Genomic DNA, 228,884 nt, shown 5'->3' on the forward strand with positions numbered 1-228,884 from the left:
AGATGGCCACTCCTTGAGCCCATTTCTGAGGCTACTTTCAATGACTAATTGAACCAAATAGTGTGGAATTAGGACACTCTTACTAAACCTGAGAAATCTCCCTAGTCCTTTGTGGGTGTTTCGTTTCTGTGCTTTGCAGCCAGAGCACTGCCCTGAGTTTCTCTCAGGCGCTGCTTTGGGTATGCACAGCTGCTGGGCTGTTGGTGCCATTTAAACAGAGCTAGCGTGAAGATCTCATTTTCAGGTTTGCACTTCAAGGCACAAGACTGTGACTTTACAACTTAAAAAATGGCACAAGTGTATAAATCTGATACATCTCTAATAATTTAGAAGTTCTTTGCACCTTCATGTTGCAGCTGTGTGTGTAATTATATGAAATTGATATATCCCTTGGAAGGAAGAAGAACCTGTAATTTAGGTAGATTTCTTATACGCATATTTGATAACTGTACAAGATGTAGTGGAAGCACTTTCTTTATAATGAAAGTTTAGTTAAAGCACATCCATGGAGCCACTAAACACTGTGGAGTCTAAGCAGGAGTTGTGGAGGTCTAAGCAGGAGATGTGCTGAATGAATTAGGTATATTGAAGCAGCTCTTACAATGCTATGGCTTTGATTCCATGGAGGTAGAATGCAAAGTGACAATGAATTATTTGTAATGGAAAACAAACAGCAAAATTTAAAGTATATGCATATTGTTTTTGTAGTACCACTTTATTCTGAGGTCTGAAAGTGAGCCCAAGTGAACCCAACAAGAAGTACTCTTGTTGAAGATTCTGGAGAAATGGAAACGGGCTGTAGTAAGTTAAAAAAACCTTTTGAATGCAGCTGCTGCCAGATCCTTTCAAATTATGTTTTTATTAAGGACCAGGTTTTGACTTTTTCAGTATTACAAAAGAAACAATTAGCAGACTGCATTAGCACAAAAGTAATACACAATGTCAGTTCATGAAAAAAATGCTGTGGAGCTATAAAAGTGTCTTTTAGGCATGCTTTATTTAATAGAAAACAAAATAAAAGAAAGTGTGAATCCTAGGCATTGGCATAGGTTGTATCATAGTGCAGAAGTAGTATTCAGAGCTTGGAGAGTATGCTTGCTTGGAGCCTGGGGTGAAAAAAAAATGGCAAGGACATTTTCTGGTCGGGTAGATAAAAGAGCATTGACTATATATTTCATTTGTGTTCCTTAATTTCTTTTCCCCTTTCCTTATCTTCACACCTTATGCTCAGGCAGACCAGCACTTCATTTCTAATGGGAAGGCAGCCATCCAAAAACCAGCTTAATGAAAATGCTGCATTGCACTGGATTATTCCAGCTGTACACTGCTGAGGAATGAGGTGTATGCCGTTGGGAGGTTCTGAAACAAAGTACCTGCAGTGCTTTTGTGATACTGTTATTTTGTGTCATCAGACTATCTGGAATACCTGGAAACACAGATTTATTTGTGAGTTGCCCTTTACAGATTTTTATATACTAAAGTTTTGAAGAAAATATTTTAAATGAACATTGCATCTTTTTAATCCTGGAGTTTATTTGGGATATAATTCCAAATAATATACATGGAGGAATCTGGCCCTACACGTACTGCTCTAGTCTCTGCTTGTTAGGTATAAACTTTTGACTGTAAAAGAAAAATCTAAATGTTCTTTTCCATTTGCCATAATCCTGTTTCTATAGATCAGTTTACCTTATAAAAAGTACATAACTTATTCAAGATGTATTGACACTCATTATTGCAGTATTACAGTTTATATGCAAATTAGATACATATAATTTCTGGGAAATTCAAAGTAGCTGAAGTAGCATATTCAAGAACAACTCAAGGTGGTACTTTACAAAGAGGATAGAGAACTTTTTATGACACATATTTTAAATGTTACATGTTGCCTATTTTGATATTTGACATTCTCATTCCTATTCTTGCATTAGATTTTTTCTCAATTTTAATATATAGAAAAGTATTTGTTTCATTATCAGAATTTATACTGATATATTTTCATGTTCTTTTAAAAATAATTTATGAGCATAAATTTTTATATTAATTTATGTTACAATATTTGTGAAACTTGATAGTGCCATCTACTGCTGAAGAACAAACTTTTTAAAAACTTGCTAGTTTGGTACCTTCAGATTAAAGGGTAATGTTAGAAAATATCTGTTGAAATAACAACTTTCAAACCTCTGAAAAATGCTGGGAGACAAGTCCTGACTTGCCAAGTCAGCTTCAGTCACTGAATTTCTGACCTTTCAACCAGTGACTATTTTGACCGAAACTGTAATGAGAAGTGACTCTGAGGATCTGGGATTTTGAGTTTTTTTGATATTACATTTTTAATAAAGAATTTTATTTTAAAATCAGTCCCTGTGATATTCCTAGAAAAACACTGATGAAAGGAATCAGTGAAGCAACATTTATTTTTCACTCAGTGGCAGGAAGACATCCTCTGTGTTACAGAGATCTCAATCAAGCAGCCTGAAACTAGCATCACATGTGACACAAGTTCTGTTCCCGTGTTACATCACAGAGTCATGAGATGGACCATAGACCCCTGCTTGCTAATTGGCATAAGATGGCATGTTTTCAGCAACTATGGCTGGAATTCATCTTCCCTAACCCCTACCATCTAAAAGTTAGATGAGATCAACATACGTGAAGTACAGTACTGGCTCTTTCATGTCTTCATGGAAGAAGAGCCTGTCTCTAGGACTAGTGAAATTGTTACCATATGCTTACAATGTTTGCCCACATCCCAGACATTAAGTATTGGTTATGATTTCATTCCTGGGAACCACGGAAATACAGGAAGTGCTAAGACTTCGTACATGAATATGAATAAGTAGAATATAAAACCTTAATCTTCCTGAGGAAAGCTTTAAATTTGACTCAGAGGAATCAGGAGCAGTTGATCTTCTGCTGGTACTTGTCTCATCTTGTAGAATAAGCTGGCATTGATATGATTTGAATGCGTGATTGTTAGAGTTTTGGTCTCGTTACAGCCTGATGACTTAACCTTAGAAATCAACTTGCTTTCAAGTTGAAAAATTCTTGAGAACAATGTATTAAAACAGATGGAAGATAACACATCCCTATGTTTTAGCTATTGCTGAGCAGTGCTTGCATAGTGTCAGGGCCTTCTCTGTTTCTTGGGCTGCCCCAACAGGGAGCTGACTGGGGGTGCACAAGGAGCTGAGAGGGGACACAGCTGAGACAGCTGACCCCAACTGACCACAGGGATATTCCAGACCATATGATGCTGTGTTCAGCATATAAAGCTGAGAGAAGAAGGAAGGAGGGGGTGATGTTTGGACTGGGGGTGTTTCTCTTCTCAAGTCACCCATACCTGTAGTGAAGACCTGCTTTCCTGGGGATGGCTGAATGCCTGCCTGCCAGTAGGAAGTGAATAAATTCCTTGTTTTGCTTTGTGTGCATGTCTTTTGCTTTCCCTATTAAACTGTCTTTATCTCAGCCCACAGATTTTCTCATTTTTACCCTTCTAATTATCTCCCCCATCCCACTGGGGAGCATGTGGCTGTGTGGGGCTAAGCTGCCCACTGGGGTTAAACTATGACAGTCCTGTTTTGGTGACCAACTTGGGGCTCAAATGCTTTGAGGTAAAGACAGGTTTGGTCGGAGTTTGCTAGACTGAATTTATAGCTTTTAGTGCTATTTAGCTATTAATTGTCAGGGTGCTGTCCTTGCCACGCTGCGCTTTCGTCTAGAGCTTGTTAGTGGCTTCTTTTCACTCTGGCTGTTTGCTGTAGTGCTTATCATCCTACCCAGCTGTGGCTGGCAGCATTTTGATAACAGCCATGGCAATGTGCCTGGGCTGGCCCATGGCCTGGGCTGCAGCTCCAGCGGCAGCTTCAGTTGAAGGGACCTGACCTGTGGATAAGTCCCTGCAGGAGCAGGACAACCTGAAGTGTCTGTGGTTGTGGATAAGAGCATGTTGGAGCAGAAGCATCTGTGGCCATGGATATGTCTATGGCACAGCAGGTACACCCTAGAGAGACTGTGGCCCTTGGATAAGGCCGTGCTGGAGGAGGTGCACCTCAAAGTGACTGTGCATAAGGCCAGGCCACATTAGCTGTACTCTGGAGAGACTGTGGCCCATAAGTAGGTCCACACTGGAGCTGGTCCACCCCTAAGGGACTGGAGTCTCTGGATAAGTCCACACTGGAGCAGAGGCAAGGGTACGAGTCCAAAGGGACTAGCAACAGAGACTGTTATGGATACACCTTTAAATTATTATAAGCTATGATCTGAGTTGCATGTGATAGGATTACTGTAGCAGGAACCACTGCCAGTGGAGAACAAGCCTTGCAAGAAGTGGGGCTTGTGCAGCAGTGACCTGAGCTGGCTTTGGTGCCCAATAACTCCACACAACACAGCAGCTCTCTGGTCCTGAGTGACCACCAGAACAGATGGAGCCTAACGTCCTGGACTAAATAATTCAATGGACATTTCACAGGCATTTTATGGACATTTTACAGGGAATGATATCTGTGAAGATATCAAAGGATGGGGAAGAGGAAGGTGACTGATGAGGATAATATGGGACCTGAGCATGATAAAAATAGTAGGGATTAAGGTGTGGAGATTGTACTGGCTACAACTGGGAAGGAATTAATTTTCTTCATAGTAGCTTGTATGGTGCTATGCTTTGGATTTGTGATGAAGACAGTGTTGATAAAACACTAATGTTTGTACTTCTCATGTGACACAGGGAACACCTGCACTGTCACCATGGAGGAAGGATGAACACTCTCACCCTTGGATAGGTATTTTCCTATGCAAAGTGCACAACTTACAAGTTAATGAATTGCACGTTATGAATTAGAGAACTTGTGAGTTAGAAACCTCATGACTGATGTGGTGAGTGAATTTGTGACCTAGACTAGTTTGTACAAAGGGGACTGAGCCCTTCTTCACCATGTTTGCTTTCTTTCCTAATGAGCTTATAAAATAAAGTTGAATTTTCAAAGTACATTATCCTGTGAATTTGAGAGATCCAAACAGGCCATGACAGATTGAGTAGTCTGTGGCCCTTCTCCCTATTGCCTGTCCAAATATTTTAAAACAGAGGCAAACAGGCAGTGACTAGGTATCTTCCCCTGAAAAAAAATGTTATCCTTCATTCATGAAGGGAAATCCTTCATAACACTTCAGTTCTGCATACATTGTCTACCCCCCATTTTGTTTTCCTTTAAGAGCTTTGCCAAAGACCTCTTGTGGCTGCTTTTTTTTTCCAGGGAAGTTATAGTCCACCCTCCTCCAGTCCTTCCCTCGTGTTTCACTCACTGTGGACTGTGGACTTCTACTGTTAATGTGTGTCAGCCTAAGTAATTAAAAGCAATGCACATTGTATCCCAGAAAACTAGAAAGGTTGAAAATGCACTTCTTCCATCACAGAGCAATACGCAAACTCAAATCACTGTCAGCAGGAAAATGAATAAGCTATTTGGTGATACCATGTGCAACAAAACAGCATCATAAAAATGAAATTATTTAAAGTAGCATTCAAATCATGCAGTCATCATTGATTTAGTTTCCAATTATACAGAGGTAATTGTATTAACAAACTGCCTTATTCAGTTTGGTAGGAAAACAATTGGAAGTTTTAATGTCCTGGCATCTGCAAATAATAAATGATATGATCTGTGCACCCAGTCCAACTAGAATTCTAATGCTTCTTTTACCCAGGGCAAACTACAATATCAATATGCCTGAGATGGAAGATACTTTATGACTTTCTGGAGCCAAGACAGTTCTAGAAAAAATCTAGAATAGAATAACTGTTCTAGAAATAAATATTGAAATATGCTAATATAGATAAAGGAACTTATTCCAGAATTAATGACCCTGTATATATTACTATTTACAATACAGGTTCAGTTGTGTGAATAGAAATGAATGCATCCTGCATTGCATTGAATAGAGTGGGAGGAGTTTTAAAATACTTAAGTTTTGTGAGTTCAACTGCTGAAGCCAGACTAACTCTAAATAAACATTTTACAAAGACTCTAAAACCATCATGGGCTTTAGAGTCAGAACCCCAAGTTTGATATGCTGTTGAACCCCCCCACTATGCTACATGTATTGGAATACAATTATGCCATAGGTGAGCTGACCCAGATCCTGCCTGCCTTTCTTTCCCTTTAAATTCTCAAGCATTCCCAGGAGCCTAGATTTTTCTGAAATGCACACTATAATTGTTCATGGATTTTTTTTGTTGCCTCTTCCACACCCAAAAAAAAATCCAGAAACTGTGAAAGTGAGAATAATGCAGAGGTCCCCTTGACTTTCATTTTCTGATGCAAGAGGTAATACAAGTATTGGTAGGATATCTGTTCTATCAAAGTATTTTAGCATACTAAATCTATACAAATAGAACTCTTAACAAAAACTGTCTTTAATCTATGGTTTGTTGATAATTTCTTCTAGGGAATACCTTCCTTATCTTGTAACTTTTCATTCTGTGTGTCCTCTGTTAAAAAAGTGTTCGCTTCACAGGGGAGATTGTGTATTATTTACTGTTCTGATTTTCATAGAGAATGGGACAAGCTGGCTGCTTTACCACCCTTAATTTTTTCTTGCCCTTTTTTTTTTAGATTTTCCTCCTGATTGTCATATGACATGGGAATATAAAACACTGTTTACTCCCTCAGCCTCTTGTCATGCCCCATATATTCTGCTAATGCAGCAGGCAGTTTGTCATTACCAAGTTTAAAACCTAAACAATCTGCTGTCTCTATTCACACTGTTCTGCAGGAGCTGCTCCTGGAGCAGCCACACAGGTTCTGGCCCAGAGTAATGAAGACTGTATTTGAATAGGAAGCAATATCAAAGAATCAGTGTGGTCCTTAGCACTGGACTGGACCACGTGCCTCATTTTTATCTAAATACCTATTAGAAACATGTTGTCTCAGGGAGTGAGTTTCTGAGAAAACAAAATGTTAGCTTGATTCTCAGAATATGTAAATTCAACCCTGGTTTTTATGTGCTCTAGAGATCTTCTACCAGAGTAATTTTGTGGCTGCTCAGCAGCAGCAGCTAACAAAGCAGTGTTGGTATCTCTGGCAGCCCTGCTAACCACTTTTTTCTACTTTCTATTTATGAGTAGCTTATTCCAGAAGAAGTTATCCACTATTATAGTTCCCCTTAATCACCCCTAAAGGTTTGGACAAGTTAAACATATGCACATATTTCCAAATAAGCTTGGCCTCCTGCCAATTACTGTTTTCCTGGCTTTTTCAGAATTTTTTCTCATTTATCTTTTTTTGTTTTGACAGTATTGGGGATACAACAGAATATTTTAGGCCTAAATTAAAAATAAAATTACTTAACCTGATGATTTTACAGCTCTTCATGTGGAGTCAAAAATGACATTGCTCTTTTGCCTTGCCATATTCTGTGCAAACTCACGTCTAGTTCCTAAGAATGACAGTTTCCCATAATTTTCTTTTCCAATTCATACTTTTCAAGTTATTTATTCCGCTGAAAGTTAGTTGGATTATTTGTACGCTATTTATCAATTTGCCTTATTCTGGGTCAAAACTACCACTTTTGGGCACATAATTTCTTTACACCCCATCTATAATTCTTCATCAGTATTTGCAGATTTTTGAGACGTACAATGTACTCTGTGTCTTTGCAGCTCTGTATTGAGGTTCCCAGTACATACTGGGGTTTCCAGCATAAGAAGGAGACATTTAAGAAGGAGAAGCCGATGTGGGAGCTGAAGCAGTAGTTTGGTAGCTGGCAGAGCAAGGCAGCTGGGCTGTAAGCAGCCTGAGAGCATCTCAGGGAAATGGCTTGCTGCTGGCAGGGTGTCAGCAGCAGCAGCAGGACAGGAGGAGGCAGGAGACACGACAGAACTGCAGATGTGACTGGCACAAGACTGGTGTCAAATGGTCCCAACACGAGCCACCCCACACGATTGTAATCCTCATTTTTGATTCAGCTGCAGGGCTGATAAGGCTGCCACTGTTAAGAGCTAATTGTGCTCAAAGGAGTTGCCCTGTTTGTTCCTAGAGAGCCTTGGAGCAGTGGCGCTGCTTCTGCAGCCCTGCGTTACACGGGGGCAGCTGGCAGGGAGCCGGCAATGCTCCGGCACTGCAGCACCGGCGATGAGCTGGGCACTCAGGGCACGGCTGTCCTCGGCAGCTCACAGCTGGCACAGCAAAGCCAGCTGGAATGCATTTCTCAACTTAAATCTTAACAAAATATGCTTTGAAAGCTTTCTAAAAAAATCTACTACATTGCATCTGCTGCCTTCTCATCAGCCATTCCTTTTATAAATCTGTCTGAACGGAGTTTACACTCTGTAGAGTTTACACGGTAAAAAATTTCTAATAAGACCACAGTATTTTTAGACTGTGGCCTTAGAACTTTCCAGATGTTGAGCAAACACTGTGCAATATTTCTAGTAGTACTCACTAGGAACAGAAATTATGCTTAGGAAAGATTGATGCCAAGTACCACTCCTTTTTCTTGTGAAAATTGGTGAGATGTTTTGTTAATTGATGTTTCTCAGCTTTCTACATCTATTGTGGTGATAATTTATGTTGTAATTGCAATAAGTGTATCATGTCTTCCAGAAACTATAGCAGAATGCAGCTACTCTTCCAATGAAGCAAACATAAAGGATTGCCTATATTCATTTGCAGTTTCTTAATCAATTGATTAGAAATCTGATTTTCCATCAAGCTCTCTGTTTGCAAGGTCATAAAGGCTGCTTTTCTTAGCATGCAGTGTGTGTTACATAGCTCACTGACTGTTTCCAAGTGCAACAAGAGCTGGAGGTGTGTTGCTTGATGGAAACAAATCCATTGAACTTGAGTTCAATGAGATTTTGCTTAGGTGAGCTGATAATACCAAGCAAAAAAGGTAGGCCTGGAGTAGCCCCTATGATATAAATCAAGATATTGAGGACTTTTGCAAGTCTCATTAGGTTACTGTGCAAACAATGAAAATGAGAACTTTTTGGAATGAGATTGTGCTGCTGTTCACACATGTAACTTTTTCTCTGCTAATATAGATCATAAGTTGGCTGTATTAGTTGGTTAGCTTTGATAAACTAAATTGCTGTGAATCTTCCTGATTTCCTTGCAAAATGTGAAGCTGTTTTTAAGGAGAATTGGTGAGAAAACACAGCGCAGTGAATTTCACTAACTTAGGCTGGCTTGTAATGGAAAGGCCTGCAGTTACCCTTAGGCATGAACTTGATTACATGAAGAATAAAAAATACAAAATAAATCACATGCTTTAATTCTAAATTACATTATTTGATGTAATAAGAACTTCCATACCAGATAAAATCTAAATTAGTTGTCTGCCAATAGTAATTCCCAGATGTCTCTGAGGAAATTGCCCTATTCTTCAACCTCCTTTCCCCCCTCTGCAAGTATAATTGATAATTATGTAATAACCTGACTGTAGGGGAAGTTATTTTCTAACCTCAGGCTGGTGGCTGATTTATGCCCTGAATTGTGAACATTTATATCCATTATGAATTTTTATCAGGTCCAATCTAATTCCCCGCACAAATGTATGAATATGTATGTATAACCTTTTACTGAATCCTGCTAAGCACTTGGCCTCAATGATACCATTTGCCAGCAGGCTTCACAGGCATATTATTTTTTACTTTAAATATAATGCCTTTTACTTTCATTATGACCATCAATATTTTCTTGGGGAATGTATGAGCAGTAGTGATAACCCCCAATATCCTTTTCCCCAGTAACTGCCTGCTCTGATCAGATCTCAAGCCTCAGCTGGATCCTGTGTGCCTGTGCTGGACCAGAAGGTAAAAATCTCCAGCCTGCCAACATTTCCTGCTCCATCCCTCTTAGTCCAGACCTCACCTTTTATGTTGTGGGTTGACGACAGGCAGAAGGATGATGCTTGCAGTGAATGAAAAGGTTAAAGTATCTTTAGGACTACAGTCACTCTGCTGCACCATGACTTCCTGAATTTGTGGGGGTCATTATATTTTAATGTCAAGAGAAGAGTTTATTCTGGGGAGAAGAAGTTACTTTGGACTACGGGAAAGACATTAGTTTTGATTTGTGTTGGGTCAGGTCAAAGAGGTGCTTTTGTAAAATACTGGGAAGGGAGGACTTAATCTTGGGGTGGGCTATTACAGCTACATTTTATTGTAGGAAAATAAGATTATGTTTAATGTGATGGAAATTGGTTATACCTGGTAAAAGAAGGTTAGATTAAGAGTGATTCTGAATAGAAAAGTAAGAACTGTTTTACCTAAAGATGGGGTTTCACTGAATGTCTACGTGGGCTGACTACTGCCATGATAATAGCTGGGTTTTGATTAGAGGCAAAAGAAGATGAAACAGACTATTGGGAAGATCATGCAGAAGCAGCAAGAAAAAACAGTGTTTACCTTTCTCCTCTCAGTCCTGAGACATTATTGGTGGCACCTGCAATGAAAAAAAGACAATGAGACCAACTTCAATGGTCCATGCATGAAAAAATACAGGTTTGTGAGTCCTCATAACATACTTTCAATGAGGAACTATTATCGGGCTGGAGAAGTTCATTTATGAAGAACAGGGTTATATGCAAAGCCAAAAGAGACATGTGGGGTGGTTACAACAGACAGTTGGCAGTAACTCCAAACAGTGATCACAGTCAGTATTAAGCATCTGTGGACTTAACCACAAAACTTCAATTTTGGGGTAAATTCCTTAGCTTGGGAGTGAGTGCTGATATATGGTCTCTTGTTGGTTTACTTAATTATATAATGAACAGCTCTGAAGTTTTTATTTGGATTAAAATTTCCCTGGAACTCAAGTAATTTAGATCTGAGGTTTTGGCTCTAGTCCCTCCCCAGCTTGTACTCAATATAAATTACTCTCCTAGAACCATGACATGTTCAATTTATCCTCCATTTTAGATGGTTGAAAAGTGCATACATAATTCTGTGCATGCCACATTTTCTCTAATCTACTGTGACGAATAGACCAAATAACTGAAACTGCTAGGTGATACACTTTATTTTAGTCATGAACCCACACCCAGCCGTAGTTAAAATACCAGGCATCTGAATTATTTTATTTGAATCAATGCCAAATTCAATCTTATGCAAACACAGAAAGAGAGAGGGAAAAGAAGTCCCAGTATTAACCCAGTGATTTATGCGTGGGAACGTAAGGCCACAACAAACAGCAACTGGCCAATTGTAACAAGAGGAGTGGCCCACCATGAAAAATCTGACTACTTTTCATTGGAGCTGCTGTGATTGAGAAGTTGGGAACATGGTGATACTTTTACTCATAGATAATGTCCACAAGAAAAGTAGACTCAGGGACCAGGATTCCCCAAATTCCACCTTCTGTCAAAAACATTGGTCAAGCTCAGTACACTCATCTCCACTCACAATGGGAGGATTTCTGTGGTGCAGTACAACAGACGATAACAAATATTACCATTCTGGAGAGAAAAATAGGAAATAGTTATATCACACCTGTTTGAGATAAATATATATTTTTTCATTATCTAATTCCTAATAACTATGTAAAATTAAGAGCTGTGTCCAGAAATAATGAGCCTTGGTGCTGAGTTTGGATCTCCTGGCTCAATCTGACTTGCCCATTAGGACCATGACTTTATGTACAGAGAGGCAAAGTCACCTGAACATTCCTCAGGAGAAAGGAGGACTGTCTAGAATTTTGTCAGCATTAGACATCCCATAGGGATAATGACTTTGAGGATTATTTTATACTTTGAAATATTACTATTTTTCTAAGGGCTCTTTTTACTATGTACCAAGACCATGTTTGCAGAACCAAATTATAGGAAAGGCAGCCAAAACTTTTTAGCTACACCTTCTAATTCCAGCATTCAACTCAACCAAACCAAAGAGGTTTCTGGGTACTGGCCTTGAAAGCTTGTTACTGCAGTTCTCTTTACCCACTGGTGCCCAGAGAAGCTCTGAATGAACTTCCTCTTAAGTTACACATGGAAAGGTTCAACTCCTTACAGTTCTTTAAGCAATTTTCTCCTCAGCCAGAGACCTATCCCCTAATTTGATGCCTCTCAGTGGAAATATTTTTTCTCTCAATTGTCATGCCAAACAGTTGTCCGCTTTGTTAGTTTCTCCACAGAAAGGCACCTGTTCAATTTTAGATACTGTTCAGCCTGTTCCACTTCAGTGGTCTGCACTACTCCTCCGAGAGCCCTGAGCTCTCCACATATTTCAGGCTGCCAGCTCTCTTATGTGCTTCTTCCCAGCAGCCAATTTTGCTCAGAAGCTCTTACGACTGAGCCAGCTTCCATTCCTTCATAAAGGGATACCCTCTTGTTATTGCAATTGAGGAGTTTCATAAGAGGCTTTTAATGTCTCCAGAGTGTTGTTGTGTACAATAAAATCTTGAATTAAGCTTTACCTAACACTTGTTCATGCAATACTCATTTATTGGCAAATTGCATTTGTTTCTGCTGTTGACAGATACTTTTAGGTTTATTTCTAATACCACAATTATATGATCAGATTAATATAGGCTTAAATAAAATGTTATATGCTTAGTTTGAATAGCAGGAGCATTTCCAAGCCTGAATCACTAGTATGTGCACTGCCATCTTGTGTCCTGAAGTTCTAGATAATATAAAAATGCACAGTATATGCAGAGATTTTTACAAAATAGGAGTTAGCTATATGAGTGGAATCTGCAAGGTTGTCAAAAGATGTTTGCTGTAATTTCCTTTTCTTTCTTGTAAAATGTAGAATAGTCACTAAAATAGCAAGTCTGACTGATAACTCTAAATCCATCTGTTCTAAGGATCTATTCCTTTTAATTAGTGATTTGTGCATAAACCAGGAAAAAAAGGGGAAAAAAAGAGAAAAAAAAAGAAAAAGGCTACAGAGAGAACTCTGCTACAGCAAACCCACTCTCTCTTCCAGTAATAAGGTCCAACACAGACTCCAAGATATAGCTCTATTGCAAGACAACCTCTGAGCTGGTGTGGAGTTCCCTGAGCAGTTCTATGCTAAATGCTTCTCTTCTGCCAAAAGGGGGTATGATAGAAAAGAGTGAAGACATATTTTTAGCTGGAATCTCTCCCTTTGGAGCAACCATGGTCCGAACATAACTAGACTATCACTGAATCTGCTCCAGTGCTCACCAGAGGACTGGGCACTTCGCTGCAGGTGGACCTAAAGTGACATGTACTTACAAAATGAAGAAAGTGAATCTAACATTTCTGTCCCAAAGTGTTTATTCAAAACGGGATTCAAAACACAAAACCAATGACATTTTGGTAGATGAAATAAGTACTGCATGCTTCTTCTCTAAAAATCATCATTCCTTCATAACATGCTATTCAAAGAAGCCTTTTTGTATGTTCAGACTTCCAATTGCTTTCACTGTATATAACAGTATTTAACTCTGCCTTTTTGTTATGTTTTTATTAGTTTTAGCTTCTTTCTTTTGTTGTTTATTATTGCAAATGCATAGGAGTACTCTCAAACAATTTTGAAAATGGCTCTATAAAACCCCAAAGATTTATTCCATACAGTTGTTGTTGCCTGAAACAAGCACAGGGAGCAAGATAGGGAAAAGGGTGAAAAATCAAACACTAAGCTTAGAGACACCTGGGGCAGGGCAGAAAATAGTAAAAGCCTAACAAGGTAATAGGTGCCAAGGTAAAATGGCAGAGAACATTAGTAGGGGACAGAAGTGCTCCCTGCTTTACCTGCTCAGACATTTGCCTCAGTTAGTGGCTTTCCATGCCACAAATTTTTCTTTCCACCTGTTTGGCATTTCTTAGCCCATGTGCACATACTTGTGTATGCAAACTTACAGTATTATTTGCCACCTCTGAAAGGCAAACACTTGTGACACCCATTATTGTCTGAGGCAAATGGAACTTCTGTCTCCCAAGGTCATTTTTTTATGCCTTAAATGCATAATATACAATGACACAGAGTTTAAAAAACCTCCCTTTCTTGTGACATGAGCAGTTATAATGACTTGAAAGAGCTTTTGCTTCTGTAACAATACTTTTATAATACTTTACTGCTTTATGAACTTGTCTTCAAAAAGCAATGTGTGTATTGCAGCCTGGTTGCATAACCTCCTGCTCAGTAACAGGAGAACGTTAAAACTGTTTGCACAACACAGTGTTTAAGTAACACAAAAAGCTTATTGAAGAGAGCTTTGTCATTTCAAAATCTGGAATGCTTTGTTAAGAAGATTGTTAATGCTATTTTATTTACTTTATCTGCCCATAAGACTCCTGCCAGTCTTCATAGTTTTCTAGTGGAGAGTCATACTTCCTTACTTTATATCCTTTGCTGTGTTATTAGCCAAGAGATTTTCAGATAGAAAAAGGTAATTGGCTACATATGAGGAATGATAAAACAGTAACTCAAATACTGCTAGAAGTTACATAAAATTAGGTAGGAAAGTGTTTTCTGTAATCTCTGCTGTACTGTAACCTTTGATGGGTGTGCATTTACCTCCCTGGTGACTGAATAGCACTGGCTGTAATCGTTACAGGGAAAGCAGAAGAGGGAAAACTACTGCAAACAAAGCAGGTCTGGGAGGAGAACTGATGCCTTTTGTGTCCTCAGCTCCTGGAGATGTTGGCTGATAGAGCCTGTGACTGGTCACTCCAAGTCTCTCAAGCACCCCATGCTGCAGCTTTTGAGTGTCTGCCAACAGTTGTCATAATATGTTAGATTGCATAATGTCCTAGGAATGGATGAAAGTTTGTTGTTTCCATTTCCAGTTTGCTTTCCATTAGCTGGTTCATTTTGTCACTGCGAGACCTCCACTGATGCTAGAAGATGCCTATCCATCAGCTGGCCCATTTTGGTAACTACCCACCAGCAGAAGTTGATGGTGGGATACAAAATATTAGGGATAATTGTAAGCATGTGAATTGAACCTGTCCCCTCTGGATGAGTTACTACATGCTGCAGTACCATGTCTGAGCTGCTGGCTGAATACTAAATATGAACTTTGGAGAAAATGCTAGCTTAAGTTTAGACTTTTACATTCCCATCTAAGAGTGCCCCTGACCACCTAAAGTCACAAACATTAGGGAAAATTGCAACCACTGTGTGCAGCTGGGTCCAGCTAAACCAGCAGTGTCCTTGAGAAATAAAAGAACACTCAGAGAAAGAACAGCATCAGGGAAGGGCAGATAGAGCTGCATTGACTTCAAATTGGTTTTTTATATTTTATCCTATAATTAATATTTCTAAGTTTTTCCAGGGGTACAAAACCTACCATGTCTGTTATTGCAGTCTTTGGCTCTCCTAGCAGAAGTAAACTACCCCACATCCCTAGAGCACACACTACATTTCCCAGAGACCTTGCATGTAATTTATTACTCAAGCATACTTGTCTGAAGAAAAAGGAGCTGTACTGCCGAGCACAAAATAACAGGTCCTGAATTTAAAGTTTCATAGGTTTTTGTTTTATGTTTTAACAAAACTGCCTTTCCTTTAAAGTGTCCATCTGCAGGGCTATAAACATTAGTGAGGAAGCCTCTGCTTAGGTTTATTTTCTGTTAGCAAGAGCAGTTGGCCATCTGCTGGGTAAAAGGAAGGCTGGGCTTTGGTGCATTTGGAAGCAAAGGTCACAAAGAGCACCTCCCAGTCCTTTGCCAATGACACATTTAGGCTGTGACAGATCAGAAAATGTCTTGTTAATCCACTCTGCTCAGCTTTCCAGATCTCTTTAGATCAGAACTCAGAATCATGAAATTTCAAATGGCCCTCTCACAGAGATGCTGTCTATGTCTATGTACTTGTCCCCAAATGTAGTAGGTCAAATGAAAAGATGTCACCAGGTCTCAGGGTCCAGCTTCTGCCTCTGTGTTTCAGGATGTGAGATGGGGATGTCTGTGGCCTCTGGGGACTCCAGGACCCACTGCTGGCCCTGTGCTGGAACCTCCTGCAGGGATTTGCAGGGCTGAAGACAAAATTTGCCACAGAGGCACTGATTCAAATCAGCTCATTACAGGCCAGCACTCCAGAAGTCTGAGGGATGCTTGTGCAGCTGACTCCGGAGTCTTGTTCCAACACTTGGTACATTTTGAAGAGTTCTGGAAGCAATGTACAAGGTAAGATGGAGTGAGAAATCAAGGGTAAAAAAATCCCCAAATTTGGAAATATTTTCTTTTAAACCCAGTCAAAACATAACTGACTCAAATCTCAAGTAAGATTGACAAGGCAAAATGTTCAAGTTTGCCTGTTTTAACACAGCCAACATTGCCATACAAGTCAAGTAAGAGCTACGGAAGGCAGGAACACTTGGCAATTCTGGGATACACAGTATCACCCAGAAAATAAATCTGAGAGGCAAATAATTTTTCCATTTTAATTTTTAATGGGTTTTAGAAACTGCTTAGAAGCTGTAGTAAAATATATTTAGATACTATAACAAAAGTGTTTAGAAGATACTTTGCTGATATATAAATACACAATTCAGTTGATTACAAAATAATTGCTAAAAAGCTTTCCATAAAAGCCACTGAAGATCCAAAAGCAGTGTTTTCTGCTCTGTGAGTTGGAGAATTTGAATGATGTACTGAGCACTAAATGAGGAATTTAAACATCTTATTGGAGGCATAAGATAGAAATGATTCCTAACCATTTAAGGAAAAATTCAAACACAGAAGAAAGACTCAAATTAGGGGCTCAAAACCAGTCATTTTAGCTCTGTCTTTTTTTCCTATGTACCAGGAGTCACAGTCTCCATTTCAGCTGAAACTTGCTATTCTAATTGGAATAAGGCAGTTTTAATGCTTTTGGCCCAAGTTGCTTTGTACCAAGATGTCCAAGCAAGTGCTACCATTGTCACAGCAAGATAATTGTCCTGATAAATGTTTCAATTTTCTAACTCTCCCTCTGTTGAATTTATTATTGTGGTTTTATTCTTCCTTCAGTCATGAGGTTGTACTATTTTCCTTAACTGCCCTCTTAAAGCTACTGCACCCAAAGGCCAGGATGGAGTGCTCTAGCAGGGGTGCCAACACTATTATTCCAGAGTCTTGATGTTCCAGCAAGCTTGGGAATGATTGCCCTGAGGTTTCTCACCAAGCTGCTTTCAGCTCACAAGGGCATGAGGAATCACTTAGTACCTCTTTTTATGCCTAGTCATTAGGTATATTTACAGTAGTACTTTCTCCCTCAAAGTCTGGCACTGCTTTCTTTGCCCCTGCTTTCTGTTTTACAACTGTTCCTTTGCCCCTAAACTTCCAGTGCTGCAGAGCTGAGGAGCCATGAACACAAGGACAGCTTGTTTTTTCACTTCTCAACACACAAAGAATGTTGTGTTAAAGAGAAAATAAATTCTGTTTTTCTCTCATTTGAAAATGCCTACCTTCTTCAGCGACATCACTGCATGTAATGGAGCAGTAAGCTGGTCCCCTATCAAACAAAGCAAGCAGCAGAGATTAATTATCTCACAAATATTTTGGAGAATCAAGCAGTTCACCCATTTGTGCTGCTCCATTTCCCGTGTTTTCAGCTGAAAGAGCAGGCTGCTGTCTAAATTGATGGCATCCTTTTCAGCTGAGACCAGCCTAATCTATTTTGTGTTCTTCAAAAAAGGAGCTGCCTTTGTTGTCCCTTGTATGTGCCACATTTCTCTACTGAAACAAAGCACTGGAAAACAGCATTGGCTTGACAGTGCCCGAGACTGGAGTCCTCAGGTCTGGCAAGGCAGCAGCACCAGGAGCATTTAAGGTGTCCTGCTGCTGCAAATTCCACAGGAGAAGCCGGCGCCAGTCATTAATTGTATATACTTAATTAAACTTCTACAAGGTGAAAATCGAATATGCAAATGAATTCAAATCACATCACTATCAGGAAGGAAACAACATTTTAAAAAGCTAAAATCAACAAATAGCTGATATTTCTAAAAAGGTAAGGGAGGGAGACAGCCAGCCAGGCTGCTTGCTAGTGACTCTCACTGTTCTGTCTGCTTTAGCAGTGCTTGCTTACTTATAGGTAATGATGCTTTTTAATGGTTTCTACCCATGAGTGTCTACTTTACTCTTCTCCAGGAGGGTCTCTCTCTCATCACAAAGACAGTTTAGCTGTGTGTGGAGCAGCTGCTGAACTGCTTCAGTTTATGGCCTTGCATATTCAGATAAATTGCCACTCATTTCTCTTAATATACTGTGCTGTAATTTGAAAAATCCTGAAAATCAACCCTTTTCGCCAGCATTCTGATGTTAAAACTGTGTTTTAAAAACAACAACAGATTTGCATCTGAGCAGAAATGTTGCTTTTACTCATTCAAATATTCTGTTCAGCTGTCTTTGACTGCCCCAGCCTAAACTAGAGTCGAATCAACATTTGTTTTGTTTCACATAATGATAGAATTAGCTACATTTGTTAAAACTTCCATGATTTACTACCTCATCTCATTCTTCAGAATTCAGTCTGCCTCTTCCTTTTGTTCTTTCAATCTCAGAAGTGGCAGACTTAGATCCAATTCCAAGGAATAGGAGAATAAGTTATGGAAGCTTCATGCTTCTGCCCCAAACAAAATACAAATGGCCTAGTACTGGCATAATGATAATTTAGCTGCCTGTAAACCATTAAATCACAACTTTTCTGCTGTGGTTGGCCACCAGTGCAACACCACATGGTGGATGATGCTCACTAGCTTGTGTTTAAGTTCCCTGTTCACAACTCTATGACTCTGGTTCCTCTTTCGCTGACTGCAATTCCTCCTCCCCATTTCTCCATCCCTTGAGCGACAGGAGAGATACAAAAGAAACATGGTACAAGGCAACAGAATATGGTATGCTCATGGCACTGGCAGTCTCCTGCCAAAGCTTTCTGTGGCAAGCTCAAAAACAGCCATTTCTAAATGTTCAGTTTGCCTCCATTATCTTGCCATGTAATTGCTTAGGGTGCCCAGTCCCCTCTTGGCATAGCACATGAAGGGACCATTAATACCTAATACCACCCTGTGTGTTTGTCCACACTCTGCTACACTCTCACCTAATCTGTTCTCATTATCTTTCCATGTATTCCTCAATGTCTTCATTCTGAAGTGTGTCCCTCAAAATGAATTGTATTAGTCCCCTACATTTCTTCAGTACGTATGGGAGAGCACCTCTGCTTTGGCAGTCCAGAGGGAATTTGAGCCAAATTAGTAGAAATTAGGGGAAACTTTGAGGGAGCAGACTAAGAAGGAACAGAATATCACTCAGGGCTGAAAAAAGATATAAATTCAGGGGATGGGAGAAAGTGGCTATTTGGGAAAGCATATCTTAAAGTACTTTAGTGCATGAAGTGCAAATCTGCAGAACATCAGGACTCAGCCTAACCATTTCCCCATCAGACCTTAAATGACAGTGATAGTCTCCACTCTTAGCTGTGCATTAAAAGACTATGCATCTGATTTATAAAAAGGATATGGGTGCCTGCATATATCAGAACAAATACAGATGCCTCAGAGTAAACTGCCTTCCATTTTCAAAAAGCACAGGGAAATTCAGCTGTTTAATAAAATTCCCTCTTATTAAGTTGTATAATCTTGACTTGCCATTAGTCACTACCTTTACAGGACAATTTTACTATTGTGTGGGAGATAATTATCAAGTAATATGATATGATACAAGAATTATTGAGACAGGCTTAATCTAAGGAGAAAATGCTTTATTCTGTTTTGACATCTAGTTCCCTCAAGATCATGAAAACTTATTGTTTTAAGCAAGCAAAAAGACATTGTTTCACATGAAAATGATCAAACCAATGGCACTATGTGAAGGGAGCCCTAGAAGTAGAATCAAACACCTCAGGTGTGTTTTGTTCATTTTGAAGAGTCACATAATTATTTGTCAGTTTCCATTTGGGAAGTTTTTGCATTGTCTGTTCAAACACTCTGACTGTCCCAAATATGATGTTTACATGATTATGTTGCTCAGCTGTGTGTCTGATGTTGCATACCTCAGTATTCCCTAGAGCATACTTAGGGAATTGCCTTAAAATGTAATAAACACTAAAACAAAATGTTCTTTCTCTTTAAACACCAAGAATTTGTAATAGCTGATTTGTTTCTTAAGATGCCTGGCTATCTGATCCAGGAAAAGGTTTTTGTGAGTCAGTTACAACAGTTAAGTGTTAGAGTTTTAACTGAATTATGTCAAACATTTCTGCCATGTTATCTGATAAATGTCCCTATCCCAGCAGTAAAGAACTCTGTAATAAGATTCAAGAACTGCACAAATACACTAGGCTTTTCATCAACACCTTTTTCATATTTTAATTAAGGAAGTAAAAATTCAACTGACTTAAACTGCATCCAAGTACAATCAACCCTCTTCATACCCTTGTATTTAGCCTCCTCCTGACATGCTGTTCTCACCCAGAAATTGTAGTGCTCTTGTCATTACCTATAATCTTCTCAAAAGGATATACAAGGATTGAGTTTCTATGTAAAACACAAGCAACATTCTCTTTCACAATACAGTTTATATGTTATATATCCTTAGGAGTAACAATAGTTAATAGAACCAATATGTCTAGGGACATGAACAAGAAAAGTACAGAATTAAGCAAATGTCATTATTACACAATTTCTTCTTTCTCCTCTAGATTCTGAGAAACTGTAGCATATTGGGAGAAATTTAATGTAAATTTTAGTGCATCAAATTACATCATTAGACTGGATAATTTAGCAAAATGCTGTAATATAATCTATTTTCCAATATGGAGAACTGAGAATATGTCATGTGACATGAGATAATGTCACCAAGATAAAATGCAGGTGTACAGGAATTGCAACGGGCAGGAAAGTGTAGAGGCAAGTAGTTTCTACAAAGCTCACTTGTCATGCTGGACAGCTACATTTCACTTTAACTGACAGCTCTTTTATAAAAGGGGAAGTGGAGCAAGTCTTGGGGCAGTAAAAAAGTGTGCACTTGATCTCTTTTGGGATGCACCTTGAAAGCTAATTGTAAATGTCAAATTATGCTTAATTTCACTGACCGAGCCATGAGAGGACATATGTGGTAACTATATTTGGTTTTATAGAATTGACTCAAAAAGTAAATATGAAAGCTTTTTCTCTTGACAAGTTTTTGACATACACTGTGGAAGAGTTGAAACCGGGCAAATTTTTACATCTCTGTGCAGAGTTTTCTGTGAAGCTTGTCTCACTTCCCTTAGTTTTTTGGATGCAGCAGGACTGTCATTACAGTAGAACAAAGAAGGTGAAATGAGTCCACTGTGCACCTGCAAAGTATGTACATTGATAAACACACCTGTCACTAGTGACACCTACCAGTGACAGAGCACAACTGGTGGGACTACCAGAAGCAGTCAGAAGAAACAGAGATGCATCTCATTGAGTTTGCAGAGGCAAACAGCTTTGCTGGCTTTGAACAGAGGGATGCAAAAACTTATCCCTGCATACAGCTAATAATTTAGAAAGTATTTTCCTTCCATGCAAAATTGGTATACAGAAAATTCAGGTCTGGAGTTACTATGTACAGCGATAGTAAAAATATATCACTAATAACTCTGCTTTGGAGCACCAGTGGAAGGCTTAGTGAAGTCACAGCAGTTTCACTGAGGAGCCTATAAGCATTTTTAAATATACTATGGACAATGACTTAGTATTTGATTCTCAGGGATCACCCCTTGTATAGATACAGACTTAAGTTCTAGCATTTCTAAGCTTTCAGATCATCTTGTTGACTGAAAGCTGAAATAGTTGAGCTCTTATTACACTTTCTCTCTTTAACAGGAGAGAGCTGACCACCATGTACAAAAACATCTGCATTTTTTTGATGTTTAAAGAGAGAACATACTGTTTAAAGAGAACATACACTAACCTTTTCTATATAAAAAGAAGTCATCTTCTGGTTGGATATTCCTAATTTAGAGGTTTCATTCATGGCCCATGCTCTCTCTTATCAATTTTTCCCTATTATCACTCCTATCCTTGTGTAACCTTTCAAATCCAGGCTGATCCTTGCCAATGACTTGTGGTCCTGCCAGCTTCTCCATAGCTTTAAGCTCTGAGACCTGGGCCTTTCTTCTTCTGTGGCCAACAACCAAGGCCAACAAGCTGAGCTCATAGTGCTGTAAGCTGGTAGTGGATGGATGGATGGATTGATGGATGAATGCAGTGCTTTTTCCCAGGGACTCTGCTGATGTTATAAAAGTGACACAAAGCTAAGTAGGCCTCAGAGAAATTGCCTACTTCAGGAAAACTTCTTGGCCAATTTCATATCAACAAAACTCCTTCCAGAGCATGAATTACTTGCTGTTGAATGACATGTTCATTAATGTGTGTAGGCTTGTTTTTTGTTTCCATCTGGTGAAAAAATGACTAATCCAGAGGTTATTTCAAGGGCTTATGCCTTTTTCCCCCTTTTATTGCCTCAACAGCCTCTTCTTAGTCCATGATTCAGCTGTGGATGTCCCACACCCATCCTAAACCTAGGGCAGCCAAAGCCCCACCTCTTCTGTAGGCGGTGTCTTTTTGTACAGGGTAGAGAACAAAAAGGTGTTCTAATACATTAGATAATTAGATAATAAATCAATCACATCTTAATAGTGGTTGAACGGGAGGAAGCGAGAACATCTGGAACACGCCTTATTCAACAGGTATTTCCTTCTGTAAAAACCTTGGAAGCAGCACCATGAAATTAAGAGTCTTGAAAAAATTAATTTCTACTTTTTCATTTTTCTAGAAAGCAAAGGCTTCTTTATGTCTATTTTCTTAAAGCCCAGTATTATGATAATATTCTGTTGCCTTCAGAAGCAGTGAGGTGAAATAAGGATTGTAGCTCAAAGTTGTGTCACTTTAAAATGAAAACTAAACAAAAAGAATGCCACAACTTTTTCTGCTATTTAGTCAGTAAAGGAATAGCACAGACATGTACTGCAGCACTGCACTTCCTGCCAGGACTGGGAACTTTCTCATGTTTCAATAAAAATTCTTTGAAATATTTCAAAAATTTTACTACAGTTTAGGTTGAACACTGTACTTTACCTTCTCTCCCAGATGTATGTACACTCGCTGCTTCCCATCAATTAATATTTTGCATCTGATACAAATGTTTGTCCTGAGAGCATGTTCCCACCGTGGTCTCCCATGGGACCACTGCATACTGGAACTCTGAGACACCTTTTTATGAGATCTCTCTGAAAGTTTAAAGTACTTTGGCAACTTTAATTTGTATTACACTGTAAACTGGCTTTAAAACTATGTTTCTTGAAAATGCCAATGTGCAGAATTCTGGAAATGCAGGCCTTTGATGACATGAGGTGTTACACTGAGCTAGCATCTCACTTATGCTTACAGATGCACTCGGTTTTGTGGGAAGGACAGCTCATGGAATGGTAAAGGCTACTGCTTTGGCTCAACAACAATTAGAATATTTCCAACTACTGCATTGTAGATCTGCTGGTATTTTTACTGATATAAGTTCTCTTTGGTGTCACAACATACTACTTTCAAAATATTGTTCCCTAAGTTTTCTTCTCAGCACTACTGCTTATCAGAATGAATTATATAGTTAAATTAGATATAATTTTTAAAAACATGCCAGTGGTTCAGTTTGGGCAAATGAGAAACAGTGACCTCACAATCTGGCAGCACATGTTACTGCTGTGTTTTATGAAGATTGCCATCCTTCCAAGGTAAGCAGGGATTGCATGCAGTGCACTGGCAGGAGCTTAGCATTCTTATTGTAAGAAAAGATCCCTCTTGAACAAAAATGAGGCGTGACTCAGCTATTCCTCTGCTCTGCAAAAGACAAGGCTCTCAATCGTTTCCAAATCATACCACTATGTCTCTAGCATTGCCAGTTAAATCTTCATTCACACACATACTTAAAAACTAATCTGGAACCTTTTTGAGAAATAAATTGTGAGGTGGTGACAAGTATTACTTATCAGATTCTAGCTGAGGTCAATTTTTTACTGTGAAACTCTACAATTACAATCAAATAAATGACCAATGGGCTCATTATTGTTCCTTATGAGTGATTGTGATACAAGGAAACATTCTAGGAAAATCTGAAGCCTACTACAGGGGATTTAGTATCTCTTTGGCAGCATTCAGCAATGTGGAAAGTTTTAGGTAACCGTGACTGAAAGTCCCCCCAGCTATATCCAGAACTTCAGTAAACAAAGTGAATGGAAATTCAGTCGAGACCCATGCTTGTTCCCTACAGACAGCTAAATGTGGATATGCATGAGTTAATCCAGAAACTTGTATACAAATTATCCACAGGGGGAAAATTTAACTCCATAACCAAACTATCAAACTGCCACAACAGCTGTTTATGTTCCTCTAATACGAGAAACCTAACTTAAGGTTGAGATCCCATTGTAACTAGAGCAATCACTGCCCCAGGAAAACTGCAGACTGTTTTCTAGACAAAGTACACAAAGGGCATAAAATCAATTAACAATGGTGAGAATAAAAGTAAAACAAACATTAATAACACCTGGGTGGCTTTTATGAACTCCTTCTCACCAATAGGCATTACTGGAGTTGGTTCTACATTGTCACACAGTCCATGGTGTATTTCAGACCAGTCTCTCTAGGGAGAGCTTGGTTTATATAAGGGGAGCTATGACTCAAAGAAGCACCAATATTGCATGTGAGGTAAGGAACTGAGCCCAAGTCTCATAGCTTGTGCAGTGCATACTGCTCCCTGGAGAACTTCCTGCTTAGTTAATGGAAAGGTACCATGTTGAAGTGTCATGGTAGAAACAGGTCTCTACAAGAGGTTTGAAAGAGGGTACAATTTTTATCCATTTTCACAGGATTTTATTCACATGTGTAACAAGCATCTGAGGAAGAAATGAATAAGTCAACACTGATAGAAAAGAAATGCCACTATCAAAGTATCAGTCATCACACAGATCCCAGCAATCCACTTCAGGACTTCCAAAAAGCTGGTCAATGCCATTCAGTGGCAAAAGCTGATCATGAAAGTAGGTCCCATGTGAGGACTGAGTAGGCTTGAACAGTGTGAGATACTTCATGTCACAGATGAAGAGTTGGAATTAATCTGAGCAGGTCATCTAGCCCATCACCTTGCCCTGAGCAGAACTGCTCATAATGATATGTCTGATAAATGTATGTTGTCTGTTCTTAACTCTGTCTAATGAAGGTGACTTTATTCTCTACTTAGGCAGACTACAACAGTTTATAATTTTCACTGCCATTAGAAAGTAGTCTAATATACTAATATACTAATATTAGTATACTAGTATACTAATATACTGAAGTTATATCTTGCAGTTTGAGCTCATTACTTCTCACCAACCTAGCTGGGACATGAAGGGCAGATTGATTGCTTCCTTTCACTCCATAGCAATCTTTAACATATTTGAAGACAGATAACCCGTCTTCCTTAGTCTTTTGTAAAGGACTCCGTTTGTTAAGCGTTTTTTTCATTCCCTGATGGAAAAAAATTTTCTTCTCATCTATTCTACTTTAAAATGTTTCCAGTTTTCACACCTGAGGTTGGCATCAAATCTGTATCTCCCCTTAAATGCCAGTTCCTCTCCCTCTTCAAAGTGATGCTACAAAGTGAATACCAGATGTTCACACAGGGCCCAAATAGGGTCAGGATTGTCAGTTTTTGCAAGGATTGGCCCACTGATGGCTATCCCAGCTACAGAAGGGGATGCATTCCCAGCAGTCAGTCAGCATTCATTCCGTGGTGCGGGTTTACTGCGGGAGCAGATCACCGGGACCTGGATCCTCCCTTCCAGGACAGCCGGGCAGAGAAAGGCACCTGGCTCGGCAGCCCTGCACTCACCAGGGCCTTGTGTCCCTATCAACAGCGATGACAAAATCTGCAACACCCGTAGGATTATCTGCCACCTCACCGACCTATTTCTTAAGTAACCCGCCTATGCTATTGCCATTAATTAACATTTCATCATTAACTTAGGCAATCCTCATCTCTAAAGGACACCTTTGTGTTCTCTCAAGTTTGTTCAGCGACCCAGAGGGGCTGTAATTAGAGCAGCGGAGGAGGGAAATCTTTGATAAACGCCTTTTCTCTCTCTCTCTCTCTGTGGTTTGCTCACCGAGCCCAGCGCTGCCGAGGCAGGAGGCTCCGGCAGGACGCGCGGACGCGGCCGGGCCGTGCCGGGGAACGGGAGCGAGCGGCCGCGGGGCGCGGGGGGCGGGCGGTGCCGCCGGGCCCGCGCGGGGAGCGCCGGGCGGCGCCTTCCGCCCGCGCGCCCTCTCACCCGGCGGCGGTCGCGGCACAACGCGGAAGCGATGGCGGCCGCGGCCGGGGAGGCAGCGGGAGGCGGCGGCGGCTCCCCGTCCTCCGCCCGGCGGCGGCTGCGCATCATCTCCGGGCACCTGCGGGGCTCGCCGCGGGCCCCGGGGCGGGGAGCGCTCTCCCCGAGCCCCTGCAAGGCGCAGGGCGGCTCCGCCGGGCCGGCCTCCGGCTCCATCCCGAAGAAGCGGTGGGTGCGGGCGGGGGTCCCCGCGGGCCGCACCGGCGGGGCCGGGCCGGGCGGTCTCCCGGAGCGCGGGGCCGGGGTTGGGGCCGCCCGCGCTCTGACAGCTCTCTCCTGCCGGCCGGGGACGGGCGCGGGCCGGCGGGGCGGGGGAGGCCCCATGTGGGCTCTGCGGGAGGAGCGGGGCTCCGGCGGGCCGGGAGGGAGCGGCGGGGAGAGGGTGAGGCAGATCCCAGGCGCGAGTGATGCGCCGAAGCCATTCACCGCTCTGGGGACTAGAGGAAACCGAAAGAAGGCGGTGTTCAGCCTCTTACCTGTTTCTGTAGTAAGTGGGATGGTGTTAAAACGGAAAGTCGTTTATGGTCAACTCAATCGCATCTTTAGATGTGGTGGAGAAATTCTGTTCTTGTAAAATACTTTGAGGCTGCTCTAATGCAGCACATGTGAAGAGCAAGGTCTGTGTCTGGTCTCTCAGTCCTACCCTGTTCACAGAAACCTTCAGCTGATGTGAATACTGGCAGAATGTGCTCATACATTATGCTCTAACAAAAGTTTCTTAGAGATGAATAATTTTAGAGCTATGAACTACTTTTTCTGGTTCTTGCTGCCTGTAGTAGTGAGGAGTAAGGTCACATGACACCAAGAAAAAACAAATAGTCAAATTCTCTAGTTCAGAGTTGTTTCACTGGCTCTTGGATTTGTTTTTCTGCTATTTTTTTAAAAAATGCTATAGTTATACTATGTAGTTCCGTGTAACTTAATATCATTAGTCCCCCTTTCTGCTAGAGTAGGCTAATTTTACTTTTATGACTTTCTTTTACTGCTCCCCCTTTCTCAGATGTGGATTTTCTATATGTCTGTTGGCTTGCTGTCTTATAAGAGCATTTTAAGGCTTAGATTGTAGACAATCTCCTGTTCTCTCTTGAGCTGTGGACAGGAACTAGTTTGTCAGTGCATGGGGGTAGCCCAGAGGCAGACTGGACAAGCAGTGAGTAGAAGAGCTGTTCCTCCTTTGAGGAAAATCCATTCAGCCCATGCTTTGCTCTCAGCCTTTTCAAAAAGAGAGCAAGGAGCAGCCTGGATTCTCCTAACAGGCAATTGGTGGCCTATGGTCACAAGCTGAACTTGCCTGCTTTGGGAGGACTGGGACGTCATGCACATGCAGTCAGATGTGAACAACTTTGAAAGCTTTTAGGTCTCATTGATGGGAATTTGATGCTTGTGCAGGATATGTATCACTGGGACAAATGGGTTGTTCTGAAGTCGTTGCCTTCCATATCGAGTTTTTGTTTGGTGTGAATCTAGGAAGAAATCACTGTTTCTGAAAAAATAGCAGCTTAGCTAATTTTCAGAGATTTATTTTAAACAGATTACTATGTAATTTCTGCAGCCAGTTATTGCATCTGTGAAGAGCAGGAGAAACAAACTTTTCTGAAGATGCCTGGGACCTGAAAGATAACTTCTTTCTCTGTGGAAACACAGGCTTGGGAACTTAACAGGATACAGGAACTTAACACCTGTACTTCTACAAATTACTGACATTGCTCTCCCTTATTAGGATTTGCTATAGGATCGTATTTTTACTCTAATAAATAAATCTGAACTCAGAATAAAAATTTGCTGTGGGGGTGTAAGGGAGCTGCTGGAAAGCTTAGCTTTTTCTTCATCAGAGGTACAACTTTCTTGCGGTACTTAGAGCCCAGCCTTTTTGTATGTGTAGAAACAAGGAAAACTTAAAGGGAGCTTTATCTCTGTCTTAAGTTTCTGTCTGAACATCTGAGATATAGCTGAAACACACCTAAGATGCTGCATGTGAAAATTCTGATACTTCAGTGTAGCTAGGATGTGAGGATCTTGGTTGAGCTCATGTTTGAGGATAATAGCCAGGTTTTGCAGTGATGGAGGAGAAAGTTCTGTTGCCTACACTGATTTGGAGGGGGCAAGTGATGAATGCCTGAGTCTTGTTCTAGTGACTCCCAGGTAATCTGGACCTGATTTTTATTTGTGAAGGCTGAGAAAGTTATGGGAAAAATCAGTAAAAATAACTGACCTAGAGACAGTGCATGCCTTTTATTGGTAATATTAGGGCAATCCAAAGCTGGATGCTGTTTTCTTGTAGTCTGTTAATGCTGATTCAGCTCTTCTGCCTCTTTTGAACTGTTGCTATGGGCAAAAATACTTCAGCAAAAGTTTTGTTCTGTACACCAGTTGCATTTTTCCTATAGTGTTTGAAGTAGCAGCAAAGCTGTAGACACTACTTTAGCAGATTTGGATGCACTCTCCTCGTGTTGCATTTCTTCTGCAAGTAAATGGCTGTCTTTGGTCTACTGCAATGGCCTTTGTAGTACTTCAGGTCTGTGATCACAGAATTTTTTTTCTGGCTGCTTTTCTAACAGTCGGTAGACAGTGGCCTCTAGAAACATGGCTTTCTTGTCGATGGTTCAGCATCCAAACTGTTAAAGATCTTATCCAGACATTATTTCTCACCAGCAAGGGGTGGATGGAGAGTACATGGTATTGACTGAAGGTCTGTGGGTCTCATCCAGTTCTTTTTTCCAAATAAAAATGCCTTAAAGACTGAGCATTGCATTTGCATATTGATGTGTTTAATGATTGTAATACACTTTCTACTTTTTCAAGTTATAGTTATTGAGATGGGAAAATTCCTCAAAAGACAAGCAACTATCTATTTGTCTGAGTATCCTCTTGAGGGAAATCTTAGGTACTGTAAGAGTAGATAGATGTTACTTCTCAGTGGCATTCCTGCCTTGAATGTAATATTTTAATTGACTGTTGAAGTGACAGATGGAATCATAGTTACACAATGTGTGTTGAAGCCTTTAGAGGATGATAGGCATGCTGAAAAAGTTGGTAAATCAATTGAGCTGGAAAATAATTCTTCCTTGAATTTACTTTTCCCATCCTTTTATATTATGCTGTTGACTTTTGTTGACTGGTAAACTCACTTTGCTGGTGAGACTTACTAAATCTTCACAATAACTGTGTATACGTGAAGTCTTCAACTTATACTGCTTTGGAAGCCGTCAGGTGCTACAACTTCCTAGAACAGTTGTACCAGAAAAACTGCTAGGTGTGCTAGAAAGTAAGAGTGCCTCAGATATGGGGCATGCATTGGTGCTGATCTCACCAGTATAGCTTGTATAGTATAACTTAAACTTTCAATAATTTGGTCTCTGTTAAAAGGGATGATTGATTTAGTTTAACTAAACGTTGACTCAGTAGCCTGTAGGCTTAAAATTTATACTGTCCTGGAGTGACAGAAAGCAGGACAGGATCTCCTGATTATCCTCTTTCTCTGTGGAGAAGCTGCTTTCCTAGGGGATGAAGAGAGGCTTGTGAATATCTTTTAATTGTTACGGACATACTGTTACACAGGGTAAACTAAGGGGTGAGTGTGTAGCCAGCTGACTGCTGTGTGTCGAGTTCTCAGGCAGATTGTTCAGAGTAATGTGTTAATGTGGCCATACCTTCTACTTATCGACACTTGCAATTCTTGCTGCTAGCGATTATGATGTTATTATGCAGCAGCATTAATTAACTCTTAAAGAATTGGTACTACTTGAATATAACAAGTGTATTCCGAGAGGCTTTGTGTCTTACTCCCAGTACTCAGAGTGATCTTTATAATGCAGACTGCATCCTTCAGAGAAGAGTGTTTAAGCAACACATGGTGCTAAGCTGTATCCTGGTGTAGCTGACTTCTGAGTTTAAGGTGATGAAAAAGAGTGAAGAAAGAAAGGGCTGGTGCCCTTTCTTAATCACACTGATTAAGAAATCAGAAGATTAAGAACCTGTTGCATTGAGGAGGGTGTGGCAGTTCGCAGGAGGTTCTGTGATTGCATCAAAGCAATTAATTGTTAGTCAAAGTTAATACGTGAGGAACAGATAAAGAAGATTCTCTCATGGAAACATTAACATGAAAAAAAGTGTCATAATCTGATGGTAAAAGTGACTTCATATGTGACAGCAATTCCTGTCAAACATGTAGCTCCAAGTAGTTGCATGTCAGGGAGATGAAATGTAGAATATCTATAAGAATTTAAGTAACACAGTATTTATTGTTAGATCATTTGATGCCAAGCCAAACTGGATATATTCATTAGCTAAATTTATTAGAAGAAGAACATAGATGAAAGTGTGAAGTGTTTAATATGTGAAGCTCAATACAGATTATTATATGAAAGCAAATAGCAGTTTACAAATACTGAAATACTTTTATAGATGAGCTGCTTGGTAACTACTGAGATCTGATCTGATATGTACAAGAAAATGAATGTGTATATAGCTGTTTATTTAAACTTGATGTGTTTATTTAAACTGAATAGAATTAGAATAATCTGATAATGCAATAGGCTAAAGTAATTAATTGGACTAGAAGCTACTTTGAACTGAAGCAAAGTAAGGAGATCAGTAGTGTAGCAGTTTGCAGTCAACTACACTTTCCTAAAGGTTACTGTACTTCTTTGTAGAAAATAAATAATGTGGAGTATTAAAAATCAATTGCGGGTTGAGTGTGATGGACAAGCCCAATACCTCTGACATATTGTTATATCCAAAACTGGGCTGTTTTGTGCAACACCATTGGGGTTGACGGTGTAGGCCAGAAAGTTTCTTTGAGCTGTGATGTATTTGCTACAAAGCATGCTAGAAGATTCTCTATGGGATGGGTAGAAAGGTGTCCAGGAACTGAACTTACTTGCACAGAAAAATGGCAGGCAGCTGATGCCTTCATTAAGTTATTTCTTTTAAGATAGCAAAGCAGATTTCCTGGTTTTGCAAGCTTTCGGAAAATACTTCTCAAAGGACTGATCTCTTTGTGCTGTTTCATTTACTGCCTGGAAGTGTATGCCATGTGTGTGCATTTTGTAGTAGAGCAGTCTCGTCAAAGATAAAAGTTAAACCGGTGTCAGCTGAAGTAGTAGGTGGAATAGACAGAGCTTCTAGTAAAGTATTCTGTTGCATAAGAATCATCATTTGGCCAAGTGTCTGTTGAGAAGAATGATTATAATGTCTTGTCTTTCCTCGATCTTTAATTCGCCCTAATTGACTTTATTTACTATGGAAGAACACTAGAGAAACACTGATTTCCTTATTCCTTGGGGCTTTGTTTATTACACTGTGGTGTAATGTGGTGAAATGAAGAGTAATGAAATAGTCAAAGCTAAGAATGTCTGTAAGGAAAGTGAACAATTGCTTTATCAGAATAGTTTAAAGAAAAGCACTCTGCTTTTGGGTGCCTAAACTCTTGATGTCTTATGCCTAAAGTCTGGTTGTCTGCATTTGCTGCTTACTGTAGGTTGAGACTGTAATTGTGAGCCCAGGTTTGTGTCGTTGTATTACGTATTCAGCAAACAGAATTGAATCGGTGCATGTGCAGCTGCAGGGGCTTAGTTGAAAGTGTGGGCTACAGAACTTGAATGTGTCTAAGGTTATAAAACAGGTGTTATTTGACTTCAGACTTGAGAACAATTATATTAGGTTTGCTGCAGGGAGAGTCTTCCAGGAGGGAAGAAGTGTAAGAAAGACAAACACAGCAGATACACTCTGTCTGCAGCATGGCACTCCAGATAAATGATGCTTTCACAAAGCAGTTCTTGAAATAATTTCTTGGGCTGCATTTTCTTTCTTTATTTCAGGCACCTGATGCTAATTTACTACTGGCTTCAGAAACCCTCTGTAGTGTTGCTTGGTTGAGGAGTGTGACTGTATAATCTGAACAGAGACACTGCTCCAGGGGAGAGGGGAGAGCGATCTAGTTCCACCTGTGGAAAGGATTCTGAATTTCTAGCTGGGAGGCTGGGTTGGTAACCCGATGTCCAACTGAGCTCTGAGGAGCTCTTCCTTGGGTAATGTTTTGTAACAGCACCATAATACTGCCTCAGTATTACTGCACCCATGCACTGAGTTTTGCAAGAACTCTGTAACTTGCAAGACTGTGTTACATTAGGCAAGTACTGGTGCTTAAGCCTGTGTGGTAGTCCTTAAAACTGACACTTTAAACTGATTTCCAGGAATCTGTTGGTTCTTCCATTGTGCAGCAGAAGCGCCTGTGAATATTTTACGTGTATGTGATTTTAGTGTTGAGCAATCACTGGTGACTGAATTGGCAATGTCCATGGTTATTGTAAGATGGGAGCATATGGGCTTTGCTCCACCTGAGTCATGTTTCTCCAGCTGGATTGAACTGCACATTCATCTTGTTTCTCCAAAGAAGCCTTGACTATCTGTGGGTGACTCTGTCCTTACCCTGCTGCTTCCTATGGTGATGAGCACTTTTTCATCCAGCCACTGTGCCAGTAACTAAAACGTGAGATTAGAACAGTGCTGGCAGGTACAGTTTGTTGAAATAGTCCAAATGCCTCTGCCTGCCCAGCTGGGTGACTGGATTCTTCAGGAGCACTAGTTCAGCTGGTGGGCCAGGGGCCACCCTCCTGCCCCCAACTGTAAAAATCCAGTGAGTCAAACTAGTATTTTAGTGTTGAGCATTGTAATGAAAGTGGAATATTGAAATTCACTTAAAGTAGTCACTCTGTATTAATCTATTGTCACTGCTTCCCTGGTGACTTGTTTTCTTTCAGGCAATATAATTTCATGTTATAATTCCTATATATAAACATACACATTGAAAATCTTAAGATTTGATTTATATTACTTTGTATATTTAAGTAGTGAATTTCTATAATTTAAATTAGAAGACAAGAAAGTTCTGGTCAGTTTCTACTATTTCTGACTAAAATATTCCATGTTTCTATCAAAAATGAGATAGTTAATGAGCTTGATATTTTGTTGAAGCCAATGTACTGAATAGGAAAGGTGTAGTCTTTAAATAAGACAGTTTGGGTCTGAATAATGTTTAGTTTAAAGTGAGAATCATGTCAAATGTTGCTGAGAGTCTTGGCTATATATTCTTGGAAAGGAGGCTGGGAAGAAAACCAGAAGGGTGTGTAAATTATATCTTTATACATATACAACTTGTAGCATGAACATGTCACTTGACTAAGTCAAACTGAAGCAGCTTTTTTTTTCAAGCTGTGACATGAAACTTCCTTACATATTTTGATGTATTCAGATATTATACAAGGTATTCAGGTTATTTTTTTTATTTAGTTATTTAAGCATTTAGCAACCAAATCCTTGAATTTTTGAAGAATGAGGATAGAAACTATTACTGCAAAGATAGTTTTGTTTCAGATGATACCATGTGTCAGCAGATACATAATTTGTAAAAGTTTAGATGTAATGATGATACATATTAGTTGGTGATCAATTGATCAATAGGTTGCTGAAATCCTTAGAGACTGGATACATTAGGTACTTTTAGATGGAGGAAGATTTTAATGTGTGCTTAAGTCTGCAGATGGTCAGCAGTCCTTTCTGCTCTTTATATTCATCTGGCTCTTAACAATGAGGTACTGGGAGTGAAAAATTTGGGAAATGTAGAAGGCTACATCGATTGCTCAGTTGCAGATTGGATCATTCTAGAGAGCCAAGGTAAACATGGTGCTTGATGCTGATCTGGCAGGCAGCTCTGATTGCTGCACCAGGGTATTAGAAGGCAGTGGGAGTGCTGTGCTGCAGCTGGGGTGTGAAAAATGTTTTCTAAGAAGTGGTGACTGTATAAATAATACTGTGCAAGGGAAGTATAAAAATGCTGAGGGAGCGATGCTGTTACAATACTTAAAAGACTTTTTTTCCTTGCTTTCCTTTTGTTTCAAATTACAATTCTGATTTCCAAATTTGAGTTGGATAGGCAAGGAAATGCAGAGCCACTGTTTGTTACAGTGTATTTCTCTTACTTGAGGGAGTTGGGGTAGTGAGCCAGACCTAAGGGAGAGCAGCACACTGTCCTGGTTTCATCTGGCAGAGCTGCTTGCACCAGGGCTGAATAGTATGTCAACTAATATGTAACACTCATCCAAAAAGTTCAGTCTTGAATTATATGAGTATGACATTGCTATTGCCTCTGCAGTCATAAAAGCTTGGAGATCTCCTCTGAATGTCTTCTGCTTTCCTGTCTGCTGAGGGTAATTCTCTTGAGTCTTGAGGTTCACCTGCCCTTGCTGATGAAGAACATACCGTTCAGATGGTAATGCAAGAAGATCTGAACAGCTTGGTCTTTCTGCAGGCTTCCTGTTGATTTACAAATCAGAGCTGACTGATCAGTTTTTCTTTTAAAATCTGGCCTCTTTAGGCTTCAGTTTTTTAGGAAGCCATATGTAGTATTTCCTCTGACTTGTTCATAGCATGTAGGCATGAGGTGCTAGAAACTGCAGTATGTAAATCAAACCTCAGTTCTTAAACTGGCAGTACTCTGGTGCGGTAGAACAAAAGAAAGAATAAATGTAAGATGACTCATTCCAAAAACAGCTCTTCCTGTCTCCAAATAGAAACCTCAGACTTGCTCAATATCGTTTTGAATATAAAAATTGGGTGCTTAAGTTTCTTGTTAGGGTGTTTACCTCCCACAAGACATAGTACTGCCCGTTGTGTGTGGTGGTGTGAAATCTCCTGCCTTTGTGTTACAAAGTAGCCAAGATGTTTGGGGCAACTATTCTTCTACAAACATGCAAACTGTTATTTTACATTTTAATTTAATTATTATCATCACACCACTGATGGGAGCTATGTTGTCTGACAGAGTACAGCTTTGTGTACTTAATTTTACTCAGGAATAGTTCAACAGAAAATAAACTCTTAGGAGTTAAAATTCTTAAACTCTGTTCTGTATTTTAGAACCTGATCAAAGTGCCAGGTGGTTTAATACCAACCTAGGAAATTAGGCCTTTAGAACAGGCAAGCAGATGGGAGTGTGGTTAGTGTAGAAGAAAAACCTCATATCTGAGTCCTTAATTAATAATACCTCCCCATGATTTTGTGGGAAGTATCTGTCTGTACTGACATCAGGGCTAATGATATTTTCAAACCTGACCATTGTCAGTTTATCTCATGTCACGAGTTTCTTTTGAGCCTGGCCTTTTGTGTCTTGCTCTGATTGTCTCCAGCTTTGCAGGTAGTTGCTCTAGCCTGTTTCATGCATCATTGTTGGCTTGGCACTGCCTTGCAAGAGGACTTCCCTCTCTAACTTAGAGGGGAAGGTGTTTGAGCCTTCCTCAATTTTGCTTGGTAATATCAAGCCTGTTCTGACTTAACAGGATTCAAGGAACTACAGAGTTCAGGTATATAGAAATACTGCATTTAGTTAGCAGAGGGAGAAATCTCTTAGGAGGACTCTAGTGATTGGGATTTGAATGGAACATTTAGTTTAAAAATAATTATTTGAGCTGGCCAATTCTGTGTCATGTTCTCAGCTGGGAGCACCTCCACTGTGTATGACTAGTTTCTTTGTGGAAAATATATGCAACATTTATAAATATACAGACATAGAAATAAGGGTAAAAATGGGTAAGTCTGCATAACATGCTTTAAGAATCCTTTCTAATTATCTGCCACAAGAGCACAATAGCACAAGGCATTCCCATGCTATGGAACACGAGTGGATCCTTGCCCTTTCCTGTGTGAACCCTACATGTGTGAAGATCAGAGAGAGGCAGCTGAAGAGGCTTCTCTATCTGGACAGCTCTGCTCAGTTTAATTTTGGCTGAAATTTTAGAATCAGTTTTCAGTATGGAAGACCAACATAGACTGTCTATTTCACAAAACGTATAGAGTAATTTCAGTACTCAGTAACTGATAAAGTTTGCTTTAAGTGCCAGATTTGTCAAAGGCTGGTTGAAATCAAACAATTGTAATGAAATACATGACCGTGGCTTTTTTCCATTTGATTAATTAAAACCTTGCATACAGGCAGTTTGAAGAAAACAGATTTTGTTTAAGCCAGGTCTGTTGAATTACAACACTGATAGCATGTCAGCAGCCCATGTTAATATTATCTTTATAATGAAAACCTTTGGTAATCAATCATCACACAGTTATCTTGCATGTAGTGCTGGAGCTGAAAGTGATTGAGGAAGTGCTTTCTCTGAATCACAAGGTGTTTTTGAAATGGTCACTCCTGATCATCTTACTCTTAGGCAAAGAGTAAGAGCTACATTTACTGTATATAGGGCAGGGAGGTAAATGATCTTTTGTCAGACTTCTTGAGATAAATTTCTTTTAATCAAAATTCAGTTTCTAGGTTAGTAATTTCATTTGTAATGTAAATGGCAAACTTTTAAAGCAAAGCTTGATTAATGTGTAATTATTATTAGTGTATTTCTTAAATCTTAAATATACTTACACTGATACAGTTCTGTTGACTTTATCATAGTTAAGAGATCCTCTGATACGGTTGTGCTTAAGATTTTCCAATTTTCTGCTTGTATTTTGGCAACTGTGAGTTTGGTTTTTATGTATTTATAATTTTATGCTATCACATTCTGGTTGTATTTGATACATTATTGTTGCATTTCTTGAGGTTTTGCTGTTTGACTTTCAGTCCAAATGTGTCTCAAAGTGCTTCATCAATTGAATGTTAAGAATGCTGTGGGATTGCAGTATTGATGACAAGCAACTAAAATAATTATTCTCTGTCAAGAATATAAATTTAAATACTAAATGCCTCTTATTCTAAAAATATTTAGATGTTACCTATTTCTATGTTGATGTTTATGTATAGAGTGAAAACCAAGCATCTTTCACACATTACCCTTACCAATTGGAAAATATCACCAGTGATCTACCCCCCTCTCTCTACACAGAGGAAAAACAAACAAATCCCTTCAGTCCCAACAACCCTATGTACTACTGCAGGCTGGGGGCAGAGTGGCTGGAAAGTGGCCCAGTGGAAGAGGACCTTCAGGTGCTGGTCAGCAGCTGGCTGGAATGAGCCAGTGCGTGCCCAGGTGGCCAAAAAGGCCAAAGGCATCCTGACCTGGATCAGCAATAGTGTGGCCAGCAGAATGAGGGCTTTGATCATCCCCCTGTTCTTGGCACTGGTGAGGCCACACCTCAAATCCTGTCCTCAGTTCTGGGCCCCTTACAACAAGAAAGACCCTGAGGGGCTGGGGTGTGTCTGTAGAAGGGCAGTGGAACTGGGGAAGGGTCTGGAGCACAGGTCTGGTAAGGAGTGGCTGAGGGAGCTGAGGGTGTTCAGCCCAGAGAAAAGGAGGCTCAGGGGTGACCTTGTCACTCCCTACAGCTGCCTGTCAGGAGGTCGTAGCCAGGTAGGAGTCAGTGTCTTCTCCCAGGTAACAGGTGACACAGGATGAGAGGAAATGGCCTCAAGCTGCACCTGCAGAGGTTCAGGTTGGACATCAGGGAGAATTTCTTCGCTGAAAGGGCTGTCATACATTGAAACAAGCTGTCCAGGGAGGTGGAGTCGTCACCATGCCTGAGGCACTTAATGCTGTGGTTTAGTTGGCGTGGTGGTGTTTGGTGAAAGGTTGGACATAATGATCTTAAAGGTCTTTCCCAATCCTAATGGTTCTATGATTCAATACAGTGTGCAATGACTTAAGCTGGTGGTTGTTTTTAGAGAGCGTCTGATCTCTCAAGTCATAGGATGCAATCTGAAGGAGTAATGGTTGTGGTTTCAGAATTTCTTTTGGCTCTAAGCTATGCATTTTTGATATGTACTTGATTTCTTGAATTGCTGTCTGGTATGACTTTTTTCCAAAACCATATAATGGAAAATCCTTTTGGATCTGCAATATGCTAATATTGTCACTGACATAATTTTTTTTCTTTAAGGCAAGAACTTTTGAAGTGGAATGGATGGGGATATAATGACTCCAAATTCATCTTCAATAAGAAGGGTCAAGCAGAATTCACAGGAAAAAGGTACACTGAAAATTTATGTAAATGAAGTATCTTATTTAGTAGTTTATTTGAAAAGAGTTTAAAAGCTGCACAGTACAGTTAATTCAAAGAAGGGAAAGAAGTTGCTTCATTTCATATAATAGGTTATTCTGCTTTTAACAGGTTTATCGAAGTTTATACACAGGAGTCTGACAGTAAAATAGACTGTGTGGCTTATTGAAATGTTTATTCAAAATGTAATAAAGACAAATTAATGCGAGTCTTCTCTGTAACTTGATATAATCTGTGTGTTAATGAAATCACACTGAGAATCTGCACCATGTTCTAAAGCTTTAGATTACATGCAGCACGTCAGGGCAGTTTTGAGAATCTCTTGAGCATCAACTAGTTGCTTTATTAAATTTCCACTTTGTTTTGGGTTTCTTAACCACTGTGCATGGAGCTACTTCATCCTCTGAATTTACAATTCAAGGGCAGGTTTTATTTTTATGTTGTGTAGTGGCACCACTTCTGATTTATTATCCTCTAACCCTTTATGCAGCAACCTTCTTTTTCTGAGAAATATGTTTTTTGAGAAACCACATAAAAATCAATTCTACTTGGGGTTCTCTTAATTTTGTTCCAGTGAAATGCAAACGTGCCACCATCTTACTGGTTTGGTTCTTTTTTTCTTCATGAGTGGGAAGTAACCTTGCAGTCTCTTCCCTGGTTTAAAAAATACATTTTCATAAGAATTAAAAAAAAAAAGAATGGAGAAGAGAAAAAAAAAATCTGTCTTTCCTACAAATTCCTTCCTAGTCTTGGAGTCTGTAAACTAGCATGAATTAGCTTGAGTCAAAGCTGCAAATACCTAACTGGGGTCTTGAGTACTTCAGTTGCTAATTTCTTGATTTCCAGGCCCAAATTAAAATGCAAAGACTTGTATAAGCCAGTTCACTGTATAATATTTAGGGAGATGCTGTACAGAAAATCAAAGCACACTAAACAAGAAAAAAGATAAAGGTCAAGTCTTCTGGTTTTTTTCAGAAAGAAGCATCAAGGCTTCTTGACTGCTGTGTGACTGATATGTACCAGTTGCTATTCTAAATGGTGTTTTTTCCCTCATCCACACTCCCTAATTGAGAGATAACATTAAAATATGTTGTTGGGCCACCCAGTAGAGTTTCTATGGAATAGTTTGCTACAGTGGCAAAAGGAGAGTGTTTGAAGTGAAACTGGGAGAACAAGCATCTGCACAGTTGGTGTAGATGCCTCCTCCTTTCAGTACCGACTGACAGGTCTGTTGTCCATAAATTTGTGTAGTAACCTCAAGTCTGCTTGTACAGTCTGCCTATGCAGCATCCAGTGGCAGCAAGTTTGAGGTTGTTGATATGTAAAATACTTACGTTTTGGAACAAGTATCCCTTACTGTTTTGCAGGACTAGGTGGATGATAGTTCTTCAGCTTATCTACTGTGTTAATTGGTTTATAAGGCTCAGCCATATCCTCTCTTGCTTTTTCTCTCCATGCTTGCCAAGTCCTGGACCCTTCAGTCTCTGCTTGTAAGGCCCTTTGGTCTTTACAGTAGTTCTTTCACCTTCTCTAGCTCCAGTGGATCTTTCTGGAGATAGGGACAAAGACTGTGCAATGCAAAAGGTGTGGAAACAGCAGTGTAGTGTTCTACAGAGCTGTATCTTTTCTGCTGAAAGAGATGAACTGTCTTCTTTCTTACACCTGCCCAGCTGATGCATAGCACTGTGGGCTGCTGTTGTATGTGGTCAGTGAAGATGCCGTGATACTGACTACTAGTGGAATTCTGCAAAATGTGCAGGAATGCTTTTTTTTTTTTTTCAGCTTTTGCAGTTATCTTAACTTCCATCTTTTTTTGTCTACTTATGTTTTTTTTAAAGGTCCCAAGTTCCAATCAATGTGAACAATAAACTCTGCCCTTTGCTTCTTAACTTAACCGTATCTTATCCTTCAGCCTGTAGAAGAACCTTTTCTTCTGTACTGTAGTAGTGTATTTTCTTAAATAATTTTTGGGATGAACACCTGTGGAAATATAAAGGAGCGTGGGATTTCCTGTTCATTGTATCCCTTTTATTCACCTTCTGTTTTTACACCCTGATAAAACTCCAGGGATTAGTGAAACAGGATTCCCCTTCATGAAAGTTGTGTTGACTTTCCCTACAGACCATGTGTCAAATGAGATTTTATTATAGACTCTGCCATCTCCACAGGGATAGATGATACTTGCTGGTCTGAGCAGCTAAAGCTGGTTTTTGGAGTGTGTCTGCGACAGGTGGTTTTGGGGGGACTTCTTGCACTATCAGTGTATACATATAAAGCTTGCTTCCTGAGCAATCATGCATTGCAGTAAACTAACTACTTCTATGCTGTGACATCTGTCTGTGTCTTGACTTAAAAGTTTTGAGGTTTCTGATAGCTTTAGTTGTTCTTTGAGTGGGTGATTAAGGTTCCCCTCCCAAACCAGCGATAGTTTGGTAATACTAAGAAGTAGGTCTGGAGAAGAAAACACACCAAACTGACCTGGGTCTCTGCCTTCATTAAACTTTCATTGCTTATTGCACTTTCCTTTTCATAGAATTCATATAATTTTTGTATGGTGTGATGAAACAGTAACAGCTGTCACAGGAGGAATGACTGAACACTGTCTTCCATGCTGAAGAGTCTAGCTTGAGTTAAGGTTGTAGCCTGTTACTTCTAGGTGTAGAGTAGGGGGTTTGTCAATAGAGGAGCAGGGAGGGTAGTTGAGATGAGGAAACAAAAAGAATTGATCTTTCTGTGTAACAGGTGACTCAGTTGTAGAGTTGGTTGCACCAGCTGTGAAGGACAGGGTCATAACTGGATTTACAGTGACTGAATGATCTTAGAGGGAGGACCCAGTTAGGTCTAATGTAATGACCCAGGTGAAAACTATGGTAAGGATTCTCAGCTGCTGAAAGCTCTTAATACCAAAGGAAGATCTCATCTCTCCTCTCTTCTGGGAATACTTTTGCACACATGAGCATGCTGAAGGTGTGTATATGTTTACAGTTAGTAGCAGTAGTTTCTAGCTGTTTTCAGTGTGTTCCCAGCCTTTCATGTTCTCACATGTGCAAATGTACAAAACAAGCTCCTGTCCCTTGTCTGTAAGTCTGCATTTGTCACATGGCTAAGCTCTTGCCAAACAGTTTGTGCTGGAAATAATTTTACAGTGCTTGATGGATTCTGATGTATTTTGATGATGAAGGAGGAACCTCTAATGCTGTTTCTGTTTTTGTGAAAGCATAAGGTGTACTGAAATGGGTTTGTGTGTCTGAGACTACCTTGCAGTGTGTCCTCTGTCTGTAACTGGCCTGTAAATTCTGGTGCTGCTTTCTACACTACTGCAAGGGCAAGAACTTTCTTAAGAGTGGTGGGGTGCCCAAAGCAAAGTGATACCATGCTGACAAATGATCTGATTCTGTGTGAAATAAAGAACTGTTACATACAATGAAATACATAGTTGTTTGAAACGTAAATGTACAGAAGCCTTGCAGGCTTGTAGGTAAAGAGTTTGATTTAAAACTTCTGTTTGTGCGTACATAGAATTGAAAGAAGTGTATCTGACATACATTCTTTTAATTTAAAATGACCCTATGTAATATTGACTTTTCAGGTACAGATTAGGTGGTATGGTATTACCAACTTTTAAGGAATGGATAGAAAAAACGTTTGGAGCAAGTCTGGAGCACAAAACTACCTCTAGAGTAAGTAAATAGCTGAACCAGTTCCTTTAAACATTAGTCTTGGTTGGATAATCAAGACCACACTGTTAAAGATGATTCAGCTGTCACACATAATTGATTTAAATGTAGTGTATTAATACCTCCAAGTTTTTGGAAAAAAAAAAAATGGTTTAGAAATACTATGTGAAACCTTACATGTCTTAGCATGACTTGTGGTTTCGTACATTTATTGAAATTAAAGTTTCCAGCACAGGGAGTTTTTTGTCCTGCCTGTAGCTTGCATTTCAAGACTGTAGAAACTGTTAGCCTAGAGGGACTTGTTTATGCAACATCAATGTTATTGATGATAACAGAGACAGAAAATACAGGGAAGTTAAACTGTGATGTGTTTTTGGTGTATTGAAAGATGTCAAAGTTCTTATTTGGCAGTAATTTTTATTTACATGTCTATGTGCTGAAAACTGACTACCAGAATACTCAAGATTGAACTGAATGCTTTCAGAAAAATAACACATTTGGAATGTTCTGGGTTTTGTAAGTCATACATACTTTGCTTTTTAGAAAGAGTAACTTATGTTGGAGTCAGGAGTCCTGGCTCCCTTACTAGAATCCCTTTGAAGCTTCAGGTTCCTGACTAGAGAGCTGCTAAAGCAGTATTGGAAGCAGGCTGTGCTTGTACTGTGATTGTAGCAACACAGCTTTGGGTAATGGTTGTACTCATCTCTTGAGTGAGTTGGAGAGTGCATTTTCCCGGAAGCAGGTAATCTCATAGGGCCTGAAAACTTAAACGTTTCTTCAGTCTTCTATTCATCAAGACATTCTTTAATCTGCCGTGACTTACAGGATCTCCATCTGCCAATATATTTTGAAAAATTCATCTGGGTGTGTTTTTATTGACCAGGGTTGGTCTTAACTGGCAGCTGCTTTAACTTGCTGTGAACAGAGGTCTTGAGAACTGTTGTTCCCTTTTTACATGCAGAGAAAGGATAGAGCAAAGCAGAATTGAAGGATAATTACAGATTTTTTAATAATACCCCAATTCCACAGTACATCTTGTATACCAGTTTCCCAGGATATCTGCCAGCAATGTTGAGTGCTTTTCTGTTATGTTGTGCCCCTCTGGTTTTGATGGTCTTGTAATCTGAAGCAGGCTAACTACCTTGATATGGGATGGGACTCTTTGGAGTCTCCAATATATACCTGGACTTCTCATAGCTAGTCTCAAGTACTGCTGCAGGTCCCTCATTTTCATGACTGTCACAACTCCAAGGTGTATTTCAGGTTGTCATGCTATGCTGGGTTTGCAACTTCTGCTATCACCTAAGCATGAAGAAACTCGGATATAGGAATAGCAGTAGGGAAGGGATCTCTTGGTTCATTTATCTGTCTATCCCATCTCTTCCTGCCTCTGTCATGTAAGATTGGAGGGTTCCCTGTGGCATGTGACTTTCGTGTTTTAATTAACAACAATAAATATACCTGCTTCTGTGATCTTCAAGATCTGTTCATGCTGTTTCTTTTTTCAGACCAGACTCAATGTAGAGAGCAGTTTAGACCTAGTTCACACAGGTTTCCCGACTAGCTTTTAAGGGTGCAAATTTTAAAATATTTCAGTCCTATGAGAATAAATAAAGGCATATTTTTATTTGTCAATGTGAATAAGATTTTTATAGATAAATATTAACTTTTTCATCTTGAAGATTAAAACTAAAAGATTAAAAAAAATTGTGGAAGAGTTAAAGAAATCAAAATGCTTAAAACTATCTGCAAAGAATTGTTATAGCTGTTAAGTAGTTAATGTTACAGAGAACAAAGATCTTCAGGCACTTAGTGTTCAACTTGATATGAAATAATTCTGTCTGGAAATCCGAAGTCGAAAATGTAAACACAGCTAGCAAGGTTTTTTTTTAAACAAATGATTTAAAGATCTTTATTTGGTACCTATTTGTTTCTTATGTTTCCTGAGTTGCTGTCAGAGTTCTTTGGGCCAGCAAACAACACTGTGTGAATGTGCATTAATAGCAGAATAGTAAGAGCAGCAGTCCGAGACCATATTTACATTGTGTTTACTGTGACTGGCTCCTAAAATCAAGGTGTCTCATTAGTGGAGTGCCTCTCATCTAACAACACTTAATATCAGCTTCTGTGTTTGTAGGTGTCAAGGTGAATATATTGGAGGGAAAAGGCCTTTTTTTTTAGCTGACACTTTATTTCAATAAGTACAGCGTTATCCTTGAAGCAAGTTAGGATGGCACATAGCCTTTTCCACAAGTCAAATCACACTGCAAGTTAAAACTGCATTTTCATTATGTCGTATGTTCTGCGTGAAAATTCTAACCCAAACTTTTGGCTATCCACTTGAACCTGTGAATGATGTCAGCTATCAGTAGTGAATATCTCATGCAGCTGTGTCTTTCTCAATTATTCCTGTCAGTACTCTTAATAACCTTTTCCATAACCTTACATAGTTTTTGATGGGTGGATACTCCATCACAATGATACTACTTTCCTGATAAGTTTAAATCTTACCTTCTTCAGCTCTCACAACTTTTAGACTCAACCCATTCAGAATGGACTGCTGCTGCTATGGCAGATGGGAGATTATTAATCTCCAATTTTCCTTACTGTTAACTTGTTAACTGGTACTTTCTACTAAGATTTTATCTTAGGACATAAATTGGCAAAATGTATCAACTGTTCTGGAGGTTATGTAGAGCAAAGATAGGCAAAATTCTCTTCTAGGAAAGAAACTTGTGAGTATGTGAGTGTACTTTTTATAGAAGGCAAACTTCAGAAGGTGAAACCAAAGTTAATTCCATTTTGTTACTCTATTTTTGTATTTGACAAGAAGTATAGGTAAGGCTTGTCAAAGAGATGTCTTAAGTTTCTTTGACTAGGTGTAACATTACTGCACAATACTTTTTGGTAGGGCTGTAAACAAGTTCTTTCTGGCATCACTAGGCAGCCTGTAATCTCTCCTGAGAGCTTTATAGAAAAAGTGCAGTTGCAGTCTTCTCTTTGGGTTGATGTCAGTTAATTATCCAGCAAGGCTTGCATGGAAGAAGTATGAAAGCATTGCACTCTTTTAACTAGTTTTTGTTCAATCACATATTTTTAAAAGTGTATTTAAAATAAAAGATACGGTTGTAAAAAAAACATCTGCTCTCAGACTTCAGGGACTTTGTTAACAGGAAATAAGACTCTTGACCAACATTTTCTTTTACAGTAAGACTTGAAGTCAAGAAGTTAGATTTCAGTTATCAGACAAGCTTTTTACCTAATTAAAAAACTCTTTAATTAGAGGTCATTTGTGATAGAGGACATATTCCTTTAGGGAGATTACCCATATTTGCTCCATTTTTAAGGAAAGAAAAAAAGACATGATCTTTTTGGAATCTTCAAAGCATATAGAAGTCTTACACTTAATGTCTGCAAAGTATGTTTTAATCTGGATCTTGTAAAGGATTCTTTGAGTGGGTTAAAAAAGTTTACACATGAACTACATTTTTATGTGCCCAATAATTGAAAGTGGAGTTCAGAAAAGAGACTTAAGTGGTTATGTTTGCACTTTGAGAAGCTGTAAGAGTACCCGACAAGACATCCGTTGGAAGAATCTGAAAGAATGGGCTGTTAGAAAATTTCAAGCAGAGGTTTTCCCTCTGGACTTACAGAATCTTGATTCAAGGTCTGTTGGTAAGTCAAAATGTCCTGTGTGGCTTCATTGAAAGAAGAACACCTTTCCAAGGTGTTTTTTAGGACTTTAGGTGGAGGCTTTCTGGAAACACCTGTATGTATATCAACATGGATTTTATGGAATCTTTCTTATAGGTGAGGTGTGCTTTAAGCGTGCTAGTTATGTTACATCAGTCAATTTTAGTTTTGCATAGCACTGGACTTCTGACTGGGCTTTGGTCCTATTTGGTTTTAACTCTCGGGACGTGACAGGAAGAGGGGACGCAGGTTAGGGAAAACAGAACTGTAAGTAGAAGAATTTGCAGTGTGTAGTGGCTTTAGTATGTATTCTGGTACCTTGGGAAGTCTTAAAAAGAGATAATTTGTTCAGTATGCATTCATAAGATCATGTATTTTCCAGATTTATCAGGAGAAAGAAAGGTAAGAAAGTACTACTGAAATAAAACTTCTTGTGTGCAGAGTAGGGTAAGCTGGATTGGTGGTTTGAAGATGTGAAGGAGAACTGCTGTCTTTCTGATCTGGAATAGGTGTGTTTGAGTATCAGTCAGTGTTAGCCTGTTTTTCTTTATTTCTCTTGTACAGAAATGCTGGAAGAGTGACCCTATCTTTAATGAATTTATTTTCTTGTATTGTAGACATCCTTAAATGTTAATGACGTACCTCCATCTGTTGTAAATGAAGAATTTCTTCAGGATCTTAGAGCCACTAAAATCTCATATTCCCAGGATGCAGAAGATAGGGTATTCAGAGCTCATGGTAAGAGAACTTAATTTGTATAACTGTGCTGCTTTCGACCCTTCCTTGTTTGAACTTGTTAACTTACTGCTTGTGTTCCAGGTCACTGCCTACATGAGATATTTGTACTCAGGGAAGGAATGTTTAAACGAATTCCTGATATAGTTGTATGGCCTGGTAAGTTTTTATTGTCTTTTTCTCCATTCTGAGCTGGAAGGCCATTGTTTACTAAACTCCTGTGCTTTCTAGTCAGGGGAAGGCTGTCTCTTGGTTCACTGACTTCACTTGTCTTTACAGAAACTGAAGGAATTTTCTCATGAATGGTAATCATGATTGTTTAGCATTTGGACTGCAGGTCATGTATATGAAAGCCCATCATTTGGTGGGGGAAGTCAATTTATTATTAATATAGCTGAAGTTTATGTTGACAGATGACTTCACTGCTTAAGTAACCACAGTATAATGTGAATGTGTATGTTCAGCAAGATCAGTTGTCAAAAATGGCAGTCTCAATTTTGGGTTCTAAAGTGTACATGATGCTAGAAGGGTAGTGAAATGTTTGAAGAACTTTTTATTTTTTTGCATGCTGTACTTTTAGCAAAAAAAAAAAGTTTAACACCTGTAACTCCTATCAGAATTCTTTACAAAAGATCAATGACTGGAAGAGCAGTGCAATCTGAGTATAGGCTAGACCTGCTCATTTCTGTCTAGTAAAAGGATACAAATGCTTTTTTTTTTTCTTGAGTCATGTGACTGTAATCACTATGATCACTACTTCATGAGCCATTCTTCAGTAGTGAACCAAAAAGTCATTTGATCTAAGTAAATATCAGTTGTTGTTCAGTTGTATGTTTCCAATTCTTTCTTTACCTAACTCTTTTTTTACCTTTTATAACTGATAGCTGCACTGCATAAAAAAATCCAGAATTTCTTATAAGAACTTAGTCCTACTTGGTTTTACCTCCTTTACTTAGGGGGAAAAAAATCACATATGGAAAGCATGAAAAGAGGCACTATAAGTTGAAATTCATTACTTGAGACCAGGTACTCTGCAGCACTGGTGACTGTGAACAGTACTTGCCACAACTTCTATTTTGTGTAGTTCCAAAAGCAGCTGAAACAAAATGATTGACTACCTTCATTTAATAGAGATCTGTATGACAAGAGCAAATTAGCCAGAGTTTGGAAACTATTTATTTAGTCCTGCTCATTATTTGCTGTTTGTACAAACTCATGGATGCAATGTATTTGATCTCTTTTTTAATCCTTTTACTTGACTGTGCACAAGCATTTCCGCTTCCCTCTTTGACCAGGTACAGAACACATCCTGAAAAACTAGATTTCATCAGCAGCTCCACTTCTGAAACTGAATGTCAGCCAGGAAGAAAAAGATGTGCTGTTCATCTCTCAGAAGAGACTAATTTCTCATTTAAAGTAAATTGGACAGCCTATTTTCAATGAAAGCTTTACATGTGATTTGTTCTCCAGGATACCTACATGAATTGTTAAATGTTTGGTGGCCTGTCTTGCCCTGAGAATTTGCAGGTTGTCTCAACCTGTGCATAGAGCAAGAGGTTAAGACTGTAGTTAGTTCTTCAAATGTAGAATTGTTTGAGGTCTAAACTTCACCCTGTAACTGCTACTTCTGCGCCCAGCTCTTATTTACTGTCTAACTTTGAGATGCATTCCTTGCTGGTGTCAGAAAAGGAGCTGCTGCTTATTCAGGCTGCTGTATTTAGTAATAAGCACAAATAACAGTACCAAGCACAAATCCTGTTTTTTACCTGTTTGTACTTTTTTAGTTTGCCATGAAGACGTAGTTAAAATTGTGGAATTAGCCTGCAAACACAATCTCTGCATAATACCCTTTGGTGGTAAGTGAAATAATGAAATCTCATATCTGTTTAAGGTTATTAGTGAAAATGTCTTCTACTTCAATTTAAATATGTGTTCTTCATTACTTGTGCTCTATTCCCACATCATGTATAAATAAGGATTTTTTTTGTTGCAGTGTTGAAACTCAAAGTTTCAGAGAGGATTGTGGTCAACCACTACTGCAAGGTTTTTCTAATTTCCTTGTAGATGATGTTCAGTAGAGACTCCTGTGGCAAGGAGTTTTCAGGAAGTGTTCGAGATACAGAGTACAGCTAAAGGCCTGTACAATCTGTGTCCTCAGCCTAAAGAATTCGTAAAGGACTTCAGGTTTTCATTGTGGATGTCTTCTATATGCCTGCTGAAGTAGAGTTGTGAGTTACCTTGTTTTGACATAGAGCTTAGGATACATGGGGTGTAGGCTTTCATGACCTCATTCTGTGAGAAAGTTTTTTCTTAATTCTGTGGTATCAATCTGTGAGTTTTACTTGGTACTTGCTTATGCAAAAGGGCATTAACTATTAGAGAAGATAAGCATTTCACTTGAAAACAATACCAAACTTGTGGAACCTCGACACTCTCACCCTTGCCAGATGCATCTGAAGGGCTGCAAGACTGCTAAAAGCTATCTTTTAACCGATACTAATAAACCAGTAGAGCTGAAAGCAGCAATATCAACTCTTTCTTGTTCACTGTCCAGGATACAGAAAGATCTTCATTTTGTTTCCGAAATTTTTTTCTAGTAAACTACAGTCAACTTGTGAAGTTATTACAGTGGGGGTTGGTATTTAAGGAAAGTGACACCTTTTCTATCACTGGAAACAAAGGTGATGAGCTTCACTGGTCTTGCAGAGTGTTTTATTAGCTGGTACTTTGTCTGTACTTGCCATTGTCTTCTTGTAACCTGCTATAGAGCTGGAGCATCCCATCTTCTCTATTCTTACGGCTGTGGCAGTCTTGGGAAACAAAAGGCTTCTTGGAGGCTGCTCTGTGACATACTATAGAGATACATTAGAAACTGCTTATAAGTCTGATGCTTGATTTTAGCCTATTTTTTTAATAGTTAAACCCTTTCAGTTTTTCTCTCAGATAAGTATTACATTCCTGTACTAGGCAAACTCCATATTCCAAATTATTAAATTGAAGCGTAGTGGTTTCCATAGTGATATCTAAAGAATATACAGAAACTATAGCTCTCTGTTTCTTGAATGGCTTTGTAACTTCTTATCCTTCTTTGTTTTAAAGCTCTGTGCTGGGTTTAGCAGAAGCAGCTGAGATGGTCACAGGATGTCATGTTTGTTACGGAGTGCTTCTAAAGCACTCCGCTGCCACCTTGATTTTGTGAAACCTGGTCTGGGAGAGGGGCAGCCTTAAGAGGCTAATCACTAGCCTCAAAAGTTAACTTCAGTGATCTTTCTTTATTCAGTTCCATATCAGAAAGGAGGGAGAGAGGCATACTATTGGAAGAAAAGCTACGTGAGAATTTTATGATCACAATATCATTCCCATATTTGCAGGAGGGACAAGTGTCTCTAGTGCCCTTGAATGTCCTGAAGAAGAAAAAAGAACAATTGTCTCCCTGGATACATCACAAATGGTATGATGTCTTAAAGTTTTATTTTATTTTTTTAAAATCATCCTACAGTTACTTGGGTAATCACTAGAGAATGACATTCTTTCTTTTCCAGAATAAAGTAGGGATGGAAATAATAATCTGCACCATGATGATTAAATTGGTACTCCTTCAGTTTGTTTTTTTCTGATATTAGTCCTGTACTACTTCATATGACCTGTATATATTTAATAAGAAAAACAAAAATCACTGTTAAGCCTTATAGCAGCTTTAAGTGATCAAACTCCAAGAAAGCTACTCTTCTTCTATATTAGAATTTTTATCTGAGGATAAATGAAAGGCTGAAAGGAAGTTGTAATTGTGAATTTCACTAGTTTTTGAACTAGACTTCAAATTACTTAAAGCAAAGATTGATAAGATGACCTAATATCTATAAATCAACTTGAAGGATAAACTTTCAAGAAATAACTGGGGTTTTGTGTAGATAACATCTTGAGAATGTGAAGTTCATAGCTTTATGGCAGCCTAGAAATTAAGTTCTGCAAAATTTATTGCTAGTTTTCATCTTTTCATTATGAAGCAGCTTTGTACTTTTAAAATGATAGATTTATGGGTACTTGGTAATGAGATGCTTCAGAAACTTCTCTGTATCTTTCATGTAAGGCTTTACTGCCTCCAATACCTGCTGAGTATTATTAACTCCTTTAGCCTTGAAGGTAAAACCTGGGTTTTGGCTCTGTTCTCTCCACTCAGTGGTTCTTCAGTTAAACAAAGTGATTTTTTTCTGCAGAGGTGGTAGTTTTATGTTAAAGGAAGCTCTTCAGGTGTCTGTGCAGAATGAGATCCAACAAGTACAGTAGTGACTGAGGCCTTCATTTGAACTCCTTGGTTTATAGTGCACAGTTTTGACTTCTGCCAGGTTTGGGTGTGGCAAGGAAATGTGGTTAATTCTTACTATCTTGCTTTTTTGTCAGCTAGATGTGTAAATAAGCATTGTGTCAGAAAATAAACCACTTTCATGTGTTTTGAATGACTGACAGCCAGTTCTTGTAATCATTAATGAAGAGGAAAATAAGAAAATTAAGGTGAAAGGAGGCATTATCAAAGTTAAAGCGTGTGTGTCTCAGAGCAGTTAACATGAATGCTGGAGCTTTACTATTTTAACAGGTACTTAATGGTTATCTTTATCTTATATGTAGGGTCTATATTGCATAAAAGCTGATTTATATAGGCATCTGAGATCAGTTCAGTAGTTTATGCTGAAACTGAAGAAGCTGAAGTAGTTAGCTTTCAATAATTTGTTAACCCATACTTTGTGAGGGGGAGACTCCTGTAAGAGTTGTGATTTAATTATTTCTGGCTTTTTTGCTTTTTATTCTGTAGACACCCCTGGTATAAATTGATGAACATATGTGTTAGTCTCTTGTGGTGACTTCATAAATTGAAACCTGTTGTGTAGCAGTTTGAGACAGTGAAGAGCCTCAGCTTCCATTGGTGTAATAACTGGAGCGGCATTAATAGTAAATTGTATGACTAAGCATGTTGATCCTACAGCATTAGGGAAAGAAATAAACAAAGATCTTAAACACTCCTTCTTCGTTTTGATTGGCTTTTCGACAGAATCGGATTCTCTGGATAGATGAAAAAAACTTAACAGCTTGTGTAGAAGCTGGCATTGTTGGACAAGATCTGGAAAAACAGGTATTTTTATCTGGTTAAGTTTCTAGTAATTTTTTTATATTTTTCTTAGGTATTGTTCATATCTTGTCTATGTCATTGAATGCTAGCTTAATTCTTGTGTGTTTTCATGCAGCTGGTAAGAACTATAAGCAATGGCTATGGACCCACCCTTTCAAATATATGACCAGTAAACCTAGAAAGCCACAAGTTCCTGTGGTATAGAGAGAACCATGAGCTAAATGAATCAGTGGACAGGATGTAGAAGTGACTTTCAGTCTTCAGACTAGAACCACTGTGTACAACAGAATGTCCTTAGTGATCCATGTTACATGGTATACTTAAATACAGCTGTCCAACGTGATTGTTACCAGTTGGTCAGTGCAAATTGATTTTCTCAAATGCACTAATGCAGTTATCACTTAATATGAGACTGCTTGGCCTTTAATTCTTGCTGTTTGACAGCTTTGGTGTTGTAATTCTGAGGGCATCCAGTCAACCTCAGGTGCTGTGCAGATGGCGAAGCCAAGTTAATGCAGAAAAATGAGAAACAAGTGACTCCTTGATGTACAAGAATGCGTGATCTGCATCACAAGTAGTTGACAGTGTTGCATACAGGAACCCCAACCAGATGGCTGTATATTAAAACACATCTCTCCTTGAGAGAATTAAGTACAGGCAATTTACTCAAATTTTCTGTAGACCTGCTGCATATCACATTAGGATAGAAGGAACAAGAGATTAAGTGCCTTATTTATTGACAGCATTTGTGGGAAGTTGGCAGTTACTTAAGTTATAACTTTTTGCAGATGTATATGAATTTGCACCTTGTTTTGAACAATAGAGTTCTCAGTTTTGAAATATGGGAGAGGAGTATTATAGGACGACATGTAGCACAGCTATGCACAGTAGAAGCAGAATCAATTTGTGTGTCATGTACATATCTAAGATAGAAGTTGAATAAATGCATGTGTGATCAGGATACTTATTAAAAAAAACAAACAAACCAAACAAGTATAAAATATTGAATTTAGAGTACTAAATCAATGCAGGACCTATAGGATGTATTTTTTTCTTTTCTTCAGCTTGCTGAAAGTGGCTTCTGTACAGGCCATGAACCAGACTCAATGGAATTCAGTTCACTAGGAGGATGGGTAGCAACACGAGCATCTGGCATGAAAAAAAACATCTATGGAAACATTGAAGATCTGGTAAGTAGTTTTAATACTTGTTATAATTTCTCTGTTGAGATACTTAACTTTTATAATAACTCATGGTGGGAGAGTAAATTGTGGTTCTTCATGTAATACAGTTTTGGCATTGAATCTTGACTGAAATACTTTTTTTCCTTGCTTTTGGTATTAGTCCTAATGATCTTTATCACTGATATAAATGTAATTTTCATTTGAGCACTCACTGACTAGCTTAAGGAATTGTTACCTTGTCCTGACTCTGCTGCTGTCTTCTACTATTCTGGACTCTGTTAATCCAGTGTAATACTCCTGTCAAGCTCCCAGAAGTCCCATATTCTCTCCTACCTGTTGTATGTACCTGAAGATGTCTAGCTGAACTATCTAACTCTGACAGCATGCAAGTTCCCCACCTTCCTACATGCCCATGGCTAGCAGTATTTTTTAAATCACTAGGCTGATCTAATTGAACGTGTGGGTGCACAGTGGTGAGATCTAGTACCACCACATGGCTTGTAGGAAGCCAGAGGAAGGAGGCAGCAGACTGGGAATGGTAGTATTCTACTCTTGAATCTGTTTTAGTCATTAAAATGGTTCAACTTTATATGAACTCAGATAATTTTTTGAGTTTTAAGTATACCTTTTGATTTTAAAGTCTGTGTTTTCTTTTATCTTCAATACATTGACTGTATTGAAGATAAGTCATCACTGCTCAGACTTTGCCTGCCTTTTTGCTTCAAACTATCAGCTTTCTCTCATATTTTGTACAACCCTTCCATACATGAATTTTTTCCTTCTTTCCTGCAGCGCACTCTAGGTAATGTATGTATCCATGTTACCTCAGGCTTTTTCATCAGCTCATAGTTCAGACATATTTGTTCTGTGCACAGATGTGACACATCACTGTCAGTGACTGAGGCTGGCAGGAGCTACACAGTTTTTATTCAGTAGACCTGGCTGAAGTAAAACTAGTAGCGCTTACAAAGTGTCGTTGTTCCTCTGCTGCCTGAAGTGTTACTGAATGGTACAGTTTTGCTTGTACTGGGAGCTGTGGAGCAGGAGGCTTCTCTATTATGGAAGCATAACTTCAGGCTAAAACAGCTTCTGAAATTTTCATTAGGAGGAAATAGGATTGAAAATTGATTCAGAACAGTTCATGAGTTTCCAAATAGCACAGTGAGAATGTTTCAAGGAAGTGTTTACCTTCTGAGGAACTTTATATCTTGAAACAGTGTGTTATATAAGCTGCCTAAAATCCACTTACTGCAGAATCAACAGCTCATAAATTCCATATAGTGAAAATTACTTAGCTACCTGTGCTTTAAAGCTTTAAAGCCATTAGGTGAAATTCAGTAATTTTGCTTCATTTAAAGGCATTACTAAAGAAAAGCTGAAACTCTACCCTACCTTGGTATAAAATAGAGGTTTGAATTGAATAGAGAGTTGATTAAAAAAACCCACATATGAGCTGTATTGCATGTGCCTGAATAAAGCTGGAAACAATAACATTGAAAAATATTTTTTTAAAAAACAACCTTATAGCCCTACACATGTCAATCTTATGGCAGCTTTTATATTGATAATCTATTTCACAAAGCTTACTTCTGTCTTTCCTCCTAACTGAAATATTTCTGTAGCAATCAATGACTGAACTACAGTAGCTTTATCAAGCAGCAGTTCTAAAACAAAACTTAAGCGAAGTTTAAACCCTCCCTTTTTTCCTCTGTAGTATGGATGTATATTCTGGGTTAAAATCCTGGTATATATAAGTTCTATTTGTGAAGTTCTACATTGAGAAGCAAAACAGTTTTAACTGGCATTGCCTGGATGTAGCCACCAGCTGATATGATTTGTCATAGAATGGAAACAATCTGTTGTGTGGGGAAACCATGCTGTGTTAAAATAATGGTTGGTAACCATCCTCAGGTTCTTGGGGTTGCCTACAGAATGTCTGAAACCTATAAAGCCAAACTGTATCAAACTTTATGTTTTGTGGAAAATACATGTAATAAAAATCTGTGCTTAATGCTAGTATTTATCATCATTGCACTTTGTTTAAACAGGTGATTCATATAAAAATGGTAACTCCTAGAGGAATAGTAGAAAAAAACTGTCAAGTACCTCGCATGTCAACAGGACCTGATATCCATCACTTCATTATGGGATCTGAAGGTATAAACAGAGTAATTTCACTTACTGCATCTTAATTCAGCTTCCATAATTCTTGATTATTTGAGCGTCTCTAGTGCTGTGGCTTTCAGTGTGTTGATGAGTGGAATTGTGCAGGCATGAATTTCTTGTGTTAGGATAAAACACTGAGACGTTAATAAGAACTGTGAAGCTGCACCTTTTAACACTGCTTTGAATGGACCTGTGGAGTCAGCCTGCAAGTCTAGTAACAAAGAGCACAATTTAGAGAATATTTTGTAAGAATTCACCATGTAAAAAGCGAGGAATAAATCACCTGCTACTGCAAACTGAATTTTTGGGATTTCTAATTTACATTAACTTAAAACATTCTAGTAAATGTTAAGTTGGGTAGCTTGCAAGAAGTTCATCTTGCAACATTTTGCTCAGTTTTTCTCCTCTCCTGAAGGAACTCTTGGAGTGGTTACTGAAGTTACAATAAAGATTCGCCCAGTCCCTGAATACCAGAAGTACGGCTCTGTGGTCTTCCCCAACTTTGAGCGAGGGGTGGCCTGCTTGAGGGAAGTGGCAAAGCAGGTAAAGAAAAGCTGGATGTTGACTTCACTCAAGGACTCATGGATTCTAGCAGTAGGGGTGTATTGATGCTTCAGTATTTCTGGCAGTTGATAACAAGGAATTTGAGGTCGGAATCTCATAAGCATGTATGCTCCATGAAATGCATTATATGGCCCATGAGGATTTTGGAAATTACTCCGTTGAGGACTGAGCACATTATGGCTTTGCTTGGTATTCTGAGCCAAAACGTGGACAAGCCTTATAATGGCTTGTTTCAGTAGGAGTTATTTTCACTTTGCAGCCTGTATCTTCCTCAGCTGAGACCTTTAGGCTCGGATTAATTAGGACTGTGTAAAAGGGACCAGTGTTAAAAGGAATTGAGTTGCAGCATACATATAAAAGGCAGTTGAATTTGTGGCTTTGAAGTGGTAAAGGAACGGATGTGGCCTCTATTTAGAAATCACTGCCTGGAGCACAGTGACATGGGCAGGTGAGATGGATATTTCCAAGTGGAGTTGTGCTTACTCTGTAGTATTTAGGTAGAGAATAGTGCAGTCAGATGGTTTCAGGTAGTGCAGTACTTAGGTATCCAAGTTCTGTAGTACTTTTCCTCAAGGCTGTGCTTCCAAACAAATCTTACTCTGGCTAGCCTCTTTCTCCACTGACTAACTTTTCTTTGTTCTGTGCAAAACATACCAAATTATATATATGAATAGTAGAATGTACCCTGAATTGGGGAATAATTTCAGAAATGTTTTAATTAATGCCAAACTAAACACAGCTTTACATTTTTTCCAGTGATTGGTCTAAATTAATGGCTTAATGTTCCAAGCCAGATGTTCAAGCTGGTATGTGAATGACATGTATACGCTAGTCAGCAGCACTTGCCAGTTTTCTGTCGTGCTTCTACTGCTAGTGCTTGTCCTTCCTTTTAAAGGTACCTAAGCAGACTTTTTGGGAATGCTTAATCATATGGCTGATCAACATTTAAAATCAGTTAGGGGACTCATGTCTTCTCTGTCTGTGGGCTTAGTTAGAGGGGAAAAAAGAGGCACGGTTTGCCACTTAATGTTGCTCCATTTCTAAGCTTCTGTTGCTGCTGCTGCCGTTTCTCTGCTTACTTGAGCCTGAACCACATATTCTCTTCTGTTGCCCCTCGCATCAATCTCAGTAGTAATTACAGTGATTGCTGTCTGAAAAGCTCTTTCTTTTATATATCAGTCCACTTCAATGTAAGAACAATCAGCCTGCAGGTTGTGGGTGGGCTGGTCTCATTTAAAACCACTCCCACAGCTTCTGTCAACCTGCCTGGTGAGCTCCCTTGGTTCATGTTTTTCCTTCCTCTTGTGTGACCAAATACATATTAATGATATTGTGATGTGTGAACATGTCAAATGAAGTGAAAGAGCAGTACTTCCAAGTCTATGTGATTAGGTGATGACTAGTTTAAAATTCAGACTTTGTCATATTCCTCTGGCCATACATTTCAGTATGGCTGGACATGGCTGTCAGCGATTATATGATGTAGGCATATGCATGACCAGAAACTTACTTAACTGAAGGCAGCTGTTCTTACAGTTTTTCAGATTCCTGTACAGTGCAGAATCTAGATTAGACCCAAGTACAGATTTTAATTGAAGTCTGACAGCAGAGCATGAGTGTACTCATGCCAGGATGGAGTCAACTTCTTTCATAGCAGTACGTGTGGTGTTAGCTTTTGTACTTGTAACCAAAAGAGTGTTTACATACAAGTGGTTTAGTTATTGCTAAACAGTGTGTACACAGTGTCAAGGCTTTTTCTGTTTGTCCCTCTCTTCCCACCAGCAAGAGTGTTGGGACAGATAAGAGGCTGGGAGGGTACACAGTTGGGACAACTGACCCAAACTGACTAAATTCAGATACCATATAACAGATAATATGATCGTAAATAAAACTAGAGGGGGGTGTTTCCTAGGTGTTGCCATTGCTTGAAGACTGGCTGCATAGTCAGCTGATGGTAATTGATTGCTTTTTGCATTGTGCTTTTGTGGGGTTTTTTCCCCATTTTGCAAGCTGTCTTCATCTCAACCCATGGGTTTTTCTGCTTTTGCCCTTTTGATTTTTCTTCCCCATCCCACTAGGGAGGGGGCTGAGTGAGCAGCTGTGTAGTGCTCAGCTGCATGCTAGGGTGACCCTCAACAATTAAACTTTTTCAATGGATTTTTATTATGTGTGTATCTCTGATTACACAGAAACATAAGCTTGATGTACTAAGCACATGTACTATCTTTAGTGCATGTGCCATTTTAGAAAAACACTCAACATTTGAAGATCAATGTTTTTGGACTATTGCTGTGTTGGCTTGAGGTTAAACTGAAATTTCTCAATGCATTATGTGTAGAGATACCTAGCAGATGTTGCTATTCCAGTGAAAACAAACTTCTAGTCACCCTGTTTCAATGATGATGATGGCCAGAGGTCTCTGGTATCAAAATGTGCTTTCGTATATGCTATTTTAAAATGAAAATCTGATTGCAATGAATTTTAAAACCAACTATGTATATTATCTTCTTATTCTTCCTGTCTTACTTCTCTAACTTTGCCTCCAAGAGATGTGCTCCTGCATCAATTCGCCTTGTCGACAATGCACAGTTTCAGTTTGGTAAGTATGTAGATCATGATGGAGTATCGTCTGTTTCCAAGGGGTTTTTAGTAGCTTAAGTCTGTTTTGGGTAGTAATTCCTTTGCTCGAATTTAGACAGAAGGCAGTGAACCCAGAGTTCAAACTCCAGATAGTGCCATAATGCAAGCTTCAGAAACAGAAGCCTGTCTGTCTCTGAGGAAACACTATCAACTACTTGAGTCAGTAAAGAGCCTCACTCTGCCTATAAATGAGATGGGTTTTCTGCTATGTTTCCATTCTTGACATTTAGTCAGTTGGTGAGATTGAAATTCTGGAATCACTTCTGGTTTTTTGCTGTAAAGGAGCAGAGATTCCAGTTTTAAAATACAGTACTTGAAACATTTTCTTCCTGAGAGTATTAATGAGAAGTTGAATATGAAAAAAAATACAAAAAATCAGAATGCCTGCACCTTGTTTTTAAGGTGTGTTGATTCCTTTAAATTTCATGAAAGCATCTCAGAGGTTCCTTAGAAGTAGTAGGTTTTTTGAAAATAGTCTGATACCATAATGTTTGATTGGGTGGGAGAAAGGCAATGACATATTTGTTCAAAGTGATCTCTCTGTTTTCAAAAAAAGATCAGATGTTGTAAATGCTGTAACTGTGTGCAAGTACATCTAAGCTGTTAGGCTTCAAGTATCAAAAGTCAGTGAAGCTACCAGAAGATTCCTGAAGACAAAAGATTTTACAAAATTTCAGCTAGTTCAAACACCTAAACAGGATAATGTCAAATATGCAGAACAATAATTTCTCAGCAATTCTTAGGGAAAGCTGTCATTTTAAACTCTCAGAAATTTGGCAGAAGATACGTTCTGGCTCAGGACACTCTGATGGAGACTGTGGAGTTCCACAACCCAAAAGCTTATAGCTTGCAGAACTTGCTGAGACCATGCTATTTTGATTGTACCCAGAAGATGCAAATGGGAAGTGTTGATTGACCTTGAAAACCTCCACTATAATACTTCAACTAGTCAGATTTTCTGGAACTTCTTTTGCACAGAAGCCTCAGTGATGAATCTCAGCTTCAAATGGCATTAATATAGTGGTGTTGAGAAAGCTGAACTTCATTTTTCAAACCAGGGAAATTGTGATTTGTAAGAGCTGAGAGGGCTTGCTGGGCAAGCTCTCTTTTGTGTTACACTCTCCTGCTCAGACATGTCCAACAGAAGGCATTTCTTTTTTTATTTGGGAATTTGACCAATTGCAAGCTGTAAACCTAGTTTCAGGTGTGACAATATGGATTTTTCTTGTAGCCATTATTAAGTAATTTTTTAGATTGTAGTTTAATAAATTCATGACTTTTCATGATTTCTGTGTGCTTACTGAAGTCCTCTTTGGGGTTTGTATCTGCAGAGAGACTCCCTCTTTGCTTAAGAGGAAAAAAAATCAGTTGTTGAAGTTCATGTGTTTTTCAGGAGGAAATGCTTTTTGAAGTATTTTAGAAGGATGTATCATGTAAATGGTGCATAACTTTTTATGAATTGGGCTCACAGCATGTAGGCCAGATGCCAGGCTGCTAAAGTGAAGCAGTAATGAGAGTTCAGAAGTTGTTTGAGACTGAAAACAATGGAACAAACAGTAAAAGACTTTCATCTCAATTAAACCCAGTCCTGAGGCAGAGATGTTAATTTAACAGGCTCCAAGACACATTTATATATCCTGGTAATTTTAGTTCCCCGTTTGTCATTAAGGAAGCAATTACTAGCTTTATGTAGAAAACTTCACACAAGTGATATAACTGTTAAGGAAAAAATTGCTTAACTCCTAACTTGCACCATTTTTGGCTGCTTGTTTCAGTGGTTTTGGTATAACTTTAAAAACAAGTCACTGATTTTTGCTCAGTTTTGTGGTGTAAAAACTAATGAAGTGCTCTCTTAAAAATTTTCCACGTGCCATAGGCTTGTGAAATCTAAACTAAGGCAGCCTTAATAAAAGTATCAAATATTTGTGCACAGTTGTACATATGTCTTCAAAAATTAATGAAAACTCTTCCTAAATCATGTTCTAAATGAGTAGAGAGAATTCTCTTTAATTTTGATAATCAAAGTGCTCCAAGCAGTTCTGGTAATTTTGACTACCAAGCCACTTTTTATTTGTCCCTTGAAGTAATAATCTTAAGAGCACTGTTTGCCTTAATATGCCTTTTTCTGCTTTTTGCCAAAGGTCATGCTCTTAAACCACAAGTTGCTTCCATTTTTACATCGTTTTTGGATGGACTGAAAAAGTTCTACATCACAAAGGTAATTTTGGGGTTTTTAATATTGGTTTCATTTTTGCGTGCTATTCATAAAATTTGAGATTTTTTGGTAAACTGCTTATAATGCAGCTGAGTGTGAGTTGTAACTGATACTACAGTATAAGAACTTGAGGTTCTAAAGGTGGTTTAATTCAAATGAGATTGTGTTTGAGGAGTTAGCCAAGAGAGCTGTTGTCACTGGTCATGCCTGTAGAAGAGATTAATGTGCCATGTCTAACGGTAACTTGGTGACAGAGGAAGACTGGAACAAGTTTACCCATCTTGCATACCAGTGATAATCACTGAATACTGATGGAGCGAGGCCAATACTCTACTATATTTTTATCTTCCTAGATTTTCTGTAGGGATGATCTACCTTCTTATTACAGTGAGCTAGAATTTTGCAAGATCCTCAAGATATTTGGCAGATTTTCCCATAGAAATTGTTTTTTTTTTTGTCTTTCTGGAATTCATTCCTTTTTAACCTACAAATTATTTGGTGCTAAAATGATGTCACCTCAGCTTTTGTATTAAATATTTTATCTTATTATTGATTTTTCCTCCAAATTACCTAGAGAGTTTCTGCAACTGTGGCTATTCAAATGTAGAAAATTTCATTGTCTTACAAGAGTGGGTGTACTTCTGGAAGACAGTGACTAGTGTTGATTTTGCTGCTTTTTCCTGGACTATTGAAGTGGGAAGTAACATGTGTCTTGGGACCTGTTTTGTTAGGGAAGACTGTTTAGAGATAGCCCAGTTTTTTCCTTCCCTCCACATTTGTGATGGTCATAGTTTTCTTCCTGCTTTTAGAACTGATAGGAATAGTTGATTGAACATAAATGTCTCTATTGCTCAAAACATTTAAGACCTGGTTTTTTTCCGCAGCATAGGTAGGCAGCTGTTATGCCTATCCTGCTTTTTAACAGGAGGAAAGAGCAGACAGATAATTTCTGTTACTTCAGTTGACCTGTCCTGTCAAGGAAAAGCTTAAGTGTTTTGGGAGTAAATTTTTGAAGGATTTTTTTCCCATTCATTCCTCTTAATTGCAGCAACACTTACAGACCAGGGCACATGCCATGTAAAAACCTGTTCCTTGTATTCCACCACATAGACTGTGACTAATGGAAAGTTTATTTCTCTTTGCAGTTTAAAGGATTTGATCCCAACATACTGTGTGTAGCTACCTTGCTCTTTGAGGGTGACAGAGAGAAGGTTCTTCAGCACGAGAAGCAAGTCTATGATATTGCCACCAAGTTTGGGTATGCTTTTCAAAGAACATTTTCAATGTGAAGCTGGGAATGAACCGTCCAGGAAAAAAAATGGCCTACCATATTTTTGTAGTGGTTACTGTATGGATATGTTCTCAGTTTACTAGTTTGAAGTGACAGCAGTCAATTAGCTACTGAATATTCCCTTTGATACATATGGCTCATGTACTAACTCATAGGTAACTTTACTGAAAAACTTCAGCTGTCTGTGTATTGCAGAAAAAGATTTACTGAATATGGAATGAATGTTACTAAAGTGGAAACCACAGCCCTTTTAATTGCTTACAGGCATAGAAGCAGCTTGTTTTGCAATACTAGACTCGTATATTTTGACTACGGAAAGGGAGGCAAAATCATAAGGGTGATATTAAATTTTTGCAGAATTCATGTGAGTGTATGAATACAAGAAACTTGTTTAGATAAAGAGTGCAGTGACTTTCTGTCCCACAAAGGGACAGAAAACACTCATTGAAGTGGCAGACTGAGTAATGATCAGGTAGTTTCTTTACTTCTGCCTTCATTAAGCCTGATTGATGAAAACCATCATTAAAACTGTGATTTGTCAAGAGTGTACTGTTTTTGCTAATACTACTAGTCTCAGCTATTCAAATTCACATATAAGTGTTGTTTTATCCATTTCAATGCTGTAGTTTCTGAAATCTGTGCTTTTATTGCGCTTCTGTTACTTCAACCATGAATCCTTTTGTATTTTGGTATGTCAAGGTGATGGTGAATTGATAAGGGGGGAACTTGTTGGTGTTAGATCCATTAGAAGATGGTGCTGTCTGTGCTGCTTTATTAAGGCTATTAGTGAAGTCTTTAGTAGTTTAACCTGGTTTAAAATGCTAAACCATTTAATGGTTTTATAGTATAAAATACTTTAATTCTACGCTTCTTCGGGGTGTCTGATTTCACACCCACAGCCACTCCTCTCAGATTTATGGGACCTTGTAGGAAGACTGATTTCAGATGCATAGCACTTTTTTGTTCTTAGAAACCAATAGCTAAAAACAAATGCTTTCATAATAATCCTTGATAGATTAGTGAAAGCAAGGCTTCCTTTTTCTTTAGTGATATGGCTTTTGTGGCTTTTTTAATTCATTCAGATCTCTTATGCTTTGGGTCTCTTAAGTGTTGAGGTCTCATGACCTGTGCACATAGAAGTACACAAATTCAGCATGCTTAGAAATGTAATTACCCATGTTCCTGTACATTAATATCCAATAATATGTGTCTACTTGTGTTTTTCCACTCTTTTGTGAGTTTTGAAGACAGTTTTTTAAGACCACATCAAATATTTTGTTAAGTTCATCTCTGGGTTATGGAATGAAAAGAGAAATGAATAAAGGTCTGGTCTGAAGTAACTTCTGATTTCTAGTGAAGAGACCTTACTATTAACAACTATTTTAACACAGCTTAGGCAGCTAAACCTGCACATATGTTTAATAATCAAAGTTACTTTATAAATATTTTTGTAAACTGGTGACTAATTTTTTTGAAAATTAATTAAATTCTTGTAAATTGCAGTGGCTTGGCAGCAGGAGAAGATAATGGACAGAGAGGATACATGCTGACATTTGTCATTGCTTACCTTCGGGTAGGTCAGCTTTTGTCTGTCTGCTGCAACTTCTGTTAATTAATGTTGCAAAACACAGAGATGTTTCTTTGAAGATGCTTTCTCTGAAATCTGAATGCAGGCTGCCTTGGATGGTATCTCAGACTTCTACCAGAGGTTGTATCTCTTCTATTTCTGAGTGATTATTCATGGAATTTCATCTGCAAAACACCTTATTGACATTAATTTATACTCTTGTTAAGAAAATAGTTTCTAATAAAGGATAGGGAGGTTAGATAAAAGAATCTTCAGGGTGAATGAAATCAGAGGCTTGGAGCATACTTAAAATACTCATGTGTTCACTTGTCTTTTTACTCTTCTTTGGCAATCTGTTTATGACTGGTTTAAATCAGAATTCCAACATAACAACTTTTAGTTTAAGCTGCTGCAGCTGTTCTTATGAATTTTAGTCATACTGTTTGAGATTTTTTTATTTTTCAGAACAATATGCACATCCTGAGTGTCTGATTTGTTAGGGACAAATCACTGAATCTCCCTTTATTTCAGCAGGCTGTGTGTAAGATGGGAAGATGTTTGTCTTTTTTCTATCTAAACAATGACTTCATTGCAAAAAAATATTTTTACTAGGTATCATATTGATGAGCACAATGACACTCTTGGCTTGCTACTATAGTGATATAAATATTTGATTAGTGTAGGCGTACTGACAGTCTGACAAGTTGTCTCAATGTAGCCATGACATCAAAATGTTCGTCATCTTTGTCTTTTAAGAGCTTCCCTATTTCCATAATAATGAACTTGCCTCACTGGGACATATGGGTGTTTTTGCTAAATCAGAATTTCTGTTTTTCTCCTGCAAACTAAAACGCTGTTCACCTGATAGCTGTGTAGCATACACTGGAATCCCAGATGCTGATGCTGAATGTTACTGATAATTTCTTTACTCTTTTTATTAGGATCTAGGCCTGGATTATTACGTAATAGGAGAATCATTTGAGACATCTGTTCCTTGGGATAGGTAAACTCCAATTACTCTTTAGAATTTCTTAAAACTTGATTTCATTCAAATTATTCCTAACTCATGTTTGCTTATGAGGATGCTTATTTTGGGCCTTACGTGTATTGAATGCAGCCTGACATACCTCAAGTCTTGCAGCTGTTCTTACTAAAGTTGCTGATTATTTGCATACCAGAATTTTGTAAATGCAGTGTGTCAAGCATTCAGTAATATTTCATCTTAGGTTAGTTTACTGTAACAAATTTAGAACTTGAAATTGCCCTGTTTAGGTGGCAAGACATTGGTGACAATAATTGCAGTGGGGGAAGAGCAGCTACGTGTGTGGGATCAGCAGTGTATTTCAAACAGATTAGTCTGTAGTGAAGATGAAAAAAAAGAAGTATATTTAAATAATTTTTTTTCTTTTTCCAGTAATGTAGGGAAATGAAAACTGAAAAGATAACTTTTGCCCAAGATTGGAATATTTTATCTTAGGGTATTTTATCTGTTAGCTGTGGTTGAGAAACATTTGACCACAATAGAGTTTAATATACAAAATCATTTTGGATGCTCCTGTCCATTTGGTAAGCCTGAAATCTTTTAAATAGGATCTAAAGTGATTTGAATCAAAGCTTTACAGTACTCAATACGAAGTCTGATGACTTAAGTTGGCAACCCTATACCCTTGCTATTGAATAGTGGCAATTGTAAATTCCAGCCTGTGTGAAAATTGGCAAAGTATGCCAAGAGTAGAAGAAATTTGAGGACAATTTTAAAGCAAAAGTGCTCTTCCTTTTCCTTTAGCTTTATAGATTTTGAAGCATGCTAACTTCTTAGCTGCCAATTTGTTTTACTTCTACGTTGTTTCAGAAGACAGTAATTTTTTACTTAAGAACTTAAAGTATTTAAAATTGTTCTCACCAAAGCAAATGCTTTGAAAACCTTTTTCTTTTACTCCTAAGTACCATGTAACTTTCCATAAACTGATTAACTTGTTCTTGACAGGTGGCAGATACTTGAATAAAATATTTAGCTGACTTTCTTACTCACTAAATGGTTAAATTCTCTTGTGTTCTGTGAATCTAAAGATTCACAAATTGTAGTTTTAAATCTGTGTAAAACATCTTAATCTGAATTATAGCACTGCAGACCTTTGTGGGAGAATGTGTAACTGAAGAAATGGTCATTTGAAAAACAGTGATTTCTTTTGGTTGCCCTAGTACTTTGTTTGCATTTGGGCGAATGGCAAAGAAGAATCGAAAAAAAAGGAAGAACAAGTATGGCTTCTGACAAGGTCTAATAGTTCATTGCCATATTAGAATTATAGTGTTTCAAGTTGGCAGAGTATTGCCCAGATGAAAGATCTCCAGTTTTGGCCTTGCAGCAACACAAAGGTATGGTGTTAGTAGTTTTTGCCAGACCTATGAGTTCTCAAGATTTCTTCTGTACTTGTTAACTACTTCGCCAAAACTGAGACTGTTTTGCTAAGAAAGTAAAGACATCCAGAAGTAGGTAACCTCCTTTTTTTTTTTTGAACGCTTTTGACACTTCTGCCTTCCTTTTGAAGAAGAATTTTCAGGTTCTCTCTTTCAGAGTAAACTTGCTATTCAGAAGTGCAGAAAAAGCAGTGGAGTTGTGATGCGGACTATTCTTAGAACAAAGTCTAAATTAGTTAACAGTGATTTTGAAGGTACTCTTGCATTGCATTAGATTATGCTTTTTAGAAAGGTTGATGAAGTTCATTTTTTAGGAGTTGTATAAAATCTCTTACCAAAATTTTATATTTTAATGTGTTTCCTGTTACAGGGTTTTGGACCTTTGTAGAAATGTAAAGGAAAGGATAGTACGAGAGTGCAAAGAAAAGGGTGTTCAGTTTGCTCCTCTTTCCACCTGTAGGTAAGCCATGCAGTAATCTAAATAATTTTTCTTAAATCCTTATTTAGTAAGAGATCTAGCGATGTTATTACAAAGTTATTGCAAGTACACTTGACTTTCCCCTTGAACCTGCAAATGGATTTCATGGAAGAGTGGGGAATCCAAGAGATTAGTAGCACTTGCTTAGACTTTAGACTCTTGCTTATACAGACGAGAGTCAAGTGTAATGACTTAAGAGCTTCAACTTTCAAAGTCATAGCATTGAGTCGCTCATGGATTAGGAGCAAAAAGGATAATAACATTTTTTAAAAAGATGCTGTCTCTTTGAATAAGGTAGGAAATAATCTTATGAATTTTATAATGTCACATAGTGGTTGGCTTAATGTCATAAAGCTCTGTTTGTAATGCAGTTCTCTTCAACAGGGTGACACAGACTTACGATGCAGGTGCATGCGTCTACTTCTACTTTGCCTTTAACTACAGAGGAATTAGTGATCCTATTCATGTCTATGAACAAATTGAGGTAATGTATGAAGGAACAATGGTTAAAGGGGGAAAAACTGATAACCTGTATTTTGTTCTGAACCTATTGGCCAAACTTATAGGATTTTGCAGGAAAGATCTTGGAAGTCTGTTTGTAAAGCTTTGATCATTATCAGTAATAAGAGGTACATGTTAATTGTTCATCAAGTAAACACTACCAGGTGATTGTTTTAGATACCAGTAAATCAATAGTTCTGACTGAAGTATAGAAAAGCTTGACCTGGAGTTTCTTGGATGGCAGAAACTTCAAAGCTTAAACTCCAAATTTCCTAAGGAAACTAGTCTTCCTTAGTTCCATTATTTACAAAGCTACTTTTTCTGCTTGATACTCAGTCTGTAAATGCATGGTAAAACTGTCAAGATCATACCTAATTAATAGTGCTGCATACAGAGAATAAGGAATCGTACTGTGTCTCGTGCCATTTCTGTTAGGCCCAGATAAGCACTGCTCTAAGGCCAGTCTATTAGACCAGTTGTAAGCTGCTTCAGCATTGGCCAAGGAGCTCTGCAATGCTTCTGCTGTAATGCTTCAGCTGCTGAAACGCTGTACTTACCTAATTAGGGGAAACTAATAGCCTTGTTACCTTCAAGATGTAATTCTTAGAAGGACTATGGCCAAACTGCTTTTTTTCCTACCTTCTGGTTCCATGCTCAAACTTCAGCACCAGAAAATTGCTAATAGGACTGTAGAGAAATAGTATTTATAACTGGGATATCATTCTTCTCATGCTTCTTTAGAAATTTCTCATGAATTTGGCAAGTGGATGCAAAGTTTTATCAACAAGTTCAGAGTCTTTCATGCTATTGCATATAGGGCACTGAAGAATGTAATACTTGAGTGTTCATTTAATGAAACTTATACCTAGATATTACTTTTATTGGAATTAGTTTGTATGGTGACCTGGATGCACACCTTCCATCGTAGTGACTAAATTTAACCTAACAAAGTAAGTTTGCTGAGTGTATGTACTCTAAGGCAGACTGAAAAAATCTCTTAGTGGTATAGCTACAGTTATATATGTTATTCCTAAAAAAGTGCACTCTTTCGAAAAAATAAAAAAGTAGTCCTTCTGCTTATAAAAACTTTCATTGTTACACCTTATAAGCTCTACCAATTATTCATAAGTGAATGGCAAAGAAGATTCTACAACTTGAACATTGTTAACATAAAATCTAAATTTTGTTTTCTGCCACAAACTGCACCCATGAAAGGGTTGTCTGTTGTAAAGTACCTCACTGCCTCAACCAGATCTTGAAGATCTGGGTTGAACTCTGACGTGAATACGGATCTTGAATCACTCTGAGGAGACTGTTTTCAGACTTCTTTATTGAGACTTAATCATCTTCCAAATGAACATCCCAGCCACTGGACTATTTTAAGTTTTGACAAGGGGAAAGTGATCCAGAATATTCTATTCTTGAGTAATACATTTGTTACCAGAGATGTCATTTGGAATGTCTTGGCTTTGATAATGTTTGTTTAGAAGACTCTTACTTACCTTTATCTGCTTGAACTACAATGTTTACCTATATAAAGTGCTCTAACTACTTCAGAAACTTTTTATGCACCTGTGTGTATGAGTGCAATAGCAAGCATTTCATGAAATCCAAAAATCTTGTGCAATTGCTGTTGAATAAATACTGTATCTTTCAAATTTAGAGGGCTGCTAGAGAAGAAATACTTGCCAATGGAGGAAGTCTTTCACATCACCATGGAGGTAATGTTCTCAGTCTAATATTAGTCTCTTTGAAACCACTGAATATTTGCAAGTACAAAATAGTTTGTGGTAGAATTCTGAAAAAGATTTAATGACATTAACTGAAGTTGCTGGGGGAAGTTCAAAGGAGAAGATCTCCTGGCATTTTATCTAGAAACTTCTCACTCTATTTCCAGTTTGATCAGTTTGTCTTAAACAACTTTTACTGATCCTTGTGTAGATATATATTCAGTTACACAGAATTCAAATGGGAGTTTCACAGTTTTGTGTCCCTTGTGGCTTTGTGAATGCTGTTAGCCCAAATTCCAGAGCACTGAGGTGAAGTGTCTGAATAAAAGAGCCAGTAACTTTAAACTGGACTGTGTTGCAATCTACCATTTGTTGCATAATTGATTTATGTAAGTGTTAACTTTACTGGCCTGTTGTTTGACAAATTCTAGTTACCTAGTTTCTCTCTTAGAGTTTGGGGATTACTTTTCCTGTGTTACTAGCATCTTCACAAGGTACTTTGTGCTTTAATATTAAGAACCAGTGTTACGTGTAAGCAGTACTTCCTGTTCCTGATGCTTTACCTGTGCTTTTCCCACATACATGGATAGTCTAATTTGATTGCATGCGTCCTATATAATGCTATAACCTTGGATGTCAGGAAGACTTGTTGTGAAGTCAGTGTGATTTGTGCAGCTACCTTCTTGAAACTGATTATCTTAATGCATTTCATCTCTCTGCTCTCTTGGAGCATTGCCTGGTCACAGATATAAGAGCAAAGAAGAAGGGTAATGGTTTAAAACTGGAGAAAAAATCTGTAATTCTAAAAGGTTTGTGTGGGGAAAAAAACTAAAGGGCAGAAGCTCTGCTTTAAAACATGTCAGTGACTTCCCAGACTTGGAAGATTTTAGCTAGGGCTGTTTTCAGGTATCTTGCTTTGTAATAGAAACTGAAATGGACTCTGCTTTGGCAGTATCAGGATATTGAAGGATGTGTAGGTAATAACATGTGTGAAAAGATTTCAGTATTTTTTGTTTGATATGCTCTTATGGTCCTCTGATTAAATCTTTAATATGGTGGTATAGTGGACCTGTCGATGTGGAATTACCCCCTTGATGTACTCCCATGCTTTCCCTGCTGTGGCAGCTCTATTTCACTGTAACTAGCATTTCATCCAACTCACATGCAACTGGAGCTTGTCATTTGGACGTATTTGCCTTCACCGTATAAAACCTTGCTTACCACATGTGTTGAACCAGAAAAAAAAATATGTAGCATTTTCAAACCCTTGCACTCTTGAACCTTCTGACTCTACAGCTATGAAAACTGGGTTCCTGTTTGACTATGTATGCTCCTGTTGTATGCATGACTGCCTCTGATACTAATATATATTTTCCACTTTGAGTGGTTTTGTGTGGCGGTTCATTGTGTTCAATATTCAAGATTATTTTTTTCCAGCGCTTAGTAGATGTGGTGCTGAAAATTAGCCTAATATTGTCAGTTTTATTTACTGACCTTCAAGCCTTGTCACTCTTAGCACTGACTAGTCTATTGTGTGTGGTAAAAGAAAATACTGGTGCAATTTCCTTTGGTGTTTGTCTTGTAATTGTGATTAATAACAGTTGTTTTCACTATCTGGAAACAGGCTGATTTGTCTGCTTACAATCACACTGTGATAAATGGAGCTATTTTAACTCTGGGTTTGTGTATCAAAGAAAACAGATGTAGTCTGGGACTTGAGGCTATAGGAATTACAAAGCCTGCTTAAGTCAATCTTCATATACTCCTTGAGTGAAGAAATGGTCACATATGACAGTTTGAGTTGTGTAAATGTATAAATTACTTTACATCTGGGGAAGTACCAGCTACAGATAGGTGCACAGTGAGAACTGAAATCATGGTACTTTTAATTTTATGAAGAGTAGCTTCAGAAGGACTTTACTGTGGATATGGTGTGGGGATTTACTTACCCCTACCCCCCATTATAGCTGTGGACTGTGTCCTATGCTCAGAAAGACACTGCACATCTTCAAGCATAGCTTTGATCCTTCTGCTTTTCTGGGCACTGGGTATCTTTAGATTTGAGAGTCATAGATAGTGTTTAGAAACTTAGCATTTAAAAAGCAGCATTAGGAATGACAATTTCTTGTAGGTACAAGTTTAAGTTCAGATAAATAATTATTCTAATAAATTATGGCAAGCCTTAAAAACACCCATATGATGTGTCACACTTGAATTTCAAGCATGCCTTTTTTTGTATGTGTGAAATAGCATGTGCTGAAGAAGTATCAGTAAGTATGCCTGGTGTGTAAATATAACTATAACCCCTTTGGTTAGAAAACCCTTTTGATTTGGTCAGAAAGGGGGAAGGTTGGATTTGTACCTGATCCCTTTCATATTACCAAACTAAGCACCTATGTAAAATTAAAGAACAGTGTAAAAAGTAATGATATATTGCTTACCTTTGATGGACTGTTTTAACTACAACTGGTTGCTTAAGGAAACAATTATCAGATTGTGGGGTTGAGGAAGATAGCCCCATTTAGCCACTTAACATAATAGAACTAATTTCCTTCTACTTTCTAGACAACTGATTAGAACTGATTAGAGTAAAGGTTAACCAGGTATCCCGAGCTGCATGGGTTTAGCTATAGTATCAATGACAGTTTAAGTAGGAAAATAAAAGATAAGAAAAAAGTCCCACAACACTAAAAAACCAAAGCAAAACCCCCAAAACAAAATAAAAAAAGAAAAAATAAACCTTACACCTTATTTGCATTCAATTACATGTTTGACACTGCAGTTTTTTGGCATTAAGAGGCTCTGGCTTAAGCTGTACACTACAGTAATTAACTCAGACAAACTACAAAATTCTGAAATTATAAAGTTCTTTTGTGAGGAGGAGTTGAACACATTCTTTTCTCTTCTACACAGGGGGAAAAAAAATCTTCTACCCTTAAGCATACTAGAGTTTGCTCTGCTCATTAAAATTAAAACTGATACATTTGTTAGACATGGAGTAACCTCATGTGAAATAATACAGTAACACAATTGTATTTTCCTCCTTGGTCTGTTGAAAGTCTTAATAGAATAGTCATCTTCAGTGTTTTTTTTTTTAAAAAAAAAAAGGAAAGGATCTCCTGATTCATCAATACCAAACTTGAAAGTATTTCAGCTCTTAAGATACCAAGTGAAAATATGCAAGGTGTTATGGTTGTGGTGTTAATTATGCAGTAGACTTGGTATACACTGGTCCAATATACTCCAGTGCTGTCATGTTTTACATTACTGCACTGACCTTTCTCAGTTTTGCAGAGTTCTCCCTGGAAGTGAACTAGCATTTTAAGCAGTTTATAAGGACAGAGAGAGCTGCTTTCTGGAGGGATAGCTAGTTTCAGGAGGAGCAACAGCTGGATGAGCCTCATCCTTCTTAGGACCTGTCACTGCTGCCCCTTCTGCAAAGCTGTTGTTATGCAGTAAGTGACTCTTCATATTGAAAGGGCTGGAGTGGAGGAGGTCCAGAGCCATGTGCAGTGCCACCAGAACCTATTTCCACTGGGACCACACAGTGCTATAAATCTCTTCTGCATGGGTGTGGAGTAATTCCTGGAATCAATCAGCTACATGAAAACTTTCCTTACAAAACCGTTCATGTGTGCCCTGGTAGTTCATATTCCAAAAGAGAGAAAACCAACTGCTGCCTGCTGTTTGCTCACTCCATTTTTAGGCACCAGACTTTTTGTAGCCATCCAGGTTCATTTTCAAAGATGGGCAAGTGAGAAAGGGCAGTAGAAAGATGAACAACTTTTCCAATGGAACCAGCATGGAGCAGCATGTATCAGACCTGGGAAAAAGTTACTAGAGCACCATTGCACAGGTGCAAAGCATCCAGAAGGTTCTTGAATACCTTCAGTGAGAGATACTCTACACCCTCTCTAGGCAGACTGTTCCAGTGCTTGGGCACCTGCACAATAAAGATATCACTGCTCATGTTTAGATGGAATTTCCTGTGCCCATTACCTCTTTTGCTTGGCACCACCAAGCAGAGCCTGGCTCCATCCTCTTGACACCATCCCTTCAGATGCAAGATTAACTGTCTTCAGAGGAAGAAGATGCAAGAAGGAAGGGCTGTGTTTGTTTCCAGCTGGGGCACAAGGATTGTGCATGTGGTGGTGTGTATGAGTGGACAAGTAGTAACCTGCTATGCTAAGCTACTACAAATATATTGTTAATAATGTTTTGATGTAGCATATAGAATCAGGTGACTTTGATCTCATTTTTTAATTCTGAAAAGTATACTATGCTGAAAGCCTGTAAGTAGTAGATGCTTGTATCAATTCTGGTTTTGTGCACTGTCTCCTGTCAGTTCTAGGTAAGTGCCATCATGTAGGGCTAAAACTGAAAAGTCTACTTTCTCTAGGCTAGAAATAGGAAATTGTTTTTCTGTAGTCTGGGATAAGATCAGGCTTAACTGAGATCTTATTGTTAGGGAAGTTAAGGCTTCCTTGAGCACAGAGCTGTTCTTTAGCTGCGCTTAGAGGTAAGCAACTTGGTCACTTGGAATTATTTTTATGTTCACACTAACATCTTTTACTATTGTGGCATTTTCTTCCTCTTTTTCTCTTCTCATCCTTGAAGCCATTTAGGTTGCCCTGTGGAAAAGAAGGACCAGAAACTGTATAGCACACCACTAACCTGAAGTGAAACAATTTATAAATGACCTTTCTAAGTACTGCTCTCATTTTCATAGAGCCTTTCCTTCATTTAATCTGTTTTCCATTTTATCTGATGGACCAGCTTAGAATTAGGAGAGATTGCTTCAAAACTTTTTAACTTTTAGCTTTTCTTTCTTAATGTGAAAATTTGAGTAGCTGAAAACTCCATGTATATTTTATTGACACAAATAGTAGGAGCAGGAAATCAACTTTGCTGTTATCACGGGGTTAAAATCTTTTTGTTGAGCATGTTTGTGAAGGACTGCTGGTAACTGTAGTACAGCTTTTTTTCTTTCCAGTTCACTAATCAGATGTATGTTAGATTTATTATTGCAAAAGTATAAACCATAGAAAATTTGACAAGATAGATGTGTAAATTATCACTTTGACAGAACTAATGATGCACTCCAAGCACCTTCTGTTTTCCAGCACTTGGTGAGCGACTTCATTAAATATGCAACGACTGTTTGGTGCTGCTCAGACAGTAGTTCAGTTCCTTGTGGAATTGCATTATTACTGGAGGTGTAAAAGAGGCAGGCATGCTAGCTGTTGGGCATCCTGCTGTGATTCTAATGTGCTCCATCTTGTTGGAGCAGTTGTTTGCAGTCTTTTCAGGACAATTACATCCATAACCACAGAACACATTCACTGAAACTATATTACAGATAACAGTTGAGAATAGTAATGACTAAAAATTGTGTAAGAGCCAGCGTGAGTGACTTGAGGGGATGGTCAAGCCACATCCACAATTCAGGTCTTTTGTAGTAGTATTAAAGAAAAAGTATTTAAAGTATTAAAGTATTTTAACAGATAAAATTCAACCACGTCAGTGTGCTCAGACAGTCCCATTGTAGTGACAGTATATTCACAGATGGGGATTCTCTCTTGAGCTGGTGCTGCAAAATACAGCCAGGGTTCCTACCACATGACAAATTCTTTTGTCCTTCAGCTGTGATCTTTGATCTTGACACACATGCTGCTAATAGTCATTTTCTAGCAAACTGCGAATTTCATTCTGTCTCACATTATTTGCTTTTTCTGTTGGCATTGTGACTGGCTCGTATTCCTTAAGGTATAAACAAATATACTCTGTTCTCCAGAGGTGTCCCTGTAATTTATTATTCTGATGACAGTTTGATGGTTACCCTGAAACAGGGCACAAAAGATGGCTTGAATTTAGCTTCAGATACTCTTAAAGCTTCTGTCTCTCAAACCTTTACTATGTCCTATCATACTGACAAATGGATTGTGTTTCAGGCTGACAAGTTAAATGCTAGAGTGTCTTTAATGAAAAAAATGTCCTCAGTTTTGAATGCTCTGTTAATCAGAGTTGATGATTTGGTTAATTAGCATGTGAACACTTGGCCATTTAACAGGACTATTGTAAGAATTTAGGAAATGAGTTCTTAAAAGATTGTTTCAGTTTTGATTGTATTTGGTATATGTTGTGAATACCATTTTTACATGGGAAACAAAGCTCTTATATAATGGTATTGAGCAATTACCAGCCAGCAGAGAAGTCTTTAAATAACATTAAGCCTTCTTCATAGAAACATTTTTTTTTCTATTTAAACCAATACTGATTTAAGCTTGATTATTGAGTTATGTTTTCACTTTAAAGTAATCAAGAAATGTGGGGTTCTGCTTTTTAGTAATCTCCTCTGCAGTTTCCAACTTAAAATTAGTTTGTAGCTTTTTAAAACTTACTACTGTTTCCTTGTCTTAATAGAACATGTGATTTCAGCCTAAGCTTCATCTAAATTTCATAGTTTCTAAAGAAAGTAGACAGTGTGGAACACAGTCTTCCTCTGGGAGTATGCTGAGCTTAATGAGCTTGATAGTCTGGTGGGCTCAATAAATCAAATAAAGCAAAACATTTCTCATTTTTGAATAAAAGCATTTATCACACAATGTTTATTCATTCATGGTCACAAGATTGATTGGCTCCTAGAATCCTGCCATATATTGAAACACTTTGTTTTTGTTTTTCCAGTAGGCAAATTGCGGAAGCGCTGGATGAAGGAGAGCATCTCTGATGTTGGCTTGGGAATGCTGAGATCTGTTAAAGAATATGTGGACCCCAATAACATCTTTGGAAACAAAAATCTTTTATAAAGCCCTGCACAAATGATGTACTAAAAATTAAAAATTACTGTTGAAATTCCTCCAATTTAATTGTATTGATATCCCAGTAATCAAATATAACATAGACTAAACTTTAAAAACTAGTAACTTACATTGATTTTTGCTATTCCCTTCCCCCTCCCCCCAATAAAGTGTAAACATCACTGTTAATGTTTATGGACTTTTACTTAACAATATTCCAACCTACTGGGCAGAAAGTACCAACCAGAAAATGCAAATTTGGGTTTCCAAGTTGGGCTAGGCAGCACAGCTGAGAGTATTTTCACTGCTGGATACTGCCAGATGTTTCTTACTTAAAGCATCCCCTGCAAGGAGGACAATGACTGACAGCCGTGTTTTCTACAGAAGCAGCTGCACAGCCCAGCCTCCTGCTAAAGGAAAGCTGCTAAGAGACAGATGAGAGAACACCAAGGAGTACCTCCCTGTACTGGATTAAGTATGTAACAGACTTGTAACCAGCAAATACTTTTAAGAGTACAAATGTAGGCTTTCAGCAAAAGAGACAGTGTAAGTCAAACTACTAAAAATTCAGTAGTCTCTCACTGTAGTACTACTGGAAAATCTTACACAATTGAGTTGTATTTGCATTGCTGGGATAATCTTAAATTAATTATAGGTCAGCCACTAAGTTTTGTACAACGGACATTTCTCACTGTAAGTTGAAAACAGGTTTGTAACAAAATTTTGTGTTCATCTGTACTTCAGTCCTAGTGCGTATGGGTTTTGTTCCTGTTGTGTTTGTTTTGCACAGATGCAAAATATCTTTTTCAGTTACTCAAATGAAACTGCCCAGCACTGTCTTTTGAAACAGTCACAACAGTTTAATAAAATACTTAAATGGACAACCTACTGTCATCCTGGAAGTGAGATTTCCCATTTAAGTTTTGTACAGTTTCCTATGGCCTTTATGAATCATTTATTTACTTCACAAGTAGCCACAATTTTAATTGTCCATTGAACTTTATGAAAATGAAATATTTTCTTGATCAGTATCATGTGAGAGTAAGCATTTTTACATTGAAACTTATCAGTAAAATAAACAATATTTGTCAATACTCATGATCCATTTTTAAGGTGGGTTCTTTCTTAAAGCAAATTATCCAACTTTTTGATAATTAATGTATATGCATAAGAGAAAAAAATACAGATTATCATTTGAGGACACTATCTCTAGTCAACTGCTTTACAGCTCTGTAGTGTCAGTTTGGACACCTTTTGTATTGGTAGTGCCCTTAATGAGGAGAAGATTATAAAACTGCATTTTTGTTTTTAAACTATTTTAGAATACTGTCTAATTAGCTTTCAATTTTGGTAATATACCAAAAAAAGTATAAAATGCTTGAAAAAATACTGCATATCAGACAACTCTGAACTTGTTCTAAGATATTAATTTCAATGCTACAGTTCAAATGTTTGAAAAACATGGACACTCAAACCATGACTTTAAATTGAATGCTGTCAAGGTAATTTAGGAAAACTTTTTATGATTTGCAGATCATAAGAATGTTCATGTGATATTTTTAACGCAGCTGGATTTATTTTGAATGGTTTTTATTTCACAACATTTCAGTATAAAAATCTGTTCTTTTTTCTTGTTCCCAGAGTTTGTATTTCAGCAGTAACCAAAACAGCAGGTGTAGTCTGTTGTAGGAAACTGAGCCTTCACACTGTGGTTAAGTGTTCCTTAAGTACACAAAGGTGTCTCGGTGGGTGAATCTGCACAGGGCAGTGCAGGGACTTCCTCAGCTGCACGCTGGCGATGCCATGGCCATGGCTGGCCTCTTGCTGATGGCTTGTGTCACACCCCAGTGGAGACCTTTCTAGGAGCTGGTAAATATGAAGGGTGTTTTTGTGCCTCAATGAAAGTTTGTGTAGCTGTGAAGAATTAATTTTGAAGGAAAGCATGTGAAGCTTTTTTGCAGAATGGCAGCACAAAGAGTAGAACAAGTAGCCATAGCTTAGTAATACTGATCTCTTAAGATTTTAACTAAAGTACAGCACAGCTCTATAACATCCTCCCCATTTTTTAATTTTCTGACTATGGTTTCCTCATCCTTTTTTGTACTGAAAGTACGCAGGTAAAAACTCCTTATATTCTTTAACCTTTAAATAGCCACTGACTTCTGAAGTGATTTAAAATGCAGTAAAGATTTTTACTATATGTCAGTTGTCCTATGGGAAGGTGAAATAACAGGCTTCAAGGGTCCCAAAGCACTGTCACTGGATAGCTCTGAGGAAGAGATTAACTGCAAATATAATGAATATTGCTGTCTTCCTAAATACTATCTTATGAACTGGTCAGAGCTTAGTTGAAACTGCAGTTGAAACATGTATTACTGTCTTTTTAATTTCTCATTGGTAATGAAAATAGACAAAAATGTAAGTTCAGAAGACCCAGATAGAGATCATTCACCATTTAAACAAAATCTTGCTTTCTCTAATACTATAGTCTTCCACCACTCTTCCTTCTGTACACCCTACTTCAACAGACTTCACTTCCGGTAACTGCAGCCTGTTCAGACATGGAGTTTGATCCATGCAGATTAGAAGTGCTGATGCAAAACACAACTTTTGCATTTCCTTGACTATTTTGGCCATATGTAAGTTACAAGCAGTTTTAATTAAGCTTGTAATAACTTCTAATTACACAGCTTCTGCTCCCTTCGAAGGAGGAAAGGTGCAGAGAGTGACTGTGGCTTGACTGTAAAATATGTTTACATTAGAGAGACCTTTATAAAAGTTTGGAGGGAAAAGAAGCAAATCTGTTAAAAGCTGATCCAGGATCTAAGTCTTACAGTCAAAGAAAAACGTGTCTTGATTTGACTTACAGTATAGTGGTTAAGTTAGAGATGTCATCTTTGCCTTATAGCTGTGAACGGAGGCCAGGCCAAATAGTTCTTCCGTAGCAATGTTAATTAACTGAAACCAATTTCAAAGGCAGGGATACATTAGCACTGAAATCCAGAAAACACAAATTGCTTCTCAGTTTTGGAAATGTATATTTATCAAGGTTGTAATTTAATTTTCTGCAAATAAAGCCAAACAGTATTTGTCATTTTAGTGTGAGATTAACTGTAAAGCTTCAGTTGTAATGTTAAGAGATTACAGAACCTTATATTATTAATAAAAAGAAAATCAGCCTAAACCAGTATGTGTTTTTTGTGATAAAACTAAACAAATATATTCTACTAACTTGTCATATTGCTTTATTTTAATTTGGTGATGAACTCTTACATAAGGAAAACTATTAGGAAAGCTTTGGCACTTGCTGGGAGAGAAGAGACTGAGTTTATAAATGTATGCTAATAGGAGCTCTGCTTTTGTGTCCCATGTAAAGCACAACAGGAAAGAGACAATTTCAGAGAAGGAAGGGCACAACACCACCAGGCTATTTGGTTCAGAATTTCATCTTTGGTGAGGGCAGGATGGGGGCCATATTCAGCTGCTTATTTGAAAGTTCTTTCAATATAATACAGAACCAAACCTTGTCTTACTTGGCTTCCCCATATTTCAAAGCCCTCTTGTATTAAGCTGTTGCAATAGGTATATCATTTCCTGCTGCTGTGCTCATCTCTCATGTAAAACGTCCTTGTTACAGGTCCTGGAATCTGTTAAAGTTCTGTGTGCAGCAATGCATCACATGTGAGCAAAAGCAGTATTTCTCAGTTATCTGCACCTTGCTATAAAGACTTTGTGCCTTTAAACAAAACTGGCTGAAATCACATGTTGCTTTAAAGAAATGTTGTATTGTCTTGTGTTAGCACCATTATTCAATCTTAACACATTACACAAAACCTGCAAAAGTCAGCATGCAGGGCACAGAAGAACGAATGTTATGTTTCACCATGTAGAACTATGACAATTGTTCAATATGATCCAATTTTTTTGGTGTGCTTGCTCACAGGAAGGAGACTGCCTCATCATCAAGCATTTGATTTCTGTTTTCCTTCTATTAACAGCATTAAAATTCAGTATTTTTACTTGGATCCAGTCAGTCTCAATCTGAAGGAGATTTTAGATGATGATATACTTGTCTCAGGGTGACAGCCAGACCCCATCAGTGCTCTCTTTGTTTGAAATACATAAATTTTATAAAAAGTTGGATCTGAACCCACAGCTGTGTAAATACTACAGGCTCACTGTTTATGGTTTTATAGTCCCAACACTGACTTTGAATTCCACATTACCTTTAAAATAAATTGATGTCTTTCCTCAGGCTCTCCATAGAGACCAGAATTGGCAGGTAGCTGCTTTTTTCAGTGTCAGCTTTAAGATCTGCTTTGCTGAAAGGGCAGAGGTGGTCAAAAAAACTGTTCAAAGATGTTTGCTGTGCTGTGTCTGAAAAATACTAGTGCTGTTAGTTTGGAATTAAAGATTCTATTTCAAAAACGGGGTTACAATATTTTAAATTGTACTGTTATTTGCACTATTTAAGAATACAAATTGCAATAATATACCTTTACTGAAATGCTGTGAAATGTTTCATTTATGAATTTGTTTTTGCACTTTGGAAAAACCATTGATCCCATTGATCTTTTTTTATGGGAAAGTTTATGAATTTTTCATTTTAATTCAGAATAAATCTAAATTTCAATTGACTGTTCATAATTTCCAGTATAACAATATCTCAGTAGCACTCTGCCTGTTCCCACCTTCATGGTAGTATTGTCTTCCCCCAAAATGGGAACCACAGCAGCTTTTACAATAATGTATTTGTTGTAGTACTGTAAAGCATCATAGCAGCCTTCTAAAGGATAAAACAGAAGTGTTTGACCATAGCAGTGGATTTATGTGTGCTCTAAAAGACATGGACAAAATTTGATGATGTGACTCTAATCATGTAAAGTTTAAGCTGATGCTTCTAAAACATCAGATCAAATTAGGAAATAAGTGAAAAATTGTTTTGTTTAAAAATGATACTTTATATTTTTAACTTATGAAGAATGTAAAATGATTGTCACAACGCTGCTGTTCAATATCATCTGGCTTGTCTGAGTGTTACCGACTTCCCACAATGCTTCTATATAGAAAAATATAAAATGGATGGTCTCCAGACAGGGTTGTGATACAACTGCTCCCATTTCAGGCTGCTGGAAGGGTTTGGCTCTGTTCCCAGGAGTGACATGGACACTGAGCATGTGGATATCCGGCACTGCCATTGCATCAGTCAGTGCTGGCTCAGCAACACGAAACTCAGAGTATTTTAAAGACAAGGAATATCACTGATGTTACTTAATCAAATTAAGTTGGCAAATACTGAAAACATATTGGCAATTTGGTAAGTTCAGTTCTTGACTAGATTCAGTCCTGAGGCTGTGGTAGTAATGAGAAGGCACAAACCCAGCCGCTGACCTTAGTCCCTGGCAGCCCCTGGCAGCAGCAGTGTTTCCTGTCTCGCTCTGTTCCTGCCGCCGCAGAGCAGGAAATCCTGACTGCCCAGAGGCGAGGCTTAAAAACCCTTCTGAAACGTGAAGTGACACACATGCTCACCTAGCAAATACATAGCAGCTGGGTAAATACATCTAGAGATGAGGCCATAAAAGTTGGTTATTAAGGAAAGTAAATCTGGCTAATGTTAGAAAGCAAGGTGTGGGTGAGCTGAATGTAACACTTCGATAAGTGGGTAAGCCGCAAGGCAAATTTACCTTCTTAGTACTGTTCCTTCTGGAAGTACAGGGCAACACTGTTCTTTCAGTCAAGTTGGTTTTTTTTTAATTAAGATTTTCATTTAAAAAATGAAGATTTTGTCTTTCTCTGTTCAGGCTTGTAACTGTGTTATACCTAAATTCTCAGTTGTGTTCAGTTTTACAGGTTAGCACATTCTAGTGCAAGAAGATGAAGTCTAGTAGCCACTGGCTGCCTTGAAATGGTGTCGGAGCTCAGTTTATTTGTGCCAAAGTGTCTCAAAGTTACGGATTGTGATTGGTAGCCTTCTCCTGAAGAGATGAGATCCCTTTAAAGCACAGCATTAAAAAGTCTGCAGAGAACAAAAAGAAGCTGTGAAAAGGGATTGGGGAGACACAAGGCCAAAGAGAAAAGATGTTGGAGGATGCTGCTGTAGCTTTACAAGGGTGGAGTATGTCCGTGTTGTTACGGGTTACTGTTGTAGACAGAGGAGATGAGTGACAGCTGCCCAAGAGGACGTGGAGAAAGGCTCTCAAGAAGGTCCTTACTCCTGTGCAGGTTTAGCATCACACCCTGGAACACAGAGGCTGTTCCTCTGCAAAGCTTCAGCAGGCAGCACAGCCCACCAGCACGCTTAATAAAAACTTCTTCGTACAACTTCACCTGGCTGTTTCATGACTTACTGCTAATGAAATCATGACCAGGAAGCAAAGAGAATTGCTAATGAGGAAAACAGAGCAAGGGTAGTGTAAGCCAGTGTCTTGTGTGTATGGCTAAATTACAGTGAAATGAACATCTGGCAGCAACAGCCAGGTAGAAGGGAGCTGGTTGCTATAGAGAAATGATAAATTTCAGATGGTAACAAATCTGCTGCCTTGGTTACAATTTAGTACTTTTTTTAAGGCTGATGAGAGGGAATCACTATATCTTTGTTTGTAGACCTGTGTGCTGCTCTGCACACACAAATAAAACATTTTATTTCCTATTCTTTTCAGTAGTTCATATAAGACTCCTGTGCATATCAGGGATCAAGTAGGTGTTTACAGCTGAGCCTTTGTGGGCTGCCTGCTCAGCCATGCTTCAGCGCTTTGGGTCATTCCCCCTCACCTCTGTCACTGCATGATTTACATTACTAAAACCAAAATTCTTGTTGCTGTTGCAGAAAGTGTAGGCTATTCCACTTTCCAAAAATATTGAAAAAAGAAGAGCAATAGGGTCACTTTAATTTTCTCTTGTTTGAAACCACGTGCTGATATGCTACAGCTATAGACCGGTCAGAGCAAAGTTAAAACCATCTGTGAGCGGCTGGGTAGGGAACCTTGTGAATGCCGCATTAGTGATGAGTTAGCAATTGTAGGGATGCTGTAGCAATGAGCAAGACTGTCAGCAGCCAGAGCATGAGTACCCAGCACTGCAGTTAAATGCAGATTCCCTGAGAGGGAGCTGTGCACATGGGACTAGTGTCCAGAAGCAGTTGCGCTTGCATCTCTTCCCCCCTGCCTGCAGAGCCACATGTTTCGTGTTGAATCTTGGCGTCTCACGTCGCAAGCATGATGCTGTGCTTCCACTGTGAGCCTGAAGGATGGAATCTGCTCATGGCTAGCACATAAACTCTTCAGAAACAGGATGTTTGTGTGTTGCCGGCTTCCCAGGACAGTGGCTGAGGAGTCACATGCCAAGACAGCAGAGGTCTGCTGATCTCCTGCCAGGCTGGACCATGTGGGTGTGTTTAGCTGCCCTCACAAGGGCTGTTTTCATTTTCTGCATCTGCAAACTCCTGCCATTTTATTCCTCTGCTCTGGCTGTGTATATTCTACTTCTGAGACAGCTAGCTTTGTCCTTCACGTGATTTCCAGTCCTGCCTGAGCAAATCTCACCCGCCTTGGTCATGGCATGCCACATGCGCCCCTGCTGTGTGCTGGCAGCCACTGGGGGACAGCTCTTTCCTGAGGCGAGGGGGTGGCTAAACAGAGGAGAAGGAGGTGAAAAATCATTGCGGTTTGAAAGGCTGTTAGGCCTTTCCCACTGATGTGTCCCCATCCCCAATGACAGCAAGAGGTCTCAGCTGTGTCCTGGTGCCAGGCCGGGGGCCGGTGGTGATTCCTCCCCTGCGCTGTGGGCCTGTGCCCGCTCCGGGCCGTGTGAGGGCAGCGCCCGGCCCACACTCCTCCACCAGGGAAGAGCACATGCTTATGAGGATGCTGGCAATGGTTTTGCCTCCATGGCCATGTGTTGATATATGGGAGTAACACGGGGGCTTGGAGCCAATGGTTAGTGCGGGTCGGGGATGGAGGTCCGTGGTGGGGCCGCTCGTGGCTGGACAGGGTGCCTTGAGGAAGCCCTGTGGTCCAGGAAGCTCGGAGGTGATGGAGAGCAGCAAGGACTCCCCTCCCTAGGCCAAGCTGAAGCTACCTGAGGTACCCCCTGAGAGAGGGGCTCGGGGAGCTCCTTGTTCCAGGCTGGGACAGCCAGGCGCTCCTGGGAGAACCGGGAGCCCTGAACGTGGCTGTGTGCAGTCCAGTCTCCCCCAGGGTGCAGTGCCCGTGGGCATCTCTTGGCATTAGCTCATGTTTCAGATGTGATGAGGCAGCGGTTAAATGTGAGTCTCCAATGGCTTAAAGAGGCAATTTCACTTCTGTGCAGTTGTATTAGTTACTTCTGATAGTCATTCAGCAAGTCATGTTTTGGCCTTGTTTAGAAGCAGCCAGCCCACATGTATCCAACCCGGCTTTCCTAACGTGTGTTGAATGAGCTTGAGGTATGCTCGGCTGTGGAGCAAGGCGAGAAATTGATATTTGCCTTTGTGCTCTGAAATCACTTGGCTGAGGCTTCTGAAAGCAGGAGGCTTCTCTGGTGCTGCTGTGGGTCACTTGTGTATAATGTATTCTGGGTTTGGCATCTTGTCTGCCACTGCTGTTGACTTTGAAATGTGACTGTGAAATGTTGATGCATTTATTTAACAGTTTCAAGTGTAAATAATGGCTCAATTTCCATTTGCTACTTTTTCAAAACAACACATATGAAAAAAAGAAAGACAAAATCATTCCTTTACAGTGGAAGCTACAATTGAATTTGCTTTTAACCACTGTATTACAGTGACTTGAGTATAACCTGACTGTAAAACTCCCCAGCTGCTCTAGCTGTTTTCCTGTCAGAAGGCTGGCCATAGAATAAATTAAGAGTACAGAACTGAAACCAAGATGTGAAATTAAACTTTTATTAAAGTAAATCAGGTCCTGGATTTATTTTAAAGAGTGAGGCAATAAAAGTGAACATATAAAAATTGCAATTTAAAATAATGTACATTTTTTTTTTATGTCATTTCTGTTTTCAATTTTATTGGTACAACTGAGTTATATTTACTGAAGTTGCATACCAGTGTTTTTCCAACTGTGATAGGGGCTTGTGCATTTCATGACTTTCACTTTTGGGATGCCATGGAGAAAGGAGGGGAAATATAGTGGAAAAGGGAAACCACAGAGAGCTTGTTACAGCTCCTTGGTCTGCCACCTGGCATTGATGTAGGGTAGTTCAGCAGTCTCCTTATTTTACCCCAGGGAAGGAAGCCTTGAGCTGAGTGTCCCACACCTCCCAGACCTCCCCAGCCCTCAAGAGGAGGCAGCTGCCCCAGCTGTGGAATCTCCACCTCTGTCCTGCAGATGGGTGGTGGCCCAGGCCCCTCCAGGTGTTCTGCACGTGGCACAGGGGCAAGAGGAAAAAAGGGACAACTGCATGGGCAAGGATTCTGTCTGCTGGCACTGGAGCTGTTTAACTATTAGTTAATCAAATCTTCTTAATTAAATGATAGTGTCCAGAGCACAGTTTCTCTGTACTTCAACAGCAATTGTAGCAGGAGTGATTTGGATTCTATTGAGTTGCTCAATACCAGTTGATACTGTGTATTGGTTAATGAAGGGGAATGAAGGGGAAGTCTTCCCTCTTGTTTCAGGACCTGCTGGGGTAAGGAGGGAGAACCCTCATTTCCTTTCTGGATTCTTCTGAATATATTATCTTTGCACTGAAGAAACTGTAATTCCTGTAAAAGAGCATTTCCCAGTGTGTTCCGTGAGGAAAGCTGGAGGACAGGGAGGAGCAGGTGTGTAAGTGGGCAGGATGCATCTCCTACCCAAAACAGATGTTGTGTTTGCCATGGATGCAAAAGGATGAATCATCTGGGGTGGAATAGAAAAATTACTTCAGAAAAAGTGTTTAACTCTGCTTAATTTGCTTATTCTCTGTCTCTACCCCATTTATTTGTAGGACTGTGGGCTCAGTCCTGCAATTACCAAGCCCCTACAATCACTCTTGTTTCTGAAGACAAAGTAATTGTAATGGATCAAGCCCACACATCACAATCAGTCCAAAAGGCTACTCTGCATCTATAGTGCTGCTATCTACAGGTGGCTAGCAAGCTTAGTCACCTCTTTCACAGGTACAAGAGTTGCTTTCAAGGACAAAAATCAATTTTTCACTTCTTTGAGACTGAATATTGCCCTATTCCTATAAAAAGTTGGCTAGCAAAGACTGCAGGAGCAATGCAGCAATTTTAAGGTCTCAGATCAGGTTTGCTCAATGTGGATATAACGCTGCACTCTTCTGAGTTTGTTGTGCAGGTTACATCATTCTTCTTTGGATGACAGGGACATCAAAGGTAAGTTCATGCAGATGTTTTCATGCAGGACAACATCTTCCTTTGTTGTTGTTTCTTTTGGCATTTGATAAATTCAAAGAAAGCAATTTATCTCTTTTGACCAGTTTATAAAGCTGGAGAGAAGTAGTTTTGATTACTTCAACCAGACAAAAATGAGATGTATAATAAAGTGTCCTGAGTAAGAACTGTCTCCTCGGGAGCACTCAGGATTCATCAGCTGGAAAACGAACCTATGTAAGTTTTTCTCCCCTCAGATCTGGGATAAACTGTGTACTTTGTGGTGTTCTTAATTCACATCAAGGTAGTTTACACAGACACATTAACTCTGTATAAGTAAGCTAGAGAATGAATGACAACACAATTGATGCATTACTGAAGATAATCTGTATTAATTCTCTGTGTGAGTAAAATGCTAAACCATCTATTCTGGAGCTATTGTTTCTCAAAAATTGCAAAGCCCAGCACTGGCCTACAAAGCTCATGTTCCACTGTGACATTTGAGAATGGGCAAGGTTATTATTTTGATGACTGGATCCCATTTTTACTTGACCCATTCCCACTGCCCTCAGGCCCTTGTACTTTGGAATGGGTGAGATGCAATGGATCTGTGGACTGCAGTGCTGGGGCAGAACAAAGGGGGCTAAAGCTCTTGTGGTTTCTCTGCTGTTACCAGTGTATTGCCATCTGGAAATCACTGAGGGAGCCTGTTAATTCAATTTTATTACTGTATATTTTAAAGACTGTCAAAAAAGCTCAGGGCTTTGGCACAGGTCTTTATTTTAGCTTAGTCTAAATCAAAATAAATAATAAAATCCTCATGAAGATGTACAGGCACCATGAGATACTTATCCAACCTGACATGATGAAAAAATAAACTAATAATGTTTTATAGGCTCACGAAAAAAAATATTTACTTACCTCATATGACTATGCCAATAAAGTTTTAAACAGATTAAAAGCTAAGACAGATGCCAATGATCATACCATATGAAAAAAAAAAAAAAGGAAGGCAATTATGTAAAATTTAAGCTCACTAAATCTGATTTAAATATATTGATATCTAAGTGTGACATATAGTTGATTCTCTTATAAGACCAAGAAATCTCAGTATACATTTGGCAAATTCCTTGAGACAGCTGAAGAGAAATGGTACAAATGTACACTGGGTAAGATTTTTGTACTGGAATATGCAGTTTGGGACTAACTAAGCTGATATTAGGCTATTTTAGACTGCGCAGTTCTGTTTTTGAAGGTGCATCTGAGATGGCAGTGGCTGTTAGGGAGAGGTCTGCAGGGAGGCAGGCACTCACAAAGTCAGCACATGAACCCGGCTGCATGGAGCTGAGTGCTGTATTGAGCACAGCGACACTGAAGTGTTTGCCCAGGAGGTATAAATGTCTAGGAGAACTGGGGGACATCAGCAAACTTTCTACCTGGCACAGTATTACAGAATTACAGAATCTATTAGGTTAGGAAAGGCCTCTGAGATTGAGTCCAACCTGTGACCAAACACTGCTCTGACAACTGCACCATGGCACTGAGTGCCACATCCAGTCTTTCTTACACACCTCCAGCGATGGTGACTTGGCTGCCTTCCCAGGCAGCCCATTCCACTATCTAACCACCCTTCCTATGAAGAATTTCTTCCAAAGCCCAGCCTAAACATCCCACAGCTGAAGCCTGTGTCCTGTCGCTGTTTGTCTGGGAGAAGAGCCTGACCCGCACCTGGCTACAGCCTCCTTCCAGGAAGTTGTAGATAGTGTAGATATGGTCATCCCTGAGCCTTCTCCAGGCTAAGGAACCCCAGCTCCCTCAGCTGCTCCTCACAGGGCTTCTGCTCCACATCCTTCACCAGCTTTGTTGCCTTTCTCTGGACAAAGTCACAAAGTCCATGCTGCCCGAAACAACCAGTTTGGGTTCTGTGTTTCTTAGATGGGAAGTTCTTTTGGCACAGAGCTGCACTTCTGCTGTGATCTGTATCTCCTGCTAAAAAAAGGACTGGTAGCCCTGAGGCTAGGAAACTTTGGGATCAAAATGTACCTCATGGATAGCTCCACAATGAAAACACATTTCTTAGGTGGAAAATTCCCCTCACTCCCCCCCTCCCCTCCTCCACACTTTTTTTTTCATTTTAACTCAGACCAGCAAACTAGCTTGTAAAACAATGTGTAAAAAATTGTAACATATTTCTACCCATGAAAGATTTGTAGATGGATTTTTTTATTTTTTAAATCAGATTTGAAAATATCTAAGCAGCCATGAATGTGATCAAGATTAACCACTATGCAAAATGACTGCTTTCAGAGAAGAGTGTTGACCAAAGTTCAGCAAGAATAAAAGGTGTGAGCTCTGTTACGTGATACAAATCTATTGTGAAAAGACTGGCAATGCTTACTTACTGCTGTTGATTTTTTTAATCTCTTTGCTTTCCTTAAAAACAAAGAAACAAGTGATATACACCAGAATCGAATCACAATATATACCGACATACTTCAAACCAATGCACTGAGCAGTGTCTGGAGCAGAGTCCTGCTTTGGTGGGCTCTGGGCCACTCCTATGGGTCTGTGCAGTGGTGGTTCAGGGTGACATATGAGCCTCTCAGTCCTCCCTCCCCTTCACATGCATGTATCTATTTTCTCATGCACCACCCTGAGCTAAAGTGGACATTTCTGCTCCCTTTCTCAGGTATGCCCTTTCCTGCAAGTGCTACATAACTGTGTAGCTTGGCCTGTTTACTTCCTGAGCCACTTTTAGAAAAACTCCAAATTGTATCAATTAGAGCTACAGGAAAAGCTGTCTCAAGGCTCACTGGCAGAGCAAGCAAGCCCAGTCTCCTGCACTGGAGCTCACTCCCCCTGACTGATAAAGCTGCAGCTCTCTCCTACCAGCCATGCTGGAATGACATGATGGATGAATGAATCTCTCTCCTCTGTCTTCTCCAGTGCTGGCCAAAAGCAGTCTGAAAATACAGTAAATCTTTATTTAACTCTAGCTCAAACATGGTCTTATAACTCCAGAGGAAGTTTAGTGCCACTTAAAGTCAGGTGGTGCAGATTTGATTGCTAAGAGAAAAGATGTTGAACAACAACTGGATAATGGAGTATTTACTCAGAGTAGGTGGAATTCTCTGGTTTTAAAAACCATTTTCTATTTTCACCATGCAACAAAGACTAGTCCAATGTTATTTCAGTTTTCTGAAATGGACTTAGGGTGCTTAAGATTAGCACAAAAGTTTTAAAGACAATTAGCAAGCTTTTTTGATTTTGTTGTTTGTTTGGGGTTTTTTAATAAATGCCTTTCAAAGTCCTTTTTTTCCCATTACTTGTCTACTATATAGCAATCTTAGCATCTCATAGGAAAACTGCTTATGCCAGTGTACCCTACAAAAGTGCCAGCTGTGGCTGGCAAGCTTCAGTCAGTTCTGTTACAGAGGCTGTTGGGATCAGGAGGAACAGTCAGACAGGAAGATTCCCAGTTCATTTAACCTTTGGGCTTTCTGGAGGCATAACAACAGTATTTATTACTGCTTTTTGTTTTTAATGGCCTTACTAAAGGCCAGCAGCACCTCAGATGTTTGGTGGGCCCCTAGCCCAGTTGTGAGTAATGAACTGTCCCTGACAAATTCTGCTGTGAATTGAGCCCACACAGGGCAGTTTGCTATAAACAGAAATTCACTGGCTCCCCTTTTGACAGGTATCTTTATCTCTCTCGCAGACTTAGCCAAAGGATCTGCTCCAAAGAGCCCAAACTCCAAGACATTCAAAGTCTTCATACAAACACTGCCCTTCAGGGCCATCTTTTAATCACTGGCTGAGGGAGGAATTAGAGGTGCAACCACAAGATGCAAGGCTGCCACATTGAAGGGATGATGATACAAAAACCTGGAGGAAGGCTTCAGTTGGAAAGAAGAGCTAGCCTGTTGTGTTCCCCTGTCCCTAGTGACAGAGGATGTCACCTCTGCCGAGGAGTCCTTCAGTTTCACCGTAGTCACTTCTAGGTTTGTTCTCCTGGTCTTTCCCACACTGTGGTCTTACTGCCAAGCAGGCCCACAGCCCCCAAGAGAAGATTTCCTGCTGTGGGATATTTCCCTTCCCATACAAAAACACAGGTCCAAGTTGTGCAGCTATAGTAATAATAAGTGGGTCTGGATCAAGAACTATCCCTGAATTTTTTCAGATTTACCAGTTCAGAATTTTGGGATGCTTTCCTTTCTTTGTACTGCATCCTTTTTTTTTAAAAAAAAAAAAATTGAGTTCTATTAGCTACTCTGATTTACCTTTTGGTGGTTTGCTGAGCTTACATAGGTTTTCATGTTGATTTATAGAAAATCAAAATTCTTTCTATGGGTGCTGGGTTATGATTAAACAGCATTAATGGGCCCTGGCAGAGCAATGCTGTGCCCTGGAGTGCCTTAGGGTTTACTCTGGGGCTTTGCTTCATTCTCTCTCCAATACAGCTTGAATATGTGTTCATTTGTGGTTTTGTTTCACACACCTCATTGTTTTCGCTGGCTTTTCTGCTCTGCCAGGCTGAGAAATTTCGCAGGACTTCTCCCATGCAGAAATGCAGCTCTGTGGAGTCTTGAGGCAGCATTGCCAGGGGTTTGCTAATAAATGTGTTCCATTAGGGTATGGGCAGAATTGTTCTGATCCTATCTTTGTCATATGTTTGAACTGTTCATGCCAGTAGATTGTACTTTTTCTTTTTTTCCTTCTTGGATTTCTTCTATTCATTGTAAAGATTTGCTCAAAAATTACCGTGCTTGGGATGTCCATTTGTATTTTGTTCTGATCTTCATTGTAACTTTCTGTGATCTATGGCCCCTGGAGCAAGGAACTGGCAAGGAAGTGCCTGAAATTGTGGTCTGGCTGCAGATACTGTTTTAGAGCCCCATCCCTCTATTAATCTGCATTAGAGACAAAAGGCCAGATCAGTGCAATTCTCCTGAGCTTCGATTCAGTGACCCAAAATAGATACCAGCTGAGAATCTGGTCCAAAGTCTTATTTATAACTGAGATAAAATTTTCAGAGAGATAATATCTTTTATTAGATCCCTTTGATTTATTTGGTGATAGAGTGCAGGGGAGGTGGGAAAGAGAATTTTTTTGGCATGCAAGATTATTTTCAGGGAGAAACATCTTTAGTATCCTCATCTTCTGAGGATGCCATAGAAATTGTTATTACAGTCTATTCACAGCAAAGAGATGCATGAAAAAAGTGTGAATAATGATGAAGCACTGAGCTTTCTCTCCTGGATCCTGCACTCTTCTCTGCACTGAGCCTTCCCCTTTTGTCACAGCTGTCTACCTGGGGAACAGAAGACTTGTGGTCATCTCTCCCCAGATCTGACACTGCCCCATGCAGCTGACTCCATTTCTTCCTTGAGCTGATCTGTTTGTTAGGGTTGGTGGGGTAACTGGCTGTGCCTCCCTGGGAGTGCTGCTTCGCCCTTCCCTTGAAAGAAGGGAGCACACAAAACCATCTAACTGGGTTTACTTAGATGGGCTGGGACCTGTGACTTTACACTCTCCACCAGGTCCTCAGACAAGTCTTGGTTTGTTGTGCCATCACGTGTCCAGCACTGCTGTTTGTACCTCACAACTAATCAGATGCAATTAGAAAATACTAATTTGGATGCACTTTCAGAACTATTAGACCAAGACCTCTTCAATGAGGGCTTGAAAATATGATAGCCAGGACTGTTTTAACAGGTAGGCAGTGCCAGGCCCCCTCTGAGGTGTGGGTTCAGCAGAGGTGGCACCACAGAGAGCTTTCCCTCAGGATACAGTGAGATGAGGGCTGCTGTCTGTTTTCTCCAGGCATCTAGAGCGTGTGTGAACACCAGGTGTCGGTGTGTGATTTTGGCTGCCATGACAGAGCATGAGAGCCCCATGAAGCAGAGATGACAACAATGCCTTTCAATGCTTGTGCACCCCAAGTGTTTAGAGTCACATATATAAAGGAGGATTTTCATAAACAAACAAGGCAACCACTTCCTCAGTTTCCCTAGGAGTGAGCAAAATAATGCCTTTCCAGGAATCCTCATCAGCCACTGCCAGCAGGTGTCCCAGCTGTGCTTCTCTACTGAAGATTTACCACTTGGTCTGTCAGCATAAACACATCCCACCTTCGTCATGTTTTCTGACACCTGGTGGGGTTTGCTGCAGAGGCCATGCCTAGATTTCTTTGCTGAACTACATGAGAATGTAATAAGTGAAATGATGGAGGGAGTTCAGACTTAAATGCAGGGGGTACAGGGTATAGCAGGAAGAATAAATCTTTGTCCCCCTTTTCCTGGCCAGATGCACTGTAAGCCTGACAGACTTATGATTTTATACGGAGAGCAACATATGCTACAGCTTTTATTTCTCTAACCATTAATCAAAAGGTATTTTGTATAAACAATGTAATTGCCAGTTCTGGCCAGCGTGGGTGGGCTGACAGAAAGGCTTTGCAGTTACAGATAATCCTCGCCAGACACTGGCCCTGGTAGCCAGCAGCAGCTGTACGGACCATACGCCAGCGTGGGTGGGTGTGTGGGGCTGCACACCGGGCTCCAGGCAGAGCTGCCTTTCCAGCTAGCCAGAGAAATGCTGCTAAAGACTGAGAATAGTGGTGTTTCAACAGAGACAAGCCCTCTTGCATATGTCTAGGCTCTTTGTCTTCGTGGACTTGAGCTTGAGTTATGTCTGTTCATTTCCTTATGATGCCAAACCTGTGTTTTTTGTTTTCTTAGAATGTAAAACTGAAGGCAAGACAGCCCAGCACACATAAGCAGGCAGCTTCTTGCCCACAACCCAAAATAGGATAGGAAACTGTAAAGGTTAAGAGCACTTCCCCTTGGTGCAGGGGATGGGGGTGTGACGTGAGCCAAGCGCTGGGTGTAGAGGCGGGTGCGACGTTCTGGCAGTGAAGTGCCTACTGGCAGTGAGCTGGAAGGGAAATGCTGGACTGGAAGCCTTTTCATGGATCTTCTGAAAACCAAGCCACAGGAACTTTCTACCTCATGGAAGTCTGTGAGAGAGGAAGAGCCACATGGGGCCACGCTGCTGCAGTAATGCTTGAGCACCTTTTTTTTGGAGGGCAGTTGTGTTTTCAGGCTCTGCAAGGGTGTCTGCTGTGAGTAGACTGTGCATGGACAGCTTCTGGAGAGTTGGCAGGAGAGGACAGCAAAGCTTCATAGCATCAGAGTTATTTATTGAAAGGAAAACACTTTATTGTCCAGTTTTATGCCACTCTTTGGTGTTGTAGTAATTTATCTCAAAGGACAGTTTCCAGGCTACTGATGGCAGGTGATGTGAAGCTACAGCTAGGCCAGCACTCTGGTGCCAAGGTGGTTTTGAGCAGCAGCCAATGAGAGCAAGAAGTTCCAGGATGATAATAAAACACTGTTTCTGAAGGCATTTCCAGGAATTAACAATCTATTCTAAATTTAAGAAATCTGACAGTTTTCTAAGGGTAATTTCTAGACTTCTGGGATAGATTTACCAAAGATGAAATGCTCTGGTTCTCTTCTAGATATACTCACTGATGAATTTAAAATACCAGACTTACAATAGGATTAATAACATCTGTATTACAGCAACAAAATAATGCATCTTTGTTATTGATATCTTCATCTGTTGGGAAGGATCCCATCAGCTACAGATTATGTCTTGACTCCTGTAGTTACCAAAAGCTCATCTGTAGCAAATGAGGCTAATGTGAAGTGTGAAGGAATACACCATTAGGTCAGCAATCCTCCCCCTGCCTACTTCCAGCTGTTATATGGTGTTAGTCTGGTATGGGAGTGACAGTTCTACTACATTTAATTTCCCTAGGAATCATCAGAAAATCAGGGGACAAAGGGAAATTGATTCAGACATAGAGATTGTCACAAAAGGTTAATTGTATACTGAGAGAGACTGGCACCAAGTAGCAAATTTCAGAGCCAAATCTTGATGCCTGAAAACTTGAGAAGATTCTTAAATCTGGAGATTTGATTTAGCCAATTCTAGAAGTACTTTAAAACTTGCATAGAAGGTAGCCTCTCGTTCCTCACCACCTCAACATTTAGTGCTGGTTACTTTGAGTGAAAGCAGATTTATATTTTGCTGGTCTTGGAGTGACTGATTTGCTGAACATCAGAAGATAGAATTTGCTATAACAAATTGTTGGATCAATGATCTAACACATGAGTATGCTGTTACTGACAACGTGTGATGATTCAAAGGCAACAAACATATCTTGCTGTGCCATTTCTTAGGAAATAATTTCTTCCTGCCACTTCTAGTGATCATCTTACACCATGAAGCATGAGATTTGATTACTGATACTTTAGCATGCATAACTACAAAGGTTGTTAGTTTTAATGGAGTGGACAGTGTGTCTCATGAGAGGTATAAACACATCGTGCACGTTTGAAATACGATTGTAATGATTTGGCTTATTCTAATACAGAAGACTTTGCTCAATTTGATTAGCTGATGAAAACACAGCATTGCTCAACAAATCAGCAGGATTCATAGTTAATATTTTTTCATGAAGTCTTACTGTAAGGTAGGTAGTTTTCCTCTCAGTAATACATCTATCTTGAGTAGCAGCAATTTCTGCTGAGAATGTCAGGAACAGTACTGTGGAGCTGGATGTACCAGAAATGGCAGTTTTGTATATCTTCAAGGGAGAATTGGAATGAGAGAGCTCTATGATTTGGAGTGATCCATTGCTAAGTAATGAATTCTCCATCACCCCTTTTGGCTCTCCCATCCATGGTGGTATTTTTGGCCAACTAGCTTGCATATCAGGACTGGTCTTTCACAATAATTTTCTTGTGCTATTTATAACTGCTTCTTCAAAAGGGCTGTGCCAGTTAAATTCCGTCTTTGATGCTTAGGTGTTTGAGAAGCAGCAGCATGCCAGGATTCCACATGCTGCCTCAGGAATTTTCTAGTTTGCATCTGTGTATTGTACAATGCTCTGTCTCTGTTTAAACAACAGTGAGCAGAGATTGACTAATGAGCCGCTTCCTTCAGCTTGCTGCATCCTGGAATCAAATTTTAAACTGTGGTTGACTTCAGTTACCAGCTGTAAGGGCAGTCAGTCAGGCAGGAATTAAGTGATGTTGTGGACATATCCCTGTTGCAACTCTTTAAATGTAAATAGAGTTGCAACAATTGATCTTCAAGCCAGTTTTGTTATGTGCCCTTTGGCAGATGTCTCCTTCTCTGGAGATAAAACCCACCTGGAGGTGACTTATTCTGAGCTCAAAGGCTGCAGAGGTGTAACCTACCTCTGGCTGTTGTTTTAAAAAATTAATTCTGATTTTTTATAGGAAATAAAAGAGCTAGAGTAACTCCAGAATGCAGTAGAAATGCAAGCTAAACCTCTTTCCTAATAATGTTCATGAATCATTACAGAGCACAGACTTTGTGGGTTTTGCTGTTGAGCTCTACTCTACACAGCATGACAGCAAAGGTGAGGATTCCTGTCACCTTTGGTCCCATACCTGGCTCTGTACTTCGACTTCCCAGAGTGATCAATTCTAGGCATTTTACAGCCTGAGTGCTGGATTTACACCCTATCTGGTGTGGCCTACACATAATGCATCCTACTGCTAAAGATAATATTCTCATTGATCTTCAACATAAGGGAAAATCCTTTAACATTTGGGTTAATTCCAACCCCGGAGGGATTTATTTCTCTTTTTGCTCTTCTCAGACAAACGATCCAAATGGGAAAATCCTACAGTCCTCTCCTGTCTGCTCTGATTTCAGCTTTAAAGCTGGCTATGATATTTGCAATTCATGTGACCTTTTTCAAGCCCCCTCTTCTGCCTGGCATATCTTCAAAATCTTGAAGTACTTGAATAGATGAAGTTATTAAAAAAAATAAAAAGTGACCTTCTGCTCAGTTTTTCTTGCTTTTATCACGGGGCCAGGTAGCAAGGAAGGAAGCTGATGGCTCGCAGCTGAACCCTCCTCTTCAGAGCTGAATGTGTGTGGGTCCAGTTGTGCTCTCCACCACCAAGATTTTTGGACCTTCAATTTCAGTGAAACCTGAACAAAAGTTACAAGCTGCCTACTCTTAAATATTCATGTCATTTTAAGGGATAGGTTTGTTTCTCTCTCTTCCCACACACTCATTTCTTTTTGATGGCTTTCTTGTTTGGTATTATTTGAATCCAGTCCCCACACTTATAGATCCCAGGGGAATGTTTTACCCATGTCTGCCTACCCACACGAGCCTTTGATTTTTACAGAGACCTGTAGCAGTGCCTGCATTTACAGCATAGCAAATGGAATTAAAAACCAAATTGAATCACACCTTGCAGCCACCTCAATCCAAATGCTGCAAGTATGAGGACCATAAGTTATTATGCAGAAACCCTTATTTTCTTCAGATATTCAGACCAAATGTTCTGTGTCTGTTTCACCTTTTCTTCGTTCCACCTAATTTGAAATCAGAGTGACAATGGATACAGAGCATGCTTGGCTGCCTATGTCTGGCAGGATTTCGATCATCTGTGAATTCATATTGCTTTTTTAATACTGCTGATAAGGGATTACTTTTATTTCTAGACCATCTAGGAGATACAGATAGATTAAACAGTATGATCAATGGAGCAGCCAAGCTTTCATTGACATGAATTTACCAATAAACTACTGTTACCAGATACAGAGAATTAGGAAAAGCAAAAATGTAAGATGTCTTGTAACCAGGTTTCTTTTCTAGACTGGTGTTGAGATCAGGTTATCTAAAGTAGGTGAAGAGTGAGTGCTGTTATGATTCACTACTTTCAATGCCATTCTGGAGACTTTTTTTAGTTGATTTTTAGTGTTCAGTGGATTGCCTCTTGATGGGCCCTGTTCTTTACTCTTGAAAGGAGACTGGTGTGCTTCTGGGCCACCAAAGCAATACCGGGTGGCAATTATTCTTTTCTGGATAGAAGTGCTGTTGAGAGAGTGCTAATATGAATCATCTTGCCCTAATATGAATCATCATCACTCAAACCTCTCCAGTTCACACCAGTAAACCTGCTCATACTTACTAAGGCAGCACTAACAACTACAGGGGAAAGACCCCAGCCTTTTGTGCCAGAGCAGAGTTTTGCAAACCTCTGCCTCTCTGCCTGCACCCATGTGGTTTAGTGCTTCAGTTTTATTAACCACTCTTGACAGCTTCTCAGCCTAGCAATGGGTAAGGCTGCAGCTGCAGTAGGTGTTTCTGAAATTCTCCCCAGTGCAAAGAAATTGTGTAGAAAATCTGCTGCCTCCTTACTACAAAATGCTGCTTCTAATCCCTGGTAAACCTGATGATTTGCTAAAAGAATTTCTAGTTATTTAATTTTATGTCTTTCATTATTGGTTGTTCATAATCACTCTGTCTTCCAAACTTTCATGCTCCAACATTTTATTGTTCTAGTTCACATTTCCTTTCTATTGGCTTCAGTTGAGCTGAAATTGAGTATATATATTTTATTTTTTTTTTTTTTGGAAAGGCACCTGTTTGGCTTGAACAATATCTTGCAATTTAAACATTTTATTGCTTTCCCCATACTTTCCTGCCTCCTCTCTCTAAAGAACACCTCTTTTTTTGCGCTTTCCATGACCACAAAAAAGTTTCTTAAATAGCTTCCATGCTAAGTCTAAAGATTTTAATTTCCTTGCTTTAAAGTTTTTTTTTTTTTATATCTACTCCACTTAAGCATAAAGTTTCTCTTCTGTGGCATTTGTTGATGTGACTCCTCCCTGTGATGCTGAGTTATAGTGTGGCCTTAGACACAAAGGGCAGGTCCTCCCTGACCTCCTCCTGATCACCTCTTCCCTCAGCTCCAGCCTGGCCCAGTGCTTTGGTTTCAGGTCCTGCCCATACCTGGGTGCTGCTACAGGATGGATGAAAAAGTGTGTGATCTCCTGATGCATTTGGGAGCAGAACAAAACCTGTTTAGCCAAAATCCTCTGTAAGAGCTGCAGGTCACCTGTTGGTCTGAGGAGAACTGGAAGGTCTTGGAATAGGAAATTCTATGAAAAACCCTGAGCTGGCAGGAGCGACTTCAAATCTATCTGCAGGGATCCTGATGCCAATTACCTGCAGCCCACCCAAACCATAGTGTGCTTTTATGGGAGCACAGCAAGTCAGGTGTGAGGATGGCTCTGATTAATAAAACCATAAGAGGTCTCCACAGTTTTGCAGGCAGACTAATTGGGATCAGAAGATATGGAAACATCAGAAATGTGATGTGCACTGACATGTTTTTATTTTCCATTGTTTAATTTTTCTTACTACTAGGCTGTAAGTGATAATGCTCCAGGGAAAAGCTGTGTGTTTTAAATCTCCTTTTGCATTACTCTTCCACCTCAATTTCTTTTTTTCTCTGGTTTAGGATTGTACTGAAATAAAGTACCTCTAAATCAAAATAACTGGACACCTGAAAATTTGCATCAGTAACTTCCTGAAAGGATTTTATAGCACTTGAATATACCAGGCCAACATGGTACCCTAACACCCTATGAGTCTATACTGACCCTGGACACCCATGGACAGCTCTCTCTCAGGTTCCTGGCTGCCCATGAAGGTTACTGGGACCAAGAGAGGCATTTTCTCAGCAGGTGCCTCTTTTATATGCATTCCTTGGTGAGCTCAGTGCAGCAGGGGCTGTTTCCAATCACACAACTAGCAGCATGTTTGGGACACACAGGGAAACCTTCCTCACTGCTCTGGAGGGAGCATTTCTGTTTTGTCACCAGGGTTGGTGACTCCATCCAGCCACAACTCCTGAATGAAATGTGAGTGGTGACAGCTGAGGAGTGGATAACTAGTGTCAGGAGAAGCTATTTTGGGGTGAAAAGCTGTGGGTGGATTTTGTAGTTGTCCAAGATTGGCTCAGTTGTGAAGGTGTGTGAGAATTCAGGTGGGGCTGCCTGAGTTGGAGGTGGTGGTGATATGCTGCTGGCTTTGGCTGAGCTTCACTGGTGTCAAAGAAGTCAGCAGACTAACAAAGTGGGTGGGAAAAGCCACCTTGGAGTATGTACATGTACATGGAAGACTTTTATTTTGATCCTTTCAAGCCCTCATTTTGCACTCATTGCAAACACTCATTTCTGATCTTTAGGGAATAGTAAGAACTGATACTTGGAGGAAAAGCATGCAAATATAACATGGCAGAAGGAGGACACTGGCTTCCTCTCCTCATATTGCCAAGAGACTCTTGGTGGAAAGGAGCAAATATAAGTCCAGAAAATTCAGGAGATTTGTAAACTTGGGAGTGTGGTGGTAAAATCTAAACAAAGATTTCAAGACATATTTCTCAGGTTTTAAGGCAGCTCTTTTCTAGAGTTCAAGTTCTTCCTGTCAAGGACTGAATGAAAAAACTGATGTCAGAGCTTTGCAGCCCTGAATCCAAATTGTGCAGTTCCAGATTGGCTCCATTTTCCTTCTCTCTGCATTGTTACCTTGAAAGTATCTAACTCTATTTTTCAATTCTTAGTTTATTTTTTTTCCCTTTTCTAGTGCCAGAACACCAAGTTTTAACTATAAACAAATTTTTATAATCAGGTTCCAAGCCCCTCAAACAAGTTATTTGATTGAAAGTACTGCTAGTACTGCCTTTGGATCTGTGCAAGCAGGGGCTGCAATGATGCATAATAGCACTGGCTTCTGTGACTGGTGTCTGTTCCTACCCAAAGGAAATCCAGAGTGTAGAATCTTAGCAAGTGACAATTTCCCTGTGGATAATGGGACAGTGCTTGCTAGAAGGATCCCTTGCCCATTCTTACAAGATAAGTCACAGAAAATAATTACAGGTTTTTGTAATGACTGTTTATCATTGCAGCAGTGCTGGCCAGTCTGGACTAGTAATGAGTTTAGGTGACTCCCTAGTTTTGTCACATCCCTGTGCATTAAGAGTTTATTTAATTGAACTGCTGTGTTTTTATTACCAAACTTTCCTGGCTTCAACATGATACGAGGCAATTCACAGACTAGGGGAACATGGAACAGCTTTAATTGTTTCAGATTCCCATCCGCTGTTCCTGCTCCTCCACCCAGTCTCTCCAGAGGTGCCTCTGGGTCGAAGTTGAATTGAAAAGTCATTTAACATAAATGCTTTAGCATTTGCCTTGGTCCCTCAGGTACAGTGGGCGAGGTACCAAACTTCCAGGCATTTTAAGAACATCTTGAGGATGGTGTGCCATAGCAACAGTGCTGCTGGCTGCAGTCTTGGCTTGCATGCTTTCCTTCAGCAACGCTGGAATTTCTCCTGCACTTTAAACAAGAACAGATGCTGTTCTCTAGGCTTCCTTCCATAAATACAGACAAACTGGGTCAAACTCTTTCCTCAGTTGCACTGAAGTAATTCAGAAGTAACTCCACTGACAGCCATGAACATTGCAGTGAAGTTACACAGGCAGAGGGCAGAATTCAGACTACTCTGCTTGCCTGTGTATGTAAAAGCTGTCACTGCCAGCCAAGCTGAAATGCTCATTTACTGCAGCACATGGATAGCATTATTATTACTACAGACTTTGTTTGGGTGGAAGTCAGTGGTTAAACACCTGAAATCTCAGTAGACAAAAGAGAAGACTATAAAGTTTTATGACTGCAGAGTAGGAGATTGCAACATGTAGGTTCAATTAAAAAAAAAATCAGAAACTATGTTATATTACATACTTTAGAGGTTTTGTCACTGAGTTGATTAGTATGACTTAGTTATTAGCTGTTACTAGAAGCTTTCCACTGAGAAATGGAATTAGAAATACCAGTTGCTGTATTTTTATTCACAATCCCGTTGAATTAATCTCACTCTCCCAGATGCACAGAGAACAAGTCCTAAGGCTGTTTTGCAGGTATAAATATTTGCCTATTTCTTTGTGGGGGAAAGAATGCAATCTGTAGAGAGAAAAAACCTGTTTTGTAACAGCTGGGCTTCAGATGCACACACAGAGCAGAAAGGGAGGGATAAGGGCTGTCAGCCACATTTGTCCTTGAGCAGCTGTAATTTTGGGAACTGGGATACTTATTTTCCCAGGCCAGCCCTAGTACCTTGATTTCTAACTCTCTTTGGCACCCCCTGACTTTATCCTATCTCTTTTATTTCCCTTTTCTCTGCCACCCTTACAATTCTCCTTCACTCTCTTCAAGCCCTATGACAGCTACCCTGAGCACTACAGAAGGGCAAGGGGTTAGTGAAGAGAACATTCATGTTTTCTCACATGCACAAGAATTCACTGAAACGTATTTAACATATCAAATATTTTTATTTTTTTTTTTACCTTGCAGCTAGATCATATACATCTTGAAAAAAGACAGGATTTTGTCCAGTCTCTGGCTGGACAAATTCAGGTATTTTCAGTGCCAGCACATAAACGAGAAGATGTCGAAGTGGCGGCAGAAGGTGTTGATATGAGGTTTACCTGTGGACTTGACTCTCAAATGCAATTTCTAGGTGTCATTTAGACAACTAAATTTGTTACGCAGAAGAGCCTAACATCAAAACAGGAGCCAGACTGCAGTGAATTCATTAGAAATACAAAATAATGTTTTCAGGCAACTTTTTCTAGTATCTGTGCAGCCCTACTCCTATACAAAGCTCTCTGCTTCTTCCTCTTCTTCCAGTTTTCCTGTCTTACCCTGTGTATTTTTAGCCAGTACAACCAGTGAGATCCAGCCTCTACCTGAACTGGGCTCCATTAGGTGAGCTCACTGGCTTATGACATTTAAAGCCAGGAAAAGCACAAAAAACAATTTGAGAGGGTAAGTTAAGAATTCAGATGAGCTTTTGAAGGTGTGGCAGCCCCCACCCCAGTGAGTTTGACTTGTACTGGTTGCAATGAACAAGCATTGATGTTCCTCCAGCCTCTCTTAAAACGAGCAACTGGGCTGACACAGCAGGATCCTGCCAAGTCCTGCTTTTTGACCTGATCCTGGGAGCCCTTGATTAGAGCATAAAACACGGATAATGTGAGCTCTCAATTGTTTTCACTTTTCTACTGGAGCATGGTGTGCCCAAGGGAGACTAGTGGATGTTGAGGAGCTCACCGGTAATCTTATTTTACCCATTTTTATTACTGATTGAAAAGTACAGGGTTGAGGGGATTTTTTTTTCTAATCATGATTTTGCTGGTGGAGAAATACAAAGAGAAGAAATCCCTTTTGACATGGGAAATGATGCTATATTTTCTTTAATAAAGAGTAAATTTTATTGTCCACCAAGCCAATTTATAAACGTGGTCTCTGTAACTAGCACTTTTAATTATGGGGGGGGGAAAAAGGAATTAGTTCATTAATGCTGTGAAAAAGAACAGTGACCTACCTGCCAAATGGCAAGGTGGAAATAATTAATCTGGTCAATTAAAAAGAAACTGATAAATTAAAGTGCAAAGCCTTCCATGTGGTGCATTAAATTAGAGTTGTAATTTCCAGAATGTTGTGTTTATTGTCAGATTTGATCCCTTCTTTTCTTGCTTGCCTTGATTCTGTGTTTGGCAAGTCCTGTTAGTGAGTTCTTTAGCGTTCTATGCTAAATTCCTACGCCCATGCATATTTTGCAAAAGACAGCTTGCAAGATCAAGCTCTTTATGAAATCCAACTGATGAAATGCACATGCCTTGTTTTTTTATTGTCATATTACAAACCTCCATATTCCCTTTGCTTTGCTTTGCTTGTTTTCCCACCGTTAAATGTCACTGGCCTTTTCTTGGGCTTTAAATGACCCAGGCATGGGGCTGAATTGCTGGGGTCACCTCAATCAATTTATGACCTTAAAAATCTGATCCACACAGAAACCACTGGGCTGATGGAGCTGAACCCTAAAGTATACAGCATATTTGCTCTACAGAACTGGAAGTAGTAAAACAGTTTCTTTTCTATAAATATCAGTAACTCCTCTTGACATTTACAAGTACATAGTATTTTTTACACACTGCATGATCTCAAAAGTGCTTAACAGATCAGTGAACTGTGTATCTGCTCAGCATTTGTAACTACAAAGCCATTATGTGCCCTGCACCATCCCTCACAAAAGCCCAGGACATTTGCATTAGCTCCTGTCCATCTCAAGGCCATAAATTGCAATAAGAAATATGGGCTACTTACTGAATGGTTGACCAGTGCTCTGATGCAGCCTACGGGAAAATATGAATGTTATTGTTTACTTTAACTAGGGCATATATCATACAGAGCCAAGGACTTCTCATTTGTTAAGATGAGAGTTGCTCTCCTCAAAAATACTTTGGGGCATGTCCCATTGCTAGGGAAAAACCAAACTGAAACCCAAAAGCTAGGCAGAGGATGATCTGCACGTTTTATATCTGAAGTGTTAGAACTGGCAAGCATTAAAAATACACGGGGAGAGCCAAGTCAGATGTTTCTGTGATGTGGTAAAAATAAGCAGTGTGTGTTATAGCCCCTTCAGAAGGTGTGGGTTTGCCTTGTGAGAGGGAACAGTACTAGATGGAATAAACAGCTGTGGCCAGAAATCAAATTCCTGGCAGTTCAGCAGCTCTGGTCCTCCTTCTCCAAAACTACAAATCACCAGGGGGATTTCCCTCAGCCCAGCTCCTGCCAGCAGCTCTGCAAAATCACCAGACAGCCTCCACCACATGGTTTTAACTCCTGAACACTCATATGTGTCAATTAGATTTCCTTGCTAAACCCTTAAGACATCATGATTCAGAGCTGAATTATATACTCTGCACCCATTTTTCTTATCTAAACCAGCATAACATTGCCTGTGTCCAGATGGGAATTTCCTCCTGGAGAGGAGGGACACAAGAAGCTCCTATCAGTGACCAAGTACAGGGTGAGGGAAGGGATAAAAAATTTATCTGCAGCAAATGAACACAGAAAATGTAAAATCTACCCTGAGGTACAAAACTTACAAAACTCTTTAAAATCATGAGGTTTCTCAATACCTCAGCCAGCTGTAATGGCCCTATAAAAATGGAGGTGCGTGTCCATTGCCGCATGATGAAAGCTATCCCAATTTAAAAAAAAGAAAATCCTCAAAAGCAATTAAAAGGTTGCTGAGACTAGATATGTATGGGAGTCTGTCCTGACATGACAAGTTGTACAAGCATTGCTACAGTCAAGGGAAATCCCAGCCACGCAGAGCGCCTGTACCATTCTCTGGTCTTTGTCCTGCTGGCTTGCAGGCTTGTTCTCCTCCCACCCGTGTCTTTCCACCAGCCCACGTATAGGGAGTGTTGTGTCTCATATAACTCCAGCTCAGATTCAGATGTCCACCCAAGCCATGTGATGAGACCATCTTCTGTTTCCTGAGCGTGTAAGGAAGTGCCCTTGTGTGTCATGAGCTTAGGCTGTGCGATAGAAACCACGCTTCTCCTCATCCCTGTGCGTTTTGCCTCAATGCTTTGCTGCCACAAAGTCGTGGTCATGGATTTGGTGAGACTGGCTGTTGCACATAACAGCAGAACAGGTGTGGGAATAAACAAATCCCAATTTGTGTTTCATGACAGCACCTGTTTTCAAACCCACAGCTGAAGGATTGGAGAGGGTTTAAGATGGACAATAAACGAAGCTATTTAAAACATACTATCAAAAGCCCAGTAAGCTTGGCATTCCATTTGCAAGGCCCAAAGCAGAAGGTGAGGGGCTGCTCTGCAGGCATCAGAATGCTGCTTCCTGGCCTCAGGAGCCACAGCCTGGCCAGATCCTTGCTCTGCACAGGGGTAGCAACCTTGCAATTGCAGCGATGTAGCCCCAGCGCAGGTGTGCTCTTTGAGGTGGTGTCTCAGCATGCCCTATCCTAAAGCACAGATTCACATAGGTATTTGGGAACCTCCTGCTGAAACGGTGAAGCTCAGGTGCCTACATGCCATGAAGATCTTGGCCTGAGGGCTCTGTTGCTTCATCCACAGTTGCTTCACCCCTGACCTTGGGCTAGCGAGCAAAACGACAGAGGGGGTGTGATGATCCTTAAAAGCCACTTCAGTGGTCAGAACCCAGCTTTGGTGCCTGCATGGTTCAGGTTCCCTATGCCTGAGGGAGGGAGAAGAGCCGCTCACTGCACTGGGGGCCATTTTCTTACTCGGCACACCCCTGAATGTGTCCCTGCCATGGGCGGTCCCTTCTGGGGGACAAAGGAGTGGATTGAAGCACACATGCACCAGTAGCTGAGCTGCCACAGTGTCGCAACTGTGTGATCCAAACCTGAGCTGGCCTTCCCTGCTTATGTAAATTTGTATTGTTCCAACAGTTCTCCTTATGCTATCTATATTTGAGTCTTCCTCCTTTGTTCTTTGTGTCCCGTTGCACCCGTGCTGTACTTATCCTCATTTCAAAACCTACACATGCGCCTCTGAGCAAGCTTCCAGGCTGTGGCATGTTTTATGTGTCTTTATTAGCTCCAAAGCTGCAGTGAGATTACATGACGTCTAGATTTCCTTGCAGTCAAACTTAATATCCTGAAAAATGGGAAATTTTACTGAAATCCTGCAGCACTGGCCAGGGTGTGGGAGGGCTGACCCCACCCCACCCTGCTGTTTCCATGCCTGTGTTGTTGCCATGGATGTGCAGAATTATCTGGCTTGAATTTTCTTTTTTTTTTTTTTCCTTTGGTTTGTTTTGTTTTTGGGTTTTTTTTGTGCAAGGAGCAGAGAGGGGTGATGTGGTTTTCTATGTGTCAGGGTGGGACAAGTGCACTTTAGGTAATTTTGCCACTGCCCAGTTTAAATTAATGTGAAGTTGTGATGGGAACCCAAAATGTGTTAATCTGAAGAAACCTACAGGGGGAAAAATGATGGTGAAAATATGCTGCATGAAAAAGGTATTCAGCCTTCTGAGTACTATGGGAAAACAAACAGGAATAGCTGTAAGCAATAATCATAAGGATATGAAATGTATGCTGGTACTTAGCTAGTATAAATATTCATTGCTTCAGGGGAGCCAGGGAAGCCAGCAACAGCTGAGGATATTAGCTACATGTCATGGACTGAAATATTTCTGTCAAAAAGAAAGCAGGGGGCTGTTTGCAACTGCATTTGCAGGCAGAGCCAAAACTCAGACCCTTGGAGGCACAGAAGTGCACCCTGGCTCCCCTGCAGCCCTTAAAGACTTTATCCCCTCCCAGTGCCCTTGCTGCCGTCAGTGCTTCTGCTTGGCTGCTCCCAGTCTGGGATTCATTTCAGAAGGGAAAAAGGCATAGTGCTTCTCCCTGGGAGCTTTGCTGCATAAACAGGATGCTGGGAGAGGGAGAGTCTGTAACAGAAGCACTAAGCTGCTCCCAGGGGCTGCTCACCACACGGTGTTATCCAGCTGCAGGGCTACTGACACAGCGACAGCCTTGGAATCACCGGTGAGATCCACTCCTCTGCTCTCCAGTGATGACTGGCAGGCTCTTGGGGAGAAAATGCAGCAGCAAAGAGCCTTCAGGAGACAAAGTTGCCAGGATTACTCCCCAGGTTTAAAGTAAAACTCCCCCTAAATGAAATCTAGTAATCCTCACTAATCCTCACTAAATGGAGATATGGTTATTGTTAGTGCTATAGTAGAGCCCAGGAAGGCTCCTCCAGGACTGCATCAGATTGCAGGGATTCAGACACGCAAGGTGAAGAAAATGGCAGCCAGGAAAATGGGTAAATGAATCTGTCTTTGTTCAGTGTCAGAAAATTAATGCCAGCTTCTTAAGGCATGGGAAATGACATTGGCTGCCAAATATAAACTGCTCTGGATTTCATGGGAATAATTATGACAGTGAAATATTTTCTTAACTTGATCTTTGGCCACATACTAAATGGAAAGAAGTAAATTTGGCACCGCAAATGCAAACTGCGCCAAATTAACTTATACCCATGGAGGATCTGGCCTTACAGACCCTGCTCCACAGGGCCAAATCCTGCTGTCACTTATGCTGGTGTAAATTTGACTCTGTTTTGCTGAACTGCGTGGAAGTACTGGGGCTTGCACTAGGTGAGTGTGAGCATAATTTAGCACTCAGAGAGGACCCTGCCTCGTGGAGGTCAGTGGTGTCCTGATAAGCAAACCCTCAGCTCGTGCAGGAGCTCCATAAGACAGAAAAGTAGGGGTGAGGGGCCCCCTGCGGGCTTGATAGAAATGCGGTCTGATGTGGGAAGTCCTTACCAGAATTACATCCCTGTTTGCAAACAACCTTCTGCAGATTAGTTCAGAGCTAGCAACCCCCTTCTAAGGAGTGAGCACACGTTCACGAACAGCTAAAATGAAATCTCAGTTTTTGTAGCTCTGGTCTGTACTTCTGGTTGTTTCCAATGTGCTGATTATCAGTCCAGTCATGCTCATTTGCCTCCTACCTCTGGACCCTCTTAAGTTCAAATAAAGAAACAATTATTGGCATTATTACATATTTATTTGTATCAGCCCAGATTAACACTTGATGGTTCTGGGTTCAAACAACAAACAAAATGACAACATTAGCAAATGAGATGATAGTCTGTTTTGCATTCTCATTCTGGGCTCATTTCCACCAGTTTAATTCATGAATTAATTTAGAATAATAAAAAATACAATAGCACTCTATTGGTACAACAGGACAAACAGCCTGGACTCAAACCGTCTTATATTTTCATCAGAAAAAGGGAGAACATATCAGGCAGGAAAAATATTTTAGGAAGAGAAATACGTCACAGCCCATTTTTGGTTTACATTCTTGCAGTAATTTCATGGCAGAAATATTAAGCAACTGCTGTCACATAGGTTGCTTTCCTTGTCATCCGGAAGCAAGGCTAATTACTTAGGTTAAAACTCAGAATGAAAGCATTGGTTATTGAGGTCTCTTGTGTAAATATGCATCTAATTGAAAAATGGAAATCAGAGAAAATAATTATTCAAAACATGGTACAGTCTTAAATTACAGGAGATTAATACACATTCTCAGTGTTTTTAAAAGCAAAAGATGGGAGGTTTCTATTTAATGTGTCTCCCTAGGGAGGAATTATCTGATCTCTAACATGACAAAACACCAAAGCAAAGGCAAAGGCCTGCTGTTACTCTACCACAGAAAAACATGTTTCTTTGAAATTTCATCAGCTAGAAAATCAGTGAGTATGGTTTCAGATTTCATAGAGGAATTTTACTGGGGTTTTTTGGGCACAAATGATAAAAATGCTATAAATTCTATCTCAGACTCTGCAAGTGAAAGGTTTAAGAGATTATGTGAGTAAATCATTCATCCCTTCTGAATATCCTGCTGATAAAAGGGATCCCCTGATGTGATATATACTGTCAGGTTTGAATCTGAAGCAGAGAATTTCTTTCAAGTTCCCTTCAGGGAATCTGTACATTTTATGCTGAATATTAGGATCACCTCTCCAGGCATGGAGAGGAAGCTAGAATGAGACCCTAAAGCCATAGAGAAATTATCAGAAAGAGATAAACTGGTTTCCTTTTTTTTATTAAATTCTCCTATAACCAGCTTTATAACCTAGCAAGTCACAAAAATTTCACAGTACATTACACATGCTCGCTGGCAGGCATTTCACAAGATCAGGGAGGCGTCTCTGCGCCTGGATTGAGCACAAAGGCAGAGGGCAGGGCTCCCGCATCTCCCTTCCCAGAGACGCCATCCCGCTCTAACAGCTTTATATTTGGTTCACTGTTTCACTGCTACCGAGTCCCTTTACCAGCGTTTCATGCCTTCCGAAGCCCTGATTCTTGCGCAGACTAGAGGCAGAAAAGAAGGTGTGGCCCTGCTTATGCCGGGTAAAGCTGCGGCTGCTCCCCATCTCTATAGGGAGGGTGATTCCTGCCTTGCACACAATTGCGAGCGCTCGGCAGAGGCGGGCGGTGCTGCCGTGTGTGAACAAGCGCTCCCACGGTGCCACTGGCACAGCTCTGGGCGCTCTGGCGAGCTCAGCTGTGCACGGGACTGAAGGAATACCTGCCCGGAGGCCAGACTGCGCTACCGAAGGGCAGGCTCCTCTCCAAAGTGCAGTCCTGTGAGGTGCTAGAGGGTGCGTGGCATCGCCTGCATCCCTGGGCTGAAGGCACTGGTACCCAAAATTGCTGTCCCCCTGCCGATGCTGAGAGGCAGCACAAGCGCCTCTCTGCTGGGCCGTGCACGGCCTTGCTCCTCCTAAACGCGGGGAGAGGGCAGTAGGGATTTCCTGGAGAGCCGAGGGCAGGCCAGCGCCGGGCCCGAGGGCGCAGGGACGCTGCATTTCACCGCTCGGCTGGGGCTTCCCTTTATTCCTTCTCTGCAGCCACGCCACGCAGGGAGCTCTACCGTGGGTTGCGAAGCTCGGGGTTCCGCTCCCCTTTGTGTCGGGAGCGGCCCTGCGCCGGCAGCACGGCCCGTTCCCGTTCCCCTTCCGCGTTTCTCGTCCCCGTCCCCCTTCCCCGTCCCCCTTCCCCGTTTCCCGTTCCCGTTCCCGCTGCCGGCCCGCGGGTCCCAGCCCGGCGCAGCAGCGCCCTCTGCAGCACGGCCCGGCCCCTCCGCAAGGGTCGCCCGGGGCGCGGCTCCCGCCGAACCGGGACCGGCTCCTGGTGCTTCCTAGCGGGAATTCTGTCTCCAGCGGCGCGGGGGGGTCGGTGTGCTGGCTGCGCCTTTGCTGCCGGGCCGGCAGCATCAGAGCGCGTGGCGCTCGACGCTCTAAAAGCGCCATGTGCCTTGAGCTGCTCAGCAGGGGAAGAGCAAAGGATTTATGTGCGCTCTGAATGCCCCTTCCCTCAGCGCTGATGGTGCTTCTCCGTCTCCTCCTGCTCCGCGTGGGAGCCGCAGTGATAAATACTCCTGACACAGCGAGAAAATGCGACGCGCCGTGTCGAGCTCTCGCGTTCCCGTTTGCCGGCCGTGAATCAGCGGAGGGGCACACAAAGAGCTCTGTGAGGCTCAGAAAAATCCGAGCGGTGCTAATTTTAATTTGGAAAACGGCTGTTAGTAAACAGTTCAACCCAACAGGATCTGAGTTTTAGCCAACTCCCTCTGCCCTCTCCCACGGGAAAGAGAGCTATAAAATAAAACCGAGTCATAAAAAGCCGCTCGTCAACCCGTTCCCTGCTCGTGACACGGGCTGGAAAGGGTCCTAGGGGCAGAGCTGGGGAAAAGGAGAAGGTAAGCATCAAGAAAAGCTGAAATTCAGGGAAGTGGATGACTCTGCACAGCAGAGGACAAAAAAGCCATGAGAGGCTCAGGCCGTTCAGAGCCAGTGTGTACATTCACCCCGGGAAGTTTAAAAGTTTGCGATGCTGGGTGATGATTCCCATGTTCCAGAGGAAATGTGGCACTTGTGGGTTCGATTTCCCTCCCCGAGCCGTTCCTGGCAGGGTGGCTGTGGGGACACGGGGCCGGGGCTGCGCTGCAATCCTGTGCGAGGTGGTGGGGAGTGCTCAGCCTTGCGCTCAGAGCCTCCGTGCCCGGCCAGGTCCAGGTGAAGGACCACAATCCCCTTCCAACTTCTGCTTCTGGTTGTGCAACAGCGATGTTTTCTTAACGCGCAACTGCTGCTCCATGGGAAACACGGGGTTAGCTGATTTCTAAGCAGCATTTTAAGTGGGTAGGAACAAGGGGTTTTGTCATTGAATAAGACTGAGGTTGTAGCATTCCAGTACTTTCCAGAAGCTGTGCTTGGATGGCTTGAAACAGTAGTCTGTGAAAATGGGTATTTTCCAAGGTGCCAATTTAAGACTCATTGAAGTCAATGTGAACTTTTTTACTGGTTTTTCTGGCCTGCAGTTTGAACTATAAACTACAGTGAATTTAGGGGAAGATCTTCAAATATAGAAATATTCTGGACTGATTGGTTTGGTTTGGCAAGGTCTGCTCTAAGGCTTTATTAGTTTAAATTCAGGCAAGATCTAGGAAAATTATGCTAATCAAAAGGTTATTAGAAAAATGAGTCCAAATGTCTCAATTCTTCTACTTCATGGAAAAGCATCAGCCAAAAAAAAGAAATGCTTTGCTGAAAATAGAACCTAAGAGTTTGTCAGTAGTTAAAGCCTCTTTTACTTCATTTAGAAACAGTTTCTTTGCATAGGACAGGTTGTCCAAATGAGGTGCAAATACACTTCCTTCAAAAACGAAGAAAATGCACATTGTCCTGGCCATATCCACTCCTTAAGAAGAGAGGAGGTTTTAGCAGGGTCCCAAAATATAGAGGTATTTCATCTACTGAAAGGTTAAAGAGAAATAAAGGAAGAGAAGCCTGAGGGAGAGGAGGGGATGGATCTTTCAGCGCTTATCTTTCAGCCCACACAGCCACATTACCACATCAGTGTTCCAAATCTGAATTTTTCAAGGTTAGAGTCTTCTGCCTTTGCTGGAAGCTAAGCCAATATAGATTTGTGGAAGTTTTGAACTCAGTTTTGAACTTACACACTTGTTGTGTGTAAGATATTGTGGAATAGGATGTCAAAACCAGCCTTTATTCTTATATGTAACTTCACCATTTTTAGAGAAATAACATTCCTCTCCTTGTTAATCTGCTAAAAGGGGCTTGCTTACCCAGTAGTACTATGCACATCTTTCCCAAAGAAGAAGGCCATCATGTTCCTCCCAGCACTGTATAGGAAGACTCTGCTGTCTCACCTTTTATCCCTGTCTTACCATAAAGTCAGCCACCCCTTGATTACAGATATTTTTTGGTCAGCTCTGACTGGAACTGATCACAAGGGTCCCTGGCATTCACTACCTGTATTGTGCTGATGGTGTCAGCAGATATTTGATGGAGATTTGAGCACCAAGGGGATCCAAGGTGGGGCATGAAGTAAACTGTATCTCAGGCCCTCTGTGCCTCTCCTGCTCCTGCCAGTGCAGGTGGGCTGCTGTCAGAATGCTGGTCTGAGGCCTTTGCTCGTGCAATGTGTGCTGTGGTAACTGCAAGGGTAATTGGAAAATGTGTCCACTGCAGTACAACACAGCTTGTCACCTGCAACAGAGGTATCAAGCCCTTGCAAGTTTTGAGGACAAGAACATTTCACAAGATGTCCTGTAAGGACAAGATGCTTAGTGAAGCTTAAGGAAAACAGGCTATTAGTGCAGAAGCATCTTGTGCTGCTCACCTTTCAGACACTGATGCTTCCCCTTGCTCCCAACAGAAAAAGAAACACACACAAAAAAAACCCCAACAAAATCAAAACAAAACAACAAACCAACAGAGGCTCTTGCTTAGGAATCTGAGCTTATCTGCAGCTGTTTTCCCATTGCAGGCCCTGGGAATATGGTCAGATGTTTCTGGGTAGCCTTTTTGATATTTTTTTGGAACAAAAGGTCTCTGCTGGCTTAGGGCATTAATTTAGGTGGATTTTACTATATGTATAGGGAGCATAAACTGTTACTTGCTATCTTCCTTTCTCTCTAAATAAAAATGTATGTGCTTTCCTTTAAAAATGTATTTTGTGTGTAAGTCACATAGTGATAACATTAAATGTGGTATAAAGACGGTAATAAAAGTGGTTGTAACATTTATATATTTTTCATGACCAAAGTGCTCTGCACTGGGAGCTGCTATAAACACATGCTTGCCACTGGAGGAAGCAACAGTCCTATGCTGCAAAAGATGTCAGCAATGTGAGCACAGGCCCCAGTTCTTCTGGGCACAGAGTGCGTGGGTAGGCAGCTCTCCAGGACAAAACAAGGGTGAGGGCATCTGCCCCAGCATGTCACTGCCATGGGAAGATTGGGTGCTATTGCTGAGGAAGAGGCCATGGTGGACAGGGTGGAAAATGCTGCTGGAATGGAGGGGAGACTCCATGCAGAAGCATCTCTCGATGCAGCAGAGGAGGAAGGCCTCCTCCTCCTGTTGTACCTCAGCTCTGCCAATTCTCCCTCTCCTTTTCAGCTGCAGAGCCCTTTGAGGTCCTTGTGTTCAGCATCACCCAACCTACCCAGAAGCCCTGGGCTGTCTGTGGGCACACCATACTCTATGAGGAAAAGCACATAAAAATAGCAGGAAAAGGGAAGAACGGGAAAAATGCTGCTCTTGGCACTTCTGTTGAGATGTAACAGGATGAAGCAGATTCCAGGCACGCCGACTGCCCTCTAGCCGTATCTTCTAAAACAGCCACAGCTTGCAGAACTCCACAGCCTTTTTTGGGGACTTTTTTTTTTTTTCAACTGGGAGCACGGCTCATCTCCCTCCCCAGCCTGTGGCCAAGGAGCCGGTGCGTTCGCTGCAGGCTGCAGTGGGCAGTGTGTGCCAGAACCTATGGGCAGTGCAGCCGCGTGCGAGCGGGAGGCGAGGGAGCGCTTGGGGCTGCAAATCCTGGCATCGGTGCTCTCAGGAAAGCCACGCTCTGGCTGGCAAAGAGCACATGAGTATCTGAACTGCTCTCCGTTAGAGGGCACCCAACATTTGCACGCGCACGAATCTGCAAAGTGACTTTTTTTTTTAAATGTCCAGTGACTTTTACAGAAAATGCACAATGAATATTAAATAAAGGGCATTGCCTATTACTGCACTTCAGATGCTGTTATGTGGTGTGACTTTTTAAAAACTTTTTTTAAAGGTCATGCTGTTTATGTTGCATAATATATAATACAATTGCACTGTAAATTAGAGACATGCTTTACAGCCTGCTGCTGTGCTTCATGGAGGTGAACAAAATTTGAAATCACGGGTCTCCTCCCCATGGGGAAACAGTTGTGGGAAATATTTAATATCACAATAACTGGGCTTAATGGCCTAGCCCAGTATGAGTGATGGAGGCCCCTCTAGGACACCTTGCTGCATCTCCTGTCTTCTCTCTAGTTTCCCTAGACCGTTTTCCCATTCTTAACACTTAAATTTGATTTTAATTTGCTGTTATAGGACATTTAGGGTAAAATGTAGCATTACCTAACCCACAGCATTTCTTTTAGCTGCATGTGATATGCTCAGCCCTGAGAGGTTTCTCCCCCAGCAGACAAGAGTTGACTTTTCTCTGTGTTGAAATGGTTGCAAGCCTGTGCACTTCCTATATACATTAACTCTTTGGAAGGATTAATTGATCTGTTTCTTTATAATAGCTTCAAAACTTCTGAAGTTTTTTTTGAAACATTCTTCAAAAATGCTGTTCTTTTTCTTCCCAGGTAAACCACAGCATAGAAACTAAATTCTGAGGGACATGCAATCTGATTCTAAAAATTCCCTCAGAAATTTCCCTCCTCTTCAGGGAGCTAATATCAAAGGTAAACAAAAGAGGTAAAGCCATGGATTTTTGATCCTTATTTTAAAAACTTCAACTCACACATTGCTTCAAAGGGCAGAACACACAAAAAGGAGAGCAGCCATGGAGAACCAGACTGCATAAAAACACTGGAAGGCATTTTGGTCCCCCTTCAGTGTGGAACACGTATGTTTGAAAAGGGATGGGAAGAGTGTTGAGAAAATACAGACTGATGCCAGGGTGAAGGAAATACCAAGTAAGGAATTAAGCAAATAAACAGGGTCTTGAAGTGTTGAGAGGTGCAGGAAGAGTGTAACACAAGGAGGAAACTGAGCAGCAGATTTCTTCCACCTAAGGGTACAGGTTGTAAGCCTTGCATGAAATGGAAGTTAGATGGGTTTTTCTTTAAGAAAAATGAAAAAGAACATAATTTCACATTCACAGGTCTCTTACCAGAGACTGTTTTAAGAATAGTATTTGGACTGGAGGAGCTGCACAGGGAGGACTGAATTACTCTGTAAGCACTTGCTACCGAACAGGTTTGCAGGGCAACAGCTGATGCCCAGATGGTGTGGGCACCAGGACAGGCAGGACCAGGATGGGCAGCACTGAGCAGGGTCTCTGAAGCTGGTTGTCACAACAAATTTTATTTCAAAATTAGATCTAAACTGAGGTATCATCCTAATAGAGCCTTCTTAGAATTTATTCCTGGTCCCTGTATTAGTTATAGATTTTGCTAGAACACCTGTGCATCATTAATGAGTTAACAAAAGGAAACATATGTTTGTAGAACTGATTTTTTAATATAAAGCCATTTCTTTTGTTTAAATATACTATCCATGTGATCTGCAACATATTAAAAATACTTTAGAAAAAGCAGAACAAAGAAACGTTTCACACATATGCACAAACTAGATAATTAAATCAACGATTTCTTCAAATTCTGTCCTAGAAGAGACAGATAACATTTTTTTTTTCAAATGTCAACAAATGAAAAGAAACTTGATGAAAATTTCAGAAGGATAAAGTATTATCTTATGGGTGAAAACTCCATGGTATTTCTATAATGACATTCTTGGTCAACACATCTTAAGTTTTATTTAACATGACTGGTTACTGAGAATGCTCCTAGTTATTTGGTACAGCTTAATTTAATGAAAATGTACTATCTTCTACTGAACGTTGTTAAAATACAGCACAAAATCTTTAAAGAATTTTGTGAGGGTTAGCATTACCTCACAAGCACAAGAAGAGAACAAAGTTCTCATTTCTGCTGTATGATAACATTTACTCAGGCCACCCACTGATCTTATACATCAATGCCCTCAAAAGCCTGGCTTCATAGGTGACTGTGTTTTTCCCATTCTGCATCCCACTCTCTTCAAGGGGGTGCTCAATGACAGCTGGGATGTTTCTTCCATACTGTTCACATTGCTTCAGAAACTGCAGGCACTCCTGAATCACACTGTCACGCAGCATGATCATGTGCTTGGACATGTTCTCCAGCAAGGACAGGAAACACCGCTTAGCGTAATACCATGTGTCCGTGCTCAGTTTTTTGTTATATGGCTCCAGGCTTTTAATGATCCTGGAAATACCGAAGTCATAGTTCCCCTTCACACAGTAGAGGGTACCAATGACTAGATTGACAATGCAAAGATGGTAGGTATTTTTATCAGGATGATCATAAGACAGCTGCTCTTCTGCCTTCTCGATCTTCCTCATTAGTTCCTCTGCATCCTCATTCTGGCTTGTCAGGATGTAGGAAACACAGAGGTTTGCTAACACAATGGCACTGACATCGAGAATGTTGTCGTAGTGCTTTCTAACTATCGGCTCATAGAAGCTAATAGCCTCTTTATACTTGTTCTCCTGCATGAAGAGCACGTGAGCCACATTGAGCTTCCACACCTCGTGTTCCTTGCAGAACTCCACTGATTTGTGGAAGATCTTTTCTACCATTGTGTAGTTCTTCATGTCCCAGTAAATCTTTGCCTGGGCCATCAAGACAGGTACATATTTATCCAGAGTCTCATCATACTCATTAATTGCCTTTTTTAGAGCTTCATCATCCCAATTTTGCCTAGCTTCCTGTACTTGTTTTGTGAGTTTTCTTAGCTGCTCAGTCATCGTCCCTGCTAAATCATCTAGCTTGTGGAAAGCCTCCTCAGGGGCAGTTTGACAAGTAATAACAGCATCCAAGAAGTTGTACAGATAAGGTGTGAGCAGCTTGTAGGTCAGATGGGCATTCTCTGCCAGGACATCAGCTGCCAGGTCGTAGTATTGATGCTTGCAATACAGAAGTAGCAAGTTACCAAAAGTTTCTGGTGGATAGGGGTTCTGCAGGAGAAGAAACTGCAGCTTCCCAAACCCATCAGTGGGCTGGTTGTCCATGTTCATGAGTGCTTGGTTGTGCAGCGTGACCGGATCCAGCTCCTCCTCGGCCCTCGGCGGCATATCCGTGAGCGCTTCCTGCGCCGCTTTCATATTGCGCAGCTGGTACTCGATGGCTGCCTTGAGGTTGAAGGCCTCCACCAGGGCCGTGCGGTGCAGGAGCAGCGTGTTGCCCACGCTGCGGACGTCGATGCCCTCGGTGGTCATGCCCACGTTGAGCTCCGGGTGCTGGTGGATGCCGCGCTTGATGATGTCGGAGATGTACTTGAGGGCAGCGTGGTACTGCTTGGCCGCGTAGGAGCACAGCGCCATGTTGTAGGACAGCTCGGGGCAGTACCCCAACACTTGCATGGCGCTGGCAAACTTGCCGCTGGCCTCTTCGTGCCTGCCCTGCCGGTACAGCAGGCAGCCCAGGTTGACCTCGGCATCGGCCCGCTCCGAAGGGTCCTCGGCTGCTCCGGAGCCGCCATCAGCAGCGGCGGCGAGCTCCTCCTCCACCAGGCTCTGGGCCGCGGGGAGGTCGCCCTGGGCATAGTGGACAGCGGCCTGGAGGCGCAGGGCCCGGCGGTGGAAGGCGGGGACGTCCAGCAGCGGGCTGGCGACGCGCAGGGCCTCGGCGAACAGCCCGGCTTTGTAGAGGGCCTGCGCATGGCACAGGCGGTACGGGTGCAGCTGCGGGTGCAGCGCCACCAGCTGCTCGTAGCACTCGGCCGCCGCCGCGAACTCCTGCAGCTGGTAGTGGCAGTAGCCCAGCAGCGAGAGGCAGCCCCGGGAGCGGCAGCTCTTCTGCAGCCCGCGGTTCAGCAGCGACACCGCCTCCGCGAAGCGCCCGCCAGCGATGAGCCCGTACACCACGGCCGTGTGCTGCCCGTCGGGCACCGGCGACGCCTCCATGGCCGGCCCCGGCAGTGCCGCGGCGGGGGCGGAAGCGGGGCCCTGGCTGCCATGGCAACGGCGCCGCCGCGGCGGAAGCGGTCCCGTACGGCGGAAGCGGTCCCGTGCGGCGGAAGCGGTCCCGTGCGGCGGGGGCTGCACCGGAAGCGGCAGCGCGCGCGGAGCCGTGTGGCGGGGGATGGCGGCGGCTGCCGTGGCCGGGCCTGAGCGGCCGCTCTGCCGCCAGTGGGAGCTGGTGCCGGCAGCGGAGCCGGGTCCTCTGCGTTTTCCCGCCCTCCTCCGCTCCCCTCCCTGCGCCCGTCTCCCGAGCACTGACACGGCGTGTTCAGTGCCGGTGCCGAACTGGCGCAAAGAGCTGGAGCTTTCTGAAGTCGCTGCCTGGGCCAGAATATTTCCCTCGTTTCGGGATCTCGTGCAGCTGGAGGAATAAAGAGTAAAAATCAGCTCCTGTACTTGTGAATGCTGTGTAATAGTTCCCTTAGGCAGTAAGTGGTGTAAAAGCAGGCTCTAAGCTAAGCACGTAGCTTACGTGTGCCTACACGGCAGCAAGCATTTAACGTGTGTCTTGGGCTTTGTCAACATGAAACATCCCCTTTACACACCATCAAGATCCGAAGTTGGTTAAGGCTGGTGGAAGGCAGAAAATATGTCTATCTTGGCACAATCGGACAGCTCTCCTGCAGCTCTCAAAACCAGAAGAAATTACTTCCAAATTTTCTTATACAACAATGTAACTGTGCTTTGGGGGGACTTCTTTCCCTCCATGGTATTTCTACTGAACAGTGATACTCCAGACCACAGACTGCATAATCTGTGTAATTTCTGTAGATGGGAATAACTCCCTTAGGGTCACCAGACGGATCTGCTTTCTGGTCATTCCAGACTAATGCCAGGAGTATCCAGTGAAGGAGTGTGGTTTGCCCCAGGAATGAGTGCTACTAGGCTGTGTGTCAAAAATCCTATCTCTTGCACGTTTTCAGCATCTTCTATTTGTGTGATTCAGTAGTCGATAGATAAAGCTCTGGTTGATCCCAACAAGTTTCAAAGTAGTAATAATAAAAAAGAAAATCATAGTAAGCCATTAAAATGATTTATTTTTTTAAAGACTAGTAAACCCAAGTTGCTAGTTTCAAAAGCATGCTCTGAAAGCTGAACCAGCATAGTTTGAACTACTAAGCAAAACAATAAGAGTAATGGTTTAAGGTAAAAAGAAAAAAAAAATTATGCAGAAGTCTTTTAAGTTACACATTTTGCAAGTATCTGGGATTCACTTGCCTTAGAACAGACACATGGTATTTCTGTGCATCTGTCAGCTGTCTCCCATAGGTAGAGGTTTAGGGTTTATAATGGTATTCCCCAGAAAACTAAGATGCAATGGCCAACATGCTTAAAAATTTGTAATTAAATACAAATTAATCCAAGAAAGAAAAAGTAGCAAGCAATATACAGGATGTATTCCAATAGTGACACATTCCAGTGACAGGAGTCTCTGGGGCATCTCAATTCAGCAGATTATACATCCCACTTCATTGCTGTGTTAGAAACCGTTCACATGATTTTAACTCTTTGAAAACTCTTCCTTTGAAAAAGACAGTAAAAAAACTTTCTTCCTCTGTATTTTCTTGCCCATAACACTCTAGGCATTGAAGTGCCTGTTAGTGTGTTTTATATAGCTTTGAAATAAATCTGTTTAAAAATTTCTCTCAACGCACAAATGACTTATCAGGAACTAAAATTGTTTTAATTTTACAAAGGGAAAATAAGTATTTGGCCTGCAGACTGAAACACTCCTGGTTTTCCACTAGGACGAATTCATCTAAATATTACAAATGGCATTAGGCACTGCTGGTTGCAGTTTTCAAAAATAATTTGTGAGTACTAGTATTGGCTTTGTTGATAACTACAGGCACATTATGAGATTGCAGTGCACTCTAAGAAGGAGCCATTAGCAAGGTCACCAGACCAGAAAAATGCAGCTGCTGTACCAAGGACACCATCTGCAGAAATACCTGAGCTAAAAGGAAACACACTTGTCTATGCTGTGGTTACCAAACATACAACTGACCTTCTTGGCAAGACCCCTGGCCCTGTAAATAGTAGGGGTTGTCTGAGACAGAGCTGTGTGGAGAGTTCTGTGCCCACCTGCCACATGAGGCATCCAGTTTAAACCTCAGTGAGCTACTGCTGCCTGGCCTTGTGCAGCTCTGCTTCGGAGCAGGAGCAAAGTCATGTCCTTACAAGCTGAGTCCGCATCTCCATCACATGATGAAGCTGTTCTTATTTGCCTGTAGGTCCCAGGCTGGGAGGGAATTGTCTGGTTTCACTACTTGACCTATGGCCAAAGACACCTTTTGGGCATCTTGTTCTTGGGAGGTTCTTCTGTCTCTACCCCAGGTGCTCCTTGCCTTGAACAGTGTTTGGTTTTCCGGTGTGCTCACAAGTCCAAGGGAGTGCACACACAAGACTGGAGCTCTTCCACCAAAGCCTGCCTGCTCCGTGTCCCTCCCAGGAGTGAAGCCAAAATCCGGGCTGTACCCAAGGGGCATCCTTTTCTCCTTGCTGAACACATGAAAGGGGCTTTGGCAGGAGGGCAGGAGACAAGCCCACCCTTGTTACTCACCACCAGCTGGTGGGGCAAGTGCACCTGCAGTTCAGAAGGCTGCTCGAAATCAAGCAGGATTTGAATGTCAAGCTCCTTCCTGATTAGCCTTTGCAATTGTAGAACATTTACGTTTTTTAAAAAATTTGGGTTTTTAAAAATTATTGTTTTATTTGGGTTTCATTTTTTTTGTGAGGAAAGGGTGATTTTGGTAAGTGGTTTCACAAGTGGGTATCCTGAGTGAAATTACTGTTTGGCCTGAACTACCTTTGAGGATAGGGATGAAGTCCCAGGTCTTCTCCTGAGCATTTTCTGGTGACAAAATTAAGGCTGCTGCCTGGCTATTGTGAGACCTCAAGGCCTGTAGTTCACAGGCTTAGAAACCTGACCGAATTCAGGCTGCAGCTGGCACGAGTCAGTAGGACACCTAGAAAAAAGGCATTGCCACAACCAGCCTGAAGCACCTCTGGATGTCCTATGGAAAATCCACATGCCCATCAAATTTTAGCACTGGAATTGTAAATGCTAGAGGCCTCATTCAAGGCCAGATTTCCACTTACAGGTGGGGCAAAGAAATGGTGACTTGTCTTTTGCTGGTGTGCTGGGCATCTGAAGGGAAAGGCCAAGCAGCACTGTCCTGGGTAACAATTGTGTTCTCCATGTGTTCTCTTGATTTCTTGTGGATTTGTCTTTTATATGCTTTCAAAGAATTAGGCTGATTTCAATGTTTGTTTGGTTTTTCTTTTTAATCTCTCCCTGTTCAGCAGGCAGGGAAGCAAGTAAAAGAGAAGGAGATTAAAGATCCTACACAATAATGTCTCTGGTGCATATCTCAGGGAGTTTGGCAGAACTGATTGAAATACTGGGAAATTGTTTGCCTATCAGAAATAATAAAAAGCAGATACAATTTCTGATCATCAAGTTTATAAGCAGTAGCTAAAAAGTGATTCCCACAATCTTAAGATATAATAGACTTGAAATACATTTCTTTACTGTACTACATGCTTCCACAAAGAATCATCTTTTTGTTACATTTTCTTTGCTGTTTCCTAAGCTAACTCTTAAAAAAGAATGTAAGGTTTTTGTTTGTTTAGTTAGTTGGTTTTTTAAGATTGAGCTACATGACTTTCAGAGGCCGAATGCTGTTCTGAGATGCACTACTGGGCCCCCCCAGTTTCAGTGGGGTTGTTTCATTTTGCATGAGAACAATTTGATAAGATCGAGCCGTGTGCTCTAATTTTCTTCCTTGTGATGGAGGAACAGAACCATAACATTAGTCAGCAGTTTCTGAATTTTGACCCCCAATGGCAAAGATACCAAAAGACAGGAGAAATAGATGGAGGCAATTACAAACAGTCACTTGATTGATGGTTGACATTGTTAGGGCTTCAGCTGTGTGTCAGGCTGCGGTGCTGCAAATCCCCATCCCTGCCAGTGGGTGTTGCCATGGGCAACAGTGCATTGAAGCCAATAAAAAGGAGAGGAAATGAGGGGAGACTCAACCTTTGGGGAGGCTGTAGGGTATGCATTATAAATTATGTTATACTTAGCAATATACAATATCAAAATTCAGGAAAGCCATGTGTACCTGCCAGCAGTGCTGCCAGTTCCTGGTGTCTGTTTTTCCCATAAAGGACGTGTTGTACGGCTGGCTGCTTACTAAACCGCATCTGGGTTTATTCAGAGAAGAAAGAAGTGGTAAAAGAACAGCAGAAACATTTCCATTTGCTGCATGTTCTCACTGCTGTGCAGTTTGCATTTCTGCCCCTTCCCTGCTTCCTTCTGCGAGAGAGTGATGTGGTTCAGTTGTGCACTAACAGATTGGTTCGCAATGCTGCTGAATTTCCAGCTATTGTCCTACACACCATTAGAAGCACAGAGCTTTTTTTTTTTGTTGTGTTTCTTTTGAAGAAGGGATCAGCAGATTTGTTGTTTCTGTTTGATTGTGAAACAGATGTAGTCAGCTTTTCTAAGGCTCTAAGAGCTCCGTTTCCGTAGAAAGGAGAAAAGCCCTTTTAGAATCTGGTCAGCTGGGCCAGGTTCTGATTTCCATTAAGCTGGTGCCAGTTCAAGGTAATTCCACTGAAGGAAATGGAGTTTGGCACAGGTGTAATACTAAGCTGAAATCAGCTTTAATTTCTGCTGCCAGACAATCCTATATTTAGAATCCCATTTTTCATGGAGTACAAAGGCGCTTGGTTTTTTTTTCCTGCTATGAATGGGCACTCACAAGCACTGCAGCATGATTCCTCTTGTGTCTGGTCATGCAGCAGAGAAAGCACACTCAAATCACAGGTTTGCTGCATTAATGATCTTGGCACTAATGGAAGGAGACCAAATTTCAGGTAATAATAGGGTCATCACACAGAGACATGTTTGGTTTTGTGACCCATTATATTTGATTAGATTTTTAGGGACACCTTTACCACAGATGTTGACATGTGAGCCTTGACTAGTGCTGTGCTACCTGTAGTAACAGCATTTGAAATTGAACTGAAAGAACTGCAAGACTGTAAGGGATAGTCAGTCCAGTGTGATGATATTCTACCTCTTCACCATTTCAAGATCCTAATTTCAACTGGAAATTATGCTAGAAAGGCTTATCCATGGTCTGCTTTTCAATATAATATAAACCTGAAGCACAAAGCAACAGATTTCCTTTTTTATTTGTATTCTATTTTCAAAAAAAAACATTAATCTTTTCCTTAGGTGATACTATAATTTTTAAAAAAATGATGGCGTTACAAGAGCATTTTTTAAAAGGAAAAAGAAACACTCTAAAATTACCATGCAATATTTTGCCTTTATGCAAACTTCCTCTTGCTGAGAAATCTGCTGCACTGTTAATGTGAATTTCTCAGGGAAGAAGGGACAGCTTGGTGTTTTTAAAGATAATAAAGTTTGTTTTTAAATGTAGCAAAGGTAGGCAATTCTAAAGGCCCTGATCAATCACTAAGAAGCTTTGTTGTAAAAAAATACTTCTTCAGAATACAAAGCAGGCTTTTCAGAACATTCAAGCATAAAAGAGGAGGGAGAGTAAGAGAGGAGCATCACAAAAGCAGGCATAATTGATTCATAACATGTACGGAAGAGATGCAAAACAACAATGTAATTACACACTACTGTTTTCTGCAGCTCCTTGCATATGAATTGACCGGTTTGCATCCCAGTCCTGCTCTGTATTATTAATTTTATTAAGCTGTAAGTTCTTATATTTCAGTCTGTTGTCAGCTTTACAGATTTTTACAGCAGCAGTTGAAATGAAGTGGAGCTGAATGAACGCTTCTTCTGTTCAGTGTTCCGTGTCGCTCCAGATACCAGCACAATCCCTCTGCAGGCTTCCCTTCAGTCCCACTAAGCCTTCCAGGAAAAGAAAACTACGCTGCCATCAAGATAATATCCGATCAATTAAGCATGTCTGGGAAAGCATTTCTTAAAAAATGCTGGGTCTAAGCTTATGAAAACCTGTCAGACAGCTCTTACTGTAAAGTGACACTGATATTTGCAGGCTTAATTTATGTCTTTGAGAGACATGGTGAAGCTAGAGGAAAAGGAGGACAAGGATGCCGCCTGAGAAGGAAGTTTTTTTTGGTGCATCTCCTCCCATTTACCTCTATTTACTGCCACGGAGTCCAGCATAGGCTTCAGTTTCACATTCAGCTTCACTAGACACTGAAAGAAGATTAAAAAGAGGATGAGAGAAAAAATAGTGATAGTATATACACTTCTTTTAAGGACAGTCCACAGCATAGCAGGGGAAAAAAAGAGTTTAATCTGCACTATGCCCCTACCCTCCCCACTCCCAAATGTAAATACCTATGGAGGTAAATTTATTGTTCCCATTGAGTCCTCTTTATCTATCTGACTTTTTTTACGTAAGGCTTTAAGCCACCAAAAATGTAAAAAAAGGCATGTAAGATGGCAGAGACGCCACTCAGCTACTTTTTTAAGTAAAAAAACTTTTCTTTTACTACTTTCAATCCTTAAACATAGCCCTTTTGAGGGATCCCCACGTGCCTGAGACTACCAGCTATGGCATCTATGAGCAGGAAGGTCCACTGGCTGGATGACAAGCTGGACAAAACTAAAATAATCTCCCTAGTGCTATATTCTTTTATCCTCTAGACGACTAAACCACAACTATATTGTGCTTTCCCAAGCTGGCAGAAAAAACAATTAGTGTGTGCTCAAATGAAAGAAATATAAATGAGTTTTCTTTGGTTTGAGGCTGCACTGAAATCATCTCTTCTCTACATATCCAGTCCAAAGCTCACAGAGGCCAGTAAGAATCTTTAGTCTGGTTTCATCTGTCTTTGAATACATCCCCAAATTATGAAATTCCTGCATACCTTTGCTACAGGTTTATTTTACCTTCTCCTTTAATATAACCTGTTTATATGCAAAGTCCACAAGTGGTTCACTTGTTTTGTGTATCTATATTAAAGAAAGACAGAACTTAACAGAGGCAGTATATGTCAGGAAAGGGTTAACCAGTTGCCTCCCAAGTGGTCATGTAATATGTCCTTTCAGGACAGAGGAGTGTTCTTTTGCAGTTTTTCTGATTAGCAAGCAGTAGCTTTTGCTGAGACCTGGGCAGCATGATTACTCCTATAACATGGAAACTGTAATTGTCATTGGAAAAAAGGGGTTGGTGCCAGATTAAAAACTAAAAAGGACAAAGAAAACAGCAAAAGTTGTTCTTCTGAAGGTGCACAAAATTATAAGAAAACAAAAGGAAAAGGGAAGCAGGTACCTTTGCAGTTGATCAGTTTTTGCTATAAATAGCAGGGTTAGCAGCAACTGATTTAAATGGTCCCCAGAGCCCAGATACCACTAAAGAACTGGATTTTTTTATAGCTAGCTTGCAAGCCATGGGAACTTGGCTTGAAGTCTTGGTAGATTTTTAATTGAGCTATTTTATGATAATTAAGAGTTAATGGCCTGATTTTAAGATGTGCTGAAAACTTGCAATTTCAGTTGACTTCGGTAGGAAATATGAATGCTTAGTGCTTAGAAAAAATCACATAATGAGGAAGAAGCTGGAACTTGAATCAAATCCACTTGAAATTATTTCCTTAGAATATGGCCCAGACTGGACAGATAATTTTGCAATCTTGGGCCTGGGGTAAGGGACAGGGTTCACTGCAGTCTCTGCCCCACAGAGCATTGGTTCCACTGATGGTCATTTATTTTATAGAATGGATGAGGATTTTTAACATTCCCATTACCATGCCTCACAACTCAGCATTTTTATATCTTTATTTCAGACTGTTGTGTATTCCTTAAACCTGATTTGGTAGAGCCTAAAACAGAGGGGCAGTAATGCATTATAAACAGCTGAAAGTATCTGAAAAGCTCACTGTCATTACCATCAGCACCTGCATTACCACTGTCAGCTCAGTGTCCAGAGGTAGCACATGAGATACTCAGCCCTTGACAGCAACGTATCAGATCCTTTCTGCACAAGGCCAGTGTCTTCAAAAAGATTTTGTGAAGTATTTTTCCAATATACACCTCAGATTTAAATATAAGTAAGTAAGTAAATGAATAATTAAAATATATAAGCCAACAACCCGGTGGTTGAATCACTGTTTAAAAATCAGTATGCTTCAAACCTCTCTAAGCACAAAGGTGTTCTGCACTCACATCCTGTCAGCCCTAGGATGTGTAAGTACAAAATGCAGTACAGGCTGTTCCTGTATATATCTATATATACACACTATATATACACTAATATATACACTATACCCAGGAACCTATAGCAGCTACAGGCAGCATAGAGAAGACGGAGCTCACTGGGACTGCAGACTCTGTCTCAGTGTGGCTGTGCAGCTCTCCACTATGTCTGTGTCCTTTCTGTGACCTTGTTTTTTTGCCAAGACTGACCACAAGACCATGATGCTTTCCAGCCTAGTGCCAGGGAGCAATTGCAGAGGTCTGGGCATGACCTCGTGCTGTGCCTGTCCCTCCAGGCCTTGGCATCTGCCATGGCTTATGGCAGGAGACAGCCCTGACACGTACTGTGCCAGGATGGCTGCGGGTGCTCGAGGTGCGTACAGCAATTAGCTCTGCAGCAACTACAGCAGGGAGCAGGAGCCCAAGTAGGCTGGGAATAGATTCAGGAAGCACTCCCACAGTTCTATGGTAATCACTGTTATCTTATGAGCTGTAAACATATTTTAAATCTGTAAGTAAATACACATATATTTCTTCAAAATATAGGTCTAAGTGGACATTAGAGTCTAATAGTCCAGGTGCAACAGAAGCTACCAGGTAAATAACAAGAACGGTTAACTACTAACATTAAATTTGATGAAATAGATTAAAAGGAGTATTTAAGAAAGAGTAAACCATGTCTTTGATATTAATTTTTACCATAGCACCAGCAATTAATTCAATGGAATGCGTACAAAATATATAGTGTAATTTTAAGAAACTTTATTTTGTTACACATTAATTTAGATTAGTGATACTTGACAGTGCAGATTTTGCACTTGGTCTATAAAATGTCTTTATTCAGACATTGATTTGATGTTTGAAGCACTGCTTCTGTATTTAGTATCCTTTCACTTTGGGACTTTTTCATTCTGATCTAGTCTTTTAATTAAACTGACTACTATAATTCCTATGGAAATTAGCTTTTATTTTATTTTTTCCAGCTACCAAAGCATTTCAGTAGGGCTTCTCTGATACAAAGTGCACAAATTGGATTTTATTTCTTCTTGAGATGTAATTAAAAACTCATTTGATTACTATATATCTGGCCCTGTTTTAATTATTAAACTCCAGTAATCAATTTGCTTTTATGAAGCTTCTGGGAAATTATCTCAAAAGCAACACATTTCTCTCCCTTCTGGCAGGGTCTGGACCATTTACTGAATTACATTCATTGCACCTGTTCCTGATCCGGATTAAACCACCAATTTATTCCCAAAGCTCTTTATTTGGCTGTAGCCTTGTCAGAGTTTTCCACCTCCTGGCTGCAGTTTTTGCTTTCCATTTTATTGCATGAGAACCCCTTGATGTACTGCTCCTCCGTACCACTATTTTTGATGCATGCCTCTCACAAACAGCTTTGCTCATGATCTGTCTAATTTGGTGTCTAGGTTCTTAATGTCTTATTTATTACTTGCCTTGCTAGGGAAAGGCTTGGTCTTCACCAGCTGTCTGACATGGGATACCACCACACAAAGTCAGAAGCTGCAGCAACGCCGTGTTCCTGGTCCCTGCTTGGTGCGGTGGGCAGGCTGGGAGCTGGCAGGCAGCCGGGAGAGGGGGAGAGGGAACCCCTGCCTGGGGGGACCTCCTGTTCCCCGAGGCCTGGGACCTCACTGCCCACTTGCAGTCTTTCCACTGCAGTGCAGCTGCCTTGCTACACAGCAGGGCATCGGTGACCTTTCCCATTCCATCCCCTTTACTGTAAAAGCTGTTCTTAGTCGCAGAATGATAAAGCGTGGGGGAGGCACTGCCTGCTCCAGCATTAGGAAAAACCAGAGAGGTTTGCAGTTCCCTTCTGCATCCATGTGTTACCTCAGATGCATGACTGAGCTGTTTGACAGAAAGTTACCGTGTAGCAGTGTCTTTTTCTTAGCTCCTTCATTTATTTAGATGTCTTTTAGGATTGTGTACTACTCTGCCCACAGCATTCTTTCCCAAGGTATAGCTCTGCTTACATATAAGCTCCTCCAGCACAAGAAAAGGTTAAAGACACTTCAGCACTGCATTGTGTGCACCGGGGAGAGGGGCAGGGCTGCCTGAAGAAGAGCTCAAAATGGGGAAGAGCATAAGATACTCAGAGGGAGTTATTTATGTGAGAAGGTAAGGAGGCCAGAGTAGCTTGTTGGGGATTTTTTTTTTTGGGTTTTGTTTGTTTGTTTGTTTTCGGTTTTTTGGTTTTTTTTATTTTTTTTTCTCATTTCCTTGCGTATAGAGATGTATGCTTTGGTAGATAAAGCATGTAGACTCCAGAAACAGCAACAGCAGAAGCAAAGCCCTTCAGGGAGAGGGTGATGGGGAACAGTGGAGGCATTTGTTTGTACCTCTGGGTACCAACTTCCTGGGTTGAAATGGGGTGTGGGGGGAAGAAGACTTCATCTGCTACATCACCTTCTTCTCTAGGGAAGGATATTAGCAAAACTGCCAAGATGCAACACAGATGTGTACAAGGGACTAAACTATTTGTAAAACAAATACAAAATTTTGTTGTATTCTAAGACAAATCTTTTTAAAGAGGACCACAATATGTCCTAACCTACAAACACTGCAGGACTTCCCGAGTATATACTTTTCTTTTTGCCTCCTTCCTGCCAGAGATTCTCATCCAAATATTGACCAATTCTGACCTTGCTTAACTTATGAGCTTTGACAAGATTACAGCTCATGAAAGTATGGTTGCGGGGCTAATATTTGTAAAGTGAGTTTATGGAATAAGACCATATAAATTCATTTTTATGACTGAGCACATATAAAAAAGTTATAGGTCTCAGTGTTCACTCTACTTTGGAACCCAGTGGTTTCTAATGAATCACTTTTATTATGTAGGCAGTTTCTTAGTTGGAAGGGAGGACCAGTGACCGAGAAGCCATGGGGATAAATTCAGACTCGGTGTAAGCATATGAAGCATTGTTGAAGTCAGGAGTCATGACCAGTTACAGCAAAGCTGAATTGGACTCCTGAGTTTTGCTGAAGTGGCTTTCACATGAGAATACATAGGCCAAAGGTGAGCCATCTATCTGAAAGTCCTTGAACTTCAGATTAGTTCAGATAAAAGGGAACGTGTGCTGCAGTTATCCATAGATTTTATCTTCATAATACAAATACTTGATGGAAGTTGTTTAGAAAACCCAAGAGTATTTCTGTACATATGCCCATATACTAAACCCCAAAAAATTGCTAGAATTCTACTTTCCATAGTACAATACAGAAGATAAAAGTGATACAGGGAAGATGTAGGGATTAACTTCTATGAACCCTTGGCTGTGTGTGTATATGAATTAATTATTAGCCCTACTGATTCAGGACTGTATTTAATCATTGTGTTCTGCAAAAAAAGTACAGTATTTGTGAGGGGGTTGAGTTCATGAATAAAAAAAATTATTGCAATCTCCTTGTGGTTGAAGGGGACCTTGTTTATTCCTTTTAGGGCTTAATGAGGAAGGGTCCAGGTCGTCATGTACATAACACATTAGTGGATTACTTTTACATTTCTGCCAGGGAATTTTTTTCAGATGCCTAATAAATGTAATTAGATTTAATGAATATATTACTAATTTCCCTTACAGAAAACAGGAGTTTCTTTTAGTTTCTCTCTAAAAATTGTTAGTGGGTGGAAGCCAGTTGTGACTGGAAAGGGATCTAATACATGCACAAGTGTTCTGCTCTTCCATTGTGAATTAATGTTAAGCTTCTTTCTGGTGATGGTACACTGGAAGAATAATACTGTACTCCTTTGGAAGTAAACTACAGTGGGATGATTATGAAGTAAGATTAACCCTTGGTGAAATGTGCTGGGCACTTCAGGGAGGAAAGTATGTACAGAGCTCCTGGTAGCAAAATGTGCTCTGACCAATATGATGCACGTTATGCTGCCAGAGGGAGAGTGACTCTGAAGGAATGGGACCAACTGAAGTAGCTTTACTGATGTATTGCTACAGTGCAAAGGATTCATCTGTTGTTCATTACAATTTCATGAAACCAAGGGTTTGCTTGGAAGAGTTATTATTTCATAAACAACTTCTTATTTAGCTCTACTTTTTATTGTTTTGATTCTACATCTAGAACATGTGAGAGACAGAATGTTTCTAACTCCTTTCCTTTCAACATTTTAACCAAGCAGCTGATCAATGTCTTTTGCCTTGCTATTAAATGGATTTTGAAAAATTCTTCAAATCATATCAGTCTCATATGCCGATTTAGTTCTTTGAATTTACCCTCAGCTGGGAATTCTGCAGGCAACTGTGATTCTGTTGTGTTAAACACTTACTTGAAGTGTTTCATCCATCATCATTTCTAGTCCTTTTCTGTTGCAATGTAGTTTGTGCTTTGTCTTTCTTGAAAACTGAATGGCTGTTAAATTATCCATTCATCTTCTTTCAGATTTGCTGTACAATTTGAGTTCCCTCTATTGGCTGTCTCTTCTACCTTATCTGCCAACTTTTCAATCTGCTTCCTCAGATCTTTATATACGTTTCCATACATGACTGCCATGTCCTTCACAACACATTGGGCAGATAATTCTATGTAAAACAGCAGCAGAAATTATAATATTACGAATGATTCAATTTTTTTCACAGATTAGGGTGAAAGCCTTTAGTGAAGCTTAGCTTCCCTGAAGTCAGTGGGAAATGTTTGTTTTTCTGTCTTCTCCCAAATACCTTTGTCGATGAACTGCCCTTTCAGCTGAGACTGTTTTGGCATAAGATGACTCAGAAGTAAGCTGAAGTACTCATGTCTGAAGGAAGAAAAGTACTCCTTTCTGCTGCCTCGTCTAAACATTTGGGAGAAACTTGTGAATTCTTAAAATTGTTGATTATAATGCAATGTTACATCAATGATCTCACCAACTTATGAAAATCATAGCAAAAATAATCTAATTTTCAAAGGCAAAATGAAACCCTCCCTGTTTTCAGGAGGCAGAAAAAGAGGGTCAGGATCCTTGCTTTACCTTTTGTAAAAAGGTGTTCATGATAGTCACAGACAAAAAAAATCTTTGTTCTGAAACCACCAAAACTATGCTTTTCCATATTATACGTGAAATATATTATACGTGAAATAGTGACGGACTTAGATGGAAATTGCAAATAAAATAATTCTTTCTTCTATTCCTAGTTTTTCTTTCATGTATAGCTCTTCTTAACCTTTTCTGTTAGTAAGAAAGTAGCAGACAAAAGCTTCTCAGATTAAGGACAATAGGTAGGTAAGAAAAATAATTTGGTAATGCTTATTCCATTTACTGGAAGTTTTAATACAGGGATAGAAACTGAGTTTTCTGAAAGTTCCAGAGAATTCATTCTGGGTTGCCTCATTTACATTCATCATTAGTAGAAAAGAAACAAAGAAAAGTCCTGAACCTATTTAAGTTCCTACTTCGAGGCTACAGAGAGATCCTTCTACTGTGCCAAAAATCTCTTTTCTCTGGGCCAAACCCTTATTCCTAACATAGCCCTTAGCTACCAACTTCCCCCCAGCACTGGCATTTGGCCTGATTAAGTTTCCTCTGAAGCAAATTTCTTACAAACACAGCAGAATATGTTGCACCTGCTTTTCCTTGGTTAATATTACCCACTGGATTTCAACAGAGAGGGAGACTAATTCATCTGCCAACATCTGTTTGATCTGCCTCAGTCCCTGCTATCACAGACTGCATCCCGGGCTGATGGACCTTGCTAATCCTTGTCAGCCAGGCACTCAGGAAGCAATAATGCTTTATCTCTCACTCTCTGTGTCCAAATCAAATGTCAGAAACAAACCCTACCAAAAGTGTTCATCTTTGTGGTGTTCTTTAGGATCTATTGAAAGTTATCCTCTTCCTTCAACATGCTACAAAGGAAAAGCTGGCTTCAATGAGAATCACACAGAGCTGATCAAATAGCTTCCATTGAATAGATCCTTCCAAACAGCTTAGTCCTGATTCATTTTTTTTTTATTAAAACACTTAACAACTTATGAACATGTTTCATGGACTGTCTATATATATATGCATGCTGAACAGCTAGTGAGTTCCCTGCTCTGACTAGTTGCTAACTTAAAATATAAGAGCAGTGCCCTGACTTTTGTATCAACAATCCCAGGAATGGGTGAATGGTGGAAAACCATTTCCAAAATATTCATACAGATAAACTCATCTTGTTTAAATAATTTTAGAAGTTTTTAGATTCTAATTGTATAGATGGAACAGAAACATCTGAAGGAAGAAGTCATTGTTTTGGCTGCATCCAGTGACTCTTGCCTGGGTAAGGACTAAGCCATGCCATACAGTCCATTCTGGACAGGCAGGGCTTCTCAGAGGAGTGGAAACCCTGAGTTTCTTATACAGTATTTCATCATGCAAAATTGTAGTTGAAGGACAGAGGGAAAGGAACAGAAGTGGTAACTGAGGAAGGGCTATGTCAGGATATAACAGTGTAAGCATGATAGTTGAAGAACACCTTTTTAATGTTCTCTGCAAAGGAGAGGCTGATCTCCTGTCTAATAATTTCAAGTAGAGTAAATACCTTTGGGAAAAAAAATTGTGGTGTGTGTGTATGTACTTCCAATTCAAGTATCAAAGTCAAATCTTGAACCAGAGAAGTTAAAACACAGGAAGCCATGACTGTTAAAGATTTCTGTGTATTTTTTCTGTGCTTTGTAGAGGCTCTGCCATTTATGACACCCTGTGCATTTGATCTAAGTTTACAAGCAGAATAGATGCTTTTGCTGCTACATTATCATAGACAATAAATAGATTTAATTACAAGACCAGACATTATCTTCAGTAGGAAGGTAGGCATATCAGAGCTCTTGGAGTTGCAGACAGAGTGATTACATTTCTTTCTAAGTACTTTAGACAATTTTAAAGAAGGAATCTGTCCCTCCATTCAAAACATTTAATGTACTTGCTGGGCCAAATGTTTCTACTCTTCCCAGGTTCCCCCTAGAATCCTGGATGGAGTAATGCAAATTCAATTCTGTAGATACTATTATATGCTTGAAGTTCTCAATACCCAAGAAAATCTTGAATAGCTCTAAAAATAGCACTAAAATGGAGCAGTTCAAGGGAGCACTAAGGTAGAGGTGAGCAGGGCAATCTCAGGCACGCATAAGTTGTAAAAGCCATGAGCTTCTTTATCTTCCACAAAGACATCTCCCTTAAATTTAAATAGCTGCTGTCATTGTCACTGACTACCTGACTATGTATTTATCTGCTCAGAAGCAGAGTGCATGGCCTTTGGCCCTGCTATTCATAGCGTTACTGTCTCTGCCTAACAATGCCCTGAACAGAGCTGGGTTTCTGCTAGCATCTTTTGTTTGATGTGAATCGCTGAAGCTTTGATGTTGTTTGTGAGAAATATAAAGATTTAAAAGAATAAGATCTTCACTCTCCCACTCTTTGTGCTCCCCACAGAGAAATCTAATCTGAGTTGGGAAGAATCTGTGACTGATCCGTTCTTAGGTAGACACAAATGATAGAGTGCAGAAGAGAAATCTCTTAGTGTTGAAACTCTTAGCATCTCTTTACTGGAGAGTCAGAAAGGTAATTTGTCTTAATGATCAAAATTCTGTTTCCTGTTACACAAACATTTATAAATAGGTATGAAATACTTCCTCTGTGTGAACACAGCTGTCAGCAAAGACACAGTTTTTTATTTTCAGTGGGATGCTTGAAGTTTTTTACTTTAGTTGCATGCACTTCCTCCTTATAGGATATTCTAGCAAAACAAGGGATTGATTATTTTATACTGAAGCTACATTAGTAGGTTTGAAATATTCTGCAGTTTCAAAAAGGTGCATTTTTCTTTAAGAAATATTATTCTAATAAGCTTGTTTCCCATCTTTATTGATAAATGCTTTTCTTACTGTCAGTTTTGGATTTGAAGAGCAAATGTGATGCAGTAAAGTGTAACTAAAGCCCCTAAAGTCTGAGATTCAGTGTAAATGGATTGCTGTTTTGCTACTCAAGGCAGAAACAACTGTAACATAAAAATACTCTGATCTGGGATCACTACAGTAACAAAAAAAGTAAATAATAAAACTAAGTGTAATAAAATGCAATGAAAAAAAAATTGAGATGCTTTTATCTTCACAGACCTTTGATCCACAGCATGAAGGAAATGGATTTGATTACTAAGATATGAAATTGGAGGTGACTTGATTCCTACATTGAGCAGCAGATAGGGGAGAGAGCAAGGGAGCAGAGCCGTGGCTTACCTTTTGCCAGGAGCAGTCAGGTTAACAGAAGAAGCACAGAGGTTTTGGATTTAGACACTTGGATATGGGAATACTGTGCATAATTCCAGATATTAATTATTTTTTATATATATATATATATATATCTGTATATAAAGACCTTCAGTCTTTACAGTAACTCATGGTGTGATACATTTTGTGTATCACTGACCTTCTTTCGTCTGGGTGGGATAGGAATTCCAAGGGGCAGTCAAACAGGACTGCTAATGGAAGTTGCATAGATCTTGTTGATTCGCTAGTCACTTGTAAACCTTCTAACTAAAAGGGGCCAAACTCAGGGACAGTCCTAGCCAGGGAAGCAGAGGAATGTGATACATGTTCCCCAATAAAGGAGACTTCATTACCCTTTACCTGGGAGAACTACTGCACCTCAAAATGAGCTGTCTTGAGCTACCTTCAGGAAATGCAGAAAGCAGAGCAGATAGAGCCAAATCTCTACAAAGGATATTTCAGAACTGAGGAAAAAGGTCTAGAAGAGCCATAACTAAAATGTGCTGCAAAGTTTATATATTGTTTTAAGTATGAACCATTCCTCATGGGCACTCTGGTGCAGCCTAGTTCCTAATCTTGGACTGCAGAGAGGATAGACTGTTCTGGTACTGTGAGAGGCACTGGGATGGTATCAGACCACTCCTGGAAGTTTGGGCTGTGAATTTTCTTCAGTACTGCATACTTTAGATGTTCTCAGCTACCAGGAACAGCCTGCTCTTAGGAGTTACTTTGAACAAAGACAATTTTAGGGAGCTCTGCTGATCTCACATAGACTCTAATGGGAGTTGCCAGCATTCAGTGGTTGCTCCGATCATCTCTGCTGTGTGTGTGTGTGTGTGTGTGTGTGTGTGTGTGAAAGAACACAGAGCAGATCATTAGGACTGGCCCATTCCCCCAGAGCATTCCCTTTGAGGCTCTGGATGCTACAGAATCCCACGTGGATTCAGGATTTCCAATCATTAGCACGGAAAAAAATAAATACAAAAGCTTTGATTTTGTTCTCTATGGTTTAATGTTGTAATTTTGGTATGAAAATAAGTGTCAAATGTTTGTGGGTTTTTTCAAACATGGTTTTTCTAAGTACTGTGGTAGTGAGCTATAGGAGTATTGCTAATATTTTACTTATTTATCAGCTGCCACTGCATCTCTTTATATGGCATTTGTAATTCTCTCCCCACATGCAGTTCCTACAATGTACTACAATGGCAAGAATTTTAAAGAATGTAAAAAAACCCGCCAACCCAAAATCTAAGATGTGGCCAGAGTTGTAGTTTTCAGCCAGCCCTAGACAGCGGATTTACAATGCCTGAATACTCTGCTGATGGGATCTGTGTATTGAAGTTTGATTAAGCTGGATGTGAAAATTAAAACTTGGCTCCACACTGAAGAGAGAATCTCCTGCAGTGTGATACTATGGCATCAAGTTTTCTGTTTACCCCTAAGGCTGATGCGGCTGTGACTTCCAGGTTTGATGGTGTCTCTTTTTTAAGCTGTTGAGCAGCAGGCTAATGGCTGCACAGCATGATGCAAGCACAGTGGAAAGCAGGGAAATCAGATGTGAATATATTCCCCAGAGATCTCCTGCTAAGATGGAGCTAACTAACCAGAGCTTTAGTGCTCAGATGTAGTTTCCTCATGCAGAGGATGGGCTGATTATCAGCTCTTCCTGCTTTACTGTACATTTTTGGATTACAGATGCTATTAGAAATAATGAATTCTGGTATAATATGCAGTCTAGTGTAATATGAGCTATTTTACTGAAAGGAACATTATTTTTAAAGAGTGTCTGTCCAAGATCAGTGTCCATCATCCCTCCTCCATATTGTCCAAAATTATCTTGGTCTTTTAAACAATATAGGTGTATATGCTTCTGTGCTTGCTTTCCCCTAATTGTTTGAAAATGGTAGCTGTAGTTTATTTTATCAGGAAAGAGACTGACCTTAGAAAGGGACAGGATCTCTTGGCAAAGCAGCAGCCTGGCTTACTGCTTACACAAGTGTCTGCTCTCTGTGTCACAACAGGAACTGACATTGCTGCTGGGTATTCATTTCATTATTTCCATCAGCCTCAGATGCCACAAAGTATAGAGGGAAGAGGGGACATTGTCCTTCTTACAGGCCTTATTATGTACTTATTGTATGATATTGGTGATATATCTGGTCTGTAAAATGAAAGGAACTGCCAATCCATTTTTATTTGTGTGTAGGGAAACTACATTCAGGCACAAGTTGATAATTTTAATGTTAATGTGGAAGCTGTTATTGCTGTGTATCATCACTGACCCATTCATTGCTTTGAGGTCTTAGGCAGTTTAGGGTGCACTGGGAACAGGGAGAACTTGTTGATGTTCCCCAAAGGTTCTGAATGAGAACATCCTCCTGTTTGCTCAGCTGTCAGCAGCCAGTCAGTCTTTGGTGGAATAAGGCAGTCTGCATGGTTTCAGTCAAATCCTGAAGCTGCTTAATCCAAAAAGTCAGAAGCATTGATCTGATAGGAAAAAATTCTTCATGAAATGGTGGTCAAGCATTGGAACGGGCTGCTCAGGGAAGCGGTGGAATCACCATCCCTGGAAGTGTGCAAAAATCCTGTAGATGTGGGGCTTAGGGATATGGTTTAGTGTGGACCTGGCAGTGTCAGATTAATGGTTGGACTCAATGATCTTAGAGGTTTTTTCCAATCCTTAATGATTCTGTGGTTATCTCCAGCCTTAATAAAGGAGTACTTGGGTGTTTACACACCGTGTCCCAAGCACCCAGGCAGCCTGTGTAGAAGCGCCATTGAAAGAGTAAACTGAGTTAAACAGCACAGGTTAAACAACAAATTGCTTGTCACTGACCCTAAAGGCTTGGCCTAGAGTGCCCCTTGGGAAGCTGCCAGAAGAAAGTGTAAAGGCTCAGGCTTGCGTTTCCTTTTGCATTACACAGATTTGGACAGGTTTTGGACAAGTTTGACAGCACCTACTGAGACTGCCCCTCTAGCACTCCATACCTCACCCTGATGAGAACCAGTTTGTCTCAAACATAATAAACAATTGCCCTATCAGTTTTTATAACTTAGAGAGGAATTTACAGACATTATGGATCTTTACAGACAGATCTGAAGACTTCTTCACAGAATCCTAACTTTTGGTAAAGTCGAAGACAAGAGTTCAAATAGCCTTCAAAGCAGCTCTGAAAACGAACTCTTTTTCCCTCAAGAGACAAAAACAATCTTCTCTGGACTCTACAGGAGCTGTAAGTAAAAATTACCTCATACAGTGGCATGCAGATGCTATCAATCCACTCAAGCTGCAACCTGGGTAGTTCATGCTTCCTGTTCCGATCAAAAATGGCCTGAATTTAGGAGGAAACAAAACTGTCATGCTTTAATTACACTGGAGTATTTTACAGACACATCATTCAGCACTTTGCAGCTATGATCAAATTCTCACAACCAGAACACTTTGTAAACCATAACCAATCTTTGCAGCTGTCTTCCTACTGCTTTGCCTGGCATGAAAAATAAACTGTTTATTTTCAATTTTGTTTTGAAACTTTTAGGCTGAATGTGTTTGTGTTTTATAATTCTGTACTGCAAAATAAATGCTCCACAGCTGGAGTTGAGCTGGTAAGTAACCTCCTGTAGGAATGTAAAGCAGATGCCTTTGCGTAGAATTTTCTCTTTTCTCACGTAGGGTTTTGCAGCTCAGCAAAACAGAGATGGATTTGGGCTGGCTCCCTTCCTCCCAGTTAAATTCTTTAGAATACTTTTTTGTTACCCTTCTTCTGCTGCCTCCAGATAATGGTTGCTCAACATTTTGAGTTATTCAACCTGATAAGGCTTTCTCTTCTAATTGTTCAGAGAAAATCTTTATGAAACTTTCCTAGGCCTTGTTTGACAATTCATATCCATCTGCTTTCATTCCACTCAATTCCATTTTATCCCTTCAATCACAGTAGTAATTTTATACTTATAGAAATATATACTTATAGAAATGAATTTCAAATAACACAGATACACAGCTGCAACTGTAAATTGCATTTTAAATAAAGTAAATCTGACAATTTTGATTTCCACAGATAGCTGTAATTTTTCAGTTCAAGTCTGTGTATTAAACCCAACACCTACTGCTTAGAAATTTCACTGATAGGATAACCTTAGGAACAGATACAGAAAACAGGTAAAAGGGCTCAGTGAAAAAATGGCAAAAATGACTGGAGAGCTTTTATATATGGTAATAAATGCATATCCTTATTGGGCAGAGCTTTTATTTATTCTAAGGTTTCTCTTTATGTACAAAGTAGAGTTCATTTTTCTGAATGAGCCCAACAATATTTTCTTACTCTATTGAAGTTAGTAACTATTTCAGAAGTGATAAAAACTTACTGAAGGGGTGAGTTTGAGTTCAGATCTTTCTCTGTCTCCTTGTTCAAAGAACTCACTGGTTACCAGCTCAGCTGCCTAAAATAAAAATCATTATAAAGATTAGAGTTCTTGTTACATAATTTTTAGGATAATGAGTTTCTGCTCAGACCATGACTTCAGCCTGTGCTTAACTGTAAAGAAATGAATAACCTCACTTAGATGACTTCCATCAGGCATGTGTTCATATGGTTTTTGGGACTGGGCATACAGGGAGTATAAACAGCCATGGTCAGGCACAGGGACTTATCCCTTTTTGATAGGGAATTGACCTGGGGACTTACATTGCACTGCCAAGATAGCACTCAATGCAGTTATAAGCAACTTACTCGAGAACTGAGACCAAAACAGAAAATGATAGCTTTTTGTTGGCATCCACTATTCTGTTTGTAAAAATGCTTTGTAAAACATGCAAGTGCTCTCTGGTTACTTACAGGTTGTTGCCCTATGATAACAACTTTGCCTATCAAAGAAACTTAACCAATACCCTCTCTTGTTTTAATCTAATATGGATTCATGAAGGGTTTTTTTCCTCCACTACGCTTTACTTTTTTTCCTGGTGACTGTCATCACTATAGGATCTGTAAGTGGAAGGATGAACTCAGATTTTAATGATTATCTTGATTCAAAATCAAGAAGTGGTAGGTTGGAAGTTAGAATGCATCTTTCTGACTTTTGTGAATGAAGACATTCTATTCAATGCAGAGGTTTGTGCTTCTTAGAAGAAGACAAGATTTAAAAATAAATTTACTTATGGAAACCAGAGGAATTTTAGGTAATCAAACAGTAAGCAGTTCTGATACATTACTGTACTCCTGTCATGTGCAAGACTTTGAAGGTAAGCACATGCAGCATTTTGAGATTCAAAAAAACTGGAAGCCAATCTACTAAGAGGCATTCACATGCTAAAGCTCCTGTCATGTCAGTGTATTGTTTTTAAGCTAGGAAACTGTTTCATAGTGCCAAGGAACAAGAGGGTAAACTAAGCAGAGAACATGTACTTCATAAAATATCAAAATTTCTTGCTTTAGCACCTGCATGGTAAGTAATGTTCACAAATGCTAAGCTTGTTGTAGTTGAAATAAGGAGTTCCAGAATAATTTGGAAGTAGGTGAAATGATGTTAGAAAGTACTCTTAAATCTTAAGCCAGCCTATCACAGTTTGGAACTTTTATAATGTGTGTAATCCAGTGCATTAATAAAATCTGGGATCAATATTCCGGATAGAGGAATAATTTAACAACTTAGCAGCAGTTAAGGGTTTGCTATGTGTATTGTGTAGAAACAATCAAGACATAGTATCATCCCTGTCCCTCAGTGCTATTCTGATCACGTTCTCCTCATATCCCTTTCTGTCTTCTTTTATCTGTTTCAATCTTCTCTTCCTGAATTTTTCCATCTTACATGTGTTCTTTATTCCCTTTGTTTCAAATACGGTTTTTTTTCCTGTGGCACAGTTAAGGTTCAGCTATTTCCTGTTTTGCTTCTGTGGACTTCTTAGCACTTCTGCAGGACTTCTTAGCACTTTTGCTCAACCAGGTAATGTTTCAAGAAATCCCAGACTGGGTTTTTCAACATGAAGTAAACCTGTATAACTAAGCTGCAAGGGACTTTTCATCTGTAGACCTCAAAAGTGATAAGTATAAAACCCCCAGTTTGACAGAGACTCCAGCACTTATTCAGCAGCACAGCAGAAAGATTCACAACTAGGAAAGCAGACCCTACCTGACATTTGGCTGTCAATGAAAATGCAGAAGCTAACTGGGTTAAGGAGGGAAAATGAGGAGGGATTGCACACACTGCAGCAGTGGCCAGGTGGCACTGAAAAATCTCGTTACTCAAATTTCCTACTGCAGGATAGAAGCAGTGTTCCTGATTTCCATGAGAGGTGACCTGACCATATTCTGGCCAAGCAGAGCAAAGCCTTAGAAGAACTGTTGTCACAATCTGCTGATAAAGCAAAAAAGACTCACTGAAAGGTGACAGGCAAAACTGAAAGCTGAGGTGAAGCCCTCCCCCATAAACGTTCTTTTATTCAGTTGATGTGCATGTAACTTCTGTAGATCCCTTTCAGCTTCTGTTACTTCCTTGTCTAAGAAATCTGGCTGCTCCTGCATCTCTAGTTATCTGGCCTAGCTTTCTCTTTTTCACCCCATCTTTGCGACTATTACTTGCTGTTGCACCAAACTTCCTCCAGGTTTGTACCCAAATCCAGCTGCACTGGTGTATTTTCAATTTGCTTCTTGATACTGTCAATTACTCCAAAACCCAACACAGTCTGTCTTCTACTGGCTTGTTCTGGGCCTCAATGAAAGACAGAGAATGACTAGCACAGACACTGGAAATATTAAGGATGATTTCTGGGTAGAGAAAGATGTCTAGAAGAGGGAGAATCACGGGGCAATGGACAAGAGTTTTGGGACAGGCTGCTTTCTCATATTGTACCTGTTTGCCAATGCTGGATCTGTTTTTTTATGTATATTTCTAACGAGCCTACTCAGCATCAGAACACGGAATTTTTATTTCTTGGTTTCTAGCTACAGGATGTTCAAGAAAGCTACACTTGGAGTTCTATGCTACACTGAGTTCTGCAACATTCTTAAGAAAATGAACACATTTATTTTATCATATATACTGAAGATTTTATGCTAGTAAAATTTGCGGATAATCTGTTGGTATTTTTGATTTAGGGAAGACTCTGCCATTGCCAAGGAAAACTTTGGGATGAAGCAAGTAAATGCAGCTATATGAGGCTAAATGTCTTCTTTGTTTAATCTGTCCATTTTTGAATATGGATTTAAAATGTTAGTAAGAGGAGAGGTTGTAAAGCCAGATGTACATGCCAGCATGTGTACAGGGAAAGATTACACAATAAAGCATTTTTTGCAGAAACCCCCTGCTATTTTTTTATAGCATTAATACCGCTGTAAATTGATTCCAGTTTTGGTCCCTTGTAAGCCAGGGCCCTGGGAATATTGTCCTGCCAGTCCCGCCTCCTCCCAGCCCTGCTATTAATCATGACTTGCCTGTCTTGAAATCTCCCACGGTTTGGTCACAGCTCCAAGGTCACAGGCTGTCATTAGCATTGATCTGAAAAACAGAAATGAACAATACAAGCTGAATCAACCTTTGTTGAATTTCTAAACAACTCTGCTCTGGATGCATAAATAAATAATACATATATAAAATGTCAGCTCTGGCACCTTCTTTTCCTCCAGAAAATAATGACATGTTTGAAATCTTAGCCATCAGCGTGGCTTTTACATTACAATTGTGCCTCGGAAATCTAATGTGTTGCAGGTTATAAGATGAATTTTGGTAGTGTGCGTTGCACACTAGAAAAGAAATGATATTGCAAGGGAGTAACTGCTAATTTTGCAATACTTCTAACACTACTTACATTAATACCTATAATATATTAGAAAGCATGTGCTTCACATGATATAAGTAAGGGTATTATTACATAATAACACCTGCAACTGGATTAATTTATATGCCTATTTGTAAGTGACTGCTGTAGCAAGAGAGCCTATAATCACAGGAGGCATCCCAGACACTGTTTAAGCAGTTTCTACTGCTCATCTACAATAAAAATTGAAGATTTACTATGAGCTATATGGTTCCACTGTAGTTTAATACTTAGCTACAACCATGTTTTATATGCATTAGGAGAAAGAAACCATTCAGCTGTAGAAAGCGTTTATGTACAGTACATGATGCAGATAAAAGTCTAAGAAAGTTTAAATGAATAACAAGGGCACTGAAAATGAAGCATCAAATATATTGCCTGAATCTAAAATTAGGAATGGGTGAAATGGTATGGAAAATAGAAAATGGCCAATATTTTGTCAAAAGACCAAAAGATAACAGAATTTTAATGCAATTTCAGATAAAATGAGACATAATCAGGCATGCATATACAAATACGCACATTTTATTGTCTACAAAGTGTGATCTACTCAAACCACCCACAATGTCTGAGGTTTTAAAAAGGATGCATGCTCAGGGCATTCTTGAGGGATGGAAGGGTATTCTGTATATGAAAATTCACAGGTACAGACTGGAAGAGCAGAGAAGTGCATGGCCAGTGAAGAAAGGCAGATGAGAGGAAGAAGGACTGGGGAAACAGACAGGAAAAATCTTTGTGTAGAGAGGCAGAATATTGATACTTTCTGGAAAAAGAGCAGAAGGGCTGAACAGGAACTTGTGAAGCTGGGAGAAAGGAAACAGAACTGAGTGTGTAGGAGAAATAAAAATGGAGACAGTGAAGTCATGTTGATTAATGCCAGCTGTTTGCTAATGTTTAAAAATCATACCATATATTTCTTATGGATTGTATTGTTAAAACAAGATACCTTCTCTTGTTATTCTAAACCTTCAGTCCACAATACATGAAATTCCTTCAACAAATATGGCTACACTTTGAAATAACCAGAAAGCAAGAAAAAACAGCGCTTACCGAAATATTTCTCGGTGGTTTTTTGTATTCCAATCATAACCACCTTTACTGACAAGTTCAAAAAACTCCGTCCTTCTCCTGCAAAAAACCAAATTGTCAGAGAAGGAAACAAGACACTTCCAGGGCAGCACTGCAGCAGAAACGTTTCTCTGTGTGATACAGAATCACTGCACCTCATGTATTATTGTTAAAGCTGTTACACTGACAGTCCATTTAAGCGAAACATACTAATTTTCAAACATGTTCTATAAATGTCTGTTATCAATGTCAGAGTTGCCTAGTAAAAGCAATATTGGATTTATGCTCTCCGCAGATAAGGAAATGAATGGCTCTGAAATGTTCAGTCTTCCACAGAAGCATGAAATGTTCACCTACAGCAGTGGACAAACAGACGATAGAAACATCCCAGAAATACACACACACTTCTGTTTTCTTGTCCTTGCAAAATGGTTTTTACTTTTATATCCTGAAGGGTTTTTCAGAGATATGCGATTCCTGTTATTTCCAGCACACAGAAAGAAACAGAGACACTCAGGAGCTGCTGCTGTCTTGAGTTCATAGTTCTTTTAGACTGGAAACTAAGTCTCCCTGCTTGGTCCCATGGTTTATCTTCCCATGCTTTCTTCATGTCCTCAAACAGGGACAAAGCATGAGATGGACAGAACATGTTAATGCTTGATTGTTACCTTTAAGAATCAAAATTCTGACTCATCATAGTCTGTAATCTTTTATGGCACTGAGACTGCAAGCAGCTCTTACTGCTTGCAATGTGACTACATTACATAATTGATCCTGTCCAAAATGTAGCAGAACATGAGGTACAAAATATTGGAGCCACTTTCCCCCAGTGACATAACATATGAGCATCAAAGCTGGAAAACAAATAAATACCTATGTCCTGAGTGGCAGTCCAGTGCCCCATCTCATATGAGACTGTGCTCTTTGTCAAGAGGAAATGTAGTTAGATTCAACAGGAGAGAGTTTGCAAAGTCTTGTATTTTCTCTGTTTACTTCAACTAGACTGAAATTTGGAGCAGTGATTATTGACAGTGCAGTCTGATGGCAGCCAGTACACGTTTGCACCCAAGGAGATGCACACTTCTAGAAACACTCCTTTGATCAGTGGACAGAACATTATGTGGGGCATGTTGCAATGTTCTGGTCCCTGTCATGGTTATATGACCAGTCACTCCTACTGTAAGGCCTTTTTCTATAATGCATTTTATACAGCAGCTAGAAGAGGGCTATAAAAGGGCTGCATGATGATATCAAGTACCTTATACTTTGGGAAATTAAAGATTTCATTTTGAAGTGCTGGTTATTCTGAGAAATTCATATGTTTCTGGACAAAAAACAGGCAAGAATGTTTAAAGCTGAAAGCTCAGGAAGATCCACAAACAGTAACTGAAAATGAGAGTCTCAAAGGCCTTATGTTAAGCTAAAACCTTTAAGGGTTTTATTTAAAATCCATTTAAATGGATACAGAAGTAGTAGTCCAGCTCCACAGAGAAGTTTCAGTGTAGGAAGGACTGAACTGGAGGAAAGCAGTCATGTATGATGAAACAATTAGCATTTCCTACTGGTTTCTTTGGTACCCACAATTATGAGGTTTTCTACTAATAAGCAAATATAATTTGGCAGAATTTCAGAAACAAACTGAATTATAACTATTTTCCAGGGTCTTTGAGTAACATTGACTCTGGCTGTATTTTGCCTCAAAGGGAGGTTGTTTCCTTATGTATAACAAATCCATTTGCTCTACAGCCCAATGGCTCAAGATATCATTTGAATTAATTTCCATATTATTATTCCAACTTAATATTGGCTCCATGCTTTTACTTGTATTATCTACAAGTGTCGTTATCTAGAATTATAAACAAAAATCAAATATATTTCCCATCTGATCTTTCAGTGAAAGTAATCTTTTTTTTGTTTGTTTTTGTGAAACTAATGCCTTGTTCTGCCTGGAGTTTTGTTGTTGTTTTGCTACTTGGAGCTTGTGATCATCAGGTTTAGTTAAGAATACTGATATGAGAATTCCCCTCTCTACAAAAATACCGAAGATGTAGCAAACTGAAAAAAACAAATTAGGTATTTGTGTAGAAACACCTGTTCACATAGGGTGGCTTTAAGAAATGTAACACACCAATGTTTCTAGAGATTGATTTTCAGGCACTTTTGGAAATAAACTAGCATAGCTACCACCTCATTAATGAATTGTAGTAACACAAGAGGAAAAAATCTTCAGACTTATGAGTAAAGAGGCCTCATTTACTAAATGTCTTCTGATTCATGCGGCACAAAAAAATTCAATTATGCAAGTAAGAAAAAATTATCTTGAAATTCAGTTGTATCCCTTTTGGACATTATTTCTCTGTATTAAAATTAGAAAAACAACTTGACTTTGTTTTCCAGCTTAAGGCAGTCAGGGGAGAGAGTTCCTTCACGTCTGGGTCTGAGCAGGGTCTATCCCAAGGCACTGCCATTAGCTCTCTCTGGCTCCTCCAGGATCTCAGCCAGGGGGAGCACATGGAGTTGTGCCAGGGCAACTGTCCCCTCAGTCCCTGTCATTCATCTCCTTCTTGAGAGCACAAAACACTTCTGCAGCATTTATTTATGATGAGACAAGAGAACCTATGGTCCTTGTATCTCACAGAATGGAAGAGACCTTCAAGGTCATTAAGTCCAAAAGTCAACCCAGCACCACCATAATCCCTAAACAATATTCCCCCTAAGTACCATATCAAGACAACTCTTTAATACTTCCAGAGGTGGTGACTCCACCCTGGACAACTTATTCCAATTTCTTACCACTCTCAGTGATTTTTTATTTCTCTAAGCTAAACTTCCTCTGGTACAACTGTAATCCTTTCACTTGAGACATGGCAGAAAAACAGACAGGATAGGATGCCAGTGGACACCAAACAAAAATTCCTAAGGATGACTTTATTGTCCAGACTGGGAAGGCAGTGCACAGAAACTGCACATCTGCCAGCACTTCTGCCCCTAAGTCAGGTGCAGGCTAATGCCAGATGTCAGGAGTGCAGTGCAGTGGTGACACTACAACTCCTCTGACTACATGCAACCTCCCACACATCCTCACAGGACCAACCCGAAATCTACTTTGAGATTTGATTTGCAAACAAGGAAAACGAAGAAAACCGTGTGAGAGACATCCTAGTGTACTTCTCCTCTATTAAGCTTTTTAAGACCTATTCTCATCACGTGATGTGAATTGGCATAATTTGTCTTCAAAGCAGCAGAGTGTCTGCTCTGTTAACTCTGAAACCGGGTCTGTAACTAAATACAGTATTTCTTAGCATACATGTTTAGAAATGCTGAAATGGTGGAAAAGAATTCTCAAATGTTATTGATTTTCTATATGCCTGAAGAAATGATCATAGAAAGGACAGAAAAATTATGGCACTGAGCTGTAATTGTTTCCTGGGATTGCTCTGAAGTATAAACCTAGGATTTCATTTCCTTTTGGTTGATACAGACACGTGACACATTAAAGCAAAACTTACTTGGACACTTGAGATATTTCTATTAGTCTAAAAGATACTAAGTATTAGACTAAACCTCTTCAACCATAGCTAAACACTAATTTCTCTTATTATATATCCTTATTGGTATTTAATAGGTTATTAGAGTAAGTTCTTTGAATTTTCATTCATCAAATACCAGAAATGCCAATACTTACTCAAAATACAGAGTGAGGTCTGTTGCCAATATCGATTGCTTTAGCAGCTGCATAAGGTCACTGTAGTCCTTAGAGGACAAGTTAGCAAAGATGTTGTGACCCTATAATGAAAGAGATAAAAGAGGTAAAGGGCTAACAATCAATACAGGTTTTTAAAAGGTTTTCTAACTTGTTAGTCTACTGTTTCCCTGTAATGCAAGCCTTTTCTGATTCATGGCAAAACTATGACAAAATAGCAATGTTAATACTGCTGAGATTACATTGAGGCAGAAGCATTGATGATTGTTATCAAGCATCTGGTATGTTTCTCTAAACTCTGCTGAAATTATAGCCTGTCAAGTAAAGATTTAGTCTCTGATCTGACCCTGCACAGACTCAGTTTACGCGGAAAAACTAGGGATACATCTCAGTCTCTCACCTTATTAAATGTTCTGGGGAGCTGCATATTGGAGCTTTTGAGTAGTGATCCTAATAGATGTATCTGTGCTGCTTGCATGCACACAAACCGCTGTTAGAGCAGTCAAGGACACGAAATCAGGTTTTCATTCAAAGCAGCCCATTTGCTCACTCTGCCTGTTACTGCCTTGTCCTACAGTGTGTACAGCCATTGCCTATGTTGGCTGAAGAACCACAACTTTATATGCAGTTTAAACACCCTCTGTGGGCCCAAGCTGATTTTTAAGGGATTGTGGATTAAGAATTTGAAAGATGCTCTATGGCCAAAATGAAGGGAAATTAATTATTTGATGTTGCTGTTTGAGAGGGGGAAAGTTCTTTTGTGACCGAATTTCTGAAAACATGAGGGACAGAGATCCTATAATTCCTCTGTGAAATTCTCAAGAAAATAAGATGAAACAAACAAAATTAATGAAAAACTCTAAATGTAACGTTAAGAAATTATCTTTGTGACAATAGTCACATATATTAACATACATAAACGTATTACAGGCCTTTTTTTTTCTGATCACCTACACAAATATTGAAGTTCTTTCTAAACAGAGTCTGATTTTGCTGATATTTAGTCCTGTTGTGCCCACATTCAGTATGCACTGCCATCTACTGCTTAAGAAGATTAAAATGCCCTTAAAACCAAGAATTTTCCAGCAACAGGGTTACTACAATCATGATGGTATGAGGACATATATAAGATAAGGTCTGGGGAGCTAGAGGTGCCATTTTTCAATGGAGAAGCTAATTGTTGGAATAAAAAAGTAATTTTCCATAAATGCATAAAATAATTCATTTTCAGCTAAATATTGAGAAGGCTTTGTGAATCTAAAACTTATCTATGAAAAAAAATAAAATTTAAACCAAGGTACTCAGAAGAAAATAGGAGTTTTTGCAACAGGGCTAATTTACCAACTTGTTATTCTGTAATATCTACTGCCTTTCCAAAGTGTTTCATGGAGAATAAAACCGCGTCACTACAGAGCCCATGATCACTTATATTGAGGTTAGTATGTAAAGAGTAAAGGATAAATAGCCCCTCAGTCCAACATGCTAAAATCTGAATAAGTGATAGAGCATGTTATGTTTCCAACTAGACAGCAAAGATAGACTAGAGTATTTCAGCTTATTTGAGAGAGACGAATTGCTCAGCTGTAACAGAATCTTTAAGTAGATTGAAGGGTCCAAATCTGCATTTATTCCAAGCTAAGCAGTGTTCCATTAGCAAACTGTAGGTGTTGGATAAAAATTCCATAGCACTCATTTTCTGGTTTAGACATGACCTGGAGAAGAAGCTTCTGAATGATCAAAGGTGAGGATTTACATTTCAAGTAATATTTTACATCCCTGAAAGAAGCCAGAGTAGAGTCCAAATAATTTTTAATAAATTTATTGATTTTTAAGCTGAAAAGATAAAGAAAAGCATATCAACTGACATGATCTATGAACTTTTACAGATGTGTCCATATCTTGAGCCTGAGACATTCAATGATAATGATTTCAGGAACCAGAGAACTCACTGTTTTCCAGAAAAGCTTCTTCTAGAGGCTCAACGGTGTCACAAGTATAAGGAAAAAACCAACAAAAACCCCCCACCCAAACAGCTTTCCTTTTTTCTTATTCTGAACCAATCTGTTTCACATTCAAATGCTGCTTTTTGGTACACCTTTCCCTGGCAGTATAAGGAGCCATTTAATTCCTAGTATCACCTTTCGTACGAGCTGGCCAAGGCTAAATGGATTGAGCTGTTTAAATCTCATGCTGGTGCTCTTCTTTCCTATGTTTACTTTTTAAATATAACATCAGGAAACTGAACACTAAAGATGCAGTTCTGTGACAAATCTCCCTGGCTGTGTACACAGAGGTAAAGCCATTCCCACTTGTCTGTGATCATGAGCCATTCCAGATCTCTTCAGAAGTAACTGCAGATCAGGCTATGGTATCCAATTGTGCTGCACGAACAGCAGTTTTGGTTTTATATTTACTGAATGCATTTTTTTGCCACCAATCTCTGTAAATTAAGAAAATGTATCCATTGTTTTGAAAGGACTCCATGTCCATCCTTCCACTTCTCTCAGTTATTAAATACATAGTGTAGTATATGCTGTATAGTGTTACATGCAAGATATTCTGGGCAAGAGCTATGTCTTCACAGCTATTTGCAAAGCAATTAATATACTTTGGACAGCATGATATTAGTGACTTTAGTTTTTAAAAATAGTGTATTAAATTATGGAAAAATCATAAAAATACTGATTACAGAAAGGCTGCCAAAGAAATTAAATTGGTGCAGTAAAAGGATGGCTCTGATACTCTGAATATGACACCTGTGGGGAAAGGTAAGCAACTGTTTCAGCCACCTATAAACCACTGAGCAGGATATATGTAAGAAGAGTGAGAAAAGCTGACAATATGATTAGGATGTATTCTCCTTGCCCCTTGCTGGTTGAGACAGATACAATCTCTGGGCTCTATGATCAGCATTTGTAGTTTTTTAATTTGGTGCTAGATGTGACCTTTGTGGTAACCAATAAATAATTCTTCAAGGAGAGGGCATTAAAAAGGTACTGTACATGGTATTTCCTTTCTCCAGCTGAAACTGCCCAACAGCTTACAGTGAGATTAATAGTAATGCTTTTGTACCTCACTTTGGAGAATCATGACAGCATGATTGAAATGGTGGTGCTCCAAGGTAGCAGAGGTGCCGTAGAGCTGAGCTAAGGCTGATCCACTCCTGAAACAGAACATGAGAAGTCAACAAATCCTGCTCGTCTGCTTACAATGCAGGTTACAGAGACAATTTAGTGACAAAAGCACGTCACTCCACCTCCACTTAAGCAACCTCACTTAAAACAGCTGATGAGATTAAAATACTAATTTAAATCCAGATACAAAGCATATATGTTCCAGACTTTGCTAAATATTGCCAGCTGGCTAAAGATTTTTCTGGAACTACAAGAAATTTTGTAATGCAGCTTTCAAAGTGCCTCAGCAACAGCACAGACACAGAACTGCGCAGTAAAGACACACGTTAATGTCCTCGAGATGGGATTGGCTGTTCCCCTGCTACCTTTTATTTTTAATTCTTAATAGACATAAGCATGAGGGCTTACAGTGGGCAACTACAAACTCTTGAAATAAAACCCCAAAACACAACAACAAAAAACCCGACTGCAAATACTAAGGTAAACAAAAACCACTAGCGAGAGCAGTGAATATAGAAGCTTAGAATATCTCTAGAATGTATTTTCTCTACACATTTATTGTCTAGACCAAAATCAGATTCAAAATACACAGAGTAGGTGGGTTTTCTATGTTTAAAGGACAAAAATATCCGAAATAATATTATAAAATTGCAAACTGCTGGGAAGTGCAGAGAATGGGACTGGATTGTCAGAATGGTCACTGTACACCAAGTACCAAAGTAGTTCAGGCAAAGTACTTCACTTCTGGGACCCAGCCTAAAGTGACAAGATGGGTTTTCTTTCCAAAGAAATGAGAATAAGAGATTATGCTAGAGACAGAAGGAGTCTCCTAGGAGCATATACCATAAAACAGCACAGTACTGATACTTAATTATCAGAAGCAGCTATATGAGAGAAAAAGATGTCCAGGAAACATCATCCCTAGAGAATGTGATGTTGACATATATAACAGAGCCATTTGAGACAACTGTGATATTGCCTCCATCATATACCTCTTGAACTTTCATCATACAGAACAGCAGTATTGGACACCGAAGATAAAATAGGAAAATGTGATGCTTAAATTTATGTCCGGTTAGAGGAATAAATCATAGTTAGCGTTATGAAAACTACAGCTTCTGTTTTCAGGGATGTTTTATACATGTGTGGTAATGTTTGTCTTTCATTAAATGTCTTCAGCAGTTTCTTTATGGAGTCGTAAAATGGTAGCCTCCTCTCCGTACTCTGCTGTCAAACAAGTATGAGTGATAGCAGTCTAATGCTGAACCCTGTACCTTTAACTCAGCCATCCCTCTGCACAAAAGATACTCTTGTGTAATGGTACAGCAGAGAAGTGGTTAACTTAATCAGAGCCTAAAATGGCCAAGATGTAAATCTTAGGTCTCGTTTTTGTAAATTAGGAACATAAACATCAATCAGCTGAGCTTCCTTCCCATTTGTCTCGTCTGTTTTGATTCTCTTCAAGACTCAGCTGCAAAAAGGCATCTAGCAGCCCTTGGTAACCTTTGCACCACAAGCTCTGTCTTTTGAGCTCTGCAATTGATTTTCCCTGCTATGGTGATTGAAGATCCAGACAGTGTCATTGTTTCATTGAGATTGTATGGCAACACCAATACCTCAGGAAATGGCAGCTTAGTGAACATCAGAAACATCAGTTTGAGTGATGGTCACTGAGGCAACTTGCCCCCAGAAAAGCAGCAGCCTGTGCATACACACATTGCAGCAGAGTACTTTTGCAAAAGGTAGGACAAAATAGGCTAATACAACATCACTCTGCCTTTCAAATATTGCTGGACAACCATTTGACCACTCCCCCATCACACTGGAGGATTAGCAGTAAGGCAGAACAGAAAAAGCTACAAATGCACACTGGGATCTGCAGGACAGGAATGCCTTGGGGCCTCGTATTCTGACTGTAGAGGAAATGGGGAGTGAAGAAAACAACATGGGATTTGAATCTCTGTGTCTGGCAGCTTTATTTCACAGCTTGGCCAGGATGTTGCTGGGGACATTTTCTGTTGTCCCTCCTATTCTCAGGGAACACAGATTTTGGAATGAATTTGACCTTAGTCTAAGGAGGTCCCTTACCTACACAGTAAGAAGTACCACCCTTAAACCTTCTACAAACCTACTTCTAATTCGCTGTGCCTGGGGGCAGCAGCATGGTTTCATTGCAAGCATTATTTCAGTTTCACTTATTTTCTTTGCAACAGCAGAAAAATGTTCTGCTTAATGTCATGCACCCCAGTCAGCAAGAAGAACCCAGACAGACAATTTAGGTTCTTCCTGGGTTGAAAACCACAATCAATAATAGCTGAGCCTGAAAAGAACATCAAGTTTTGGCACCACATTTCAATATGTGGTGTCAGTTCAACAGCCAGCTACAAAGGACAAGCCAGCAATTACTTAAAGGAACAGAGAATGATAAAGATGGATAGTCCCTCACTACACACAGGAATAAGAGTACTTGGCCTTGGCCTAGAAGGCTTGAAATTAATGTTTCATTCTTCATCCTGGTCACCTTTTGCTCTCCTGTGGAAGAAAACCAAATTAAAATAGTAAGAATTAGAAAGCTTACTTGGCTTGGAAGGCATTGTTGGTTCCCCTGTGGTCAAGGTCATGACATAAGCATCCCACAATCAAAGCTAAAATTTCAATTTCAGTTAGAATCTCCTGAAATCCTGCAGTCTGAGAGCGGAAAAAAAATAGCAACTGTAACTACCAGTAGCAAAAGGGATAAGTAATGTTAGTCCATCCAGTAACAGTCAACTTTGTTTTGATACCATGAATGTTTCAGTAAGGAGAAGATAAATGCTTTATTGTCATATTCTATTCCCTGCTGTATGTCAGATGGTTAGCAGAATAGATAATGTCCTTGGAGTGATCTGTTATTATCTCTTTGTTGCATTTCCAGCATGCCATTTCTCTGCTACCCAGGAGGCACTAAAGGCAAAAGGAGCTGAAAACAAATACCAGTAACTGCAAACTGAGACAGGAACTGGAATTTTCTATCAGAGAAATAAAAATCCCAAACTAAACGGATAAAGTTTTAAAATTATTTTTTAGAGAAGTACTTAGAAAGATTTCTTCAATCCTGAGATGACTATCTTAGTCAATTCCTACTGTCAGAGATAGCTGACATGTTTGGTTGGAAGATCTTTTAAAGAACACAGATAAAAATATACTCTGTGGAACTGTTATGAACTATTAGGAGATTTTTTTAAAATCTGGCACAGTAAAATGAAGTGGCATGATTTAGAGAGGAAATGTCTCAAATGGCATATTTTGGCTGCAGATACCCACTTGAATTTGGGAGAGGCATTTAAAAACAGATGCAATGAAATTCCCTACAAGCAGCTCAGACATGACTATGTGAATGGGGGAGTTAATCCTAAAAACATTTTTTCACCACTATGTTTCTCCTCTTGGATACTTGTCATAGCAGTCTTCCTGCCTGAATGGGCTCATGTCAGAGAGAAGACACTTCCTAACCTCAAGCATCCTGAGCAGATCCTGTCTGGACGAGGTGCTAGAGCCTCTGTGGGACACCACCTTGTCGGTGCTGTACCTCTTACCCACGGCAGAAACAACCTGGTTCTTCAGAAGAAGGGCATAGTGCCTGCAAAAACGACTGGCTGGGCTGGAAAATCATAACACTTGTCTTTTCACAGAGCCAGTCTCCAGTGACACTCCTCAGTTAGCCACATGGTCTAGTTAGCATGAAAGGAAACTACATACAAGAAATACTAAATACATTTGTATTGGAGGATCAAACCAAGGCTGAACGCTAACACCATGTAAGAATTCCCAAATTTCATTGGTTTTCCAAGGGGCATAATTTCACCCATAAGAGAGAGGGCAAGAAGAGGGTTTAAGTGATACAGTGGTTGCCCTTCCTTGGTAGGAACTTACACTCAGGAACACCAGTTAATTGCTGCAATACTCTGTGAAAGCTCTGCTTTTCACCCCGAAGACCACAAATTCTGCTTAGAGAAATGCACATTCAAATCTAAGTATCCTCTTGTTTAGACAGTCTGAAATGTGGCCACAGTTAATGCTTAGGCAGTACAGGGAACCAGGCCCCCCCCAAGTGCTCAGGAATGCACTTCAGTGGGAATTGAGGAAGTGAAAGACTTGCTACAAAGCCTTTATAATTGCTTAAAGTTTATACAGGAGAAAAGATTATCAAGTATGAAGAAAAAAGAGATTAATTAATTTTGTGTTGAATCCACCAGTGTACAGAATAACTTGAATATTAGGAAAGAGGTTCACCTGATTTCTAGTGGCACTGCTTTTGTTTTAGTTTCTACCCAAATAGAAAAAATCCTCTAAAAAGTGTTTTCTCTTTTTATTTTTTTAACATAGCTCTTGTATAACAAACAATAATAGTTTTTCATATTTATTGATAAAATGTTGATAATAGTGTCTATTGATAAAAAGGGATTAAAATAGTTTGTAACTGACAACACACCATATGTCAAGTTTCAGTCTAGAGAAAATATTCATGGCTAAGTTAAAATAAGTTAAATGAGAAGTTTTATAATATGAAATTGATGTTGTAATAAATATTCTTTATTGTAATCCAACCTCTGATTAAATTCAAAGATTCAGACTGTATTGCAAATGCAGGGAAACCAATTAAGGAATTCACTAACAGTAGCAATATCTCAAAAATAAATGCCACATTTTATTTAATGAAAAGTCTTGTCACTGAATATATGAAAGAAATATAGTATATGTCATATAGTAAAAACCATTTCATTTAAAACAATACTACAGTAAGAGAATATCTTCTTTGAACATAATGCAAGTAAACAGAGGATTACATTTCCCCATTTCTGAATTTACAAGAGAAAAAAAAAAAAACAAACATGGCTATAGATGGTGGTGCAGTAAAATTTATTTTCACCAGAAAAGGAATGACCCATAACTCATGAGTGGCAGAGTCTCCAGTGAGTTATGGAGGTCATTCTTTCATCTGAGGAAATGAATTGCATTCATTATACCTTGCCCCACATCTATATGTTTTGTTATTAGCACACCAGATGGGATTTTAATTTGGTATTGCCTACTTGTTCATTTTTGCCCTTTGAAATAAGTATCAATGTGAACTGTGCTGGCAAAGGCACTGATAATGAAGTCTGGGGTTTTACTCTTTTGTACTCCCTTAACTTGCAGGAGCAGCCTTGCTGCAGTGCTTGTCTTCAGAATTCCTGGGTGTCTGAAATACAGAACTATGGCTTGCAGAACTGGGCTTCTGATTGTTCAGGAGAGAGAAAATACATACTCAGATATACAGGAACGTGCTTTAGATATGCAAAAGGCTGAGTTTACCAGGAGTGAAACAATGGTTTACTCTTCATTGAATTTCTGTTGTTTGGCTTGTTCAACACAGCTGAATTTTCTTTGTGCATTCAGTAGGAGTGTGGTGGGGCCCTTAGAGGCTACTGCATTACAGGTTAGACATCACTATGCTATGGTAAATCCTACCTGAAAATGCCCTAAATAAAATGCCCTAAAATAAAATTACTGGTTTCTATTTGTGGGGCAGTCTATATTGCTGACTATCATGGAGAAATCAGAAATAAGGTGCAATAACTGCACAAAGCAGTTCCTTCTTGACTGGCAGAGAAGGGCCCTGCTAAGCCCTTCAAAGGGTTTGTCAAAGAATTTTCCCCTTTTTACCAGTGAAAAAAGAAGGCACATTCTAACTTGGATGGAGTCCCCAAGACAAATGCAGTAAGAGCAAACCCTGTATTATTACTAATCTCAAGTCTCTCTTTTGTGTCTTTTATTTTTGCACAAAATGAATCTTTGTGTATCAGGAAGGGGGAGCAGACCAAACAGATCACACACCTGAACTTATTCTGGTCTCAGCCAGAGCCAGAGCAAAGCTGGGTGGGATGTGTGGAGACTGCAGTGCTGTGGCCGCTCACATCCAGCCCTGCACGTGGAATTGCTCACTCCGTTTATTACCAGGGGCGTGGGCAAGGAAACGAACTCGGCTTAAAAATGCCCGATCACATCTCACAGACAGCTTCATCCCTGTGCTGAAAGGATTCTGAAATGTCGCTGTGAGAGCCACTGTCAGCATCTGGCGGAGGCGGCCGGGCAGGCGGCTGGTGGCTGCTGGAGCAGCAGTGCCATGACTCCTCCCTGCTGGCCCCAGCGCGGGCACCGCTGGCCGGGACGGATGGAGGTGCCCGGTGCCACCGGGAGGGATGGAGGTGTCCGGTGTCACCGGGATGGATGGAGGTGCCCGGTGTCACCGGGAGGGATGGAGGTGCCCGGTGCCACCGGGAGGGATGGAGGTGCCCGGTGCCACCGGGAGGGATGGAGGTGCCCGGTGCCACCGGGAGGGATGGAGGTGCCTGGTGCCACCGGGATGGATGGAGGTGTCCGGTGTCACCGGGATGGATGGAGGTGCCCGGTGTCACCGGGAGGGATGGAGGTGCCCGGTGTCACCGCTGGCCGGGATGGATGGAGGTGCCCGGTGCCACCGGCAGAGCATCACGCCGCAAACCTGGCCTCGGAGCTCCACCTAGGGGTGTCAGCGCTGGGGCTGGGGGCTCCCCGCCACGGCAGCCTCTGGCAGAAATTACTGTAATTCACACCCAGCCGCGCTGCCCGCCTTTCCCCATACTCTGAGTAAAATGCTTTTCCTTTTTCTAAAACTGGGGGGGGGGAAGCACGTCAATTTTATAAAACCATAAAAACTACCAACACCCAGGCATTACCACCAAATTTCCTCAGAGAGCATCAGCAGGTGCCTGCTGAAACAGTGCTGATTCTGCACAGCTGAGCAGCCTCATGCCCAGAGGAAGAGGTGGCCGTTCTCTTTGCACGTCTTCCTTTCCTTTGTCTCATGGTGTATGAGACATCCAGCAACACTCACAGAAACACATCCACCCTGCTGGGATGGACCGAGCACTAGAACATCTTCACCTGCTAGGGGTGAAGCCAGAAGAAGTCAGAGGTTTTTTTTCTTGCCCAACACACCAAGTTCTGGCATCCAGGACCCCTGAGATTTTATTGGTACATTTACAAGAATGATCTAGCCAAATAAGGGTTGTTTCATGCAGTGAGGTTTCTGTGGGGTAGGGACAGAGAGCAGTATACTTGTTCTAGTATGTTAGCAGTGCTACTTCCAGCAGAATGTACTTGAAATTTCAGCAGAATGTACTTGTATGCTGAAAGGAGCTACAGGTACTGCTGGAGATCACTGCTAGTAAAACCCTTAAGTGTTAACAGTGTCCAGTGGAGACTCGAGATTCACTTAGATCACGATGCTGGAAGATGATTTTCAAATGTTTTGAGGCAGTACCTTCTAAAACTATTTAGATGAAGCTGGATAAGGAGATATAATAAATACCAACATAATAAATACTTTGGGATTCTAATCCTTAGTTTTGTACTTCCCAATTAGGAGTTTGAAATAAATGTCAAATCAAAGACTTCCAAAAGAAAAATATTTTGTAAGATCAAGATCTGTAATAACAAGAGCACTCCAATACTGCCATCTGTTTTCAGTCACTTTAATGTGCCTATGATATCACAGTCACTAAAACACTATAAGGCTTTGCCAAATATGTGCTGCCTTAAGTTGAATAAGTTCTGTCTGCTTTGCTATTGGAAATGAGTAGCATAATAACTAGAAAAGAAATTGAAAGCTGGAAAATGTTTAGACAGGTTAGGCAATGTGTCATTAAAAGCTCTTGTGGGGCTGAGTAGCTGGATACTCACAGTTAACATGGCAAACATCAGCTGGCAGACGTTGAAAGCGTGCCTCCAGTTGTGATACAAAACCATTCGATAGTTCTTCCGCACCGTCAAAAGCCACCTACACAGCGTCTGAAATTAAAAGTACAATTTGTAGCAGGGCTACTAAATGTGTACAAATGGACAGAGCAGTGCCAAGACAAAAGCAGCAGATATTTGCAGCGCAGATGGTTACCTCGTAGTCAATTTTAAATTTCTGAACCATTCCAAGCTCCATGAACATCCGCAGGGCTGCAGTAATCATGGCATCCACATCGAGTGAGAAGTCATCAAAATGGATATCGTCAATGCCAAGCTCTGACACCAGAGGGATGTTTGCTGCCTGAAAATGCCAAAGGGAAATTTCTGATTCAAAACTTCAGTCTTTTTTCCTTTTTTCCACTCTTACAAGAAACAAACTGTACATCAGTTCTGACCTGCCAATACATCCCCTGCTTGATTCAAATGCTGAGCAGTAAAAGTCTTCATCTGAGAAACACAAACATGTCAAGCTAACAGAGTGTGGGAACAGTGGGAAGGAGAAGAACCTGGTATGAGCAGGAAATATGTTCACCATCCCAACTGGAGCCCAGATACAGCATTTAGACTGAAGGCTGACCACTTTACAGCCACTGCAGTAACCCAATATATTCCAATGCAAATTACAGTGCTGTAATGCAAGAAACATCTGGATAGCCAGAAGCTGGGAGTTTTAATTGCTACCATTTAGAAATGCAAAGTAAATATACTGCTCTGCAGAATTTCTTCATCCAAATGCCTTCACAATCATAAGCACACAAGTGCCCTTTGCTTTACACTGTTCACTACAAACACAAGGAACCAGAGAAAGTGGAATACAAGAAATGTCTAGCAGAAGTACTCTCCAAAGGAAAATAAAATAATTTAATTTTCAACATGCTGATTACATAGTAAGTCGATAAAGCAACAGCAAAAAAAAAAGCCTTACATTTTGCTTTGTCTGTGTAACAGGGACTTCTGTTTGTAAGGGAGGAATGAGCTGCTCTTGCACACACAAATAAAGGAATGTCTGCCAGACAGGCTGATGTATTTAGCTGAGCACACAGATGTGCTGTGGCTTGCTCAGTGGCAGCACCTGCATGAGCTGGGCAGAGGTGCTGACAAACCTCCCAGGCTTCTTTCACCTTCCTTACGCCCCTGCAGACCTGCTGCTCATCCCTCTAGAGAGGGCAGGTGCAGGGGGTGCATTCACTGAAGGAGCATCTGACCCCTCCTGCAGTGAGAAGGTGATGGGTCAGGTAGGAGCCTCTCAAAGGGGCTGGATCCAGCACACAGGCTATGAGCTGGACAACACTCAGTTAGTTAAAATCACATGGAGACAGCTGTGGAAAATCCAGTTACACACTTGCATAAAATACCAATTAGTTCATGCAACTGTAATGAAAGTTCAACTTGACTGTTGAACATGACTACTCCATAGTTTCCTTTTTGAAAACTTTTGTTTTGAAATACTGCACTCTAACTACAAATTACTGAAATTATGTGAATGAACATTATGTAAATAATGTAAATAAACTATGAAATTATGTAAAATCTTTTGGCTGAAGACAACGTGCCACCTCAACAATTACTTTATGCAGAGATGTAGCTATACCACATAAGACAAGATGGTGTAGACCTGTCATAAAATAGTATTAACATAGTGTTTTTAATTTACATGCTAAGTAGAAGAAAAGTATTTTTGGTTCTGTACCCAGTAGAGCACACCAGTACCTCAGAAAGTCATGGCACTGTGCCAAGGAGTTAAACTGACACAAGAAATACAGCAAACCCATCAAGTCAAGTGTCATCCCAGGACACAGCTTAAGAGCCTCTGGAGCATGCCAACAGAAATGCAAGTTCTGTTAACTGCACGCTCAGTTATCTGCTAACATACATATCCAGGCTGAATCAATTGACATCTTTTTTTTGAGTAAACACCAAAATGTTTGGAATACTTCTAGATGATCCCAACAGGAGTTACACCTTAACACCCTTTAAGATCTGAGAAACTATGTCAATACTTCCAAGATAAGTAAATAAAGAAAATATGGTTAGGTGTGAAGCAGGAATGCTGTCCCAGAGACTGTGCTGTCCAGACCTTCAGCAATCTTACAAAATTTATGACTTTTTAGTCATTCAGTTATCCTTCAAAGACTTGGGGGATACTGGATGTTAATATTAACTCTATGAACACGCTCACTGGACAGAAATAAGACTCAATATAATCTCTTTTTGGGAAGAAACACATTTATAAATCATGCTCCTTAAATGAAAGCTTAAATAACAAGCTGAAAGAGAAGCCCTTGATTGTGAGTAGACCTTCTTGAAATTGTTTATCAAAACAATCTTTACAAAGCTACTGCTGCATTTTCATTAACTTTGAAGTGGGATCTAATTAATGTTTTCAGAGTTTTTTGCCTCTTAAAGAAAAGCAGATCTTTTCCTTGTTATTTTTTCTGGAAACCAACACTTTTATCAGCCTGTTGCAATTCAAGGTAGAACACTTGAAGCAGTTGCTCAACTAAAATTGTCTTCCCGTTTGTCAAACAGTGGAGAAATAACAATATATTCCAAATCTATTATAAATTGAACAACAGGATATTAGCAAAGCAAGTCAGAAACTATTTCTTCCCACGTCAGTCTGAAACTTTTAAATATTTATGAGGTTTTACATTCCTAAATTTAACAGGAGTGCCATAATCCAAAATAACTGCTGAATTAATAGCCAGGAGATAACATTTGTATAAAAGAACCATTTGCTTTACAACAGCAATAAAGGAAACAACAGAATTATGAGTGCAGAGCCTAATTTGAATAATGTTAAAAAAAATGATATGTTGTGGGGCTGCAGCAATATTCTAGCTGCACCTGGCATTGACTATCCTCAGCTTCTTAGGCTAGAAATGCAGAAGTCCAGGGTTTAGAGGAGAACAGTCATTAAAACTTCATTTTTTTAATTACAGAGATATAAAAAAAGTTAGTAATGCAGAATACTAAAACATAGCCCTCCCTGAAATTTTGCAGGGCTGCAGGAAAAATTTCAGTGGATTTCTTAAAATAAATAGCAATAACAACACTCTCTTTCAGGAAAACAGAGAGGATGAAAGTACCATGACAGCAAAAGGAAAGGGCAGGCAATTAAAATTCAAGTTACAGTGAAATTGTTTTTTAAAGCACTGCAGTGATTTAGAATCACTTAAAAGGCTATGGGTTTTTTAACATTTGGAAGCTGAATTTCTCCTTTCTAAAAACACTTAAGAATATTTTGCTCTGGAATCTTTTTACCCTGTGAATCAAGCAATTTCAATGCTCTTTGTAACCCTGAGGAAAATTCACGACTCTTCCATGAGCTTATGGTAAGTTAAAGCCAGATGTTCCTCCTCTGGTGACATTTCCATACCCCCAGTACTAACACAAAAATTTGTCTTGAAAGGAACCAGGTTTGGCTGAACACACAGAAGGGAACTGGTCTTGCCTAATAAAATACAAGCTCGGGAGTTGCCAGGGAAAATATTGTCAGTCATAGGTAGCTTGAAAAAGAGGATGTCATGCCTCCAAATGAGCATAAGGATAAGATCTGTGGTTACTCCATACTCAGGCATGCATGGAATAGGGTGGAATGAATACAGGAAGGAGGAAAAGCACCTTTGTACACCATTCAGATTGGAGATAGATTCTCCTTTCCTCATTGTTCTTTGCTACCACATAAATTCTATCACAGCCTGCTCATTATTGGTGAACAGGTAAGAGACAAGGGACTGGTTGAGCCTTAGTTTCCATCAGCCAGCACAAAAGGTCGTGTCATTAATGACCCTCTTATGGTCAAAACATGTGGAACATCAAAGTGGCTTTCATCACACAATCACAATTCTGGCCACTATAAAAGAGATAGCCTATGGGAACAGAAAAATGACATTTTTGGTTCAGTATTAATAAGTCTTTGGGCTCCTGTGGATGAATAAAGCCTCACTAAATGATTTTGCACTAAGTCATCTAGTAGCATATTCTTCACAATCTTCTGTATCCATATTTGATAATGTCATAAAATCAGATGTAAAGAAGCTGACATTCTTCCTTTGTAAAATGTGTCCTACCATGGTAGCAGTCCAGCTAAACACAGAAGACATTGACATCCTACTTTGCCATGTCATCTTAAAATTTCTGTACTTCAGTTTTAGTACCTGTGAGGATAAGACAGTGCATATTATGCAAAGAAAGTATTTTGAAACATACTGATAAGTATGTTAGTATGGCTTTGTTTAAGAATAAGGTACATTCTGCCATTTTATATACTCAGCTTCCTTCCTATGTGATACCAGAGCTGCTCTGAAACAGCAACTTCCCCTTACTGAATGTAGTCCACTTTTTGCATAGCCTTATTTACAGTGGCATGTGGAACGATCAGCAAGGTTTCCTCATCAAAGTACTGCCAGGCTGATGGAAAGAAGTAACAAGAAACTTGATTATATCTAACACATATAAAGATAGCTCATGAAATACATGTCCCAGTGTAGCAAAAGGATGGCAAAATTATGTGGTGTACATCTTAAATCCCAGAGGCACTGTTAGAGTCCAGAGTCCACATACTATTCGAATAGCAGGTCAGGATCTGACCTCATGTACACTCTGGAGTGAAACAGGAGCTCCAGACAACATGAAACACACAGAAGAAATAAAATTGCCTTTTCAAGTATCTCTTCATCTCAAATATCTCTCAGAAGATTAGGATCTGAAAAACCTTAAAGGATGATCATCAAAAGCTGAAGAGAAAATATCAAAGTGAAGAATATTTAAATGTGATGCCTTCATTATCTCTCACATAACCTTCTATGATTCCATGAAGCCATTTAGAATACATCATATTCTGATGGCAAAGATTTTTATTTGTGAAAAGTTCTTTTCATATATAAAGGCCTCTAAAATACTTGCTTATATTTATAGCTGCAGGCAGGCATCTTTTAAAATATATCTTTATAGTCAGTTATTAGCAGCAGTGGACAGATTTTGTACTTCTTCATAGCCATGGAAGACCAAAGCCTGTTATATTCCAGCCTGACACATTTACTCTCTCCAAAAGAGAAAGAATCAAATGTTGCAGCTCCGGCATGTTCAATGCCCAGAGCAAACTGGCTTTTAAAGGCCTCCATCTGTTACTGGAGACTGTGGATGGCAACTCTTTGCCCTTCACAACACTGCACGTCTTTTTCAATGACCAACTGAAGCAGAGGCAGGACAATGACATTAAAAGGGAATTTTACAATATTTACTGTAAAGGGGAGTGGGTATGAAAATTACTAATTACTTATTAAAATACACTAAATATGTGCATTTTCCTCTTGATTTTGATTCTAATAATTTTTTAACATGATTATTACAGGACCATTGCTCTGCCTTCAATAGTGAAATCACCCAGAAACACAGCCTTGCTTAGTTTGGAGAGAGTTTTTGAGACCAACCAGTCCTATGTGCCTGCCCCAAGGAAACCTCATGCTGCCAGATAAACACACTTTGCAGCTGATCTACCAAATTCCTTCGATGTCCCAGTCTCTGTGAATGTCTTATATACAAACAATTGTTGGATGAAAGGCATGGTGGAACAGGATTTGTGTATTTTATACCTCCTCAGATAAACCCCACAGATAAACAGACGATTGCAATTGTGAAATCAAATGCCCAAACTCTGCCCCAAGTCCAACAGTAGGTGTCTGAGCCCTTTGCTGGAAAAGGTCATTCTTTGATTTAGTGTAAGTTTCACATCTGTAAACCAAGAATAATGCAGGATGTGCATCCAGCTTCAAGATCTGCAGCTGAAGTGTGTATATGTATGTGTATGTATATATATGTATATGTATGCAACTGCTCCACCTTTGAATGGCAAATGAACAGCTTAACATGTACTTTAGACATGAAACATAGAACAAAGAAAGTTGTATTTGGACTTGTTTCCAAAAGTTGTGTTTGGTTTGACCATTTACCAAACATAACTACTGCTTAGTATGATGCTAGTATTCCTTTTAATTATAAGAGAAACTTCACAGCATTAGGAAAGATATTTAATCTGCTTCTATCAGAACAAGAAAAGTAGCCATTAAGCAATATATCACTATTAAATATAGCATTTAGGATTTTTTTTTATTATCATTATGTGTGGGCTTAGGACAAAAGTATTTACCTTCTGTTTTTGAGATAAAATAGTATGTGTCTGAGGAAAGGATTTGTCTTTTATAATTTTCATTTTAAAAGGGCAAGGAAAGGTATGTCATTACAGTGTTACACGTGCTATTTCCAAAGCTAGCCCCAGAATTACAGCTAAAAAGCAAAAAGCATTTTGAGTATTTCTAATCAGTCAATCAATCCTATCTGAACATACTGCTTTCTGAAATTTGGATCCATAAAAAAGAAATAATACATTTCAGAGATAAAAATTACATAAAATTTTGCTACAAACTATAATAGACACAAAAGATGTTATTTTATGTTACTAAAAATCAACCCTTGATGCTAGAGTTGTTTTCTAGTACACAGAAACAAAATATATGGCAGTCTATAAAAGGAACAAGAAATTTTGATTTTAAAAGAACAGAGGCATAAAACAAAAACAATTAATGGTCTAGGCATCTATTATTCTTAAGGCCAAAGTCCATAACCACAGCAGCCTAGGGCTGGAGTTTTACAGGGCATGCACATTGGACACAATGATCTCCCAAGGCGCGCTGTGGAGCGTTCACGTCCTTTTGGCTGATGGTGATTAGGAAAGAACCAGTGTGTCACATACTGCAGGCTAGCAACTGTCGAGTTTTTATGACCATCACTGCAGATGAGAAGTTTGTACAAAAGGGTCTATTCAGTCTCTGTTTCAGAATTTCAAACAAACACAAGCAGCAAACCTAGGGCAACTATTTCTCTACACTACAAAAGTGTCAGGCTGCCATTTCCCACAAAGGTTTACTTGGTTTTGGTGGAAAAAAGTCAGCTTTGTTACTCCCATGAAGAGCAGAATGGGTAATGCGGACTGACCCCCCCTCTACACGCCTGTAAATTTGGGAGGGTGAGGAAAGTGGGATACGATGTAGCCTTTTCCAACCCAGAAAGTGGAGGAAAAGTTCTAGCTCCTTCTCTGAGGCCTGAGAAGAGGAAAAACACGATTAAGGGTAGAAGGAGCAGAGACAGGTTCTTCTCACGGTGGACAGGATGTGAAGGCATAGGGGGGAACTCACACATTTGGGGACAAACAGCCCAAACTGTGCCCTGCAACTCTCAGTTGGGCACACGGTGGAAGAGAGCATGTGGAAAAAGTGAAGGGTTCCCAAGATCAGACACTAAAAAAACCCCAAATCCAGAACACCTGAAAGTCCCACCAGAGCCACAATGGCACGTGCACTGCTAGCACACTATTTTTGTGATGCCAGCACACTCCAGCAGGTCTCAGTGCACCAAAGCCAACATGCAGGACCACCAGTCCCGTGTCACCCTGGGGCCATGGTGGTGCTGCAGGGACACAATGCACTGGATGGCATTTCCTGGGAGCTACTGGAATTTTCTTTCTGAGCAGCTGTGACAAATCAGGCTGGCAGTACAGGGGCTGGTGGGGAAAGTTATGCAAATGTATGAGGGGTTACTGCTCCACTGGGGAGAAAGTCCTATTTCAGACCTGCTAGAGTGACAGCTATAGCAGAATACTGTCAAGTGGACAATAAATAACATTGACAACATCTTCAACCTTAAAATGTACGTTTACAGGAATCCTACAGAGAACATTTCCATAATTCTCCTTAAAGTATGTTTTTGTCTGTTTTTCCTTACTTTTTGTCAAGTTCTGATTGCATGTTTAAAAGAAATCTAGCCGTCCCATTCTGAACCCATAAATCACTCCCTAGGAGCACTCAGGACTGCCCCAAAGAGTTTTCTCCCCGAACCAGAGGTTCATCTCACTACAGCTTCACAAGCCAGGGCTTGCCCCATGTGAGGCTTCTGCAGGGCAGGCTGAACACTGAGCCCAGCTCCTCTCCCCAGAGCAGAAGGTACATCCTCCACTGTCTCCTTCTTCCACAAAGCCCCCCAGCAGAGAAAGCCCAAGCACCCTGCACTGCAGCACGACCTCTGCTTCACACACAACTCACAGCCTCAGCAACACAAGCTTTTTGACAAAACCCAAAATGTGCAGATCCCATTCTTTCAACAAAAAACAAATAATAGGCACTTCAATCTTATATTTATTTAGCTCCTTATTTACTACCCACATACTACTGAAATAAATTTATAAATTTATTATTATTAATAATAATTTTTCTCTAAACAAAAGTTGCTTTCGTATATCACTACTTTGAGGTAGAAGGCTGCAATACAGACATAAACACTTGTTTCTTGACATTCATGTTTTGAATACATGTATATATTATGATGCTTATATCTTTTCCTTTTCACTCACAGCAACAGGTTTCCTTCAGAGAAAGCAGAGGTAGCACAAGTAGACACTGGAATCACCTTAACAGTAGAGTTTATGAAGGCCATACATAGAAATTGATTTTTTAATTATTTTTTGGCTGGGGTTTTTGTGTGCCCCGAGCTTGTTGCAGGGACAGAACACACACAGTGTGGCAGCAGAGAAAGCAGGGGTAGGTGAGTTACACTGAAGCAACCAAGCAGGCTGTTATATGCACAGGCAGATTATGATAGGATGTGTGTGCTATAGTCTATTTCTCATACATGTAAAGTGTTTGCAGTTTAAATTTGAAAGAATAAACCCACAAAACTACTAACACAATTTGTCTTAGAAACTAAATTTACTCTGTCAGGGATTTTGCCCAGACTAAACCAATAGCTGATGCCACCCTGAGCAGACAATGAAAGAGTGTAATAAAGAACCTACACAGGTCTGCAATTACAAATATTTTTGTACATAATATAGGCTAGATAATGTTTTGCTTGGATGACCCAGGCCCATAAATCCCAAATTGATCTAGAAAACAAGTGTGCATCCAGGGAATTTTTTTCATTCAAAAGAGCCCAGAGCCTAAGTTAATACTGTATAGAAGCACAGTCACTCACAAGCTCATGTGTGGGAACAGCCCTTTCAGCACAGCCTCGTTCTCACCAGCTGATGAAGGAATTAAAAATAAAAAAAAAAAAATAAAAAAAAATTGCTGGATATAACATGGGTGAATCCATCAGGATATTTCTCTCCAGTCTCTCAGTGACATCTGCAAGAAAGACACGCTGCCTTGTGCTGGGAACATACTCTACCACATGCACACACGCAGAAATTATGATGTTGTGAAATTGCACTAGCATTACATTTTTTCAGGATTTTACAGCTTAACAGAAATGCTGCTTGGTGATCAGCCTTAAAGTGGAGCAAGGATGGCACCCAGTGGCCAAACAGATTCATCTCAGAAAAACGTGTCTCCCACTCTTTAGAGAATTTTACTTGCAAAAAGGCTCTAGCTCTAATATCAACTCGTTGGAAATATCAAAAGCCTTTAAAGGACACTGCCTTCTTCCTTTGGGGGACATTTTCTTGCTGTAAAATATTGAAAAAAGAAGGCCTGTAGAAATATAGCCATTAATAATTTAAAATCAAGACAAGCAAACATTTGTGACAAACAACTGCTTGTAGCTGGAACACTGCATAAAGGCAGAAATAAACAAAGAAAAAAATTTTTTTTCCATTTGTAGGGTATATTCTAAGGGAAAAAATATCCTGTTTTTAAATTCAGTACAACTAAGTTTTTAATTTTAAAATTAACATTGATATTATCAATGCAAACTAGAAGGTTTCTATCTAAGTAAAGTTTGGTGCAAAGCAACTTGATTTTTTAACCAGAAAATTCCTAGTTATAATTCTCAGCCTGATGGGGCTACAGAAGAAATCAAGCACAGATAAATAAGTAATAATTTAAAATGTATACTATTATGCCATTTTTATAGATTTCTTAGAAAATTTCTTTATTTCATGGGTTAAAATAAACACTACAATGATCTTTCTGGAGCAGTTGGGAATGCAGGTCTCAGAAGAGTCAGCTATCACATACAGGGCCAGCCCAAGGGATGTCTTATCAGCTGTGTGGGGAATAATTTGCTCCTCATTGGTGGCAAAAGAACCATGATAAAGTCACACTGAGGAACTCCTAAATTACCATCTTTCACTGAAGTACCTTTTAAATTATGCTGGCCCACTTCCAGTGCATGAGTCTTTGCAAGATAAACTTTTCTTCCTGTTTGAAAATGTTTGCAAATAGAAATTTTTAAGTCTGCCACTGACTGAAGTACACTACTTTATTATTTGACAAATGTTAGTATTTTTTTCTTTTTTAATCATCCATCAGATATCCCTCTGGCTTGAATGGCAATTTAAATGTATTCCATGCCTTTCCACTTTTTGCATGGATGCTGGTTAAATAGCAGCAATGTTGAATTCTGTTTCTTCCTTGATGTTTTCCATCTGACAAGGGATTCTTATGGACCATGATGACTGATCAGACTGAAGGACAGACAACAGGTCTGTTGGGTAATAAATCATCCCATCTTCACTTGGGAGCAATGCTGTGCTCCAGCAATTGCTTTTTCTAACTTGTTTTCCTAAGCATTTTCAAGACCTGGACCAATTGTGGTTTTGCATATGGAAACAGATGCAACAAACACAAGCTTTCCCATGTGAATAACAAAAATCCAGTATCTGAGAGCAGCATAGGAGCAGCATGCTTTTTTCAGTATGGACAAATTAATAATCCTAAGTGCTTTATTAGTCCTCTGCTGAAAGTGTCTGTTGTTTAAGTATCGCTGTATTACTGTGCGTAATTACTAAGAAACTGAAAAACAGCCGCTATTAAAGGCAGTAAGTCAGTAATATTTTTCAACTCCTTGGAATGTTTTTTTAAGTACTGTAAATATTAGAGTATAAAAGAAATAATTAGAATTATTTAGATCAATTGAAACCTATTTCAGCATTGGAGAAGGCTTTTTAAAGCAACTAGTACAAAGCCTGTTTTGATCATGCACATATTTTAATTTTCTGTTTTTTTAATTTATTAAAGTTCTTTAATTTTTAAGTTATTTAATGAGGAGATTTAAGCTCTGGTACAACTATGAAGTAGCTTATTTGGAAATAGTCATTTATTATTTAGTATTTCTTGTTACTGTGTGTCTTTACAGTTAGAATATAAATGTTGATTTTTCTTTTTTCTTTTTAAATCATAACACTTAAGATCCCTTCTTTTTAACCTACAGTGTAAATGAATCCAAATATTATTGTGCATAGCATAAACATGTTGAAATAAATATATTTTGCTTTTGCATATTAAAAAAATTCCACAGAAGTTCCTTATTGTCTTCTGCAATCCCTTGCTCTGAAGCAGTCCAGACCAGAATCTATTCCTTGCTGAAAGAAGACTATCCCTTTTAAAAATTCATTTAAAGACTTGTGCTAAACTCATAAATTAACAGAAAAAGTTGTCTGGGCATGGGTATATGATTAAAATTGTGGGCTTTATCTAGCTTCCAGGCCCCAGGCTTCTTTCTGAATTTGACCTTAACTCTCCCAAATCATATACAATTTTCCTCAAGAGAAAGGTTTATTTTAAAATAGGATTTACGTATCTCCTACACTAGAAAATAAACTGGTTTTGTGCAGGCTTATATAAATGCAATACAGTTGCATCACACAAATTTGTTGCAGTCTGAAGGTAGAATTGTTGAGACCTTTCACAGATGTTTTAATATTTCTGTGCCCACTTTGCAAATGGGAAACCAAAACACGAAGCAGTGCCCTGCCCTGCTCAGATGATTTGGCACCACAAAGGCAAGGAACTTGCTCCATCAGACTGCAAATATTCAGAGGGCAGATCTGTCCTCACAACCACTGCAGCCTCCCCAGAACTCCTCCAGAGCCAACAGGCAGGGCTGGCTGGACCCAAGAGGGCAGCTTGAGCCTCACCAGGCTGAAGTACTCCTTGTGAACCTTCCCTCCACAACATCCTGGAAAATTCATATTCCATTTGCCCTGGAGGGAAGGTAATATTTCACTCTGGGAGCTCTATGTTTTCACCTGAAAAAATAAATATGGCCATTTTAGAAATTTTACAAGAGAAATCCCCCGGTGACCTTTTGCAGCTGTTTTATCTCATCCTGGTTACCTATGAAGCCGATAAACTCAAATGATGAGATTTTAATAAAACTGAATGTTTAAAAGTTTTTGAAACCAAGTTCAGAATTCTCACTAGCTTTTTCAATTTCCTTGAATTAGGTTAGGCACTGTAATATGGCACCAGTCCAGCAGGACAGCTCCACAAGCAACTCCTGAAAGGTGCCTCTCATGTCTCTGACATGCAGAATTTATCTGACTATTTCTGGTAAGACACCTCATGGAAGGAAATAAGCAAAACTTCTCAGGGAATACTATTTGAACTGAAAAAACCATATCCCCCGGTGCACTCTTTTCTGCTTTGGTGAGCTGCATGTTGGAGGTTCCCTGACCTAGAGAAGACCAGCCTCAATTTACCTATTTACCTTTTCTTTCTGCTAATTCCTCATTTTAACTCATTAACATCTACACTGATAGGGCATATAGATTAACTACAAGTTTGCTGAAGAGAGATTCTTAATCAGATTAAAATCTCCACCCTAATTTCATTTAATGTATCTAAATCCAGACATTTTAAGAGAAAACACCATGAACAATCTTTCCCTACTCCACTTTTCCCTGTTCACTGAAATTGGAAAAAAATTGAACCACAGAGCACTTGTCTGAAGTCAGATGACAGCCTCACATTTCAGAAACCAGTATAAACACTCACTATTTTATCACTGTTTATTATTTTCAGTGTATGCAATGTGTTCTTGACTTCTTATTTCCATGACAACTGAAGACATGGGCACATGTCAAAGCATACAAAACAACATAATGCAATAAAGACCTTGATTTTATGAACTATGAAACTCTTAATGTGGTGCTTTAGTTCTCCTCTTACGTGGGCAGTGGATGTGGAAAAGCAGAGAAATAAACTGTGTTTTACACCTTGTGATCATGTACCTTTCTCAAAAGGGACAAAGGGAGCACAGTTCATTATCAACACTCAAGCCCTGGTTACCCTCAAAGTTTTTCTTTAGTTTTTATGCAATTGTTGCTGTGCCCAGTGGAACCTGAGCAGCTGGAACAGCACTAGGGAGAAGCTCAGTGCCAGCCAAAGGGAGTGTGTGAGCAGCCTTGGAGGCCAATCTGGACATTCCCGTAGTGCGGGAAGCGCTCGGCGTTTCCCCCCGCGCGTGGCTGGGCGCACAGCTCGCCGTGCTGCTGCTGCAGTGCGAGTTGGGAAACACAGGTACCAAACTGATGCACACAGCAGTGCCACAGAAAGCAGCAGCGCATAACCCCCCCATATTCTATGGCAGTATTTCATAAATGGTCCAAAACAAAGGCCAAATTGCCTTTCTGGAGTTTCATTACTGATGAAGACTATGAAGTAATTACTATAAACTACTAAAAATGTTTAATTACAAGCTTATAAAAGTAATTAAAGTAGTTCTAAATTGAAAGATGACATCACTGCAGAGAATAACATAGCAGAGGAATGCTTTCCCTGTTGTTTCAAATATTGAAGATAAAATCAGTACAAAAATTGAATTTTTTTCATTGTGCTGCCCATTGTTATACATTTAAGGCATGAAAAACAAATGTTCAACCATACATAACTCACTCCAAGTATCAAATTCACATAGATCCATTATCTTGCGTGAATTCAACTGTTTACATTGTCATATACAATAGCAGTCTTAAAAGTTGTTTCTTTTTTTTGGTTCAGCTCTTTCATCATTCAGTAGTTAAAGAGTGTTTTGAAGAAAGAGACAAAAGCCTCCCTGTGTGAAGGTAGATCTTAAATAGCCACAACTGAGGCTACAAAACGGAGAAATTGTTATTCATGCTACATTTTGAACTGAAGGTTCTGTAAAGCAGGTGATACATTATTTTCCATTGTGTATCTCTCCTCTGTGCTGTTTGACCTAAAAAAGGGAATCTCTCCCAGGGCTATAAATAATGCATCATAGTCATTAAATATTGATCTTGCTTATACCATTGACAGCTGCGCAATTAGGCTTGCTGCTTAAAAATAGCTTCTTGTACATTGCCCATAATGGGACAGCGTTTACATATTCTCTTTGGAAACTACATTGGTTAAATTTAAAGGTGATGTGTGTTTGTGGGGCTGCTTGCTAAGTCACAGGACTTGTTCATTACTGTCTCATAAATCAGTAACTCTTGCTATAAATATCCTATCCTGGACACAATTCTGCGCTCTTTACTCATGTATCTATATTTGTCTAACACATAACTATATTTAGGCTTGCAAAACCCAAATTTCAGTAAGAAAAAACCTGGCACTATAGCACAATGCTATAGGATAACTTGAATCTCAGATTAATCAGATTTCAAGTGCCTTATCTATTCCAATGACACAAATGCTTATAGCACTAGCACACAACAGAAATGACAGAATAGTCTTTTAAGTCTAAAATACAAGGGAAAACTGAGTTGCCACAGTTTTTAAAAGCATAGCTATTTCTAACTTCTTTGAAAATAAGATTAATATTTATATGATTCAATGGTGCATTACTTTAGCTTATCCAGCCAAAATTCAGTTTGAATTCAGCATAGTTATGTAGATGCAAGAGAGCAGAAGCACTGTGATAAATCAGGCCGAAGATTTCAGACATTCTAAGAGAAATTTGCACTCCGAGTAATTTTTTGTTTGTTTGTTTTACTTGCAAGTGCCCATGAAAAGTATAGTTTAGTTTTTCTTTCTGTATCTGAAGGAATGGTATCAGAAATCTACCTATCACAGTAATATAGCACATATCAGAGAACCTAAAAAAGTATGCAGTTTATGCATGAATTTAACAGTATATTTAATTAAAATATTTTTGAAGCCATCATAATCTAAACCTGAAAATCTAAAAAAATCTAAAAACATTTTAGTAGCCAGTTGTACAACATGGTACATTTTCATACCCTCATGTTTTATCGTTCCATACTGTGAACTTAGTTCTGTATCTTTCCAGCTCCTCCAGCAATAATGCTTTGCACTTTTTCCCAGATAAACATCTGGAGAAAGGTTTAATATCTTAGGGGTTTCTTATCAAGGTGGAGCTTGCTTCATTAATTCTTAGATGGGATTATAAGAAACAGAAATAAACGTTATTTATTTTACAGAACCTGTTCACAGTGATTATGCTTAATTCTTAAAAAGATACCAGATATATCTGTGAATTTGTATGTTTGTTAATTCATCCACTAACAGTAAGAAATTATTGATGAAATTTCAAATAAAGAAATCAACTTTAACTGCTCTTGCTAGGCTTTCTATAGTGCAATAAAATAATTCACTGGTAAAAGCCAGAGGAAAAATAAACTTCAAGTACACTTGCAATTTTTCACTTTTTATCAGAATATTCTTGAGATCCTAAGCAAATAAAAATTAATGAAAAAACATTTTATGAAGACTATAAAAAACAAGATTACAACGAGGGAAAGAAAAATCTTGTACTACAAGAGCATGTAATTATTTCCAAGATCTTGGGGTCCGGTTACAGCATGTTTGGGATAATATGTTGAGAAGCTGTCAACTCCAGTGTATTGTCACTGCAAAGTCATTAATTACTGCTGGTTGCTGTGTCAGTCAGGAGCCAGTAGTGATCTCCTGGCACTGGTCTCATTTAGATGTTCCTGTCTGTGTGTGTGTGTCTCTGCTCTGACTGAAGCAGGACATGGGGTAAATCGTAACAGACATTTGCTCTGACATCTGCCAATAAATCACCACACAGACAGGGGACACTTTTAGCCCCAAACACCCCCAGAGGGAGGGATGGTTTATTAGCCAGTCAAGTCTAGAAGATGACCCTAATATAACAAAGGGCTTATACAAAATATAACGATATAACAAACAGGGGAAAGAGCAGTGATTTCAGGGTAGGATGCCTCTGGAGACCTCAGCAGGGAGGCCAGCTGTAAGCAGGGAGATGGGAGCAATTTCATCCCACAGATGGATGGCCCTCTCTGGGGTGAGCTCTGTGTCACAGGCCCACAAGACATGCTGGTTGTCTCTGGGTTTTTGTTCTTTTGTTTTGTTTACATCCAGTGGTGTAAAAGCATTAACAAAGACTACTTGAAAGTAATTTTGTCAGGAATTGAAAGTGAGACAACTGGACATAAATATAGAAAAGGGACAATTTTTCTGAAAAATAGCCTGACTTTAAGCATAACTTGGTTGTGTTCCTTATTTTCTAATCTATGTTCTTTATAAGAAATGTATCTTTTGGAGTTATGTCTTTTGGAATTATTAATGAATAAATGCTTTTTATTTCCTTTTACTTTATTATTGGCCATTAAATGGATAGTCACATGCCTTCAAGGTAAATGGATAACAAAAAGACATTTCTTACTTGGTATATTAATGAAGTCACCTGGGAAAACAAGTAGAATAGCTTCTCATCACAGCAGCATCTGAGTCCAAAGAGTAACATAGCAAGCTGTCATTTCAGCTACAAAGACTATGAAGGAGAGCTGTCCTTCAGTGGCTGACAGCAATCAACTATGGCCCTCTGGTACATACAAAGATACTGGTGGAATCCTGAGAGTCATAGAAAGTATATTACAGGTGCATATTCTAAGGTAAATAGAAATACAAAAACAAAGCAGAAAATTGATGGTCCTTTATTCTATCCCTTCCTTTCTTCTTTCTCAAGTTCTTTTTGCCAAACACTGAATACAACTTACTGTGCACACAAAAGTATTTCCTGTAGTGTTGGATGATCTTCCAGCATGCTGATTCCAGCAATACTTCAGTAATCTCATCTTCAGCATACACAAGTGTGGGTAATCATACCAGTAACTACAGGGGAGGGAGGACATTACACCCCTATCACCAGGTATCAATACAGATACCAGGCACAGCCATCATTTGGGCAATAATCTACAAACTAATTAACCAGCAAGAGCTGCCCTTCCTCAGCCCAGATCACTCAGCAGTATCAGCTCCATGCCAGCCATGTGTTCCCCCTTTCACCACAGCCATCCCCGTGGTGCAGAAAGCAGGTTGCAGCCTGACAGCCAAGTGCCAAAATAACCACCCAAAAGCTATTTTTCAGCCAGACAGATGCTAGGGCTCTAGAGCAGGGAATGCCAGCAATGTGGGGTCACAACAGTCCAGATCTCCTTCCCAGACCTCTCTACAGTCTCTGATACACTGTGGGTCCAAGAGACCAACAGTGATAACCCACCATGAGAGCCCCCCAAACAGGTTTGAAGAGCCCTCTACTTGCATTGCCTCCTCACAGCCAAGGGAAGCATCACCAAATTTCCCAAGTGCCTCCTCAAGCAGGAAAAGACAAACAGTCTATCACAAAAGTGGCTCTGGAGTGCTGGCAGTGATGAAAGCTCAAGGTCACTGTTCCCCCACTTTCTAGGCCATGGCAAGGCAGGATTCAGTAAGAACATGTAATTATTCGTCCCTACCAATGCTACCCTCAGAACACATCACTTTCACATTCTGCCAAGGCTGCTTACAGGAATTGGAAGATCCCTCACCTTCCTGTCCAGCCTTCTGAGCTTATGCACAATCAGGATAGTGAATGCTCCACTTTTCTAGTAAACACAGGGCAGCTTCCATGCTATAATAAAGTCTCAAGTTCCTTTCTTTTGCTCTAGTCTCTCTCTCATCTCCTATGTGGTATGACTTCCCTGTGATGGTTCCTGGTGAGGAGGCCACCAAACCCACACTGACATGCAGTGCCAGTAGCTGGTGTTGGGACAATGGGACTTTGCTGCTGTGCACCCACCACGGCAGCTCCTTATCCTCTGAAAGAAACTTTCCACCTCCCTGCTTAACAGCCTTACATGTAATATATCCATTGTAAATAATTTTTTATTAAGATTTTCTGCTTATGATGTGAAACTTCTCTCATATAATCTAGACAAATATTAGTTTACTGTTACAGTTTCAGAAATAAGTATATTAAAACCTTAAAGCTTACCTTGAATTTATCAACTTCTGCCTTCGAACATGTTGCATGATAAGACAACACCTGCCCCAGAACAAAAGATAAAAGCCATTTTTGTACACTTGACAAGTAGCAATATCAGGGCTCTGTACTGCAGTCTAATCAATTATGTTTAAAGCAAATTTAATTAGCATTTGTGTAATAATTCAGTTCTGATTGACAGCATGTAATAGCTAATTACAGGTTATCAGGCATACATTTGGCAGTTACACTGCCAGGAGTTTTATAGGGAATAATGAACAGTAAGTAATTCAATATTATGAGAATTCCTACATTGTTCTCCTGAAGTTCTACAATCAAAAGAGAAAGAATTTAATGCAAAAATAACAGTAGATTTACAGACTTTTAATAATGCCTTTTGCTATACTGAAAAGCTTTAATGCCTATACCAGTGGCACATCGCTGCATCCAAATACCAGCACCTCTGTGCTGCATCTGGAATTCCCTTCAATACATTCTGGAGATGGCAGCATCAAATAAAATGTACAAAGTACTGCACACCTGCTCTAATTACCTCTTAGTATGCAGCCATTTCTCTGTAGTGTGTTCTGTCCTTGTGGGCTAACAGTGAACAAGCACTGCAGAAGGCCAGGGAGCCTTGGCTCTGGACCCACCATGGTCTGTCTGGCTGTGCATGGGATGAGCTGCTGGTCCAGGAGTGAGCTCCCAGAGCCAGAGCACTCCCAGCAAGGACAGCTCCTCCTGCCCACACCTGACCTGCTGATGTGCTAAAGCTTTGGTACAGACTTCTCACTTTGAAATCATTTTCATCTATGAATGTCTCTGTTATTCACACAAACACCTAAACTGTGTCTCACAGGGCTTTGATTTGCAATACTTCATGGCAGTAAGTCCCAATATGTATTTACTCTTATCAGTTTTAGAGATGCCACCTTTTACAGTAACAGGGATTCATTCCTGCTCTGTAAAAGAATAAATAACATAAACTCATTTGTTCTGTACCCCGTTTTACTTTGTATGATTATACATCATGTCCTTTCTCAAATAGTATCTATTTTTCCATCTAACCATATTGCAACTTCTCTCAGAAATTGGTAAGATTAGTCAAATTACTTCTTCTGCTATGACAGATTACACTTAATACCAAAATTCTCATCAAGCTTCTTCTTGATCTATGTTCATTATATCCCTCTATATTTTTACAGTCTTCCTTAGTATTTATTATTCTAATATTTAAATAATTTGCAAATTTTGTGTCCCTAGTATAAAAAAAGTATTTAGCCTCGCTTGGAATCATGGCAACATTTCTGATCATTTATTTATGCTTTGCTCATCTATTTATTAGTCAGTCTTATCAGAATACCATATGAAAACCTGTATCAGGATATATGGATACAATAATAATACAATAATATTATTATGATATATACAAGTTCATTCATTTTACATCTGATATCAATGTAATTTTCAAGTGCCATTCATTACCATTATAGCTAAATACCTAAACACTAATGAAGTGTTTAACTAAGTATTCTATTAGTGAAAATCCAGTCTTTCATCTCATACCATTCTAGTGTTCAGCACTTTTCTCCTGCATCTTCCATCACTTTATGCAAATGTTATCAAAAGCTGTTTCCCATTTTTAGAAAGAATTACTCTTCATGGAAGAATAATGGCTATTTATCAATTCTATACTCTATATGAAAGCTATATGGTTATTAGTCTTTTTTTAGATCAAAGAAGGAAGCTGTAATTTAAACCAAAAAAATTTGATTTTCTTTTATTTCAGCAGCAACTAACAAACTTCTGTGTCAAGTTTTATCCCTATATATCTGTGTGTGACATCTAGCACTGCTTGTTTTTCTTACCAGGAGGAGCATTCATTCTAAGGTATCATATTGCACAAATTCTGGGATGTATGAAGGCTTGCACTAATTCATGGCTATGGCATGTAAAGTACAAGGGATCTTGCAAGAGACCTGGACAAGTAAGCTTTTAACTTTTCCTCCTACATGGATAGATATATACAAATAATAAAGAAAGCTGCTTATGCTTAGAATTTCTAACACTGATTGTCTTACGGACTTTGGAAAGCTTTAATAGGCCTGTGTGCATCACAGGACACAACCCCACTCTGCTGATTAATATCTCAAACCCTAAAGAAAAGAAATAAATCCTCTTTATAGTAGTTCAGTTGGGTTTGGCGTTTCTTTTAATGGAAAGAACTTTGTAACTCATTCAGGCCAATGTTATTTTTGTGATCCTTATTGTAATGGTGAGTACTGGAGAAACTCAAAGGAGTTACACAGGCAAAGGTGCACACATCAGGGATAACTAGATCATTTTCTTCTCTTATCACATGGGAAATTTAAAATACCAGTATCTTAGTGATGTTTCCCTTTCCTCAGAGCAATGTTTTAAGATTAATCAGTCCTGTATAGTGCTTTTAGAAAGATCTGAAAGTTCGATTTGAACCACTCTTAATTATTGTTGTAGGAATAATATAAATTTGTAAAGCTATTCTCAAAACTCCAGGCTTTTTTCTCACCAAGATTATTTTTAATATGATAATGTTTAAAATTATATTTAAAATCTTATAACAGACAACAGTGCTATATTGTTGAATCTGGTTAGAGAAGTTTAAATAATCACAGTATTTTTAAATATAGTGGGCTCTTTTACATGTGACAGTTAGGAGCAAAAATGGTTTCACAAAGATGTACACATACGTCAAGAGCCACAGACTGTTTTGCCCAGGATTTCTTCACTTGGTCATACATAATTGTGTTGTTGATACCCAGGCCACAAAAAATAACAAAAGCCTAAAATTTAAAAAGAGAAAAAAAGAGAGTCAATTATGAATCGGTTATAATACAGGCACAAAGATGAATACTGGCTTAATCATTAAAAGAAATTGCATGGAAATATTAGGAACAATCATGTTTAAACAGGCTATTTTAAGAATGCAGGTGAGTCACTGGCCTCCAGATGAGAGATTAGATGCCAGAAACTTGTTTTAATTAGGACGCCACCTTCTAAGTGAGGATTACTGAGAATTCATGTCAAACCACAAGATATTCTCCCCCCATCCCTGAAGTGGACTGAAGCAGATTACTGAGAAATACCAAATGCTACTGAAAACGTATGTTAATGTTGAACTGAATGCCTCTTACTTCAAACAGCCGCTGGTCAGCATCGTCAAAGGATTTCCCATCAAGCCTGTTCAACACTTGAGCTACCCCTTCAGAAAGAGTTAATATGAATTATAATCTTCATTCATTCATGCACAATGCAGAATGTTTTATTCATTGGTAAAATGTAAACCACATATTTCAAACTGAAAAGCAAAATGCAAATATTTATTCTGAAAATAATTAGACACAGATGTGCAATAATTTTACTGTTTTGATATCAGTACTTTCAGCTGTTATTCTTTCCTCTCTAAGTATAGTACTGAAAATCTAAAAGTTACAGTTTTTCACAAAAGGTTAAAGATCTATTTGAGAAAGAACTTGATAATTTTGCTAACAGCAATCACACAAGTTATCTTAAAAATTTGGAGTTACCAATACAATTTACTGAAACAATACCTTCATTCCTAAAATCATAGTTAATTCAGCATCATCGGGGTATATAAACCCCTTTTTACTCATGACTGGTTCATCAATTTACTGAGCCATTGAAAAAAATGCGTTTTCTGAACTAATGCTGATTTCTACTGCAACAAACATTTCTATTTCATTTAGCTACAATAAGCCCTTAGAAAAATACTTTAACAGTAATCAGCTGCCAAGAGTCCAGATTATTTCCTCTTGAAGATAATGCGCAGTTCACAATAAACAACAGGACGTATTTTTAAAAGACTCCCACGTCATCTCTGCTAAAGCAGCTCAAAGATCCTGCGTGACACAAGTGCCTTCAGCAATGCACTACTGATCTCAGCTCTCCCTGACAGCCACAATGCACAGGGATCTAACTCTTGCCCTGACAGTGTAAGTCGCAATGGCTTTGACGTCAGTTCTTAGGAGGAAAGTTACCAGGGGAATCTGGCACTGGTATTTACAAGCACTCCTTTTTGTGCCAAAAGCACGTAATAGCACAGGGCAAACTGCTGGCGTAGCACAGCTGTGGAGCTATCAAAGATCCCCTAAAACCCTGTCACATCCTGGCCCAGCAACCACCACTGCAACAGGCAACCCTGAGCACTGCCACAGCCCCTCCAGTAAATCTTCCCTGACTGCGTCCAGAGGTTATCATTAGAGGGAAAAGACCACTTCACTTGACTGCAGAAACAGTTGCCCATGTGCTAAAGAAGAAAACCCAAGGAAAACATCAATGCATATAAAACATTTTTCACTAATATGGTTCGACTTTCTGTTTTCATCTCATTAAAGTTCAGTACAATATGTAACTTAACAACAGCACAGCAGGAAAGCTGAAAAAGTCCATACAGTATCCAAGTCAAAACATCCCTTCTTGGATACTTAGCATGCATCCTAGGCACTGTAACTTCTTAACAATATTCAGCTGGGAAAAAGAAGAAAAAGGAACATAGAATTAAAAGGATAGAACTAAATTTATATTAGCACAAATATTACGCAGCCATGAGGAAAGTCTTACCAATTATTTGGTGGGTGCTGTTCCATATAGGGACACATAGAACAGATCTTATGTGAAAGCCAGAAATTTGGTCAGCCTAAAATGTAGAAATGAGAGCTTCCATTAGTGGTGCTGTTTCCAGCCTTTTAAATCACAGTCATAGAAATGTCAAGGAGTGAGTTTACATTATAAACGTCATTTCATATTAATCAGCTCTCAGAAAAAAATCTGCTAAAACTTCATCCACAGTAGCCAAAAGTCATGATTATTCTAAAAATTGCCAAAGAAAATACAAACACTGGCATCTTTGCCACATGAAGCTTACACTATTTGACTCTGATTTGGCACTAAAGACCAACTATAATCGAGGCAATGTCCAGACAAATTCTGGATTACTTACACTGGTGGATTAGCAGAGATAACTTTCACTGAACGAGTTTGCCTTAGAAGTACTCTTCCCAATTGTCAAACTGAAACTGGACTTAGCAAGGCAGCTGTAAAAGGAGGCTTATGGGAAATACACCTTTTCAGAAGAAAGGTGAGAGTAAGTAGGGAACTTTGCAGAAGTGCAAGTTAGTAAAAAATGTAAGGATGAGCCAAACCCTAGATTTGAGATAACTGGTCCTTTCATTCCAATGCCAATTTACTGTTTTCTATCTAATACAGTATACAACTTTACAGTTTATTTTTTACAGTATTTTAAGTGTCACTGATTCTCTTTTTTCTACAATTAATAAGGGTTATTCTTTAGTGCCACCGCTGTGAAATCTAATGAACAGAAAACAGTTTTTCAAAAGAGATTAGAGAGTGGAATGAGTCCACTCACAGAAGATCAGGAAATGTTCTCTTACTAAAACTGCCACTGCTAGAGGCAATCTTTAATAGAAGAAAACTAAAAGACCAGCAATAATTCATATACAGGAAGCAGAATAGGATCACTGTGATCTCCTAGGTAGCAAAAGATATAGCCCAGGTTTTAATTAGATTACTGTCTATTTATACATACTCAGAACTCATCACTGAAACCAGTGTGGAGTGACACCAAAATCCTGGGTAGCAGGGCAATAACTGATTCAGATGTATGTCTTAAAATGAACTGCAAAATACTTTTGTATAAAATTCTTGATGAATGAGTTGAAAATTGAGCATCAACATTTGCAAATGAGAAGTAGTGTTCTGAGAAAAAGAGATGATTTTCAACAGAAGCAGAAGAACAGAATTTCTGTTCATAACTATAAACGTATGCTTGATTCTATCTAAGTAATGAGGGATACTATATTCCTCTTACTACTCTTGACTGAAAAAATAATTTAGCAGAAAAACTGAATTCAAGAATTAAATTTTCATAGGAACCCATCAAAAGAAAATTATTATTGCCCTTTATATAATTTTCTTTATATATATTGGGCAGTGCCTCCAACTTGGAAAGGACTAAGTGTGAAACAAATAAGAGATAGCTGAATTATTCAGGACATGATATAATACAGGTACAATTGCAAACATCATGGACTAGCATGCTTTAAGTTACCACATCTAAACGCCCCAGGCATTAATTGTACTTCTTACAATTCTGAACAGATTAACATCAATGCAGTTTTCCTTTATACTTTTACAGTAGGCCTCTTTTATTTTTTCTTGTTTCTAAAAATTCTGCTGGTTTGAGAGATAATCCCTTTAATGACATGTGGAATAAAATTGGAACCAAGCAAACTCTCAACATGAAACACTTCCAAGAACACTTACTGTAGTAATATATTTTGGGAAGCTTTCTGACCAAGGCTGTGATTAATGTGCTGTCCAACTGCTGGCCAAGTCCTCCATAGTAATGCTGGACTAGAATTCAGTGAAGATTTTTTCCTTCCATATGTTTCTAACATTTATTTAGATGTTAAGTATACTTACATTTTTATCTGTAGCTACACCTTTATAACAGGAAATAAATACCTTAAGATACACAAAAACTTTTATTGGGAGTGATAAGTATCTTGAAGAAGTACCCAATTCAGTGTGTATTTGAGCAAATTAAACTGTTGGTTGGCTAAGTTAGATCACAAACAACATTTGTCTGTCTGGATACCAGCTCTGTTTGCACTCTGTCTGTGTACAGCCCCAGTCACCCCAACAGCTAGCAATGCTGGTGCTGATAACACTGAACACCAACAAATTTTCAGCAATAAAAATCAGTTTGCATAAATATCAAGGCAATTGGTAGGAGAAGTTATCATGTATGAATAGGAAAATCAAAGAATCATGGACAAAGTAACTGCTTTAAGTCATACACTAATTCAGTGATTTGTGCTTACAGTATAAAGCTGTGTCAACAACAAAAGACCAGAAGGATAACTTACTGGATAGAAAAAATAATTTAAAATAAACATTCACACATCTCACAGCCACTCGGATATAAACCCAAAATTTTGATATTAGTTGCAGTGCTCAAAAGTAATGTAAATTACATTTGTAAAAATTTTTTACCTCAGCATCAAAGCGAGGATCCTGATAGGCATCACTGATGTTCACTGGGAGACCTGTGGAAGCGACGAGCTCAGCAATGCTATTATTTATTAGCCAGTCAGAATAAGATGATGATTTTTCCATGCTGTCTTTGAAACTATCAAAATGCAGGGCAAGGGGAGAAAAGAATACAGTCAACGTTAATTGCAAGTCCAGAATGTCCTACATGCACATTTATAGGAACAGCAGAACCATTCACAATTATTAATGGCTACCAAAAAATTAACTATAGAACAATAATTTGGTATTATTGAAATGGTAGTTCAAAAATTCTCTCCTTTATATAACTCTTTCTATTGAAAACAGCATTAGTATCTCAAGTAAATTAAATATTTGTTAAATTTTACCCATGAACCAACAGTGGATTATGTTCTAAGTCTCATCTGAAAGAAAACTTAATATGCTTAAAAGACTATAAATAAAAATAATAACGATTTACAGAAATCTAAAGAAATCAACTTTCATTTGGGATAAGAATTAGAATTTTGAGTGACGGGAATACATGTTACATGTATACTTTGACAGAGACCTATATATAAATATAATGAGCTAAGTAAAGAAATCACATTTATAATTTAAAATTTAATTCATAATTTAATTTATTTTAAATACTTTCGAAGAAAAAAAATATTTAAGGGTAAGGATCTAATTTCAAATACATAGTTATCAGTTTGTGACTTATCTGAATGGTAGTATCATTATCATATAAGACACATAAATCAGGACTCTATTATGGGTGTCAAGCACTTTAAGCAGCAAATTAATTCAAGTAAAGGAAACAAGATAAAAATTCATGAAGAAGTTTTAAAAGCGGGTTCTATTTTGTTCTCTCCATTCCTCACAAGCACTCTACACCCATACTCCAGAAGACAGGCACATCATCCCAGGGACAGTAAAACAGTTGGGGGATTTCAGCACTTCCTCTGTACCAGCCCAAGTGGGAAGGAGAACAGGCATTTTTGCCCACACAGCTCATACTCTGGCCCAGGCAGGAGAGCTGTCCACTACCACTGGTACCCAGTTAGAGAACTGTCATCTCAGCTGCCTGCTAAAACATAACCTCATCTGCCAAAATTGCTGCTTCTGTGCAGGAAAGGCACAGTCCACAGCACGTTCCATCAGGCCCACCTTCATCTAGATCATACCAGAACTGAGCCCTCAAGGATTCTGAGACTTAAGTAATATTTTTTTCAAAGGGAGAGAAAATTTAGGGGTCTTGGCAAACTTGTACTTCAAGAACAAAATCGCTGGGAAAAGCAAGAGCATCAATGTGCCAGTATGGATAATAAACAAACTTGATCATGGCTTGTGATGAAAAATAGCAAATTGAACAGATAAACACAAGTGTGGCCTTGCAAGGTATTTTTTTACAAACAACACTAAAGAAAATAGATAAGAGTATTTATTATGATATTTAGGGATTTAACAGGTGAGCTGCTATCTACACATATATAAGGAGGGCAAAAGAAAAGCCAGCTTCTAAAACTGTGTGAGAAAGTATATTAGGGCATGAAATAATGTCTTAAGACCTTCTTTCTCATTTAGATAAAACTTATAATGAGAACTGTTCTCAGCCTAAAATTTCTTTGGATTTCAACTAAAATTTCAAAGAAATAATAATATTTTTCTTAACTGCTGTAATGATGAACTCGTCTTACCATTTTTAACCCCACATGAAATGTCTCATGACTTTACATCAGTTACAGCTGCAGAATGTAGAATGAAAAGGGCAAAACTCACTAGAAAAATGCTCAAATGTCAAGGGCTCGCGGCATTGTTCTGTATCCTAAATAACCTTTATTTTTCCACAATAGTGCCAATAACTCAAGCTGTGCCTGTGCAAGATCCAAGTGTGACATCATATCTGCCAGTCTAACCTTGGTCTTCGTAAATGCAACTTCACTCTCCACAGGAAAAAATCATCAAAGAAAAAGCAATGCATCTTTATGTTAAAATACACAGAAATGTATCTTTATGAATCTTATAAAGACCAGCTACCAGGTTGCATGTGTTTATTCATGTCTTGGACTAAAGTTAAAATAATCTTGACTTGACTACATGCAGAGCAGGCTACTACAAACTGCTTTGTGGCAACATGCTAATATAACTATGGTAACAAGAAATGAGCCAGCTTGGTTATCTTGACACCACTCTACATTGTTTTGACTAATCTGGCTACAGATCAAGTTTGAGAAAAACAGGAATAACAACAACATTCCTTGATTCATACTCCTGTCCCTGAATAAAAGAAATGTATTTTCACCCCCTAGGAAAGACCAACTGCTACTCTGAAACTCTTTGTCAAAAACAGTAACTTGTGATTCCTAGATGAATCAACAGATTATTTATTCATATTTAAATATTCCTATTTTTTATTGCTTGTTTTCCATTTGCTTCACCATTCCCATACCAGGACATGGAAGGGAGATATCTTCTACCCATATTTCTGTGTGGCCCTGGACTCTGCTGTCAGCTTGCACATCTTAGAAATCTTCTAACACTGCCCAATTTTCTAATGCTGTGAAATCAATCCATGAAATGGTTTATCACCATGACAGCCATTTGATGTGGAAAATTCTTCCTCAGAACCAGTATGAATTAATCTGCATAAAACCTGTGTGATAAACACTGAGCCCTGAAAGATGAAGAAATGTTCTCACAATAGCCCTGAATCCTCATCCCCTCATTTGGTATATAGGACATTTTATGTGAACTGCTACCAGTGGTGTAACCTTGCAGGGAATGATATAACAACCCCAACAAGAACAAAAAGCTCTCTTTTACTACTTAAAATTGGCCCTTTATAAATGTTTACAGATCCTACTAAGCAAAACATATACTTCCATTTTGACTGGGCTCCCAAACAAGATTTAGTCACAGGAACACAGGAACACAGTTTCTAGGAAATACATATGCTCTGCAGTTTCTAGGCTTTCCAGCTTGACAAGAGCAGAAATAAAATTTTACTGGAAACCTCTCAACACAACTGTACAGAGGACTTTTGTAAGAGATCGACAATCAAAAGTAATTTTGTAATTTTTACTTCAATATTAATCATGCAAAACAACATCTGAATGTTATCAAACCCACATAAAGTCCATTTTCCCCTGGTTTCTTACCTGAGACCCTGATACAATATTACTGCATACATACACACACAAACATACATATATTATAAAAAATATAGGCATGTATATTTATTCAAGCAAGTCTCCATTTAAAGCAAGCAGGAATCTTGTCTGAGTGAAAAACTTAGGCTCACACTCTTCAATCAAATCTACACAAAGTTCCATAAGAAAATAAAATCTTGACCAAGCAAACTTTAAAACTATGTGAAGAATGAAGTTATCCATAACCACAACAGACATGAGCACTAACCTGTTGTCAGTATCAGCACTGCACTTTGGAGATAACAATTCAAAGGATTTTGTAAATTTCACCACCTGTCACAAAAGAAGTAACTTAAGATTGTTATTAAGATGAATAAACATCTAAGAAAACAGTAATGTAAGGTTGCTCTATTTAAACTGTATTTTTATCCAATAGTCTTAGGATAAAAATACAAATCTGTATCCTCTCAATGGAGAATTCATGTTTAAAATACACACTGTGCACAGTTCCCTAAAACTCAATATCAAATCAAATGATGTCTTTAGATTGCTTCAGAAAACTATTTTCCACAAGTGTATACGCTTCCCTTTGAAGGCTTTTGGGACATGAATTATGGAGCTTTACTCAAACTTCACTTTTTTAATACAGAAAAACAGAAAGGCTGCTTTGCATTACTATCTGCAACCAATCACACTTGAATATGTGTCAGGAGTAAATAAGTGAAACATCTTAGGAGTGGCTAAAAGTGACACTGAACAGAGGCCATGTGTTTGGATGTGTCCCCATCTTCACCTTGGTTCTGAATTGTAAAAGCTTTCTGCACCATGTACAAATGACAGTATTTTAGACATGGTTAGACATTGAGTTACTCTAAGGAGATCTATTTTGTTATATATGTGAACCCTCCAAAACAGGAGAAAGTCAGGAAAATAACTGTTTTGCCACTTGTAAAAATTACCAAGTGGGTGGCAAGATGCTATTCTCTTACTCCAAATTAACCTAAGATTTATGACCACTTAGAAAAAGTTTAAGTTTTTGTCCACATTTCATAACTTTGTCTAGAGTAATAAGAACTCATGGCTTGTGGTTTGTTAAAAGCCTCTCCAAGCTCAAAGGCAGAAGTAATACCAAGGGCAGAAAAATGAACTGCCACCCACAGCTTCTTAATACAATGGATATTTCTGCAAAAAATAAAACTCATATTATACTTATAAACACACTTATAATTTCATAAGAATGTAGTAGAACTGCACCTTGTAATTATAAAATTGGGGAGGGGGAGTGGCTAGGGGAATCTAGAAAGAGAAAATGAACTTGAAACATTAAAATTCTATAATAGAGAACATAAGCAAAATAAAAACCTTGATCTTGCTTTTAGAAAAGCTGGTATAATTTAGGGCATACTCCATTGAAAGTTCTTAATTTTTATTGACTGAAATGAAATGTGAATTGTATCTTTCCTCCAAGGAAAAGAATGGGGATTTTTTTTATGCCGTACAAACAAATTTACGATTCTGTCTCTGACTTGTCACAGCCCAGCAACAAATAATTAACTTCAGAATCAGTGAGTACAAAAATAGTAACTGAATGGAAAAAAAGATATTACAAACAATGTTTTATCTTTCAACTACTTCTCAAATCAGTAGAAAGCAGGGTAGTTTATATTTAACAGCCTGAAAACACCAGAGGGAACTATCAATATAAAGGCAGACAATTTATTGCTAATAGCAATACTCATAAAATCTTTAAACATTTTTAAAAAGGCTCTCATACCCTATGAATATCAGTACTGCAAAGTCCCAGTGAAAGCCTTGTCAAAACTGTCAAATACTTTCATACAGTTTACATCCATCTGTTCAACAGAGCTCTGCAATGAAATAATTAGTCATTGGTCAAGCAGACACAGTAATTGCAAAAGACCAGAAACACTTCAGTAATTCTGAAAGCTGAATTTCTATTTCACCTGCTCAGTGTGAAAGCTTACTGCTACCACAATATAACCCTACTGAGAAAGAGACACAACAGGGGTGTTGGTAAAGTTTCAAGGTGTACCTAACTTACATTTAGGAAGAACACACTGAAAAATACCAGCTGTCCTGTACTTACATGTGCTATGCAACTATACTTACTGGTGATTCAATATCTTCCAGAAGTAATACTGAGCATCGCTCACACTTCAGCAGAGTCTGGGCCCGATGCATAATTTTCTTGACAATTTTCTCTAAGTCAGTCTGTTCCTCAAAGAGGTCATTCACTACTTCCAGTAAAGCCTGTATACAAGGACAGGAAACTCTTGTATTGGTTGTAGAATTAATAAATACATGGAGCATTGCAAAGGAGGCATCATATTGGGGATGGATTTCATAGCAGTGATCCATTGAAATCTTCATTCAAATAAAGTTCTTAATGATTATGGCAACAAAATTGAAGTGGGGGTATCTGAAGAATGAAAGAAGTATTCCTTAGCTCACAGCTGGGCACAATCCAACTCCTAGCAAACAATGGGAACCTTTCAAACTGTTTCACTTTGTTCCAAAAATAAAGAAATAGCTGTAATGCAATGCAATATGTATTGAGTTGCTTGATTTTATATATTGAATTTTCTAGGACATTTAAACTCCATTTTATACTCTTATTAACCATATTTATTCTCTTATTACCCATGTTCTTTAGTGTCAGTGCTTTAAAAGTAAGGCTTTCCCCTCTCATTTCATCAACTTTAAAAAAGATAGGCCATGTTCTTATCATGGGCCCAAAGAAGCTTGCTCTTTTCTTTATTCTCATATAGAGCACTGACACTAAAGATCATCAGAAAAGGTAACCATATAAACTGGAGTGGTCTTAGCTCTTCTAACATAGTGGTCATCAGCAAAATGTTGGCTATAGTTGCTGGAAGTTGCCACCATTAAGGTCTGTCTTCATAGGGAAGGCACAGTACAGGCTTGTGCACCACTTGGTACTTCCCAACTAACTTCAACCATGGACCAGGCAAAGTTAAACACCACCAGTAGGTCAGAAATGCAATCACGTACAGGCCACCACATTGCTGTCCAACAGCAATATTTGTTACACCTTGCATGGCTGAAGCAGCAACAGGAAATGAAGAATCTCTAACCCAATTTACCAGAATTTACCATTTTCTAATGAAGACTGGGAATGCCCCTAACACTTTTTTGCTGATTATCTCCCTCAGAAGATTAAATGCTGGCTCCTCAAAAGTCTGTATTGTTCCCTGCAGTGTGGAAACCTGTAGCAAAATTCAGGGCTTTGTAGTCAAAAAATTATTTTATTTGAACATCAAAAAAACCCGCAAAGCCCCAAACATCCCAACCAACCAACAAAAAAAAAAAAAAAAAAACCACTAAAAAAAAACTTTGGCAGACAATCTTTATTTTTCCCCACAAGTCTCCTCCAAATCTCTTCCCCAAATATAATAGGCTGTTGTCAGTTGTCAGACCTGGACAGAAGACAAGCTCAGCCCAAGACCCACAAGAAACTCAACACCTCATGACCCTTAAATATAAAGTCATTAGAAAGGGCCATTGTTATTTCTCAAAGTAGTGAAAAGCATTAGTTTTCATAAATTAAAGCACCAAAGTCATGAATATAAAAATGTCATAGCCCAATATACAGATCCAGACTATTGTAGCTACCCCTGCCTTGCGAAGAAAGAGTAGGTTCAACACTACCAGAGGTATTGCTACTCAAGTTTTGGACCTGTGATCTAAGCTAACAAAAATATAATTTCCTGTCATTGCAGAAATTATGATAAAAAAGAAGCAAACCATTATTAAAACCCCCTCAAAATTACCATTTTGTTTCTTCAAAAAATAAAAGACCTGTCTAACAAGGGAATGACAGGGGAGCTCAGCATTATTTTCACTTCAGAGCCTCCTGTCCCAATGCATGTATGGCAGCAGCAATCATGAGTGTGTTTTCTATAGAGACATGCTGTCAAAACCCTTCACATATAGGGTTTTTTCCCTTGCTTAATTTTATAAAGATATATCCACATTATTTACACATGAACTGAATATTCAAAATCAGGATTGAAAAGGCTTGAGATTAGTAGAATTTTATGAGAGCTTGGATCTCTGCCTAAGTAACACTTTCTCCTGTGCTGTCTGTGCCACAGATGCAATTGTTTCAGCACCAGAAAACGTGGAACTGACATCAGGAAACAACAGCCACTGCTACAAGTGTATTTCCCTCCCACACTCACTGCTTGCTGCCTCAATCAAGACAGGGATCTTTTGAAAATACAATCTTTAAAATAAAACTGTCTGCTTAGCAAACACATATGCATAGCTGGAACCTGCAGGAACAAAAGACAAAAGTTTGATGTTGGTCCACTACACATTTTGCACTTACCCTGCTTCTATCATATTCTTTCCTTGAGGCTGCAAATAGCTGGGCATTGGATATGGCAATCCCACAGAAGGGGAGGTACATCTGCATCACCTAGTACAGAAAGAAACCTGCAGTCATTAAAAACAACTGCAATTGTTTATGGCAATTTCTTACCAGGAAAGAGACCTAAACTTAGGGGACGCATCACAGGAAGGTCTCAGCTCACTCTTCAGCAGAGCACTAAACACAAAACAAAATTATCATGGGCAAGGCACATCCGATGTGTGGAAAGAGATCAAATGTCTAGGAAAGAACAAATACAATTAAGTTCACAGGTCCCAGAAATCCAGGTCCTCCATAATTTCTCTGGGCATCTGTGGATTCTCAACTCTATAAAATGTCTTCTGAAGACCACTTCAAATTACTGTAGACATTACAGCTTCCCTAGAAATTATTTATTATTTCTCTGGATTGCTTTTTTGTTCTGTGCTCAAGAAGCAAGCTCAAGTCACATTCCTGATGAGGAATTCTACATCTAGAGTACATAGATTTTGGAGAATACCAGCACTGTGGAACACAGCACATTGATCCTACACTATTAGTCAGAAAACTGATTGTCTTTTCAAAGAAGGTTAAAAAAAAGTTTAAAGAACATGCTTGAAAAATTGAGCCTTAATGTATATATTTAAAAATACTGAAAAGGAGGGATTTGGAACATAGTTTGAAGTGCCCAAGATGATTTTAGGTTGGCTGTGTGAAGTTCATAAACTAGACCAGTCAAACAGTTGAATATCTATGGGACTAGAGCTTCACAGGGATGACAGTAGATCAAAGTCCAAACCCATCATTTTTTAGCCACACACTGGTAACAAGTCTGTAACATACTGCCACTCCTGAGTGGATCCCAGGCTTAGGTCTGAGATTTTAAGTAAATTTTACAGCTGCTGAATAGCCTTAACATTTGCAAAGCCTGTGGGAATTGAGGCACTCTGCTGTTTACAGAGCCAAAAGAATGCTGCAGCAGCTAACCTTTCTTCTCTTTGGTCTGTCTGTCTATTGTAAGAAATCCGTCTGTGACAAATTTTGGCATTAAGAGAGTGGCATTTGTCTTTAAAATTCTATTTAATTAGAAAAATACTGCTAACCCAGAGATGTGGGCTATTGAGACTATCTGAGGAAAGAACCCAGAAGAACAGAAACAGCAGCAACTGCTGTTGGACTTTATCTGCCTTGAACACTCCAGTGGTTCCATACCTGCTTAGTCTGTGTTTGAGTAATGATGAACTTTTGGAAAGGATCCTCAGATCCTCTGAATCTTGTACCTTTACACCTGGCACTCTGTCACAGTAACTGCAGACTTTAAGGGTGCACATCTATACTGCTAATTTGGAAACACCCTACTTTCATCCTCTTCCCATCATGATTGCCTCCAAAGGAAAATGGCACTTTAGACTCTACAAACACTTATCTTTTCAAAGAGGCAGTAATTGACTGCCAACTGTAATTGGCAGCCAACTATCACACCAGATCTACAGGACAGAGTACACAAAATGAAAAATAAAGTACAAGGGTAAAAAACTGGTAAGAAGGATTAATTTTTTTAATGGTCAGAGTTTCTCTGAGAGAGTTTTGCATATTTCAGTTTAGTTTTTATTTCCAAATGAAACAAAAAAACCCCTATCTATATTTTCTTGTAATAGTACTAAAAACCACAGCCATGTAAGAGATCGGAGCAGAAAAAGTTAACTTAAGAAAAATCTGGCCTTTAGTGAAATTTTGAATGTCATAATGAGATTGGATACATTTTAATTCATATGTAAATACTAGTATTTGTTGTCTCCACACTGGAATCTCTGTTCCCAAAATTAATGCAGCCCTGTGACAATGGAAAGCTCAAGAGAAGCTTATGAACCTTCAGGCATCACAAAACCAGCTAGCAAAAATGTCATTTTAGTGAGAAGAAAATAAAACCTTGTAATATTGACAACCACTGGTCTCTGGAACCCAACCTCCAAGGCACTGGCTCTATACAGAAATTAGCACCCATAAAACCCTGTTTTATGAAATGTTAAGAGCCACTGACATCCATCACTCTTTTCACCACTCAGACTAATTGTGTAAGGCATAGCACAACTAAGAAAGGCACCAAGTTGTTTAAGAACACCAGTAGAATAAATAAATGTCAACAATTATGAGGAAAGAAACCAAGAAAAAAACCTGCCAGGTAGAGAGGAAACACCCTGTGGTTCATTTATTCCTGTTTACCTAAGACTGACAGAACAAAAGCCTACTGTTCCTCTTTTGTACTCTGAATGGTCAAAGTGAATTTCCCCTAAACAAATTGTAATACAGCACCCAGTACACAAAGAATGAAGATGTTTCTAATGGTAGCTGACTTCTAAATTAGACTTTTTTGACCAAAGTTGTTCAGTGGGATAGAAAGCAGTTATTGCATTATTATTTCAGATTACAGATTTAAATCTGCAGTATTAAGACTATTTTACAAGCACCTCTTACATGTTTATGCTACGACTGTGGACATCCCATACAAATATGGAATAATTTAATATTCAACTCTTATCTGTCTGAGCCTCAGACTGTAAGGAGCTGCTATTTTTATGCCAGATTCACAGTTCAGGGATTTTCCCCCCAAAGAGAATAAAAAAAGTTGAGGAAATGGCAAATAACACCATGGGATAGACACATCTTTTCCCCCCTCCTTTTAAGTGACAGATAACTAATTACTAATTTACTGGTGCTCCAAGGTAAAAACTGGCCCAAAGGTTGAGTATGCAACGTGCACAAAGTATTTGTGTTAAACTCATGGAAAAACACAATATACCCTGCAGTATACCCTTCTGACATACATAAGGTATTTTCCCTTTGTTAAACTATTTAAAAATTAGTTTTGAAGCAAAACGGAATAGATCTGAAACCGAATTTCCTTCCACATCTATTTGGAATTAATTAAAGGATAAGATTCTGCAGATTTATTAAATCAATTTTCTAAGAAAGAAAATAGGCAGAATTAAAAAAAAAAAATCAAAACCAGCTTTAACAGATGTGCCTTATTAAATTATTTTGGCTAATAGGATTAGTTGCAATGATTCATCAGTACTGTGTGACATATTGACAAACACATCAGTAAGGGTGTAATAGTACACTTTATAAAAATGGTGTTTAGGCTGAGTAACAACCTAATGAATGTGAGGAGATGTTGAAAGAGACTAGTTTTTGTTGGATTGTTTTCATGACAACTATGAAGCATTCAGATACAGTAACTTTAGATTAACAAGTTTGTAATGTGAATTACTTGAACATTCAGGGTCCAGGTGACCTGTCTCAGTTTCTCTTAATTAACCTTCCAATAAGTATTCTTGGGTAGCAACTACACCCATCTCACAAATTCAATATTTTATCAGCACAGGAAACCTATGAAAAGATGCAGCAGTAATGGGCACTTTCAATATCTCACTTTTTTCTTTTTTAAATTCTGCTGTTTCATTCTTGTATTGTATGTTAGGAGTATTAAAACACAATATGAAGGAAACAGTATAATTACAAGAAGTTTTAGAATTCAGTTATGTAACTACTTACATTTTCAGCTAGATCTTGAAGATTACATATCTTTACTTCAAAACTACACCAGTAAGATTAAACGTCTGCCCTGACATAGTTACTTTTGGCTTCCCACAGGATATATTTCCATTGCTTTAGTATCTCCACACACCTCCAGACTTGTATCCCCAAAGTCAGACCTTCAAATCCACAAAAATAACTGAAGCAGAAGCTTGATATTTGGAAGTATAAAGCAGATAGTCTTATATAAAGTTAATATTCTGCAATATTAACTACTCAGACGAGTAAGCTACAAACTGTGCTTTTTAGTGGATACTTTTATTTTATGGCATCAGTTTAGAAACACACCAGTGCTCCTCCAGAATTTTAAAGGGCAGTCTTCCATATGTTTCCTCTTCATAACCACAATTTTACAGGCCAGAAGTTCCACACCTGGTTGCACAGTTGTCAGGGCACATCAGCATCTGGACACCTACACTACAGCAGCACAATGTCTTGAGATGTGACACTCATTTTCCTTTCACATAATGAGACATCATCTATGAAAAAGTTTCTTAGTGTTCCTATGAACTGCTAAAAATTAGGGTTTCTTCTCATCACCTGGGTTTGGATTTCACAATAACTTCACACACAATACAAATCTTTTTGTCATCAGAAACAGGACAGAGACCTCTGGCCAAGCTCTTTCTGACAATGTGTGTCACCAAGAGACACACCACCTCTCCCTTCACTGCACAGCCTGGGGATGAGGGTCCTTATGGAATCTGCACTCTTCCTTTGCTGGGTCAGAAAAACCCCTGCTGGTTCCACCTGCAAAAGGCTGTTTTCTAGAGTTGGGTGCCTCACAGGAAGCAAGTTCTGAAAACTTCTCTTCTGAGAGGAAGGCATAAAAGCAACGAGGTTGCACGCGTGCAGACCTGCAATGCAGGAAGTTATTAGCTAATGGTGAAAAACAGCCAGTGCTGCAATGGTAAAATGTGCACTGCAGAGATAAAATGTGGGTTTCACGCTTGCTGGCTGGAAAGCAGCCCTGACTTCAGCCTCAGCAAACGCAGTGACATTTACCCTGCTTCCCCCACACACGGCGTTGCCCTCACGGAGCCTGTCCGAGAGCACACGCTGCCATAACTATCCACCACAGTCTAACTCACGGCTGCTGGCATGCTCCAAGCACCCCCTGCCCCTGCAAGGAAAACAAAACACTCCTGGTGTCTGACAGAAGAAAGCAGCTCCTCAGTAGTGCTTGTGTACTCACTCTGGCACAAAGTCCAGGCTGAGCTCTCAGCAAATGCCTGTCTGGTTCAGCTGTTTTCTTTAGCGGCCACAAGAGCCGCTTCTCTTTACACAGCTTGCGTGGTGAGCCTGTGGGGAAAGGAGCTAGGACAGCCTTCCTAGAAAGAGAAAAGAGGTCCTTTCAAAGGAAATGGTTTTGCTATAGTTCAAAGTGATAAATGTTTTGTGGGCATGAAACCAAATCAGGGAAGCTAGCTGCCCTTTAAAACATTTCCTAATGTGTTCAAAATAGGTTCAGAGAATGAAATATTCTACTGAATTCTGAAAGCAATAAACCAAATCCAATTGCAAAATGGTTAAACACAAGCGCTCATCCAAATTCCATTACCTCCTGCCTGCTGTGCAGGGTCTGGCTAGCCACACATCTGATAAAATCTAATTATCATCTAAGTTCACAATTCTAAGAAATATTTACCAAAATTATTTTTCCACCCTAAGCATGAAAAGAACTATTGGTTGGTAAAAACACTCCATGAATTGTAGGTGCCCAAATAGGGCACATCACTGCTTGTATCACTGAACCTGTAGAGGCTCCTGGGCCAATCTTCTACAGCCCTTTTTTTTTTTAAAGTTTGTATTTGCATGTGGTTATTAATGCAGTGCCATAAAAATGTGCTAATGCTTGCAAACATACAGCAGCATCTCTGCCCTATAAAGCTCACTATCTGACTCTGGAAGCTTTTGGTGTCTGTAAACAGCCTGAAAAGGACCACGGGAGCAATCCTTCAGCACTCTGTACTCGCCTGCCTCACAGAATTACTGGCACGCATTCAAACTAGATAACTGCGTCACCAGACAGATTACAAAACATGTCTCTGGTAGAAGCAGACTTAATACAGTTTACAAACCTGACTCCTATGTAGGTCACTGTCCTAACAAGCCATGGCACTGAGAGACTGTTGCATGCAGGACCAAGGGGCAGGAAAGGGTGGGAGTGCAGCCAAATGTGCTCAACTCTGACTTTTCTGCAGGCCCCATCACTCCCCTCTAGTTGTTCAATACAATCTCATCTTCTCTCTTTTCTGCTATGCACCCAAGGTCTTTAAACTGGGAAAACAACACATTGAACTTGATTTAAAACAATACACCTGCAAAACTGTTTGTACAGTCAGAACACATCTACTAATCTTAATTTTTTCTGGCAGGTATTTGAACATTTCTTCACCTGGTCACTTTACAGATAAATATTATCCATTATTCCCATCACTACCAGGGTGTGAGCCTCAAAAAAATCTAAACAAGCCATGCTGAATTATACTGTCCAAAAAACCAAAATCATTGGAAGTTGCTATTAAACCTATTTTTAACAATATTTGGTAAGACATAAACATTTTAACATTGCATTAAATTTAGCACCCGGTATAAACTGAAAAGGAGAATAACTGTACTGTCAATTTCCTTACAGCACCTCATTTTAAATGGTGTTGCTCCAAATGAATCTGAAATATGAAAACATTTCTGCTAAAGACTAGAAGGCCAAAAATAAATATATGTTAAATGGCTGCTATTCTAGGATCCAATCATCTGAGATCTCCTACATGCAAAATCCAGCTATTTTCTCTGGAAATGTCTCTATATTTTACACAAACCTGAATCAGTGATGCCCACTAATAAGCCCCATCCCAGCAACCACGTCAAACTGCCACTCAGTTATTCAACATATGATATTAAGCCAGGATTTCCAGAGGGGAAAATGAGGACAAGACAAGGAAAAAAATTACACAAGGAACAATAGTGGTTCTATTAGAATCAGAAGTGTATGAACTGAAAAAGAGCAGAGGTAGCAGAAAAGGAGCATCACCATGCCAGTGTAAGCACCTGTAAGGCCAATGCCTGGCATCAGCACTTAGCCCCAGGGTTTCAGCAAATGCACGTGGACCTATAAAGCAATGAAGTCTTAGCTTGCAGGTAGCCTGAAGAAGGGCTGCAAACTTACAGCAGTTTGATTAAACCAGTGAACCAACATGTTTCTATGTCATAAACATACTGACAGCCATGGAGACTCCTCACTGCAAGGGTGACTGAGGACTCAGGTCTGGATGTGGAGGTATGGGCTATGTCTGTGGGACTACCTGCAGGCAGAAGGCCATTAAATCAACCCAACAGTTATAAATGTCCTTATCAACTCTAGAGTTTCTACTCATTGAACATTGGCAGGGCTTTGAAGTGCTAAGCAGCTTTTATTAGTTCATCTGAAATAACAGTGATAAGAAGTGATCACAAAAGGCCATGAATCCTCAAAGCCACAACTCCTACCCACAAATAAAGTTCCTCTCCTTCAGAGGATGAACATCAGTTATATTTGAAACATCTATATTTCACTTTAAAAAAACCAAAAAACCAAGCAGAGGTAATTCACAGAGGACATTTCACCTGTGTAATGCTTTCCAAGAGGGGCTGTTACTGCCTGGCTACTCTGCCCTGTTTGAAGAGGAATCACTAGAGGCCACCCCCAGGCACAGGAGCCTGCAGCTGTTATGTAAGGCAGGCAGCTCTGCAGTGCCTAAATCTCAGTGTCTCAAAGCACTTTGGCAGACAGACCATCAGCAAAGTTTTACAGCAGCGGTGTCAGGTAGTAATTTTTCTCTAGAGACAGCAAAACTGAGCCAAAGAGAAATTAACTGATTTCTGAAGGGAGGAAAAAGGTCAAAAAGAAAGATTTTGTCAAAATTTTGGAAAGACTCCTGGCTCCCATTATGCTTGAATCAGTGGAACTAGCTTAATAAATGTCACTGCATGAGACGGGAAGATCTTGGTATTGGCAAAGTGAGAGCTGTGAAGACTGGTACTACTAATGCTAAAAATGGGAATTGCAGATCAGAATTTTAAACTGGCATAGGAGAACTGGTAAGTATGACCTCAAAGCTATCTTTCCTACAACACAATTGCAGACTTTGATCTTACCATTTCAAGTTGCACTCGTCTGTCATCTGACAGACAATATATATAATTATTGACTATGCTAATTGAATGGCATTGAAACCAAGAGATCAATTCCATATGCTTCCATACAATGAGAATGTCATCTTCAAGTCACAGTTCTACTTACAACTCAATTACCAACTCCCAATTCTTGTTCATTATGAGAAATAGATTTATTCACTTCCTGCTGCAGACCATAAGTATTAGAGTACTCAAACTGAAAACTACTTCTACTAATTCTTGACTTATCCATAACTGAATGAAGATGCCTTCTTTCACTTTTTGTATGAATTAAAATATTATAATTGGAGCCACAGTGCAGATATATACAGAATGACAAACTGGCTGAGGCTGGATGGGGCCTTTGGAAGTCCCCTGGTTGGTCCAACACTCTGCACTCAAGCAGGGCCACCTAAAGCTTTTTGCTTAGGGCTTTGTCTAGACATCTTTCAAATATTTCCATGGATGATGATTTCACAACCTGTCTGAGCAACTTGTATGTCTCTCTCATAATAAAAAAAAAAGTATCCTGACTTCCAGACAGAGTTTTCTATGTTTAAGCATATGTTCATTGCCTCTTGTCCTGTCACTTGGCACCACTGAAAAGAGCCTGGCTATGCCATTTGTATCCTACCATCCCCTATTTATACACAGTGATGAGACCCCCCCACACCATGAACATTCTCTTCTCTGCTAAACACTCCCAGCTCCCTAAGCCTTTCCTCACAGAGGAGGTGCTTCAGTTCCTTAATCCTCTTGTTGTACCTGTATTGGACTTTATCCAGTACATTCATGGACATACTTGTACTGGGAAGCCCACAACTGGACATGTTGTGTAGTCATGAGTGAAACTTATCCTGTGGTTGCATGAATGCTGTGTGCAGTTTAACAAAGAAAAAAATTTAGCTGATTTGTATATAACAGTCTGCACTGAGATCCCAGTGATACTAGTAAGTTTTTATTCAGGTGCTTCTCTCACATATTCAAGATGTGTTTTGTGATATTCGAAGAGGAAATTACTTGAACAGTAGCCTTTTTTCATATCAGACTTTGTTTAAGAGAGAATTTTCCTGGCAGAACTTACTGCAGAAGCCTGATCCTTTGCCATGCTGAGCTCCTCTTTCAGCAAGGTGGGCATTTTTGCCTGACTGAAGCAGCCAATGTCAGCAAAATCCTTCCAGCTGAAGCTCCAACTGGAACACAAAAGCCTGAATCTAGCACATTAACCAACCAGGTAACGTTGTGCCTGGTGTGAATAAGTTTAGCTCACCCAGCTTGTCACAAGCATTAAAGTTCCAGGAGGATGGAAAGGGTTGGTTCTGTTCCACTAGAAAAAAAATGTGAGGCAATTTTTCTTAAGTGATATGCATAACTTGGTGACAGCTTAAAAGAAAGCCAGGGAGTTAAAACACCAACTGTATTCCCTTACATTACCGTTTGTCAAACAAGGCATCTCTAGTGTTCCTTAGGCAACAAAATCTTTACCCTCAAACAGAAGAAATCTTCAACTGAGTAGAAATATCCCACAAAGGACAACAAATAGCATAGGCGATTCTTCCTTTTGTCACATCATTTTGTATCTCTCTTCCAACCAAGATGCATCTGTACCTTGACCCTTTCTTCCATAATACATAGAAGCACCACAACCCAGCATAATCACATCATATTTTTTACATATATCCCTACTTTATTTTGTAGAGTTTCTATTCAACACTGGTAAATTTGCCAGTGGTCTTCTACATTTGCCTGTTTCAAATTTATGTATATTTAGTGGCTAATATTGTACTGAATGTCATGGCACTTCATGCTGGTGACACCTGTCTACTCCTCATATAGTTCTACAGAGAGTCGCTCTTACTTTTTTTTCCATTTTTTAAGATGAAAAATAATGAAATAAGGAATGTAGTATATTTTCAAAGTATCATTTTTACTCATAATTTTTTTCCTTAGGAATGCAATGTTTCTGCAAAAGCACAGAATCTTATTCTAGCAGAATTGATTATACAACTAGACACACTTGACACATGCTATTATTTGAATCTGATTATACAAATTAGGTAATTTGAATTGCTATCAATTATAGCATTTCCAGACCTGATTAAAAGCATTTCTAACATATATTGTACCCATTACATTGTGATAATGTTTCACATAAGGAACTAAGGGAATAATCCCTACAAACCTTTGCCTCTAAGAAAACAGCTCAAACCCTCATGTTGAGTCCATATCTGAGGAAGAAAAAAAGCACCCTATAGTAATAACATCTTTAGAACAGTTACTATATAAAGTGATGGTGAGTTTGCTGGAAGGAAACTTACCTATAAATCTAGACAGTCATTCTTAGTGGTTTGAGGTTGGCAGCTACTGAATTGGTGACAAATGAAAAGTAACCTGATTCCAAGACAGTAGAATAACTTCTAAAACCACAAGAAGGAAGAAAAAGGCTAATTTTTATTTGTTTCAAATGAAATGAGATTTTGAAATACCATCACAATGTACAGAAAAATTCCTGAACTGCTTTCTTAATAAAAGTATTTACAGAAAGGTATGTTGAACCATTATTATTACTATCACATTACCTCTCCATCATATGAGCAGTTTCAACAAACAATAGCAGGAAAGTAGCTGAGACAAATACTACTCTGATTTACATCACTGTGAGCCTGCAGTTATACCTCTGACATCTTTATTTGGATTTACATGGCTGCAATTTACAGAATTTTGTTGTCTTTAAAAATATGGAAAGGTGGTTGAAGCCTCAGGCCATTTTTAATCAGATCTGGCAGTACTAATTTCTGAATTTCTGAACTGAAGGCAGGCTGACGTTAAATTGTTTTACCTTTTCCTGGCAATGTCAGTCAGAAGAAGCTGAGCATAAATATTACAGAATTTCTGTGTAACCAGGTAATTTTTAATACAGTCTGAATGGTCTGACATTCCCTGCTTTTTCTGTAATGATATTCTATATCTACCAGGATGTCCAAATATCACATTTTACTGCATGCACAAGAACATGCCAAGAGAAAAAGGAAAGGAGATTCTAATCTCTGCACAGAACTTTGAATGCTAACTGTAATTCCAATGACAGTAAGCAAAAAATATATGGTACCTTTTGGTAAGACCTAACATCAAAATTTTAAAGTGATCCAAACTTGTGCTTCAATTTTCTCTTCACTGCAAAAATAGGAAAAAGAAGAAATATGGCAAAAAAGATTGTCCAACAAATAGTAAAATGTGCAACTTATGAAGATAAACAATGATTCAATCTGCTGTATTGAAAACATACCAGTTGTAGGATGCAAATGTGCTTCCATATGAAAAAGGATTCACTTCTCTCTTTAAACATTAGTTATAAAAATAACTTGAATCCTGTTTGAAAATTCAGTTGTTATGCTGGGAACCCTCAGCTGGCATCAGGACTCAAGGTATCCCCTTTCAGCTTAAGTTAAGCCTTAAAAGGATAAAAATTGCCAGAGCAGTTAAAACTAAATCAGGCATGTTCTTGAACTAAAAGCTCCTTTTTTCTTTCCTTTGAATTCTCTCCAAAACCAGCACCTTATCCTAAGTGCTATTTTGGTACTGGTGGATTTCTTCATTACACCCTCCATTAACTCTGCAACCAAGGAGGTCAATATCATTCACTGTTTCCAGTTTCAACTCATGAAATTTTAAAAAGAAAATAAAATAATAATTTGGATATTTTCTTAATACCTTAGAATTTACGAGTATGTGTTCTAAAACAATGATTTACAGAAAGCAGCTTTGACACACATTTGTGGATCTTTATTGAAATTTTGATAATTAACTCAGTAAATTAGTGACTTACAAAACTGCCTTTTGAGCATGACTGATCAACAAAGTACTGTGAGAAGCACTGGATTCCATATTACTGCACCTTTGAGTTTTAAGCCTGGGTGGGCTTCAGCATCCTGACTTGAAAAATTTATATTCTGTGCTGCAGACTTCAAGGGGCTGATGGAAGTGTGTGGGCTGGTTTGGATGTGAGCCATGCTTTTTCCACACATCATTGTGTCTCCTGCACTAATGACTCACACCTGCACATGCTGCTATCTGATTTCTAGACAAAGTTATTTATAAACTGGAAAAAGCACTGCCAAAGTCTGGTGGTGTAACTACACCAGTCATTTACCTAAAGCGCCTGTCTGTGAAGCACAGACAATTTGGGGACACTGAGTTCACTCACCTTTGAGAAGCCACGAGAACTGGATGCAGATTCTTCCTGATAAAACCCACATTGCAATTTTATCCTGCAGATTTCTATGGATTTGATGTGGTAACACACTACTTTTCACATGGCTGCAAGCTAAGCATAGGCTTCCTAGGACCCAGACACACAGAAAAAAATCCTATCTTCTCTCACAGCAGCTACTGGAACTATTTCCTATAATGGTTTTTTATACTTGGAGACTTGCATGTTGCAGACATTAAAAAAGAGGTATTTTATTTAATCAAAAATACGGTTGCCCCAAGCTTATGATTAGTCTTGCCTGCAGTGACTCACTCACTGGTCCAGAAAAGTATTTAAATTTCACATTACAGTCTCTGCCTTCAGACACTGTTCCCCAGTGCTCAGGTTTTGCTAGCTGTGATTGTAGAAGCATCAGCATTCGGTACCAATTACATATCTCTTTCTCCTTCTTCTGCAAGTGGCCATGAAGGGTTTTTACTACAGCTTCAGATTAGGCTATTTGTCTTCCTTTCTTTCTTTGGGGCAACTTGGTGAAGAGCACAAAAGAAGAACAGTTCAGAACAACTGCCTGAATGACCGCTCAGTGAGAAGAGCATTATGAAGCATACAACGGGTTACATGCTCAGAGAGATAAAACAGTCATCTGCTGCAGTGTGAATTTTCAAAGATGTTAATCTCACGCCTAGTAAGCACACAGCATCCTGCTCCTAAATTCTAAAAATCACACAGTGTCTTGAATCTTGAAGTGATTCTGCATCTAAAGAAAGCTCTAAGTGAAAAAACAAACAAAACAAAAACACAAACAAACAAAAAACCCCCAACAAAGTCTTTATACAGAAAATCAGGTATATAAGCAAGCCTGCTCCTGTTAGTTACAGACATGCACTTTGCTTCCAGCAACACAAGGCTCTTCCACACATATACTTACATGCATTTCTCACTGTGTGCCTCAGAAGAAAAACCATAAGGCATTGATATCAATGTGGCTGTTGAACAGCACACTGGAGAGCATTTGATTTCAGGTAGCTGAGTTGTGTTCAGAAATCAATATGCTGCTCTCTTGTTGGTGCAAATTTACTGATCTTAAGGGTTTGCTTCTGCCTATGTTATTAGCAGCTCAATACAGGGCCAAATTTTTTTAAACTTTAACAGATCACTCAACAAAACAAGGCTTTGCTTCCAGTTAAGTAGTATCATAGTTAATTAGCCTTTAAGTACTATCAGAGTTAATTTAGCTTGATTCTGTAGTACTGTGGATTAAAATAGTGCACAAACTGAGTAAGGATATCTTTAAGCTACAGAAATAATAGGAAAACTATTTCCTTTCATCATACAGGATATGGTCCCCTCATAGATATTTTATTAAAAAGTGCAAGAATAGAACAATGTTCTTTGATTTGATTAGGGTTTGAGTAGGTTTGCTCTTTTTTTGTCTTCATAATTTTGGACTGCACAAAGTTGACATTAATCAAGCAATGAATACTCACCAAGGCAAGGCTGTCTGATCAGGGAAGTGCCCTGGGTCATACACCCCTGCTTCTTACAGCTGAGTAGAAGTACAACAAAAAATATCAAATTTAGTCCACTGCACGTGTCCATATTTGCCCTCCTTCTGCTTTTGCTCATTTTCCATGTGTTTAAATATTTTCCCAACACCCAGTATTTCTTACCTGCTAAAGAAAGAAACTATCATTCTTCGTTTAGAGTATCTTTTGATGTGCATTCAGTCTTGTTGCAGTTCTTACACCCACTCATTTTTTTTAGTTTATTCTCTTCTCAAAATTATAATTTTCAACTTCATCTCTGCTCATGAAGCAACTAATTTATCTAATATTTCTAAAAATTAAAATTGCCTTTAATTAATTAGTTTTTTTTTTTTAATATAAGAAATTCACTACTTCCTTTAAGAAAGAATTTTCTTTATTCATGGAACTACAACAGCCCAAGAAAGAATGGGTGATTTTTGCAGGCCTGCCTGTCAATTGTCCTGAAATACTACACAGTCTTGTAAATGGGATTTGTTCTTGCTACTTTTTCATGACAGAATTTTTACCAGTACCTGTGTCACAGTGATTTTTTATGGTGTTTTTAGGAACTGAACTCAAAGCATAAATTGATTTCACTGAAAAAGACCAATAGATGGTGCAGTACTATCAAATCCAAAGAATCAAAGAGCTCTATATCCTTATACAAATTGCCTAAGGCATTTTATAAAGAAAGAGCTTTCTGCAAAGACTTTATCCATTCCGAAAACAGAACATCTTAAATTTGTAACTGTATATCTGATATCATATGCAGGGGAGAAAAAAACAAGAACAAAACCAACTTAACAAAAAAACCCAGGAAAAAACCCCTCAAACCACTGGAGAGAAAAAACAAAAAACAAAGAAATAAACCCCCCCCCACACACACTTTTTCAATCTCCTGTTTCTCACAGCTGCTGGTCTAACAACTAGCCTTTTCTGTCATTGGCATTGCTGCTCCTTCCTTCCCCATCTATCCATTTTTACCCCGTGCAGATTCATGGAAAGCCAAAACCCAAATCCATACTGATAGGGGAAAGGAGGCTGCAGAGCAGAGGAGTATTTCTGATTTTATCTGCCTTCACGCACGTGGCTGGCAGGCAATCTCTGCACCAGCAGCAGTGTCACACACCTCACTGGTGGCTGAGCAGTGCCACTTGTGCTCAGCAGCACACAGGGCCCCACAGCCACTACGGGACATTTTCCTGCTGGCCTCCAGCAGGAACTACAAACCACATGAAAACTGTCAGGCTTTTCCTAGTACCCAAGCTCTGTATATCCCAGTTCACAGCCAAGTGTCAAGAATTCCTTTCCAGAACTTTAATGTGCAATAGCTTGTCAAAGAAAATATTTTCAAAAACAGTTTGAGGAAAAAAAATATTTTGAATACACTAGAAGAAAAAAGGTAAAATTCAAAGGAGTTTCTTCTTCATTCACCTTAAATATCTAAAATGTGATGAAGTGAAAAGTCACTGGAAAAACATTCTGTGGGAAAATGTTCAGCCACTGTCAGCATCTAACAAAAGGAAATATTGTTCAATTTTTAATAATTGATGATACTGCTAGACTGAAGCACCAATACACACAGATGCTGGATAACTTTATGGACAAACAAAAAACTGTTGAGTGCAAGCCATTTCTTGGATCAGGTAATCATAAAACTATTTTTGATGATACCTGAAGTACACTTAAGTCTCTTCATCTTGTCAGCCTCAGAAGAACGCTGAAAAGTGGGAGGCAAATAAGGTACACAACAAAGCCAGGACAAAGAAATAGCAAACATTGTTTGTTCACTGTTTAAGGCAGATATGAGAAGCCTCTCCTAGGCAGGTGCTAGAATCAGAAGCGCACGTAAGCGAAGCTAGGCTCAGAAGGATGGTGAGGGTACGAGAAGGGATGCTGAGGGTGCCTGTCCCCCCCGCGATGGCTCTGGGAGCGGGGAGGAGCGGCTCGGCACGGGCGGCTGCCCAGCCCGGAGTGCGCTCCTGCGGGCACCGCCAGCACGGCGGGCTCCATCTGCGCACAAACAACACCTACTAAACGTGCTAGAGTCTACAAAAAATAGCAGAAACACGAAGCGATAGGAGAGTCGCCCCGTATCTGTGGAGTCCCTACTCTAGCTATGCGCGCTCACTTCAGTTTGTAGCATTATCAGCACCAAGGAGGAGTGCAAGCCACTAGAGGGGGTGAGACCCTTTTCTGGCAGCACACGAGTGCGAGCCTCACGCACAGGACTGCAGGATGCTTCCCATCACTTGTCGCTGTGTCCTCAGCCTGGCTCTGCCACGGCTTTTCACTCCCTCAGCCCTGTCCTTCCCTGCCTCCACTTCCTCTCTCCCTGCCCCAAAAACCTGTCTTAAAGCGGTAACAGTTTCTCTATCCCTACCCGTGCTTCTAAATTTGCTATTTACAATCAGCCCATTCCTGTTTGTTTGTTTTGGGTTTTTTCTGGTGACAAATGAAAGTGATAAGGTATCAGCACGCAGCTCTGGTTACTGCAAAAATACAATCACAAGACCACAGATTTGAGAATTAATTCAGTAGTCCCACTGCCATATTAACAGGAGAATTATAACCATGCCATTAGGCATGGCAGCAGATACTCGCAGCAGCGGCTGCTGCAGGGATGTCTGTCCTCCAAGAAAAGCAGAATCAACTCACAAAATTAAAATATTGAGAGAAAAGGAAATGCAAAATAATTCCATTAAAGAAAGAAACCTAACACAGTTCTGCTGTTGTAACTCTGCCATTGTGAAAGATACATCCAGATACACAATGTTCCAATTATTGTTCCTCATATTCACTTTCATGATTCACAGTTATATTCAAGTGTTCACAATTATATTTATATAAAGTCTCACTGTAACTTTCCATCAGAAGTACAGCAACTATGCCAGAAAAGCAGGTTCTGTTTAAAAATATTCATGAGATACTGTTTTAACAGTCAGATACTTCCTGCTCCAACATCACATTCTACTATAAGCATCTAACATTTAATCTTTTTATGCAATCAAAAATAGATCTTAGTATCTGACTTGACATATCTATTCTAATAAAATCCACAAAACTGACAGCAGATGCAAAACAGAAGGCCATGCATATTATAATAAAATTAAATTAGAATCAATTCTGATTATTCATCTCTAGTTCAGTTTTCATTAAAAGAAAGTCTAAGTACCTGATGAAACAATAATTGAAGTATTTTGTTTTAATATTCAGGATATAGTACTGAAGTATGACATCAGTGAGGAACATGATCACCGAGTAGTTACTCAGTAAAACTCATTTTCACATTCATTTTATTGACTCCTTCTTATACCCAGAAGCTTATCAGAAAAGTTTCTCACCATTCCTGCTCTGAGAATGGAATTTAATTTTTAAATATCAATTTTAATTTTTAAAGAATTTTAAAGCTGTAATTGGTTGAGGGGATAAAAAAACCCAACCAACCAATATCCCCCACCTCTTTATTCTTCCAAAAGTAAGCATTAATGCCACAACTTCAAACTGATAGCTGAACACATAAAAGGTTCAAGCTCATTCCCATAGGCTTTTATGGTGGCTTTTCATATCTCACTGGAATGGCCTTTGCTGCCTATGTATGGTGATTTCCTAAAATCCCCCAAAGAAAAATAGAATGCCTTCCATTTCTATATGAACTGCTTGGTCTGGCAGCAACTACTGAGTTCATCACCCAGTGATGAGATGCTCATGAAAGCACACAAAACCAGAGGTTATTTCTTTACTTACAGGGCAAACTACAGTCTCTACATTACATGTTTTTTCCAAAATGTAGGTTAAATACAGTTGCTCTAATTTGTTAGTGAGAAGCTCCTTGTCAATCTGCTGGTTTAACACTTCTGCAGGCAGACTTCAGCTTTTGTAAGTCATCCACATCTTCACTGCTCTAATTTTACCAACTTTTTGGTTCAGAGTTATTTGATATTAAGAGATTAAGACCTTGGAACAGCTGTATTACAGAGGTGACATTTCAGCTTCTGTGCATGCCCAGTAGGGTAGCAACAAACTTTGCCACCACTGAGAACCAAAATTTCTGGACATTCAGGATTAAAAGCTCATGACTTTACACTTTGAGTTGAAGAAGCCCTGAAACCCTAGGCTAGAGCAGATTACCCACCTTTGTAATTCAAGCACAAAAGCAAGTACCCAGGCCCTACTAACTTTATTTTGTGTTTGGGGTGACAGAAAAAGAAAATTCAGATTGTGTTTATGGTAACATGTCTAGGCAAGCTACCTCCTTTCAAAGCCTCCTCTCCTTAGTAGGGGGTAGTACCATATTCACAGCTGTTCTGCTCAGTGGGACAAGCCTGCAGGACTGCTCCAGCTCAGACCACAGCACGTGGCCCCACTGTCCTGTAAGATACCCCACATGGCAGCTAGGACACCCTCAGCTCTTGGATGTCCACAAGCCCATCGCTGCTTGGCACTAAAACCATGCCACAACACTGTAGAGCTATTATCAATGAATTTGCTTTGTAACCATGACACCAGCTTTGCAAAATGCTAGTCTGTTTTTATACAGCAAGAGCTTTTTCTAACAAGAAAAAAAAAAAACAAAATCCTACACAAACCCCACCCAAAAAAAACAGAAAAGAGAAAAAAACCAAGGTTTGTTTTCACCCATTATACCACATGGACAGCAAATTGCCAGCAAATTAATACTAAGGTTAAATCTGTGTCAAGTTTAGTCCAAAAACTTTAGCCTTAATAGCTGTCAGTATAAATATTGTTTTGTTTCACTAAAAATATATGTGGATAATTATTCTGAGTAATAATATTCTCTCTCCCCAGAGACCAAATTAACAATTAAGGGTCCTACTCAGAGCTTTCACAAAGTGCTGTTAAATGAAGCATTCTTCCTGGTGCCCCACCTCTCTCACTGTGTTCCACAGGAAACATTTTTCTAAATACAGTTCAATAAACCTATTAAGTGCACTGCATCATTTCCTGCCTGAGATTTCTGACCCAAATTCACTATTATGAACAATGTGGCTCAATTCTCTTACAGTTCCAACAACATTTTGACTACAGAAATCATCATAATATTGTTTTAACCCTAGTTTAGTTCTTGCCAGCTATGCAAGAGATGCAACATTATTATCCTTAATGGTTAAACTACTTCAGCTTTCATAATTTCAGTGAGCTCTAGTCTAGAACATGTAATCTGACTACCCAGTAACTCTTAATCCTGTTGACTAATTTTACTGGTAACCCATATTTTTCATGCTTTGTTGTATGTTGGGGTTTTTTGAATTAAAAACCCAGCATCCTCAGCGATTCAAAGAGCTGTGGAATCTTTCATATGAACAAATACAAAATTAACAATCAGGAAAATTAACTAGCTAGCTAAGGGACAAACAAAAGGTTTTATTCATGGTAATGCAGTGACAGCAAGATGACAACAGAAGCAATGAAAGCATTATCAGGCTTTCAAAAACAGTTCTGGGCATAACCAAAAGGTAGGTTTAAAACACTAAGAAAAGGGCAGTTGCTGTTTTTACACACAATGTGCAGGATACTGTGGAAGCTACAAGATTTTCTTGCTTCAAGAAATGCCTGAATTCCTAAGCAGAAGATCCCTGGGGTGGTATTAAATACACACACAGCAAATAACAGTACATTGGTGGGCTATATGAGAGAAATGCCATCCTGTGTTTGCCTCATTCCAGGCATTTGCTTTCAGCTGCTGACAGAGAAAGGTCCCATGAAAGACGAGGACAACAGTTTTATTCATTTGTGGCCACAGATTTAACCAGCCATCTCCCAGATACAGGGGAACTACATGGCTGTATCCTCCTAACAGGCATTACAGCTATATTGCAGCTTGCATACTCCAGCTGCTGGATGCAGACAGGGATTTCTCAGGTGGACAATTGCAGAGATAGCACGGAGGAGGGCTGACTTCCTTCTAATGTACAATCAGGAGTTTGATGGTTAAAGAGCAGCTACACTTTTGCAAACCAATCAAAGATGGGAGGGTGGCATAATTTTCATGGGCGTGAGAAACACTATAGGTAAAGCTGGGGACAGAGAAACTAAATACTATATGCAAAGCTAGGACTATTAAACAAACTGCTGAAAAGGATTTTTTAAAATTGTTTTGGTGTTTTTTGAGCACATCTGTTCAAATAAGAGATGCTACATGAAAAGAAAGCAGTCAACAAGGCTTCAAAAGCTCAGACTGAGTCAAAAAGAAGGAAAATTATTTCCTTATTGTAAAGTAAGAATACATAAAATTGAAAGTCTGATAGCCCATATGGAACCACCTAATGCCATTTTTAGAATTATGTTTCAGAAGAGAAATCACTGTAAAGTGATTTGCTCAAGGGGATACTGTGAATCAGAGCTAAAACAACAATACTGTTTTAATTACAGTTTCTTATTAAGCATGTATTAACTTGCTAAAGGTCAGAGGTTGACTTGATTTTTAGCAAAATTATTTGCCAAGAAGTTTTCAATATCTCATCGTGTAACCTATAGCTACAGATAGGCTCTGCATCACTATTCCAGGGGGAAATGCTTTTGATGGCAGGAGCTTCTGTATGAACATTTCATTCTGCTTCAGGAAAGATAGGCAATTCACAGGAGATGCAAAATGCTATTTTCTAAAAGTATATCAAGCCTTGAAGATATTGTGAAGAACAGCTGGGGAGAACTGAATAGGCTGAAGGAAGTTCAGAAAACACATCACTAGAGACCAAGTTGTCCCATCCTACCCACAGGGCACATCTCCAGTGTCAGAAATAAAGGCTTCACCAGCTGTTGACCACAAAGGTTTCCTCTAAAATGTTTCTGTAACAGGGCCCCAGTGCAGATTTCACTTCAAGCAAACAAGATTTTTCTAATAAGACATCTGATCAAAATAATTTACTTGGTTTAAGGGAGTTTTGCCAAGAAAAGAGAGACAGCAGAGAGTAAAAACTTTATTCCTTAGGTAATGGAAGAATAGGGCTTCCTCCAGAAAAAAAAAACCAACAACAACAAAAAAACCCCAGAAAAACAAAAAAAACCAAAAAACAAATCAGCCAACAAACAACAAAAACTAGCTTTTCTAATCAATTCCTTATATAGACAGTACCTAAGAGTTACACTGTAACACAAGTACACATCATAGCTTTCAAGACCCGCAGGCTTTCCTTCTGATGACAGATGTATCAAACAAAATTCTAATTCTCCAGAGCCTTTGTATTATTGTTGTTTTGGTATTCCAAGCTATTAAGTGAAAAATCTATTAATAAAAAATGTAATATTAACATCACCCTTTCTAGTTACTGAGGTGTCTGAGAGTTATCATCAGAACTGCAGAATTCTTAGCTTTTAGGCTTCTTGTTGAAAAGTTTATTCTGCTTCTGATTGAATAATGTAGTACAGCTGCACAAAGGCTTCCATGATCATGGCATTTGGTTGCATTACCAATCTTCCTGAGAAGTTGTTCTTGTGTTTGACCAGTAGAGATCTGGGCTCCTTTCTCCTGTTGCAATGCCTTGTGAATACTAACGAGAGGAGAAAACAGAACCCAAGTTCCAGGGCTATTTCTATGCTTCAGAATCTGCAGGAATACCCAGCGTTTCTCTTAGTAAGATTTAGACTGAAGGTACTACTGAATAATAATTCAGTAGTATAGTCATAATTCATGTCTCTGAATAGATGAGTTATTCTCATCACTCTGGATTTTTTTCAAACAAGGATATAATTAGTAAAAGTAATTTTTGATAATGTGACTGAAAAAAGCATGAAGGAAAGCAGCACAGTCGACTGTGAACCTGTCTCCTCCAGTGGAAGCAACAGGAGCCAAAACTGTTCCTTAACCAATCTCTTTTCAGTGATCTGACATGGATGAATTTCAGCTTCATAAATAGACTTGGGGGTCTGCATTAATTAAATGTTCCTATGTTAGAAAGGAACAGAAGCTTGATTTTTAAAAGCCCATTAAGTCAGCAGAGATTCTTTTGTCTAGTTTAGTGAGCTCTGAGTCAAATACTACAAATATTAGCTAAATGACAGTCAAGGTTTACAGGTAAGAGCTCTTATTTATTGAAGTCTCTCTGTATTAATTAAGAAGATACAAGCACAGACAATATGGGAAGAACCAACAGGTTCAGAATTTGCTGGAAATTGCAGGAGGAATCCAGATGTCTTGTAAAATAGGGAGAGTAAGGAAGGTAAGAACAAAACTCCAGTCCCCACAAAAAAAACCGAACATGACAATTTGTCTTGAGCTGTTCTATAGAAGAAACCCTTCCTAATACCAAATCTGACCATTTGTTTATTTGTTTTATGATAACATCTAGAGGCATCAAGCAAGTATCAAAAATTTAGTGTAATATGTACCATAAGAACACAATGACAAACTAGCCCACGAGTCTAGGAAAATACACATTTATATTTGAAAAAATATATAGTTTGAAAAAATATATATACTGAAATATCCCTGCAATGCATCTTAGGCAGGTTTCCAGGTTTACCTCAGAGATAAAGATATCCAATTCAAATATTAACTGCCAGTCTCAAAACAGAGGTACTGATAAAGGGAAGTTTGTAAGTTTTGAGTGCATTTCAAGTTCTGTAATTAAAAAGAAATCTAGACTTTCAGCTTAACTTGCAAGCATGGCTGAATGTATACAAAACTGAAAGAAGTCCATGCAAATGTCTGTCATTACAGTCATTTTGTGCTGTTGGTTACAAACCAGTGATGTTAAGCTGCCTTGATAAAGCAAATATCCTAGTGGCAAATTGCTTTTAACTCCCCCAGCAAGACAGTTCAGTTACTGTGATTTATTTTAATTTAGATTTGTGCAGCAAGTACATTTCGAGAAGTGTGCCTAATAGACCATTAGAGTTTTCCCAGATAGCTCTGGTGCTTCAGCACCTTCATCCTTCAAATATCTTCGTTATTTTCAGTCTTCTTTCAGCAAATTTGTCTCTGGCACTGGGAGGCGAGTGACATATGGGCCACATGATACCTTTGAGGATTATGCCATTTTTAAATAATAGCTTTTGGAGTCTCACTCTGGAGTCTCATGGAGCCATGCCAGAGAACCAAGGCAAGTATTAGCAGAAGGTTGTCACATGCTGCAATATATGGAACACACAAAAAAATTCTGTATCTAATTTGTTTCTCATGTTCCTTTGTAGTGGATCCATCATTTATTTTCAGGTGACTTTTTTTTTTTTTTTGTAAATTCCACACATTTATAGAGCTGGAGTTATCGCTTTCACAGCAGCCAGAGATGCTTGCCTGTTCTGGATCATTTCCTTTCCTAGTAGTTTTATTTACAGTTGATTACTTCCCTAAGATAAAGGAATGGTCCTTACTGACTTTGAAATTGCTATTTGCCAGCATGACTCTAAGCTCATCATGCAAAAACTCACGGAAAATGAATTAGCAGGTACTGCAAAATCCCTGGAAATCATTCATCACTATGGCAGACCTGATGTAGGATATATTTAAGCTTTAACAAATATGGACTGAGAAGAACACAATAAATTGGAAAATTCAGAATCACAAGGCTGCTATTAGGAATGTAAGAAATAATATGTTGGAGCATGAGAACACTTATCTTCAAGCCCCCACAAGCCAAAGACACATCAGATAAATCCTGGAATCTACAGACATATATACTTCTTAAAAAAACTAGCCACAGAGCACAGACAACCAAATCCAGTTCTTACTTCCCCCTCCCAGGTCTCACTGCATTCAAACTACTGGTTTTCAGCAAAACCAGCAGGGTTTAATTTGAGATGGCAGCCCTGGATACTTTCCCTGCAGTCAATTCACTTCTTTCAGACGAGGAGGATGTCAGCGGCAGGGAGAACCAGGATTCCAATTTAAGTGACCATGGCGCTGCTGCTGCTGTTTGTTAAGCCTCTCTGATGGAGGACTAGATTTGTTTGGGCACTGAATTTCAGAAGACTCTAAAGGGCAGACAATAATCTAAACCACAGACTGTCAAACTCTTGTTAGGTTTTCTCACCAGTCCTGGAACAAGTATGACTCACCAGCAAACAGCACATACACTTAAGTGAATCTTCAGCACAGAACAGGGAATGCATGTTGGGTGCACGGTTCTTTGCAAGGGTTCAGGGCTTTTATCTTTGTGCTCTTTGTCTGTGCAAAAGAATTGGTCTCTTCATTTACAAAATACATGTAAAAGTGTATCACCTGCTATTTTTCCAAAAAGTTACCAATTACACAACAGAGTGCAATAGTGATGGCTTTTGTGGGTAATAAGGTATTCCAATATTGTTTGTATCAAACTGAAAATCTCCAAAATCAGTTTGTTCAACTGGGCCACTAATGTTGGGGTGACAAAATGTGTTGTGACACTGAGCATCTTTCTTTCATGCCTGTAGCTGTCATCTAATTCTGAACTTAAACAATGAATTGGCTGAAACATGCCTAAGGAGAAAAGAAATTTGGCAGTGGGAAACAATATTAAATGTGAAAAATTCACTTCTATTTGTTCTTAGTGCCGTGCTTTTTGACACTGTGAATGTAAATGTACAATGTAAAAGAAAACCCTGAGAATTTGCCATGAAAAACAAAACCAGAAGAACTTTGCAATATAATACTCCATTTTAGGTACCGCAAAATATAAACTTGGTTACAGCTTGAGAGCATTAAAAACTCCTCAAACCTTAAATATTTTATTTGCTATTAACTTCCTGAAAACAACTAAGAGTACATAAAAATGATGCTAGCATCTACTTAATTCTAATTGAAAACGTAAGTCTTTGTTTCCTATTGACTCAAGACAGCAGTGCCGCCAAGAGACATTTCATTATACAGTATCGTCTTGCCGTTTTATAAAAACACTCCAACAGATTATTTTAATTGCTTTGCACAACACTAAGAGAGGAACGACACTTGCAAACAAGAGCCAGACTCAAATTCTCTGAGACATTTCTCTGAGAGGGCTTCAGGGGTAGGAAAAAGACTGCTAATTTACATTTGCATTTTCTAATCATTCTGAATCTGCTGATTGTCAGAAAGTGTAACATCAACACAAAACTGCACATAGGTCTTTTGCCAGACACTTATCAGGCTTTTCTGCACAAGCCACCTCAATACCCAGGCTACCAAAGTTTTTTTTTCTTATTCTGAAGAGGGTTTCTCAGTTTTCTCTTGCCTCCTCTCCTCACAAACGTCTATGTTGATAAAATGGTTAAAAAAACCTGTTTGCTAATCCTGCAAGACAGTTCTCCTGAAAGTATGTGCTCTCTTGCTTCCCAGAGCTATATCATGATTTTTAGGTTACCAGCTGAGTGAAAAAAACTTAAAAGCATGGGTTTTGAAATAACAGCACATGGACTGCCAGGCCTCATTAAATCCAGGATCTATAGGGCAAAATGATGGTTATGTTCTCATTTAACTTTCCATAAAATCTACATGTCAGAGCCCACTCAATATATTCTTGAAGAGTTCTAACATACAGGCTTATAACAGTGATATAAATTACTAAAAAAAAAAAAAAAAAAAAAAAAAAGCTGACAAAGTATGGGAAATTTGCTGATTTTTCGAAAATATTTGGTAGTCACTGGACCAAAAGTAACTCAGAAGCAACCTACAGTTTCACAAGTTTAGACAGCTTCTAAAGAAGCAATTTAAGAAGTACTTGATAACTCCAGATAAGGTACCATCTGAAAACTGAGAGTTAAACTTAAATTCAGTTAATTCAGTCTAAAGCACTATGCCAAATCAGTTGCACAAATACCTTGGAGAAATAAAAAAACCAGGAGTTATAATTATTTTTATTAAAAAAGAAAAAAAAGGGTGTGTAACATTAACTGCATTTGAATCAATATAAAGAGTTTTTTGGAGGAAAAGTGTGCCTCTACACTTCCACAAAGATGGAAGTTTTTTGAACCCAAATACAATGCTATTTCAATACACAGAAGAGTAGTTCCCTATTACGTGCTTAAAGGAGATTCCATTTCTCTTTCCTGGGCTGACAGAGCTGCAGTTCTGTTCCTCCCCAGTTTGCTGCCCTCTGTCATTCTCTTCCCCAGTCATGTTTTGGCTTCGTGACACATTTTCCCTCCAAGGTCAGCTGAATATATTTGCCTTCAACAGCAGCATTTTTTATTTCCCTCTGTCTTTAATTCAAGCTCCTTTTTTGCAGATACTTCTACTTTCCTGCCTTTTGAGCTCACTTTACTCCCCAAATTCCACCTGAGGTACACATACCTGGTGTTCCTTCCCATCCTCTTTGTCCTTTAGTATTTGAAAATCTCAAATATTTTAGAATAACAGATTTATATATGCATAATTTCCTCTAATTTTTTATTTTTTTTTTAATATGCTACAGTCATTTATACCATAGAGAGTACTAAGAGAAGGTCTTGATTTTTGGAGTCAGCAAGCTTAGGAGTATCTCTGTGATAATTTCCCCCCAAACTAAATCTTACAGGTGAAGTTTTCAAAAATAAAAAATGTCTTCCTACTAAGGTCTACCACATAAAAAAAGTCTGCATAAAATTAAATTGAAGTTTTAGACAGAGGAACTCAGACATTTACAGAACAGATTTTCTATTTTCTTTTTTCCTTCTCATTTCTATTACATTTTCTGTTGAAAACAACAAAGATGTACACTTTGCTATGTACTTCCAGAAAAACATCATAAACACAAATGATGTGCTATTTACTAATTTAGATTAAGTCTCTTTAGACAAGTCTACTGAATTAGAGAAAAGATTTAGAAAGCACGCAAAAGTAAAGGTAACCTTACCTTTTCATCATCGTCAGAAAATGGGGCACCTCCTGGAGTCTTATTTATTGCTTGGGCAACACCAATAATGTCTCCATCACTGTTTCTTATGGGCATGCACAAGAGTGACTTTGTCTTGTACCCAGTCAGTTTGTCAATCTCATCATTAAAGCGTCGATCCTTAGAAAGAAAATAAGGGAACATCAACAACATACATTTCATATATCTAAGCTTTCTTCAGACAGCAAAGTACTTTTCTCAATGTCTGATATGGTATTTTTCAGTAGCATTAGGCTGTTGCTTCTCTGTTATCAGCACATTCTTTATTAGCTGTTTTTCCTCACTTTTCGCAGGGGATCAGTACAAGATTTATCATTACATAATCACATTCACTGAAGTCCCACGTTTATATCTCAATTAGAAGAATGTCAGGAAAGACTGATGTCTGCCATTAGTAACGTGACCATACATACACATTTCTGCTAGGCCCTGCTGCCATTTCACACCCATATTCTCTATACATTCACAGTGTCTCTCTCAAATAAATGGAGACTCTTTTTGGCCCCATATCTGTCTGTTCAAGTAAGACCGGTTATGTGGACTGGTATTCCAATGCAGTACAAACACATTCTCAAAGAAATACAGTCAAAACCTCAGCTCTTTCTGGAAAAATAAGTACAGGAATGTCCCTGTTCCAAAAAAGGCACTGTGCAGCAATCCATTCTCTGGAACAGTAAAGCCCAAACTGCAGATCATAAAGTAACTCAAAGGAGGCTGAAAACTTAAGAGGTAGTGCTGACATCACTTTTGTTCATCTTGGTAGAGCACAGTCTTCAACAGCTCTTCTATCAGCCAGAGAGGAAATTACTGCTTCTCACAGGCAGCAGCTCTGTTCCTGCAGGGTGAAGTGAACATTGTGCTGCAGGCTATAGTTATAGCCAGTTCAGACTCTCCTAACATGAGGGAACTAAGCTGCTGTACAAAATTAGGCACAACTTTTTGTTTTCAAAAGTTTAAACAATATTGGCTGTGAAATAATGTGCATATTTCTCAAGTCATGAAAACAATCCATACAGTGCTTAATTTTATTGTGATGAGGAATTCATTAAATTTTTACTGAAACTAAAAACTGACCATTTTTTTTCTTGACAATTTTATACGTATTTCTATTTCCCTGTTGTAAATTCCAGATGCTGTAGAAATAGTCTCTTCTAGTCACATTGAGACATGATTTAGAAATGCTGTATTTTTACCCATTATAAAGATTAATATATACATTTGGCTACTTTATTTCTAATTGCACATTTTCCAGCACCTCAACCAGAAGGAATTAATACGAAATGTACCCAACAACTTCTTTGGGAGAACCAGAACTCCCATGATGGATGTTTTTTAATAACAGCATCAAGGATGCAGATCTGCCTGATCTTGTGATCTTTCCACATGCTTCTAAACACTTTTATATCAACTTCAATAAAAGCTGAACTGTTCTGCACCACCTAGAAAGATATGCTTCTTCTACAACAGAAGAAAGGAAAATGCAGTGCAATTATCACACAGTCAGCTTCACAAATGCATAAATTAAATATTTCTTCCAGTACTTCCTGGTAATGTCTTAACTACTATTTGGAATTAGTTGCTGTTGCTGAAATATTGATATTTTGTGCTACTGAAGAACACTTTCTTTTGAGCACTAGAACAACAACAGTGTGCCTTGAGTAGCAATACTGCTGTGGATTGACACCTAGCAGAACCTTACAAAAAAGTAAACCTTCAAGAGGCAGTTTAACTGAAAAAACCAGCTGTTGGTCACACCAAAAGCGAGTTGAGATTTTCTCATATCTGAATACACTCCATTCATGTGGTGTAGCAGTCACTGCCATTTCAACAGGCCTCAAGATTAACATAAAGAGCGCTGCTTGATCTGCAGGGTGTGGTGGCACACAGGACAGGGCTGGTGGACCTGTCAGAATGAGATACAGTACAGCTGCCTGTGTCAGCAGCAGATGTAATGATCAGCTGTGGAGCCTTAATGGATGCTATGGAGCAGCAGAGGCACAAGGGGGATTAGCAGTCTGAAGAGTGTTGGTGCTTCCTTTATCGTACTGCTCCTTCCTGCCACGCTGCTTCTCTTTCCAGGCAGATCACGGACGTTTCCTGTTTGTATCTCTCTCTGGAACCTCTACACTAGGAAGAAGCAAGATATCAGATTATATCCACTGATGCTAGAGAACTGGGTGACCTTTTGCAGAAGGGTATTACATCTTGGAGACAAAACTTAAGGTACAGTAGTCTAAGTTAATACGTTTAATTGGAAAAATGAGACGTTCAGAAAAAACTCAGTAACTTGGTAAAAGCTGAGAATCATCAAGATGTGAAGTGAACCTACCCCTAGTCTTTTGTGGAAAAGTGTGCCAGAATTTCATTTGGCTGACATTTGAGAAAGTGATGAGGAGAGATAGATAAGTGAACAAAATAAAATGCTGTTCCTGGCAACATTGCCATTGTCAAACCATGCAATATGCACAGAAAACTGTGACTGGATGACCTGCATTATGTTCCAAACCTCTTATCCCCACACTCTCTTCTTTCATCATTGTCATAATAGGCCATACATGGCAGGATCTAAGAGAGAGGTTTTACTGAGTTTAACAGTACCAATAAAAACTTTAATTCCCAGGTGTGAATGGTGATGGCCAAGAATGGACAAAATTTATACCTCCCTCTCCTCGCAGGGTAGTAACCTTGAGCAAGGAGGCCTGTCTAGCAGCTGATAACAAAGCTGGTAAATCAGAGAGAAGATCTGTCAGATTGCAAACATTTTGAGATATAAACTGAATTATCCCACATGTTGGAACAGCCTACAACACAACAGGGTCCTCATTTGCACCAGGCTCCTGGGTAGTAAGGAGTCTCAGTGTTTATGACAACAATGCAGCACTTGCTTTTAAGTTTTTTTACGATTGAGACATACATTCAAAAATCAGGGGCAGACTAGATAAAAGCTTTTGAGAGAGAGGCTTCACCATAATTGTAACTGTACTTACAGTATTTTCATGCAAGAACACTCATGAATTAAAGTCTTCCACTGATTGTTTAAAGCATTACTAAATACTGCTGTGGTTCTATATAATGAGTTTTCTACACAGAGATATTAAAAATATGAAGGCTGAAGCACTTTCAACTGGAATTTCACATCTGCCATCAAGGAAAAGTTACTCTGTAGAACTAGACCTATCCTAGTTTTAAGGATATTTACTTATTGTAAATGTTATCCTGTGAAAGGTGAATGAAGTAAAGACATAGAAGAGGGCAAGTTTGATCAATCAGTCCAAGTGCTGGTAATCCAGTTATCTGCACAGGAACAATGTAGTCCCAAGTTTTTGACATATTTGAAGATTGCCAGTGAATGAGAACAAGTATGTTCATGGTTTTATTCTGCAGAAGACCAGATTAAGGCACAGAAAAGGTTTTTTTTTTTTTTCCATCAGGGTTCTAGAATCATATATAGTATCAGAATCTCAACTTTCAACTAAAGTTTTGGCTTCTGAACAGTTTCACCAACTGCCTTTTGGTGATGATTTTCAGTTAAAGTTGGTAGTTCATACTTTGTTAGCTAACATACAAGTATCACTCTGTTTTTCTATTTTTTTCAACATAGGATAACTCTTTGAACTTGAAAACATGACTTTTTATAACCTTATCAAAACTATTACATTTGATGTGAGCATTATTACCATGATTTAGAGCAAAAGAAAAAAGTATAACCCTAACCCAAGTTAGCTAAGAATCAAATATTATAATAGAGGAGGAAACCTGCTTGATAACATTTCCAGGAATTAAGTCTTCATGACAAAGCCACTTACTCCTTCTGCAGTATCTAAGGAAAAGTGTTTAATTGAGTGAAATGCACCAAACACCTCAGCCAAAGCTGAAAGAGAAAGCCATTTTTGATTTTATGATTTGAAAACACCTTTCAAGTCAAGACACAGAAGAGAACACTACAAAAACTGTTCAATTAACAGGCCTGGCCTATTATTTTTTATCATTTACAGCACCATTTTTTGTTGTTGCTTTGTTTTTTTTCTTTAGAAAGGGCCCTATTATAAAAAAAAGCACAACTTGTATCAAAATTTCCAGGATTATAATGTATTTATAATGTATTTCGTTTGAGTGAATTTATACAAAGCCATCCTCCAAGAGCCTTTACAAAAATAAAGAAATTGGAAGTTGGAAGATTTCATGACTTGATTTGCTTTCCTAATCACACTTCCTGTAAGTATAATACATAAGTTTTTATAGAAAGAAAAAAGACCAAGAAAGCTAAAAGAGCAATCTAAAAGACAGCAAGTTCTCTAAATTCAAAGCCTAACATTAAAAAAGCCAAATACAAATAAAAAAAATTAGGGCATGCAGTCTGTTCTAGATACACTTTTCTAAAAATCACATATGGTGCAAATTACATTGTGCATAAACAGGAAACAAAACCCAAGCAATAAACCACTAAAGGAGATATGAGGAAACCTTGTAGACAGGAAATACACACAAAACACAAGTAATAAAGCAATCTCTGAAGGAACTTCCATGTAAGGACTGCTGCAGCTACTCCTGTCATCTCCCCCAGAATCCCTAAATCCTCAGAGACAAATGCAGCAAGAGAACAAACTAGTACCAGGCAGCAGCATCACAAACCTAATTCTCCCAAGTAAATAAGCATAGTCCAGTTATACTGTGACTATTTATACAGTGACAGCAATATTTCTTACAAGAAAAAAATTACTACAACAGATAGGACACATGAAACAGCTCAGCCAACTCTTAGCTCTTTACTCCCAAAATAATTTTTATAAAAGGAGAGAACATTGATCCTCAAAAAATTTTTAAATTCCAGATTTAAAACTAAGACCATATATAGTCTGAATTTATAAAGTAGCTTTATTTGAAAAGACAGAAAAGGTGTTGATTTGCAACAACAAAATACTAAAACTTTTTTGGTGGTTTTTTTTTTCCCCCCCGCATATGTCAAGAGTTTGGGGCTTTGTTTAGTTTGATTCATCTCATATGACTTAAACCCTTCTTCTGAGAACTGTTTCAGTTATTAGTTTGACAATGGACATTAGTAGCAATGCATCTTTGTCTGACTTGCACAAACTTAATGTGAAAAAATCATGTAGTAGTCTTAAACAGGAAAAAAAGACTTTATGAGCACTAGCAAATCTGCAAACGCAAGTGCCTAGCTAATAATTACAGCTCATGCTTCATTGTCTGAACTGATCAGCAGAAAACATTCCTCTGTAGGACATCATCTAGATCCATCACATAAGGATTTTGTTTTCTTTCTTCAAAACAAACTCCAGAGAGATCACCAGTAGCACAACTGTGAGTCGAGTTGTGGCCTTACATACAGCAGATTCTGTGCACATCTAGTCTGATTGTAGCACTATTAAATAAATTGTTTACAAAGAAAAATACTTTTCCTCTAGTTTTCAATATTTAGAGATGGCATCTGATTACTCCATCACAGTGGTTCTCTCTCCCTTTCTGTACCAGCCCTGACTGATACCCCACTGGACACCAGCTATAACCATGCCCATGTTCCCATCGTTGTTGCAATGTTTCTTTGGGACAAGGCTTACAGCTGACCTCCTGAATATTCATGATTCTTTATACAAGGCGTATACACAGGTGGCTTTAGAAAGCTAATACTCCTCTGAGCAAGGAAACCAACAAGACTCCTGGGTGTTTCAAGAGAAATCTGTGTATGGGTTTAAACCTAGCACCTGCTGGAGATTACTCAGGTGGGCAACACAGTTTCAAGTGTTACAGCAGCAGTCTTACTGTGACTTACAAGTCTTACAAGCAGTAGTGTTTGTTATCAACAAAGCAGCACTCATTTTGAAGTGTGCACTCTAGAGACATGAAGCTCAGAGTGCACAGAGTTGCTGTTGCCCTGTTAACACATAACCACTGAACCATTGCTTTCATTTTTTTTTCATAGTTTGCCAGTAGGGTTATTTTAGAAAAATAAAACAAATTAATTGCATAATGATATGTGTATACTTCTTAAATTTGTTCCTCTATAAAAAAGCTATGCAGTAGCATACAACTGCAAATAACCAGAATGAAACACCCATTTGTTTTGAAAAATTGAAAGCAAATCAAGCAGAACACCAAAATAATTTACCACACAAAACTACAGCTTTACTCAGTCTTGTGCTTGTAACAGGACCTCAACTAAAATCTGAAGGTCCGAGTCCTGCCATTTTTTCTCCTTTTCACTGACCTGCTCTCATGAAATATATATACTACTTCCTCATGAGGAACCACAGAATGTCACCAGTTTCACATCTGTTCTACAAAGATATTCTAGACTGTCTGAGGCCAAAGAAACTGAAAACATACATACTCTTCAGACGGATGGATCAGCTGAGCAATAAACCAGTTAACGACTATCAGCTTACCAAAAGGAAAACCACCTCAGCTCTCCAAAAAGTTTTTCTTGCCAAAGCCCTGCAGGGCCACCAGCCCAGCTGCAGGAGGGAGAGCTGGGGACTAGAGCAGGAACTTACAGCAAAGCCCCACCTGGGCCCCCCGAGCACAGCTACTGCTGGTCCCGCTCATCCCAAATATCTCGGCATCAGATCTGTGGTGAGCACAGCTGGGGCAGCGAGCAGGGGGTGAGGATCCACTGAGGAATGGCTGAGCACCCTGGAGGACAGGGCACTGCCCGCCTGGTGGGGGAGGCAACATCACCTGTTCACACGAGTGTGGAGGGAAGGTGTGACTGCTCACCATGCCTGAGGGCTGCCACCTGCAGCGTACACTGCGCTGCACAGCCCTCTCTGTGCTAGGCATCCACAGCAGCAGCACGGGGACGTGAAACAACTGAGCCTTCGCTTTGGACAAGTGTCCCTCTACCTGTCCCTGCTGTCAGCCAGCAGCTCCTGACCCTGGTGGGCATCTCCAGAGAGTCACAGTGGTGTGACCTGGGGAGGTCTTGGGATGTTGTACGCATCAGTTAGAAACTGCTCCTGGAGAAGACTTATGGAGTGAGAGAGGTGACAGGAGGTGAGAGACAACCTCAGCTACTGCCCTGAGGGCTCTCTGCCTTTCCTTCCCAGGACATGCCTCCTATAGAAAGATCCCTCTCTCCAGGCTGTGACATGAAGGATGAAGGGCTTGTTCACAGCCAGTGGGCTGCAGACACAGGGATAATTACAACACCCCTTCACTGATTGTACTTAGAATTTCAAGTTTTCCTAAATTTTACATGATAGGCTGTAGTGTCCTTTTCTGCAAAACACATCAGAGCATCTTAGTTTTTACTGCTGAAGTTATTTCCTGCATTCCCCACAGTATTTCCTAGTCATATTTAGTGTACAGCAAAGAAATTCCATTTTTTATCTTTCTTTTTCCTGTATTACATGGAAATTTTAAAGACCACTGTGTATTCTGCTTGACAGGTCTTACGATCTTTACTCTCTTAAGAGCAACCTCTGTCCTTGTTAACACTGAAATTCATAGAGCTGTTGGTGCCACTGTCCAATGCTGCTGAGCAGAACTGAGTGCTTCCCATTTGCAGGGCTAAACCTCCCAGGTTTTAGTGCTTTAACTGCTCTTTGAAACTGAGAGAGACCCACTGTTAATACTGCTGATGACAAACGGTCACCCTGTGTAAGGAAACGTGGCTCATGCCTCTTCTTGACCTTCTGCACACACAGCCAGCCCCACAGGAGCTCAAAGGTCTGCCCTCCTGAGCAGTAAGTCTGTGATGCTGTCCTGGCACAGCAGGAGACACTGTATGCCAGAGCTCAGGAGGGCTTGGAGAAGACAACACCCACACCTGTACCGAGGTACTCAAGGATGTTTAACACTTGCTGTGAAGGGTTGTGTGTGTGTTAACTATGTTACACTTGGCCTTGAAAGAGGTAACAGAAGAGTCCCGTGAAAGAGAGCTTGATCCGTTTTTTTCTTTCCTTGATTTCAGTTGCAGTAATATGGTTACATTTTCTTTTTGACGACTTCAGTTATATTGAAAAATAACTGGTCGTATTTTACGGCACTTTCTCTAACTTACAAAACCCATGTCTTAACGTGACTCCATTTAATATTTCTCCTCTTTGCTACATGCTTTATTAAAACATCCATCTGGTAAGCCATTTTTGTCTCCTGTCTTTTAAAGCTACTTTTAAAAATCCAAATTTAACATCAAATGTGCAGCAACTTTATTCAGCTGACACAGGAAAATGGCAGAACACATTTTTTACCACTTTCTGATGTTTGCTTACTATTCTAGGGGCTAATATTTTTTTACACTAGTTAGAAGAATTTGGGATGCTATTAAATTGTTTCCTAATTTTTGCACAGCTAAAGGTATAACAACAACCAAACATTAAACTTGTAATTTAAAATGTTTACTATTTAAATACTGCACTAAAAGATGGAACAAAATTGAAATTATCAGTAATTTCAGCTAAACACCATGCATGTCCTGTGAGAAGAATGGATGACATGAAAAAATCCACAGCTTCAAATAGGAAAAAAATCTTTAATTTGAAAACAGCTTCTAGGAACTACAGGTAATGGTCTCTGTCTGTGTACTTACAACAGACTCAATAGTCTTCATATATGGCAATGAAAACTACATCTATTCTCTGGCAAAAGGGGCCTTAATGGACATTTAGGCCCCACATTTCCTTGCCTGTATGACCAAACTCTTCTTCCAACATGTGTGCTCAAGATATAGTGCATTATTCCCATATGAAAAAGGAGTCAAAAATGCTTCCCAAAATTTACATATGGGAACGTCCAAGGCCTTATTTTAGAACTTAAAGTGACTGAAAGTTTGATTTACAATTCAACTGGATTAATTTCAGGAGAAACAGTTTTAGACTAGCTTCAAAATGAAAATGAGAGAAAGTATTTAATTGCTTTCCTTTTCTCAAATTCTCTGTACTGCTAACACTTGCATATCAGATCATGTTAAAATTATAAACTCACTTTCATCACATGACTTTGCAATGTAATAAATAAAGCTTTTAATGTTATGAATGAAACTGTGCAACTTTTGAATCAGTTATATGACATTGACATATATGACATATATGACACCTAAACCTTTCCATAAATTATTTGTCAAATTCTCTATTGCTGTGAGCCTCCAAAAGTTTGTCCAGTCAAATCTGAACTTCATAAATTAAACTACTGTGAGATCTTACATGGTCATTGTTTAGTGTTTAAAAGAAGTGATTATTATACAGTCCTCAATATGTGATATTAATTCCAAACCTTGTATCTATATATGTTTATTGAATTAAGAAAGATTGTTCACATGAGCAGGTTTTGAAAGTCCCACTCAACAACAGTAACAATCACCTGGATTGTGGAAAAGTCCCATCCTATAAATGACTTTTTATTTTGCATTTTTTCTTTTTAGAAGAATAAATGTGTAATTGAAATTGTATGCTGTCTCTGATAATGACACAACCAGTCATTTACAAATACTTTCTGAAACAATCAGTCTGATGGACACAGGGGACTGCCTGCAAGGACCACATTACAAGACATGACAGCATTTAAATGTAATGTTGATTGCACCGAAGTACCATTAATGTCAGCCATAGCTGACAGTACAAGCAGGCAACCCAATTTGTACTCACTGGTAGAATTCCAAATGGTATTTGATCAGGCTCTGAGAAAATAGAGATGGTTGAATAATAACAAATTTCCCAATACAGTAAACTAGCTAATTGATGATATGGAAGTATGTTTACCTATTTTAAACAAGTTTGTTAATTTAAAAAACAAGCAAAATAAATTTAAATTAATCTAGAAGTTCCTCTGACCTTGTGTAAGGCCTTTTCTTGCCAAACAGCATCAGTATAAAAACCCTCTTCAATGGACAGAAAATGGTGCTCTGCTGTCACCTCTTTTTCTTCAGCTCCACCTGACAGAGTTTCCTGGTCATGCTGGTTTTTTACCTGACAGTTGATTAAACACTTTCATCACCAGTGGCAAGAAAATATTACCACATTTATTAATTTTTAAAGTGCTCCATTGTGGGCACTACGACAATCTGAAATGGAGCAGCTGTCACCCCTTCATGCACAGGTACCTGGGTTCCACAGAGCTCTTTATACCTTTAAATTAGGAATGTCTCCTTTTGATGATGCACAATGGATATATAGCCTTGCCAAGTAAGAGAAGAGAAACTGTACTAAGTCAGAAACGTAACTGAAAGCAGGGCCCTGTTTTATTATCAAGGCAAAACTTTCATCAGAGTTGGAAGGTCTTAAGTTTCATTTGCACTCGAATAAATCAAAGTAGCTCCACTGAAAGTAGGGAAGTTGCATTTGATGTAATTACAGGATGGACTTGGATTAGAACTTGCCCATCGACTGCAGCTAATGTACTTAAGGCTTAAAGATACAACGAGTTGTATTATTTATAATATTTAAATCGATTTTGAGTAAGAGCCAGACAAAAGTATAACATAAATAGCACTGGGAATGGCAACTGGATGGATTGTTTTTCACTTTTCTCTGTGGATGAAACATAAAATAAACTGTTCAAAGCAGCTGGACTCTTTCACAGGGAAGTGAACACAAAGTGGACAAACACTGAAGAAAAAGTAAAGCAATATATGTCCCTAGGACTAGAAAACACTGCCCTTTCAGTGGCATTTTCACCTCCAAAAAAAAAAAAAAAAGGTGGCTGGAGCTATCCAGAGTTAGAAGGAGGTATCAAGTTCCTTCCTAGCCAAACTCAGATATCCTTTATCTGTTTAGTGAGTTGGGACTATTGAGAACATACTGCTTCACCTACAGCAGCAGATATTCTAGGAATTGCACAGTTTTACAAGTGAAAGTAATAAAATCAGACTGCAAGAAAAAGTGTATAATGCAGAAAGGGGAAAAAATGAAGAAAGCCAGCTGAATTTTTTTCAAAGGTGATCCAATACTCATTTTAATCTGAGCATTTTTACCATTCCTTTTAAAATCTGTGAGTTGAGCACCTCTGGCAGTCTGGATCTGTGAGGAGCCTAGTATTTTTCAAATATTGTTTGACAAATAAATGAATATTCATCCCCAAATACATATACCCTGGCTCTTCTGTATTTAAAACCCCAAAAATAACTAAATCTTATTTTTCAAGTTTCTTCCTTGTAGTCTGCTGTAAAGCATCATCAGTTTTTTTTAATGTTTTTTGTTTCTGTTATTATTATAGAGTAAAATAAGTCTACTAAAATTCTTCGAGACATACATACATCTCCCACCTCTTTCAAGCGTTCCAAGATCCTAACTGAGAAAACGTGAGAAAACTTTGTGGTTCTTCATCTTCTCAAGAAGTTCTAATTGCTGGTAGTATCTTACACAAATAAACACTAGAAACAGACTCCCACCCAAAGGAGTAGATTTCAAGCCAGGAAACTGAAGGTTCTGCTCTACATTGACACATTCGGGTAAAGGCTCGTCTGTCCGTGCTGAAGCCAGGGGTCAATGTCTGCCTTGAAGCCAGAACTACATTTTCACAATTCACACTGAAGCCTCTAAAGAAGTAAAAGGTGGGGAAAGTCTTTGCCGGAGAATAACAGGACACTGGCTGTATCACTACTAGGAATAGGTTTGAAAACACATACCATGTGGGCTGAGTGGGCATATGCAAAGGTGAAAATATATGCTTTTTTGAAAGCAATGATATTTTTTTCAGCAGCGGAGAGCCAGGGAACATTGAGACAGAAATTTAAGAACACCATCATTGGGATTGTCACAGGCATTTTTTTTTAAACTTTCTTCAGCAGGTTCCAAAACATGCTTTAGAAACACATGAAGCGCCTATCTCCCCTGCGAAATCCAGACCCCTGTCGTGCGATTGTAGTGCCCCTTTGGCCCCATCGGCCACCCAGGCGGGGCTTCCCCTCCCGCTTTCCCCGGCGGTCCCTGGGCACTCGCCCCGCGCACACCGCGGCGCTGCCGGCCGGGCCAGCCCGGGGGGCTGCGGCGGGAGGGGCGCCCCGGGGGGAGGCAGGGCCAGGCGACTGAGGGGCTCCTCGGGCCGGGGGAGCCTGCCCGGCTCCTACCTGGTAGGCGTCGGGAATGTTGACCGTCTCTCCGTGCTCCGCCACGTAGCCGATGATGCCCTTGCCCCAGGGCACCTGCACCTCGTTGCTGTCCTCGGTGGAGCCGCAGGGCAGCAGCGGGGTGCCGGCGTGCACGTCGAAGAACTTGGAGACCAGGGTCTTCTTGCCGGCGGAGGTCCCCTCCACGAGGAAGAGGGATCCCCGGTCCGCGTCCACCATGAGGCAGACGAAGATGAGGATCTTGTAGCTGAGGCTGGTGAGGTCCAGGTCATTGGAGATGTCCTTGACCAGTTCCAGGAAGAACTGGCGCTCGTTGTGCTCCTTGAGGTAGCGCTTGTAGTCCAGGGCGGAGGGGGGGTACTGGGGCAGGCTGACGCGGGACTCCAGCAGGGCGCTGAGGATGTGGGCGGTGGTGGGGGGCAAGGAGCTGGCCTTCCGCAGCAGCGCCCGTCGCCTCACGCTGCTCAGCGGCTCCTGCGCCCGGGCGTGCACATGCTCGTCGTAGGTGAGGTTGACGTGGATAGCCTTGGAGCGGGCGAAGCTCTTCCGCAGCTCCTTCTGGGACGCTCGGCGCTGCAGCCCCCCGGGGCCGGGGCCGCCCGCACTCCCCCATCCGCAGCCGGGGCCGTCGCTGCTCCGTCGCTCCTCCGATGGGCCGGCCGCGGGGACGGCAGGCGCTTTAGGGGGCGAGTTCTTCCTCTGCAGCCACTTCTCCACCAGCTCCGGGTGCCTCTCTAGGAAACTTTCCACCGCCGCCACGTCGAGGCCGGCATCGCCGGCGGCTGCCATGGTGCCGGCGGCGGCTCAGGCCGCGGGAGCTCCCGCGCTGGCCATGCTCGCCCGCCGCCACGTGCTTCTGCTGCCGCCCCGACGGCCGCCCCGGGGCACGGGGGATGCCGGCAGCCCCGGCGAGGAGCCGCTTCTGCCCCTTGCCCGGACCCTTCCTCAGCGGCGCTCCTTCTTCTCGCCTTCTGCTTTCCCCCGCGACCTCCTTTTCCTGCACACCACACTTTATTATTATTAGTAGTAGTATTCGTATTTTTCTAGCTATTTTTTCCTGCTTTCCGGTTTTCAGCCTTTCTCCAGCTCTGGTCTCGGTTCCCGGTTCTGGGCCGCTCCCCTGGTGAGTCGGGCAGGCGGTGTCGCCGCGCCTCTGGAGATGCTCCGGGAGCGCTCGGGCAAACCCCTTCTGCCAAGTGCTGTCAGTGCTGGCGGCGGCTCCTGCG

General features: G+C 39.5%; 3 protein-coding genes across 5 annotated transcripts; 1 reads left to right on the forward strand and 2 right to left on the reverse strand.

The window, feature by feature from the left end:
- The first annotated feature begins 4,848 nt into the window (after positions 1 to 4,848).
- On the forward strand, positions 4,849 to 75,245 carry AGPS (alkylglycerone phosphate synthase). Of its 3 annotated transcripts, none has more exons than XM_014249524.2 (21): positions 4,849 to 4,875; positions 15,857 to 16,095; positions 38,153 to 38,242; positions 41,862 to 41,952; positions 46,260 to 46,380; positions 46,462 to 46,536; positions 48,162 to 48,233; positions 49,749 to 49,828; positions 51,425 to 51,505; positions 52,567 to 52,692; positions 54,735 to 54,843; positions 55,268 to 55,395; positions 57,964 to 58,015; positions 60,198 to 60,274; positions 61,417 to 61,529; positions 63,066 to 63,135; positions 64,071 to 64,132; positions 65,918 to 66,007; positions 66,410 to 66,509; positions 68,190 to 68,247; positions 74,944 to 75,245. In XM_014249524.2, exons 1-21 carry the CDS (start codon positions 4,864 to 4,866, stop codon positions 75,063 to 75,065), a joined length of 1,968 nt encoding a protein of 655 aa, XP_014104999.2. In that variant the 5' UTR covers positions 4,849 to 4,863; the 3' UTR covers positions 75,066 to 75,245. The 3 variants fall into 3 exon arrangements, with proteins under 3 accessions (XP_014104999.2, XP_087914990.1, XP_005519898.1); XM_088058864.1 differs by having other exon boundaries at positions 74,947 to 75,245; XM_005519841.2 differs by lacking the exons at positions 4,849 to 4,875; positions 15,857 to 16,095 and adding an exon at positions 26,256 to 26,449.
- Positions 75,246 to 114,208: 38,963 nt separating this feature from the next.
- On the reverse strand, positions 114,209 to 116,727 carry LOC102109045 (intraflagellar transport protein 70B). Its single transcript, XM_005519843.2, has one exon. It carries the CDS (start codon positions 116,711 to 116,713, stop codon positions 114,713 to 114,715), a length of 2,001 nt encoding a protein of 666 aa, XP_005519900.2. The 5' UTR covers positions 116,714 to 116,727; the 3' UTR covers positions 114,209 to 114,712.
- A 5,328-nt stretch (positions 116,728 to 122,055) lies between these two features.
- On the reverse strand, positions 122,056 to 228,447 carry PDE11A (phosphodiesterase 11A). The gene is made up of 20 exons (XM_005520010.2): positions 227,659 to 228,447; positions 215,601 to 215,759; positions 189,346 to 189,435; positions 187,104 to 187,244; positions 185,242 to 185,306; positions 181,825 to 181,960; positions 179,371 to 179,446; positions 177,924 to 177,991; positions 177,480 to 177,572; positions 174,763 to 174,813; positions 156,917 to 157,063; positions 156,706 to 156,813; positions 151,541 to 151,650; positions 148,901 to 148,991; positions 145,811 to 145,911; positions 142,108 to 142,185; positions 140,671 to 140,738; positions 137,613 to 137,683; positions 136,496 to 136,579; positions 122,056 to 122,984 (listed from the first exon to the last, which is right to left on the reverse strand). Exons 1-20 carry the CDS (start codon positions 228,445 to 228,447, stop codon positions 122,823 to 122,825), a joined length of 2,688 nt encoding a protein of 895 aa, XP_005520067.1. The 3' UTR covers positions 122,056 to 122,822.
- Between the last annotated feature and the right edge of the window lie 437 nt (positions 228,448 to 228,884).

Source organism: Pseudopodoces humilis, chromosome 8 (genome assembly GCF_049639895.1).
Source record: "Pseudopodoces humilis isolate 2021_Gansu_Grassland_sample_001 chromosome 8, ASM4963989v1, whole genome shotgun sequence".
Lineage (NCBI taxonomy): Eukaryota > Metazoa > Chordata > Aves > Passeriformes > Paridae > Pseudopodoces > Pseudopodoces humilis.

Excerpts from the sequence above, each read along its gene's own strand:
- AGPS (XM_014249524.2), top strand. Across the intron at positions 54,844-55,267 it reads CTTCATTATGGGATCTGAAG|GAACTCTTGGAGTGGTTACT; the intron begins GTATAAACAGAG and ends CCTCTCCTGAAG. Across the intron at positions 58,016-60,197 it reads CAATGCACAGTTTCAGTTTG|GTCATGCTCTTAAACCACAA; the intron begins GTAAGTATGTAG and ends TTTTTGCCAAAG.
- LOC102109045 (XM_005519843.2), bottom strand. The coding sequence starts at position 116,713 with ATGGAGGCGTCGCCGGTGCCCGACGGGCAGCACACGGCCGTGGTGTAC.
- PDE11A (XM_005520010.2), bottom strand. The coding sequence starts at position 228,447 with ATGGCAGCCGCCGGCGATGCCGGCCTCGACGTGGCGGCGGTGGAAAGT. Across the intron at positions 189,436-215,600 it reads TTTCTGACGATGATGAAAAG|GTGATGCAGATGTACCTCCC; the intron begins GTAAGGTTACCT and ends TTTCTGTACTAG. Across the intron at positions 137,684-140,670 it reads GGAGATTTCAAGACAGGCAA|CTGAGCTGGTAACCAGTGAG; the intron begins GTCATGATTAAT and ends TATTTTAGGCAG.